Below are 288,358 nucleotides of genomic sequence, written 5' to 3'. Positions count from 1 at the left end.
ATACAGGTAACATATTAACTAACAAGTAAAGTGTGTGTGAGTGTTAATAACACGAAATTGGCTAGAGAACTAAGTGGGATAGTGTAATTACATAGGAAATAATGCATCTGCTTCTCCTTCCGTAGTTGCTTAGAGCTTTCGTCGGCTTAAAAAATATTTAATTTTTTAACAGCATAATATTGTTTAATAACGGTGATAAAATCTCTATGTACATTGAATTTCTAGGTGAGAGTATTAGAGGGGGCAAATGCTCCCTCTTGCTCCCCCGTGCGCACTCCTATGTTTATACGTCTATCAGAACGTCTATCACTTCGCAAAATTTGTTGCAGGCGTTGGCTGCCTGCCTCAAGCCCCTTTTTCTGCTCGCCGAAGCATGTTCGGAAAAACACCCTACGATTCGATTCGACAACTGTCATATGGGTGATCCTCAGAAAGCATCGCAATCGAAAACACTTTCATCCTGTATGTAGGCAAGAACGGTGTAAAGACATGGTTGTCACTACCACTTATTTGTTTTTCTACAAAAATTGTTTGGAAATTCTTTGTCGGAGTGATACGAAGGTTTTGAATGAATCACGTACAGTATTTTTTCTTCACTGGGACATTCGAGCGTTATGTGTGTGACATTTTACACACAACATTTAAGATTCTAGACATGATATTCATAATGACCTGATTTAATGAATTTATGAAGTACTTTCTGGTGTCTCTTAACAAATGAAAAAAAAACAACAACTTGAGTATGGTGCCATAGGCTGAATGCATAAAAAGCGTTAACAAAAGTGAGTTACGTGTGACGCTTCAAAAATGTAGCAAATTTTGTCTTCATTTGTCTGTGAAACATGTACGCCACAGATGCTAGTATTTTTATTGGTGAAATGTGTAAATTATATGCATTCAGAAACATCTAATATAATAACAAATAATAATATCCATATTTTCCATATTAATTCATTTTGTTATTATAATGGAGTAGGACCACTTTTCGTGGAATGCTTCCATTACTAGGGTTAGAGAAGTTATATCAAAAATATACTATTCGTGTAATCATTATTGAGGTAGCAAGAAAAAACCGAGTAAAATGGACCAATCCCATGGTTACGTTTATTTTGCTCCTCACCAGAGACAGCACCACAAAATGTTGATTGGAGTTCACAGCACAGTGGGTCACAATTCACAAAATGGGGACAAAAATCGAAATTCCTGGTTGAAAGCAGAGCCTTTAAACCGTTAGATTCCTGTAGAACAATCATGGGGCTGCCTCAAAAAGCAAATAGTTCCATTCATGTGTCAACACAAATGAGGATTTAAGTGGGACGAAACCCACGCATTGCACAAATTCCATTTCACAGAGAGTGGTAGAGAATTATCAGAACATTATCTGTGTGCTCTTCTGTGGGGCTCTACATATCGTGAAGCCATGTACTTTCTGTGGATGGAGCATGAATTATTGATTTATTGAATTCTAGGCATTGTTATACAAGCAGGTTCATATGCAACCCTTTTCAACTGAGTTGCAATACGTTTCTTACATTTTTGGCCCATTAAAATTAATGTCGGAATATTTTGTTTTTGTTTTCTCTTATTGTGGGATCCGAACCAACCTCTATGTGCCTCCGCCGGGTATTGAAGCCGGAACCCCTTGATTACAAGGGGACGACATTACCACTACGCCATCCGGGAGGCATCGTTGCCTTGTAATCAAGGGGTCCCGGGTTCGATACCCGGTGGAGGCACATAGTGGTCGGTTCGGATCCCACTTTAAACTGTATGTCCAGTCCCGATTAGCCTCACTGTGTATAAAGTGGGCTTAAAACACCAACTTGAACCAAACCAAATCCATCCGGGAGGCCATTAGAGTGGAAAAGAATAAAGGTAAAACATTTGAGTTTCACAAAGACAAAGACGTTTTCTCACTTTTTCTCACGTTTCTTCTTTTCATTCCTGATTTTATTTTTGAATTGTTGTTTTAAGTCCACTTTATGCACAGTATGGCTAATTGGGACTAGACCTACAGTTTAAAGTGCAATCCGAACCACTATGCCATGTGCCTCTACCGGATATCGACCCCTTGGCTCCAAGGCGACGACATTACCACTATTTTTTTTATTTGTCTCATTCTGATATACAAGTTGTGGGATTACATTGTTATTTACATGTGTGTATTACTGTTAATTACAATATTAATTCTATCTAGTTAGAACCTTTACATTTTTGTGACCTAAATTAAGTATAAAGCACTATTAAGAAATTTGCATACCATTTCTTCCTTGTTTGGAGATGAATTTTTTCGTAGTGTTCTTGCAAGAAGATACTGAATTTTCTCTGAAAACTGCTCTCGTCATTGTGAAATATATACAGGGTGGCTCAAAAAGTCACTTAACACCCCCAGTACAAGACCACTGCAGCGCGCAACATGGAAATGGTGATGACCAATCGTTATCAGGCCAAGGGGGAACCACATTAACGCCACCCGCATGGTCGTCGGCCATCTTGATGACCGCCATCTTGAATTCAACTTCAGAATTTTAAATCGGAAGGGGGTGATATGATATATCAAATCAGGCTAGAATTTCACGAGAAATGCAATGGTGAAGGTTTTTGCGACGCATCTTTAACCAGTAAAATGTTGTGACTGAATTATTATACCAATTTGCTCCTTTTCGAGGTGTTAGAAAAATGCCTTAACATTTGTTTAGCACATCGGTAATGCATCGAGATCAAAGTGATGTCTAGGGAGAGAAGTTCGCATGCCATTGCACACGATTTTAATCGGATACATCCACGAAGAGCTGCGCATTAGGAATGGTTGTCGCGAACAATTTACATTGTGACGCTTCCATTGAATTAAAAGTCCTTCACAGTGACAAGGCTAATGTTTATGTTCATAAGGAAGTTCATAAACAGAATATGCGACCCTTGTCATCTGATAACTAACTTTAGACAGAAACTGCTTCACAACGTTCCCATAGTGTTCATAGTCAATTTTCCATCAACGGAACCTTAAATGCTTAGGGCTACTTGGATTTGTTACATAAACAGGTTTTTTCATCCTTGCTTGTGGAAGAAGGTACTTTTTACAGAGTTTTTTTTCAATACTATGGGAACGTTGTGAAGCAGTTTCTGTCCAAAGTTAGTTATCAGATGAAAAGGGTCGCATATTCTGTTTATGAATTTCCTTATGAACATAAATAACCATTCATAATGCGCAACTCTTCGTGGATGTATCCGATTAAAATCGTGTGCAATGGCATGCGAACTTCTCTCCCTATACATCACTTTGATCTCGATACGTTACCGATGCGCTAAACAAATTTTAAGGCATTTTTCTAACACCTCGAAAAGGAGGAAATTGGTACAATAATTCAGTCAGTACCTTGTAGTACAGCTCGTCGCATTTTAAAACTAGTCGTCAAGAAACCATTTAGTTTGAGTTTTAGCAGCGTGTGATTATATAACGTCTTGATACAATTACTAAAAGTGTCTCCGAAGCCATATGCTTCTAAGACTTTGTACATATATTCGTGGCTCACTCTGTCATATGCTTGGGAAAAGTCTAAGAATGGAATTGCCTCCGTTGCTTTCTTATTTTATTTCATAATAATTACGTCTCTTATCGTTTGCAACAAGTGATGTATATTTTGAGACGTATTACAAGCGAACTGTAAATTGCCAATAAGTTTATCCATATATTTATTTAAACGCTGATTTATGCACCTATTTATAAGTTTTATATCACTACTCAATATTGAGATTGGCCTAAAATCTGTGACAAACTTTGGATTTGCCTTTTTGGGGACTAACAGACTAACACTATAACTCCCGTGCTACTGGTCTTCCCTATTGTCCCTGTTGACAACACTTCGTTGGCCCATTTCGTTAATTCGTCTCCTATGAAATCCCAGAAACATTGATAGAATTCTGATGGTAATCCATCTTGTTTTATTCTTCGGAGCTTTGAACACTGCATTATGAACCTCCTTTTTACTAAACGGTTGTGTGAGCTCAGTTCTTCCATTTTCCGTCAGTGATGCAGGGAGGTAGTTCAAAAAATTACATTGCTTTTCTGTTGTTTCAAAGGCTTGAAAAGAAAATCTTTATAGTATTGCAAAAACCTGTCATGTATATTATGAGGGCTGGTGACAACTTCACCGGAATCTAAAGTTAATTTATGAATGACGTGACTCCTGGCGCGTGTATTCTCTTGATGAATGTGACTTAGTGTGGCTTGCTCGTCAGGGTCTATAGGAAGAATCTTGCTCTTTATTATTGCTGCAGATTTTCGTTTCCTATGTATAGAAAGCAATTGCGCTTTTATTTCATTTGCATAGGGACGATCGAAATTACCTTGCAATGCTAAACGATGGAGACCATTCAAGACAGCATACAAAAAATTATATTTGTTTCTTTGATCTCTACTAACCTCTGCACTGAAGAATTTACTGACCTGACGAAATTTAGGTTTAACTCTAGTTTCTCACCACTCGATTAGGGTTTTTTTACACTGGCCGAGAGGCCTTCAGTTTGTTCCACGTTTCCTTGATTAGCTGGAGTACCATTGTGTAATAATATGTTATTCAAAAGCAAGTATCCTCTACCTCAGGGGTTTCCAACTGGCGGCCCGCAGGCCGCATGCGGCCCGCGATGCCTTTTTCTGCGGTCCGCGAAGCCAGTTTGCAAAATACATTAATTTTATGTATTTTTATTAAAATACGTTCTATTTTTACTGAAGGAACGGAAGCTCTGTGAAGAAAGACAATCACACCACGCATTCCACCCCTTCGCCATGCGGAATGTACTCGCCTGCTTCCCACCTCTTCGCTGGAACAGAACTGGAACAGTTTCAGAGACTTCCTTAAACAACTGGCGTTTCTAACAGATATCATAGGTCATCTGAACGAACTGAACTTGAAACTGCAGGGAAGAAACCAGCTGGTGGCAGATTTAATGGGAAACATAAATGGGTTTCGTAATAAACTGAAGATTTTCAACGTTACTCTGGAGAGGAATAATCTGTCGGCGGCTAGCAGGAGATGAAGAAACACTGGATGAGTGGACTTTTTTTAATTCAGTGCAAATATTAAAGAAATAATGGATGAGTTTGACTCCAGATTTAATGATTTTCAAGAACTTAAAAGCAGCATCCAGCTATTTAGCAATCCTCTTAGCATTAACATCGAAGAACAAGAAGCTTCTCTCCAACTTGAATTGTGTGATTTGCAAGGCGATGTGTTCCTTCAAACTAGGCAAGAAAAGGGGCCCGAGTTTTTCGAATACCTTTCAAAGGAACGCTTTCCAAACCTTCGTAGTTTTGGGCAAAGAATGACATCGATGTTCGGCAGCACATACACGTGTGAAAGTGTTTTTTCTTCAATGAAGTTCATCAAGAACAGCTACAGAACCCGACTGGCAGATTCTTCACTGCTTCACCTTCTGAGACTTTCAAATACAGAAATTCAAGTGGACATTCCAACTTTAATAAAAGAAGCAGATCCGCCTCAATTTTCACATTGAACGCTTACTATGAAGGATTCTTATTTGTATGGTGTGTTTTTCATTTCTTTCAATTGGTCCATAAGTATTGGGTTTTTGTGAAATTAATTGTAATTATACAATTTTGATTTGTGATTCCATTGTTTTTATTGCCTCATTTAAAAAAATTAGGTCATGCGAAAGTACTACATTCTAAGTTCAGTACTTACAATTTTTGCAATTTTTAATCCCCCACCCCAAAAAAAAAATCGGCCCACCAATCAACTGCTGGATATAATTTTGGCCCTCGGACCTTTTGAAGTTGGAAACCACTGCTCTACCTTGTCGGGGTTTGATCAGAACTATATTTATTTTGAGAATTGGTACACTATGATCACTAAAGCATACTGGAAAATTTTGAACATTAATTATATAGTCCTGAAATCTCGGCGCGACATAAAACTTATCTATTCTTGATGCACTATTGGAGGTGATATGTGTGTAACCGGGACTTTCTTCGTTGGCGTGTATCTAAGCGTCACGCAGTTGTAACCACTGCGTTAATTCATAGAGCGTACGTGAAAAATTGTATCCTGAGTTATGGTCTTGTGAGCGAATAACGCAGTTAAAATCCCCCAATAGTATAGTGTCTAGTGTATGGGATGTTAACTCTGGCCCTACAACTGTAGAAAAAATCTTCTCTTGCCCGTTTGTTTTGGCTTCCTGACGGAGCATACACATCACAGAAAAAAACAGAGCCTAATTTTCCACTTATTTGTCTGTCATTGGGATGAGGCAGTACATTACTTAAATCTAAATGTCGCCAAATTGCTATGGCAATCCTTTGTGCTAAGGGGTTAAAATTGTTGTATACTTTAAACATTCTCAGTACGGAAAAATCGTCAATTGCAACCTCTTGAAATAGACGATTTGATTAGAAAGTCGTTGAGAGCAATTATTTTTGTCGTACTTTTCATTTGATTCAAATTTGTGGATGCAAGGTAAATGTTTGCATGATTATAACTATCCACAACAGAAAACTAAAGTTACTTCAATTCTTCAACATTACAGATCTCTAACTTCTGCCTACAATTCATTAACTATGCTTTCCACTAAATAAATCTGGGGTAAGTTTGTTACTCTTTGAAGGTTTTTCTTTAGTACAATTTTCTGAATTACTTGTTAAACTAACCTTCTGAAAATCTTGTTTTGGGGTACCACTTTCTACTTTAAATTCATTATGAACTATTGCGGAACTTACGCATTCATTATTTTTCTTCTTCTTTCTACGTAGCACCATGGACTCTTCCGCCACTGACCGTAACCTTGATACAATCTCGAACGTGATTTTCGATGGGAGGTAACTACGGGAAACTCTGTCTCCGTGAACAAAACACTAGGAGGGAGGGGAGGTATGGAGTTGACCTCCTCTGATGTGGTCATAGTTATCCGCTCGATCTCTTCACTTCCTGTTGGTGGGTGCTCTTCACTATCTTCGTGTCTTGGACCTGGCTCGTTTTCGTTAGGTACGGCGCTGTCTGTTTTTTATCCTGTGTTTTCTTCTGTTGCAGTGACGTCTACTGCTGATGGTGCTGAATTTCTTGGTTTTATCAGCACTGGTAACACTGTAGGTTCATATGCCATCGGTACTTTGTCAGCGGGTATATTGAATGGTCCCTGCGGGGCCGGTTTTCAGGGGATCGACGTTTAGGGCACTGGGCTACATTGTGCCCCACTTCGGAACAAGCTAGGCAAGTTCTCACCTGCCCAGGATATGTCACCCAGTAATTGTCTCCATTCAGCGTTACATATGAGGGTATGGGTTTACGTAATATCATTTTGATCAAAACACGACCTGTATGTGTAAGATAGATATGATCAGCAGAATAAGTCTCGTCATGAAGTTTCAATACTTCACCATAAGAACTCATGACTGGACTTATAACTTCTTCACTTAATTCAGTTGGGACTACATGGATTCTTACGATTGCATGTCGCTGGTGGACCCATTCTACTTCAACTTTATGGTCACCGTCAGCGTCACTATAGATTACCTCAGCACCAAAATCATTGAGTAACCGTTCTCCTACCACTTTTGTCACAAATTTCACGTACAAACACTTGGTTCGTCGGTACTTGATAGGTATCGTGAAACCATTGATGAAAATCTAATGACGTGGCCTCTTTTTGACATCAGTGAACACAAATTTCAAGGTGCTTTGTCTTTGTGTGTTCATCGTGATCTATTTCATCGTATCTTCAATGCACTCGAGAAATATATTACAGATTCTCTCTCTCTCTCTCTCTCTCTCTCTCTCTCTCTCTCTCTCTCTCTCTCTCTCTCTCTCACACACACAAACACCCACACACACACAAAACACTAGGAAACCTTGTATGGCCCAGCTAACTCGGGCAGTTCGGTAACAGCCTTCTCAAGCGGAGAGCGGAGCTTACTACGAACTGCTTCCTGCAAGAGTTGCAGGCAGACTACGATCCACTATGCCATCGAGGAGGCCCTGATTTTATTTTTATCTCGTATATTGTGTTAACCGTTATCTCCCCACCCCTCCCGCCTCTCTACGTAGTTTTTCTGATTCTACGATAAAAAAAAAAGTTTCAATAACTACTAATAATGGCAAATTGCAGGTGAAAAAGTTTATAAACGCTAATGATCAATGCAACTATTACTTCAATTGCACGAAAAAGATAAATCTCGATTCTTTGTACAGGTACCTTTCATGGATTACATTTTGTGCTCTAAATATAACATTTTTGGGGCTCAAATTTTGAAAAAAAAAAATGAAAAACAACATTAAAATGAACATTTTCAAACAGTTATAACTCAAAGAGGAAACCATTAACAGAGTTCAAATATTTCCTACTGCAACTTTGGATGTATGTTTCTTCTAGAAAAGAATATTCAAGATTAAAATTACCACCTGAGCGCTAGTGTCGCTTCCAATATGGCCGCTCTATGTAGGATAAATATTTGTTTACATTCAACAGTAGTACGTAAGAACAGCGTGTTGTCATTGCTGGTATGGAAGAACCGTTTAAATTAGGCGATATTTTTAAATATTGAGAATGGGATGTGAATTCCAGGAACTATAAAGAAGGTGAAGCTGTGCTGAGAGCGAAGCATTTAATTATGATAGGCAAATATAACACGGAGAACGCAGACGAAAGTAATGTATACCCACTGGTTCTTGAAAGTAGTGTTGTTTCATCTGCACCTCAGGTTCTAACTGGGGCTCTCGGAAATGATTTTAAAATAAAGCAATAGACCTGTACTTGAAAAGGTGGCTCAGGAGAAAATTCATTTCTCTGGTTACCTTTATGATTACTGATATTAATTCTCAAACATTTTTCATCTTCGCACTTATCAACTTGCACCTGTTCCAAATTTCATGCATAATATATTGTTTATCTGGATGCATTGGGCAAGACGCTTCATGACTTCTTTTTTATATAAAAAAAGCTTTTTCTTAAAGCACAATTAAAACTTTACTTCATGGTAAATAAAGTAAACAGACTCGCGGATTTTTAGCAATTTCCTTGCCGAATTTCAATGTTATCTTCCATGCGAATCTGGATCTTCTGTCAATCAATTCTGTTTTCCCTGATTTATTTACAAATTTAATTTTGTTGATCGCACGTGGTGGAAACGCATGTAAGCTTTTCACTTTTCCTGACCCACAAAACAATTTAGAGCAAAAAACTGAACAGTAAACGACTAAACGTTCGAACATTTCCTATGCTTTGAACGACTTCAACAGAACCTACATAGAGTAGTTCCGAAAAATCCCACCAGATGGCATATCGGATAATTTTAATTGGGAATAGCTCTGATATAAATTAATTCCCTACTAAAAAAAATCTTAACTTTAATTTTTCTTCAAAATTGAATATCAGTTTTGACTCTAAATCTCAGATATTTGCAATGGAGATATCGCAACTGTCTGCAAAGGCCAAAATACCGCAAGTCATGGAACAAAAATGGCCGCCATTATCAAACTAAGTCAAGTTTCAGAAAAATAATGCGTTTTGAACTACCCATGCATAGGAGTTACAACAACAACAACAACAAAATGAATCTTTTGAAACATGGTCGAGCAACCATTTTTTTTTTTGGACCATTTGGAATAGATTGACCCAATAACTAATATACAGTATGAATAATTATGTTACAATGTTCTTCCTGGTTGTAAGAGGTAACGGTTTCTGAACACACAAATATTAACTTCATTTCCACGTCTGAACCTACGGCCAGTATAATCTACTGTAGGGATGCGTGCTGTCCTGTGTTTTGTCCTTATATGTGCTGAGGCCCCCTGTACAGCCTCAGCCTTTAACATGCATAAGCAGATTTTAGTCCTGAGACACTTGATGATTTTTTTTATTTATGGTAAGGGGCTTGGTCTCGTATAATGTGAGGGGGCAAATAGCCTTGGTGCTAACGCATTCAAAAATTGTAATTTCAATAAAACAATAACGTCCTTCCATGGGCACCGGTCACAAGTAAACAAAATTCATGCTTGGTACAACTACGAGGGGAGAGTGAAATGTTTTGAGCCTCGCATGAAAGGAGTAATGCTAGGTAGTTAAGATTTTGGAGGATGTAAGGTTTAAGTTTTAGGACAATCTGTGCGAACTTTTATGAAATTCACATGTTTTCTTCTATTTCTTTGTCAGGTTGAAAATGAATAAAGTGTCAGCGAAGAAAGTGGCCGACGGGGCCGTGATTCGGTACCTCTGTCGGCAAGGCCTCACTTCACAGGCTCCTTTGGTCGAGTGTGGCTTCACCACACTTCCCCATCCACCTTATTCCCCCGACCTGGCCCCGTCAGATTTTCATCTCTTCCCTGCTATGAAGAATTCACTTCGAGGACGTCACTTCCACACGGACGAAGGATGTCATTCAGTGATGTGAGACTCAGGACAAATCATTCTACCAGATGACTGTAAACGAATTGCAGCACAGAATGCACAAGTGCATTGATCTGGGGGGTTGATTATAGAGATTATATGATTATGTAGAGAAATCATAATGAGAAACTGTAGCTCAAAACACCCCTTCACTGTTAAGCTCAAAACTTTTCACTCTCCCCTTTACTACTAGTAGTACTATTACTACTACAAAAATAGTAATAATAATGTTGATGATGATAAGTATTATTATTATTAAATGTTATTACATGCAATAACGGTAATCTATTGTTCAATAGTCACTACTAGTTAGAATAGGTGTAATTAAACAGGACTAAGGACACATGAACACTTAAACATTCCACTGACTGGTCTCGCAGGGTCATGAGTACAATAGACAAGGAATAACGGAATGTTCGTTTTCCTCTGGTGTCTCGTAGAGATGATCGTCTCGTTGATTGAGTAGACAAGGCTCGGTGCTGAAAAGGAACTTCGAAAGCGCACCACTCCTCGCGGTAACTCTATTACGTCTTAATCGATCAGCCCATAACTTGGAGGCAAGAACTGTTCACGCGATAAACTTTCTGATTACAATTGGGGGTGAGAAATGTTATCTCGAACTATTTAAAGGCGATTCAAATTTCCGATCGTTAAGGCCGTTGGCGAGTCCGCGTCCTGCGGTTAACTGCCACTTCTGCACATAGCTGAGTTTACTTAATTTTCGTACGATTTCCGGTAGAATCCCGTGTCAGCGGAGTTTTCAAGATCCGCTTAAGATTACCGGTGTTATGTGGTTGTAGGAAGCTACTTCCAGCGCTTCAGCCGGACCCCTTGGCGACGAGATTAGTCTATCAAGTCATGACGCCAGGGGTCCCGGGTTGGAATCACGCCTTCGGTATGATACGGGTTAATCATAATTTATTACTGCAGAAACTCCACAATCACGAATATGTTCCTACATATTTCATAAGTTATCTAAACTTCTCAGTTAAGAATTAAATCAACTATTCTACTCCATGTAAAAATTCTGCAGGTTAAAATTGCCATTTTTTAATCTTAGTTTTGAAAGCTGTTCAAAGACAGAAATGGGAATTGGAAAAAAAAAAAATAGGGGGGTGCATTTACCACTTTGGTGTTTCCCGAGTTCCTTGCTGCTTTCATTTGAAAATTTTGATTTTCTGAATATTTCAGAAAGGGCTGCATCCCCACCAGCTCCCCTTCGGTACGCCAGTAGCTGAACAGCACAACAAAATACACTAAAAGTCTGCCCATAGGCGTACGCAGACCCTGATTAGGGGGCAGAAACATAGGAGGGGCAAGGTACTATATGCCCCCTCCAAATTCCCCAAGAAGTATATGCATTATACGTAAAAAAACTATTGTTGTTAATCTAACCCCTTCCACCCCCTCCCCTCCTCTATGCAAAAACATTGATGAAAGTTCAGTCGGGAAAGAAAAACCTGATTGCACCTACTGTTTTACAGTATTGATCGATACGAAACAGGGGCATATAGTGTGTCCCCGACCCACCGAAAATCCTCTTAGTGTAATTTTAGGCGTATTATAGTTCAATTACGTAGGAAACATCCCTCCCCCGTACTTGCTTGGACCTTTCGTAGTCTTGAAAATACTTTATTTTCTTTTAAGAGTATAATATCTTTAATAACGGCGATAAGATTCCTCTACACTAAATTTCTTGGTGAAAGTACCGATATAGAAGGCCATGGACGTCCGGAAGAGTAGGGAGAGAGGTCCTTATTCCACAGGGGCGAGCCCCCTTTGCTAGTATACGTGTTACCTTCGTTTCTCAGGGGTGTTACCTCAAGCCATAAGCGTACCTCTCCCGCAAGCGGCTAGCTTTAGGCTGGCATAGCCTGAGTTCGATCCCACAAGCATAGGGGTTTTATACGAACCTTACCAAAAGCTTTTGATAAATAAGGCTCTCAGCAGAAATGGAACACGACCGCCTTAAGAGCTTCAAAGGAGCTATTGTCCCCCCCACAAGTGATCAGTACTTGATTACATGTGGAAATTTTACCAAAACCAAAATTACTTATCTATGCAACTTATTCAGACGTACGAAAGTGAATATACAATGTGATTCTAAAAGAATATACGTATTTCAAACCAGTATGCTGTTGATACTACTGATCACTGAACAGCACGGCGCTCCTTGGTGGAAGGTAACGTTGTCTAGTTTCAATCAATTGCAACAAGATCGCTCGTGCAGCGCTGTTTGTCTTCATGATCCCACATTCATACCTTGAACATGAAAGAGATTCGTCAAAAAGCAATGTGTTTTGTGCATTGTGCAATATTCTGTTCATCTGTATACGACCCTTATTTTTTTTTTTTTTTTTTTTTTATGAAAACACACTTAATGGTGAGAACTACCTTTCCATGTTACAAAACTGGCTGTTTCCGAGGCTGAATGAAGGTTTTGAAAACGTCATTAACCATTTATGTACCACCACTACCATATGACCTGGAAGAGTTGAAAAATCGGATCACTACTGCTGTAGCGTCAGTGACGATGGCGGGCCTATGTGGAGGTACATAGTAGTTCGGATTCCACTTTAAACCGTAGGTCCAGTCCCAATTAACCTTACTGTGCACAAAGTGAACTTAAAACACCAACTGAAACTCAATACTCAGTAACGATGGACGTGCTTGCCCGAGTTTGGAATTAATTTGATTGATTGATTGATTGATTGATTTAGTTTATTTTACTTCGCGTTTTGTGCCTCTTGGCTAATTTGCGAAGATGGGGATGAGTGATGAAATGATGAAATGGATGAAAATGGACATTCACAAACAACCATACCCGACCGGGATTCGAACCCGGGACCCTTGGCGTCGCAGCACGATGTGCTAACCACTCGGCCACAGGGTCGGGCGGAATTAATTTGAGTACCGCCTGTGATGTTGTTCGTGCCGCTGGTGGAGGACATACTGAACATCTTTAGATATTCGTAAGTAAGTGTCAAAACTTTCAGTGTTTTACTATTTATTTTTCAAATATACCTGTTTGAAATACGTATATTCTTATTGAATCACCCTGTATACTTCATTACTTGTAGATTAAGATTGGTATCGTAATTCCAAAGTGGTAACTGCTAGCATGTACAGTGTTTGTAGCGTCTAAAGATAGCGTGTAAACAACAAAAAAGGTTTAGAATAATTGTCTCCCTTAATGACTTCTATAAGCTATGAATATTTGTGACGTGATGAATTGTATATATCGCTCGTACTATACATTTCGAAACGAGAGGGACTTGTCTTTCGAGACAAATACGAGAATTAAACCCTTTTTTATGAATCATGACGAAGGGGAAAACGAGATTAGCGTTTATATCTAGAAAAGAGACCGAGAACAAGACAGATATCGAATAGGAGACGAGAAGAAATTCTGCCAAGCCTGCTCATGTCTCGTCTGGATACCATCTAAGGTTTTTCTCAGGGGCGGGCAGTCATGAAAACATTATTATTATTATTATTATTATTATTATTATTATTATTATTATTATTATTATTATTTTACAAATCATAAAATTCAAATTGAATTGTTTTATACTGGAAATCCAGGTTCATATGATTCGGCCTTAAGACTGTCGCAGGGAATGCTCGCAATGTAGTCGTGCCCTTCGTAAGAAGCCAACCTCTCTTCAGAGCAGTTTTTTTTGTCCTCGTCAAAGTTGTCAGACGTAAACTAGACCTTGAGATGGATCCCTGCATTGCCAATTGGCGGCTTCCTAAGTTATTATTGGCTCCTAACTCGTCGATGGATGAATCTGCCAAAAGGCTTAATTGTACTATCGACCAATTATACATTTTATTTCGATGTCGTTCTGACATCTACAGACTCTCCCAAAATAGTGTTTACACTCTTTGAACGTTAATAACGAGAACACTACTAACGGCAAGTATGAACTTTTTGCGTGTCACATACCTTAAAGTTACAGATGTTCACTGGCAGAAATACTGGCTCCGGGGTATCATCCTACACCCTCGATTTTCCGCACATTTCAAATATTTTCGTGAAAATATTTAGTTCCTCATAACAAACAGTGTTTGTAAATAGCGCGGAAGGTAATTTTTTAGATCTACGTGCTACAAAACTTACGTTTTTCTTAAAATTAAAATTCCTTGCGTAACGTCAAAGAGGTTTTTCAGGGTTACTATGATGGCGGATGATGGATTCATCTCACAGGGGCAAGTCTGAAGATTTCGGATCATGGATTCATGTCACAGGCGCACGTCTGAATATTTTCTTTTTCTTCTTATGATTGACTTGTGCAATGGGAACATTTGCGATTGCGATATGTTGTTTGTGTGATATATTGGCGGGTTGGACATTTCAGACATTGGATTTCATTTATGCGACTTCAGAAATTGGAATTAATCATTTCTTTTTGGCAACTGCAGGCCAAAAAGGGGAGGGTTGTATTTTCTAAATGACTTGTGGGATGGGATAATTTGCGACTTCTTATTTTTATGATGGGACGGGAGTGGAGGGTAGTATTCTGTGGAAAAGGACAACAAGAACATTCAACATAGGAGTTACTCATTTTTGGACTTTGAAATTTAACTTCGACCCGCAATTCAGTGCCTGGCCTTGGTAAAAAGAGGTAAGTTACCGGTAAGAAATCTGTACCTTCTTAGGTTTAATTTTAGCCTTCATTTTTGGTATCTTCAAGTGTCAATGCGGAAAACAGTGAGAAATAGTGTTGGGGGCAGGTGACTCCGGCCAATTTCTAACATGCCTTTAAAAGGGACTCTATAGATAAAGGCGGGGCCGCGGTAGCGGTAGGGGGCGGTAGGTCAATTACTCCAGGGGGCAGAGCCCGGAATCGGTGGGAAATTTGAACTCAACAATTTCAAACGACAATATCTCAACTTCAAACGGCTGTACATTCGTAAATACTTGTTTCCGCGCTCCAAATTTTTGATCTTCATAATTAGCATCACATAATCTTCATAAACAAATTTAAAAAACTTCCGAAATTGAGGGTGTAGAATGGGACACCGGACCCGAAATACTTTGTCTGGAATGCTACAGAACAGATCGACAAATCAACGAACAGCAGATATGGTTTCCACAGGAAGGGAAGCACAGCTAGTGTCAATCGCATGTTTCATGTCATCCAGCGACCATGGCTTTGTGGGGTGCACATCGTTCTTCGGGTTTCCAGAGGTAGAAATCTAACGGTGTTAAATTGGGAGATCTGGGTGGTTATTTGACACTTCTTACATTGCTCACCTCTACCACTTTGGGTACACTAATACCTACCGCCTGGTGGGCTGTGATTGAACTAAAAATAACAGAATGCCTACACACACTCAATGTAGATATTGCAGCTTCAAATACAAAAAGTCCAGTCAAGTTATATTTAATAGTCTCTCTGTTATTAACATTCAAAGAATGTAAAACATTATTTTCGGACACTTTGTATCAGTACTGCGTGGAAACGCACTCAGAAAAACTATTAAAAGGGATCTTGCCACAAATAAGTTGTTGTTAGGTGCAGTAACCGAGGACTCTTCGATCCTTGTGTATGCGTCCATCTTGTCGCCCTTATGAAACTAAAACTTTTGTCCATTTTTCACACACCCTCTTCCTACTATTGTCTGGGGAAACTATAATGTATGGGCCAGCCACGTATTCGGTACAGCTTGGGGATACAAAAGTTCCTTTATGCTACATATTGTTGTAATCCCGTTTTACCTGGGATCTGAGGTCACAGGGAAGTTTCAATTATACATTTAGGTAGAGCTTAATTGTATCTGTTGGCTGAACCTGCTCCGATTAAGAGGGTAGAGATATGGAAAGTTGAATGTAAAGGTTATTTACGCTTGTTCATACCTGGTAGGTGTGTGATGTTATTGTCCAGATGCTTCTTGCAGACCGAATTGTGACAGGTGCCAAGGTTCTATCCTGCGACCCTTGGCTCACCAAACCGAGCAATCCCATGCGACACGTTGCATGCTAGGCAGCCGTAACTCCGTGTTCCGTCGTCGTAGTTCTGTAGTGTTAATGTGTTGTAGAGTAATCAGAGACTAATTATCCATGTGAGCGTCGAGGATAAAAGTAATTCAAAAGAGCGTCGATGATAGGTGTAGTTCAAATGAGAGCGAGCTCAGGGAGTGAGCTCCCTTTTATAATCTTAGGCTTCGAAAGGTTGTTAAACCTTTCGAACGCGCTAGATCTTGTTTAGATCCACGCGTTTGCCTTTCAGTTCCTTGTTTAACGGAAGTTACAAAGTTAGCGCATTCTTGGGATCGCCCGCTGGTCGGACAATTCCAGGAAATAAACAAGCGTGAATATTACCATGACGAGGTTTTCTCGGTTTAATAATCTCCATATCTCTACATTCCCCTTGTTGAGTTAATCGATCCACTCTTGTGATGGTCGACTAGCTCCGGAGGAGGTTATATTTAAAAATTATCATTTATTAAAATTTCAAAATCCGGAGAAAACCAATACATCAATCCATTCACCATAAGATTCACATCACCACCAAAAAAAAATATTGATATCATCAGAAGAGTCATATCATCAAAAAAAAATTCGTAGCACCAAACACCGTTGAGAATTTTTTTTTTAAAAAAAACACGTAGAAAAAAAATTAAAACTGTAGGTCAAAGCCTCTTGTGTACTCACAGAGTACGAGCACCAATAACGAAGTCTTGAGGCATATATAAAATAATCGTATAGGTTTGACACTGAACTAGTTTTGAATTAGACATGACAACACGAGAACAGCTGGGGAAAAAAAACACATGTCAGCACACAGTGAAGGAACGCCGCATAACACACGTGGTGTTGTTGACTGTTTGCGGGGTTCAAAGTACACACTGAATAACACACACGCCTAAGGTTGGGCGGAGCATTGAGGTAACGTCTCCATGGCAACGCCGTAGACTGTACGTCGCTATAGGCGGAGTGACGAAGAAAAACACAAAACAAAGACTCTTATCTCACACAGGGCGTGAAAATGTAAATCCACTAAAATATGGGCAGCACCCATGGTCACAAAGTTTGCGCTGTAACCGACATATTTGTGTACTAAATATGTGTGCCTGACGTTAAGTGATGGAGGCTGAACACTGGAACACACTTTCAGCCGATGAAAAACGACAATGCGTATCACGTGATGGCAGTAAACAAGGGCAACACAACACGCTCTGAGTGGGAGGGGCTTTGCCGATGTAGGTCGCCGTGACGTCACTTGAATGGCAGTCTGGAACTCAAGCTTACGGTGTCGCTTCGGGTCGGTAGACGTCCTGAATAAAACGTTCCACAGCTCGATCGCGGCCTGGAAGATGGGAAAATCCGCCAATCGGTCCAGACAGGATTGGGTCCTTTGGTGCAGGAAGTCCACAAAGATCGTCATCCGTTCTCTGCCATGGGCCTAGATCTCTCGCTCGGAAGCACAGGCAGGAGGTCGTCATGATGAATCCATCCGGTAGCATTCGTGGCGATGAGAATGAAACAAGCGCAAAAAGGAAAAAAATAGGAAAAATGTAAAAGGTAGTGGAGCAGAGTTATAAAACTTTCCCTTCCTTCTTCGGGCATCGAACTGCCATCCATCAGCATTCTCTTAGTGATGAAAATCTCATGTCCTCGTGTGCAGAATATTCATCTACTTTTATCGGTAAAAGGTTTACATAACATAAAATCCAAAAGTCCGTAATAAAATCTTATATTCACATGAAATAAATTTACCAGAACTCAAATGTGTAGCGACAAAAAATCAGGAACTTAATTACTACTGTACAAACAAGAAGTTGGTCACTCGGCTTCCCTTCCATCATTTTTCACAGCCCTTCTACCCCCTCCCCTTGAGATGGATTCTTAGGGTAGAATTTAGGGACGAGTGCTTTCCCTCACACTTCTCAAATTTCTTCTCGGAATGACCTTCAGCTGGTCAACGTTAGCCAGAACTCTCTTCCCCTCACCCTCCTTTTCCAAAACAACATTATTTGGAGTAGTGAAATTCAGAATTATGTAGGTCCATTTGAATTTCGGGAAAAAGCACGCAGTGTGCTTGTTAAAAGCAGACGAAATTCTATGCTCTTGAAGCAGTACTTGATCTCCGACACGAAGATTAACCCTTCTTCTGCCCTTATTGTAAGCCTTTGACGCCTTTTGCCTCGTCTTTTCTTCCTTTTCTCTTGCAAATTCGAAAGCCGCGCCCATTCTTTCCTTTAACTGTATGACGTAATCCATCTGTCTTTCTGCCGTGACGTCTTCCCCGGTCCCATCTTCCCTCTAAAGCTCCATTTTCCGAGTGTCATGCGGCGTGTACAAATCACGTCCAAAGAACAAGAATGACGGCTTCAATCCAGTCATCGAATTCGTTGCAATATTAATGGCAAAACGTATCGCGTCCAAGCTTTCAGCCCATGACGAGTGTTCCTTGCAGAACTTCCCTAGTGCTTGCTTGATTATCTTAATCGCTGCTTCTGATTTGTTTCCCTTCGGTCTATATGGCGTAATATAGACAGGCTTGCAATTCACAGAACGCAACGTTTGTGAATACAGTTTGCTTCGAAATACACTCTGGTTGTCACTGACAACGTATTTCAGGAAACCTGACTGAAAACAGTACTTCAAGAATGCTTGCGAGATCGTCCTCGCCGTTGTAGTTCTAAGCGGTGTCAAACTAATGTGCCTTGAGAACTCATCTTGAATGACCAAACAGTATTTGTTTCTCCCCTTCGTACTTGTAGGCAGTGGTCTAAAAATGTCCAGAAACACTTTGTATCCAGGCGCAGTATTCATAAATCCCATCTTTCTGCTGTTGTCAGAATTATACTGAAGACAAGTGATACAACTTTTGCAATAGTTACTGACATCTTTGACGACTCCATCCCAAGTATAATTCTCTAGGACCTTAAACAATGTCTTTCCATGTCCTAAGTGCGCAGATAATAAATCATCATGCGAAGATTTAAGTATTTCACTCTTCAACTTCTCTGGTACCCACAGCTTCAATCTGGAGCTAAACGGTGGATAAAGTCCAGTGTTTTCGTCAACGAAACGGTAAAGCAGTCCATCATCGTCGAGACAGGAATGTTGCAGATAAAAGTCAAATTTTCTCCTATCTCGAGCATCCTTTATTTCAACTTCTTCCCCATTTAAAAATCCAATTAATTTCGACAAATAAGGATCGCTCTGTTGTTCTCCTTTCCACATACCTTTATCGTTAAGATCTACGGGCGGCGAAGTTTCTTTCTGTCCGTCCGTCAGTTTTCCGTTTACAGTGTTGCCAGCTGCATCTGTAAACATCGCTTCCGTTTTCCTTTTCTGCTTCCGGTCGAATTTCTGACACACTTTGCCTTCGACTTTAGGAATATCATGATGTTCCATTATCGTCCCATCAGGCATCTCTAATCTGAAATATCCTTCGGGCTTGATATCCTCTATCGGATAATTCTCTTCTGCATCCGAAGATCCAATGTAATTCTCCCTTTCAGAGAATCCCGCTTCGATCCTCGACAAGTAGTCAACCGCTGTGTTATTCCTACCGGCAATGTATTTTACTGTAACTGGAAACCTGGTCACCCTGTTTATCATTCTGTTTATGTGGCTCGGAATCTGAGAAGATTTCAAGATATCCACGAGCGCAGAATGGTCAGTGTAAGCGATCACTTCCGGTGCTTGCAGAAAGTAATATTCAAATTTCTCCAGACCCATGGTCAACGCAAATAACTCTTTCGCTGTGACAGAATAAGAACGCTGAGTTTCAGACAGCTTCTTACTCCCAAATGCAACAGTCTGCAATTTTCTGGTTTTATCGTCCTCCTGAGCGACGATATAGCCAAGCGCTATGTCAGAGCAGTCTACAAACAAGTGAAACGGTTTCGAAACGTCAGGAATCAGATCAGGGCTATTTACAATTGCATCCTTCAACTTCTGCAAACTCTCTTCTTGTTCTTTTCCCCAAGAAAATTTCCTATTTCCTTGTAACAAGTCCGTGATCGGTTTGGATATCTTTGCTTGGTCCTTTATGAAATATGACAGAAAATTTAAGAAACCTACTAGTCTCCTAACTTGCTTGATATTTCTGGGACGCTGCAATTGCTTTGCTTGTTTCCTCTTACTTTCTGCACAAGATATCGTATTTTCTGAAATTGTAAACCCAAGAAAATCAATTTTCTTTCTGAAGAGACGCGACTTTCGATAACTAATCGTCAGTCCTTTGTCTTTCATCTTTCCCAGGACAGAATCCAACACACTCAGTTGTTCTTCCTCGGTAGCGTTTGCAATCACTACGTCATCCATCATAATAACATATTGCATCAGTTTGATAATGCTCTCCTAGCGTCTTCTGCATCAGTTCCGCAAGGTGAAAAGGTCCACTACGACACCCATAAAATAACATTTTGTATCTAAACGTCCCCATTTCTGTCAAGAAACCTGCATATTTTCTTGTATTTTCAGAAATCTGCATATTTGCAAATACAAACTGAATATCCAGAACTGTAAAAATAGTTCCTCCAGAAAGCTTACATATTGTCGACCTAATATCAGGTATTTCTCTACGTCTAGCCTCCAATCTCTTATTCAAGCCTTTGCTGTCGATGATCACTTTACATGTGTTATTGTGACAGTCAGATTTACCGACGTCATTATTATTATTATTATTATTGTCCATAGCGGTAAAAAAATGTGTTGATTCAAAGCGTTGAGAGTTTTAATTTGTAAGAATACATATTTGATTTTTGCCAAGCCGACGGGAGGAACGAGACGTTCGCGTGTCTTAAGGGTGAGCACCTGAAGGGTCACGTTATGCGTCTAAAGCTTAGGAAATTCGACCGTAGTGACAAACATTTAAATATCTCGGTTTCCAGCGGTCAGATTCATGTGAAACTTATACCAGCGCAGCAGCATGTGTGCAAGGACGGATGTGTGGAGTTTCGTCGCGATCAAGCAACAATTACGGACGCCAGATCAAATCGGTTGTAATTGATCAGTTTGTGGACACCGGTTGCAATTGAGCTATGGGCGACAGCGAGGCTGAGGCTTAATCCGCAGAAACTCAACTTCGAGCACAGCTCGTCCCAGTTGGGAGACAATAGAGCAAAGTGGAATGACCTCTTCGGAAGCGTCACCTCAACGAACGCCTAGCGTCGTTTTTCAAAATCTAAATAAAACGAAGGACATGGTTTTTCGATACACAGTCTTACCGCGATCCTTGTAGCGAGAGCAGCTCCGTGCTACCTCTCCGTATACAGTTTTGCCGCGATTCTTGTAACGAGAGCGCCTTCGTGCTACCTCTCCGTGTACAGTGGACTTTGTTGTGTTTTGCGAACACCAGTGTGTGTGATAGACAGTAAGTCTACACGAGTGCGCCTACCTCAACCGCTGGGAGAAGTTGAAGCGAGACCGTGTTTTCGTGATTACCTTACGCCGTTTGTAATTTTTGAGAAACGAGGAACACCGGAAACTATGGCGGGCTAGAGGAAGAAGAGAGATGAGGGCGTTACCGTCGATTCGCCCGATGTCAGAAGAGACTACGCCGATGATGCCTATCCGCCGCCACGGAGGAAGAGAGAGTCGACGAGCCACACCGATGATGCCTACCCGCCGCCACGGGAAGAGAGAGAGAGACGTCGAGCGCCGCCCTGTCGACACTCCGATGATGCCTACCAGCCGCCACGTTGACGTCCCGACGCCCAGACCACGGAGATGTTCACCGATCCCGAGGGGAAGAGAAACCGAGGAACCGGACGTATGAACACTTTTCGCATCTTCATCGTCGCGACCAAGGAAACCTTTCGTGTGAATACTATGTGCTTTCAATCACCCATACAGACGCCAGGATGCACCTCGGAAGCCGATAGATGGTAATGTATTCATCTGTGTGATTGTCAGCACGTGACGGCCCGATTGATTTAGAGAACGCCCTTGAAATTCGTCAACATTTTTGAAAACGCCCACACAACTCGAAACTTCATATCAAACTCCCGTCGCGCTTGTCACTTGTAATCTATTCGTCTCAGGTCAATTTTTCTTATTCCTTGTGATATTTTTTTTAATGATCTTAAATTCATTGTTGTTTGTGCTCCTTTGTATTTGTTTAAAGTGCGTACCATTAGAGTAAAGCGCCGCCCACTTAATTGTTTAATCTACTTGAGGTTTGTTCATTTTTATGTGTCAGTGCAGTGTCGCTGCTAGCTATGTCAGGTCGCATACGTGATTATTTGTTAAAAGTATTTGCCTGGTAATATGAATTGCTCGTCGCGGCGAAGTGTTTAAGTCCCGCCTGCTAGAGAGTATATGTTTGCGTCACTCAACGGAGGTTATTTGTTATGTTTGAACCACGTTAGGTCTTGTAAAAGGAAAACGTCCGCCCACGTGAATGTAATTGCCGTTGAGACGCCTTTGTTTATGCTGGTCAAATAATGTATTGTCACCGCGCCGACTAGTTTCTTTTAAAAGGGTGAACTTAAGTAAGGGCTGGCTAGGATTTGAGTAGCACTGGAGCAAAATCACAAATGACCTGATTAGACAAAAATTCAAGGTAAATTTAAATATGAATGCAATAACTAGGGCTTGTCGTCATATAAACCTGTACATGCTATGTATCATTTTTGTGTTGATGACCCCGTAGAGAGAATCTGTGAGAGAATCTGTGTGGAATGCAAGAGTGGGGACCTGTAATAATTCCATTGTTTGTTGGTTATGAATAGAATATACTTTTTATTTTCATGTTGATGTTGGGCTATATCATTTCGTACGCATGTCGCTACCCGTGGTTTTCAGGTATGCAGCTAGCCGCTTCCCGGCTACAGGTAAAGAGGTGGTTATTTCAAAGTACATATGTCTTTGTTTTTATTCGATATGGCTTATCACTATGCACTGTCGGTCACCGGTTCCTACACACGAACTTAACCTGGACCGTAACGCCATTTCGCTTGTCCGAGGGAGATTTTGCCGCCTCTATCTAGGTAGTGGTAGCATTTGTTTTCCCGGGCAAGGGAGGGCGTTTCACATTATCTCTCTTCACATGAAGGATAGGCGGCGAAAGGTAATCTGTATCACCCCTTTCAATGATCCCGTCTTCAAGCATCTGCTCAACAGCCTGATTCATTAATTTCCTCTTTTGCTCAGAAAGTGGATTAGGTTTCGCTCGGAACGGCTTCTCGTTATTCACATCCAAACGAACCTCGTAATCCTTTGCTAATCCCGGTTTATCTTGAAAAACATCAATATGCCTTCTCAGTATGGCAATCAATTTCGGCTTGTTTTCCTCTGAGATATCGGTACCCTCCATGAACATGGCAATCCTTCTCTCTTCGTCAACCCCCTCCCCTTTGATGTCGCTGCTACGTGTCTCCGCTCTGCAAGCAGAAACGTTCTCTCGGACTCCTTCGACTCCATCCGTGGTCGAACCCAGTCCCCTTGAACCAACAGCATCAACGCTGTCACGTGTCGGCGGCGCATCAAAAGGCACGATTTTCGAAAGATCAGGCTCAATTGCCCACCCGTTACGATGAATCATGGGTATAAGTCCCAGCTTAGCCATTAATGTCCTTCCCATTAACATTTCATGATTAGCATTAGATAACACAAATATCTGATCCCGAGCCTTGTGTCCGTGAAACTTAATATTCACGTAAGCGCTCCCCAAAGATTCCACATTTCCTTCCGCAAGTATTCCTTTAGTTTTACCACCCTTCAATTTCACTCCATTTGCCTTCATCTTCTCGAAGACCTCCAAAGACACAAAGTAATTGGACGACGCCGTATCAATACATGCGTGTACTTCCACGTTAGCCACGTTGCATAAAACGATAGGTTCCCTTACGTCTTTTACATTTACATTGTGAGGTGAAAAATTTTCCTTCTGTGTAAAATTTGCAGTTTCCAAGCCATGAACTTGACAAATTCGTGGCGCCTCTACGCGTTTTTTGTTACTTCCTTTCCACGTTCATTAATTTTTTTTCCTTACTGTGATTTAAAGCTCTGCAACCTTTCTGTCCACAAGTGTAGCATAATTTATTTCTCTGGCAATCTTCCTTCCAAAAGCGGTTTTGTTTGTTTTCATCCCTGACCGCAAGCCGCGAGGGTGGAGGGCGTGAAACCACATGTTCAGCCCTCAAGCGCTCGACTTTCGGGCGGTCAAAACCAATGCTCACAGGGTCCAAGAAAATATCACATTTCTTTCTCCCCCTCTCCTCTTCGCATTCCTGGTTAACTGACTTTCTCAGAGCCCAGCTGCGAATTTCATCTTCCGAAACGAAAGATTTGAATCTCTGCCTTTCCAAAAACTCCGCTTGCAATTCCAGCGCGTACTCGCTCATTTCTCTCATAGAAGTGAATGTCTTGTGGTACAAATAATCCCTAAATACCGGATTGCAGTGCGATTTCACAAAGTCAATTCTCTCCTGCGCAGAAGCCGAATTCCTTATCCTACTAAAATGCCTGTCAACTTTGCGAACGTATTCCGCCAATCCCTCGTTAGCAAGTTGAAACCTTTGCGACAAAAATAACTCTGCTTCTCTCTGATAATCCAATCCATGAAAAGCCTGCAAGAATTTATGCCTGAATTGTGAAAAATCACCGAACGGTTCCGTGAACAAAAACCACTCCCTCGCTTCATTTCGCAACGAAAGAGGAATAAACTGCTTCAGAAGATCATCTTCAGAAATTTTCAGCGTTCTCGCGTAATCTTGAATCCTATCCAGATACGAAAAAGCATCTTCCTTCCCTACATTTCCCTCAAATGTCGGAAGAGGCAAACGAATTTCCTCCATTGTCACTTTCGGAACCCACCTCTGTTCCTCAACAACAGAAAGTTCTGACGCGGTGGGGCTGGATCTGCTCGAGTTACCAAGCGACATTCTTGTAACTTCCCCTTTTCTGTTTCGCAAGATCATCGGTTCGATCCTCGTCCGTTTTTCTCCTTAACTTTCAATTCAAAAATCTAGTTCAATATCCTGCGACAGTCCACCAAATAAATAAGTTCAATCGCGGACAGAGCCCCCATTAATTATGTTACTAGCCTGGCCCCCCCACACTTTTTACCTCCGCACTCGAGGTTCGATGCACTTCGTACTCGGCTCTGATTTGTCTAGGGGTATCTTTCTTTGTACGACAATGCACATGGGTTGCTATAAGTCAACATAATTATATAATTAACTACAAGAGACAACGGATAACCTTTGCGAAACCTTATTGCTATAGGGGATATATTACCTTGTCCAGCATGTGTGAAATTAAAAACTGAAATTTTGGATATTTTCTATAGTTTAATTAACGTAAAATTTGAAGTATATACAAGTCGTATCCGAACGTTCATTTATCTAATTATCGGGCCAAAACTCTAATTTTGATGTTGGAAAATCTCTATTGTTTGTACCTGGATGCTTTACATTTCATGAATTACATGTGGAGTACGCTTGTCACAAGGTAGACTCGCGTTACTCCAAGTAAACGTCTTAACAGGCGCGAGGTCGCCTGACGTGTACATTTCTCAACCTCCACGGTGACAAGGCACTAGGCTGCCCGGCGCACCGTAATTACTTTCAAAATAACATCCAGTACAAACTACCTTTTTACCTGTAAACTGGATACCAAGGCACCAGCTTGCCCGGCAATCCAATCTCTTACAGCATCCGTTTCGGGAGACCTGTCCTCCGGTCCTAGCTGACCGAAGCAAAAACAGCCTCTCCCTTCCAAGTCTCAGTTCCAACAGCCGACCTCCCCAACTCTCATCTGGGAGTTTATATACGTTTTGTTGGCGTCAGTTGCCAACGGCCCTTCTTTCAAAATTTTTAAGCCCGCCTTTCTTTTAAACGTTCGAAACACGAAGCAAGAACAGAGAGCTACATGGTATTTATACATGGAATAATACGAACCTAAAAATGCATAATAAATTGATTTACACTAATCACACATATATATGTTTATACACTTGATTACCCAATTAATTAACATATTAATAAATATTTCAATAAGGAAAAAAAACACTGTTGCCCTGACACGGGGGCAGGGTAACAGACTATATCCTTGAAACCAATGGTGCGATTTCAATGTCCTTTTTTTTAATGAAATCTTGAGATGTGGTCTTAAGGGTGATTCAAAAGTCCCTTAACACACCCTATAAAATGTAAAGGAGTTAGCATGGATACAAATGGTCATGATAGAAACACACACATATAGGTGTGTTAGCAGTGACGGCGCTAGGGAAACGTGACTGCGGGGGGCGAGAAATTTTTTTAGGGAAGCAGTCACATTAAAACGTCCGAAAACACTACACACATATAATAATAATAATAATAATTATTATTATTATTATTATTATTATTATTTATTTATTTATTTATTTTACATTCATGTGTGGTATTTTGTGTTTGTCCTTTATTCAGAGTGCACATTTACTGCCTAAATTTACTTCTTGGTTACGAGTTTATCTCCATATGATTCGCTTTAATAAAGGCTTTAATCTTTTTTTTTAATTCGTGAGAACTGCCGCAAGTTGCGTTGTCTCTAGTGGCCTATATCAGTATTGGAAGACATTTATAATTTTATAATTCATCTCTTTCTTGAGACGAAACTACTGATATAAATATTCAAGTTATAAGATAATAATATAAATGACGAGAAAAATGTTTCTAAGAGTTTGATTTTCTTGCAAAATAAATATGAACGTTGGAAGAAAATAATTTTCTTAAGTATTAGATACAACGAAAGTCACTTAGTGAAGTGCAATTCTCCTGTAGGAGAATTCTGCTGTATGTGCTTTGGAGAACACATTGACCACCTTCGGTACATCCAAGACTTGACATTTCTTCTCAATAGCAAGGACAGCCAAATGAGGCAGCTGGCATCCAACATCCTTTTTCGAGCAAAGCCTTTCAAATGTTTCAAGCAAGAAAAGGTTCTTTCACACGCTGCATTGGAAACTGGGATTGTTACAGAGAATACAACTAGAGTGTGAACCTTGTGAAATGTCAATTTATTCTTTCCTAGGATATCGAAGAAATCCATTAAGCAGACTACTTTCGTTCCATCTTCGTAACACGGAAGAGTTTTGTGTAAAATCTGCGTTTCAGCTTTCAGGGAAATTATATCACAGGAATAAAAATCTGAAAAAGGTTACAGTAATTTCAAAATTCATGAAATATTCTGACCCTGGTGCACCTCTCACTCTACCACTCTAAAGTATGTTTGTGCCACACAATTACAAGCATCTATGGAGATCTTGGAAAGAAGTTCTTATGATTGTGATATGTTCAAAGAGCGAACCTGCATCTAATGATTGAAGAACGGCAAATCCTAAAAAGCGCTCTTTTACCTGCCCGCGATACAAATATTCTGTCCTGTTCCTTTCTCGCAATGTCTTTTGTTTCAACTGACATCAGTGAGAATACTTTCGCCTCTTCCACTTCCTGGCTTATTTTGCTGAGAATAAGTGTGGGCATTACGCATATTCATTTGTTTTGAATCGAATTGTGAGTATAATTTGCATTTTAAGGTTCAATTCCAAACATTTCTGAATAATATCGCCTAATTTTGAAATTAACTTCATGAGTTCCAAGAAATTCCCTCTGATAAGATTTGCCGCAGATTCATCATGTCGAAAAGCAAATCCCTGAATAGTAAGATACCGCGATGCATCCACAACAACTGGCTTGTAGTGTTGATTTTCTTGAATCACCTTTGAATCACTAATTAGTGTTGTCACTAACGATCCACTGTTAGAATAATTTGCTCGTACTACAGATGATGATGTTTTGTGGTCCTCAGAATGTTCGTGATATTTTAAAACCGAAGTGTCTGACTGGGGGCGCCCGCCCCCTGCCTCCGTCTGGCGTCGTCACTGGTTCCAAGAAGACGTTCGCCATATTGGTGGCCGCCATATTGAATTCAACTCAATTTATTTAAATGAGAATGGGGTGATGTGATATATCAAATCAGGCTAGAATTTCACGAGATATGCAATGGTGAAGGTTCTTTCGACGTATCTTTAACCAGTGAAAAGTTGTTAATGATTGTTTGTACCCATTTCCCCCTTTTCAACGTATCAGAAAAAAATAATTATAATCCCTGTAAACCGTCATTATCGCATCGAGATCACACTGACGTCTAGGGTGAGAAGTTGACGTGCCATTGCACATGTTTTTAATTGGATACATCCACGAAGAGTTGAGCATTACAAATGGTTTTCTCGAACAATTAAAGTGTGACCCTTCCATTGGAATGAAAAGTCATTCACAGTGACGAAGCTAATGTTTATATTCAGTGGCGGCGTTTGGGTTCCAAAACTACGGGGCAAGGTGCCAAAACTTGTGGGGGCAAGGATAGTTTACTTTTCCTTGGTAGAATAGCGAGGGTGCAAAAGAGACAAAAAGTGAGTGGTGAGGGGAGTTAATAAACAGAATATGCGACACTTTTGTATTTTTTTACTAATAATATTATGTTTAGCATTATTTACTAATAATCTAGATATCTGAGAAGATAGTGTTGAACAAATATTGTAGCGTAAACACTTATCTTCAAATTGCCATATTACATTTGTTGGTTTAGTAGTAGTAGTATTATCCTCATAAATTACGCAAGAAAGAGGTAGAAGTCGGTTCTAAAAGATTTGTGTTGGAACAAACGATTTGAAATATTTTTTCAACACGTTTAATTTCACATTAGTTAATAATGGAAAACAAACACACAAACTGTACTTTTGAATGGCAGAAAATGAATGATAAATGCATTCCGAAGATAATTATTTTTGTACATTACATATATAACTTTCATGTACAGTGTCTCTCAAAAGTTTTAGGACAACGACATTTTAAACTAGGCAACCCAATTTACACAAGGCGTTGGTGGGTTGCGTGTAGAGTTAGGCTCAATTTCAGGGTTGCCACATGCACAATAAATATTTATAAAATACGCGAAAGAAATAAAAACAAGTATTAGTGTATAAAAGTATTAAAAATATCACTATTATATCGCAAGTGACAAAATTCTTTCTGAAAGAAAAATAATAGGTTTTCTAGTATTCATCGCTGATGAGTCTACAGAAAGGAAAAGAGGTGAGAGAAAACCAGAGGTGACAAAGGAGAGGAGAAAGAGAAAGCGAGAGGAGAAGAGGAAAAGTAGAGGAGAGAAGAAAGAGAGGATAGACGAGGAGAGGAGATGTAGTGAGGAGAATGGAAAAAGATTCTAGGAGAGATGAGGAAAATGGAGCAAAGAAGAGAAAAGAGAAGCAAAACGAGATGAAAGAAGAGTGTAGAGTATAGTAAAGGAGAGAAAAAGAGAAGAACGAAAAGAAGAGGAGAAAAGTGCGTGAAGTCGGAAATCTAAGACATTAGAGGAGATACGAGGAGTGGAGATGAGTGGGATGGAGATAATATGCGAGAAAAGTAGGGAAGGCGATATGAGATAAAAGCAGAGCGAAGGAGGGGAGAGAAGAAGGAGAAGGAGAAGGAGAAGAGAAGAACAGAAGGGACTGAAGAGAAGAGGTATTTGCAGAAAATATCGTCCCAGCGTCAAGAATTGATGCATTGGTCAAATTATCGACATGAAACATTCAATAACATTTTGAAATGTATTGGAGAATGTATTAATTCGGTGCGAAATGCCTTTTGGCTTAGTTCATGTAAGATCTTTGATTTTACCTGCGATTATACCACTAAAAACATGAATGTAATTTTAATATTTATAAGAATTATCCAATTTTTGTCCAGTTCTCGGTTCGTTGAAATGGAGATTTTGTAATTTAATATTTCCCGTCACCCCATCGTTAATTCCAAACTGAATCATTCCGTTTCACACGGGGTGAACAATGAACACAATGGGATAGGTCTAAAACTTACGAAAATTTTCTGCCACCGGAAGGGTTTGAACCTACGACCATCAGATTGACAGTCTGAACGTTAAACACTACCCTACAAGCTTTTGCTCCTGAAAGTAAATAGAAGGAGCTGACCAATGTGAAACGTAGATGCAACAATACTTGTTTGTAACAAAGAAAACGAAGGTAGTACGACTCGGCGAAAACATTTAATGGAGAATTACGTATGATGAGAACTTTTCATTCGATATTTGCGGAGGTATCCTTGCATTGAACTCGAGTGGGAAAAGGGGTAAAATTAGTATGTCCTGAATTGCCACAAATATAAATAGTTATTTCATTAATATTTGTCAATGTCTTTGAAGCAGTACACAGTTATCGTTAGAGTATCATAATTCACGATCTTATACATGAAAACATCCCTTTGAACGTGTGTCAATTCATTTATTTGTTTATTTTTTTATAAATTCCATTTGCAGAACAATGTAGCTACTATACACTGCTATTACAAATAATGTTACCATGTTCTTGTTTGTAATAAAAGGAGAATTTTAAAAAGAACACCTCATAAGGAGGCTCGAACCTGGGACTGCAATCAATGCTTTCAAGAACTCTAACCACTACACCACGTCCTTATTTTTGATTGAAACAACAATTTTTAAGTATTCTGTCTGTCCAATATTGTAAATGAAGTTGGGTATACATGTAGTTGAACTTTTACTTTAATTTTAAATTGCTTTCTTGTAGTATAGCAGATATCTTCGAGAAATAATTTTCGAAGTGATGAAGAAAAACGAGAATATTGGTAGTTGTGAAAATGCGAGTTATTTCTTCTAACTTATTATTGTGAATAGACATTATTAATGAAAAATATCTAGAGGCTTGAATATTGCAGGACGATATGCTTTTCCTGTGATACTGCAACAGACGAAATGCTTGTTTACTGACGCAAGTCTCGTGATCAGAACAGTCTTATGAAATGTATTTGCTGTTGCGTGAAGTAACACGAAATAATTACACCGTTTGCGAACTACCTCGTGGGACACTGCGTTAAGGTGCTGGAGTAAATCCTTCTTATTTTTCTTTCTCGAAGAACAACAATTTTTAAGGTAGAGCAACAGTAGTTCCGCTCTTTCTTATTTCTTTTAAATTCTTCCACATTCCTTTCATTGGGTTAAATATAAATAAAAATATTGCTTGCATTTCTGTCATTGACGTAGACCAGGCCCGTACGCAGGATTTCTTTGAGGGAGGGGCCAGACCCAAATGTGTGTATATATATACATCTATATATGAGAGAGAGAGAGAGAGATTACAAAATAGTTCAAATAGTTGAAAAGTCATGATAATTCTATGTTTAGAAAATAATATATTTACAAATTAAATGTTGCGTACTAGGAATCATTATTACAATAAAGAACATGTTTAATTGTGAGTTAAGAAAAAAACAATAACAAAGAGACATTCTCGCATCACGATTGCAGTTCGAAAAAGTCGGGACAGGGATTGAAAGTAACGCACTGTCCTGACTAAATCGGTGAATCGGACGTCTGCTAGCCTTGCATTATAAAACTAAAACCATCCAATATTGCAGCCTGAAGACTTTTGCGCAAGAAATAGATTAATTTATGTAAGAACAAAATTGAAATTTTTACAGATTTCTAAAATCGACGATGTTATTTCCGTAGTTATTGATAGGTTCAGATTTAAATATCTCAGGGTTCGAGGGGGGCATGGATCCCATGCCCCCCCCCCCCTGGGTACTGGCCTGACGTAGACAGTGGGAGAGAAATTTTGGAGAATCTTTGTATTAAATTTATTATTTACATCCACCTTATGCTCAGAAAGGTTTATTGACAATCGTGAACTTTTCGTTTAATATATAATATTTGGTTTTAAACGACGGGAGAACATTGGTCTAATTTCCTTTCTTGCTCTTTTTAAAAGAATATATACTTCTACAATAACAATCACGTTCGGAAACTTTGAAAAAAATGACTTGGTTTTCAAAGGCAGACAACCTTGGTAGCGTAGCTTGCTCGCGTTCAAAGTGACTCACTCACGCTATTCAAGGCCGCCTCTTATCGCAAAACACTGCGTAGATGCACAGTGTCTGAACCCAGCAAGTTACAAGTGACCAGAGTCGACTTTTAAAGAGAATCTGAAGAATGATAGATTTCATCAGAGGCGGCTAGGTGGGCACTAGCTCAACATGCAATAGTTTAAGTGGTAATTTCTGACAAACAAGAAGAAACCTTATTGAATAAGTATTGGGATAGTAATACGCGTACCCGCTCCTTTTTAACAATGTAAGCTCGAAGACAATCTGTATTCCATTTGTTTGTATTGGCAAATTGGTCAACCGGAGGTTATTATAAGGAACTATTTCCTAGATGTTCATGTAACCGTTATAAAATTACAAATAAAATATATTCACAAGCTTAGATATAGTAACAACGAAGAAATAAATTCAGAGTTTATTTTCAAATGCATGTGTATAGAGTAATTCTAGAAGTACAGAGCTATAAAAGAGTATTGAACTTCTTTTTGCAATAGAACGTTTACAATATTGACGCGACAGAATAATTAACAACTGTTGCTCCAAAGGAAGCAAAGGGCGTAGTGTATTGGTTAGAGTTCTTGAAAGCATTGATTGCGGTCCCAGGTTCGAGCCTCCTTATGAGGTGTTCTTTTTAAAATTCTCCTTTTATTACAAACAAGAACATGGTAACATTATTTGTAATAGCAGTGTATAGTAGCTACATTGTTCTGCAAATGGAATTTATAAAAAAATAAACAAATAAATGAATTGACACACGTTCAAAGGGATGTTTTCATGTATAAGATCGTGAATTATGATACTCTAACGATAACTGTGTACTGCTTCAAAGACATTGACAAATATTAATGAAATAACTATTTATATTTGTGGCAATTCAGGACATACTAATTTTACCCCTTTTCCCACTCGAGTTCAATGCAAGGATACCTCCGCAAATATCGAATGAAAAGTTCTCATCATACGTAATTCTCCATTAAATGTTTTCGCCGAGTCGTACTACCTTCGTTTTCTTTGTTACAAACAAGTATTGTTGCATCTACGTTTCACATTGGTCAGCTCCTTCTATTTACTTTCAGGAGCGAAAGCTTGTAGGGTAGTGTTTAACGTTCAGGACTGTCAATCTGATGGTCGTAGGTTCAAACCCTTCCGGTGGCAGAAAATTTTCGTAAGTTTTAGACCTATCCCATTGTGTTCATTGTTCACCCCGTGTGAAACGGAATGATTCAGTTTGGAATTAACGATGGGGTGACGGGAAATATTAAATTACAAAATCTCCATTTCAACGAACCGAGAACTGGACAAAAATTGGATAATTCTTATAAATATTAAAATTACATTCATGTTTTTAGTGGTATAATCGCAGGTAAAATCAAAGATCTTACATGAACTAAGCCAAAAGGCATTTCGCACCGAATTAATACATTCTCCAATACATTTCAAAATGTTATTGAATGTTTCATGTCGATAATTTGACCAATGCATCAATTCTTGACGCTGGGACGATATTTTCTGCAAATACCTCTTCTCTTCAGTCCCTTCTGTTCTTCTCTTCTCCTTCTCCTTCTCCTTCTTCTCTCCCCTCCTTCGCTCTGCTTTTATCTCATATCGCCTTCCCTACTTTTCTCGCATATTATCTCCATCCCACTCATCTCCACTCCTCGTATCTCCTCTAATGTCTTAGATTTCCGACTTCACGCACTTTTCTCCTCTTCTTTTCGTTCTTCTCTTTTTCTCTCCTTTACTATACTCTACACTCTTCTTTCATCTCGTTTTGCTTCTCTTTTCTCTTCTTTGCTCCATTTTCCTCATCTCTCCTAGAATCTTTTTCCATTCTCCTCACTACATCTCCTCTCCTCGTCTATCCTCTCTTTCTTCTCTCCTCTACTTTTCCTCTTCTCCTCTCGCTTTCTCTTTCTCCTCTCCTTTGTCACCTCTAGTTTTCTCTCACCTCTTTTCCTTTCTGTAGACTCATCAGCGATGGATACTAGAAAACCTATTATTTTTCTTTCAGAAAGAATTTTGTCACTTGCGATATAATAGTGATATTTTTAATACTTTTATACACTAATACTTGTTTTTATTTCTTTCGCGTATTTTATAAATATTTATTGTGCATGTGGCAACCCTGAAATTGAGCCTAACTCTACACGCAACCCACCAACGCCTTGTGTAAATTGGGTTGCCTAGTTTAAAATGTCGTTGTCCTAAAACTTTTGAGAGATTTGATTTGATTTGATTTTAAAATTTTGGGTGCGTCAGCACTAAGGCTATTTTGCACCCGTCACAATATACGGGGTCCAGCCCCTTATCTTTACACATAACAACTCTAACGTTGCTTAATTAAAATCATAAAATATTAAAATGTTCTGACTTTTGTTAAAAGCTGAGGCTGCAAAGAACACTCAGCACACATAAGGACAAAAGAACAGGACAATACAAACAAAATTATACTGGCCATGGGGCCAGTCGCCAGAGCCTCGTTAGTCTTCAGTCCAGGGTGTACTAACGTGGAAGTGAGGTTGACATTTGGGTGTACTACGTGGAAGATCACCCCTTACACCCCAACTTTTGAGAGACACTGTACAAGATATGTTTTACACATATGCAACATGGAGCGACATAATGCAAGAAAATACATGTGCGATATGCTAACACTAAATTGTGTACTCATTTAAAGATTATTCAATACATATACGCAACCCATATTATTTAAATACATTACAGAAAACAAATATATTGCGAGCTAGAAAATTGTTAGATTCAATTTTTGCAACTGAAAACTGTATTGATCTAATAGGGCGCAAATAATTTCACGCGGCACCATGGCATTCTCTCTTTTACAATTTTTCCCCCTTTAGATCTCTTGGGGTCCATGGCCGACTCCCACCGCCCCACAGTGGGATAGAATCGAAAAAAGCTGGCCATTGGGGAAAAATCGAAAGTCCCTGTTTAACGTTGCCTTGTGTACCGACCTTTAGTTGGAACCCCAAAACACAAGGAAAACCGGTTTTCAAGTGTTTGATGCCACTCAGCAGTGAGTCAGGTCATTTCAAAGTTCAACGTGCAAGCGGACGCGTCTAACAAAAATACAGCGTGTATATAAAGTGCCGGAGAAATAGTGCGCTATTATCGGCATAATATATGATATTAGTATAAATTGTTTCGGATTCTTTTCTGCAAGGTATGTGTAATACGATAATTAAATCCAAATTTATTCATAATTAACTGTAAATTAGTTATTAATAATTAAAGACACTCATGTTTTTTTCATTTTATTGAGAACATTTTTATAAACATTGAGCAAAAAGTTAACCACTCGACTTCACTCGATCGATGATTCTCACTGGAAAATGTTTGTTGAACCCTTAACTTTCGATATTTCAAAGAATTGGCTGCTACAACCTGCTACCCTAGTATTAAGACTAATTGTTTAAACAATGTGCAGTCATAAACAAAATATAAAGAGAACGTGCGTGGGTGGAAAATCGGTTAGATATTAATGAATGTTGTTGAAAATGGATACTCGGGGGTTTTTGAGGTCGCTGATTACGAATCTGACAATATTTTTCCCAAAAACAAAATGGCGGATCCAATATGGCGGCCAAAAATTCACAAATATTGATAAATATTAATTTTGTTTATAATTATTTATAATCAAATAATAAATTGAAATAATTATATTCAAATTTACTGAAGGGAACGTTTGGACTAATTACATTATTTAAAAATAAATATTAATGCTGATATCGTTTATGACGATTAAATTAAGTGAATAACTTAAATACAATTTTGTTAAGTTAATTGGTGACAAAAATTTATAACTTCTACAAATACTATCATAATAAATACTAATATCATCGATTATTACTTAGCTCCGATCCATATGTTTCAAGTGTTCGGAAAATCCTCCCAAAAAATAAAAGATCACTGTCACTAGAAGCACGTCAAATGATAATTAATGATACCGATACCGACACCGAAAGTGAAGTAGAGTCATCAGATGTTGGAGATGGCAGCAATTACGAAATTGAAAGCGATTAAATGTATTAATAATTTCTTTACTTTAAATCATTTAGTAATAAAAATTAAAAAACATTCCTTTGTCATTTTAAAATTATATATATATGTAAAAAAACCTTTCGCTTAAATAAATTTTCACGGTAGAAACTGTACACTGCAATAAAAATTGTTTTTAAGAAAATATTTTTAAATTTATACACTTTTAAAACCCACGAGTAACGATTTTCGTTAATATTTACCAATATTTATGAATTTTCGACCGCCATATTGGATCCGCCATTTTGTTTTTGGGAAAAATATTGTCAGATTCGTAATCAGCGGTCCCGAAAACTCCCGGGTAACGATTTTCGTTAATATTTATCAATATTTATGAATTTTAGGCCGCCATATTGGATCCGCCATTTTGTTTTTGGAAAAAATATTGTCAGATTCGTAATCAGCGGTCCCGAAAACCCCCGGGTAACGATTTTCATTAATATTTATCAACATTTGTGAATTTTTGGCCGCCATATTGGATCCGCCATTTTGTTTTGGTAAACATATTGTCAGATTCGTAATCAGCGACCCCAAAAACCCCCGAGTAACGATTATTGTCTCGATTTTTCAATTCTGTCTCGAGTTATTTGATGATGACCACCTTTTTCGAATTTTATCCCACTGTGCGCCCCCTAGCTACGGCTCTGAACTTTAGGAGACTGAGAAACGCAGGCATTGCGAGCAAGGAAAATTTTACGATATGTATTTTTATTTCCATAATATTTGAAATTAAGCGGGGCAATCTCTGCATCCCTGCAGGTGGCCTTGGCCGTCAACGTTTGTCCCCCTTCCACCCCTAGAATTGACTTCCGTCGAATGTTGGGTTCAATACCCCTGCCCGCCTGTGGTTGCGTCACTGTAGTGATTTACATTAATTATTACATATATAATTGAGATGCAGGAACGTGATAATTTCAAACTCAAGGGCTGTTTTTTTGAGAGGGCAGCTCTATAATTAGGGTATTATGCCTCGTTTACCCTCTTGAAAAATCACCTTTCTTGTCCCTCCCTGTAAAAAAAATCTGGGGACTTCCATAACTGGAGGGGGCAATTGCACCCCCTTGCCTCCCCGTGAGCACGCCTATGTAGCTGCCATGAATGTAGAAGGAAAATGCAAAAACATGATCCAGGAAGGATTAAAGGAAATTTAACTTTACCCGAAACCAAGTATATGGCATAAAGCTACGAAGTAATTGGCTGGTTACACAAACGACATGATTTCAGATTCAGCCAATCCCGTCCTTTGAATTACAACACAAAGGACCCGAAGATGGCCTAGATACTTTTTTGTCTTCAGGCAGTGGAATTCGATGAGTCGCGATTTGAAATTCTGATTTGCCTAAGTCTTGTAAATTGATAAAAGCAGCAATTTCAAGCCTAGGCTCTGAGGACAAGTTAGTAAGCTTTTAACAGCTTCTCGAAGCCAGTGAGTGTAGTTATCTTTCGCTGTCTTCCTGCTTCATGCTTTATTCATTTAGATTTTCTCCTCGCTTTGCGCTGCACCAAACCGTTTTGTACTCGACGACTTTACGAACTCCGATCTCTGGAGATTACGACTTCGACGTCATCGCAGAGCTGACTGCTTCAAGGGAGCAAATGGAAGTTCGTGTTTTTTTCACCAGTCTTTAACCCTAGAACCAGGGTGCGAAATCCCGGAGGGACGGTGGGGAATTCCGCCCCACCAACGATCTTGTCCTGAAATGTCCCCCTTATCAAATTCTTCCGGGGGGGGTGAGTTTTTGTTTTAACAACGAACATAAACAATTAGTTTGGGATTCGAATATACCAGGTGGTTAATTAAAGTGACGGTGTTCAGAGTGGTACAGCACGGGCTGCAATGAGAGTAGCGGTCTGAAACTTCGTAGATATGCTAACGAAGCAATGCGCTCGCGAATTATGGGGGGAAAATAGTTCCAATTATCGCCACCAGGGTAAAAAATGGCGCTGTAAGCAGTCAAAACGTGGTATAGTTACAGGAAAAAGGCACTATAAATCGCAGAAAACAACACTCTTTGTAATAAAATATCGCTACAATTTCACCATTCGAATTACATGAACATTACCAAAGGAAAAAGCAACAAGCGTCACCAACCAGGGAGCTCACACAATGGTTAGGCAATATCACCGACTTTGACGTCACGTTTTGACTGCTTACAGCGCCATTTTGTATCCTGGTGGCGAGAATTGGAACTTCTTTTTTGGCATAAATCGCGAGCGCATTGCTTCATTAGCATATCTACGAAGTTTCAGACTGCTACTCTCATTACTCTCGTGCTGTACCACTCTGAACACCGTCACTTTAATTATAACCAACTGGTACTTGACTGGAATAATATAGAAAATATTCAAGAAGAACGGACAAGAAAGACACTGAACCCAGAAATCCCCAGAACACAGTATTTCTTCACTATTTCTTCGCCTTTCGTTAGCAACCACGAAGTATATACCTAGGTAAATATATTAATAAAACACGTATTTTATACAGGAAACTATTATCTTCTTAATGTCTCTTAATTTTTTTCCCTCCTCCCTTACGCAAATCATTGTCCATAGCATCAGTAGTACATTAAAATCTTCACTTTTCAATTATAGTTTGAATGAAAAACAGTCGATATAATATACAGTAAAACCTCGTTAATCCGGACCACGATAAGCCGTACTTCGCTTAATCCGGACAGAAAAAAAAGCAGAATGCAAGGTTTCAAATGTGGCTAGAATTCAACAAGAGAACTTCCCAAAGAGAACCACTGATGAAATTCTGTTTCCCGCAGACTATGTACTGTAGCTACTGTATAGTGTATTTAGGCCTATGCCCTTTAAATACACCATAATAAACATGTTTGGTTGCTACAAACGGAGTTTTAATGCACTTTCTACTGTTCTTTTAGGTTATTTCAGTTAATCCGGACTTTTGTTAAACCGGTCAACTTATCCTCCCCATTAGTCCGGATTAACGAGGTTTTACTCTATTGTATATTTTATAAATAATTGACACGCATTTAATGACATTATACACGTATATATATATATATATATATATATATATATATATATATATATATATATATATATATTTATTTATTTATATATATACACAGAGCATTCCCTGACATTCGCTACGAGACTCGGCGACAAGCGGCCCGGCATCAGCGCTTGTCTTTCCCGGTGAACGGGTCAGCGACAGTCGCTAGAGTCGGCTATTAAAATTACAGTTTTCATATTGTGTACTAACCTTGACTACAGAAGGTGTTGAAAATGATGTCCCTCTACACATTCCTGGCATCTCCGAAGGAAATTGGCATTTACACGTGCAAGTTCGTCTACTGTAATTCTCCCGATTTTTCGTACAATACTCTCTTTTAACTCACGGATGGTGTGCGGATTGTCTTTGTATACTTTATTTCCCCATTTTTCTTTCCACTCTTATTCAGAACTGACTCTGTTACTCTAAACGTTTCTTACGAGGTTTAATATAAGTGACTGTCGCGGGCCCGTTCACCGGGAAAGACAAGCGCTGATGCCGGGCCGCTTGCCGCCGAGTCTCGTAGCGAATGTCAGGGAATGCTCTGGGTATATACATATATATATATATATATTATTTTACCTATAGTGGTTATTAACCGTGAGTGAAACTGACTTATCTTCTATTATTAACGTTTTTAAACAAAGTATTTACTATAATTCTACAGGGTGTCCACGAATGAAGGGGCACCTTTTCTCACTAACTTTTGTATTAAGTGAGCTAGTATTTTTCTTTCATTTTTATCTTTCTTTACACGTATGTAAAATCAAACCGACATAGCGGAGGAAGTGGATGTTGTTTAGAATGGCAGCAAGTCGCCTAAGTATTGAGCAGCGTGTCAAATGCATACGTGTATTCTACATTACCAATAACGTGTACTAGCTTAAGTTCAGCGACGAATGCTGCAGGAATGTGGATTTCTAGCACTTAAAAGTGACCCTATCTCAAGAATCAACAAGTTATTTGATGCAACCGGAAGTGTTTCAAACCTTAAAAATCTGTTAAGCCACGAACAGATAGAAGGAATCCAATTACGTCTCCAAGCTTGCATTGGTTTTAAATGGAGCTGAAATTGATAATTATGTGGAAAACAGATAAAACTGTCATTGTGGTGTCTAAGTTACTATCTTCAGAAAATAAAACTTTGCCAATATTATAAATATGTTCTCATTGTTAAATGTAATTGGGGATCGAAACGTGCCCCCTTAATTCGAGGTCAGCCTGTTTATATTGGTATGTTAGTCATCATTTATTCATTTATTCATCTAAAACATATTAATATGACTCACTAATATTTATTAATGACAGACATTGTTATAAAAAGCACATAAAAGTTTATATATAAATGAATGATAAGGAGAACGAACAGCTTTACATTCACATTTTACGTGAGCCTGATCTGAAATTCCTTTCCTGATTTTCTATCCATCTTTCCTGTGTTTTATAAAGCAGAAAACGATGACGGATGACCAGTCTTATGCTTCTTATCTTCACGTAGATCTTCATTTGCCTGATCTTCACACATTTGCTCCGATTTCTGAATTTATTCTGTAATAACTTGATCAACCGTAGTCTCATCATCACTTGATATGTAATCATGGTGTATCGTCACTGTGGGGTCCCGGGTTCCATACCCGATGGAGGCACAGTGGTACGGATCACTGGACTGTAGGTCCAGTCCCGATTAGCCCTTCTGTGCATAAAGTGAACTTAAAACACCAATTTCACCAACCAATCAATGTATCGTCACTGCAGTCTATTAATTTTTCTAGACTGTTCTCTTCACCCCTCCCCGATGGCGCAGCATCGTCGCCTTGTATCAAGGGATCCCGGGTTTGAGACCCGGTGGAGGCACATAGTAGTTAGGATCCCACTATAACCCGTATCTGGCGTAGCGTGGTCTCTGTGACCCGCGACCTGGAACAACGCTCTCGTTCTCTGAAGCAATAACATGTACTTCCCTCTCCTTTCGGTAGCTTCATATCATGGAATATCACGTAACCTGCCGGCGCCACTTCGCTGGCTGCGTTTTAGTTTCAGAGCAATAGACACCTGTGGGTCCCACGGACCACGCGACGCCGTTTGCGTAAGTCTTTCGACAAGGAACCTGGTGCAAGAATCAGAGTTGACCTTCCGTTTTTTAGTGAAAATATTCTTGAAATAAAAAATAAACTTGAGTAAGTTGCAAGCGGAAATGAATTATCAGATCTGGAGTCTGATCATAAAAGTGATAAAGAAGTACTTTTCTTCACTGACTATCGCTACGATTAGCTTTTCCCTTTCGTTTTGACATTGTGCAGAATGTTTTTTGTATCTTACAGTAACCTTAAAATGTATTTACAGAGCCATTTAGAAAAAACAAACAGATTTTTGTAGCTTTAGATAAATTGAGTAATGATATCCGCAAAAATGGAAATAGTGGACAAGAATAATTATAATTCCATAAAGAAGATCCGAAATACATGATAATTTGTAAAGGGTTCGCTATTGTTTCCATAACTTATGGAAATAATGAATTCAAGTTGGTGGTCCACGGGATCACGCCACCCCATTTGCGTTACAATCTGGCACCATGCCATTTACGGGTTAAACTGTAGGTTCTGCAGCACATTCATTCAACACTTCCAGGATTTGGATAATATGTACTTCATCACACAGCTCCATCATTTTCATAGAAAGACGATAGGAGTAATGCATGTCCATTCAGAATGTGAAAAGTGCTAATTTTACTCATTCATACATACTGAACAGGAGTCAGTTTTATTCCCAAATATGCATATCTTTGATACACATGAATAACATTTACTCAGCACATTTGTTACACATACTCTATCATCATCCAATCGGGCAAAATTGGTATGTGACGGAGTGACACGATGCGGAAAACACTCTACATACAGACGTCGCGCAGCTCTACCATTACGTCCAGCTTCGCCGTAAATTAACAACATGTCGGTGTTCTCGGCAAACGTGTATTCAACCATACTGTACTGTCTTCCGCAACGACTGAATAGCAACTGACGTGAAGGTCGAAGCACACCGGATTGTAAACAGAGGACGATGGAAGCAGCACACATGATGGTGACTGAAGACGTTGCCCTCCGTCAATGTGGGTTGCATGCCGTGAAGTGGTAGATGTGAAATTATGTAATCTGGTCACCTGTGTAGTACCAAAACGGTACGTTTCCGGACATGGGTTTCTTTTCAAAACTTGATCTACTAAGTCCCCTCTACAACCTTTAGAAGTGTGTACTAGGAATTCTGAATCACCCTGTATATTGTTTTAGAATATATGTTTTAATAAAATAAAGTTTTCTGAATCTCTGAACCGAAAATTTCATTTTCGGTCTGTGAAACCTACTCTGTCCGCTTACGTTACTTTTTTTCCACCACAAGTCACTCCAAGAGTTCATCAATTTCTTCTTCCGTCAGGTGCTGCGCATTGCGGAGAAAACTTATGGGAGAATTCACACCGAAGAAACACGCGACACGCGACATGCAACATGCGACATGCAACACGCGACACGAGTGTTTCACACCGAAGAGACAAGATGCACGCGGCAAGCGACAGTTGGTTTCTTTGCTCAGTTTGCATGATGGTACCGATATAATTGCATTAATCAGTTTATTATTTACCCGAAATAACGTAACAAGAGACATTGTTACATGTAAACTGCGTTGTAAAATTTGTGCAAGGTATTGAAACTTGGGAGAGGCATGTTGTGCATGAGAAAACTGAGAAATAATATGCACTGACCTCAAACTGTATACGCTAGAGTTTTCAGCCTGAATAAAGCGAATACCTAAACACTAGAGAAATGGTTCTCAACCTTCGTGAAACCATGACACGGTATTCTTTTTAAGTAAATGCCCTTAGCCGAAGAATTTTCCTCGTAAATCTTTACAGTATTGAAGATTTTATGCATGAATTAACATGTACCTATGAAATTAAATATTTATAAATAAATTCTAGCATAATCATAAGAGTAATAATAGTTTGATTACGTGTGTAGCATTATTGACAAATATAAAAATATGGAAGACAAAGTGGTAACGTCGTCTCCTTGTAATTAAGTGATCCCGGGTTCGATAACCGGGGAGGCACCGGGCAGATCCAGTTCTGATTAGTCTATTTGTGCATAAAATGGACTTAAAAAACGAAAACTCACAACTCAAATATGATATTGGGATTATGATAGTTGTCAACCAGTTTCAGCAGAACATTTCACAGCTCAGTATAGTTGATACGAGGGCACGGTATCGGGTCGCGGCCCGGTGGTTGAAAAACAATGCACTAGAGTACTTTACCAAGTTGACTAATATAATTTGGACTGAAGTGCCTCATAAGCAGACTTTTTCAAATAAAAGCAGTCAGGTAAAGGGCCAAAACACGGCCTATTTTCACGATGTTGAAGGCAAATTACAGCTGATAGATAACTGCATCAAAAAACTTGATAAAGCGAAATGAACGATGTGTTTAAATCTTAAAACATTGTTAAAACATTGTACATATCGATACTTTATTATATCAACAAATTAGGGGTTCAAACATAATGCCGGTTGGGCTCTCTTCTAGAGTCTAAATACAGCTCGTTGGAATGAAGCACGTGTTTCGTGTCGCATGTCGCGTGTTGCGTGTTGCGTGTTTCTTCGGTGTGAATTCTCCCTAGCTCGTACACACCGATTAAAGCACACAATGTTTACAAAATACTACTAACAAAACGTACAAAACAAATGGGCTGAGAATAAGGTCGATTTCGCAAAACTCGCACAAAAAAACTTACGCGAGTGGACGGGATGGGTCTCCTAGACCAGGACGAACACGTGTAGCAGAATGGCTGGTGCAATAGCAGTCTTAATGATACTGCTAGTGACACCTACAGAATGTAGACCGAAGCTACGGAGAGCGACAGTACAGTATGTTGAATAGTTTATCGGGAATTCAGATAAATATTACCACCTGGGTCTCACAGACCCAGCCCGTTCGTTGTAGGGTTATGAAAGCAATGGTGCACAGACAGTAGATGACACAAACCCCTCCCTTTGGCGTATTGTTGCCAAATAATTGTACGAGCCATGGCTGGGAGCGTGCACCGCTTCAACGCCATGGAAGATAGAAACAACCAGAAATGTAGGGACGTGAGTAACTTTTACTCATGGGTTAACTGGGGTTAACTCATGGGTTTCAGCCATTGGAAGCAGCTGGTGAAGGTCTTTATTTTGACTTCCTTTCTCCCTCATAGTGTGCCATAACTCTACAGGGTAAGTCAAAATGATGGACCCGATATCAGACATTTATTCTGTGAAATATAATAAACAAATGTTATTGTGAGACATGTGCTAAGAAAGGTAAACTGTCAAAGTTTTTTTTTCAAACAAATCACAAGTGTTGTATGTGAGCACCTCGCGTAACACGGCACACATCAAGCCTATCAAGTCTATCTCCTGCCAAACCTTGTGTAGCACGTTGCGCTCAATATCATCAATGGCTGCTGTGATGCGGGCACACAGGTCATCCAATGTTGTTGGAAGTGGTGGTACGTAAACATGATCCTTGACAAACCCCCTCATGAAGAAAACAATGGGGCAAGTCGGGGGAATGAGGTGGCCAATAAAGGAGAGTTCGATCCACTGGAGATGCACGGCCTATCCAACGTTGTTGCAATGTCCCATTGAGATGGTCCCGAACGCTGCCATGATAATGCGCAGGGGCATCATCCAATTGGAGAATGAAATCTGCGCTATCCTCTGCAAGCTGTGGAAGGAGGCATAGTTGCAGCATATCAAGGAAAACAAGTCCTGTTACAGTACGTTCATAGAAGAAAAAGGGCCCATAAATCTTTTCATTGGAAATGGCACAAAAGGCATTCACTTTGGGAGAATCGCGTTCGTGTTCCACAAATTCATGGGGGTTAGCATTTCCCCAAATCCTTACGTTGTGTCTATTCACTTTCCCTGAAAGGTGAAAAGTTGCTTCATCACTGTAAATTAACCCCTCAGAGAACCCATCCGTTTCCATTAATGTGAGGAAATCAGCACAGAAGGACGCGCGCAAAGCATAATCAGTGTCTTTTAAGGCTTGAACTATTTGCAAGCGGTAGGGTTTGATTTGTAAGTTTCCGCAGAACCCGCCAGACAGTTTTCTGTGGAATTTGAAGTTCTCTCGCTGCCCGGTAGGTGAACTTCTGTGGACTCCGCACGAAACATGTGCGCACTCGTTCCACTGTCTCTTCCCAGTCGACGGACTGCCAGTCGATTTTCATTTACAGATGCAGCCCGAATCTCTGAAATGTTCATACCACTTACGAATGGCCTTCCCCGTAGGTGGTTCTCTCCGATAGTTGGTACGGATATGCCGTTGCACACTAATCACAGACTTGTTCACATGATAATCATGCACACAGGAAGATCTCTGTTCTCCAGTCAACGCCATTTTCCTGTTCACTGCTCGCTGCTGACTCCTAGCGGTAGAAAGTGGAAACACTGCGTGGAAACTAAACTTTGAAAGTTAACCTTTCGAAGCGCATGTCTCACAATAACATATGTTTATTAGATTTCATAGAATAAATTTCTGTAATCGGTTCCATCATTTTGACTTACCCTGTATAAACTGTCGCAATCACAACAGTAAGGAGTGGTGAAAGATTATAGCTTTTCGTGGTTCAGAAAAGTGGCACCAACTTAATAAAGTAGGCATCATCATCACCACCCTTGAACTGAAAGTGTGTTAATGACGAGACCGGATGTTTAGGCACCAAAAACATATAAAATAGGCAGGCAAATAAGCACTTATAATTTTCAAAATAGGCAGTAAAATAGGCATTAAAATACAAATAGGCAATAAAAAGGCAATGAGATTTAACTCAAAATAATGAAGATAGACATACAATAAGAAATAGGTGTTTAAAAAATATAGAAACATACCTGTACATTCTTTATAGTTTCTTAAAATAAACCAGGAGCTCATCATTAGAGACAGCAGTCTTATTGTTGTACTTAATATTGTACTTAATAAATCACTGCAAACAGGAGTCACGTCAGCCCAAAATTTTCCATTGTATAATGGCTACACACAATAGTCTGACAAAAGAAATTGTTGGCTACTTCCAAGTAGTATGCAAATTATTTAAATATACACTTTATCACTGCACACAGGGTTATTTCAATTAAAAAATTTACACTATATATTCCACACAGCAGTTCGAAGTAATAAACTGTTTAAATGCATCTCAAGTTTGTACTGTACGGTTTGGCAGTCTCTGAATAAGAAGCGCTAATTGTGGTTGCCCATCACAACAAGGTATTTCTTCAGGTGATCAACCGACAAGTTATGTCTGCGATCGGACAACACATTTTTTAGAATTGAATATGATCTTTCAACCTCCACAGATGTTGCCGGAGCATACTTAAAGCACGCGAGAACATGTGGATCTAACTCAGTTTGTATATTTTCACCTTTCAGAACTTGTTGAATTGCCCTTAATTTGTCCTTATTAACTGTAATAACTCGCTAACTGTTATTTTTAAATTTCTTGGAAGCATCGGAAACTAATCCTGAGAACAGGAAATTGTATGCACCGAGTTCAGTCATGTCCCAATTTTAAAGAAAATGCCTAAAATAGGCAATATCTGGCATTTATGAAATAATATAGGCAATATCGTATGAAATAGGCAAAATAGGCAAAATTAAATTGCCTTTAAATGAAGCTAATCCCTCCCCCCTGGCCTTCGCAACATTCGTTTTCATCATATCTCTAACAGCAAAGAATAGGCATTTTGCCTAACATCCGGTCTCCAATAATGATACAATTTTCTCTTCAATGATGAAATATCTTACGTTTTCTTGTTCAACGACTGAAATTCAGAACTCAGGGCTAAAAATGGGGATGATACGAGAAATACCGTCCCGAGGTGCCACTCTCAAGGGACAAATCTATTTTCACTACAAATTCACCCCCATTACGAGAAAAATGCATTCACATAAAAGCAAAGAATATAGTTGCAACTCTTGCACTGGACATTTTAATAACTGCTGAAGATTATAATTTTATGTAAGAATATTCATAAATACTGAGCAGAATGGGATCAATTGTTTTAGATGTGGTTTAAAGATTGAGTCAGTCTCCTGCACGGAATCAAATGTGGTCACTTCGACGGTATTGTAGAACTTATTTTCCAGCCTCACTTAATGATAATTAATTAACATGTGGGACTAGGATGACGAGCAACACAATTTCCCAGGCCTCCTGATTTTCACACCTCATTGCAATGATTAGTTGATGGATTTGTATTAACGTCCACTATATGCACAGAGGCTAATCGGGACGAGGGCTACAGCTTCTAGTGGAATCTGAACCACTTAATGGAATGTTACCTCCACCGGTGATCGAATCCGGGTACCCCTTGATATCAAGGCAAAGAATTAGTTTGTATACTCTTTGATTCTTTAACATCGTGTTTCTCCTCTCGAATATTTGCAACAATAAGGATAGATATAACTATCACACATGAAACCAATGAGAGAATCGATAACACTCATGTAATTGTCGGTGCTCGAATGAAGAACTAACAGAAAAGAAACATAACGCTTCTTTAGATATTGAACGTTGTCCTACTTATAAAAATTCATTTCTCACACCTGTTAGACCTATTCCGAAATATAGATATACGATTTATAGAGGTTAATAACTGTGCATATTTAGTTGCAAATGCCAACAATTAAATAACAATTTCGCAGACACTGAATATGTCCACCTACATATTTCGTAGCAAGTTTGGGGACTCATGATTGGCCACAGAGGCGCAACCACGAATTTTTGTCTGGGGGGCCAAGTACCAGGATAAACGTACCAATAAATATTATTATTATTATAATAATTTTAATAAAATAATGTTAATAATAATAATGTTAATAATAATGTTATTATGAGCTATAACATTATTATTGTTATTATTATTATTGATTTGCTTTATTTTACTTAGCTTCTTGTGGCATTTTCGGCTAATTTGCGGAGATGGGGATGAGTGATGATATGATGAAATTGATGAATGGACACTCACAAACATTTATACCCAAGCCGGTATTCGAACACGGCACCAACATTATTATTATCATTATTTATTATTATTATTATTAGTAGTAATATCAAAGACGTTATTTAGCTCGTAAATTACGCCAAAAGGGGTAGAAGTTGGTGCTAGAGCATTTGTGTTCGAACAAACGATTTGAATTATTTTTTCAAGACAATCACACAAACTATTTTTCAAAGACAGAAAATGCTTGATCAATGCATTCCAAATATAATTATTTTTACATTAACATCTATAACTTTCATGCACGATATATGTTTCACATATGTGCAACATGGAGTGATGCGGACACTAAATTGTGTACGTTCTCAAAGTTTCTTTAATCAATCAATGAATTTTACAACTTAGTTTCATTTATATCGTTCGGCTCCCAGGGCAGACTCCCGTCGCCTCCTAGCTACGGTTGTGAACTTGATATGACTAAGAAAAGGAGGCATTGCGAGCGAAGACGTTGTGGGCGGTAGTTGCCTTGTGCAGGTACACTTAGCCGTCAATGTTTGCCCCCTAAAACTTATTTCCGCCCAAGGTTGGGCACCCTGCCCCCTGTGGTTGCGCCACTTATTGGCCAATTACTTAGTATGAAATGATCAGGAGCTATCTTTATCCAGTTAGGTCTACAGCTCCCGCCCCACCCCCCCCCCCCCCGCCATGATTTAAAATACATCGTAATAGAGTTACCTTGTGATCTAACCGAACTAGAAAGTGTACTTCAACATTGTACTTGTCCCAATGTACATTTTGTAATGGAAAATGTACATTTCTACTTTTTTACTCTTTTGGTCAAAATTGCATCTACCGTACTACAAAACTCTAGGGGGCTACAGGGGGGCTGAGACTTGTTTTGGGGGCTTAAGCCCCCTTTGGTGCCGTTCCTGATCCGAACCACTATGTGCCTCCACCGGGTTTCGAACCCCTTCGGACCCCTTGATAGATCAGAACGAGAACTATAAAATGGTATAATATAAATTACACCTTGTTTACCATAAATTATATTATTTGCTACTATGTTGAATAAAGAATGTTAATGTAACTGGTTTAGACGTGAATAAAGCCCCCCCCCCAGAAAGGTCCTTGGATAGGAAGTTTGAACAGATTTTTTCTACATTCAAACCTCTTTCCTGTACAACGTATTGCAGTGCTTTTTTCCCCCAGGCTTCCAAATAACGCACATCCACCACCGTCTACGTTCTTTTTCAAGCCTGTCTGAACTCCGAAGGTGTTCCTCTCCCCAGTTTCACAGCGCAAACAAACGACTTCCACCCTCTTCAGGATCCAGATAAAACCGGAACCCTGCCGGTCCTGCCAGACTTGCCTTTTGTTGCCCCCTTCACCCCTCGAGCTCATTTCCGAACCTCCCTCAGGGTATCCAGATATAAGCCTCTGCGCAGCCACTTCGGGCACAAAACGAAGATCGATTGTGAGTCTGTTCACTGGAACAGCGCAGCGGGAAGTGCCAGTGTTCTGTCTGTACAGTGTTCACTCGCTTCGCGAATAGTTTCACCTGTTCCTCTCGCAATTTTTACTACTTTGGTGTAACAAAAAGCAAGACAAGGTAAGTACTGTTCTGTTTTTTATTAATGTTCTGAATATGTCATTCCTCAACAGCTGCAAATGTATTTTGTTACGTTATTATTTTCGAGAATTTTCAGCAATATATTTTAACTATTGTAAACACTGGAATTTTGAAGTGAGATATTATGCCTATGGCAGTGGCGTGCCCAAGTGGGGTTGGTGGGGGTTATAACCCTCTCCTTGGCCCAGTATTCCTAAAAAAAAAGAACATCAAACGCAGGAAAAGATGGCAAAATGAGGGCTGACTACTAAAAAAATGTATACCTAACCCCCTCCTTTCGAAAATCCTGGGCACGCCACTGCCCTATGCACATTTTAGGTGCAGTCTTTCTTTCAAGATAGGATAATGAACGCACGAGTACCAAGAAACTTAATATAGCTGAAGGAAGTAATTGTTATAGGTTTCCATTACAAGCATAATATTGCAATTACTTATAGACTTAAAAGAGTCTGCAGTGCAAAATGCAGAATTTACTGCGTTTGCGAACTAGTTGGTAGCTAGGGAGGCGTGAAGGGGTGGCACCCCTTACATTGTCTTCCGCTGCCCTTTCAGGACCCCTTTTTCAAAACCTATGTTCAACTGAAAACAGTAACTCTTACAGTCATATATTATATCATGCCGTCATATTGAGCACCGAATGTTAGGTACTGAAGTGAGACGGCTGTTCTTGCCTCTCCCTGGAAAAAATCCTCCGATCGTCCAAGTATGCCATTCGCCTCCCTTGATCAAGCTGTTTCTTTGAAATTTCTAAACATGTCGTTGTTGGGCTAAATGTAAGCAAGTTGCTAGTATTCTTCAGTTTCATTGACATATTATCATATATGCATAGGAGTGCGCACTGGGGATAGCAAGAGGGGGCGGTTGCCACCCCAATACTCTCACTTGAAATTTTGTGTAGAGGAATCTTATTACCGCTATTAAACAATATTATATTCTTAAAGAAAATAACTATTTTCATGGCCTAGTGTGTTGACCTCCGTGGCGGAGTGGTTAGCAGAGCGCGCTAAAACGCAAGAGGTTCCGGGTTCGAGTCCCGGGTAAGGCATGAGTATTTGTGTTCGTCTGTCATGAGAAAAATCGAAAAAATGGTCTAATTGATATGAGTGAAAGTCGTGTGAATGATGGGGTATACTTCCGCATAAGGGTATTCCTTTTATATATAAAGAAAAAAGTGGTAGTGTCGTCGCCTTGTAATCAAGGAGTCCCGGGTTCGATACCTGGTGGAGGCACATACTGGTTCGGATCCCACTCTAAACTGTAGGTCCAGTCCCGATTAGCCTAAAGTGGAATTAAAACACCAAGTCAATCAATGAATCAAGTATTTTCAAGCCGGCGAAAGTTCCATGCAACTAAGGATGGGGAGGAAGGTGCATTATTTCCTGTGAAAGTGGAATCCGACTTAGTTCTTGTTATTAACACTCCCACATACTTTATTCGTTAGTTGCGTTACCTCTATGCGTTTGAAAAATAAATTGTCCATACATTGGAAATCAGTAGCGACGATTGGGTGATAAAAGTGGAGAGTATTAAGAGGTCATAGTGCGGGGGCAACTGCCCTCACTTCCCCCTAATCGCCGTCACTGTTGGAAATACATAAATTATGTGTAGTTGTTTTGAATCTGGTGTACGAAACCATGTTTTTATGTCAAATAGTCTCTGAAGCACAGAGGGGAAATAAAGGAGGGGAGGGAGTGCCACGGAAGTTGCAATTGTTCTAATACAGTGATTTTCGGCGAGTCTGGACACACTCCACATATGCCCTTGTTCCACACCCATCAATACAATAAAGCAATGAGATGAAATGAGATTTTTCCTTTTGCGATTGATCTTTGATCAGGCTTTTGCCCCCCTCACCCCCCTAATCAGAGGGTCTGCGCACGCCTATACATAGATGCGTACTAAAAGTTGATTAGTATTTGATTTAGTGGCTAAAACATGCAGGCATGTTTCATCCTTTCTATATTTTCAACATCACAGCCACTGTTGGTAGCGGGGTGTCAGCGATAGTGCAATCCTCCGAAGGCAAACAACGAGCCTATATCTTTGCTGCTAGCTTCCTAGATACCGAACTCGCTTGTTTCAGTTTACTACGTTTATTGAAACTTATAAACTGGAAAAAAAAACCATTCTGACAGCAGAGAAATATCGCCCAAAGAGAAATCGTGAACGAGCAAAGCAAGAATGTTTGGCATTCTCCTATCGCGTCCTGCAATCTTGATAGATTTCCACACCCTATCTGGAGCAAAACGCTCGTGAAATCTGAACATCTGGAGCCAGGGTGAAAATAGATATGCATGATTGTAAATACTTCAGGCGTGCGCACAGGCCAACAAGACGGAGCAGTTGCCTCCCTAATAATATCATTAAGAAATTTAGTGCACAGAAATCTTATTACCGTTATTAAACAATATTGTGTTCTCAAATAAGAAATAAGTATTTTCAAGCCGAAAAAGATTCAACCAACTATGGGGGATGCGTCATACTAACAGTTGGGCTGAAAAGTTCGTAGGCTAACATAGTAAAAAATATTTTTTTGACAAAATTCGATTTTATTATTCAATATAGTTGCCTTCCAGGGCGATACAACGATTATAGCGGTCATACAATTTTTCGATGCCATTTTTATAGTACGATTTCTCTTTAGCCTCAAAATAGGCCTCAGTTTCGGCGATTACCTCTTCATCAGTGCTAAATTTCTTTCCAGCGAGCATTCTTTTAAGGTCTGCAAACAGGAAAAAGTCACTGGGGGCCAGATCTGGAGAATATGGTGGATGGGGAAGCAATTCGTAGTCTAATTCATATAATTTTGCCATCGTTTTCATTGATTTGTGACACGGTGCATTGTCTTGATGAAACAGCACTTTTTGCACAGCTTTCGCATGTTCAAATATTCATGCACAATATGTCCAACACGTTCCTTTGATATTTTTAAAGTCTCAGCTATCTCGATCAACTTCACTTTACGATCATTTAAAATTATTTTGTGGACTTTTTTGATGTTTTCGTCGGTAACAGCCTCTTTGGGGCGTCCACTGCGTGCATCGTCTTCGAAGCTCATTTCGCCTCGTTTAAATTTAGCAAACCACTTCTCAACGGTTGTTTTTCCTGGTGCAGAGTCCGAATAATGTTTATCAAGCGAAGCCTTGGCTTCAACAGTATTTTTTTTCGCCAAAAAGCAATGCTTTATTATTAACACACGAAATTCTTTTTTATCCATTTTTTCACAATAACAAAAGCTGCTTCACTCACAATGCTATATCTCACGAACTAATTATCCGGCAGCTGTAAAATTTATACACGTATCTTTTGAAGGTTAGTACTAAGTAAAAATCACATGGATTTAATTCTAGTAACGCCATCTATGAGTCAGCCTACGAACTTTTCAGCCCAACTGTTATATTCGTTACTTGTGTTACATCTGTGTGGCTGCAGAATAAATTGGCCACACATTAGAAATGAATAAATTATGTGCAGTTGTTTTAAATCTGCTGTACGAAACCATGCTTATGTGTAAATTAATCTCGGATCTGGACCACAGAGAGAAAAAAAGGGGGAACAGAGGTTTGTGTAACGGGAGATGGAATTCTACTAATAGACAAACTCTATATACGCCCCTGTTTCGTACCATCCGTAAAGATGGAATGAGGTTTTTCTTTCACGGAACCGAACTTTCAGCAAAGCTTTTGCCCCCTTAATCATACGCCTTTGAATGCTTGGATGCATTTGCGACTTCTGAACAGTAGGCGAATTAAGCTTTTTGCTTTGGGTGTGGGGGGAGGTTCGTTTTAGGTATGCAAAGTTATATGTGTTTTGTTACCAGTTGGTAAGCTTTGCTATTGCCTTGCAGCGGAGGCAAAACCCTGACTTTTTGTCTGGGGGAGCAAGTACCAGGATAAACGTACCAATAATAATAATAATAATTTTAATAATAATAATGCTATTATTATTATTATTATTATTATTATTATTATTATTGATTTGCTTTATTTTACTCCGCTTATTGCGCCACTTTTGGCAAATTATGAATGGACACTCACAAACACTCATGCCCAAGCCGGGATTCAAACCCGAGACCAACATTATTATTATTATTATTAGTAGTAGTAGTATCAAAGACCTTTTTTTTCCCTTTTAAATTATATAAAAGGAGGTAGAAGTTGGTGCTGTAGCATTTGTGTTTGAACTCGAACAAACTAATTGAATTATTTCTTCAAGAATGTAAAACAGAATGTTTTAAATGTTTTGCCCACAAAAATTAGGCTTTTCCATCTTTTTTCCCGTCACTTCTATTTAATACATTCTTTGTATCAACCCCATGAGACGCGTAGGCCCCGGGCGGTCGCCCACCCCTTGCTACGCCACTGGTGCTAACCACTACGCCACAGGAACCGGCTATACATATTACAGCTCGACACACGGTTTTAGAAGCGATATCGGGTGGAGCCACGCAGAGGGTGTGCGTGGCGACCAGCCAATGGCAGGAGTGCAACGCTGTACAGTTAGGAAACTGCGGCGCGCTAGTTAAACGCCGTGTTCTGTATTTTTCTTGCGTGCAACAAGTTTTCATAAAACTTGCCACTTTAAGGTTCATCATAAGATGGGGAAAGACATTTTGAACCTGACTGTCCAAATCCCATGAATTTCCGTCGCCTACAGCCGGAGTTATCGTTTCTTGAAGAACCAAGGGAAACAACACGTCTCTACACACACAATGACACCCTTCCTTGTTCCGTCTGTTGTTTTTTCGTTGACACTGTGTTGACCCCGATGAGTTGTTGTGTCTTGGTAAAGCTATGGGTATCAAATTCGGCTGAATATGCACAATGACCTTTCATTGTCTTGTGTGTTCACAAACATTGCGAGTCTGGGTCAGTTTTGAGTTCAGCGTTTTCATAACAAGGGCGGTGTGAGATAATTTTACTCGTACGACATGAAGAACAGTTGTGAGAGGATTCAATACAGCCCTTATTGATTGATTTATTTTACTTCGCTTTTTCTGCTCCCACATTTGGCTAATTTACGAAGATGGGGATGAGTGATGATATGATGAAATTAATGAATGGACACTCACAAATATCCACGCCCAAGTCTGGATTCGAACCCGGGACCCCTGGCGTCGTAGCGCGATGTGCAATACAGCCCTTATGATCGATAGTTGTGCAATAGTGTATGTGTTGCGTGAGTGTTATTTAACAATGTCGTACCGGCGCCATTGTGGAGTGGTTAGCATATCGCTCTACGACGCCAGGAATCCCGGGTTCGAATCCTGGCCTGGACATGGATGTTTATGAACGTCCCTTCATCAATTTCATTATATCATCACTCATTCCCATCTTCGCAATTAGCGAAAAGTGACAGAAAAGCAAAGTAAAATAAAGCAAATCAAATCAAATTAATAATGTCGCTCTCGAAACCTAGTACGTACCAGTAGTACAGGCACCAAGGGTAAAATACTCGTATTACGACGTTCACAAGACAGAAATCTTAGTTTTAAAGCTTATTCTTACTTCAAGGAATTGGCGTTCGCAAGACGTGCGAGCTGAAACAGTGTTTTCTCAGAGTCGAGAACTTACGGCTAATGCGTTTGGTGCATTTGTGCACACCGTGTTGCGTATTATAAAACAGGGTAAAGTATCTACCACAGAAATCGGCAAACCCCTGTTCAAATCTCCTGGGAAACATGCCAGAAAACAGAAACGAGATCGATGATCATGACCTTGCAGTTCCTCTACAATAAATATGTACCTTCAAATTTCTTTCAGGTACGAGTTTCTCATCTCCTATATGCTGCAGTGATATGATAGTGCGTCCATTTCGATCTGCAGCCGAGAGATCGGGAGAAGCGTGGCGGGCGGCGCTGGCGGAGATGCCGACATTTGCGGCCTGTAATGCTCGCTTATTTTCACGGACATATCCAGACATTTATATAAATATTGCAAAACGAGCACTAACCTGGGTTATAATTCATCATCTGTAATTCATCCAAGTTCTGCAATTATATACACAAAAAAATACGCTTTAAAAGTGACGATAAGAGTCACAGATAATAAAACATTTTAATCATAGTTTTGACCAGCAACGTCCTGCTTAAGTTTATATCCTTGAAAGAGTTTTGTGTCGATGGGGTTCGTTTGGAGGTTTCGAATGTGCAACACTGTATCAAGATTACGCTGCCGACGAAACCATTAAAAGTCGATGGTTTTCGTGAGCTTCCTCCATGAACTCGATGAAATTGGGGCAGCGTTAGAAAGTTATCCAAACAAACCTCTACGCCGTGTTTCACAGGAGATGGGAGTGTCAAAATCATCAGCACATACAGCCACTAAGCTACTAAAATTAAAACCATACTCTTATAACACAGGTTAGTGCTCGTTTTGCAATATTTATATAAATGTCTGCATATGTCCATAAAAATAAGCGGGCATTTCAGGCCGCAAATGTCGGCATCTCCGCCAGCGCCGCCCGCCACGCTTCTCCCGATCTCTCGGCTGCAGATCGAAATGGACGCACGTATAATCCTGTGTAGAATTCTTCACTATATATTTCATTGTACTCAAATATCACGTGCATGCATTATACCCATAAAAAGCTGAATATTGGACACAGCGAATTATCTGTGTTTCCTTTCCGCTAGCAGTTGGTTTGGCAACAGCGCGACAGCACTGGCTGCGTATTGGCTGAACTCATGTTCCTCCTAAAAGCGTACGCCGGTTCTTTGGTACTGTCATTCAAAGCAGTAAGATCCCAATATAATCCTTGTCTTCCGATAAGTTTATCGGAAACAAATAACAATTATGCCACAAATGCCAAACAATCAAATTTTCATTGTTTAATTTTTGTAATTGGCAAGTCTTTGGAGTAGATGGCGACCCTCCCCCTAAATACGTTCTTGTTGTGGGACGCCACAGGGTGGTTTACTTGCTGTATCGGTCTTGCGTTACCCTCACCATGATGACGACGGGACGCAAAACGTAAGCGAATGGGCGAAGAGGCTTTCGTTTGCTGTGCTTTCCTCCATCCCGGTCGCCACCAGCGACAAGTCATTACGGATGCTCTCCGCGAGTCGCATACAGATGTCGCCTCCCAGCAAATGTAACATGTCGACGGCCAGTGAACGAACTCACCGCATCGCGTATTCTGCATGCGCTGCGAGTTCTTTGCTCTCGTTGGATGAAATGAGGTTCGGCTGTCTTGCCTCGGGGATAGGTAAGGCGATATATCGTCCAGACGATGTATCGAGATATAGAAAAAATATCGTCCAGGCGACATTAACTAGACGATATATCGTCACGATATTTTGGCGATATATCGTTACGATATTTTAGCGATATATATCGCGACGACGATATATCGTGTTGGCGATATATATTGTGGAGACGACATATCGCCGATATCACGATATGGTAAAAATATCGTATCGTCTGTGGCAATATTTTCTTGACAATATATCGCGATATCAAATTTTCGATTCGTCCTTCCCTATACCCTGTCCCAAACTGCCTCTGTAGCAAGCGAACGAAAGCAAGTCTCTGCGAAAGTAGTGACGCGAGACGGCTCCACTAATGAACACGTGAGACGGGACGGAATTGCGTGGAGGGGGGAAAGCGACTGATGTTAACAGCCTGCGAGCAGCGTGCACTGCTTCGCTCTGCCCACTCGATTTCCCTTCTTCTCTGCCGCTATGCGAGGCTTTGCTCCATAGATATCGATATCTAGGGTAGTGTTTTTTTTTTTTTTTTTTTTTTTTTTTCAACAGTGTCTCTCAATCTTGTCTGAAACTTTCATGGATGAAACTCAGGCGCGGATTCAAGAGGAGGGCGACAGGGGCGATTTCCCCTCTCCCGACTTCCAGGTTTTTGGGCCTAATATTGTTGACTGACAGGTTTTGTCTTTTGTCACGAATTTAACAAGCCCGAGAATATTTTTAGAGTTTGGTTTAAGTCCACTCTGTGCTCATGATACGCTAATCGGAACTGGACCTACAGTTTTAATTTGTATCCGAACCATTTTGGTTCAAAATCGAGGCCCCTTGTTTTCTTTCTTTATTCATTTTACTCTTCATATCTGATGGTTCAGTTTACCGTGGAAAAGAGAGGAATTATGATAACGACATACGAAAATAACCTTCTCATTATTCCAGCCCTATTATCGCAAGACAATTCTCTAACCTCTGAAACATTGAAGTCAGTTTGGCTCCTATTTACAATACGATATATTGTTTGCATAGAACAGTGCAACTGTAGGCTAAAATTGATTTTCCATTAGGTGAGGCACCCGATCCGTCACTAGTGTAACTAGGGGCTTAATTTTGAGGGACAAATCAAACTTGGGGTTTAACTTTAGGGGGCAGACTAAAAAAGATATCTTTCTCATAAATATAACGCTCAGAGCTGTTTTTGATAAATAAATTTGCGAAATTACAAATATTGCTCTTTATAACTTCGCTCCTTAGGTCGAAGAACGTTAACTTATAAATTTTAATAAACCGGTTGTTTGGGGGAGGGAGGTGCACGAGCCCCCTCCCCCTTGTCCCCGCTAAGTTACGCCTGTGTGGATGCCCATTTCGTCAAAGGTCTCCTATCGGTTTATATACAAAGTGGACCAAAAGTCGCAATACCTAGGAAAATAATAATGTATACACCTCATCACCAACGCTATTGCACACATATCTCCAGATGTGCTAATGCGTGTTCATCAAGAGTGGGTGAAACGTATTGCAAACCAATGGAAACGACGTAGTGCATATTATATGAATACATTGTTTCTTATTACAACATATTTATTTTTCCTATGTGGCCGAGGTGGCTCAGTCGGTAAATATTAAGTACGCATGTAATTTTAAAGATTTCTTACAACAAGAATTAATGCAAAACACTATTGTTTATAATAGAAAGAATTATGCAAATTTCCTAAAGGTTGTATATGAATAAAAAGAAGGTATCTTATTTTTAACCATGTTCATATAAAATGTAATTTGTAATAATAGTAATAAAAAAAAGTCGTTAAAAAAAAGTCGGTAACGCGTCTGACTACCATTCTAAAGGTCCCGGGTTCGATCCCCGGCCCGTTCAAATCCGGGAACTTTTCTAACGGTGGAAGCGGCCCCGGCGCCCACCCAGCGTCGAATAACATGGGTACCTGGGGGAAACCCTGGGGGGTAAAGGCGGTCAGGGGCGTGATGCTGATCACATCACCCCCACTCACGACCGGATCAAGAAAGTGTGGGGCGTTACCCCCACACTCCCTATACGCCTTCAGGACGTAGTGCCAAGCACAGGGGAACACTTTACCTTTACCGTTTTACCTGTATTGTGTATATACTCGCATACAGCATGTCGTTCCATAAACATCGTTGACCCAAATAACATTCCTTGACGTCTCGTTTCACGTCATGAACCCTTGACAAAACGAAATTTTATCCCGAATACATGCAACTGGGTGGCAACTCACCGTGAATTCCTTGAATTACGGAAATTATGCCTGAATTTTTCTCCGTAGACGTGAAAAATTGCAACTTTCGTTAATCCACATCTCATTGAATTTATACATATCTATAAATGCCCTGATACAAGTTTTTCACAGTCTAGTTTTTATTTTTATCCAGGAAGGAAAGGAAAGCTGCTTGGAGAATAAAACAGAATTCCCTCAATCCGTTTGCTTTGTTTGTGTTCTTTGTAGAGCAATCTTATCTGGCAGACGTAAGATTGCAAGATGAGATCTTTAAGCTGATTTAGTAAATTTGTGTTTGAAATTCTTAACGATTTGTCGTACATTACAGAATATAGAACCGTAACATTTGTGACTTGTGTTTGTTTAGTCAATAACGAGCAAAATTTAGTCACTTTTGACTAAATACATTACTCAAATTAGCACCGACCCGATTTTCATCAAAGTTGATTGATTTGGTATTTTGAGTCCTCTTTATGCACAGTAAGGCTAATCGGGACTGGCCTACAGTTTAAAGTGGGATCCGAACCACTCTGTGCCTTCACCGGGTATTGAACTCGGGACCCCTTGATTACAAGGTGACGACGCTACCACTGCGCGATCGTGGAGGCCCTCATCCTCAAAATTGACTGACTACATGCATGTAATTTCATTTCAGTGTGTTATATAGTCAAAAGTGAGAAATAAATTTAGTCATTTTTTTTTACTAAAAATTAGTCAAAATTGAATAAATCACTCCTTCTCAAGCCTGATGTGGATTTAGTCATTTTTATTAAAATTTGGTAAAAATTGAGCCTGATGTGGATTTAGTCATTTTTTATTAAAATGTGGTCTAAATTGAGCCTGATGTGGATTTAGTCATTTTTTATTAAAATGTGGTCTAAATTGAGCCTGATGTGGATTTAGTCATTTTTTATTAAAATTTGGTCAAAATTGAGCCTGAGGTGGATTTAGTCATTTTTTATTAAAATTTGGTCAAAATTGAGCCTGAGGTGGATTTAGTCATTTTTTATTAAAATGTGGTCAAAATTGAGCCTGATGTGGATTTAGTCATTTTTTATTAAAATTTGGTCAAAATTGAGCCTGATGTGGATTTAGTCATTTTTTATTAAAATGTGGTCAAAATTGAGCCTGATGTGGATTTAGTCATTTTTTATTAAAATTTGGTCAAAATTGAGCCTGATGTGGATTTAGTCATTTTTTATTAAAATTTGGTCAAAATTGAGCCTGATGTGGATTTAGTCATTTTTTATTAAAATTTGGTCAAAATTGAGCCTGATGTGGATTTAGTCATTTTTTATTAAAATGTGGTCAAAATTGAGCCTGATGTGGATTTAGTCATTTTTTATTAAAATTTGGTCAAAATTGAGCCTGATGTGGATTTAGTCATTTTTTATTAAAATTTGGTCAAAATTGAGCCTGATGAGGATTTAGTCATTTTTTATTAAAATTTGGTCAAAATTGAGCCTGATGTGGATTTAGTCATTTTTTATTAAAATGTGGTCTAAATTGAGCCTGATGAGGATTTAGTCATTTTTTATTAAAATTTGGTCAAAATTGAGCCTGATGTGGATTTAGTTATTTTTTATTAAAATTTGGTCAAAATTGAGCCTGATGTGGATTTAGTCATTTTTTATTAAAATTTGGTCAAAATTGAGCCTGATGTGGATTTAGTCATTTTTTATTAAAATTTGGTCAAAATTGAGCCTGATGTGGATTTAGTCATTTTTTATTAAAATTTGGTCAAAATTGAGCCTGTGTGGATTTAGTCATTTTTTATTAAAATGTGGTCAAAATTGAGCCTGATGTGGATTTAGTCATTTTTTATTAAAATTTGGTCAAAATTGAGCCTGATGTGGATTTAGTCATTTTTTATTAAAATTTGGTCAAAATTGAGCCTGATGTGGATTTAGTCATTTTTTATTAAAATTTGGTCAAAATTGAGCCTGATGTGGATTTAGTCATTTTTTATTAAAATTTGGTCAAAATTGAGCCTGAGGTGGATTTAGTCATTTTTTATTAAAATTTGGTCAAAATTGAGCCTGATGTGGATTTAGTCATTTTTTATTAAAATTTGGTCAAAATTGAGCCTGATGTGGATTTAGTCATTTTTTATTAAAATTTGGTCAAAATTGAGCCTGAGGTGGATTTAGTCATTTTTTATTAAAATTTGGTCAAAATTGAGCCTGAGGTGGATTTAGTCATTTTTTATTAAAATTTGGTCAAAGTTTAATAATTGTTGCTTCTCAAGCTTGAGGTAGATTTAGTCATTTTTTGAGAAATTTAGTTAAAGAGAAACTACTTTCTAATATGTATATTTCAAGTCTCAGTATGTGAAATGGCAAGTGTATACTCCGCACCTTAAATTAAGGATATTAAATATATAAATTAGAATTAGAATTTTTAGATACATTGGAATCACACAGACTCTTTATATTGTTAACATATTTGTGTGTGGATGTGCGTGGATGGCGAGAGGCGGTAATATGTAAGGTTGAAATACAGAAAACATCTGCTTGTAGCCTTGAATTTTTGGAAAATTCACCTTGAAAACCGAGAATTATACTTGAATGTTTTCATGGTCATAGAGCAGCACATGTTCACAATTGCCATAGATGGATCAACATACATTACATTTGAGCAGTAGCGAAGCGTGGACTGATGAAGGAAGCAAGCGATTACAGACAGATATATAATATATATATATATATATATATACACACATATAAAGGTGGCGCTTCTGACTCAGGGGATATAAACATTAAAATCTCCATCCAAGAGAAACTCCTGCATGGACTGGACGATGTGCTCACCACAATAAATTTCAAACTCCTGTAAGTGTCGCACAAAGCCTCCACGAGATAATTCTTTAAAATCAGGTAAATCGGATGTTCCACGATTTTCATTTCTACACTTTTCTCCCTCGAGCTAAACGAAGCTATTATAAATGTATCCTTGGCTTCCCCGATGGCGTAGTGGTAATGTCGCCGAGTAGTCAAGTGGTCCGGGTTCAATACCCGGTTGAGGCACATTCAACGGTAGTTCGATTCCCACATTAAACTGTAGGCCCAGTCCTGATTAACCTATCTGTGCAGAAAGTGAACTTAATAACCCAACTCAAACAGTAAAGCACCCGCACTTTGCAGTATCAACCGCTCTCAAATTCATGTTCGTTTCGATTAATTCAGAACACAAACACAAACACTAGCAACAAACACTCATTTCCTCACAGATTCTTTCCCCAACTACAAAGCATCCAAGCAAGATCACTTTGAAAAGCTCTGAAACAACAGAAAGTGATGCCAACCTATTTCCTTAATTTTATCACTCACGGGAGAGAAGATACATTAGTTTGGATATAGAAATTACGCTGTGGAATCAGAATCATTACAACAGAAAGAGTATGTATACAATGTTTATGTAATAAAGTGCCATAATAATACAAAATGGTTCTTTGTTCTTAATGTGTGCAATGTATACGACTTAGACTGTGATGTTTACAAATATCAGAAGATAGTCCCTTTTTCAGATACTTTGTTTTTCACCCCAATTTCTATTCAAAAGTCATCAATTTATTGAATTAACTTGTAAAATTTGTTAAACGTTTCATTTGAATTACCGTGTAAATAACTTGACAGTTGCCAACACTGTAGCTCTCAACACTGGTGATGTAATTCGAGCTGGACCAGACATTCCTCTTCCCGGAAACACGTTCGCTCGCCCTTGCCACCTTTTGCCTCAACCCCTAATGTAAAATTTTTGACGCGTTTTAAAATTCGCGAAATACAAAATAATTTGTAATTTAAGTGACCTACATGGAATTTAGAGTAATGATAATGGTTTCTTTCAGTTATTTTATGATTGTTAATTATCAGTATCCTTGTGATATTCTTTAGGTCCCGGGTTCGATCCCCGGCCGGTTCAAATCCGGGAACTTTTCTAACGATGGAGCGGCCCCGGCGCCCACCCAGCGTCGAATAACATGGGTACCTGGGGGAAACCCTGGGGGGTAAAGCCGGTCAGGGGCGTAATGCTGATCACATCACCCCCACTCAAGACCGGATCTTACCCCCACACCCCCTATACGACTTCATGGCGTGGTGCTATACACAGGGGAGCACTTTACCTTTTTTTTTTACCTTTGTGATCTTCTTTATGTGTTCATGAAGACACACAGTGGTTATTGGTCTGCTGGCAATGTTTCCTTCTGCCTTCCGGGAAGCACTAAGAAGCTCAGCTGTTCTGTGAGGGTTGAGGCCCGTTTCCCCAACAAGATTTCACGCTTTGCCATATGATCCTTTGGGTGCATCGCTTCGCCGTATCGGCGGCGCAAACAGAGGAGTCTGCTGCTTGCAACGGGCTGCTGAAGGAGTTTGAGGCCGTAAAAATCTTGTGAAATTGATTGCGTTGGAAACTAAATAAGGCTAAAACATTAAGTACATTAAATAATATGTTAATAATGCAACCAGTGCTTCCATTGCTTGTCTTCGTCGCTGCATCAGAGGGAAGGAAATTTTCTCTCCCCCGCTGGGAGCAAATTTGGAATGCCATACAATTGCAACCCCTGGACAACGCTTGTTCTCCCCTCAGCGGCGCCTCGGAGCGGTGTTGCGAACTTAGCCCTCTTGGAGCCAGATCTGGCTCTCTCGTGCACTCGTTTGTCTGAACTGGGGCGCCCGCCCCCTGCCTCACTATGATGCCATCACTGGCTCCGACCCACATAGACTAACTCTTGCCATGAGTATACATTTTGCACGTGACGTGATATTGTTATATTGGCTGCGTCGAACCATCCCCTCTTACCTTCCCAGCTACTTTTTTTTATATAGCGCCGTGGAGATGACATAATGTTGTTATCCGGGAATCCTTTATTTTCGATTTCATACGACCATCGGTGGATTATTGAGATGGGTGGTGCCGCCAGATATAGACGGTGAAAACTGAGAATAGATTGTCATCACTTTAAAGCTAACGGTAATAGCAACATCCCCACCCCTCTGACACCTAAAGAGAGGCAATTTAAATGAGTCTTCAAAAAACTATCTCCTTGAAATTTAGTTATAACTCCATTTAAAGTGAAATATAGCTAGCTCTATTATGCGCATCACGTTTCGAAACATTGCCAGGATGAAGGCGAAAGGAGAAATGCATTACGCTTATGGGAGTAAAAAAAAAGAAGTAAAGTGCTCCCCTGTGCTTAGCACCACGCCATGAAGGCGTATAGGGGGTGTGGGTGTAACGCCCCACGCTTTCTTGATCCGGTCGTGAGTATAATTTTATTTGTTCTCTTGGGATTATCAAACTTCAGATGGCATAGAAATATATATCAACGGAAAGAGGACAAATTGAAGATGTGATTGGCAGGCGGAAAAAGTCGAAACTTGCATTTGATTAGCCGTAACTTGAAATTGAAGGTGGTGTGTTTTTTCTCTATAAAGAATACATGCGATTCTGAAAATTCTTATTCATCATATTTTTCAAGTATCGTGTTTAGCTTAATATTATATATATACGCGTATATATAAAAATGGATCATATGTGTATATATATCGGCATAACTCTCGAACGCCTGGAGCAATTTCAACCAAGATTGGTACACGTATGACTTACAATCTGGAAAGAAGTACTGTGGGGGTAAGACACCCCTTGCACCCCTAGTGGTAGGGGTGGGAAGGGGTGACATGTAGAAATAATCGAAAACGACCGATATTAGTGTGGAATCCATAGTTTCCGGGGTCGCTAAGATGAATAGTGACACTCCCAATGCCGTTCGACGTCAAGTTCATTTTACACTATAGTTAGAATTCATTATTTTCCTGTCTAATAGAAGATTGGGATAAATAAATCCCCGGGCAACGCCGGCTAATCAGCTAGTAGTTAACATAAAAAAACGCTTCCAATTGCGTACGCCGGTTTTTTAAGACGTCTCACGCATTCCCCTTACAATCAAGAGTAAAGAAATACTCGAGAGAAGGGGATTATTTGAAATGATTAATTCTTATCTGCTAAACTTTGATACTATGAAAGTCCCTGTATGCACAAATTGTTAGTTCTAATCTGTTACACACGTGCAGTATAGCAACTGATCTTAAAGGTCATTGCTCTGATAAATTTGCTTTTATCAGCTGTGTATGATAGACACGCTTGTGTGTATATTTTCCTTCCTAACAATCATACTTCAGTTTTATTCTGCTACGATCCGGTTATATGCGTGTTGATATGACAAGAAGAACCCAATGTCCTGTCTTTTTGAAGAGCGATAATCAAATATTCTTGGTTACAAAGTTAATTTAATTTTAATTGAATGTTTGCGAAGATAAGCTGTGACACATATGATATACGGGGTGAGTCAAAAGTCCCATTACCCCTGGTTCATGTTTCTCATGTTCATAATAATATTCATGGTCCAGTGTACGAAGGCTATAGACAACAGTTTGTTCCAGAGTGTATCTGCGTATGCCATCATTTTCATAACAGAGAATTATTCGCCTCCAAGTACAATAAGAAATTCTCCTAAGCATTTTTGGAGTGATTGAAGCAAATGCATTAAGAGTGGCTTCTTTAAGCTCGTCAGTTGTCTCGTAACGTTTGCTAGTCACCTTCTGTTTGATGTAACGTTACAATGCATTATCGCACGATGGCAGACAGATCCGGACTTCTGGGTGGCCACTTCAGAGGTGCTGGCAAATGTTCAGCACCCTTTCCAATCCATTAGTTTCTAATCCCTTAATTGAGATATTCTCATACGGCAATAGCATAATGTGCTGGTGCACCATCCTGCTGGAACCAGTCCTCAATTTTGCCGTTCAGGAATAAACCAGTCATGTAACATGGTGAGATTGTTAATTTCGTTCACAGCACCTTCAAAGATATATGGACCAAACAGGGATGTGGTAGACATTGCAGCCCACATAATCACATACTTGATGGCGAATAATTCTCTGTTATGAAAATGATGGCGTACACACAGACACTCTGGAATAAGTTGCCTCATCTGATCAAATGTATCTCCTGCTATACTATACAGTACTACTATACTATGAATATTATACATCAATATGAAAAAAAATAGGGGTAATGGGACTTTTCACTCACCCTGTAGTATATTTCATATACTATACATACTCTATGTATACCGTGCGTCCAATTCCTTGCAAGGCTGAGAGATAGGGAGAAGTGTGGCGGTCGGTGCTAGCGGAAATGCCGACATTTTCGACCGGTAACGTCCCACTTAAGTTTAACCTCGAAAGCATTTTGCATCGCTCGGAATGGTTTGGAGGTTTCAAATGTGCAACACTGTATCAATATTACGTTGCAGACTGAACCGTTAATAGTCAATGGTTTTCGTGAGCATTGTTTGCAATCTGAAAGGTCCGAGATTGAGTTGTTCTTTCCTTCGCAACAACGAAGGGATGAGCAGGAAACGACTAATAGCCCAGTCAATGAAGGACAAGAAACGTCGAATGTCGGCAATAATTCCGTAAAAGCGGAATTTGGTCAGTTGTTAGAACACTACTAGTAGTGCAAAATCCCAAAAGTCCCCGCGGTACATCTCCCCCAGCGCCTCCTCCCAAACATCAATTTCGCAGACTCAGTTATCTCTGTAACCAATGGTCGTAGGCAAGTAATGTTTTTTTTAGTCCTAACCTCATTAGATGGGCTAAAAAAATATTCTGTTTAATTTTTCGATAATTTGGGTGGTTTTGCCGTAATTTTTTAAAAAATAATCTGTAAAAAGTGAAATTTTTCTAGTACCTATTAAAGTTTTTGCTTTGTAACTTTTCAACAATTTAAGTGGCAAGAAATTGTTTCAAATAAAAGTTGTAGCCTAATTTGTAAGCTTTAAAACGATGTAAGTTTTAACGTATTTTAATTAAAGATGCACCATGAAATGTGTCTCCAAATGGAGGACAGCACCAAAAAAGTATGTCTTTATCACAGTCCTGTGGTTATCCGGAATCATGGACTTTTTGACAAAAGCAAGGAACTTGATTGAATTAATTCCTAAACCAATTAATGTATGTTCAGTCAAGTAGGCAAGTTCTTAGTGTTCTAGCAGCTGACCAACATTTCAGCTTTTACGGAATTATTTCGGACATGAAACCTTTATTGACTGGGCTAGAAATTGCGAAAATAAGCACGATAATTTCACCAGTGAAAGAAGCTTGAACCACGTGACGTTGACCGACGTCCATTCGGACTAGAGTATTGTCGAACTTGCACAACGGCCCAGTGTTAGCTGTTGAGTTGCTAACAGAATTCGTGTTGGGCAGAAACTGCCATAACTCTTTCGGATGTCTCTCGGGGACACCACAAAAAGCCGTTCCTGGCTGTTCATCTGAATTCGTTCGTTCTGTCGCCGTGTTTGTGTAGCCCCATAATTTACTCCTTCTCCCCCTCTTTTTGTTTCCAGCCTGTCACGGTTTGACGCCATTCAACCGCTCTCCCATGCCTTCTGTTTCGGGGCCCCGTTTATTGTTCCCCAAGCGACACTTTTAAAACTACTCCCTCGCGTGTATTCACGCTGATAGATGGCCAGAAATTGCTTCAGATTTTCCGCAGATTTGTTGAAGATTCACAGTCTCTGAATCCTCTTTCCGAATATGGCCGTTTATGTGGTTGTGACGCGATCTGCAACAGAGTATACAAGGTACAGTCATTAAATAACAGGAATTGTATTATAACTTTTTTACAAGGATACACACAGAAATGGTTTTTGCCTTAATTTCCGACATAGTCACCCTGCTTTTCAACACACTTGGCCCACCTGTCCACAAGCTTGCGGATGCCCTTAAAAAAAACAAAAAAAAAACTCTTTGCACCGTCTCGATCACCCCGTTGTCATCTGCAAACTTCTGACCCCGCAAATGTTTTTTCAAAGATCCAAACAAGTGAAAATCCGATGGCGCCTAGTCGGGTCTGTATGATGGATGTTTCAACACCTCAAATTTCAGATCACGTATTGTATCCATAGTATGCACAGCCGTATGGGGGCGGGCGTTGTCGTGGAGCAGCAATACTCCGTTTGAGATATGCCCCGACGTTCTGATCGTATGGCAGGCTTCAACTTGCTTGCCAACAAGTCACTGTATGGAACACTATTCACAGTTTGACCCTTCTCCTGGAAGTGCACCAATATATGGCCATTGACATCCCAAAAGATCTTTAGCAGCACTTTCCCAGCGGATGCCTGCCTCTTGAATTTTTTCTTGACCGGAGACATTGGATGCTTCCACTCCATGAATTGTCTCTTACTCTCTGGTTCATAATGGTGCACCCAGGACTCGTCTCCTGTCACAATTCGATGAAGAAAAACATCTCCTTCACGAGCATAACTGTCCAAGTGCTCCTGCGCACGCTTATGAACACTCCACAGATGCTTTGGTACCCATCGGTTACACACTTTACTATAGCCAAGGTCATAATGAATGATATTGAATTCAGATCCATGACTCATGTTGAATTCCACGGCAATTTCATCAGCAGTGACTTGCCTGTAGGCACGGATTGGCTGGTCGATCTGCTGTTTCAGTGTCTCAGTTCCCACGCAAACTTTTCTCCCACTCCGCTGTTCATCACTCACATTTTGTTTTCCGTTTTTGAACCTTTCTATCCATTCGTACTCTCCCCTTACTTAAACACTTGTCTCCATACTGAACCTTCATTCTGCTTTAGATTTCAGAAGGTTGCACTCCCTCTGACCACAAAAAACGAACAACACTTCGTTGCTCTTCTTTGGTGCAGGTCGACAGCAGAGCGGCCATGTTGTATGTACTACTGCGCAGGCGCAAGCTGCTTGATCGTCCCGACACCTATGTGGCGTATATCTAAGGAACCGTTTTGTGTCCAGTGATACAATTTTTCGTTTGGCATCAATCTCCCTGAAAGTTATAATACAATTCCTGTTATTTAATGACTGTACCTATATTTAGTTTAGTGAAATAAGTTACAGTAGGGATGTTAGCGACACGAAACGAGACTCGCCAGTCTCGGTCTTGTCAATGTATAATGTAAACATGCAAGGCCGCCCGCAGAAGTTTTTATCGGCGGGGAGGGGGGCTTAAATAGTCCAGGGGCATATGTCAATATATCTATAGTCCGTGGGTTTTTGAATGAAGGGAATATATGACTACCGGTGATACGTTACTGGTGTGGTACACAATCATGTACTACCAAGTGTTTTGCCCGCAATTGTGGGATATGGCCTGTGTGACGTCATAAATCCAAAATGGCTGCCGCTTCATGCACTAACAAAGAAAATCCATCATAACTCCTTTAAGAGTGGGTTTTGACAAACCTTTATACTTACAGTTTTTGTTTAGAATTGAAAAAGGAACAAAATTGATTCTTACAGTTTTTTTCGTATCTCGCTCTGTTAAGGAGATATGCGAAACTATTTTGTGTCCTTTTCTGCTAGAATTCTAAGAGTATTTTTCACTTTATTTGACATTCTAGCATATAAAGGGGAAAAATTACTGCCTGTGATATTTTGTTTATGCCTACTATTGTCGCGTATGGCCTGTGTGACGTCATACATCCAAGATGGCTACCTCTACAGAGTACAGACATTAACAAAGAAAAAGGACCATATCCCTTAAACTCCTGGGAGTCATATTGACCATTTGTAAGTTTATTGGGTTTTTGCACGAAGGGAAGACATGCGTATGAAGGATGCCTTCATTTGGAGGCATGTAATCATATATTACTACAGGTGTTTTGCTGGAAAATGTGTCAGAGACCATACATGACGTCCGAAATCCAAGATGGCCACCATGGAGATTCTGCACATAAAATACTGTCCATATCCTGATTTAGAGTTCGATTATCAGATTTTTCCAGAGGCACGGGATTGCATATGCCCCTGGACTATAAAGGGAGGGGGGGGAGGTTGGTGCAGGCTTTCTTCATAGACTTGCCCAGACCTTGTGATTAGGAGGGATGGGAGTTAAAAGCCTTGATCAAAGTTCAGTCGGACAAAGAAAAACCTCTTTCCGTCTCCCTTTTTTAATGTGTTGGGTACGCAACAGGGGCGTATATAGAGTGTGTCCGGGTCCACCGAAAATCACTGTATTAGAAGAATTTCAACTTTAATTTACACATAAACATGTTTTTGTACAGCAGATTAAAAAGACCTACACATAATTTATTCACTTCCAGCACTGGCGGTCATTAGAGGGCATGGGGGAAGTTGCTCCCCCACTTCTTACCCCCACACAATGCGTTGTCTATCAAGAAGAAGTAAAGTCCCCCCAGTTTTGGCACCCAATTGCCGCTTGTGATTTTCAGTGCATGGGCAATTTATTCTGCAAACGTATAACATAACTAAGGAATAAAGTGTGTGAGGGCGCTAGTGTTGATACGAAGGAATTGTTGGAGAAGGACGTTGGATAGTCCGATTACACAGGAAATAATGTAACCCCTCCACCCCTGTATTTGCTTGGAACTTGAAAATAATTAATAATTAAGGAAGGCAAGTGCCCCCCCCCAACTCCCCTCTGCGGGCGGCATTGCAGACATGTACAGCGCTACCGCACAAACTTTCGCAGGTTCTAGAGTTTCCCTTTGACGCCTCGTTTCGACGCCACACCCTCCAAATACGGAAATTTCTCTAACATATAGGGTTTTTTCAGGCTGATGGTACAAACTTTCAGGGATGATGGAGAAGGGCACATGTACAAAGGGCGTTCAATAAGTTTTGCACAGATGGTTATAATATTTCTATTAGTTGCAATATGATGATGAAATTTTAGGTGAACATACTCTATGTGATCAGAAGTATCCGGACACCCACCTGAAAATAAAGTACAAGTGTGGGCAACCCTCCATCGGGAACACTGGCAGTCAATACAGTGTTGGCCCACCCTTAGCCTTGATGACAGGGTTCACTCTCACAGGCATACTTTCAATCAGGTGCCGGAAGGTTTCCTGAGGAATGGCAGCCCATTCCTCGCAGAGCGCCAAAATGAGAAGAGGTATTGATGTGGATCGGTGTGTTCTAGCACGAAGTCGGCATTCCAAAACATCACAGAGATGTTCTATGGGATTCAAATCAGGACTCTGCGCAGGTCAGTCTATTAGTGGGACGTTGATATCGTCAAACCACTCCCCCACAAGCCCTGCAGTATGGACGGGTGCTCGGTTGTGTTGAAAGACACAATGGTCATCCCCGAACTGGTCTTTGACGGTAGGCAGCATGAAAGCTGTTAAAATGTCAACGTAAGCTTGTGCCGTGATATTGCCATGTAAAGCAACAAGGGGGCCAAGCCCCCTCCAGGAGAAACATGACCACACTGTAACTCCGCCACCTCCGAATTTCACTGTCGGCACTATACAGGCTGGTAGATGTCGTTCACCAGGCATTCCCCACACCCACACCCTACCATCGGATCGCCACATTGTGTACTGTGATTCATCACTCCACACAACGGTTTTCCACTGTTCTATGGCCCAGTTTCGACGCTCCTTGCACCACACGATGCGGTGTTTGGCATTTGTCTGTGTGATGTTTGACTTATGGGCAGCTGCTCGGCCATGGAAACCAAGTTGCCGCACCTTGCACCCAACAGTAATGGTGCTTGGAGTAGATCCAGATGCAGTTCGGAATTCCTGTATGATGGTGGCGATGGATGATTGACGATAATGCTGTACGACCCTCTTCAACACTCGATGGTCTCTGGAGGTCAACATGGGAGGTTGACCTGCACGCTTTTGGGTTGTACACATCCCTTCACTATAACATCGGAAACAGTGGACAGAGGGATGTTTAGGAGGGTGGAGATCTCACACACAGACTTCCTACACAAGTGGCACCCAACCAACTGACCACGTTGAAAGTCTGTGAGTTCCTCAGACCATCCCATACTGTTTGCAGACTACTGAGTTCGCTGACTATGTGTTCCACGCCGTAGATGGCAGTACTGTGTCGCCCTCTATGATAAACACACGTTTCGCGGTGTGTCCGGATACTTTTGATCACATAGAGTACTTTGATCCTTTGGCTGGAAGACCATGTCACTCAATGTAGCCTCCATCTGCTGTGACGCATCTCGTCCAACGTTTTTTCTATGCCTTGAATGTACTTTGATAAAATTCAGGTGGCTGACTTTACACCATTGTTTCACACAAGAAATGAGGTCCTTGTCACTGTCGAATGTTTTTCCCCGCAGGTGGGCCTTCAGACGACCAAATAGGATGAAATCAGAAGGAGCCAAGTCCAGACTATAGGGAGGCTGAGGGACGATTTCCCAAACCATTTTCATGATTTTTTTGCTGTGTCGTCATGGCTGTGTGAGCCTTGGCATTGTCGTGATGGAGTTTGATGACCTTACCTTGCAGCTCTCTTGGTCTGGATATCACGTCGTAACTTGTCCAGTGACAAACAATAACGCTCGTTGTTAATTGTGGAGCCACGTTCCAAGAAGTTTATGAAAATGACACCGCACTGATCTTAGAAACATCCCTCCTGTTTGCCTTCATTTCCCTTGTCAATAACCGTGGCACCCGCCTTGCACAATTTTTTCTGTATCCTACAGATTGCACCATTGTTACCACACTACCCAACGACACACCAGTCATTTCAGCAAGCTGTCTTGTGGTTACACATCTGTCCTTTTGGATGATCACTACACTTGATGGTCTACCGCATCTTGCTTTGTCCAAAAGAGTGAAATCACCATCTTTAAACCTCTGCAACCATCGTTGGATACTGGCTCGGTCCAATGTGTTATCCCCTTAAACTGGAAGCAGCTTCCTATGAATTGATGTGGCTGATTCATCACCTGTTTTGAACAGGAATTCCATTACCGACCGTTGTCGGGTCCTGATGTCTACTTCAGTGTCCATTGTGGTTTACCTGTGAACAATAGGAGGGAAAAAAATATTACCATTTTAAAGCCAAAGAATCAAAGTATGTTCACCTAAAATTTCATCATCATATTGCAACTAATAACAATATTATAACCATCTGTGTAAAACTTATTGAACGCCCTTTGTATAAGTTTGATGAGGAAACCTTGTCCGGAAACGACTTAGTCGAAAGTTATAAGCGAAAATCGGTGGCGTCCCCCGGCTTCCCTGCAGGCATGACATCGTCGTACAAAGTTCTGGCGTACCCGTTTACCCCGGGGTCGTTCGAACAATGTCACAGAAAGCGAGCCTGCAGAGGATCTCCTCGCAAGAATTCTCGCTGCCTGGGTACACCAAAACTTTGTGCGACGATGTCATGCAGGCAGCGAAGCCGGGGGACACCACTTTCAACAACTGTTGTGAATATAGCAAGCAGCTTGTGTAACTTATGCAGGTAATAAAAGTATTACATCTTCATTCACCGATTTTCGCTTATAACTTTCGACTAAGTCGTTTCCGGACCAGGGTTCCTTATCCCCTTCTCCATCGTCCCTGAAAGTTTGTATCATCAGCCCGGAAACACCCTGTATAACGCAGCGCAGGTTCGCCTTGCCCGATGGCGTAGTGGTAACGCAGTCGCCTCGTAATCCCAGGTTCGAAATTAAATAAAATTATCCCGGTTTCGTCTATCGTGTTTCCGTAATTGTGAATGGTATCTGGATATCATGTAATTAACGTCCACCTGCTTCCTCAGATACCCCTTTCACGTATTCTTTCTACGGGGAACCCATTTTCCTATGGGGAATCCCTTCCGCATAGATTGTTTGGATTGATTTGTTGTTTTAAGTCCACTTTATGCACATCTTCTGGGTATAGTGGCCAACAGACCCTTAGCTGCCAGTTCTATGCAACACGCACAGCAATTGTGTTCAACGCCCTCCATGGAACACCGTGGGAGTCAGTGTTACCAACTATCTAGAGAACTTATCAGACTTGAAATAAGTCGTGTCAGAGTAAATTGTGTGTATATACTCGTACATCAAACATAGTATTTTTTCGAATAAAATACATATGTGTGTGTGTGTGCATTTAATATGTACGTAATTTAAGACATATACATGCGTGTTCATGTGCTCATGCGAACATTATCAGGCGACGCGCCTGCCCGGGACACCTTGATTACAAGGCGACAACGCTATTAGTTCATTTTGAACTTAATGAAAAAGAAGTTTGTAATGTTAAAATTGCGAACAAAGATACATCTATTCATTTTAATGCAGGGTTTTTGTTCGGAGCTACTAGAAAAGCTTGCGGCTGTCAAATTATTTGTGTGTATGTGATCGGGGGTACAGTCACGGACACTGCCGGCTTGTAATGCATACATTGACTTTCAATGGAATCGTTACAGGCCGGCAATGTCCGTGACTGTACAAGGGGTACAACTTCATCTAGGGATTTAGGGGGTACTGTTACCCCTTTAACCCCCCCCCCCCCGTTCCCGCACCACTAGCTATAAGTTGATTACTCCGGTAGAAATTCAGACGAAACAAGGTTGACTGATTTCCGAAATGGAGAAGCCGTCGCATCACATGATTGAGAGGTCATGGATGGCCTCAAACAGTTATATCTGCACGCGTTGCATCAGAACCAATCCAACTGTCGCCATATATTATTGTTGAGTGACGTGTCCAATACCCACAACAATGTGTAATTGCTTAATATGCGTGGGTGGATGTTGTGAATTCCACCGGGAACCTCCGTAAATGTTTGTTATCGATCTCATCAATAGCTGGCTCCCGGATGCCGCCAAATGAAGCGCGACCAGATAATTACACAACTCATTTGCTTTTGTCGCTGCGCACAGAAACTGCATCATGCTGGACTTGGATAAAGCCTTTGTTTGCTTGATGCCGGGACCACGGGTGCAATTTTGACACTTTTCGCGAGGAGTGTCGCGAAAATAAAATCAGACTTTATGTGCGGAATTTAACATCCTTTTCATGCTGCTAATGGAATCGTCGAAGGGCTCAGAGAAAACTTCCAATTCCAATATTTTATAGTTGTTTCGTTCTTCATGTTATGAACGTCGTCGCCTTGTAATGAAGAGGTCTCGGGTTCGATACCCGGTGGATGCACATAGTGGTTCGGATCCCACTTTAAACTGTAGGTCTAGTCCCGATTAGCCTTACTGTGCATAAAGTGGACTTAAAACACCAAATCAATCAATTCTCTGTTCATAACATGAAGAACAAAACAACTATAAAATATTGGAATTGGAAGTTTTCTCTGAGCCCTTCGACGATTCCATTAGCAGCATGAAAAGGATGTTAAATTCCGCACATAAAGTCTGATTTTATTTTCGCGACACTCCTCGCGAAAAGTGTCAAAATTGCACCCGTGGTCCCGGCATCAAGCAAACAAAGGCTTTATCCAAGTCCAGCATGATGCAGTTTCTGTGCGCAGCGACAAAAGCAAATGAGTTGTGTAATTATCTGGTCGCGCTTCATTTGGCGGCGTCCGGGAGCCGGCGATTGATGAGAGGGACTAAGACGAGTGTTCTTTCTTGAAGGGTATTAGGTAAGTTAGCCTCTCTAAAATGTGAGAGTTAGTAAATAATAATAATAATAGTAAAGAAAAAGAAATGAACTTTAGAACGTTCTTCTGACCATTCAATTGTTTCAGCAAGGAGCACACTGGGAATTATTCTGTAATAATTATTCCTTTAGGGGGAGCCGTGGAAAGCGTCTATAGGTTCCAGCCAGACATTCTTGACGCCGTTGGTAGACAGAAAAAGACATTCCGAGGAACACGTCAGTCATGATTCCTCGTAGATAGCTGAAGGAGCCTTGCTGAGTAGATATGCAACAGTTCAATCAACTTTTTCCCATTGTGCGGGAAACGTGAGCAGGATATTTCGCGAATGCCAATAACTCATGCTTGAAGAAACAGGATGGCGGGGGTCCTTCACCCTTTTGGTGTGGCGTCCTCCCATGTCGTTTACCTGGGTGTGGATCTTCATTTCGTCGCAAGGAAGGGAAGGGGGTATTTGGAGTAAAGCGACGGTGTTTAAAGTGCACCTTTCAATGTTCATTTCTTCATTTATGTGAGTTGATGGATCGGATGATGTCATATCGAGCACTCGCCACTATTTTCATGTGGGGCGTCAACGCAAAGTGTCATCCAGAAATAGAAAAGAATTACACCTTTTTCGTTACTGGGGATAATAAAAGTGGCATACCTCCTTGCAGTGGCGTATGCTGAGTCCTAAGACCTGGGCTAGCTCACTATGACACCTCGTCCTAGGCTATGGAGGAAGGGAGAAGAATAGGCTCATTCTTGACGTCTTCAAGGTAGTCACGTTGCCATCCCAACGGTAGTTAGGTTGCAAATTTATAAAAATTCAGGTTGCCAACTCTTTAGAATTCAGGTTGCCAACTCTTAAGAATTTAGGTTGCCAACTCATAAGAATTCAGGTTGCCAACTTCTAAGAATTCAGGTTGCCAACTCCTAAGAATTCAGGTTGCCAACTCCTTAAGAATTCAGGGGGTGGCAAGTACCAGGATAATCGTACCAATAATAATAATAATAATAATAATAATAATGGCATTATTAATTATTATTATCATTACTAGTGGTAGTAGTAGTAGTAGTAGTAGTAGTAGTAGTAGTAGTAGTAGTAGTAGTAGTATCAAAGACGTTATTATCCTCATAATTACGCAAAGAGGGGGTAGAAGTCGGTTCTAAAAGATTTGTGTTGGAAGAAACGATTTGAAATTTTTCCAACACCGTCAATTTCACATTAGCTAATAATGGAAAACAAGCACACAAACTGTATTCTTGAATGGCAGAAAATGAACTATAAATTCCTTCCGAAGATAATTATTTTTGTACATATAACATGTATGACTTTCATGTACAACATATACCGGCCCCAGTGGCGGAGTGGTTAGCACATCGCGCTACGACGCCAGACGTCCCGGGTTCGAATCCTGGCAATGACATGGGTGTTTGTGAGTGTCCATTCATCAATTTCATCATGTCATCACTCATTTCCATCTTCGCAAATTAGCCAAAAGTGGCACATAAAATGAAGTAAAATAAAGCAATTCAATCAATCAATCAATCAATTTAAAAATATGTTTTATACATATGCAACATGGAGCCACATAAAATAAGAAAATAAATATGCAACATTCTAACATTAATTGTGTACGTATCCAACGTTTATTCAATACATATATACAACACATATTATTTAATTACATTACATTACAGAAGACAATCCTATTGAGAGCGAAGCGAGCAAGAAAATTTTTAGAGCTAATTTTTGCAATTGAAAACAATATTGATGTAATATGGCATTCTCTCTTTTTCAACTTTTTTTCATTTAGATCGCTCGGCATCCATGGCCGACTACCACCGCCTCCTAGCTATGGCTCTGAACCTGACGAAATAGAAAAAAGTAGGCTTCCGAGCGAAGCGAGCAAGAAAATTTTGCGATACGTATTTTAATTTGCATAAAATTTGAATTCGAAGGGGGCAATTGCTCCACTGTGTACCCTCTGCACGTGTCCTTGGCCGTCAATTCCCCCCTCCTATTTGCCCCTAATAGGGCGCAACTAATATCACGGGGCTCCAAGGCATTCTCTCTTTCACAACTTTTTGTCATTTAGATCACTCGGCACCCATGGCCGACTCTCGCCGCCACCTAGCTACGGCTCTGAACTTGACGAAACTGAGAAAAGCCGACTTTGCGAGCAAGAAAATTTTATGAAATGTACTTTTATTTGTATAAAATTTGAAATCGAAGGGGGGAAACTCTCCTACGTGCCCCCTGCAGGTGCCCTTGGACGTCAATGTTTGCCCCCCCCCTTGCTCCCCTAGAATTGACTTCCGTCGAAGGCTAGTGTGGGGGCAATGCCCCTGCCCCCTGTGTTTGCTCCACTGAACTGTAGGTCCAATCTCGATTAGCCTTACTGCGCATAAAGTGGACTTGAAACACCAAATCAACCAACCAACCAACAATCCTTTGTCTATGTTGAACTGATTGAAATCTAGAATTCGTCAGATTTGAGGATCTCATAGGATCTTTAATGCAAATTTTAAAGAATGAACACATCCCTTGATAACTGCGTAGGCTCTCAGTGCAACCAGACAGCTTGGCGTTTATTTGTTAGCAATTTGATAAACCGCTCGTTATCAGTCACTGCCACCTCGATATTTACAGTGATGTGTTGTTCAACAAACACAAGCAGATAGAACCTGCATCTTATCAGGCGTCTTTTCCTTGTCCATCACTTCCTGATGTTCCGAAAATTTGTCCACCAATCAAACTTTCCCCTTTTATTTCCAAGAGTAATATCAAAGGATTAACTCATAATGGTTTTTACAGCAAATCACATCCTACACCTAAATATAATATTTTAAGGGAAGTCATAATTGAAAACATCAATTAATATTTTTATAAATTCATCACCTTTTTTCAATTTTACTGATAATAATGATTTTTTCTTGTTTTATATTGTGGAACGTTATACTATTGTATTTATAAAGTATAAAGTATTATTTATAAAGTATTCACTATCAATCCTATTGGACAAAATGTTTTGTATCAATCGTACATTAATTTTATCTTTCCTTCTTGAGCTCAAGTTTGTCAAATTAAGTATCTCCAACCACTCCATATGATTTTGTGATATGTAGCTTTCCTTCATTTTATTATTATTTTTTTTATTAACCTAATAAAAAATTTCTGAATTTATTCAGTTTTCTCGGTGTGACTATTTTCTACTACTACGTTCCATAATTCACTTCCATATTCCACTAATGGGCGAACCAAAACTATAAATAGAAATCTAACTTTCAATTTTATTAAGGGAAGTCCAATTAAAAAATATAAGACCTAAAACATTTTTAGCTTTTTTACAAACTTCAATTATATGTTCATCAAATAGCAATTTACAGTCTATAATTATGCCAAGATCCTTGTGACTAGAACAAATAGAAATCTTATTAGATTTAATAACATATTGATATTAATTAGTTTCTCTCGAACATCTCAATAGTTTACATTTGGCTAAATTAATTTGCATACCATTTATGTCACACCATTGTACTGCTCTATTAAGACCATCATTTAATTTTAAGACGTCCGATCCATTTTTTATTTCCCTGAATATTCTTTGATCATCGGCATATAAAAGACAGGATGATTCTCATTAATAAAAATTGCAAACTGTAATAATAATAATAATAATAATATAAAAAATACAATATTTAATTATATTTAAGTTAAATATTAATTAAAATATGTAATTTAATAATGTTGCATTTTTATAATTAATTTCATGGGTACGTGAAAAGATGTATAGGAATATAGATATAACATAATATATTTATTTCCAGCTTGCGTGCACTTAAGATCGCCAAAATTTGTATAAAAACAATGAAATTAAATTGATAATGAATTGAATATTTATCGAATAAAAAAAGAGGATGTTAGATGCACTTGACGAAAGTAAATATATAGTAGTGTGCATAAATCTTTCTTTGGCACTGCCCTTCAAAGCAGTACGATGCAAATAAAATAATAATATTAATAATATAATGATAACCATTGCCTTCGAAGGAAATTAATAACCATAGTTTATAGTACAATCGAGTATAGTATTGTGCTGAAAAGTACATTTTCATTATTTTATTTTAGTACCTAATACGTTTTTCTGGGGGCGGGGGTGGTCCGGACCTCCTGGACCCCCTCTAAATACAGGGTGTACACAAATGAATATTGGAGTTTTAAACTTGTATATTTTCTATGCTATACACATTACAAATATTCACCATATATGAAAGGAAAGAGTAACTCGCCAAGTTTTCATAACCTACCTTACAAGTGTTCAATGTGGGCACCATTCGTGATACGGCACACATCCAGCCGTTACTCCATTTCTTGCCACACTAAACTTAGCAAGTCTGGTGTAATCTACTCTACCGCTGAAACAATCTTGCGTCTCAACTCAGGTAGGCTGGCAGGTAGTGGTGGTACATAAACACGATCTTTTGCATAGCCCCACAGAAAAAAAGTCAAAGGGGGTGAGGTCAGGGGACCTTGGAGGCCACTGGAGAAGATGCAAGTCGTCTGCACCATGACGACCGCTCCAACGATGGGGGAAAACTTCATTTAAACATTCCCGCACTACGTTAAGAAAGTGAGAGGGAGCGCCGTCTTGTTGCTAAATGATGTGTTGTTTATCCTCCAGTTGTGGAAAGAGACAATTTTGCAGCATGTCTAGATATGAAATTCCAGTAACTGTTTCTCCCATAAAAAAGAACGGCATATAAACTTGTTGTTTAGATAATGCACAAGAGACATTAACTTTGAGTGAATCCCGTACAGAGTTTCCCGTGGATTCTGCGATCCCCAGACTATCGCTGAAAATCACACGACTAAGAAAATCGTAATCTTCTTGATTAAGAATTTGTGTGCAGAAGTAAAATAATAAAAAGCGAGCTAAATAATCTGTAGGCTTTAAGGCCTGTAACAGCTGTAGACGGTACGGTCTCATTTGGAGTATTTTCCTTAACACTTTCCACACTGTCACTGTTGGCATTGCTAGTTCTTGACTCGCCTGCCGCACAGATTTGCTAGGACTGCGAGTGAAAGCCGTTCTGACGCTTTCCAACTTCTCGTCTGATACACGCGGCCGTCCGGAACTTTTACCTTTACAAAAGCATCCTGTCGTCTTAAACTGGTTATACCACCTACGAATGTTGTTGTCACTTACAAATCTTCGCCAATACGCCTGTTGAACTGTATCAACTGAATTAAACCTCGCGAGTTCCAACACACAAAAAGACTTACGCTCGGGAGTCGCCATCTTAACGAATGGCTCCGCCAAGCGGCAGGGAAAACAAATTTCGCGCATGCGTATAATCTAAACTTGGTGAGTTACTCTTTCATTTCATATATGGTTCATATGTGTAATGTGTATAGCATAGAAAATATACAAGTTTAAAACTCCGATATTTATTTGTGTACACCCGGTACGTACTTGATTGTAATCTATTGAAATCTGAAACGAGACGCAGAATCTCGGTCGCGCCGCATGCAGAGACGCAACTGCGAATTTTTGTCGGGGCTGGGGGGAGGGCAAGTACCATATTAAACGTACCATTATTATTATTATTATTATTACCAACAATTACAAATATTTTTTTCAACACGTTCAATTTCACATTAGCTAATAATGAAAAACAAGCCCACAAACTGTGTTTTTGAAAGACAAAAATGACGAATATAATTATTTTTGTACATATGACATTCATAACTTTCACGTACAACATACAGTATAGCTATGTTACTCTTGTGCAACATGGAGCGACGTAAAATAAGACAATACATATGAAACGTGTTAACACTAAATTGTATACGTATTCAAAGTTTCTTTATAGCATATTATTTAATACATTAAATAATCAATTCATCCACATCATAGCAAATCAATAGCAAATAATATAAATTGTCTCTCACACGTGTGTGCTTCTTTTCCTCAAAACAACTGTTCATGCATTTCAAACAAAACTGTTTAGCAGCAACAGTGTGAAGTAGCTACATATTTGGTCTTACTTCTCTCTCTCTGGTAATTTAAAATGCATTACAGAAAATATTGCGCGCGAAGCGATCAAGAAAATTTTTAGACCCAAATTTTTGCAAACTGAAAATAATATTGATTTAATAGGGCGCAAATAATTTCAAGGGGCCCCATGGCATTCTCTTTTACATTTTTTTTCATTAAATAGTTCGGCTCCCAGGAGCGAGATTGTAAGAAAAGAGCCGATATTACGAGCGAAGCGAGCAACAAAATTTTACGAAATTATTTGTTTTTGCACATAATTTGAAATCCAGAGGGTCAATTGAAATAAATCCTCACCTGGTGCCAAACTGTCACTCTTCACCTTAAGATGTTTAAGAATCATTATATCTAGGAATAAAGCAGAAATTAAGAAGAACCTATGAATATGTTAGCTTCTCTCTGTATCTTACTTTGTGGAATTAGGGATGGACGATATCGGAAATTTGATATCGCGATATAACGTCACGAAAATATCGGTACAGACAATACGATATTTTTTCCGTCTCGTTATATCGGCGATATATCGTCTCCACGATATATATCGCCAAATATCGTGACGATATATAGCTGACACAATATATATCGCTAAATATCGTGACGATATATCGTCTAGTTGATATTTTCATTATATTCATTAATAGTTATATCATATTTTTCTTTATACATGTATTCTTCATATATTTCTTATTTTGTATATTTCTTGTTAAACCGCGAAAACCAAATAGGAATTTATGGTAGTACATAGACCTTGGTTTTAATCTTCAGGAACCAAGGTAGCTTAATCTTTCCCTTTTCAATGTTCCCTTTCGCAACTCCACTATAGGAAAACCATAATCCAAGAGGGTACAACCGCTGCCAGCGAAAAATAGGCAAAAGGGAACGAAAGCCCGCATCACACGGAACTGGATTCCCAGTAGGAATGCCCTAGTTGGCGCTGGACTGGCTACCACCAATTTGCTAGTTTTCGCCTCACACGATACTTATCAGCGTACTTGTCGATAGACTTTTATTCCCATACGAGGGAAGTTGTAATGGCGGCCGCGTGAGATGTAAACAATGTATCCCTTCACATTTTTAAAAGCCGATAACTATTCAACCGAGAGGAATTACGTTTCGTATAAAACGTTATTAGGTACGAAACAATGGCGCTGCTTAAATGCATACTTTACAACGTTTACTGTACACGTATGGAAGAATATTTTAGTTGTTTCAAATGTAAACACCGTGCACTGGTGTAACTCAACGCACCTTTCATGCTGTATACGTTATACATTGCTGGAGTAACACTCGTAAACCACAGGCAAAAACGCTCCTTTGCACACTCACATTATCTTCACATGGCGAAACTTTGCTCTGATTGGCTGTTCCACAGAATCCAGTCGAGGAAAGCAAGTAGCAATTAGAACATGTCCTATTTCTCCAAACCAGTCAAGCAGTCAGCCAGGCGGCCATGATTGCTACCTAGAAAGTTAGTTCAGCGCCAACTAGGGCATTCCTACTAGAAATCTAGTTCCGTGTGATAGGGGCTTAAGCTGGGAGAGAGGATTACATTGTGAGCGAGGAGAGAGGTAGCTGGAGGACCTCGTCCCCTGTGCCCCCTTTATATATATCGTCTGGTTGATATCTCCTGCACGATCAATGTCGCGATATATCGTCAGGACGGGGAATATCGCTCACCTCCATTAAGACCTTGAGGCTACCAGTTTAGATCGAACCCTGATATGTAGCAGTGGAGTTTGAGGCAGTGAATGTCTTGAAAATTGTCCAAATTGGCAGGTCTCTTTTATAGAGAAACGCTCACGCACGCCCACGCACATTGTTATAAATCAATGCGATTCTTTTAGCGTCCTCTCCCAAGAGAGCCATGCTCTCAATTTACGCTCCTCCATCCACGAGAAGGAAAGGAACGTTCAAGGGAGTTCTATTTCACGTGAGATGACAAGTCTCAGCTGTTCTCACGACTATCTTTCCCTCATTCCCCCCTCTCCCCCCTTTGGCTGTCGGGTCAATATATCTTCGTTTGGCTTACCATGAGATATGTTCTCGCCTCTCCCCCCTGTTCCACGGTTGGCACCCGATTTCTCTTCACCCCGCGCTTCCATTCCTGGAGGACGGTGAAAAATTCCCTACCGTAGACTCGCTCTTACAACTAGCTCTGGGGGATGCAGTGGCGTGCCCAGGATTTTCGAAAGGGAGGTGTTACGTATACTTTTTCTAGTAGTGAACTAGGGGTTCCGGGTTCGAATCCTGGTCTGCGCATGGATGTTTGTGAGTGTCCATTCATCAATTTCATCATATCATCACTCATTCCCATCTTCGCACAAAAAGTGAAGTAAAATAAAGCAAGTCAATCAATGTAGTCGTGAACATAGTGCTTCGGATTCCACTTTAAACTGTAGGTCCAGTCCCGATTAGCCTTAGTGTACATAAAGTGGACTTAAAACACCAAATCAATCAATCGATGAAAAATCTAGTAGTGATAGTGAACCCTCATTTTGACAACTTTTCCATCTTTTGGCATTCTTTTTTTTAGGAATACTGGGCCAAAGGAGGTTTACGCCCCCCCCGGGCACGCCACTGGGGGGGATGTGCCGTTGCCTCCCCGTTCTTAAAGTACCAAAATACCAGTTTACTGGAATGCACGCTGTATTTCATTTATGTCGAATGAGGTACGTGTTGTAAGTCATGGACACTTCCGCGTTGTAATGATTTCATTGACTTTCAATAGGATTACTCCAATCCAGAAGTGTCCGTGACTGTACACAGCTGCCTTGTGTGCAAAAATCTTCCTTCAGTTGTTAAGTATTTCCCCTGTCAGTGGTGTGCCCAACGGAGGGGGGGGGTGTTACAACCCCCTCCTTTGGCCCAGTATTTATAAAAAATGTACGTCAAAGGCAGGAATGTCTTCCCTTTCGAAACTCCTGAGCACACCAATGTCGTGGTAGCTCAGTCATTAGGGGGTTTATCATGCGAGGGACCCGTGTTCGATTCCCGGCGGGGGAGAACCGGCATTTTCCGGCCTGTTCAAGCGGCTCCGGCCCCGACCCAACGTCGTATAAAGTGGGTTCCTGAATGAAACTCTGGGGGCTAAAGGCGGCCAGGGGCGTGGTGCTGACCACATCACCTCCACCTTCGGCCGTGATCAAAAAAAGTGTGGGACCCTAACTCCACGCCCCCCGCCCCCCTTATACGCCTTCATAGCGTGGTGCAAAGCACAGGGGAGCAATTTGCTTTTCCTCCTCTTAAGGTGCCCGATTTGACAGGTGCCAGTGAATTTCGGAGAAAGTTTGTTCCTTCTTCCTTTCAACTTCCGTTATCCCCCCCCTCCCTTTCGCGACGAAGATGATGAATTATGAACTAATGAAGTGTATGGTGGGACAAACTAGTGGCGTGCGAATAACGTTAAACAAACAAAAGTTTATGACCTTCAAATGCCTTCAAATGACGTTAATTACAATATACCGGCTGTCTCAGAAATAATTGAGGAGTTACAAATATTTATTGCAAGTAAAGTATTGAACTTACATTGATGGAACCAGTCCAGAACGAACGACGAACGCAAACAGTTTGTTTATGTACACCTACAAATGTTCAATGTGTGCACCACGGGTGACACGGCACACATCGACACAATAGTCTAGTTCTCGTCATACTTGCATCAACATGGGCCTCTCGATAGTGTCTATCGCTGCGATGATTCGCTCCCTTAGGGCTGCGATATCACGCGGCATCGGTTGGACGAATGCCCTGTCTTTGATGAAACCCCACAAAAAGAAGTCATACGGTGATCTTGGGGACCAAAACATTGCACAAAACACTCCGAGTGATGTGGGTGATTTGAGTGTCGCCTAGCGGCAGGGAAGTGAACTCTCAGCTTAACAAAACATACACGCAGAAATTGTTTGCGTTCCTCGGTCGTTCTGGACTGGTTTCATTAACGGAAGTTCAATAGTTTACTTGCAATAAATATTTGTAACCCCTCAATTAGTTAGGAAACACCTGATACACTACTTCACAGCAAATGAACGAAATTAGGGTTGTGCGGGATCCCGAAAAGTCAGACCGGGATCGGGAAAAAAAATTCCCGTCCCGATCCCGACTTCGGGATCCCGAGCAGTCGGGAAATACCGAACTAGCGTTAATTCTCGATGTTTTCTGCATTGCAAGTGTCTGGAACTTATCGGAAATTGTTTGCTTTATTCCAAAGGTGCAAAAACAATCACTTAAGTTGAAAATGACGTGTAGAATTCGAGATTTTGAGAGCTTCTGGAAATTTCGAACATTTCCCGTCCCGAAAATTTCCCGACTTTGTCGGGAAATGGTGAACTTATCCCGTCCCGAATGTCGGGATTAAAAAAAAATCCTTTCCCGAAGAAAAAAATTCTGTCCCGCACACCTCTAAACGAAATAGACGATTCGTTGTTGCACCGTGCAACCAACTATACCCCGCGACAGGTTAAGTTTGCAGCAGGTTTTATGTATTAAACCGCGCTAGAACGGCGCTCAGCATCTCCCATGCGAGTTTTGCCTCAACCGCCGAGCCGTTCATATCACAGACATTGAGAAAATCGGCAGTATTGCAGCGGAACTATATCCTGCGCGCACGTTTGAGTCTACATGGGCGAAATGTTGCTGCAAACTTAACTTGTCGCGGGGCTTAGTCGCATGAGTGCAGAGAGACAAAATGTGGAGCGAACTGGACGGGGCTATGAAGATCATCCAGGTGTCAAATGGAGCTCCCATCTTTTTAAGCATTCAGTTCAAAGGTTCGGAATTCCGAAAAGAATGGAGGGGGAAAAAAAGGGCAGTCTTCTGTCAGGTGATCAGACACGGGACCAGTAAATCAACTCTGGAAGAGACCTTGAACCCCCCAGATTCCAGGCGGTGAAAAACGTCAGATCCTCCAAGGCTGGAGTCGGAGCGGTCGGTTGCCCGTTGCTCTCGGTGGAATTCCTGTAGTGTTTCACCTTTGTATGGCTCATCCCAGGGGAGGGGGCCATTACCTCGAACTATGAAATATTGAAATGCGAACGTTTAAAAAGCTACGAAAATGACATCGACAGTTTTTCAAATTTGTAAACATTTCTATTTTCTCCGGTTGGTTGTGGAGAGACCCTTCAGAAGTCTTCAGTCTGCAATATTTCGTGATTTATAACTAGAGACCGGATGTTTAGGCACTAAAAACATATAAAATAGGCAAGGCAAATAAGCACTTATAATTGTCAAAATAGGCAGTAAAATAGGCATTAAAATACAAATAGGCAATAAAAAAAGCAATTAAATTTAACTCAAAATAATGAAGATAGACGTACAAAAAAATAGGTGTTTAAATAATATAGAAACATATCTGTACATTATTTATACTTGCTTAAAATAAACCAGGAGCTCACCATTAGAGAGAGACAGCAGTCCAATATTGTACTTAATAAATCACTGCAAACAGGAGTCACGTCAGCCCAAAATTTTCCATTGTATAATGGCTACACACAATAGCCTGACAAAAGAAATTGTTGGCTAATTCCAACCAGTACGCAAATTATTTAAATATACACTTTATCACTGCACACAGGGTTATTTCAGTTAAAAAATTTACACTAAATATTCCACACAGCAGTTCGAACTAAGAATCTGTTTAAATGCATTTCAAGTTTGTACTGTACGGTTTGGCAGTCTCTGAATAAGAAACACTAATTGCGGTTGCACGTCACAACAAGGTATTATTTCAGGTGATCAACCGACAAGTTATGTCTGCGACAGGACAACACATTTTTTAGAATTGAAAAAGATCTTTCAACCTCCACAGATGTTACCGGAGCATACTTAAAGCACGCGAGAACATGTGAATCTAACTCAGTTTGTATATTTTCACCTTTCAGAACTTGTTGAATTGCCCTTAATTTGTCCAAGTCCTTATTAGCTGCAATAACTCGCTAACTGTTATTTTTAAATTTCTTGGAAGCATCGGAAACTAATTCTGGGAACAGGAAATTGTATGCACAGAGTTCAGTCATGTCCCAATTTTAAAGAAAATGCCTAAAATAGGCAATATCTGACATTTATGAAATAATATAGGCAATATCGTATGAAATAGGCAAAATAGGCAAAATTAAATTGCCTTTAAATGAAGCTAATCCCTCCCCCCTGGCCTTCGCAACATTCGTTTTCATCATATCTCTAACAGGAAAGAATAGGCATTTTGCCTAACATCCGGTCTCTATTTATAACCATTGATGTAAGGCTACCAGGAATCCCGAATTAGTCGGGAAAATCCATTTCTTTTAATCCCTATGTCGACTTTTTCCCAAGCAGTAGTAATGCGAAAATGTCTCGCTTTTTTTCTCACATGATTTATTCTTTAATATAATAATAATTGCTAATACATATAATTTATTTTATAAACATAGAATTACCATGGCTGTTCAATGGCGCTGATATAACAAAATTAAAGGAAATTTGTAAACATTGTTAATTTGCGGAACACAGTACTATTCGAATACTTCTGAGAATTGAATGTAAACAATAATCCCTTGTAATCGTCTGTGCTGCTGATTGTTTGGTCGGGAGGGGTATCGGCGAATTGAATTTTTCCCTTACTTAGGACCATGATATTGCAACTCAACAGTTGTACGTCTGGTTCTACATGTAATATTATCATAGCATTGGTAGTCACATCTAGAAGTCATGGCGGAGTGGTTAGCACAGGCGAGGGGTCACGAGTTTGAATCCTGGCCTGGCCATGAGTGTTCTTTGCGAGTGTGTTCCTTCATCATATCATCACTCATCTCATCGTCCCGATTCGACGAACTTGCCAGAAAAGCGAGTAAAATAATGAATTCAATGAACCCCACAGCATTTCGTATTTTCTCTTTGTTCCGCATTTTCGGATCTGGCCCCTCCCTCAAAAAATCCTGGGTACGGTCCTGGCTCATCCATCATAATGTGGAGCGAAACTTTAGCTGCAGAAAGTGAAATTGCTTTCTCGGAAACCATATAAATCATCTTCGACCTGAGAGAGTTGCTGGCATTTGCTCTGTTAAAATGTTATTGACGTCAGTGCCTCGTTCATGTTACGTTAGAGAATCGGTCAATTAATACACGAATTAAATGTCTGCATGTGGGCGGGTGTGATGGGGGAGGGGGTTCATCCACTGCTGGGTGGAAATACAAAATGCATGCGCTACATTTTGCTATAATATTTACTCTTCTAAGGGGGATACAAAATCACTATCTAACTCTCTAGCTTTCTTAAACCTGAAGGTTTATGGCTGCAGCAACAGAAGCCTTCCATCTGTCCCTATCCTGGGCAAAATCAATCCAATCTTTTCCATCCTTACCGATTTCCTTTAGGTCCATCTCAACGTTATACCTCCATCTTCGTCTTGGCCTTCGTACTGTCTCATACCATCAGCCCTCCCATGCAAGAATCCTGTAAACTCTTCTTTCCTCCCCCATTCGTGTCACAAGTCTTTTTTATTTAACCATTCTAATTTAATAATAATATCTGGACATGAATTCAAATTATGTAACATTCTCCATTCACCTGTCTCAAAATACATAAAATAGAAAAAAATACACCTGATACAAAATTACATTAATTACTATATTAATAATTTTAGAAGTATCACTATAGTTTAAACACTTCGGAATGAACAATCCATTTCCTCAGACAAATATCTATCCAGTGTATTCACTGTGTTTTTTTTTTTACATTTCCAGAATTTGGTATTGAAATCTGGAACACATGCACTTTCTATTTTGTATTCTACAACAATTTTAACAGCTTATCTTTCATAGTAGCAGTATTTGAATTAATGCTTGTTGAATCTCCAGGCTATACCAAGTTTTATGGGAGTCTTGTTAAAGGTAGTACATGAATTTTTAATAACTTCAATTTCGGTTCAGGAGAGAAAATCAGCAAGCGTAAATGGGTTCTGAACCGTAAAGAATCTTTTTATCTGCAAAGTACTCGTATTTCAATTCGGTCCAGGAACCTTTTTTCAGGATGAATTTTAATACGGTTTAAGTTCCGTATTAAACTGAGACAATACGAAATTTGTACCGAATTTAAATTGTGTGAGAGAAAGGTTCCGGTCCTGGACATTTAACAACCCTGTCTTATAGTATTCAAGTAGATATAGTAGATTTTGTGATATAATTGAAAGTATTTCTGATTGTCACAGAAGTAACGTCAGCATAGCCTAAGGAGTTCGAAAAATAAAGTAGTATTAATATAAGCCCTTTTTAGTAAACAGAAACCAAACTTAAAGTATTTTCTTGATAATAAATTGGATAAATTATGTCAGCTTGTCTGATGTGCTGTTCGATGTTTCTCCGATGAAGGATTGAGAGCGCTAAGTGATCCTTGCTTCAATAATAAAATTACACATGTTGTTGTTATGCCGAAAATAAAATTCTTCGTTACCATGATTTATGCGGCGAATGACATGGTCGGCTTTCTTTCGAATTATCCTGGTCTTATTCACCCGCTTTTGAGGAGGTCTGATTACTTGCATCTCGCAGCTTGCTTTTTGACAGTCTGAATTTTATTTTCGCCTTTCTCAATCTAAGCATTTTCTCTCCATTCGATTAGGCATTTCCTCCCTCAAAAACGTTTCCAATTGAAAGTTATCTGAAGGAAAACAGAACGTCAATCGATCCTCCAGGTTGGAGTTTTATAACTTTTTTTTAACCCCCTGAGAATGCCCGCCTCCACCCCCATACTCCACGCCTCTACCCCTGGTGTCTTTATATAGCCTAAAAACCAGGGCGCCAAAGCATTTCTTTTAACATTTTTGCTATCAAGAATGTCATAGCAGATAGTAGCCTGCTTTACAAGGAAGCATTTCATGTAACTTTTCAGTTAGCTTGATTGATTGATGGATTGATTTAGTGTTTTAAGTCCACTTTATGCACAGTAAGGCTAATCGGAACTGGACCTACAGTTTAAAGTGGGATCCGAACCACTATGTGCCTCCACCGGGTATCAAACCCGGGACCCCTTGATTACAAGATGACAACGCTACCACTGCGCCATCGGGGAGGCCCTTTTTGGTTGTTTTTTGCGATTACAGTGTATAGCATAAAGCATGAAAGGCACGTCGAGTTACACCATCTATGCTGAGTGCACGGTGTATACAATTGAAACAACTAAAATATTCTTCCATACGTGTACAGTAAACGTTGTAAAGTATGTATTTAAACAGCGCCATTGTTTTGTACCTAATATTGTTTTACACGAAACATTATTCCAATCGGTTGAATAGTTATCGGCTTTTAAAAATGTGAAGTGATACATTGTTTACATTTCACTCGGCCGCCATTGCATGTGCACTCGTGACTGAGAGTTCGCTTCTGATTGGTTATGCTACGAAAAATGCTACAGAAATAGGACGGGTTTTATCCTTGAGAAATGCCATGATATATGCAAAAGCCATACGATTCTGGTAGCCAGAATATGTCGTGTTTACATAATCTATCCATTTGCATATTTGGAGTTTCTTAGGTTGGCATGTTGGAATTTTTCCGAGTATATTGCATCTATGTTAATATTTTACCATACGATTGTTGTATAATTACTGGTAAATCTCATGGTTTGGTTTCTATTATACAGGGTGTCCGGCTTGGGACTGACAGTTATTAAAAGTGTGTTATTTTAATATGATAAGGAGTAGTTAGAAACAAAAGCATACACTTTGAATTCAAACTCACCAAGTTTTATTGAAAGCAGTTACAGCTCAGTATAGCTCCACATGAGCTCCGTTTCACACGAGCTCCGTTTGTTGCACGGAGAATGTCCAGCTTGTGTTCAATCTTCCTCCACGTGTTCTGTAGCATATGAGGGGTTACAGAAGCAAGAACATTCCGAATACGGTCCTGCAGTTCTTCAAGATCACCTATCTTTTGGCCAGAATTCACCATGTCTTTGATGTACCCCCAAATAAAGAAGTCTAGAGGGGCAACATCAAACTTCTGCAGAATGTCAATGGCATATGAATGTATTTTCGGCTTGTCATGTGGCTTAATTTTGTGCAACTAGCAACTAGCAACTAGGAAAAGTATGATATCACGTAAAAAAATCTGAGTCCATCATTATTAACAACTATAAAAATGAAAGCACAGTCGCGTAGATTTATTATGGATTATACTTTACCAGATTCACAAGAAGAAAGAACTTAAATTGTGAAAATTGCAAGTGACGTAAACCGGTGCTGTGCAAATTTTAAGGCTTTTTTTAAGTTTCCATATCTTTTATGTTGTTGACGATCGTTTTATTAAAATTCTTAGTTTCACAGCACTGATTTATTGATCTATCATGTTCCGACATAATTTCTGAGGTTAAGATGAAATTAAACTTGTAATTTAATGTAATAGCAGCACGTTCGGCATCAAATTCCCCATGTATTTAAATGTGAGAACAATTGCCCATCAACAAGAGTCACAACAAGAGTGCTGCCACCTACAATAGTTTGCTTTGACCTCGCCCATGATAATAAGAAAAGTTGCTGCTGCAAACATTGTACTGAAACCTGGTGTATTAATTTCGAAACCTGAGCACCATCTCTCAAAACGGATTCTTGCAGTACCACATCACAGAAAATGTGGAGCTGAATTCAGGAAAGCTTGAGAACTAAACAGAACCGCATTCTCTCACTGAAATTGCTTTCCTAAGTGCAGAACTTAATTTTTCGACAAACGCTGGTTCTATCATTGTAATTTCCACAAAATGTTAAGACTAGGAAACGGTATTAGACGAAGTAAAGCTGCTTTGGTGGCTGTAGATGGTCGTTGGTGCCGCCGCCAACGGCAGGGCAAGGTAAACCACGGAACTGTTTGGAATGACGTTTTGGTTCTCAGCAATGAAACGCGAATTTGTGGTTCTTGCGTTGGTAACATGTTTTCGAACTTTAGAAAACAAAATGTCCAAGACACGTTTCTACAAAGATTGATTGATTTGGTGTTTTAAGTCCACTTTATGCAAAAAAAATGGAATAGAGAAAACATCCGCTTGTACCTTATTTCATGTCTGGCCAAAATTCATGAATAATTTCCAGAGCCAATAATTCACGCATAATTTCCGGTGCCATTAATTCACGCATAATTTCCGGTGTCAATAATTCACGTGTAATTCCCAGAATTCAAGGAATTCCAAGTGAGTAGCCACTCTGAAATATTGTGCAGAAAATTATACGTATGTAATTCATTTTTCATATCAACAAGTAACTTTTTCTAACAGCACAAGGACAGAATTATAATAATGTGTAGATAATTTTGAAAATGATATAAAGATATGAAAATTTGGTTATTACGGTTCTTGTGAAATTTTGTTTTTAACGATTGTATCTAATCAGTATTTTTCAGGAATTTTGTACCAAAGTAAGTCTTTTTGCAACCTTTTTCAGGATTTTTCGAGCCTAATTTAATCTTTTTAGAACCTAATTTAAGGTTTTTCGAACCTATTTTAGGATTTTTAGAACCTTTTTTCGGATTTTTAGAGCCAATTTTAGGAACCTAAAAATTCGAGGTCTAGTAATTACATACAAATCCGGGCTGTAGTTATGACACTTTTTCAAGATTCAAGTTCATCAAGTTCAATTCAAGACTGTTCCTTCTTAATAAAATTGTCTGTGACATAATTTCCATTCGAAGTAACAAACTTTAACATATCCTAAGATTATAAAACCTTAAACACGAAATGTCAGTACAAATATAACAATGCGATACCGAGAACTAGAGTGCGCGTCAAATCTCGAACAGGCCTTCAACGGCTGAATAGCACCAGCGAATCACAGACGTACTGCGTTGCCTAGTTCTGTGACAAGGCGTTTCGCTCAACCACGCTGTCTCTTTTCCGTGCGAGATTTCGACATGGCACCGCTGCAGTGCGCTGCTATTGGCTATTGCTATATGCAGGAGATTTGACGCTCACTCTAGACCTCTTTACACACGGGACGAGATTAAACTCTCGGAATTCTCGTCCCATGTGTATCGTTGAAGTCCTGATTCGAACGCCAGTTCTGTATCTTGACACATCTTGACACAGATCGAGAAGAAGCCGTATCTGGTTTCGAGCCAGCACCTGTTTTCCTGAGAAGCGCTGTTGTCACTTTCTGCTGCAGTGACGTGACACTCCTGACTCCACATTGTATAAAAAATAGCACAACACAATAACACAACCTAGCAAAGATAACCTAAACCTCATGTTATGAAATTTCTAAAGAAACTGAGTTGGCAACATTTCATTTACTCCACGTGGACTTGACAAATAGTGTCAGTTCCTAAAAACGGACGCTATTGGTGGGAAATATTTTAGGGGAGGATATACTAGGCTCCACGTGGACTTGACATATGGTTGTCAGAGGGAAACTAATCTTTCGCAACTTTCTATGAAGTAAAGTGTCGTTCGAATCAGGACTTGAACTATACGGAACACAATCTACACGTTTTTGTAGCGTGCTCTCTCCCGACTCCCATCCTGTTCCTAGGGGAAGCTAAGCACCGGGAAAGGAAAGATCAGATCCTTGGTTTGTCCAACGAATTAATGGAGGTAATTTTCAGGAGTGCCTGCTCCTGAGGGTGCTAGATGGGGTGGGCGGAGACAGAAGGCGTGATGCATGAGGGTCGGTGAGCGACAGGAGGAGGGAAGGAGCTCCCTGGAAATTGATTGCCACAAATACGACAGCCACGTGGAGGCTTAAGTTCTGCAGGGCCCAATTTCTTCATAGGGGCCTAAGACAAATTTCCATCCAGGGGGGTGGGGAGGGGGGTGTAAGTTCGTTTTCACGGCGTGTAAGGCCCGCTATAGACGAAAGCATTTTCCCTAGCATTTTTCTTAAGGTGAGGAGGGAAAATTTCGCACCAGGCATGCATTTATTTAAATATCGTCGGAATTGGCACTGCTACTAAAGAAAATCCACTCATAATTTGAGAGTATGAATTTCTTCCCATGTTGCAAGTGGAAGCTGTTTTTAAAGTTGATTGTTAAGCTAGCTACCATGTTTGAAAAATGTGATGAATACGTACTTACAGAATCCCATGTATTCCTTATGGAGAGACAACTTCAAATTGAAGTTACGGCTAAACAAATGGGAGTTTCGACTATTTCTAGCGCAAATATCATCTTCAATGGATCCTTTACCCGATCATATATTTTTTTCCGCCATCGGAAGTTTGATATCTCCAAGAAAACGAGTAAAATAATTCTCCTATAAGCGTAATGTATTTCTTCTTTCCTCCTACAGCCATTCTGGCAGTGTTGCCAAACCTGACGTGCATAAAAGAGCTACATTTCACCAAGAGCTAAAGATGACTTTCAAGGATCTAGATTAACGAAGGCTGCATAAAGTGTCTCCTAGGGTAATTTAGCTGAGGGGGGGGGGGGGCGCTGCTATTATCATTATCTTTAAAGTGATGGAAATGTATTCTTAGTTTTCACCGCCTAGATTTGGCGGCATTACCCATCAATAATTTTATGATGTTCATATGAAATCGAAAATAAATGATTCCCGGATAATAATATTGACATCTTCACCTTAAGCCACAGCTCTATATATAAAAATACCTGGGGGGGAAAGAGGGGGTGGGTGACGCAGCCTATATATGAATATCACGTCACGTGCAAAATGTACACTCATGGCAAAGGTTGGTCCTTATGGGCCGGAGCCAGTGGTGACATCATGGTGGGGTAGAGGGCGGGTGCCACAGTTCACAGTAACGAGTGCACGAAAGAGCCAGATCTGGCTATAAAAGAGCGAAGTTGGCAACAGTGATCGACAGCTGTCCCAGCGAGAAAGACCTGGGGAAAATTGTCCCTCCCCGCCTTAACATTTACGCCATGACCAAAAGGCTACTGTGTAAAGTGAGAAATCTTATGGGATTTCAGATGCCATGGCATATTTCATGGCATTTCTCAAGGATAGAACCCGTCCTATTTCCGTAGCATTTTTCGTAGCATAACTATCTGCTATGAGATTTTTGGAAGCATTTACATAGCATTTATGCTAGCAAAAATGTTAAAGGAAATGCTTTCGTCTAAAGCGAGCCTCAGGGTAAATATAGAGCCAAATGACATTGAATTGGGCATTTGTGATTTTGGTGTGGGGGGGGGGGGGCTGAGAAAATTTGAGAGGTGTGTGTTTATAAATCACTGCTTTTCGTTTCTCTACATCAAAATAACGTGGAATGCTAGACTCTATTTCAACACGACTTTTGTTCAAAACGAACAAACTTCACCGGTATCCTTCCTACCACAGCTACAAACAGTGACCGTGGAATATTTCATGATTGTAGTGCAAAAATTATACAGGGCGATTCAGTAAATGCTTTCAAAAATGGAACAGGAAATATGGCGATGCAGCACTGAGCAGTTGGAGATAGAGAACCTATGCTCCGAGATGCCAGCGTAAAGCGAAATTGACGTGTATGGACAGGTACTGTCACTCCTGGCGTACTCTGAGTAGCGACATTTAATGATATTGGTTTACGCATATGAGTTACATGTTTGTACGAGGGGCGTCCGGAAAGTAGTACCAGTTTTTGAATTTTTTTAAAAAAAACTAACAAATATTTTTTGACACAACTTTGTAATTGTTAAAAACAAACTTTAAACTGCTTTTCTACATAGTCGTCATCTCTTTCGCTGCGGTCGTCGCTTTTATGCACAGCACGCCAGGTGCCTTGCTCCGCGGAAGTCGCATTATTGCGAGTTCATACTTCCACTCGCTGCGGGTGTCGCATTTCTGAAGTACGTCGCTTTTAGTAGCCTTCTGACATCTGTTGATAGTATTTTGAACTATTTGAACTTGTAGTTTTGTTTTTATCCAAATGATGTCGCTAATTACGCCTCCGTTTAGAATTCTTTGACATACGAGCGTTGAGTGCTCTGACATGTCAGTTTCAAATGCATGTTCAAAAGTAAACAACATGGCTTCGTCAAGTCGTCAACACTTGTCTGATAATGATGTTACTCTGCCAACTCAGAATCAGAAGGTGAATTAAGTTGTGACGATAATTGCGACAGTTTTTACGAGACTTCAAGTGGTGACAGTGATTGTACCACCGCCGCCCGTAACATCATGGAGCAGAGTGCAAAACAGCATTGATCTAGGTGCGGGAATTTCAAAATTTTTCAAAATATCATACCACCAGGGACTACAGAATGGTTTTCCAGTGCAAGGAATGACTTTTGTAAGTTTTCTCTCATATATAATGCAATGTAATTGTAAAAACTACTTTTTTATATAAAAAAATATATTTTCAAATTTAATTACGCAGCCAAGGGATATTGTGTGCCAGAGAATTCCGCAGCGAAAGAGTTAAGCATTTGTCATAACGTGGGACGAGTTTTTGTAACGTAGCTTCATATTCCTCTGCCGCCAGTCCATTGAGAAAGGTAGTCACCCCTTCTTTCAGTTCCTCATCACTGTCAAATGTCTTTCCTTCCAAAAAAGTATTTTAGTTTTGTGAAGAGATGAAGGAGCCAGGTACGGGATGTAGGGTTGATGGTTAAAACTTTCCCACTTGAATTGTTGGAGAAGTTGCTGTGTTTTCCCAGCAGTATGAGATGAGGCCTGGCATTGGCGTGGAGGAGGAAAACGCCGATAAACAACAGACCTCGCCGTCGATTTTGAATTGCCCGCCGTAATTTTTTCAATGTGTCACAATATGAATCAGCATTGATAGTGGGGCAGAAAATTAATGAGCACTACACCTCGTCGATCCCAGAAAACGGTTACCATGAGTTTCCGGTTTGACTGCCATCTTGAACTTTTTGCTTTGCTTGGTGAATGAACATGATGCCACTGCTTTGATTGTTGTTTACTCTCAGGTGTTGCATACGAAACCCATGTTTCGTCTCCAGTGATGATGTGTCAAGAAAGTCTCTCCTTCATCGGAATAACGCTCCACAAAATTCATAGCCTCACCCACACGCTTCTTCTTGTGCCCATCAGTAAGGAAACGAGGTACCCATCTTTTCAAAATTTGATGTTTTTTGACAATTTCATGAAGAATTGCTCGTGAAACATCAGGGAACTGTTCACTGATTTCATCCAGTGTGACGCGCCGATTGTTCTTGATGAATTCGTCAACTGCACTCAGCAGTTCGTCCGGAATGACAGACGGGCGCCCGGAACGCCCCTCCCCGAGTTAAAGTTTCGACTCCAGCGCCGAACAGGCGACTCATCAATAACATTGTCTCCATAAACCTCCTTTAATTGACGGTGAATATCACATGGTCGCACATTCCTGACGTTGAGAAATCTGATCACAGCCCTAACTTCACAGGTGGCGGCGTTTTCAATTTTTTGAACATTTTAAACACTCACAGAAATAATAACTACAATGAAAGTGGTACGAAACTTCGCCCACACCGAGCAGACAGTCAACTGAAGTCGTTTGACCTTAAGCGGCGGCTACTCGCTTCACTAGCGCTCCAAACGGCGCGAATGGGTCCGACTTTCCGGATGTCCCTCGTACATTTGTCAGCATTGAAAACCTGTGTTAACATCGCACAATTAGGTACCTCACAAGAGTTTTTCAAAATGACGGCCGCCAACCACAATGCAAGAATACAGTGACGAATATCCCCGGTGTGTTGCGAATTGCATTAAAGCGATGACAATCACCCTGTATATTCTGTGGTGAGAATCAGTGAGGGATTCGTAAGAATTACTAAACTTTTTCCCCGTGACTTTGTTTCGGCACGTGACTGACAAATATCCCAGCGCTGTAAACACGAATGTAATTTCCATATTTATATATTTATTTATTCATTTATTTATTTATTTACCAGAGAATTCCAAATACAGCTTTGGCCATTTTACATTGGAATGTAATAACAAAAAATAACAGTTGAAGTAACAATAAAGAATAATAACATAAACTAATATACTACATACATATGAGATAAAGTGGATTACATGTTGTTACACAGTAGCTTTCTAAAACGTGACTGGTTTTAAAAAATATCAACTTGGTTTGGTAGAGTGTTGTATTGGCCGGGTAGTCTGTGGAAGAGAGAACGCTGTATTAGGCTTAATCTGGGTTTCTGATACGTGAAAAGCTGAGTGCTCCTTGTGGTGCGGAACGGTACTCGAAAGTGAATTTCTTGAAGAAGGCAGTCCCTTCTAATGTTCCCATTGGTTATTTTATGGAGGAAAATATGGTCTGCAAGTATGTGTCTATCTTGAGGGGTATGGATATTTAGCATTTTCAGAAGGATGGACTTTTGTAAATGTTTTGTGGATGGAATTCGGTGGCGAACAATGGCCAGGAAGAAATTTAGAACAGAATTTAGTCTATCTAATTTTGAGGGGCATGCCATAGTCCAGATCGGAGAACAGTATTCAAGTTTAGGTGAAACGAAAGATTTGTAAAAAGTGCCGAGAGCAGACAGGTTGTTTATTTCAGTAAAACGATAGAGGAGACCCAGCATACACATGGAACCCTTCGTGACTGCAGAGATGTGGTGAGAAAAGGAGAGTTTCCCATAAAATATGACGCCTAAGTCCTTCTGTGCGGCACACCGTTTTCTATGAAATATTGCTTATTAAATGTGTTTTTCTTTAAGGAGAAGGACATGGTGGTACATTTCTGAGGATTAAGTTTCAGGTTCCGTATTTCACACCACTTATTCACTTGCATTGTACAGGGTGATCCCACATAGAACTGGCACGCCTCGGTCGATATACAGGGTGGCCCAAAACTCCATTACCATAGGCGTATCGCATCATGGTGTGGTGTGGTCTGTGGAAAGACTGCATCGTGGGCCACTAATTTTTTCAAAACACTTTCACCAGAGAAAAATACCTGGCTATGTTGGGAGACTCATTACTTCCCGACTTAATTGTGTCGCGTCCGCAGTGGTTCATGCAAGACGGGGCGCCGCCCTATTATGGTACGCAGATACGGTACGCGGATCCGTGGAATGGGCTCCCTAATCCACGGATTTGAATCCAATGGATGGGGCTACCTAAAAACAAAGATATGCAGTGTAAAAATCGGGGACAAACAGCATCCGTGTGAGTGAATTGCTTCTGAGTGTCACGCTATTTCGCCTGACTTGGTGACACATCTGCGAGCGATGGGTGACCGCCTACAGTTGTGTTTGACAATGGTTACCAACACATTGAACAAATATTGTAATCCAATCATTGGCGCGGGACTTTTGGACCACCTTGTGATTCTGAAAAAAAAATAATCTGTGCTTGCTGTACAGCATTTAAGTACAGTAAAATATTACCGGTTAACCTCAGTTTGAAGGGGTTTCTTATCTTATTGGGATGGATCTCTGAAATCTATTACATTGTCAATTTGAACCCTGCCATCTAGCGTTCGTTACCTTGAAGGAATACTGTATTAACTTCCGGAAAGACAGCCAATCAGAAGCCACATATCCCTGGAGGTTCTGCAGCACTGTAGGGTTTGTAAATACGCTTACCGGTTGCCTCTCTTCAATGCAGCAACCAAGTACAGTAAATCCTCGTTAATCAGAACCCCGATAAGACGGACTTCACTTAAAAGTAAAAAAAAAGGCAAAAGGAAAAAAAGAAAAGAAGAAACCCAGAATGCAAGGTTTTAAATGTTGCTAAAAGTCAACAATCGCATTCGTCGTACGTTCTGCATTGTATGTACAGTATTTATTTTAATTTTACTGTACTGTACCTATGCCCTTTAAATACACCATAATAAATGTGTTTTGTTGCTATAAACGGAGTTTTAATGCACTTTCTACTGTTCTTGTAGGTTATTTAACTTAATCCGGACTTTCGTTAAACCGGTCAACTTATCACCCCCATTAGTCCGGATTAACGAGGTTTTACTGTATCAACATTTCCTCTTCCAGCGTAAACGGCGCGGTCTTGGGGTTACCAGACATTCTCTTTTACCCGGACATGTCCTTTTACCCGGAAATGTCCTCTTTTTTGGAATACAGACAACTGCTTCAAATTCAAGATTCTTAACAAAATTTTATATTTGTGAATAAATGTTAATATCGTTTCCGTGTTCAATTTCAAAGTAAGGAAATACAACACTCTCAGTTGCAAGCGCAAAGACAAAACTTTTCTTCCAACAAAGAACAATTGTTGGGACTTTTGCGTCTCTTCTGTTGTCACCACCGCGCCGCGTGAGGTTTTGATTTCAAAGCATTTCAGACATCTTTCGGCAAGTTTCCAAGAATAGGTAAGAATATGCGATTTGATTTGAGTTTCATGACATCAGAATTCAGATACAAACAGCAGTTTTTAACTTCTCCACACTTAGTTGTTACATGGTGGTGGAGACGTGAAGTTCTGTACAATATTACAAAATTATACAATAGATGTTCACCTGAAACACTGCATTAATATTTTCGTTATCGGTAATGGAAGACTTTAGTTGTATAGGCTATATCGTGTAAAAGCCCACACGGGTTTTGGTGATCGAATCTAGGCTATGTGAGAGCCTGGTGCGAGAGGTACCTTTTAGGACCCTGTGAAATGAGAACACTTAAACATTCGATTTTAACCTTTCGATTGACTGGTCTGGCAGGGTCATGAGAACAATAGAAAAGGAATAATTAATGGAATGTTCGTTTACCTCGGGTGTCTTGTAGAGATGTTCGTCTTTCTGATCTAGTAGACAAGGCACGGTCCTGAAATGAAACTTCTTTTCGGGAGCGCAACTCCTGTGGTAACCCATAGGCGCCGACTCCATGGGGTTTGTAGGGGCTCGAGCCCCCCCCCCCCCATGTTAACGATGGGGGGGTAAAGCCCCCCAAATAATTTTGCTTAAGAAGATCTAATGTATTATTTTGCTTCTCTTGTAAAATTTACTCTGAATTGTGCCTCATGAACTTAACTTTTAATACACATTTGAAATGTTCTAGACCATCAACTTTGAGGAGCTGAGACCGCTAAACCATCAACTTTGGAGGGGAGGGGCTATGGTCAGAGACAGCAAAACACATGACTTATTACTATATACTAAGTATATAATTATGAGTATTGTTAAAATTTTTACTAAAAAGAGTGTCAAAAGACGATGTACATGAACTAGGGTAGTGGATGGGACGTTCGGGCTACAAATGGCTCTCACATGACATTCAGAACGAGATCATTCATATATTAGGGAGATCTGTTTTGGGCTCCGTGGCAGTTATTGTAAGTCTGAAATATTTTGCAATTATGGTTGACGAAACTTGTGACATATCCATCCGTGGACAATTAATATTCTGCATTCGAACTGTGAATAAAGATTTTGATATTTTTGAGGAATTCATGGGCTTTTATGAGATTCCGAACACTGAGGCCAAAACTTAAGAAAGGGAGAGAGTGAGTCATTCATTAATTTATTTCAGTGATGAGAGCCCTCCCAATAATTTTGACAAGTCGGCTCCTTACGTAACAAATGATAATCAGACGATAATTCGGAGGCAAGAAATGTTCACGCAATAGCTTTCTGAGTACAACTGGGGGCGAGAAATATTCTCTCGAACTATTTATGGGATATTCGAATTTCCGATCGTTAGAGCCGTTGGCGAGTCCGCGTCTGCCGTTAACGGTGCTTTTTGCATAAAGCTGAGTTTACTTATTTTTCGTACGATTTCGTAGATTCGCGTGTCAGCGGAGTTTTCAAGATCCGCTGAAGATCGCTGGTGTAATATGCTTTTAAGAAGCTACCCCCAGCGCTTCCGCCAGACCCCTTGGCGAAGAGATTAGTTTATCGAGTTATGACACAAGGGGTCTCGCTGTGCCAATGAGAGAGTTGTCGAGTAAAATCTGTAAAATCTGTTGTGAAATCTAAAAATGTCCTGTTTTAAACTTTGTAATCTGGTAACCCTAATTTGACTGACAGTGAACAAAGCACGTGAAGGTAAAGTTCCCCGTTAGCACCTTACCATGAAGGCACATTTAAGCTTGACGCCCACTGAGACGCAGAGAAACGCGGCTATACAGAACTTCTGTTGTCTGCTTCTATTGAAATCAAATGGTGTAACGCCCACTACAGGGAAACGCGCGGAACCGAAGCGGGAATTTCCGTGCCAGAAGTCTTCAGGTTATCTTAAAGGTTATCGCCCACTGAAGCGCCGGATATGGGTCTGTTGCCACCTGTTGTCGCGTGTTTCCTGCGTCTCAGTGGGCGTCAAGTTACAGGGCCCCACACATTCTCGATCTCGGCCATTTTTGGTGAAGTGATGAGCACCACGCTCCGGCCGCATTTCCCCACAGGTACCCATTGATTTGATCCTGGGTGAGCCCCGGAGCCGGTTCAAGCGGGGACAAGGTCGGAATTTTTCACCCATCCCGGGAATCGAAACCAAGTCTCCCGCTTGGCAGACTGTCTAGGGCAGACGCCCTATCCACTATACCACCGTGAAGATGAAAATGTTTTTTCCTTCTTCAAGTTCACCTGAATTTCTAGACCATTTGTTTTTGTCTTGCACTTTCTAGTGTACCTTAGGCCCTTATGTGTAATTTTGGAAAATTTTGAAAAAAATAATTCGGATGATTTCAAATCGAAAGGTGATTCTGGAAGTATTTTGAATGCTGATCGTGGAAATTACATCCGTTTTTTCCTATCACGTCAGAATTTTTCACAATTTCACAATCAAAATTCTCATATTCGCAATTCCATTTCACCTATTACAGAACGCAATAAATTTATGCTAGGGAAATTTCAGTTATTTACAAATCAATAGGTGATTCTGGAAGTATTTTGAATGCTGAAGACAGATATGACATACATTTCTTCCCATCACGTCAGGATTTTTCTCCACGTCATTAAGTTCAATCAACCCACCATATTGTAACATTGAGTTTTGGATATTTTGTGAAGGTAATTTTTATGATGGATTTCGAAGATGGAACTGACGTAATCAAAGTTTATAATTTTTATGCCAATGTGTCTTGTGAAGATAGAAGGTGGATTAAATGCTTACTATTCTATGTGCATTTATAGTTCAAAATTGGAGGAGTTCTATTGGAAAAAAACAATATTTTACCAACATCTAAACAGAGCCATCTATTGAGGCAATGATGGAACTATACATTTTATTGTGAAATTAAGGCAGTTAATATATTACTGTTTTCTGAAAAAAAACTAGACGTGATGGGCAAAAATGGATTTCATTTTTGGAATCAGCATGCTGAAATTATTCAGAGACAACAGTCATCTGCGAGTCATCTAAACCCATGGAGGCCTGTGCAATCTATGTCTTCCATCATTTCATTGCCACGTTTGTAGGGGACACCTTTTGTGAACGCCCACAAATGAAGATGGTCCTAACGCCCCTGCAGAGTTCTTGCGTGGCTCTACTTTCGATGAAACCTCCACGGCAATATTGCATTGTCTCTCAAGCAGAGGGGAAACATCAACCCTTTCCATCTCGTCTCCATGGTAACGGAGAAGGAAACACTGCCGTTTCTCTCGAAACAATTGCGGCTGGGGCTTTGATGCAAGACTTGATGGCCCATTCTTCCAGCTTTGAATCAAACCTGCTCTCTGTCAATTCAGGCTAAGACACAGCATTGTTGCTTGAATTACGAATACACGCGACGGCAAGAACAGTGTTGCCAAGTTACTTGAGAAATCCATGAAAAAAGTCACGCTGTGATCTACTGATAAAACCGGCCTGCATGAGTTTGGATGTCTCTCAGATGACTGTTTCAGAATAATTCCAGCATGCTGATTCCAAAAATGAAATCCATTTTTATCCAGCACATCTAGTTTTTTTCAGAAAACAGCAACTGCCTTAATTTCGCAATAAAATGTGTAGTTCCATCATTTCCCCAATAGTTGTCTCCGTTTAGATGGTGGTAAAATAGTGGTTTTCTTCAATGCAAATTCTCCAATTTTGAACTGCAAATGAATGTAAAATAGTAAGCATTTAATCCACCCTTTATCTTCACAAGATACAATGTCATCAAAATTGAATGGACTTTGATTACGTCGGTTTTATTTTCCAAATACCTCATGAAAATTTTGCTCACAAAATATCTTATACTGTATGTTATAATATGGTGGCTTGATTGTACTTTGTGACGTAGAAAAATCCTGACGTGATGGGGAGTATTTTATGTCATTTTCGTGATCAGCATTCAAAATACTTCCAGAATCACCTATTGATTTGAAATCATCCGTTTTTTTTTTAAAAAAAAATTGGAGGGTGGTGTAATCGATTGACCCGTTTCCTCATATGTGCGAATACACTTTCCAACTCTCTCGTCGATTCTTCCTTTTCAGACCTTCTAGATTAAGTTCCATCCGCATGTACTTCATGTTGGTGTCTTCTGCTTGGCTCTTCAGGCTGGCCAGAACATCATGATTTTTTGGAAGCGGTTTTCCAAGCCACCTGCATTTATTTTGTTGTTCCAATCTTCCACAGCATTATTAGTTTAGTGGTGTCTTTGGTTAGGTTAGGTTAGGTTAGGTCAGGTCCTGATCGTCGCAAATGTCCTAACATTAATTTGTAAAATGACCTTCACAGTCAAAATCATCGTGCCGGCCCCCGTGGCGGAGTGGTTAGCATATCGCGCTACGACGCCAGGGATCCCGGTTTCGAATCCTGGCCTGGGCATGGATGTTTGTGAGTGTCCATTCATCAATTTCGTCATTCACTCATCCCCATTTTCGCAAATTAGCAAAAACTGGCACAAAAGGCGAACTAAAATAAATGAAATCAATCGATCAGTCAAAATCATCGCAATTGTCCGTGATTTTGGCTTCATGGCAATTGTCCGCCATCGCAATTGTCCTACATTCGAGATCACGACACGAGTTACGTTGCAAATATTTTAGCGCTGTCTGATCCAAAAATTAAAATAAACAGAGGTCTTTTCATTTCGTTTGCAAAAATACGCCGCATATAACGGAGGACAACGTCGAATGAAGCATGAGCAAACTCATCATGAAATTCACAAAAGATGATATTATTATAATACATGTTGAAGCGTGGGAGACGTAGCTACATCTACGAAACAAAGAAGAACAGATTTAAAAAAGCCACTCATAATTTTTTAATCAAAAGTTTGAAATTCCAGAAATTTAAAATTATTTTGTTCATTGAACATGGTTGGTAATAAGATGAGAAATGAAAGCCTTCCTAGTATTTATTGTCAATGAACTAAGGGATATTTGGCTCTAACATTAAGAGCTTTATGTTAACATGTTTGCAGTAGTTTTTTTTTCCATTGGTGAGAATAAGAACTAATAATCGTTAATGTTGATGAGAGCTATGGACGTCTATGAATATAAGTATCGATGCAGAGAAATTTGTGATGACATAACTAGGAAACTAATTTTACGGTACAGCACCTTTCCCAAAATACTACATATAGCTTGTTTTCACACCGATCGTTTGAGATATGTATTTTAGGACATGAAATCTCCATTTCGTGAGATTAGCTCATTTATCTCCTTTTACCCCCTTTTTGATGCTTCAGCACCTTTTCCCTTCCTTTTCTTTCATGTTTTGTTAAAAAAAATAGACAGAAAAATAAATGATTTTCACTCTTCTTGAGCAGCTACATAAAATCCCATAGTCTCATTTTGTAGAGCAGAACGAGAGCTATAAAATGGTATAATATATTCATTGCAGCCCCAACAGTTCCCAAGATAATGTAACAAAACCCGCGAGGGAAAACACAAACTTCAACAAAACCTATTCGGCAGAACCACCGTTCTCTATGCGGTCCGCGCGCACTATATACAGAAGGCGCAGAAAAAGATAGCATTGAATAAAGGCATTTTATATGCACCCTTTTTCTCTTTCCCGACCATAATTTTGCACCTCAAAATCCTTTCCCTAGTGATAACTTCACTTACATGATAGGATATGTGGTCACTGCGCAGCACACACACAATACACACAAATTTATTGCGTTTATTTCTTTCTTTTCTTTCTTTTTGTGCGAGCCATAGGCTGTACGCACTACATAGTTTAGATTTTTTCTACAATATTTTCTTACATTTAGTTTTCTTATAAGCTGTCTCTTACTTTGTCCCCTATATACTCATTCTTCCCCTCCCTCGGCAGTTCTTCTTCCAGTCTTTCTTCATTCTTCCTCGCCCCACTTCTTTTCCTGCACTCTCACCAAAAACGCATACATTTTGCTTTACACACACTTACAGTATAAAAGATGGCTCGGCTGGAGCATGATCACTCATTTCGCTGCCTTCTCTAATAGCTTCCCCCGCCGTTCTCTTACTTCTCCCAGGTATTTCCCCACTTGCTGCCCCGCTTCCTTTATCTTTATTCTGTCGTCCAGCACTTCTATCACCTCCCTCCCTGTTAAGTTTTTCATCCATTTGTCCCTTAGGTCACGTGTAGAAGGGCAGTTCAGTAGGATGTGCTCGTCCGTCTCCTCCCCATCGCACAAAGAACATATCGTTTCCCCTGCTTGAGTTTACTCGCAAGCAAGTGAATGCGTCTTCTGGTTGACATGTTTCCAATCGCCGTAAAACCTATTTTTCTAATTCCTTCTTTGGAGAAATATCATTGCTTCATTCTCGAAGAATCCTATGGCAAGTGGATCTTCTACAGTGCTTTCGTTTTGGCTCTAGGCCGAGATAGCGCGCGTGACATGGCGCAGATGTTTTCGTCTCGTAAGGTCATGTAGACAATTATATTTATATAGCATAACGAGTACTAACCTGTGTTGTAACTAGGGTTGCCAGACGTCCCGTATATATGGATTGTCCCCTTTTTAAAGAAATGTCAATGTGTCCCAGCAAATGTTATCGGGACGTCCATTTGTCCCGTATTTACACAGAGAAAAATGTTTGTTTGGATTAACCAAAAAAATGGTAGTGGTGAAAAAAACGTTTGTTTAAATAGGCATCAACCAAACAATTGTTCACCATTACCAAAAGATTTGGTCAAGTTCTATTTGTTTGTCGTAAACAATTTTTTGGTTACCAAAATCAAATATTATTTTGGTAAATCTAACAAAATGTAGCCCATTTGTTTAGGAAAACCAAATAATTTAGTCAAAATTACCAAACGATTTGTTAAATAAATTATTCATAACTACTTATGTTATAATACGGTTAATTTTAGCTAGGGTGGATAGTTTATAGAAAGTAACTGATCTCAAAATACACATTCAGACTAGAAAGTTCACGTGAACTAACCTAATTTGGAGCGTGTTTGTTTTTCTGCGGCACACTTACCTTCTACTTATATAGTCCAGAATCAAAAGGTTGCTCATGGGAGATTCACTTTTATTCACTGCAGTACATTTTCGTCTTTAATTTGTAGCTTTCATGTTCACATATCTTTCGAAGAATGTTAAAGCACAATTTTTCACTATGATTACAATCAAACGTACCATTATTTGTTGTACAAGAACTTATGTTTCTTGTACACATATTGACAGAACCATCTAGCGGCCGATGTAGGAAACTCAGTATAAAGTAAGTATATTCTGAGCTTTTTTTCAGAATATTAGGTTACACATCAACATAAAGACTCGCTTCGAGTAATTACCTATCTACATGAGTTTCAATTTTCGACAAGGGACTTTCATACTACACTCGACGAAACTATACAATCGTTATTTCAAATTCGAAAGCAGGCTCACGCATATATAGTAAATTTAACCAAACGTTTTGTTTCTCTTTACTTACATATGTATAATTTTGTTTACGAGTACCATATTTTGTCTGACCAAATTTTTTTGTATTCTTAAACAAAATTATTTAGTAATTACAAGCAACATTTGGTTATCGGAAACAAAAAGCATAACCAAACAGCTCAACCAAACTTTTTTGGTAATTCCAAACAAACCAGTTTTTTCTGTGTAGCTAAAGAAAAAACGAATTAAAATTTCAAAATCATTTTATACAACAAGAAATTAACAACAATTTATAACTAACCTAATTGGATACCAATTGCCACTTACCACTCAAACCTCATATTAACATTGGCGTACAACCGCTCGTTGTCGATTGTCGATATGTCGAATAAGAAACTACTCACGACTGGCAAAGGCAGTTCTGGTTCTAATACAGCTTTTCTTGGTCAATGGAATCAGACTGGAGTGGATAATATTCATGGCTTAGGTGATGTAAAAAGTTTACTTTCATTTCGTCATGCCAAAAAGAAAGTATTCGTATAGAAGTGATTATTCATTTTGTAATGTTTAAAAATGTTATTAAAATAAATTTAACTATATCCATGTCTATATGTCCCGCCCTTTTTATTTTAGAAATCTGACAACCCTAGTTATAACAGTTGTTTAAAGTTGTTCACGCGCTATTTCCGCCCAGAGCCAAAACGAATGCGTTGTATTTCAACAACGAAACCCTTCATAATTTGCTACACGAGCATGGCCGGCCAATCCAAGAATGCAAAGGTTTGTGACGTAAGTGCAACCCACCTAGTATTTAGAAATTCTTAGACACGCCGTTGAATGCTGAGTCAGGTGTGAACAGACGTGACCAAAAATAGCACATTTATGGTGATAATGAATTCATACATTCTCGTACTTAAGCAGGACAATACAAGATTGTACCTGTTTGAAACAACCCGAAAGTCACAGTAAGATCAGATTTCTTTCCCGACCGAGGTGCAAGCATTCTCTTCTCCTGACGAACCTGAAATAGGTCACTGTTATCTTGTCCAGCCGAGCGGAGTTTTTGAGTTTGGCATTGTCCACGTCTTCTTTCTCCAGACCCCTCTGAGCCACTGCCAAGAGCACGGCTTGCGAGTCGTCCAGGCAGTCCCCCAACATGGGCGTGGATTAAATATAGACTATTGTGAAAACAAACACTGGAAGAATTACAGCATTCTTCACGTCACTTGTGGCAGAGAACAGGAGACGCCATAGTTCAGCGAACAATAACCTGACATCCACTGTCAGCAGGATGCAAAATATTTTCAGTTTTCCTGACAGCTTGTTTTAGAAATATTCCGGGTTTATTCGAGTTTTATTTTCATGTTATATATATTGTTTTTTGTTTTTTTTTTAATCTAAAATGTGTAGGGTACGATGTCAGTCTCCATCTTACTAGTACGCATGTGCTATGGAAATTCTGCGTGAATATTTCACTGTTGACGTGAAAAATTGCAACTTTTATTAAAACATATTTATTAATGGCCCGAAGCAAGATTTTCACAGTTTAGCTTGTAGTTGCATCGAGGAAGGAAAAGAAAACTGCCTTGAAAATAAAACAGAATTCCCTCAATCCGTTTACTTTGTTAGTGTCCTTTGCAGAACAATCTATTAGACAAAGGAAAGGTTTTTGCAATATATCTTAAAGTTGATTAGGTAAATTTGAGTTTGAAGTTTGTACACAATTAACAATTTTCGTAGATTAGTATATCCCGTAACATTTGCTACTTGAAAATTCCCCTTCTTAAATTAAGCATTTCATATATATATATATACACCGTTTAATTGAATTGAATTAGAATTTTTGGATACATTGGAATCATACAAACACTTTCTGTTCTTAATATGTTTGTATGTTCGTGGGTGGTGAGAGGTGGTTGAAATAGAGAAAACATCTGCTTATATCCCGCCTTGTAAACCGGGAATTATACTTGAATTTTATCACCCTATATGGACATGTGGTTTGTTGTGATGTAATAGTTGTATGAAACTCCAGAAAAAAATTGGAGGTTAGAGTGGCAAAGGGGACACAACAGTTTAAAAATTCTAAAGTTAATAAAGAATTTTGAATATGGTAACAACGATATCGTTATATATATTGATACTCACGATCGTTTTTGTAATTGACTTGCGCCTTCATGTCAGGAAAACTCCTTTCTAGGATGTTTCTAATGTAATTGCTATTGTTAATGTTTTATATTGTGTATTGTTGAAATAGCTACGTTCTGTGGCAATCAATAATTTAAAGGAAATGCAAATACCACAACGAATATACACAAATATTTGTTTACTTTTACCATAATATTGAAAGTAGTTTCAAATCCAATTTTTCGCGCTACGACACCAGAGTCCCGGGTTCGAATCCAGGCCTAGGCATGGATGTTTGTGAGTGTCTATGCATCAATTTCATCATATCATCACTCATCTCCATCTTCGCAAATTAGCCAAAAGTAGCACTAAAGCGAAGTAAAATAAAGCGAATCAATCAATCAGAATGTAATTATGTATAAATTGCACTTTACACTTATCATAATAAGAATGAATTTTGAATATTTTGGCCTAGGAAATAAATATTTAAATGCTTCGTGTGCGTAAGTGGCGTGCCCATAGGAGCTTAACTTAATAAGCTCACGAATATTTCCTGCACGATGAGAGAACCAAGTTTTAATTCTGTTTTTGACTGTTGCACAGGAGAATAGGGAGAGACATGTGAACCCTTGAACAGGGTTGGTTCATCACTTTTTTTTTTTATAGCTACTTCAGGGTTAGCCTAAAATAAATATACACTTTCAAAGTTTTACAGAAAGATGAGTTTTTATAATAGAGCTGAAATACTTAGCCTACATGGTTTGACGAGTATGTCCTGAAGTTTACATTGGTAAGTTACAAGTGTTCTACGAGAGGAGAGTAAAAAGTTTTGAGCCTCATAGGGAAGGGGTGTTTTGAGCTACAGTTTCTCATTATGATTTCTCTACATAATCATATAATCTCTATAATCACCCCCCCCCCCCGATCAATGCACTTATGCATTCTGTGCTGCAATTTGCTTACAGTCGTCTGGTAGAATGATTTGTCCTGAGTCTCACACCACTGAATGACCGCCTTCGTCCGTGTGGAAGTGACGTCCTCGAAGTGAATTCTTCATAGCAGGGAAAAGATGAAGATCTGACGGGGCAGGTCGGGGGAATAAGGTGGATGGGGAAGTGCGGTGAAGCCACACTCGACCAAAGCAGCCTGTGCAGTGAGGCCTTGCCGACAGAGGTACCGATTCACGGCCTCGTCGGCCACTCCCTTCTCTGACACTTCATTCATTTGCAGCCTGCCAAGAAAATAGAAGAAAACATGTGAATTTCATAAAAGTTGGCACAGAGTGTCCTAAAACTCAATCCTTACATCCTCCAAAATTTTAACTTCCTAGCATCACTCCTTCCATGTGAGGCTCAAAACTTTTCACTCTCCCCTCGTATGTGTGACCCTTGTGTAACACGACAGATATCAATGTGATAGTCCAGTCCTCAAATTTCTGGCGTACCTGTAGATGGACTGCCTTGTGAGTGGTTGTCTGTGGGTGTTTTTTTTTTGCCATATCGTGTTCTTCGATAGTAACAGAATTTGTTTTTGCAAATTCAATCACGCAGAAAACCTTCTCCACCTGCCTAGCGGCCATACTGCTCGACTTACGTCAAGGGTGCTCACGTCATACTGACGTCACGAAAACAAACTATAAGTGGAGATCGTAAACTTGAAGACTTTCTCTATACAACAGTACTAAATGCTTTCTGATGTAACAAACAAATTTCAATTTATAAATTATTTAAGCTGTCTATTTCTTTTAGTCTAACTCTGTATATTGTCAAACGCATCTCTCAGTGCAACGGTTCGGGATCCGATGGCCGGCATAATATTGGGTCCGCCCATTCTCTCTCTCTCTCTCTCTCTCTCTTTCTCTCTCTCCCCCTCCCCCCGGAACTGCGAACGAAGAGTGCACGTTGACAGTACAAAACAAAACAGTTGACAGTTTTCATTACGTACTGGGCAAAAATCAGGCGTGTGACAACACCGCTTTTGCACTTGAAAGCTCCCACATCTGGAGACAAAAAGTCTGGCGCAACCACAGGGGCAGGGGGCATTGCATCCAAAACCTTGGACGGAAATCAATTCTGGGGGGGGGGGTTCTAAACATTGAAGTAAAAAACCAAGACTATCAGAATCTTAAGAGTAGCAGGCAAAAGGATACTCAAGTTGGAATTAGTTTTCATATATTCCTTGCATTTTTCTTCCAGACCGCCAAGGCCACCTGCAGAGGAGCACATAGGGGCGATTGCACCCTCTCGATTTAAAATTTTATGCAATAAAAATATATTGCATAACATTTTCTTGCTTACTTCGCTCGCAATATCTGCTTGTCTTACAGTCTCATCAAGTTCAGAGTCGTAGCAAGGGGGCGGAGGGATTCGGCTCCTTCCGCCGAACGATTTAAATTAAAAAAGGTGTAAGAGAAAATGTCATGCCACCCCGTGAAATCATTTACGCCCTATTAAATCAATATTGTTCTGAGTTTGCAAAAATTTGGACTTTTGCTGCTAAACAGTTTTGTCTTAAATGCATGAACAATTGTTTTGAGGAAAAGGAGCGCCATCATTTCAGAGACAATTTATATCATTTTTTGCTGTTGGTTTGTTATGAGACGGATGAATTGATTATACAATGTATATAAATAATATATGTCATATACATATGTATTAAAGAAACTTTGAATACGTACACAATTTAATGTTAACATGTTGCATATGTATTTTCTCTGTTGCACACATGTAAAACATAGTACATGAAAGTTATACGTCATAATGTACAAAAATAATTATATTCGTCATGCATTTTCTGTCTTTGAAAAATTCAGTGTGAGCTTGTTTTGCATTATTAGGTTATGTGAAACTGAACATGAAAAATCTTTCAAATGGTTTGTCCCAATACAAATGTTTTTCAGTACTGACTTTTCGCGTGATTTATGAGGATAATAACGTCTTTGATACTACTACTAGTAGTACTACTACTAATAATAATCATAACAATAATAATAATAATAATAATAACAACAACAATGCCAGTATAAAAATAATAATTGTTATTATTATTATTATTATTATATGGATGTGAATTATGGAACGTAGCCGCGGTGGCTCAGTCGGTAACGCGTCTGACTACCATGCTAAAGGTCCCGGGTTCGATCCCCGGCCGGTTCAAATCCGGGAACTTTTCTAACGATGGAAGCGGCCCCGGCGCCCACCCAGCGTCGAATAACATGGGTACCTGGGGGAAACCCTGGGGGGTAAAGGCGGTTAGGGGCGTGATGCTGATCACATCACCCCACTCACGACCGGATCAAGAAAGTGTAGGGCGTTACCCCCACACCCCCTATACGCCTTCATGGCGTGGTGCTATGCACAGGGGAACACTTCACCTTTTTTAGCAGCAAATAGTCACACCGAGAAAATTGAATCAATTCAGAAATTATTTATTAGGTTACTTTGTATGAAAATGAAGAAAAGTTATATGTTACTGAAATATATGGAGTGGTTGGAGAAGATACTTCATTTAACAACCTTGAGCTCAAGAAGGAAATATAAAATTAATTTATTGATACAAAACATTTTGTCAAATAGGATTGATAGTGAATATTTTATACGTAAATACAATAGTATATAACGTTCCATAATACAAAATAAGAAAAAAATCATTATTATCAGTAAATTTGAAGAATGATAGTGAATTTATAAAAATATTAATCGATGGTTTTAACTATGACTTCCCTTAAAAGATTATCTTTAGGTATAAGATGAGGTTTACTGTAAAAACTTAATCCTTTGATATTACTCTTTGTGACATAGTGCTGTATAAGGTTTTATTTTTAACTGTTCTCAGTAATTTAAATAAATAAACTATTATTAATAATATTATTATTATTATTAGTGGCACGTTTATCCTTCCCCCCAGACAAGAATTCGTGGCTGGTCCTCTGGGCTCGGTTTTCTCGTGGCGTAAGTTTTTGATGATAAAATACAGCACTGATAAAAAATCTGTTCCCTCCCCCTTTTATGGTACGGTCCAGCTTACAAAAATTCCCGGAGATGCCCTTGGTTGTACGGTCTTGAACTATTTCTGAATATGCATATTTTATGGTCTATGAATCACCCTCATACATGGAATTGTTATGAATTTGATGGAGTGAGCTCCTCCAGTCGGCGTTCTATGCCACGGAACATTAATGGCGAGGCCAAGAGGTGGGGGAGATAGACACAGGGCCGGTCTCTTCGAAAGGGAAGTTAATGGGGTTGCTGCATTCGAAACCGCACCCGGGCTGGGCTCCTAAATGGATCATTAAACGTCCGAAGAAGCAGGCTTCGGGTGCAGAAGACTCGCAGCAGTCACGTATGCAGCGCATATCCTTTTGCTGATTGGCCTGTCAATCGTGGGCCACGTGACGTTCTTTTCTTCCTTCCAATCATTACAACGCTCAGTTATCCAGAATGCCAAAAAATCGGCAAAAATCAGGAGCCTGCCCCTTGATTTACTATTGTTTACTTAAAAATTATATATTCATTGCTTCGGCTTTCGAAATGGTCACCGCACGCCACTGCTCTTAACCAGGATCGTATCAAGGTTTGTGGAGACCCCTGGGCAAAATGTTTTGTGCCCCCCCATTTTTTTTATTATTTCTTACTAGGAGGTTTATTAGCTCAATATGTTAACCACCAATTTTCAGCAGTTGAAATGGTAGACCTGATTTTCGAATCAGTAGTCATTCACAATCGAACATATCGCAGATAGGTTTGCAGGGAGAATAGCGCAGTAAAATAAAGTTAAAGTTGTAGCGCTATAGCAGCAGTAAAATTCTGCGTCTAAATGTCTACAGTATATTATGAAGAGTGAACACCGTAACTACAATATATAGTAAATACTAAGGGGGTTCAGATGGAACAGAGAACTGAGCAGTAGACTGTACTTACGTACATAATTTATTATAAATGATATTATTTACTATAAGAGTAAATATGTCACTACATATGCACGGTCCATCTACTTGACAATTACCGACAGGTTCATTGTGAAAATTGCAGTAACTACACTTTCTTCAAGAAAATTCCCAAAGGCTTAACACTTATAATAGACACACCTTTCTTGCCTTTTTCGCCGAAAATTCATCTACTATATCATCGAAGTCCAATTCACGAAGAAGTTCATGTTCAATGCTTAATAAACAAAGATTGGATAAGCGATCCTGTCCCATGGCAGCACGAAGCCTGTTTTTCACTAATTTCATTTCTGAGAAAGCGCTAGTATATTTTATCTCCACAATTTTTATCCCTACATAAACTCACAGTTCTAATACGATGTTATTAACTAAAGAAAGTTATGTACTTCGTAGGATTATTTATTATCTTAATCGTATCTGAGAATTGATTGTTTGAATAAGTGTGCCTTATTTCCACACCACAGCCAAATCAATCCTTGGTATAAAGTATACTGAGCTTCAGATATCTACAAACCAAGAACGTATATAAGCTCTTTGCTACAAACAGATGAACTGAGAGCTGTGCTACAATTGGATGCAGAAGAGTGTAGACATACGACAATATTGAAGTTTTTTTGATTCTTAAAATGCAACTTCTTATGTAATTTTTCACAAGCATAGCCAGTTGGTTAAAATATTTTTTGGTGGAGACCCTTCATAGCTTCCTTTTGGTGGGGGCCCCGGGGCAATAGCCCCAGTTGCCCATAGGTTAATCCGGCCCTGCTCATAACGAATAGTCAACTAATCAGAACTAGAATAAGCTTTCAAACAAGTAATGAGTTTCCAGTTAGTTACTCTTGGAATGCAACTATATGGATTTGTTCACTTGTTACCGTTTCAGACTAACTTGCCCAACATTATAAATGCATAGCAAGACCTTAGATGCGCGTCCACAAGACATTCAAATGAACCAAATGAGAGCACGTCCCCCCTCCCTCAAGTGCACTGGCGAAAGGTCAAAATGAAGGTCGCAAGGAAAGAAAATGTGAATGAGGCACATCCACCCACACCTTGCACGATACTGGCACATATCCACATGTATCACCGCTGGAAGGAGTCCATTGACCACGTGGAGGTGTGCCAGCCTTCTGTGAGGCTCACTAAATGTCGTAGCCTTCTTACCTCATCACACTTCACACCTCTTTACGCTCTGAACTGACGTTGACAAAAGTATTTTTAGTTCAAATGGTCAGAGTGTTAAACACTATCGGCACGATAAAATCTCGCAGCTTCCGTAACATTGATTTGCAAAATATTTCTTAGTTTTGAACAAGAGGGTCAGAGACGATGAACGCCTGAGGAATCTGCCAGATCCACTTGTAGAGTCACCAGCAATAAAGGTGGAACACCTACTATCGGATTAAAAATTATAGATACTCGAGTTTGGACTGCAATTAAAAATTAACCAGTAGACCTACAAAAAAAAAAAAAACAGAGTTACATCAAAATTTAGCCTATTCAATTCTGCGTTAATCTATGCTAACCAATATTTTTTTCGACTATGCATTCTATTTTTTAACGTCGTGAGAACAAAAAAAGGCCGTTTTTTTTGGAGTTTTGCAAACGAAAGCTCTTTTTGGAATTCTATAAATCAAAAACGGGATCGTGATGAAATTTTAGTATGGTGGAAGCAGAAAGGTTTTAAACACAGATCTTAATTTCCAAAAATTTGTCAAAAAAAAACAAAAAAACTCAGTTTCCACAAAGTTGTGCCGTGTTGCCACGTTCACGCTCATCTTTACTCCGCTGAATAAAAATCTGTATAAAATCTGTTTCGCAATGTGAATTAAGAACGATAATGGATATTAAAAACAGATGCAAAGGTCTTCAAAACAAGACCAAATTTATAGTTGTAGGACTACCCAATACTAAGAAAAAGTTGTTTCGCAAAATTGATGATAACTGTTTGTGACAAATTTTTAAAATCTGAAAATTAAGATTTGTGTTTAAAACCTTTCTGCTTGCACCATACTAAAATTTCATCACACTCCCGTTTTTGATTTATAGAATTTCAAAAAGAGCTTTCGTTTGCAAAACTAAAAAAAAACGGCCTTTTTATTTGTTCTCACGATTTTAAAAAATATATGGCATACTCGAAAAACAAATTGGTTAGCATAGATTAACTCAGAATTGAATACTCGTGGTAGAAATCTCTTTACTAGATTTAAACCAGGTCAAAACCAATCCCGATGTCATATAGGTACATGAATGGAGGCCTCCCCACAGGGGCCAACATTACCTGCACACACGTGATTCAGCAGTGTGGGCAGAACAAAATTTTAAATTTTCCTGTGTGGAAAAAAATAACAATATTTCGTTGTAATCAGCCTACTACCTTAAATTTATAGCTTTTTAGAATCCTGCAGGACTTTTAAAACACTGTATACTGTATGTATCTCAATCACTATGAAACCTAGAGTAATGGTGCCAATGTTACGTTTATGTAAAAATATGTACTCTAAACGTAAACTATGTAATGAACACCAAAATATGTGAAAATATATTTCATGATCATTCTAATTCGCCGACTTTGGCAATAAACAACGCCCTGTTAATAGCATTGAAAATGAAAAACTATGAATCATATTTTAATACGTTATAATATTGAAATTTAACAAAATGTTGTTACTACGATACGTTTTGCAAGTGAACGATAATAATTTCTATCACGTAGCTACTCACCGGGATTTTTTTGAATTCCGGAAATTTTTACTCCTGGAATTCTGCGTGTTTTTCTTCTTAGCCGTAAACAATTGTAACTTTTTTTTTCATTAATCCAAATCCCATTGCATTTATACATATTTATTAATGCCCTGAGGCAATTTTTTTAGAATTCTCTCAATCTGTTAACTTTGTTATTGTCGTTTGCAGACCAATCTATCTGGCAGACGGAAGATTATTGCAAGATAAGATATCTCGAAGTTGATTAGGTAAATTTGATTTTCATATTATTATAAAATTAACAATGTTTCGTAGATTAGTGTACTCCATGCGGAACATTTATGACTTGTGTTTGTAGATGTCTTTCGAATCTGAGCATGTGAAATGGCAAATGTAAACTCCCCACCTTAAATTAAATACTTATATATATATATATATATATATATATATATATATACAGTGTGTATATATATATATACAGTATATATATATATATATATATATATATATATAGAGAGAGAGAGAGAGAGAGAGAGAGAGAGAGAGAGAGAGCAGTGGAGTATACTGAGTCCAAGATCTGGGCTATCTCATTATGTCACGTGGTCCTAGGCTATGATTAGAAATAAATTTACCAACTCCTAAGAAATCAGGTAGCCAACTCCAGAATCAGCATCATCATCTTACTGATATGAATAATAATATTTACAATTTCTGATCGATTTTTGTCCTGTATTTTATTCTCTACGCTTCAGGCTTCGCAGATAGCCTAGCTAGCCTAGAATATACGCTCCTGATATATAACAGTTGGGCTGAAAAGTTCGTAGGCTAACATATTAAAAAATATTTTTTTGACAAAATTCGATTTTATTATTCAATATAGTTGCCTTTGAGGGCTATACAACGATTATAGCGGTCATACAATTTTTCGATGCCATTTTTATAGTACGATTTCTCTTTAGCCTCAAAATAGGCCTCAGTTTCGGCTATTACCTCTTCATCAGTGCTAAATTTCTTTCCAGCGAGCATTCTTTTAAGGTCTGCAAACAGGAAATGTCACTGGGGGCCAGATCTGGAGAATATGGTGGTTGGGGAAGCAATTCGTAGTCTAATTCATATAATTTTGCCATCGTTTTCATTGATTTGTGACACGGTGCATTGTCTTGATGAAACAACACTTTGTTCTTCTTCAAATGGGGCCGTTTTTTCGTGATTTCATCGTTTAAACGCTCCAACAACGCTATGTAATAATCTCAGCTATCTCGATCAACTTCACTTTACGATCATTTAAAATTATTTTGTGGACTTTTTTGATGTTTTCGTCGGTAACAGCCTCTTTGGGGCGTCCACTGCGTGCATCGTCTTCGATGCTCATTTCGCCTCGTTTAAATTTAGCAAACCACTTCTCAACGGTTGATTTTCCTGGTGCAGAGTCCGAATAATGTTTATCAAGCCAAGCCTTGGCTTCAACAGTATTTTTTTCGCCAAAAAGCAATGCTTTATTAACACACGAAATTCTTTTTTATCCATTTTTTCACAATAACAAAAGCTGCTTCACTCACAATGCTATATCTCACGAACTAATTATCCGGCAGCTGTGAAATTTATACACGTATCTTTTGAAGGTTAGTACTAAGTAAAAATCACATGGATTCAATTCTAGTAACGCCATCTATGAGTCAGCCTACGAACTTTTCAGCCCAACTGTTATATACAGGGTGTCTCATTTAACATTGCGACCTGAAATATTTCGTGAACGACAACAAATATTGATAAAATGCTTTCGCAGATATATAGGTATGAGAGGGGCTCATGAAATTAGTGGGCACAATACGTTCAACTACGTAAGGAATTACGATTTTCAACACAAACTTAGTTCTTTGTAATGGAAACGCCATTTTATTTTCAGCACATTTCAAAGTACGTAAAAAAATATTAAGAATGGCTTTTGTTACATTGAAATACGTTAAGTAGTTCTCAAGTAGTTGTAACCAAAGTTGACGCTTGAAACAAACATTCTCACAAGTTGATTCGTTTATCGTAACATACATACCCCCTTTTTGACGCCATTCGTGTATCGTAACAAACATGTTACTCTTCTGGATACTATGCATTGTGCTTAGGAAAGTTGTTACGTTCCAACAACTGCGGGTTACAATAAAATGTGTAGTTTGTACATAAGTAAGCTTTGACAAATCATACATCTTTCTGAGTTAACAAATAACTGTTAATTAAAAAGTATAAATTTTAAACATTTCGCCATCAGTTACATACATAAATGTTAGTGCATTAACATCTTTCTAATTTCTAATTGGCGTTCATTTATTTACGTCATAATTTCTAGTACATACATTGGAACAATCAACTCTCTTGTATGGTCAACTTTGAAACTTTGCAGCTTATACATTTTTTCCTTCAAATTAATTTATCAAATAAAGCAAGGGCGTAACAAAGTGCAAAAATTAACAAGATGTTTGTGATAGTGTACGTACGTCAGAACTGTTGCTGAGAAAATAGGGTTTTCAGATTGAAAAGCCTGGGATATCACTTATTTGTTGCGAGTGTAGAAAAAATGCAGCACATGCGTGCAGGCTGTATGCGCGACGGCATTTGCGACGGTTCTCCCGACAGGCATAGTGAAGGATGCGCCTTCACGCTCAACTTCAGGTTACAATTACTTGAGAACTACTTGACGTATTACAATGTAACAAAGGCCATTCTTAATGATTTTTCCGTATTTTCAAAGGCGCTGAAGATAAAATGGGGTTTCCATTAAAGAAAACCTAAGTTTGTGATGAAAATGGTACTTCCTTACGTAGTTGAACGTATTGTGTCAACAAATGTCATGAGTCCCTCTCATACCTATATATCTGCGAAAGCCCGTTTAATTGAATATGATTAGAAGTTTTGGATACGTTGAAAGCACACAGACCCTTTACATGGTGTTGAGAGGAAGTAATACATAAGGCTGAAATAGAGAAAACATTTGCTTGTAGCCTTGAATGTTTTAAAACTTCACCTTGGTAATAAGTGGGAATTATACTTGAATTCTATCATGGTCCTAGAATAGCTGCCCTGGTAGACTTTCCCAAAAGACACTTCTAAAAACTATTCTCTTCGTATAGTGCCTGCGTGAGCGAAACTTGCTACACTTGTTTGGCTGGTTATTGTTAATTCGTTAAGGGAAAAAAATACTCGTACTGCATCTGCTGCTTCAGTGAATACCAAAACCGAAAATCATGCGAAAACTTCTCCAAACCTGAATTCCATCATGTTAGTCTGCCAATTGGTTGCGTTTATGCCCCCCGTGTCTGTTTTTGCAGAGGGAAATCTCCCTTTCAATAAATAGCCAAGCCACAAGAATGACGCGTCCATTTATCTCTTCGCGAGGCCATCTTGCTCAGGGTTGCCAAATGCCAGCGTACAAAGGCGCTAGATTCCAGCTTCAAAATCATCAGAAAATCACTAATCAAGTGAAAAATCACCAGAAATAGCACTACATCACAAAAAAGCGAATTATAGCATAAAATATTATATTTTTCTTTATTAAGCTTCATCACCAGACAAAGAAAACGTAATTTTATAAGAATTATGAACCCGGCCTGGGTATGGATGTTTGTGAGTGTCCATTCATCATATAAGTGGTAGAGCAGCCACAAGCTGAACTTCTCCCATGAATAAAGAATTTCTAATTCTAATTCTAATCACTCATCCCATCTTCGGAAATTAGGCAAAAAGTGGCACAAAAACCAAAGTGAAATAAAGCAAATAAGTAAGAATTTTGGGCCGTGGGTAGTTCGTACATCAATTCCGAAACGTGTGCATTGTTCCGATAGTATTCACAACTTCCCGTGATAAAGTGGAATTGTGATGAAAGCCGTAGCTACAGGAGGGAAGAAGGGGTGCATCGGACCAGGGCGCGAGGGGAACTAAAGACAATTGGAAGCAATCTGGCGGCCTAATTCTATAAAAGTAATATTAAGTATATTGTCATTATGGAATAGTAATAATATCCCTTCCAGTGCATTAATTGCATTAATGTAGATTTTTAATTCCCCACCAACGCTATTGTAACTCATTACAAAACTGAATATAACGATGAAATTCTTCGCACCAGAATTTACACCCGAAAAACTGAAAGAAACACCAGAATTGCCTTGGTGCAAATAATGAAAAGTTGGCTCTAGGGATGGACGATATCGGAAATTTGATATCGCTATACATCGTCAAGAAAATATCGTCACAAACGATACGTTATTTTTTTCCGTATCGTGATATCTGCGATATATCGTTTCCACGATATATATCGCCAAATATCGTGACGATATATCGCCGACACGATATATCGCCAAAGTGTCTTGACGATATATCGCTAAAATATCATAACGATATATCGCTAAAATATCATAGCGATATATCGCCAACACGATATATATTGCAGGGCCTCCCCGATGGCGCAGTGGTAGCGTCGTCGCTTTGTAATCAAGGCGTTCCGGGTTCGATACCCGGTGGAGGCACATAGTGGTTCGGATCCCACTTTAAACTGTAGGTCCAGTCCCGATTAGCCCCACTGTGCATAAAGTGGACTTAAAACAACAACTCAAACAATATATATGACCAACTATTGTGACGATATATAGCTGACACGATATATATCGCCGACGCGTGACGATATATATCGCTAAAATTTCGTGACGATATATATCGCTGAAATATCGTGGCCAAAATACTGTGACGATATATATCACTAAAATATCGCCTGGACGACATTTTTTCAATTTCGCGATCACCCATTACTAGTTAGCACTAGTCCGACGTCTCAAAACATCAGATCTGGTATAAAATGCACCAAATTGTCAACCCTGCCCTTGCATTTCGGCCGTTCGACCTGCTCCTTGCCTGCCAATGGAGCCCGGAGTCAGGCAGACGCTGTCAAACATGATGAAAGCCAAGCGAACCTCATTTACAAAGGACAAAAAACATTTGAAAAATGGATCAAGTTGGCAAGCGGCCAGAAATTGCTTTTTTTCTGCCCTTCGGCCGGCCCTGTGATGGGTTACATACGCATTTTTGTCCCTTTCCCCCCTCCTCTGATTGGCCATGAAAGGAAAAATTCAATATTACCCCTTTCTCCGGCACTTTCTCTTTCATCGACGGGGTTATTGCATGCACAACGGCTCGCGGATCATATAATTTGCCGCCCTGTTTCCTGTCAAAACCTACAAATGCCGAAAGCGATATTACTCAGGCGTGGAGATACTAAAATACCACTTTTAATATTGGTTTTGCGCTTTTGCCCTCGCACCTACTGTAACATTCAATTGACACACACACGTTTCGTGCAAACATCGCTTCCTCTACACCTAAAGGTCGCCGCAACCGAATTGCGCACACTTTAGAGCCAGAATTGCGCACAGATTTTGATCGAACGTTGCCACTTTGATAGCTTTAAAGTCTGTGCGCAAAACTGTTTTTTTCTTTAGACAAGAAGAGAGAGAGAAATTAGAAATAAAATAGTAAATCTCTTAAGGATTAAATAAAAATATAATTTGACCAGGAAATGTAGCAAGTCAAGATATAATTTTCATACCAAGTTACATAACAGTAAGTCACTATTGATGTTTTCAAGATACAATTTTCATACCAATTTACTCAAACTCAAAAGTTAGGTTAGGTTAGGGTAATGACTGCACAACAAACACTTCTGTCAATCGAAGCTCGTGACGGAGATACACCGACCATTACATTCTAGTCCACCAATCAGGTTCATCCTCTATTCCTATCTAATGCTACACTTCCAGCAAAAAACACGTGTACGTCCACACACACACACAAACAAACACAATAGAAGTGAGAACGGCTTGAGAACATTTTACATCTGACAACATCGCCTCATTTTCTTGTGCGCAATCCTGTACATTGTGACAGCTTGTCAACGGCTTATCAGATACCACTAATAAATCCGGAAAAGTGTGCGCAATCGGGCTGTAGCCCCTAAGGGTCTTTACAACTGCTTCCGAACCTCATTTAAACTGTGGGTCCAGTCCCGATTAGCCTCTCTGTGGACGAAGTGTGGACTTTAATGAAATAAACTTTGAGAAGCAATTTAGCAGATCCAAGTTTGGAAGAAGGTCGTCTTTACTTTCCCAACCAAAACCTTTTTGCATGGAACTAAAGTGTTATTAAATTTCTGTAGGACATTTTGATGGAAATTGCCATGGATTTGAAGAAAGGAATGAGTTAGGTCTGACTTAGACGGAAGCATTTCCTTCAACATTTTTGCTAGCATAAATGCTATCTATGTACTAAATGCTTTCAAAAATCTTACAGCAGATAGTACTTTACACGGAACATTTCGGTTAGCTTTTGTGATTACAATGTACAGGGTGTTCATAAAGTCTCGGTACCGTTACAAAAAAACATAGCTCGGAAACTACATGCAATCGAGCAATGCTGTTGATTGCAAAATGAACTTCCAACTCTCCACGTTTATATGCCATACACCTCAATGTGCGCCCCTCAGAATGTTGCTCTCAGAACATCTCCGTTATTCTTCTTCGAAGTCTGGCAACACCTGGCTCATCGAATTGACTTCTTGGAGTCAATGACTTCTGAAATGCAGTTTGGATTTTGTCGACAGCTTCTTCAGATACACTTGGTCGTCCACTCTGAGGCAAGTCCTTAACACTACCATTCTCTCTGAAGTTCTGCCGTATCGACGGTGAAATTCTTGCTGAACATTACTGGTGATTTTAAACAAACAAACCGTAATTTTGTAATCAACAGCATTGTTCTATTGCATGTAGTTTCTGAGCTATGTTTTTTTATGGTACACGGACTTTATGAACACCCTGTATAATATACTGTATACATCACGAAAGGCATGTCGAGTTACACCATCTATGGTGAGTGTACAGTGTTTACAATTGAAACAACTAAAATATTTTTTTCATGCGTGCACTGTAAACGTTATAAAGTATGCATTTAAGCAACTCAATTGCTTTGTATCGGGTGAGCAAAGGTAACTGTGCACCTACACTACGTTTCATTACGCAGAAAAAAACTTCCCTTTCTTGATGTTTGTTGGTACATAAGGACATAAATATTTGGTTAGTAAGACTCTCATTGTTGTCAGTCACTCATTGTTGTTTCTTCGGAGCATGATCTTGCAAAGCGCGGAACTGCATTAGCAATGGTTTAGTTACTCTAAGCTCATGTGTTTTTGGTGGAACAAGTCTTTCGAGATGGACGGGATTATACGGAAGAAGTGCGAAATAAGTTTACATTTTCACCCCTACAAAATAACAGTACAGCAAAAAAGGGACCACGACAAGCGTGTTGAGTATTGCCAGTGGTTCAGAGACTTTATTGCTGTCAATGGAAAGGATATTCTCGACGTCACATTTTCAGTGCGTTCTTGCACTGCCGTACGGCACACTCGCTTGCTGTGACAATTTACGAATTGACTTCTTTGGGCTTTGCTCTATTCTAATCAAAATATCCTGTAATTTGTCCTCTGTTAGAACTCGTGGACTGCCTGATTTCAGTCCATTCTTCACTGATCCCATTCTGCAAAATTCATCGATCAACCGCCGCAATGCATTACGATGTAGTGGATCTGTATCAGGAAACCTTTCCATAAACTTATTTCGCACTTCTTCCGTATAATCCCGTCCATCTCGAAAGACTTGTTCCACCAAAAACACATGAGCTTAGAGTAACTAAACCATTGCTAATGCAGTTCCGCGCTTTGCAAGATCATGCTCCGAAGAAACAACAATGAGTGACTGACAACAATGAGTGTCTTACTAACCAAATGTCTATGTCCTTACGTACCAACAAACATAAAGAAAGGGAAGTTTTTCTCTGCGTAATGAAGCGTAGTGTAGGTGCACAGTTACCTTTTGCTCACCCGTACCTAAAACTTTTTTACAGGAAACGTTTTTTCTCTCGGTTCAATAGTTATCGGCTTTTAAAGAGCTCGCTTTGTTATGCTACGGAAATAGGACGGGTTCTATTCTTGAGAAATGGCATGAAATGTGCCATGGCATCTGAAATGCCATAAGATTTTTCACTGTACACGGTACCATTTTGGTCATGGCAAAAATGTTAAAGAAAATGCTTTCGGGTATAGCGGGTCTTAGGCTGAGAGGAATAAAAAATGGGTGAAATATCGTACAAGTTTTTGCGTACTGGAGCCTGTTCTCAGGATTATACAATACGTTTGTCTTTTCGTACTGGCATAACATGAATGCAAATTTTAGAGAAACTAATGCCTGAACCTAAGGTAAGGCACTTGTATTCACTGAGAGAAAGTATTAAAACTTCTTTTTTGGTCATTTTGCATTCGTAACTCGTTTGCCAAGTAGACTGGTTTAAGCACCTGGGCAGTTGAACTCCAGACGCTTTTTAATTATCCCTCAGGGTTATGAAACGCTCGCTAATGAGTTCTGCTTTTATTGTTGACCTTTTGGGTTGCTCTTTATATTTTTCTAGGGAACAGTATATCGCCTTGGGAAAATTTTCCGACCGTCTTCCAGAGAAGGTTGTTTACTATTTTACTTTAATTTTTATTTCTTCTTGTCGTCAATTATGTATACAAGCGGCTTCTACATCCCCGTCATATTTGTTTAATATTATCGCTTCTTTTTCTTGGTGTTCTTGTTATTGTACTGTACGCCGCTTCCATATATCATAAATTTTACAGTTATTGAGGTGAAGGATGTAAGTGAGGAGGTGGAAGGGTAACTAAGCTTACCAATACCTTTTCCCCCTTCCCCAGGTGTGGCCCCCGGGGGATGAGCACCCCTTAATTTTATTCCGCACCCCTTTTTCAAAACTTATTTTCAACCTAATGAAATGTTATATTACGTTATGCTATTAAAACAATGTCGTCACTTTGAGCGTAGAATGTTGGGTATTGAAGTCAGTGGCGGCGATTGGCTTCTAAACCTGTGGGGACGAGGTACCAAAACTGGGGTGGTCAAGGACAGTTTAATTCCCTTTGTATAGGAGGTTTAGCATAGTACGGGGGCAAAAGTGGTAAAAAAAAATGGGAGCAACTGCCCCCCCCCTCCTGATCGCCGCCACTGATTGAAGTGATACCGGTATTATTGTATTCAACATGCAACCCATTGGTCCTGAACGATAAATCACATTTACTTTCCTGTAGTGGCGGCGATTTACATAAACATCAGCAGCTGTTGTCTATCTTTCATCAACATTGTTGCTAATAATTGTTTCTACTTTTCTTTATTCCGGTGGCGTTTTCGATAATTGCCTACAGCTCAGTGTGAGTTGTTTCATGTTTTTTTTATTATTTTTTTTAGCATTGAGCATTGTTAATAAAAAATATTTTCAACACATTTGTTCTTCCTCTATTCTCAAAATCGTACTTCAACAAAAAAATTTAGTTGCATTTAGTTGCATTCATTTAATTCACCGGGTTGTGACCCGGGAAATTATTTTAAGGGGGAGAGGGACAATTTCCCCTAGGTCCTTCTCTCTGAGGCAGCTGGTGAGTACTGTTTCCAACTTACCTCTTTTGGGTTTGGCTGTGAACTGCGGCACCAGCCCCCCTGCACCACTATGATGCAATCAGTAGCCCCGGTCCACATAGACCAACTTTTGTCATTAGTAGCCTATACATTTTGCACGTGACCATAGGCGTAGCTACGGGGTGTGCCGGGTGTGCCTAGGCACACCCTAATGGACTGCTTTATCAAAGAGAATTAAAGACAGATATTTCAATAAGAGAGAAAAGAAGCGGCAGTTTGTAAGAAGTTGAAATTGTCATTACTTGGTACAAACGTGTGCATTATCGCTGATGTCTATAGATTTTCGATTTTTGATGTCATTGGAGAAAGAATATATTTACTGCATTCTACTCTGTATTGCAGCCAGCGCCTTTCTTCTATACCTGTCACAAGCTGCACGTGTGAGAGAGCTTTCTCCAAGCTTACCCAAGTTAAAACTAAATTAAGAGCAACTCAGAAGCAGGATAGATTAAAAGCCCTCCTCTTGCTATTTGTGGAACAGGAAAGAGCTTAGTCTATTGATGTAAATGAAGTTATTGACGAGTTTAAGAACATTGTACCTTTTGACAGACGTCTCTTGTTATAGATGACGTGTATTTTGATGTATATGTTTGTAACATTTATGAACATATTGTGTGTGTGTAATTTCTACATATATTCAGAAAATTTCAAAACTGTCATTTAGTGATTTTATATTCCTTTACAAACATCAGTGCAGTTAAAGAGTCAAGTGATTGTGTTGCAAAATATGCTAATAAAAAGGTACAAGACCTCATTTTTTTCTTTGTGCACGCCCAAATATAAAGTTCTAGCTACGCCTATGCACGTGACGTGATATTATTATGTTCGCTGCGTCGTCCCACCCCCTCTTCCCTCCCCAGCTACTTCTATAAAGCGCCTTGGCTGAGGTGAAGGTGACAATATTGTTATTCGGTAACCCCTTATTTTCGATTCATACAACCATCGGTAGATTATTGAGATGGGTGATGCTGTCAGATCTAGAAGGTGAAAACTAAGAATAGATTGTCATCACTTTAAAGTTACCGGTAATAACTCCACCTTCTTGACAACTAAAATTACCATGGGAGGCACTTTATCCAGCCTTCGAAAATCTAGCTCCTTGAAAGTCAATGTAGCTCAATTGAAGGTGAAATTTTGCTCTTTTATGCGCATCAGGTTTGGCAACACTGCCAGGATGGCCGTAGGAGGCAAGGAGAAATGCATTACACTTATGGTAGAATTATTTTATTCGTTTTCTTGGGTATATGAAACTTCCGATGGCGGAAAAAAAGAAAGCATATGATCGGATAGAGGATCCATTGAAGATGATATTTGCGCTAGAAAGAGTCGAAACTCCCATTCGATTAGCTGTAACTTGGATTTGAAGTTGTCTCTCCATAAGGAATACATGGGATTCTGTAAATACTTATTGATCAAATTTTTCAAACACGGTATCTAGCTTACTAGCCAACTTTAAAAACCGCTTTCACTTGCAGCATTAGGAGAAATTCATTCTCTCAAATTATGCTTGGATTTTCTTTAGGAGCAGTGCCAATTCAGACGATATTAAAATAAATGCAGGGAATCAGTCTGATAATTACATGAAACTGACTACATGTTGTATGTAGCACGTGGCTTTTATTTGCAAATAGTAGAACTTCAGGTTGACTAGCGATTTTCTTTTACCCAACGCACACAAATTGAACACTCAGCAGTGGTCTCTGATATCTGTGCATCGTGAAAAAGTACAAGCAGGGAGTTGTTTATCAACAAAATATTAGATGTTTATGGAAAGGATATAAGGTGATTTGAGTTTCTATTTAAATAGAAACTGGTAGGGGAGCGAGGTGCCAACACTGGGGGGGGGGGCAAGGAGAGTTTACTTTCCTTTGGAAGATAAGGTTTAGCATGGTGCGGGGCCAAAAGTTGCAAAAAGTGGGGGGCAACTGCCCCCTATGACCCCGTAATCGCCGCCACTGCTTGGCACCAATGCCAAAATATTTTCAATTCAATTTAAATGTATGATTTATATAATAACAGCAACAATAATTAAGGCAGAAAATAAGTTACTGAGTTTGAGTTTTATTCGTTCGGTTTGGATTCGTGTCTGCAACAATCTGAATCTGCTAGTCCTCTTAGAAATCTCAGAAACACAAAGACACAGTTTCCAAAATTTCTGTTCACCTGAAACAGGTCCAAGTTACGTGACGCATATTTACGTTCGTCCCCCCACCCCTTCCCTTCTGTTTCCAGTTTCTGTATATTTTTCCTGCCAGGGCTTGCGTAAGATGAAAGCGAGGTTCAAAGCAATAAAACGCCCTCCTTCTCGGAGCCCAAACTATAAAGTTAAAAACTTCAGCTTTCCGTTACTGGGAATTCGCCAAGAAATTGTCCAGGCTTGGAAAACTAACGGAACGGATGCAGCACGTACAGGTTGATTCAAAAGTAGCCAGGTTTTGACTCAAACAACCACGTCAACTTCTGTTACTTGTTGTGATTGGTTCTTCTGCTAAATACCTCACAGTAAAGGTTTACGCCCACTGGGACGCCGGAAACACGCCACCGCGAACCTCCGAGTGGAATATTCCATGTTCCTTTCCTAGGGTAGTCAGTCCATGTACCGCGTCGCCACGCACCGAACCGCGGAACGATTTCCATGCTCGGTTACAGCGGGGCCGAGCATGACGCTTGCCGGAGCTAAACGAGGAGACGCGGAATTACACGAGAAAGCATTTGGAGGCTCGGCCAACGGAAGATTTCCACCCTAGAAACCTGCACACGTCTGGCACTCGGATATGCTCGACATTTTCATCCGACGTCCGCGGGCGACCAGTGCTTTTCCCTCTGCATATGCAACCATCTTCGAAGAATTTCTTATGACACTCGTAAATTTACTTATGACGAGACAGCTGTTTGTTGAATCTACAGCGGAATTCACGTTGACTTGCACAACGGATTCACAGTTCGCAAATTGTAGCACACAAAACGTCATTGTTAGTGCACGAACGAAACCAATTGTCCTCCAACAAACTTTGAACCTTAATCGATCCAATAATGTACTGATCATGTTGCTGTCGTGTATTGTATTGTTTGAAATAACATTTTGAAATCTGCTCCTTTTTTTGATTAACCCTGTATAATATGCCTTTGGCAACACTGAAACTTCAGTGCTTTTATGTCATTAGGTGAAGACCGCGCTGGTGGCGATAGGAACTTGTTCTGATTGCATGGCATTGACTTCTCACTTTAGCTTAATTCCAACCGCCTTCTGCTGTTCGTCGTTGAGGTAGCGACTGAGGGAATCTGCAATGGCGTTTGCTCGTAACCCTGAGTGGATTGCGTTATTAGAGGTCGCTGCGTTCGCGAGCGAGACAGACTTGGTCCCCCAGGCCAGTAACTTCGAAGTGAACAAGGGAATGGGGGGAAGAACCGTAACGCAAAATCTTCTTCAGGGGAACGTAATGGCTCTCTGGTAATATCGGAGCTTTCGAAACCCCTGCAATTCTGTAATTAACATCTTCAAACTGCAGTGTATGATTTCAGTGCCGTTCTGTTCGCCGAATTTTGTAGGAGGTGTTCTGACCATAATGCCCGCTTTAGACGATAGCATTTCCCTAGACTTTTTTGCTAGCGTTATGCTATGTAAATGCTTAAAATCTTAGAGCAGACAGTAGTTTATACGGAAACATTTCTTGTAAAATTTTAGTTAGCTTTTGCGATTACAATGTATATTATATACAGCACGAAAGGCATGTCGAGTTACCTACACCTTTTATGGCGAGTGCACGGTATTTACAATTGAAACAACTGAAATATTATTTCATACGTGTACTGTTTACGTTTTATAAAGTATGTATTTAAGCAGCGCCATTGATTTGTACCTAATATCGTGTTATGTGAAACGTTATTCCTCTCGGTTCAATAGTTATCGGCTTTTAAAAAATTGAAGTGATACATTGTTTACATCTCACGCGGCCGCCATTACAACTGTACTCGTGACTTAAGGGTCACTTTTGATTGGTTGTGCTTGGTTGGATCTGATTTGTCGGTTTTTCACATTACACGATAACATTTTGGTCATGTCATAGATCCGGCCCAATTGAATCGAAACGAGCACTTGATATCAAAATCATTATTCATGCTATCCTTTATTTCATGTCCGAACATGTTGCTTTTTAAACTGAAGAGCAAGTGAGCACTTGACCTGTTTGGTTGGCGCGAGTCAGATTCGAAACACACGATTATCTCTTGCTGTGTTAATCTGCACCTAAACTGGGCCGTTGGCGCATTATGCTGTTAGTCTCTTCAGAGAGCTGACATTTGCTTGGTTCGAGGCAGGCACGGAACACTTCCTCTACTTGTTCAAATATCAAGGCAAACGGGGCAGAGGCTGTAGGAGTCCACCTTTGATTTCACTCTCATCAGCTGCTGGTTTGATACGGGTGTATTTACGCGGTGGAGGCACATAGTGGTTCGGATCCCACTTTAAACTGTAGGTACAGTCCCAATTAGCCTTACTGTGCATAAAATGGACTTAAAAACACCTAACGAAATCGATGCGTGTGCATTTGTGCTGTTCATCCATATGCTTCAAGCGTTTTTAATCCCTGATGGCGAATACGACTTTAGTAATACGAGTGAGACACAATTGAAAATACAAGTAAGTGGAAAAGTTAAAATAAACGAATAATATTTAAAATACTTTACGCTTTTCAAGTTAATTATGTATAATACAGCAAAACCTCGTTAATTCGGACCCCGATAAGCCGAACTTCGCTTAATCCGGACAAGCAAAAGGCCAAAAAAAAGCAGAAAGCAAGGTTTTAAATGTGGCTACAAGTCAACAAGAGAACTTCCCAAAGAAAAGGCAGTCAACCACTGATGAAATTCTGTTTCCCACAGACTTCGTTCTGTACTGTACTGTATAGTGTACTTAGGCCTATGCCCTTTAAATACACCATAATAAACGTGTTTTGTTGCTATAAACTGAGTTTTAATGCACTTTCTACTGTTCTTTTAGGTTATTTTAGGTACTTTCGTTAAACCGGTCAACGTATCCCCCATTAGTCCGGATTAACGAGGTTTTACTGTACTTGAATTTTTATCGAAAAGGGAAATTTAGGTTCTTCACTCAGAAGACAGGATAAGTTACAACATCGCATTTAATTTTAAAAATTGAGGTCCAGGGGCCCATTCACAGGGAAAGTGATATAAACAATTTGTTCGTCTTGATGTCCTCTAGACGATATGAAAATTTGGCTTTCTTCGTAACGGAAAAGCGAATCCTCCCTCTCTCTCGTCGTTAGGGGCGACTGCAAGAGCGTCCTAGGGTGGACAAGTCATGGTGTTCGCCTTGAAACGTCAAAAGTTGGTCACCCTGTATCATTGGCGTGCGCAGACTCTCTGCTTAAGGCGAGGAGCGACAATTACGCACTAGTTGTGCATTTATTTCAATATCGTCGGATTGGGCACTGCTATTTAAAAAAGGGTTTAGTATGCAAAGAGAGTATAAATTTCTCTCCATGTTGCAAGTGGAAACTGTTTTTCAAGTTTATTTGTAAGCTAGACACGATGTTTGAAAAATATGATTAATAAGTATTTACACAATCCCATGTATTCCTTATGGGAAATCAACTTCAACATCAAATTACGGCTAATCAAATGGGAGTTTCCACTTTTCCTACTACTATGACAAAGTTCAACGTGTCCTTTTTCCGTCCATGTACTTTTCTACGTCATTGGATGTTTGATATTCCCGAGAGAACGAATAAAAGAATGGTCCCATAAACCTAATGCATTTTTGTTGCCTCATACGGCCATCCTCGCTGTGTTGCCAAACGTTATGTGCATAATAGAGCTAAATTTCACCATTAATATAGCTAAAGATGACTTTCAAGGAGCTAGATTAACGAAGGCTGCATAAAGTGCCTCCTGGGGTAATTTTAGGTGTCAGATGGGAGGGGGTCGCTGCTATTACCGTTAGCTTTAAAGTGATGGCAATTTATTCTTAGTTTTCACCGCCTAGATTTGGCGGCATCGCCCATCTCAATAATCCAATGATGTTCATATGAAATCGAAAATAAAGGATTCCCGGATAATAATATTGTCATCTTCACCTTAGCCACAGCGCTATATATAAAATACCTGGGGAGGAAAGAGGGGTGGGTGACGCAGCCTATATATGAATATCACGTCACGTGCAAAATGTACACTCATGGCAAAGGTTGGTCCTTATGGGCCGGAGCCAGTGGTGGCATCATGGTGGGGCAGAGGGCAAGTGCCACAGTTCAGAGTCAAACGAGTGCACGAAGGAGCCAGATCTGGCTCCAAAAGAGCGTAGTTGGCAACATTGATCAGCAGCTCCCCAGCGAGAAAGACCTAGGGGAAAATGTACCTCCTCGCCTTAAGAGGGGAAGTTTAGTCGGAGAAAGAAAAACCTCATTCCATCTCACTGTTTTATTGTATTGATGGTTACTATAATGTGTGTCCGGAGCCACCGAAAATCACTCTATTAGAAGAATTCCTTCTTCCGTGGCACAAAATTTCTCTGTGCCCCTCCCCCTTTATTTTCTTTTACCGTGGTTAAGAATAATTTACATATAAACACGATTTCGTGATGTGAGACCAATATATTCTGCGACCACATAGGTGTAACACAACGAGGCTAAAGAATAAAATGCGTGAGACCCTATAACAAATAATTTGGTGGAGAAGGAAGTGGTATAGTCCAATTACTTTCATTTGCTTTATTTTACTCCGCTTTTTGTGCCACTTTTTGCTAATTTGCGATGATTGGGATGAGGGACGACATGATGAAATTGATGGACACTCACAAACATCCATCCCCAGGCCGGGATTCGAACCCGTGACCCCTGGCGTTGCAGCGCGATGTGCTAACCATTCCGCCACGTGGGGTGGTCAGATTGTCCGCTTACGTAGGAAATAAACCTGCAGTAGTTGCTGGGGACTTTCGTTGGCTTAAAAATACTGTATTTTCTAAAGAGAATAATATTGTTTAATAACGGTAATAAGACTTCTCTACACTAAATTTCTATACTCTGTCTCGGGTATCTCTGGAGGAAGAGAACGGAAACAAGTCTCTGCGCAAGTAGTGACGCGAGACGGCTCCACCAATGAACACGTGAGAGGGAACGGGATTGCGTGGAGGGGGAAGCGACTGCAGTTACCAGCCGTCCCAGCAGCGTGTACTGCTTCGCTCTGCCCACTCAATCCTTCCCTTCTCTACCGCTATGCGCGGCCTTGCTTCAGAGATAAATGTTATTTTGAACTGGAATTACGCAAGTATAGGTATCGTCATCGTTATGGGCTCAAACTGGTATCTGTCCAGCCCTAATACATATATACAGGGTTAGCCTAAAATTAATACACAGTGTTGGAGTTGCGTTGATTCTTGTAAGAAAACACAATCACAAATGCACACGCTGATTCTTTTGATACATCTATTTTCTACCTGTAATGCACTAACTACCATGAAGTATCACTGAAAGGCAATTCTAATCACTTTAGACGACGTATGTTCTTAGTAATGTCCAGCTGTGGTTATCGCGATTCGCGCCATGTTGCTTCTCTCTCACTAACCGTTTTCTTTGCTTGGCGCCCACGCAAACAGCTGATACATGTACTACATACGCCATCTCTTGAGAACAAAAGTAATTTAACCCACATCATCAAAACCAAATAATGAAAACAAGAACACATTCCTATACATATTCCCCCCTCTTGATTGGATAAATTCCAATCAACAGATTTGCTAATTCAATTGTCATTAGGTAAGGGAATCAATTTGTTCACTGGTCTTTTAGTAAAACCAGTTGTTGATGTAATTTTGGCCACACGCACTACACCGTCTTTACCAGGAAACGTCTCTTCCACTACTGCTATTTTCCATGTAAGTGGAGGTGCGTTGTCTTCTTTGACCAGAACCACCATGCCTGGTTGAAGATTTTCTGTTGAAGCCGTCCATTTACGACGCTGTTGTAGTTCGTGGAGATAATCCTTCGACCATCTCTTCAAAAAATGTTGTTGTAATTGCTGAATGTGTTGCCATCTAGAAAGACTGTTTTGGGGCAAGTTAGTTAAATCAGGCTCAGGTATGGACATGAGAGGTGACCCTATAAGAAAGTGACCAGGTGTTAAGTGAAAGGTGTCACTGGGATTATCAGATATTGAGGTCAGGGGTCGGGAATTGAGGCATGCTTCAATTTGCGTTAACAATGTTGCAAGCTCTTCGTATGTCAAAGTAGCATTTCCCACTATCCTCTTAAAATGATATTTCATAGACTTTACAGCGGCTTCGCACAATCCTGCAAAGTGGGGCGCGTTAGCTGGAATGAAGTGCCAGTTGATTCCATCTTTTATTGCAAAATCTTCAAGTCCACCTTTTAGCTGTTCTGCTTTGAAGAGTTGACTGAGTTCTCTCAGTTCTCTATTAGCTCCAACAAAATTAGTCCCGTTGTCACTGTATATGTTTTGACATTTTCCTCTTCTAGAAACAAATCTGCGTAGAGCAGCGATAAATGCGTCTGACGTTAAGGAAATAACTGCTTCAATATGCACCGCTTTAGTAGCCATGCACACAAATATAGCTACATATCCCTTGGTAGTGATTCTGCTTCTTCTGTTTGTTCTTATGATGCAAGGACCAGCATAATCTACTGCTGTATTTAAAAATGGACGTGATGGTGTGACTCTTGGGCTTGGTAATTGTCCCATGAGTTGATGTGACGCCTTGGCTTGCAACTTAAAACATATTAAGCATTTATGCAAGACAGATCTTACTGTTTGTCTGATATGTGGAATCCAGTATTCCTGTCTTAAAGAGCTTATCAGCAATTGAGGCCCTGCATGTAATAAACGACGATGTTCTGATTCAATTATGAGTTGTGTCAGATGATGTTTGGTAGGCAAAATTAATTGATATTTGCTATCATATGGCAATTCTGAATTTTCGAGTCTTCCACCAACTCGTAACAGCTGTCTGTCATCAATAAATGGATGAAGATCCTTGATAGGACTATTTTTTGATATTTGTTGTCCTTCTTCTAAGTCATGAATTTCTTGTGGAAATGAAATGCGTTGCACAATTAAGATACATTTCATCAGTACTGCACGTAATTCAACATAAGAAAAGTTTCCTGTTCTCTTCGAAACAGGGTTCTTAACATTGTAAATGAATCTGTAGCATGTTGCTACTACACGAAGCAATCTCTGTAATGTGGAAAATCTCAGCATGAAATCTGCTTCTGTTCCATGTATCTTGCTAAACATTGATGTAACTATCTTCCTTTGTTCTGTTATGCATTCTTCAAGTTCGCTATTTTCCATAACATGTAATGGCCAAGTATCTTCTTTTAACCACGTAGGTCCATTCCACCAAATTTCCGAATCCTTGAGGGCTCTTGGTTCTACTCCCCTTGTTATCAAATCTGCTGGATTACACTTAGATGTGACATGATGCCATTGGTTAATAACAGAAAGTTCCTGGATCTGTGCAACACGGTTACCTACGAAGGTTTTCCATCGAGTGGGGGACGCTGCTAGCCACCCAAGTACGATTTTTGAATCTGTCCAAAAATATGTACTGTCAATTGGAATTCTCAAAATTGGTGTTGTTTTCTTAACTAGTTTAGCTAATAGAAGAGCACCGCACAATTCTAGTCGTGGCAAAGTAACTTTTTTATTGGCGCTACTCGTGACTTTGCGCACAGTAATTTAACATTGATTCTTCCTAACTCATCTCTTGATCTAATATAAATGCAACAACCATAAGCTCCTTCTGCTGCGTCGCAGAATCCATGTATCTGAATGTCATTTGTCTTTTCTGTTGTCAGTACAAATCTCTCTATTTGGATGTGAACTATATCTGGTAGTTGTTGATACAAATTCGTCCATTGGTTTCTTAAATCTGAATCTAATTGTTCATCCCACTCCAATTTACAACTCCAAAGTTTCTGCAAAAACATCTTGTATAAAATGACAGTTGGACTGATAAGTCCCAGTGGATCAAATATGGAGCTAACAATTGACACAACTTGTCGTTTGGTTATGTTCGTTAATGGTGAACAAAAGTCTCCATCTTTCGCTACTTTGCACGAAATTAAAAATTTGTCTGTTGATGGTTGCCAGATGAGGCCTAATGTGTTTATTTCTGCTTCATTATTGAACTGAAATGGTAAATGAACTTCTCGGTGTTCTTCTGGTACTGCTTGCACCAATTCCTCACAATTGGAGCACCATTTGCGTAAAATAAATCCACCTCGTTTCAAGAGTTCATTCAGTTCAGACTGTAATTTGAGCATAGTTTCAATGTTATCACCTCCTGATGCTACATTGTCACAATAAAAATCCCTTAATAATATGCTGGATGCATTGGGAAAGTTTTCGTTTTCCTGTCTTGCAAGCATTTGTAATGCTGCAACAGCTTGGTACGGCGATGAGGTTAAGCCATAAGTTACAGTTAATAATTCATAAGTTTGTATTTCTTCGTTTGGTGATTTTCTCCACAATATTCTTTGATATTTAGTGTCATAAGGATGGACTCTAATGTTGCGAAACATCTGGGCTATATCTGCTGTAAAAACTATCTTGTGCGTTCTGAACCTCAGTACAATAGAGTATAGATCTTCTTGGACTGTAGGCCCTGTCATTAGAACATCGTTAAGGGATAGTCCACTGTCTGTTTTCGATGATCCATCAAATACAACTCTCACAGGTGTTTCTAATAATAGCATGATGCGGTAGTTAATATGACTCCTTGTTCTCTTCATCAGTAGTTTTAATTTGCTTCATGTGGCCTAATGATTCGTAATTGTCCATGAATTCACAATAGTTCTGCCTGAGTGTTGGCTGTGTTGTTAATCTTCTTTCCAACTGATGAAATCTTTTGTCTGCTTGTTGAAACGAATTCCCTAATTCAGTATGATATGGTTTGAATGGTAGCCTAACCATAAATCTACCATCCTTCTGCCTGATGGTTGTTTCTTGAAAATGTCTTTCACAATCCATTTCTTCTTTGCTCTTGGTCTTTGTGAATACTTCCTCTAACTCAAAAAACCTCTGTAATTGTAATTGAAGGCTAACTTCAGTACGTACAAAACATGAAGTAACTGTTGTAGGTGCTTCACATTGTTGAGGCATAGCTCCTGCTAAAATATATCCTAACTCTGTATCTTGAAGTACAGGATAATTTCCTATTCTTGTTCTTCTATCTGAACGTAGTAGCAAGAAAAATAGTTCAGATCCAATCAACAAATCTATGCTGCCTGGCTGATGAAATGAAGGATCAGCAAACTGAATATCCTTTGGAAGATTCCAAGTACTGCAATCGATTACCTGTGTAGGCAAGTCGCCTGTGATTTTTGGTAACACAAGGCACTTCACTGTTGTTGTATAATTAGACGTTCTAGACTGGATTACAACATCTACACAATGTTTAGTTTCAAGACACGAATTGTTTATTCCCTGAACTGGAACAACATAGTTTTCTTTCGTCAGTCGTAGTTTTTGCACTAATGATGTGGTTACAAAATTAGACTGACTCCCACTGTCTAAGAAATTGTCCATTGTTGCCCTTTACCTTCACTAAGGCAGTTGACAATAAAACTTGTGAAGTGTGTCTTTCTTTGACTGTACAATATGAAGATTGAGGTGCTTCATCTCTTGCCACATTGTTGCTTTCTTGAGGAGACACCCTGGAATTCAATAGTTGTCTATTGCTTGTATTGTTACTGACACTCGCCGATCTTGGTCTTTCAGGTGTATCCCTGTGCAAGAGAGTATTATGTTTCAAATTACAAATTTTGCAATTTCCAGATTTACAAAATTTCACTGAATGTTTTGAAGATAAACAATTAAAACAAAGACCTTTCTTCTTCACAAATTCTTGTTTCTGTTTATAACTTGCCTGTAAGAAAGTCTCACATTGGTACAAAGTATGATTTGCGGAACAGTACATGCACTGAATGTTAGTGGATGTTGCTAAATACGTGTTGCTTTGTTTCATGAATTTACCTTGTTTATCATGTGATTGAAACTGCTTAGCATTGGTGTCACTATGTGTCGGTTTCATGTTTTCTAAAGCTTGACACCTGCGCTCTACAAATGCAAATAATTCTGACAAGGTAGGAAAGTAATCATGCTCTTGTGATAATTCAAATTCCTTACGAGTATTGTGATCCAAATGAGATACAAAATGTTGTGATAAAATGACTTCATCCAAAGGCACCTCAAGTTTAAGAGCCTTTAAAGCATTCAGATTTGAGGTTGCTGTATTTACAAACTGTCTCAATTCATTTGCATCTTCTTTACGCACCGACTTTATGTTTAATAGTTCACTAACGTAATGTGATGCAATAAGCCTGCTATTATCATATCTTTCAGTGAGCAAGTTCCATGCTACTGTATAATTTGCCTCACTGACTTGCAAGTTGGAAATGAGCTTACTGGCTTGTCCCTTTAAAAAGGACCGCAAATAATGAAATTTTTGTATTGCTGGTAATGTATTGTTATCATGGACCAACACTTTAAAATTGTCCTTGAATGGAAGCCAGTTTTCATAATTTCCATCAAAAGAGGGTATGGAAATCTTTGGAAGTCTAAGTTGAGACTGAACTGACGTAACAGAACTAGTACTAACACTGGGCTGATTCATTTGATCATGCCGCATCACTATTGTCTCCATTTGAGACCTAATGCTGTAGTACTTTTCTTCAAATTCTATTCTGTGAACTTCCTCTTCGGTTGCTTCCGATTGAAGTTCCAAACTGGTTTGAACGTCATTGAATTTGTCCCACATCTCTGTCAAGTGACTTAATCTCAATTTAATTTCCTGAACACTCTGTATATTAATGTCAAATGCATCGACGAATGCTTTCATACGAGTCAATTGCCCTTTGTAGCTTCCTCGCACAACTTTTAAACGTTTGATCTCTGCCTCTGTCATGGTGAAAGGATAACTGATAAGGTTTCACAATAATGCAATTAATGAACGTAATGTAATGTAAAGAAAGGAAAAGGAAATGGTACTAAAATGAGCCTGATTACCTGCAAACTTCAGCGCTGCCGATGTTGGACACACAATCGTCTCGCCGGTTGGAAACACTGCTGCACTGCTCGCACGAAGAATCAGCTGATTTCCTTCCCCGCCTTCTGAATATGCTTGCTACGCAATAAATTTAGTATCGAGATTCCGGAATGTCCCTTCTGCCACCCGCACGAAACGTTCAGTTATTGAGACACGAATCCACACAACTGGACCACGCTATGTCAATGCAAAACTAGAACACACCGTTCACCACAAAGTTTACAGTTCACAAAGTCAGGTAGAGGTAAGACATCCAAGGCTTGGAGGACCATAAAAATGTTGGAGTTGCGTTGATTCTTGTAAGAAAACACAATCACAAATGCACACGCTGATTCTTTTGAGACATCTATTTTCTACCTGTAATGCACTAACTACCATGAAGTATCACTGAAAGGCAATTCTAATCACTTTAGACGACGTATGTTCTTAGTAATGTCCAGCTGTGGTTATCGCGATTCGCGCCATGTTGCTTCTCTCTCACTAACCGTTTTCTTTGCTTAGCGCCAGGGACGGCGCCAGAAATTTTCTACCGGGTGGGCAGAAGCTCCTTATTGATAGATTAGGGTGGGCAGTATAAATGTAAGACCATGTATGTGTACGTATGTATCCCCCTCTCTCTTACACTCCCGATTTTCCTCTTACTTCTTTTTCCTTTCCTTGTTTTCCTCTTTATTCTTTTCTAATCTATTCTCGCATCTTGTTCCATTTCCTTTCGTTTTGTCTCTGATGGACACAAGGAAGTGTTTACACATGCGCAGCCATACCCCAGCCATACATTCTAATGTATGCATGTTAATACAGTGAAATAAATTTGAATTAGATTTAAGCTTGTGTTGCAAATACAAGGCACATACTTGATTTTATGTATTCGGCGACAATGATAGAAAGTGCGATGGTAGACAATCGTGCAGTTTCTCGTAATTTAAATGCATGTTCCTGAGCATAGTATTTTCATCGTATGAGTTTTTAACTGAAAGAGTTTTCTTACTCCTTAGGGGTCACTTTTCTTAGCTTACAAGGTTTGTACAACTGAGAAATCTATCTGAATGTTTGTAGCAGCGGCGATTGGGTGCCAAGATTTGAGGGGCAGGGACAATATACTTTTTCTTGGTAGAAAAGGCTTAGCATAAAAAGGCCATAGTGCAGGGGCAAAAAGTGGCAAAATTTGGCGAGGGAACCGCATCCCCCACTTCCCGGTTCTCCTAATCGCCGCCACTGAATGTTTGGATTAAAATGAACGTCTTATTAGGAATGATTTAAAACACACACGGAAATCAAATTCTTTGTTCATTGTCCATGAAGTATTTCTAGGCTAATGAAAGGCTATTTTGACAGAATATCACTCACAAACAAGTAAGATCGAAAAATCTGTTCAGAATTGAAGAGATTATTAGCTAAGTTGTTATTCATTTTCTGAACTCTCATGTTACTAATGCGGGAGAAGCAATACACGTATGGTTGGTTACATGAACATATTTTTTGAGGTAACAAAATTATTTAGAACACAAGGAATTCATCGAAGTTGATCACCGTGCCAGTAATAATTCATATATTTTTCATAATGACTTGGGTTGCATGGCGTGACCATTTCGAACACACTAGAATGTAAACCTCTATCCTGTGCAGCACACCCTGCAAACTTGATTTTTCAGGCAACGAGTCCCTGGTGCTTGGAACCACTGTCAAAGTAATAATTTATGAGGGTTTGTATTTTGGGTGTCAGCTTGTGTTTGTTTTCGCCCCTTTGTAACTTTAATCTAATCACCATTGAACCTTATCGTCGTCATTATCAAAATTAGCAGAATGACCCATGGTGCGGATTACAACATTCACGTGCTTTTAGGACCTTCATACTTGTATGTGAGGTTGTAAACGCTGACAGATGTTGAGACAAGACATTGACATGTGGAAGAAAACCCACCCCCCTCCCCCTTTCTCTAATATGCAAATTAGCTATTTTTAGCCAAAATGCAAATTGTACATATTGCTTCATATTTCAGTTTGTATGAGAACTAGAACTTGAAACAAGTTTCGCTTTGTTGCAAAAGGTCTACTCTTTGAAAGCAATGCAAATGTTTGCGCCCTTTTTCCAAAATAACGGGAGAAGAGGGTGCGAACGCCAGATTTTTTTTTCATTGAAATTTTGGGACTTGGCCCCTCCCAACCCCGTTTTTCTCACTTGGGCTTTCTGAATTGTACACGGTCGCGTGCTCTGATGTTTTTGCTTTCAAACAAAGTTATCCGAAGTAGATTGCTCAAATAGTATCCGAGATATAACGTTTTTCTCAAATAAGTGTAAAAATTTAAAAATCGCGTGCAAAGGCCGCGGCGAGAGAGGGGTTACTTTCGAAAACCTGCTCGGCTGTTTAAAGGTTAAATATAACAAATCAACCACAACTTACTCTTCCAAAAATGGAGTTGCATTAGTTCATATCTCTTAGAAAGTTGAGACGGTAGTTTCAATTGCACAGCGTTTCATTAGTGGATCAAGTCAAGGCAGCTAATTCCGTGAACAATGACGTTGTTTTCCCAAAGTCTCAAATATTTGCCTCAGGCAATCACCCTCCTAAAATGGACGCACCTTCTGTGGTGATAAAATGCCACGTTTGGTGCGAGTTCTTTCTGTATATTTTTCCCCAAAGGCATAACGCTGTCGCATTATAATGAAGACGTCCTGTGTTCGACTCCCCCCTCCTCTGGTGGAAGCACAATGCACACTGGTTCCACGTTAAACTGTAGGTTTAGTCCCGATTAGCCTATCTGAGCATAAAAGTGGATTTAAAAACAAACTAATAAAATCGTCTTCTGGATACTTCGTGACATAACTTTTTTTCTTTACTTCAGCTGCATCTACAGATTCTGTTGCCATTTTCGGCTGATTCATGTGGCAAAATTTATGTATGGAACGAGGATTTCTAAATAGGATAAGCCACTCATTAGCAATTGAATAATTCTGTAGCATTTTCCATACATAACTGGTTTATTAAAATTTATTCACTGCAGTATTGTAGTGATTATTGTGATTCCTTCTTATTAGTAAAATGAATATAAAGTTGATATTTCGCATACCATATTGATATTTGAAGATGACAGGTATATAAAAATTGTAATGAAATAAAAAAAGGGACACTTCTGGAATTTTAATGAAGAGCTAATTAAAACTATATTATACTCTCTATGTTTATGGCTTCAGCAACAGAATCCTTCCCATCTGTCCCTATTCAATCCAATCTTTTCGATCCTTGCCGATTTCTTTCAGATCCATCTCAACGTTATCCCTCCATCCTCGTCTTGGTCTTCCTACTGGTCTCTTACCATCAGGTTTCCCAACAAGAATCCTGTAAACTATTCTTTCCTCTGCCATTCGTGTCACATAGCCTGCCCATCTAAGTCTTCTTGATTAAATTATTCTAATAATAATAATTAAAAAGTCGAAATAATGTATTGTGTTGCCGGAGGAAGTAACGTTAAGATGATGTTTTTATTTGTTTATTTGGAGATTATTTTAACCATACCCAGGCCGGGATTTATATACGTATGTGGAGGCCCGAAGCTGCAGTCCTCAAGTTCGACCTAAATTCTGATATAATCTTGATCATACCCTGCATAATTTTGAGCCACCTAAGCCTACTAACTGTTTTTAATCATGGAAGTATTCATTTGATCACAGTTTTTGTTTCAATAGCTCTAGTAATTACTTTCACTTTCTAATGACAAAATTGGCTTTTTATGGGTTGATAATATGTGAATATTTCTAGCATAGATAATATTCACAAGTAAAATATATGTGTTATGATCACCAGAATACACTTATTTATCGAATTATTCATATATCTCCAAGTATATGTACTTATTGAATTTGATTGGGTGGGCAATCGGGTGGGCACAGGAATTTTTGGGTGGGCGCTTGCCCACCCGTGCCCACCCCTGGCGCCGTCCCTGCTTGGCGCCCACGCAAACAGCTGATACATGTACTACATACGCCATCTCTTGAGAACAAAAGTAATTTAACCCACATCATCAAAACCAAATAATGAAAACAAGAACACATTCCTATACACACAGTTTAAACGCTTTATAAATGAAATTTGTTTGTTACATCAGAAAGCATTTACTACTGTTTTATAGAGAAAGTCTTCAAGTTTATGACCTCCGCTTTTCGTTTGTCTTCGTGACGTCAGCATCACGTGAGCACCCTTGACGTTAGTATGGCCGCTAGCCAGGTGGAGAAGGGTTTCTGCGAGCTTGAATTTACGAAAACAAATTCTGTTACTGTCGTACAGCATCGTTTTAGAACACGGTATGGTCCTCTCCTTCCTATAAGTGTGGACGATCTAAAATAACGCATCACAACAGCTGCTACGACTGTTGACATGGACATGCTGAGACGTGTTTGGGGAGATCTTGACTATCGCATTGATATCTGTCGTGTTACAAAAGGGTCACACATAGAACACTTGTAACTTACCAATGCAATCAACTTACTCTTCAAACCATGTAAGTACAGCCCCATTATCAAAACTCTTCTTTCTGTAAAACTTTGAAAGTGTCTATTTATACGAGTATTAGGCTAACCCTGTATATTCCGAAGATAAGTTGTTCGTCTTGATGTCCCCTACACGCTGTGAACATTTGGCTTGTTTGTAACGGAAAGGTGAATCTCCTCCCTCTCTTGTTTTTATGTCCTTAGGGGCAACCGCAAGGGCGTCCTAGGGTAGGATGGTGATGTCATGGCGTTCCCCTTTAAACGATGTTTTTTTGTGTTTTTTTCAGTTCCTGTCAGGTAAGACTGTGCTTCGAGTTCGCAGCGTTAAATGTTGGTCACCCTGTAGCGTCTAAAAATGTACGATGGTAAATACAGAAAAAAAGTGTTATTTTCTTTTGGCTCACGGCGCTACCGTGTTTCAACGTGCCCCTTTTTGCAGTCGCCCGCATTGCTACTGCGGAAACCTTTTCCAGAGACGAAAGGCCGCCGTCGCTTCAGATCAATTCCTGCACGTGCAACGGGGCCGGGGGGAAGGAGGGCGGCGTGGGCTGAGGTCGGGGTGGAGAGAGACGCCGGCCTCTGAAAAAAATCGACGACGTTGCTTTCCGCTTTCCAGCAGCTCGCTTAAAAGATGCGTTCCCCTAAAACTGCCGGAGAGATTTAGAATCTCTGCTAGAGTCTGGGCTTAAGAGATAGTTTCTGAACTGTGGCCCGCGAAGCCTCCTACTAAAAAAAAGGGTTAAAGATACAAGTTTTGTTTCGTGCTTCTCAAGAAATATTTAAAAGCATTGTCACTGTAAGAAGTGTAATGTTTTCATATAATGCCAAAACCTACATCGCATAGCAAGGTTTTCCCTTCTTCCGCCCACAAATGAACAGAGCTGATGAAATACACGCACTAACTAACTAACTCACCAGAATTCTTAAACCTGAAGATTTATGGCTGCAGCAACATAGGGGTTCCCATCCCCCCCAAGGCTTACGATGCACTCTCCCCAAAGAGGGAGAACATTCATTCCCCCCTCCCTACTTTATGCCGAATAATTTACTCATTTTTTTTGGTCAGACAAAATTTGCGGAACAATATAATACAGACATATTTAAACAATGTATGCTTTCTTTAGGTATTCTTTACAATATAGACATTTACATCCTATTGTATATTACTTTGACATCAATTGAAATAACATTTTATATAAGCGATAATAACTTCTGACGTTGCAAAGTTGTTGCAGCAAATTTATTGATAATTTCGTCTTTTTGAACCACTTTTAAAACATCGGACTCACAGGATGGAATTAAGGTGGACATTAACCACTCATCAGCCATACACGAACGTAGTCTGTTTTTAAAGATTCTTATGACACTCATTGTGCGTTCTGCAGAGCAACTTGTCACTGGTATGGAGATCAGAATTATATAATATACCTGCAAATTTGGAAAGCTCGAAAGCTGGACAACAACAACTGTTCAAGCAGTTTGTCTGCTTGACTAACCTTATATTAATGGACGACCCCTCCTCCTCTCCAAACCGATTCTTAAGGCATAAGAGGTGGTGTTTCATTTCAACCCCATCGCCGCGATCATCGACAGGTGATCAACTGTACATAATAATAATAACTAAAAGTCCATAGCAAGTCAATCAAACGAATCAACCTCCCCCCCTTCTAATTTTTGTGTGGAGATATACAGAATTGGTAGCTAAACTCCCCCCCCCCAAAAAAAAAATTCCCATGGCGGAGGCGCGTCATAAATCCCCGTTGTGGGCACCCCTGCTTCCATCTGTCCCTATCCTGGACAAGATGAATCCATTCTTGTCGATCCTTACCGATTTCCTTTAGGTCCCTCCATCTTCGTCTTGGCCATCCTACAGGTCTACTCATCTTCCCTCTCTCATTCGTGCTACATGGCATCCCCACCTAAGTCTTTACACACGCACATTCATACATATATGTATATACAGGGTGTCATTTTAATGGCGCCCACGGACCACAGATTCGTATAGAGGACATCAAAACAAACAACTTTTCTCAGTAACATTTTTCGACGCTTCAGCCGTTCAAAAAATACAGTTTTGCCGCCTAGATGTTGGCAACCCAACACAACATTTTATCGTATCTGTGACGTCATTTCCTGCGGCGAAACAGCGCACGGCAGGGTTGCAAGGAACACTCAAATTGTGCTAAAAAGGACAAACTACGAACCACATTATTAGCTGTAAATCAAAGCGAGAAACGCGTCCAGTAGACCGAACATCATAGCCTACCAGCCAGAAAATCAGCAGTCATCTCAGGGGAAGGGGGAAGTGAACCAACGACATGAGAAATGATAAAAAAACGTATTCAGACTGAAGTGTCAATATCGGATTTTGTCTCAGCCTCCATGTCAAATATCGACAACAATAAATTTTATTGGACTTGCAGCTTACATGGGGCTGTTTACGCCCAGCTACATGTCAAATATTTGCATATCTCGTTGCAAGGTTGATATCTACAGGTTTGTGTCCAGATGCCTTGTGGTACTTTTGTGCATATAACGGAAGTATCTGAGGTTCACGTTGTTACATTACGGCTAAAACAAGTAAAACCACAGTAACAATCTAATGATGAATCAGGAGTGAATATACTGTCCTGTTCACAGTTGCAAACTATTACATGTGTATTCGGTGCATAGATAAACACAGTCGTCGGAGAGCTTGTATTACTACTACTTATATTCCTTTATTTTCAACCATTTTTGTCACTTACCTCATAATGCCCTGAATATATGTACATTCAATTATGTGTTACTTGCCTTTGGAATTTTGAGTTCTTTCATTTCTATTTTATCATCTGTTCTGTGTCACAGACAACTAGTATCAGAAGGACGAAGTGGATAGACTAAGTTGTAGATGCCAACTTGGTAACTAGATTTGCAAATATTTGAAATGTAAGCTGAGACAAAATTCGATATGACCACTTCCACTTGAATTCTATTTTCTTTCTACCATTTTTCGTATCGTTTGTTTACGTCCTGTTAGGTTACATAACGTGTTTTCTCGTTTTGTTTTACGTTACACAATGTGGCTGATTGTAGCTGTCATTTTTCACAGAATATGAGTGTTCCTGGCAACCCTGGAACGCATCGCTTCACGACAGGATATGACATCACAAATGCAATCAAATGTTGTGTGTGGTTGCCAGCATTCAGGCGGCAAAACAGGCTTTTTTGAACGGCTATAGCGCCGAAATGATGCACCAACGAGAAAAATGTTACTGAGAAAAGCTGTTTGTTTTGATGTCCTCTATACGTTTCCGTGGTCCGTGGGCGCCATTAAAATGACACCCTGTATAATTCTACACACACGCACGCCAGGTTTCCCGGGTTCGAATCCTGGCCTGGTCGTGGGTGTTCTTTGGGAATGCCTCTTCATCAATTTCATCAATAATTTTTCAACACGTTCAATTTCACATTAGCTAATAATGGAAAAGAAGCACACAAACTCTATTCTTGAATGGCAGAAAATGAATGATAAAGTCATTCCGAAGATAATTTCTTTTGTACATAAAACATATATAACTTTCATGTACAAGATATGTTTTACACATATGCAACATGGAGCGACATAAAATAAGAAAATACATATGCAACATGTCAACAATAAATTGCTTACGTATTGAAAGTTTATTCAATACATATATACAACACATATTATTTAAATACGTTACATTACAGAAAATAATTATATTGCGAGCGAAGTGAGCAAGAAAATTATAAGATCCAGTTTTGGAACTGGAAACAGTATGTATTTAATAGGGCGCAAATAATTCCACGGGGTGCCATGGCATTCTCTCTTTTACAACTTTTTTCATTTAGATCGCTCGGCGTCCATGGCCGACTCCCGCCGGCCCCTAGCTACGACTCTGAACTTGACAAGACCGAGAAAAGCAGGGATTGCGAGCGAAACGAGCAAGAATATTTTACGAAGTGTATTTATATTTGCTTAACATTTGAAATCGATGGGGGCAATTGTTCCTCTGTGCGCCCCCTGCAGGTCCCCTTGGCAGTCATCGTTTGCCCCCCGTTGCCCCCCTAGAATTGAGTTCCGTCAAAGGTTGGGGTAGGGAATGCCCCCCCCCCCCGTGGTTGCGCCACTGCAAATGAGATACAGACTGACGGACAGCCAGAAAGTGTGACTTACAGTAGCTACATGAATGGGGTGTTATCATTTTTCACGTATCTGAAGTTCTTCCTTTAAGGATGATCATGACTATACCCTGTCCGGGATATCTCTGGAGCAAGGCCGCAGAGAAGGAGGGGAAAAGCGATGAAGTACACGCCGCTGCGAAGGCTGGTAACTGCAGTCACTTTCCACCTCCACGCAAACCCGTTCCCTCTCACGCGTTCATTTGCGGAACCGTCTCGCGTCACTACTTCTAAAAGCAGTGGATGTGACTAGAACTAAAAAATATTTTAATTCAAAATTCTGTGAAATAAATAAATAGATATTCGCCAGTGACAGCAGGACGTTAGATGCTTGATGCATTCCGTTGATTACAATGAACAACAATGCACATTTTCAAATTCTCCGATTATCTCTGAACAGTGACTTGTATTGTGAAAACTACCATTCCACATCACACGTAGTCAGGTCAGACGTGCATATTTGAAGTGCGGTATGTCATGCACACTTACACCATCAGATTCACCTACACGTTCACTCTCCATAACGTAAGCAACTTTATGCAGTTTTTGGTACCTCATGTTCTTTTTCCGTACAGACGGTATTTGTCCATCTCTCCAACACTTTCTTTCCCTCGCTGTCTCCTTTCTCCGTAATATTTTTCTTCTCTCTTTATTTTGCTCCGGTTCATGGAATATGTGAAGAGACAGGCGCACCTGTATATAATTATTTTCTTCCTTCCTGTACGTAATTGCACTAAGACATGGAAACCCCTTAAAAACTTATTGGTGGGCCTGTATTGCAGAAACACTCAAATAAAAAGCATTATTGTATCTGTTTACGTTCTTGGGAGAGACAATGGACCCCGTCTGCAAAGGGGTGCATGTGCAGAGTGTTATGTACAGGGTGAGTCAAAAATCAGTTACATAGGGATTTATAGTATATCTTCAGTGTATGCATCCTTGAAGATCAATGCATTTGTGCCGCGACGTTTCCAGTTCTTCAGAACTTTTTGCAGAACATCCGGCACAATCATGTCTGGACATTGCAGAATGCGTTCCTTCAGATGCTGGATGTTCTGAACCTTAACTGTTTAGATGCTGGATGTTCTGCATCTTTAAATGGTCCCAAAGGACAAAATCGATTGGTGTCGGATCTGGAGACCGCGGTGGCCACTCAACGGGACCACGGCGACCAATCCATGCACCAGGAAACTAGACATTCAACCATTCACGGACAATTGGCGAGATAAGGAAAACTTCCTATGTTACCTGACTTTTGACTCACCCTGTATTTCCTTGCGAAGTAAGTTCATGCTCCCCCGTTTCCAAATGTTATCGAGGGAACTTGAGCACCCACAATTTCTGCTTCGAAACCGCAGAAGCCGTTCCCTTTCAACGAGGGATTAGTTGAAATCAATCGTGGGAGGATTATTTTCAACGACGCTTCAGTTGTAACGACCATTGATCCTCTGCGAAAACCCCTAATGCAGCTGTTCACCCTCCTTCATCCCGTCTTGTAACCCCTGTTCCCCACGCTCCGCTGCCCCAGGGGAAAGGGGGGCATTCAAGACGTCTGCCAATTAGGGCTGGGCAGAATTCCGAAGAAGAAATGACATCCAGTTACCGAATTCGAAAACTTATTTCCCGTTTTTCCAAGCTTTCTGAAATTCTGTCCGATTTAGGGACATAATGTACTGGAAGTAACGGATATCGTGATTTTGAAGAAAGTTTCGATTGGAGACGATAATTCTTCAAACTATGATATCTGATGGATATCGAGTTTGTTATGTGTTTGATTCAAATTCTTGTATCCTGCCTGCCATTGATGTTCATGGAAAACATACCAGCTATATTCACAAATTTTGATATGATTAGGAAGCAGATTTTGTCTTTGAAAAAAAAACATATGCGAACCATATGACTGCAATGTAATCTATGAAGTCTTATTCCAGATAAAAAAAATGCATAATTAGCACATAAAACACATATTTCTAGAGAAAGAACATAAAATGTACATATTTTAGACATTCCCACAATATTCGTAGTTTTCCGAATTCTTTGTATAAAGGCATTTTTTTAAAGTTAATGCAGAAAATAGACGAAATAGGCTACTTTGCGATACTACAAGATTTATTGAAATATGGATTTGGGTTTCCTATCTGCAAATCTAAGCCTTTTGTGTGGCGTGATAGAAAAAATGGAAATCTCCACACAACTGCTTTGCGAAGCAGTGAAGGATGTTAGAGAGCACGTCAAATCTCCCGCATGTGGCCTTGAAAGGCTCAACAGCACCAGCGAATCACAGACGTGCGGCGTTGTAATGCTCTCCTTGACAAGGCGTTTCGCTCAACCACGCTGTCTCTTTTCCGTGTGATTTCGACATGGCACCGCTGCAGTGCGCTGCTATTGGCTATCGCCATATGCAGAAGATTTGACGCGCACTCTAGTGGAGTGGGAGAGAGAGAGAGAGAGAGAGAGAGAGAGACATATACATTGAGTGGGAGTGTAGATATATTTTATAATTTTCATTACTGGTTTTAAGTCTAAATGCATTTGTCTTAGAACATGCATGCTTCAGATATAATGTCTCACTGAATTTGACCAACCCCACCTCTTTATGCGTATAGTGTATGTGTGTAGACACACAGGCTGGATTGTGTAGGGCACTTTTTACATTTTTTTTTTTTTTTTTTAAAATAGTTATTGACTTTTATACATGAAAAATAGTGGCAATATCTATTGAAGATTTCTTTACAACTTCCTGTTTGTATTTTGCTTTTTACAGTCCTATTATAAATATGTAATGATATGAAAAGTGTTCCATGGTACAACATGTACCATGGAACATACATTCCTGTACCTTGGAACACAGAAATGTAGGTTGGAATATGGCTGTAAAATAACTTAAATAAAGCTCACATTTATTTGTCATTATAAGGCAGTATTACAAATACGAGGGCCGTTTGAAATGTTATAATAATGGCTGGCAGATGGCCTCAGTGTTGTGTCTGGAGGCAGGAAAAGCAGCGTAGGCGTTAGTCTAGTGCAAGATTGAAAAGAGCAGTGATAAAGTACTTTGTGTGAAAGGGAATGAAGGCGACAGAAATTAATGGCGTTATGAACGTGTTCCATGGTACATGATATTGTGTGTTCCAAGGTACAAGAGGACGCTCATTTCAACAAATATGGCTGCATAAGTTACAGGTTACAATAAATTACTGAAGTTAGCAAACGTATTTACTCACCAGATGACAAGGAACACGCTGTACATGATGACTGTCGCAAACACGATTTCGTTTCTTGGTTAGCACACGAATTACAACCAATAAATTTTTACTTTTGACCCTGAACATTTTGTTTCGTCCAGAGAATTCACGGTTGGTAACGAAACAAACTAGAACTGCTGTCAGCGCAACCTATCGACATTTTCTGGAATATAGTTGAGTTTGAACCCGCTTCGTGGCAGCAATAATCAGAACCAGTAAATGTTCCAAGGTACACTATGTTCAAGGTACAACAGTCTCCCCTACCCCTAAATGAAAAACCTTTCTGCGCCACTACGCCGAGTAATATTCACCATTTCTCTTTTATATTATATTATTGAATCGTTCCCAATCTGAGCAAGGTATTGCGTTCTCATTTGCGTCTTTCCAACAGTGCATGAAATCAGAATATTATATTCAATTTCCATCGTTAATTGTGGTCGTTTCACGGTTGAAAAGTCTACTTCCGAGGTTACACTGGCTGTTAATAGCTCCACCCTTGCGATCTGCTATCGACTGGGAGTTTTACGTATTGTATCGCAGATTTATGGCGGAATCTAATGCATATTTACACCCTCAGTAAAACGTTCTCCCAGGGAGAGAAACACCCGTTTCAATTCGAGCTGGTCGTTCGCAGCATTGCTCATTTCAGTGTTGGCAGCACTAAATTATTAACAAAATTTATATAAAACAAAATGGAACTTTCAGCTCAGGTATTCTTAGGCGTGGGAGATCACTCATAGATCTTTATTTTGGATTAAGTCACTTATTCATAAGACATTAATTTCTTGGGTTCCATTCAATGTGGACTGATTGAAATAAGTTTGAATTAAATCACTTTAAATAAATAATTTATAGAATAATGTACATAAGGATTTTGTAGATATGAGAATCACCTTTGGTGAAAGTACATTAATCTCGTAATCATTTAATAGTGTTTCTTAGGCTCTAAGAAAGGAAACAAAATATATGTACTGATGGGGTGAAGCTCATACGAAATGAAATGTAATATGTAAACTCTAAACGCATTTAAATTTCTCGTTATTAAACATTCAGTACTTTTTTACAGATAGAAATAGCAAACATTTTGTTTAGAATAATATACACAATACAAATCATATTAAACCGTCAATAGTTCCATTATCATTAAACTGTAAATAAACATGGCGGCTGATATTTTGCAAACTATTATTAAAAAATATCCAAAATTCAGCTGCAATGATTTTAAACACAATTAAAGAGTACATGTAGTGTTTTATTTTCACTGGAAGAAAAGTTCCTGAAATTAACATAGTTCCATTAACACACTCAACAAACATTTCCATAGTAGACTCGTTATACAATGTTAGAAACAGAAAAATGTATATTTACATATATTTTTTTTATTTGCTTTAATCAAACTGTTCAAATATTTCACAGGGCTATTTACTACAAAAAGCCTTTCTATATTAAAAAAATATATCTTTATGTATGGTGCCAAAAACCATACAAACCCTTTTAAGCGTGTTTGTTAAAAAAATTAAAAATGATTTAAATTTAAAACACCCGATTTAAATTTAACAAATCATCAATAATGATGATTTTTTTCTGCCCTAGTTCAATTCCCCCTGGATGCACATTGCACACTGGTCTAGATCCTTCTTTAAACTGTGGTTTCAGTTCTCATTAGTCGAAAGCATAAGATAGGGCTGTCGAAATTGAGTCTTAGATATGTTTTACTTGTGTTTTGAAGAAACTTGTGGGTAGGTTAGGTGGTCTTCAAGTTTGAACTTGGCAATATACATTTAGTCAAGTTTTCAATGTTACTAGTTCGATAGGTTTTTCTGTATTAGTTAGGGTTTTCTTATAATGTAAATGTACTGTTTCCAAATTACATTTAAATGTAATCATAAGATTAGAATCATGGTTCTTAGAACCCCAAAGCAATAGTTTAGTTTATTGACTAGTAAAGAATACATGTTTGCATACCACATAAAAACCTAACCCCCGAAATAAAATCACAAATGCGCCACTGAGTGGACAGCCCCTCCCCCCACACACTTTAAAGCAAAAAGCTTAATTGACACTGACTATAGCTTACGAGATAATTGCTGTATCGTGTAAATTTACTTTAGGTGATAAGAAGATACTTTTTCCATTGAAATTCAATAATAATAATTTAATAATTCGCCCCGAATTCAGAGAAGATGACACACAGATAATGAAAAGGACAAAATTTGACATATATGGACAATCGAGATAATCCTGACCAGAATTACCTCGCAACTTTACACACTTGAGGAATCCACGATCATATCTTGACCAGGATAGAAAGCAATTTAGAGTACATATGTAGCACCTGCCGTTGAACTAAATTCGGGAAGGAAAAGTATAAAATATTATTTGGAGACTATTTCAAACTCTTCTTCAGTATAGTTGCGTTTACTTACTGAAAATATAATTTTCAAAGTGCTCTTTCATTTTATTTGCATATGTTGTTTAAGAATATCATGAAGAGTGATCGGAACCTTAAGAAAATCAAAAAATAAAACAATATTCGAAGTTATATGAACTGCAGAATCATAGAATCAGAAGTAACGTGTTCAAACCCATTCAGGATAATTCCTAATTCCTTCCTGTGTTTTAATGCAGAACTGCATAATATTCACTTATGTCCGGATATTATTAGAATAATTAAACCAAGAAGACTTAGATGGACAGCCCCAAGAGGCACGAATGGGAGAAGAAAGAAGAGTTTACAGGATTCTTGTTGGGAAGCCTGATGGTAGGAGACCTGTAGGAAGGCCAAGACGAAGATGGAGGGTTAACGTTGAGTTCGACATAAAGGAAATCGGTAGGGATGGGAGAGATTGGGTTGATCTTGGCCAGGTTAGGGACAGATGGAAGGCCTGTGTTGCTGCAACCATAAACATGAAGGTTTAAGAATGCTAGTTAGTTTCCTGTGGCTTAGAATCGATAAAATCAATAAAAAATGTAAGACAGACCAGAAAAGAAGTATAGTAAATATGGCCTGACTACAGTTAACAACAACAACAATAATTTCGCAATTGTCTCTTAGGAGTTGGTACAGAAATGCGGTGCTTTTAGTAAATATCAGTCCTAATAATCCATTTGCTGCCATAGAAAAATTCGTCTGCCTAAGCTTTTCTTCCCTTCTTACCTGGCGTAACAAAGCGAGAGAATGGCTTCATTTTTGCGCCGTAAAGCAGTCCTTCCAGTTATATATGCAGTTCACTGGTTGATATCGTGACTCATTTTCTTCGCTTTAGCTTCCAAATTTTGATGCATGCCTGGCAACCCTGCTTCCGCTGCACAATGGTGAAGCACGTACAATGGCTAGCAAACCATGCTTTCACGGTTTCGGCGTGACTCCCCACATGTTATCGAACAATCCGTCACTGCATAAAGGACCCTTTCGGACGTACGCAAATTACATTTGGCAGTCGCACACACACATGCTACCCGAGGGGATTGTTCGGCCGGTTAAAAGCGATGTCTCGTCTTTGTTATTTACGAACGCAAGCGAGAGTTCTTTTTCACACCTTGTTACAAATCTACGTGTCCACTTTTGAAGACTTTATTTGCCTCTGCGATGGGGTGAGTTTTTGCCTCACATTCGAACTCGGAGTGCCGGAACTTTCATGTACAGTCAACGGCAAAGATAATGGAGGCAAATTGTACACCACTATTTTCATTACTTTTTTTATTCTACATCCTGTGTTGTTTTAAGGAATGAAACTATGTTGGTTCGAAGCAAGCATTATTCTCTGCTAATTGACCTCTTTATTTCAATTCATTGTAATCACATTGTGTAATACAGACCTAATTAAAATGGTGGTGGACAATTCGTGTACTGTTTCGTTCGCCGTTGTGTTACACATGCAACATGGACCGACGTAAAATAAGAAAATACATATGTGGCTATACAATACAACATATACGTATTATTTAAATACATTACAAAATAAATTCATCCTCCACACAATAAAGCAACAGCGAAAATTGTATGAATTGTATCTGAAATGTGCACGCTCCTTTTCCTCATGCATTTAAGACAAAACGAATTAAGAGAAGTCTTACTTCTCTCTCTGGTAAATTACAATTAATTATAGAATAATTAATAAAGAGCAAGACACAAACGCGCACAGAAAAAGAGAGAGAGGTGGTATAAATAAAAGAAATGATATGGAAAAATTAAAGATAAAGGAAGCAAGACAGAGAGAGAGAAGAAAAATTAAACCTGAATACTAGAAGATGTGAAATAGAGATGAGAGAAATAGATAAATCGAGAGAGAGAGATATATTTATGTATTTATAAATGCGACACTCCAGGCAAATGTCCGCTCATTTTATCTTCCAGCTTACAGCATCAACTATCGCGAATTGTGCAAATGCATGAAAAGAAAATAATAATTAAAATGTATTATCTCACTCCACCGTAGAAATTTTAGTTTACCCTCTTATTATATATTTGAATACTTTCTCTTGACAGTTTCCTGTAAATTTTCAAATTACCAAATCAAATTGATTTTCTAACTACTAACTAACTAACTCTCTAGCCTTCTTAAACCCGAAGGTTCATGGCTGCAGCAACACAGGCCTTCCATGTTTCCCTATTTTGAGCAAGTTCTATATACTCTTTTCCATCCCTACCGATTTCCCTTAGGTCCATCTCAACGTTGTCCCTCCATCTTCGTCTTGGCCTTCCTACAGGTCTCTTACCATCAGGTTTCCCAACAAGAATCCTGTAAACTCCTCGTTCCTCTCCCATTCGTGCCACATGGCCTGCCCACCTAAGTCTTCTTGATTTAATTATTCTAATAATATCTGGACATGAATACAAATTATGTAGTTCTAAATTATGTAACCTTCTCCACTCACCTGTCTCCTCATCTCTTTTAGGTCCAAATATTTTCCTAAGGATCTTATTTTCAAATACTCTCAATTTATGTTCCTCTTTCAATGTAAGGGACCAAGTTTCACATGCATATAATACTACAGGCAAAATTACTGTTTTGTATATTTTAACTTTCAGTTTCTTAGATATTAAACGAGAAGACAAAAGTTTATGAAGAGAGAAGTAACATGCATTTCCTGAATTAAGCCTACTTTTTATTTCCTCTTTAATATAATTTTCATTTGTTAATATTACTCCTAAGTATTTGAATTTCGAAACTGGTTCAAACGAGTTGTTATCAATAATTAGATTTTGATTATTACCTAACACTTGGTTTCGGCCTGTAAGCATATATTTAGTTTTCTCTTTGTTAACTTCCAAACCTATCTCTTTAGCAGTTTTGAAAAATATTTTAGCATTATTCTTAATTGTATTCACATCATCCCCCAGTAAGTCTACATCATCTGCATATGCTAACAACTGAGTCACACCATTTAATTTTAGTCCTTCTTTAGTTTCTTTTACCTTCCTAACAGCATATTCTAAGGCAAAATTAAAGAGCAATGGAGATAATGCATCTCCTTGTTTTAACCCATCATGAATTGTAAATTTGTCAGACATATTAATACCCACACGAATTTTACTTTCTGTTTCACTGGTGCATACTTTTATCATACTAACAAGCTTCTTAGGTATTCCAAACTCAACTAATATATTATATAGTTTATCTCTTTTGACTGAATCATATGCTTTTTTGAAATCAATGAATAGCTGATGGACATTTTGATTATATTCCCACTTTTTTTCAAGTGTCTGTCTGATGTGAAAAATTTGATCTGTAGTTGATCTGTTACGTTTAAATCCACATTGATAATCACCTATAATTTCATTAGCATATGGGGTTAGTCTTGTTAAAAGAATGTTAGATAATATTTTATATGTTGTTGAGAGTAGAGAAATTCCACGGTAATTATTGCAGTTCATTTTATCACCTTTTTTAAACACAGGAACAATTATGGATTCTTTCCACTGTTGAGGGATTTCTTCTTTATTCCATATTAAACAGATTAATTTATGAATTTGATACATTAATGAATTTCCACCATATTTAATTAACTCAGCTGGTATTAAATCAATGCCAGGTGCTTTGTTATTCTTTAGCCTTTTAATAGCATCTTTAACTTCAGTCAAGTTGGGTTCTGGAACTAAAGGTTCTGCTGTGTGTACTTCATTCACTTCTGATTTATCTCCTACATGGACATTTAAAAGGTCATTAAAGTAGTTCTTCCATCTATTTAGAATATCACTTGGGTCAGCTAGAAAATCACCGTCTTTATCTTTTATCAAGTTTACTTTAGGTTGCCACCCCTTTCTAAATTCATTTACACCTTTATATAAATCTCTGATATTTTTATTTTTGCTGTTTGTTTCAATTTCGTTAATTTTGGTTTTCAAGTAATCTCTTTTTTTACTTCTAAACGTGCGGTTAACTTCTCGCTTTATTCTATTATAATTGTTTAGATTTGTATCATCAGAGTTATTTAACCACCTAAGTCTAGCCTGATTTCTTATTTCTATTAGATTATGACATTCATTATCAAACCATGGCTTACTTTTTCTCGGTTTATGGTATCCTATACTTTCTTTAGCTGCTGATTCTATTGCATTACGTATGTGCTCCCAATTCTTATTTACGTCTGTTTCATTTATATTTTCATCATCATTTAAATCCTGCAAAACATCAAATCTATTTGACAGTTTAATTTGGTAATCTTTCTTAATTCTTTCATCAGTAAACTTTCCTGTATCAAATTTTAGAACTTTTAGATTTTGTTGCTTATGATTTATCACTGAGAGTCTTTCTCTTAATTTAGCAATTACTAAATAATGGTCACTAGCACAGTCAGCACCTCTATGTGTACGAACGTCAATTATACTAGTATGCCTTCTCTTATCAATGAGAATATGATCTATCTGATTGTGAGTTTTACCATCTGGAGAAGACCAGGTATATTTATGAATATCTTTATGTTTAAAAGTGGTACTTTTCACAATTAAATTCTTTGAGGTTGCAAAAGTAATCAATCTTATACCATTATCATTACTTAATTCATGAAGACTTTCTTTACCAATCGTGGGTTTAAATGTCTCTTCTTTGCCAATTTGTGCATTACAGTCACCTAACAGAATTTTCATATCATACTGAGAAAATTTATCAAAGACCTGTTCTAACTCTGCATAAAAATCATCTTTAGTATTATCATCTTTATCTTCCGTTGGTGCATGTATGTTTATTAAAATAATTTTACACCACCTACCCTGTAAAACTGCATATGATATCCTATCATTAATAAATTCTACTGTTTTAAGAGCCGATATAATTCTATTATTTATGAAAAAGCCTGTTCCAAAATTATGATTTTCAGTACCACCATAGAAAAAAGTATAATTTTTAGTTTTACAATTCCCTTCTCCTGGCCACCTAACTTCCTGGACAGCTACTACATCTAATTTATACTTAACTATCTCATTAACTGTACACTGAAATGCCCCAGGCCGGTAAAGGCTCAGAACATTCCAGGTGCCTAATTTAATATCCTTCTTCCTAACGTAGATCTTATCCTTAGTCCAGAGACCTCCCAAAGTAGTCCCCACCCGGAGATCCGAACGGGGGACTATTTTACCTCCGGAATATTTTACCTTGGGAACATCCATGGCCTTATATTGTTGTTTCTTGACATGTGTTTTTACAGTGCAGAGTTGTCAGCTCTACGCCTAACCCCCAATATGAATGGAGGAACTACTACACAAGACGAACACAAACACATTAGACAGCACAACTACTACACAAGACACACACAAACTCATCACAACTACAACAAAATATAAACACAAACACACCACAACTACTACACAAGACAAACACAAACAAATTAGACAGCACAACTACTATGCAAGACACATACATACACACCACCGATACTACACAAGACAAACAGAAACACATTATACAGCATAACTACTACACAAAATAAACACAAACACACTAGGCACTACAACTACTACACAAGACAAACCCAAAAACACTACACAGCACAACTACTGCACAAGACACACAAACACATAACAACCACTACACAAGATAAAACACAAATGCACAACTACTACTACACAAGATTATATATACATACATACACACACATACATACATATACATACATATGTGTATATATACATATATACACACACACACACACACACACACACACACACACACACACCCACACACACCCACCCACCTTGACACACACCTTGAAAAAATTGATTTTCATTTTTGCGTATTTAAAAAAAAAACATGATAATTTAACTTTCTTTCCATTTTTTAAAGTGAACAAATATAATTCAAAGCAGAATAATTATTAATTTGTGCACATTGAAAATTTTGAAACCACTACTTTATAGGAATGCAAACAATACACAAATTACTCGTAGGCTAAGTGCGACTTGAAGGTGAAACAATTTCTTTACGACCATCTTTGCAGAGATGAATTATTTTAATTCGCTTTGTTACTTCTGGTTAGATTCTCTCCATGGTTGAATTAATGTTATGTATTTATGTTGTGAAAAGTTCCAATTGATTACAAAGTTAAATCACTTAGGACAGTGTGAACACTGACTCTAATCGTGTAAACACTTTCATTAGCTGTTGTCATAACATTAAATTACAGTTATAAACTTTTAATATCATAGTATATCATATTTTTAAAATGATACCGAACAAAGTGGACATCCTGGTAATTATCTTGTCGATTTGTACATCCGAACGTCGAACACAAATATGCCATGTTGAACCCACTGAAGACTGGTTAAATTGTTCGATACAACACATGACAACTATTAATGTAGTGAAAAAGCACTTATTAGACATCCATTTACAGCACTGAATGCATGCATTTGACTAACTCATATTTCTTTTTGTTCTATAGCAAAGCAAAAAGACTTGCATGCTTTTTTCCCATCTTCCCTGGAAGAACTAATCGCGAAAGTTGCTTCACTTGTCGTGGCCGATCAGCGTTGCTGCGAGCGTTCGAGTTATATTTAGTTGAATGGCGTCCCTCCTTTTATTATGACCCTGACTCAGAGTTACTAATATTTCTAAATGGCATGTTGAGTTAAATTATAGTTCTGCAGTAACTTTTCGTAATTGTTTCTGAAGTAAATAAATTCCATAAATTACCAAAATTATTTATTTATTAAAGACAGGACACAACAGGCAAATGCCCATTTACAGTGTCTTGTATTATCACATTGTTTGTTACACAAACTATGGAATCAATAGAATTGATAAGGTACAATAATATGATAACATGTGTTAAAGTAAGAAAGTAGCAACCTGTCAAGTGAGGTTAAACTTTACACAGGATATGACAAGAATAGTAACAGAGAAACAAAATATCCAAAGAAAAACACATGAGTAGGGCCCGGGACTTTATGTTATAACATTTTTTTCAATTGGCTTCGGATCTAGGCTATTATTGGGGTGAGATCTTTACATATCTGATGAAAATCAGCCGAAATAGACAAACTTGACGAAGCATATTTTGACATATTTCACCAATTTCTTCAATTTTGTTGTAGTAAGTCATATTTCTGTATAATTTCGTAATTCTCTCGCACATGATGGGATATTTCATAATTTTTTCTTCGTAGCTTTAGCACAACGGATAGTTCATATTGTCGATGGCAGGATATAAAAATTACGGAGGAAGAAAGTGCAGTCTTTTCTTAGTACAGAACAAAAATACCCCCACTTTTTTTATCCCGCCGAGAATTGATAGCCATGCAAACATTATTGAGGAAAAATGTTCTCTCTCATTGTTGCACGGGAAGTAAAGAAGTTTCGTTCTAATTTCTTTGCCTTTTTCGCTTTTCACAGAAATCAGTAAAAAGTAAAAATAACATTCGGTACATTACAGCCCCTACTCTACTCTGTCGGGTATGGAAGAAATTCGAGGTTACTGTTGTGCATATTTTTGGCTTTACTGGGAATATTTCTGCATTTTTCTGACATATTTGTAATTTTTCATGACATATTTTCTAATTTATATGACATAATTTCATACATATTTTACAGTTTTATAGGACATAAAGTCCCGGGCCCTACACATGAGTCACGTATTACATACAAATGACAAGGTATAGAAATAATGATACTAGTAACTAGCAAAAAAAAACAAACTGTTCCTTAGCATTAATTCTTTAACCTGAACAAACTGCTAAATAACGTCAAATCTTGTTTTGAATATAAGTTTGTGACAATTACTTTTGTCACCAGTCTTTTTGTAGTTTATGTGAGTGTATTTTAGAATTTCGTAAATACTCTTTAACAACTTTCTGTAGCCAGTTGTGCTTTTTGGCTTTTCATGGATTTTCGGTTCTAGACGGCGAGGGTAGGAAAACAATACCGACTTGTGGAATTTTTGACACTAAGGGTGACTTTTACTTGTTCAGCGAAAGGAAGAACGTCCGAGTTGCCGACCGAGGGGGAGTTCTTTCGCAACACGTGTGAGGACTGCTCTGTTTTTTTTCTTCACCCCTAAACCCCCCAAGTGGACAACGAGCCTGGAAGAAAGACCACCGTCCAGCATTTTTTCTAAGCTAACGAACTGCGAGGCGGTTGATTTTTTGAAGTTTCAAGATTTCCTTAAATACCCCTGGACTCCAGAGGATCGACACAGTTTAGCGCCATAACCAGACCGAACACCATCTCCGCGTCACTTTGCGCGAGATACGGAACTTTGCTTTGTTTTAAGTTTTCGACCGCGTCGTGTTAATTGTCGTGAGTGTGTGATCACAGTGACAGTGCCAGGAATTGAGGCCGTGTTAATTACGTGTTTCACGTGCTCCAGTTGTGTTTTTCCCTTTTTTGCAAGGAGGGACATTGAATAAAAATGGGCGGCTGAAAACTAAGAGGGACGGGACCTTCGGGTTTCCGATTACTGCTGCCATGAAGCCAAGAGAAGAAGCCACGACCCTTGCTTAAGGCCAAGGGGGACATTTAGAGACTCGCCGAGGTTTACACTCGCTGGAAACACTGCACAAGAGGCCGAGCGAGCGCTCGGCCAAGTCCACAGCTGCCTCCCTCGTCCACTTAGCGGCAATATAATTTATGACTGTTGATGGGAGCGAGGAACACCCAAACCCTCGGTCAACTTTCTTGCAATATGAGAGTTGCTGTGGCGTCTGGAAAGAAGCCACGAGATGGGAGAGAACTTCTCCCCCTGAGATATCTGGAACAAGTTCATGAAATTTAAATTTTGAATTTGTATTGACATTTCTAGACTTTCGTTTTCGGGATCTAGAAAGTGCAGAAATCATTTACGGAAGTCGGAAACTGACATTGACAATACACGCGACGGTATTTTCAATTACTTTTTTTTTTCTGCAGTATCTTTCGGCGCGTAAAATCATGCATCAGGGATACCATGAAGGAGAGCAGAGAAAGTGATCTCTATATGTTTTTATTTTCTCGATTATTTTATAATGATAGTGGACTCAAATATGAACTTGTCAACAATGCCAAAGTATTATGAATTCAATTACAATTTTATGATCTGTAAAATAATTAGGGCTGAGCCGATACCACTTTGAACCGATACCGATGCTGATACTCTCACCGATACCGATACTTGAAAATTGCAATAATTAAAATTTATTCAAAATATTGATCAATATTGGTGTGTAAATATTCTTCTCCAATTATATGTATCGATTTACCAAGAAATTTGCTTTATAATATTCAAGAATTGCATCAGAATATTAAAATATATATTATGTCATAAAGAAATATAGTCTATCTTGCAAAATTGGTGCAAAAATTGGTGAAAAGAAAGTTTGAATTTTGCATAATTTTCAGGATAATTAGACTCTACGAAAGGGTTGCGCGGCATTTTTGCGGAGCTCGTGAAGGACCAAAATGCCGGGAAAGTGTCGGCTGATATCGGTGGAAGAATTCCAACCGATACTTCCTGATACCGATATCACTGGTATCGGCCGATACCGATACATCGGCATCGCTATCAGCTCAGCCCTAATAATAATAATAATAATAATAATAATAATATAGGTAAATTATATTTTCCTAATGACTAAAGATGAAGACATGCCTCACCTTCCTGCAGACAAAAATCCTTCGGGCGCCCTAGGTCGTCAGAGGAAGGAAATGAATTAACTTTACTCCCATTTTTATGTGATAAATTAAATAATAATGTATTTATGTTTTTGGGTATTTTTCAAACACCATAGCCTACATTACAGTTTACCAAAGTCTCCAACGGGGGTCATTATCGAACAGTAGGTCTCTGTCTCGTCTCGATTTTACGAAGTTTGTCTTGTTCTCGGCCCTGTCATTACAATTTTGAATATTGAGATGTAACAAACTTGTACCAATCCCTTCGAGTTCTGAGGTCTAGCGCGACTTTGGTTTAGGTTAATTTCTCGAAGGCCACACATTCTGATTGACCAGCTATCCAACGAGACGAGAGTGTCGAACAGTAGGTCTCGGTGTTTTCAGTCTTTAGAGAAGCACGTCTCAACGTTGGTCTCGTCTTTTGGAAGTCAAGGCAAAGTTCCCCGTGCATGTAGGACCGTGCAGAGGAGGCACATTTCGTGGATGTGGGGTATAGGGCCCCACATATTCTCGATCTCGACCGCTTTGGAGGTGATGTTATCAGTACCACTCTCCGACCGCCTTCACCTCCCACGGTTTCCTCCAGGTAACCACTGATTTGAGGCTGGGTGAAAACCGGAGCCGTTTTAAGTGGGGTCAAGGCCGGAAAAATTCCAACCTTAATCGAATCCGGGTATCTCGCGTGGCAGTCAGATACCATACCGACTAGTCGCAAAAACCTGCCCTTCAGTCAACCGGGAAACTATCGTTTTCTACCGAATTATAAGTTTCCTGGCTTTCTCCCACATTGCTGATTTGAAAATCGCAATCTAAAAATGTGACCCATAAAGAGCATCCGAAATGTAAAAAAAAAAACGCCAAATGAGAAAAGATTACACACACACACACACACACACACACACACAGAGAGAGAGAGAGAGAGAGAGAGAGAGAGAGAGAGAGAGAGAGAGAGAGATAGAGAAATGTGTGTGCGAGCGTACAACCATTATATACATACATACAGGGTGGGCCAAAAGTCGCAATACATAGCAAAAAAATGCTTTTAAGTTTCCATATTTATTTATTCTTTAACGTGTTCATTTCTAATGGTTGTTCATCAAGAATGGGAGAAACGTATTGCAAACCAGTGATAATGACGTAGAGCATATTATATAAACACGTTGTTTCTTAACACAACATATTTATTTTTCCTATGTATTGCGACTTTTGGGCCACCCTCTGTGTGTTTGTATATATATATTATACCAGTGGCGGCTATTATATTAGGGAGGCGTTGAGGGCAGTTGCCCCCTACTTTTTGTCCCCGCACTATGGCCTCTTATTTATCAAGAAAAAGTAAATTGTCCTTCCCTCCTAGTTTTGGCACCCAATCGCCTCTTCTGTATATAACCATATAACAGAACATTTTGAACGGCACATATATTCTTGTTCTAGAAATCGAGGTTTGTGCATATTGCATGATCTAGGGCTCACGTACATTATACCATGAAGGTCTCCGCAATAATATTTCCTTCGGAAAATAGATCAAAATATTATATTATTTACTATTATTATTATTAACTACTATTTGTCACAACACAATTTACTGCAAAATTAAACCATGCGTCAGGTTAAAAAAATTAAGATGTAAGTAATTACGTTCAATTTCACAGATAATCACGCAAACACACACACACACAAATATTCATACATAATTTGTCTGTGTAACATATTCAACACGTAATTACTAGAAAGTATAATAATATCATGGCTGAGGTTGAACATTAGGAAAATGAAAAAAAACATAAGTTATGCTAAAAATCTATTGAAATGGACAGATATACAATACGTCATTGTTATGAAAAATTTACAATAACTTTGAAAGTGAGTTATTATTCTCTTTCGAAGCAAAAAAAACCTGTTCTAATCAACATGTACAACTGTTTTAAGTGACCGAAACATATACAGATACTTTTTTCTCTTACGAACATTGAAACTTTTGGCAACACAATATGGCAATTTTACGCAGAATACATAAACTAATACTACTAACAAAACTTCTCTGTAGCAATTTACTTGAAACCCACACATGTTTATTCAAGATATTTCAAAGACCTTCACCTTCATTGACAATTTTCATGGAAATTGAAATTTGCACATCCTTTACATAAAATCAGGCGATTACTATATCGACTGTGAAACTTTGTCAGAATGTTCTGCGAAAATATGCAAGAAGATATGCTTACTACGTATATTTAGGACTAACCATTAGATTTTTGATTTGAATTCACCAGGTTATGAGTCAGAAATATGAAGAAACATTCTATCATATACCATAACTACATATTCTATTATGAAGAGCGTGAAACGTCACGTGGAGTGAGGATACAAAAGTAAATATTGTGAACATACGATACTTTGGGTCAAATAGGCTAAAGGCTAAATATCCTGCTTATATTGAAGCGAAAATACAACAAGCGGCATAGTAGGCCAACTGCTTCCTATTTTGATCAATCGGCTTGTTTTACAGCGAATTAAAAAGAGATAACCAAGAAAGCAGAGGACACGCTTTGCCTCAATAGCAGCACAATGGATATTCAACTTGACGTCATCACGCAGTGCACTTTGGGAAGAAACACTAGGTAAAAGTTCTGATTTGTATGTGCCAAAAGCTCACCGATAGAGTAGCTGTAACCCATAGAGATGTGTCCATTTGTTTGTTCATAAATAGATTTACACTGTCCATTGTAAAACACATGAAGTTGAAGGAGAAATTTGGAAAACAAAACTGTGGGTACCAACATGAGTACATTTTATTTCTTTAAAAGCACTATGTAAAATACCAGAAAAGTTGTGAAAAAAAAAATGTGCACATATATCTTTGTGGGTCACGGTATCAACCGGAGTGTGAAATCGTTTCCTGGTACCAAGTTTTTTTTTTTTATTTGCTTTATTTTACTTCGCTTTTTGTATTTTGGCTAATTTGCGAAGATCGAGATGAGTGATGACATGATGAAATTGATGAATGGACACTCATAAAGATCAATGCCCAGGCGTGGATTCGAAACCGGGACCCCTAGCGTCTAGTGTTGCCCACGAGACGAGACTTTGGCCTGTCTCGTCTCGTGGAAATGCTGTCTCGTTTCGAAAATATTCGTTTGTCTCATGACACATGGTCAATCTCGTCTCGTCTCGAATTTTTAAAAGCCTGTCCCGTCTCGTCCCGTGGGCAACACTACTAGCGTCGTAGGGCGATATACATTTTGTGGTTAATTTATTTCATTAAAACTGGCAACGTGTTTACTCTGGACTATGCAGGACTCATTCCTCCGAAAGGAACATGTTTCTCGTCATTTCACCAGACAGCTCGCCCCTCCCTCACTTCCGTTCTCCGCCGCGACCTGGGAAGTTGTAGTTAGATGGTTGTGAAGAATCGGAGAAAATGCGGATTATAATTTTTATTATTGTCTTGGAATTTTGGAAATATGAAACTTCCAATGGCGCAGAGAAGCATACTATAATAAATCAACTATCCTTTCACAATGCGAGTTGATTGATTTTATTTCACTTCGCTGTTTTGCCACTTTTGGCTAAGCGCGAAGATGTGAATGGGTGATGATATAATGAAGATACACTCATAAAGAACACCCTGACCTGAATTCGAACCCGGGACCCCTGGCGTCGTTGCACGACATGCTAACCACTCCGCCACGGAGGCCGGCATATGAACTGTTCAGTTTGAAGATTTCCGTCATGTGAAGTAAAGTTGAAGTTGTTGCATTTTTTTCTCCATAAGGAATGAATGGGATTCTATAAACATTTATTCATCATGATTTTCGAATATAGTGTATTGCTAATGGACTAGAAATCGCTTGCACTTGCAACATGGGGAGAAATTCACACTATATCACGTGGTATGGTTATATTTTAGTAGCAGTACCCATTCCGACGATGTAGAAATAAATGTACACCTGGTACGAAACTGCCAAGTCTTCTAATATATGCAATTAATATGAACATCAAACCCAAATATGCACAAAGTGTTTCAAATCGAGTCAAATGAATTAATTCGTTGAAAGCATTTGAATTTTCCTCAAGGGAAAAAAAATATGCAAAAATTCGCCAGCGAATCATCATCACTCATCTTCATCGTCGCCATTAGTAAAAAGTGGCAAAAAAAAACAACGGTAAATAGCAAAACTTTAAAAGCCAAGGGGGACTCCAACCAAGTATAAAAAATTGAAGGGAAGGACTTCACTTCTCTATACATTGCTAACAAAAGTAACAAGAGTGAAGTACTGGCCTGGGTTTGTAAATAAAGATACAGAAGGTTCGAAACATGTAGGGGAATTCGTACCTGTAAGTCCCATGACGTTACTAACATCTTATACTAACACGACACCCTGTCTTTTTACTCTTGGAAACAAATGATTTCCAATTACTGACTAAATGTTGACATTCCTACAGTAGCAACCAATGCCCTGGGTGTTAGCTCCCAAACAAACTTTCACACCCCGCTTGCTTCTTGCCTTTGTCCTTGAAAATGTATCAGAAAGAGGTAACTTTTGTTACAGTGACAACAGTTAGAAAATAAAGTATCAGTGAATATATATATATATGTGTGTGTGTTTATATATATATATATATATATATATATATATATATATATATATAAATAAATATAATAACCCATGGCTTGATAGCCCTCGAAGGGCCTTGGCCCTATCTCCCGTATATATATTAATACTTACTTACAGATTAGGGGTTAATTAAGTAATAACATAAGAAAATCGGGTTTAATTTTGTAAACGCTTGGGAAATTGAAAACTGATTATTAAAGGTTATCTTTTGTTAGAGTGACAGAAGTTAGGAAACAGCTATCATGTATCAGTGTAAACATTAGATTCTGGAGAATGCCTGGATAATTTGCCCATTCTTCGCAGATTAGGAGTTTATGAACAAATGATGCAAGGAAACCGGATATTTTAAAAAAAAAGATTGATACACACACACACATACATACATACATAGAGAATGAACTTCGATGGAAAACATACCACTTTCAAGTTTTCCAAAATGCACTTTAGATCCACTTTATGCTCAGGTAGGCAAATCGGGACTAGACCTACAGCTTGAAATAGGATCGAAACCATTGAGTCACGTGCCTCCAACAGGAATCGAACCTGGAGCCAGGTCACTGGCACTGTCACGCTTAGCCAGTCGATTGTTCCTCAAGGACTCATCGGTTATGACGCACAAGCGGCTACAATCAGTATTCCTTGAAAAGCATAATGTTTGAAAAATACACGAAAAAATCTGACAAAGTTTGTCTATTTGTGGATCACTGTATGAATCTGTTTGAAATAGTTCCCTGGTACGAAGAAAAAGTAAACATAGTATTCGATGGAATTCTGATCATTTCCAAAGTATTTCCATGATGGAAAGTAAATTCGGCAAAATACAGAGCGTTCCCTGACATTTGGTACGAGACTCGGCGGAAAGCGGCTCGGCATCGGCGCTTGTCTTTCCCGGTGAATGGGTCCGCGACAGTCGCTTATATTAAACCTCGTAAAAATGTTTAGAGTAACAGGGTCAGTTCTGAATAAAAGAGGAAAGAAAAATGGGAAAATAAAGTATACAAAGACAATCCGCACACCATCCGTGAGTTAAAAGAGAGTATTGTACGAAAAATCGGGAGAATTACAGTAGACGAACTTGCACGTGTAAATGTCAATTTCCTTCGGAGATGCCAGGAATATGTTGCAGCAGAGGGACATCATTTTCAACACCTTCTGTAGTCAAGGTTAGTACACAATATAAAAACTGTAATTTTAATAGCCGATTCTAGCGACTGTCGCTTACCCGTTCACCGGGAAAGACAAGCGCTGATGCCGGGCAGCTTGGCGCCGAGTCTCGTAGCGAATGTCAGGGAATGCTTTGTAGTAGTATGCTTGAAAGTAGGAAATGTAAAGGTTTTTTTTATTATTTTTTTTATTTTAACATACGTTCAGTGTGAAATTCACATTCAGTAAAAGCAAAATAAACATTCAATACACAAAAACCTGTCTATTTATCGTCCGAAATCACAGAGCATCCCAAAATTATCCGAACAATTTGTTCAGGGAGATTTAAAAAAGCCCTGTGAACAAAACAACACCGTTTTATTTCCCACCCCAGCACTAATAAATCATCGCTCTTGAAACAGAGATGTCCCAAAGTTTAATATATATTGTGCGGAAACGAAAAATTGCAATGAGGAGAAGTACAAGTTACAGTAAAACAATAGGTAAACAATGGTAAACCAAATAAATATAGATATAATGTAAATATGTACTGTATTTGTTCGGTTACATATATATTGAGACAAATCCATGAAGAATTACATAATTATTATAGTAACTCCATGCCTCTCCCGTATTCTGCCCGTAATTTTCCAGGCTTGTTCAAGTACGTTACTGCATATTACAAGAAACTGTATAATATGTTTCCTGCCTTTCTACCTGAAATCTATCCCCTGCTGTCTGCTTTTGTTTTTCTACCGTCCCTACTTTTCATAGCTTCCAGGGCCTTCTTGCCTAGCATGCCTTGGTCGCGAATCCCACCCTGCAAGCTTGTTTACTCTGGTGGACCCGTCAGAAATATTTTTCCTCTAAAACGAACATGTGTTTCTCGTTCGGTGACCAGTAGACAGACCTCTTCTCGCCCCTCCCCCTCTGCCCTCCGCGACGAGCCTCGGGTGGCTGTAGCAGACAGGCAGAAATTTAACATTACGCATATGGGAGAATTACTTTACTGGTTCTCTTGGGAATATCAAACTTCCGATGGCGGAAAAAAACATATGATGGAGTAGAGGATCCATTGAAGATTATATTTTCAGAAGGAAAATACAAAACTCCCATTGGTTTAGCCGTAACTTGAATTTAAAGTTGCTCCTCCATAAGGAATACATGGGATTCTGTAAATACTAATTCATCATATTTTCCAAAGACCGTATAAGGCGTAATAATCAACTTAAGAAACAGCTTCCACTTGCCAAATGGGGAGAAATTCATACTCTTCATTTCTGGCGGAGATCTTTGTAGTAGCATTGCTCATTCCGACGATATTGGAATAAATGCATGCCGGGTGCGTTATTGTCCCTCCTCGCCTTAACTATACGACGCCTTAAGTCAAGAGAACCGCACCACGACGCTTGCATAACGGCGTCTGAGATGAAAGCCACGCCGCAGCGACAACTCGCATTGCCAACCCAGATGAGAGACGACAGTACCACAACGGAGACGGATGTTACGCCGAGAAAAGGAGAAGAGATAGAGAAAAGAGAGAGATGAAACGACGTCCGCCCTTAGACGACCCGACGCCCTGCGTATCCCCGAACGGCCATTGAAGCCACGATCGGATGCAACGCCCCGAGCAGACAGATGGAAGCGAGGTGCTTTTTCCGCCCATCTTCGTCGCCGCGATGGAAAAAGTGAAGAAAAATTAATGTTACGTCTAAGTCGAAGAGACAGTTTTCGCCCGCCAGGAGGACAGACTGGCATAGCCACGAGTATCGTCGGGACGCCGCAACGAGGACCGTTGACATCAGCGAGAACCACGCCGCCATTGAGTCGGTATAGTATCCTCCAGTTATCTCTTTATGTGTGAGAGTGAACATTTGTCCACCTACGTCGCCACTGGTTCGTCATAACACAAAGCGAGATGAAATCGAACAATGTTGCCTGCAATTACTAATTATTTTGGCCAATCAAATCAAAAGTACTATAAATCTTCAAAAATTAAGAACCTATTTCGCTCACCCTTCGAAATTCTATAAACGTAAAGACCTACGATTTGTTATTGTTTTTCCTATTCTCGCGCCGAGTATTTATATGATTAATTATAGGTGTGTTTTAACTTTTTACCGTGCTCTTTGATATATATAGGTAGTAGAAAACTAGGTACTAAATAGTATAGCCGACTTAATCATTTTTAATATATCCTAGTTTATATTACAGTCGTTCGTATTATCAGCACTCGTGTACTTGTAATCAAGTTAATTTCCTCTTGTCACTCATTTAGTGTATGCTTATTCTTTTTGCATAGTAGTGCCTCAACAAGTGTAATGTCAATTATTATTTACTTTTGGTAACTATGACGCCTAGCTAATCGCGTCTCATACGTGACAGAGTGCTGGCCGCGCGTATTTACATTGAAAGCAAGCCTAAGGGGCTAATAGAAATCTCAAATATTCGAAGGTACACGGGAAATAAACCAAAGAGGCGGTTAGATATTTTATCATGTAATGGTATATTGTGTTCACCCCTGCAGCGTGTGTGTGTGAGTGCATGATGGAATGAGAGCGAGGGGATATGTACAAGTAATGTGTTATATTATCATTGTTGTGTTTATTTTTGCCGAATACACGTATATATTCGTTATCCTACAGGTGTTCTTGATTCATTTGTATATATGTATAGATGTATATCCTCGTATGGTCGATATTTTTGGTTTTAGTCCTGAGTTTGAAGCTGTATAGCTTGTCTCCGTTGACCAGAAAGGTTATAGTTTTCTATTATTACAATTATTGTTATTATAGCTATAAATGAATAACAGCACCACTTTATGCACGACGTGGCTTACCGCCGGAGGTGTAAATAACCGACCCGGTGACATGAACCTGGAATTAAACCGTTAGCTGGTGGTAGGAATCGTGTTTCCTTAACCGGAGACGCGAACCAAGGACCGACGACCGTCCAATCGGGCGGCCGCGGAACCCTGAACCTACGGACCAGCGGTAGAGTAGTTTGGCACCTCGAACTGGGGACTTCGGTCTCCTGGACGAATGGTCAAACCCTTTACAAGTTTCAATTTCCCTTTTGAACTTTCGTAAGCATTGGAAAATGTCCACCTTGTATGATTTTTCAATTTCATTGTACAACCTAGACGTTTTCCGAGTTGGTGCCGGATTGGCTGACTTTGTTAGATCTCTCGGTACTTGAAACAGCTCAGCTCTCTGCCCGGTCTTACCTTGCTATATTAAAAGGGATTTCTGAGAGCAGTTGAGAGGAGTCTAATATGTTGTTTAGAAGTTTATGTAAAAATAGTAACTGATTATAACCCTATTAAGTCTTGTTTCCATGATATGAAAAACTCAATATGCTGACCAAGGCAGTAATTTATTTTATTATAAAACATAAACTAAACGTAACAACTTTCTAATAGTCTGGAGGGGAATAATGTTTGTGTATATATATCGTCCTGTTTTTGTACCTTGTTACATTTGTACTTGGTGCAGAGTCTGAAGAAGACCTTGCTAGAAGGTTGAAACGTTACGTTTAGTTTATGTTTTATAATAAAATAAATTACTACCGTGGTCAGTATATTGAGTTTTTTAGTAACTGATGTATATTTCTTGTATCGTATAGGGATTGTACGTGGAAGTCGTTTTCTAAGGGTGTCATAAGGAGTACATTTGCGGTACTTTTTTCAGTTTTAGGAATGGAAGGAACATCTTTTGAACATTCTCAATTCTGTTGGTTTCATTTAGGTTTTGTGGACACAACGCTATGTTTGTTCTAAAAGAATCATTGTTGAACCCCCACTTGTTCATTCATGTCCAGCATGATACATAGACCGCCTCATACTAACCGAGAGTCCCTCTCTTTGCAGCTCACAATGCAGTGGGGTGTAGCGCTTCTAGTTCTGTGCGTGGTGGCGGCCCTGGCCTCAGCAGAAGGCGAGATCTGGGAGGAGGACGACCACGAGGTGCTCATTAGGAGCGAGCGGGGCACCAGGAACAGAGGTAAGGCGTTCTTCTTCATTTATTTCTCGTGTTTAATTAGTGTTGTACGATATCTCCTCTAGACCAGTGATTCCCAACCGCGGGCCGCGAGATCGGCTTAGGGGTGCTGCGAGATATTTTAGGAGTAAACGAAAAAATATATATTAGAAAGAAGTACAATCAAACATTTGTGCTGTAAGCATCATTTGCAAGTCTGTTCTGATGTTTATTACTTATATTATACTAGCTGATTGCCCAGCGTTGCCCGGGTATTTATTTATCACAATCTTCTATTAAAGTTGCCGTGGGAGAAACATGGCGATCTTAAATCCACTCCGCAAGTCTCTCTCTCTCTCTGAAATGTCATCGTCAATGTCACCAATTAGCTTAGCGACTCCGAAAACTATGCATTCGACACTAATGTAGGTCTTTTTTGACATTTTATTTTTCACCCCCTCTCACCGCCATGCCGATAGGTGATGAACTTGGAATTGAACGGCATTCGTAGTGTCACTATTCATCTTAGCGACCCCGAAAACTATAAATTCCACACTAATATCGGTCGTTTTCGATTATTTTTACATGTCACCCCTTCCCACCCCCACCCCTATGGGTGCCAAGGGTTTGAACAGCATTCGTAGTGTCACTATTCATCTTAGCGACCCCGAAAACTATAGATTCCACACTAATATAGGTGATTTTCGATTATTTTTACATATCACCCCTTCCCACCCTTACCCCTAGGGGTGTCAGGGGTGTCTTACCCTTACAGTATTTCTTTCCAGATCATAAGTCATATGTGTACCAAGTTTGGTTGAAATAGCTCCAGGCGTTCGAGAGTTATGCCGGAACAAACGCACACAGACACACACATCAATTTTTATATATATAGTATAGATATATGTCAATAAAGTAATAATATTAGTACTGGAGTAGAAATTTATTTGACAATAAATTTAACTTGCTGCTGGTTACATATTCCACTTCTATTTAAGATATAATTTGAAAAAAAAAAAAATAATTTTTTAATCTAAAAGGGTGTCCCAAGTTTTTAACCTTATTCCTAAGGATGCCGCGAACGTAAAAAGGTTGGAAATCCCTTGTCTAGACGATATATGGAGATAATGAAAAAATATCGTCCAGACGATATCAACTAGACCAGCGGTTCTTAAATTTTTATCTCATTAAACCCTTTAGTCGTAACTAAACGTCTAAAACCATAGATTTTATCCGAATAGTAGGATGTGGAGAATTTTTGTGGCTGCTTGATTGGTGGGGAGCTTTGATATGTTGGAGGCGTATCTGCAATAGAGCAAAGTGAAAAAATTGTAAATAAACATTAAAATCCTTCGTTTATTATTTTATTGGGTGTTCCTACGTTTACAATCTTTATGATTAGTTACAAAAATAAAAATGTGAAACATATGTATGCTAAGAAGTATGCAAAAAACACTATAATTTTCACATATTTTTTTACAGAGTTATTGATAAAAGTAAAGATTAAAAATAAATTTTAAACAATCTGTCAAGCACAATTTCTTTAGTTTTTACTGTAAATAATAAGATTTTCTAGTGAGATAGATGTGCCTGCGTAGCAGCCTGACACAGGTTCTTGATGTCTGGTTGTGTACTTAAAACGTTCAAGTGGAGATTGTAACGTCGCTGAGTGGTCGCCAATTATTATTAGATCCTGCGTAGTCGCAATATTCCTTTCAAATTAACATTTCCGTTCCGAATATTTATCACAGTTGAAAGAGTTCAGCGGAATGTCCCTGCGAAGCATACGCCTGTTCTTTAAAGGTTAATAACTATTGTCACTTCGACACGTCCTTTCCCATTGCGCTGATATTTATTGTTAATATTTATTGTTATTAATTATCTTTTCTTTTGTGCAAATGTTTTTTGTTCATTAATCTTAATTTCTGTAATTTATCTATCTCTGATAATGTCAGGATAGTGACTAACCTGCATATACTTATCTTGTAAGGGTTGTTACCATGGCAATTACGAGTATCTTTTGTCTGACTTGGAAGTTCGGGCTTGTTTTTTTAATAGAGTGATCAAGTTGAATTATAAGAAGTTTAATTTCTTTGAGTGACATGGATTATATGTTAGGCATATAAGTATTTAGTTTGCAAAGAAGTAAAATCGACTTCCTTTTTCTTAGTGCAAACTTAACTTTGATTTTTATTTGACGAACTAACAGAGAGATATTACCCCATATCATGAGAGGCATCACGCGAATGCTTTCGAGTTTTTCATGTGAACTTATTATTTGCTCTTTTAGTTAAATCATGTTCTTTTGACTGAAGAACGTGTCAACTTACCTTGTTATATCCATTGTTTAGTAATACAGAGTCCTGCGCGACTCATTATTGATTGTATTGTCTTGAAGCACACAGTTTTCGTTTATGTTAACACGTGCACCTAGTGATTTTTCCACTAGTGATTTCTCAGTATAAAAACATGATAATTCCCAGTGCGGAGGTTGCAACATGGGAACGAAAAATGAGTTGGCAACGAGTACTCTTAGTTAGGATTTTCGCCGCTCATTTTTTTTTAAAAAAAATCATGATTTTTATCCACCCTGATAGTAACATGTCCGGGACATCGTCTGTTGATGTTTCCTTGCAATCAACCGTCCCTTCGAGTTTTATTTGTTTTCCTCTTCTTGTGTTGCTTTCTCCTGAACAGTCAGCACCACGTGACTTCAATTAATAAATGGAATCTTTTCATTCCGAAGGTTGAAAACTGGGCAAGACAAACAAACCCAACGGTCGCTCTCTGCCCCAGCTGATGAAAATTTGAAGCAGACGTCACTTGGCCTTTCTTTCTCCCCTCATCGATAATTTAAATTCCATTAGCGTTTTATCCAGAGTCAACGTGGCACTGGAAAACTTCTCCTCTTCTGATTTTGGGCTAAAATTGCTTCCCCCACCCCCTCTTTCAACGGGTCGAATGAAAGTATAAGAAATTAGCTCGCTAGCAGGGTTGATTCTAGAAATTTATTTCATTAGAGAAGAGCATCGGGGCAAGAACGTTTCGGAAATCAAATGACATAGCGCGTCCATTTTGGCTCGGGGCCGAGATAGCACGTGACTGCAGATCGGCGAGGCATGGCGCAGATGCCGGCATTTTCGTCCGTAACATCGCGCTTATGCACATATACAGGATGTATCATAAGTATTAGCGCAAACTGACAATGTCGTCTCCCTTGCGGTGTGAGCAGAGGCATTGTCATGATGCAGCATGATTCCACGCAGGCCTGTCTTTGGACGGTTCCTCCTCAACGCATCGAACACTTTGGGCAGACATTTTGACGTGTACCATCTGGCAGTGACTGTTTTTTGTTCTTCAAGTGGAACTGTCACAATGTCTTCACTACCGGAGAAAATAGAACAGATCATATTTTTGCCAACACTTCTTGATCTCCTCACTTTTGTTGGAGGATCCTCCCCAGGGAAGACCCAGACTTATGACTGCCGCTTCGTTTCAGGATCATTTTGGTATATCCACCTTCCGTCACCTGTTATGATGTTAAAAATGCTTTTTGATCTTCCGTCACTCAATTTGTACAACATTTCTTGGCACCAATCCACTCGTGTCCTTTCTGCTCATTTGTGAGGTTGTGGGGGATCCAGCGACTGCAAATCTTCCTGACGTAAAGTTTTTCATCCAGGATCTGTCTAACTGCTGCCGATCCAATATTTAGGCTTGTCCGAATCTGCACATATGTACATCATTGATCTTCTCTCAACATTTGTTCAACTTTTGGCACATTTTCATCTGTTCTGGCTGTTGCAGGTTGCCCTGAACGATCTTCATCTTCAGGGGAGTCCCTTCCTCTCGTACATTCTGCAAACCATTCATAGATGGTGGCTTGTGAAGAGCAAAGATCCCCAAATGCACGGTGCAATCTTTCAAGACACTTACTCTTGCCTAAACCAACTTTGAAGCGAAGATGCTCTAATTTCAGATCCATCCTTGCTCGAAACGAAACCTCAACTGCTGCTGTGTAAACTATCATGCTGACTCAGCCCATTGTTAGAGCAAGTTGAAACTTGCAGAGTTTGCTATTGAAATGCCAATCAAAATATAGCCTACGAAACACCAGCAGCGTGTTGCGATGGCTTATTGTTGTCGATTCTCAAAACTTTCAGAGTAACCCTCGTAGATGCTGAAATTGAATTCCATGCAATGCGTTCTGTATGTTGCCTAACTCTGCGGCAAAAGCAGACCTTGCTATTTGAAGTGTTGCTATTGAAGTTCGGTCATTGCCGTAAAGTTAGGCAACACACACAACGTATTGCACGGAAGGCAGTTTTTCAGGATCTAAAGTGGATGTCAACGTAGGAACCAAACACTTCGATCTTTCTCGGAATTTCCACGTAGTGGCCATTCCATCCCTTGCAGATCATCAACAGGCAGGAGTTGCGTCCAAACAGTGTGTCCAGCTCGAGTATTTTGTTACGAGATTGAAGAATGACAGGTTGTGCGGCGGTAAACCGCATTCACACAGTAAGCAGTCCCGAATCAGAGCGTAACACACGCTTGAATGAGTATAATGGTGGCGGCAGGTTGTCATGTTTCTTGGCAAGTACAGTAAAACCTCGTTAATCCGAACTAATGGGGGATAAGTTGTCCGGTTTAACGAAAGTCCGGATTAACTGAAATAGCCTAAAAGAACAGTAGAAAGTGTATTAAAACTTCGTTTATAGCAACAAAACACGTTTATTATGGTGTATTTAAAGAGCATAGACCTAAATACAGTGGCGTGCCCAAGGGGGCGTTGGTGGGGGTTATAACCCCCCCCCCTTTGTCCCAGTATAACTAACCCAGTATAACTAAGAATAGAAAATCAAAGGTAGAAAAAGTTGGCGAAATGAGAGCTGACTACCAGAAAAAGTGTACATAACCCCTCCCTTTCAAAATTCCTGGGCACGCTACTGCCTAAATACACTATACAGTACAGTATAAAGTCTGCGGGAAACAGAATTTCATCAGTGGTTGACTGCCTTTTCTTTGGGAAGTTCTCTTGTTGACTTCTAGCCACATTTAAAACCTTGCATTCTGCTTTTTTTCCTTCCTTCATTTTGCCTGTTAAGCGAAGTCCAGCTTATCGGGGTCCGGATTAACGATGCTTTACTGTAGTATTATTCGCACCAAATAACTACTCTACTATTGAGACAGCATAAAAACACGTAACATGTTAATAGTAATTATCTTTAAAAACTGTACGATAAGATTTCTTGAGTCGCATGTTATTTTTCTCAATTTCGTGAAGACCAGTTCTGAGAATTTTCCTTAACAAACGTTTCGAAAAATCGAAAATTTAAGCATACGTAAATACATAGTCTTTGTCATTTGAAGGTAAATTTATATTTTTTGGCCATTTTTATATGAATCTGCCCCGCGCAATAAGTTTATTTTATTGAGTCAAGCACAATACCCAACCCTTGCAATAAGTAATTGGAAAGACACACATGTGGGCTTGTACATATTTAAGCATCTAAACCAGTGGCGAAGCTAAGGCGTAAATACTGGGTAGGCTGAAAAACCTGCTTATATTTTTTTATACAGCAGGTCCATGCGTCGATTCTTGTTGGTCGCAAAAGTATCAATTACTCTTTCCTTGAAGCCTTGATCAATAGAAACCGTTTTTTTTTTCAATGGCTATTGTTCTGAGAGAACTTAATCTTTCTTTTTTCATTGAATTACGGAAATAATTTTTTACTCTCTTGAGGGTGCTCGTACTTCTTTCGGAGGAAGCTGTTGTAACAGAGAATGTCAAGACCAACTTGATAAGTTGTGTTACTTCTTTGTAGATTGTTTGGAGATCATTGCTAACTTAGGTATTTAGAAGGTCTGCAGGAGGTAAATGCTTTTCTTCATCAGCATAGATATTCTATAAGTCATTTTCTAATCGTTCTTTGTTGAAAAATGGATATGTGGACAGAAGGTTATTTAATTTCATCACAGGAAAATGTAGTTTACATTCCCTAAAGCTATTTTGGTCTAGCAATTCAACAAATTTTATCTTTTCAAAATCTCCAAAACGTATTTCCATTTGTACAGTCAGTGTGTCCAAGATTTCGTAGGTTCAGCATCTGAGAGCCACGAAGTCTTGTTCACTTACATTTATTTCACTGCAAATCCTCTTAGACTTTTCAACACATAATTTCACAGTATTATATTTTTATAACATAAATACACTATGTGACACACACACAAACACACGCGCGCATGCACTTGAATTAAATTAACATTCAACAATGCAGCGCGTGAACGACGGACTTTGCACAAGAAGACTAGAAGCACAAAAGTTTGTTTCTGAGGCTAGCCGCTTTCACCCAGCGAATCGGCACACCCCTCCCCTTACCCTCCGTTCCCACCTACACAGAGCTCACGCTGTAGCTGCCTTTAAACGCGAGGCTTTTCGTCAAAAGCCTCACAGTTCGGCCCGAACGCGCTCTCGTCTTTCTGGCCTGACTGACGAGATATGTGGAAGGATTGGCGGAACCAAACGTTCGGATTACATAGTTTAATTCGTTTTAACGAACTTTGATTGTTACAGGGTACAAGAACATTTTAATTTCAACATTTTTTGGGTAGGCTGAGCCTCAAAAGCCTCATAGGAGCTTCGCCACTGATCTAAACAATAATTATATTATTATGGTGGAGTCGTTTTCATTTAATAAACTTTATTGATTTATTCCATCAGGATTATTGAAAATATACGTAGTACCATGATGAACTTATCAACTTAACAAGGGCACGTCGATTACTTTGCTTAATGAGGCATTTTTCTTGTGTTACAGAGCACGTTTAGTTTTTGGAGTATTACAATGTCTTACAAAATCCGTTCGAAGAACTTTGATGTTTTATCAGAGGGACCACCCCCAAATAAATATCTCTGTATGTTTCACAGGTTTCTTCGTATTTAAGATGGTAATTTTCCCCTGCTACTGTACAATATGTCTGTTGCCACTCAGGCTGAAGAGTCTGATGTTGCTAACAAAGTTTCGATTCATAGGTGGCAACACTTACAGGCAGGAATGACCCGCGCTTTCCAGATTTCACCGGTGGACGGGCTGGTGCACCGCTGGTGCACGCGTCGGCGTTTCGAATTTGACCGGGGCGCACCAAAACTTTCACCAGGTTAAACCATGACGTCATCAATTTACACCAGCCTCAAGAGCTGGTGCGGCTGGTGAATCAAAATGGCGTCATCTGCACTGAAGCTTGTTCTGATTCGTGATATGCGTCCTGTAGGCAATACTATGAAATGTTACGCCGATTTTGTTGCACGGGAGGCGAATAAACTGGATGCAGGCGCAAGCTGTCGACATTTTAAATACTACTGCTCCTTCACTTGCACGCAAAGTGATGAAGTATGCAGTATCATCAAAACATGCGTCCATCTTCTGCTGCAACACGCAGTCAAGCATCCATTTGCAAAATTCGATATCTTTACAAAAGAATACCACTTATATTTGTACTGCACATACAAAATAAGATGTCGTTAATTGAAAATATATAATATTCATAAAATATCTTCTGTGATTTAGTCACTGGTGGTAAATTTTTCGTGATAAACGTGGATATGCGTGCGCATTCCGAATCTAACTTTCATTTGTTTCAGTATGAAGCTTTACGAATTTCACCGAATTTGACGTCAGTTTCGGTGCACCAGTTTGATGCACGCTGGTGAAATCTGGAAAACGCGGGACGCTTGCAGCACCACCGAAGAACTTGAAGCACTCGGATCCTACGTTGACATCCACTTTATGGTTCCATTTTCATTGTCGGCAACTGTACAACATCCCATGATTGTTCTTTTCTACTGCTGGTGTGCAGAGACAGGAGACGAGAGATCGTAGAAGACCGTGACTACGCGAAAAGATCAAACCCCGGAAGTGGACGCAGACGATCAAAGCAAGAGATTGGAAAATCTTTACTATTATAAACAGCATTTGATGCTTCTTAAAACATTGCCTCGACGTGCTTTAAAAAAAAATACTCGAAGAATAACAAATCGTACACAGTTTATTCTACGTTGCAAATGCCGAAAAGCTTCAAAAGATCAATCGGACGTTATGCTTCCACGCAAATTCCAAAGACCTGCGAGCTACCCAAGAAAAGCAAGGCGAGATATCTTATCTGAGGAATTCAAAGAGAACCTAAAGCGTTTATATATTTGAACATCAAACGCTTTTGCAGAGTCGGTGCTTTCTGCCTTTCTTCTTATTATTAAAAACAATATATAAAAAACAATACTTCGTCCTATTCTTGAATATGCTGATGAATTATGGTGTCTGATAGCCAAGAATTACCTTCAAAAAGTTGAATCTGTTCAAAAAAGAATTCTCAGGTTATTATGCACGAAGTTAAATAATAATAATAATAATAATAATAATAATAACCCACAGCGCGACAGCCCTTGAGAGCCTTGGCTTACCTACCGACTGCTGGTCTCCCTCCCACACTGTTCCTCCGTCACCTGTTATAGCGTGGAGATCTTAGACCAGTATTGGGGTGACGGGTGGTCAGCCCGACGAACCCCCAGCCGTTGTAGGTCTTCTCGACCGGGTTACCGCTCACTCATTCGGAGCTCCCCAATTTCCTCACGATGGTGGGTTGCCACCGGCCCTATACGTAGGCCGAATAAATTCCGACCAGAGCCGGATTCGAACCTACGCCGTACCGCAGCGAACGATCTCAAGACGAGTGAAAAAAAATAATAATTACGAACAGCATTATTCTTAATGGCTAACACAGTTGAATATGTCTACCTTGGAGGAAAGAAGAAAAATGAAGAAGAACAATTCTGCACAGAAGATTTTATCTCTCCAAATATATAGTGAATACTTTTTGAATAATACAAAGCTCGGTCAAAAAGTAACGCACAATCTACTGTAGCTCGGGAATGGTAAGGACTAGGGAAATGAAATGTTGTAGGTAGAAGCATTGGTCCTTTGGAAATGTCACTCAATGTATGATCCATGTGCTTCACTGCGCTACAGCCATCTTTGTTTCCATGACGTGAATGCACGTTCGTAAAACTCTTGAGGTTAGTCTTTACACTACTTTTTCACACACGCAATGAGCTCGTTGTCATCTAAAATCTGTTTCCCACGCAGATGAGCCTTCAGTCGTCCAAACAGATATAAATCCGATTCCGCTAGGTCAGGACTGTATGCGGGTTGTGGCACCACTGTCCATCCCAGATGGCCAATCGTCTGAACTGTCATGATTGCATCATGCGGTCGTGCGTTTTCGTGATGCAACTTGATGTCCGTTGCGCGTAACTCTGGCCTCTTTGTTCGTAAGCTATGCTGCAGTTTAGCTGGTAGAGGACCCATGCTTCTTACTATTCCCGAGCTACAGAGGATTGTGCGTTACTTTTTGAACGAGCTTTGTATATCTTATAAAATTCCCAAAGGAATATCTCAATTCTAACATATCTCAAAACTGGCAAAGCTAAACTTATATAAACCTACAATATGAACTTATGATGACGTGTAAGATTGTAGCATCCATTGTATTATTTTATAATAGTATACTCAATTTTGTAATTTTATACAACTTACCTTAACATTGTGGTTTAGCTTGTTGTCAAATCGTGCTCATCGCTTAAATAAATAGCCGGACCCCGTGGTGTAGTGGTTAGCACATCGCGCTACGACGCCAGGGTCCCGGTTTATTATTATTATTATTATTATTTGTTTGAACCTTACTATGAACTGCAAGGTGCAACCAATATCTACGTAAAAACAATATGAACACAGGTAAACGCTGATCCGATAAGCCCAAACCTAATAAGTAATGAGCCGTCAGTTAGTGTAAGACAAGCTACGATCCTTCCAGCCTCGGCACTCGACCAGTTCGCATGTTATTGCAAGAACTTACAATTGCTGCCGCAACTCACCAAATGGCGCTGATGCCCGACTGGTCTGCTTCTACCAAGAGGCTTCTAAAGCAGGTGAACGTTACGATTGAGAAGCTTGTGATTTAAGTATTGAGGTCGTTTCAAACATTTCAGTTGTTGAGGAAACTATATACGAGGTTTATTTTGTAAGTAAGGTCCGTTTTGCAATAAAAACGAAGTAACTAAACGTCTTTCAAAGAAACTTCTCTATTTTTCTACTTAATTTCCTTTCCGGTTTTAGCATTAATCATAACTAACTACGAGTTTTTTGATACCCTCCTCATAGAACTCTGCCGCCTGTGATGCTATCCAGAGGAAAGTATCCAAAAACACATAAAATATAAAAAATATTTATTTCAAATTGATTGTTCCAAACAAATGTTTTACCATCGACTTCTACCCCCTTTTTGAGTAATTTATGAAGATAATAACGTCTTTGATTCTTCTACTACTACTAGTGGTAACTAGTAAAAATAATAATAATAATAATAGTCATTATTGCTATTATTGTTGTTGGTAGTATTATTATAATTATTATTGGTACTTTTATCCTGGTATTTGCCCCTCCGCTAGACAAATATTCGTGGTTGCACCTCTGGGTCGACACATAATATACATGTTGAAGGAGACAAGAATTGAAATTCGAAAGCAAGAAATCTACTTGTCTTGCGGTCTCACCGATGCGTGGTAACGTCGTTGTTTTGTAACCAAGTTGGGTCCAGCTTCGATACCCGCTGGAGGCATGAAGTGGGTCGCAATCCACTTTAAGGCGAAGAAGGACAATTATGCACCAGTTGTGCATTTACTTCAATATCGATTGGACACTGCTATTTAAAAAAGGATTTAGCATGCAAGAGAGCAAGAATTTCTCTCCATGTTGCAAGTGGAAACTGTTTTTCAAGTTGATTAGTAAGCTAGACACGATGTTTGAAAAATATGATTAATAAATATTTACAGAATCCCATGTATTCCTTATGGGAAATCAACTTCAACTTACGACTAATAAAATGGGAGTTTCGACTTTTCCTACTGCTAAAACGTGCCCCTTTTCCATCCATCTACTTTTCTACGTCATTCGATGTTTGATATTCCCGAGAGAACGAATAAAATAATTGTCCCATAAGCCTAATGAATTTAACATCCTGGCAGTGTTGCCAAACCTGATGTGCATAAAACAGCTATATTTCCACCATTAAAGATGACTTTCAAGAAGCTAGATTAACGAAGGCTGCATAAAGTGCCTCCTAGGGCAATTTTAGGTGTCAAAGGGGTGGGGACGCTGCTATTACTGTTAGCGTTAAAGTGATGGCAATGTATTCTTAATTTTCACCGCCTAGATTTGGCGGCATCATTTCTCGGATAACAGTGTTGTCACTTTCACAGGGGGTGGGTGACGCAGCCAAAATAACAATATCACGCCATGTACAAAATGTACACTCATGGTAAAAGTTGGTCTTTGTGGGCCGGAGCCAGTGGTGGCATCATAGTGGGGCAGGGGACGGGTGCCACAGTTCACAGCCAAACGAGTGCACGAGAGAGCCAGATCTGGCTCCAAAAGAGCGAAGTTGGCAACAGTGATCGGCAGCTGCCGCAGCGAGAAAGACCTAGGGGGAAATTGTCCCTCTACTCCTTAAAGTGTAGGCCCAGTTCCGATTAGCCTATAGCGCTATAGGTGGAGACTTAGACAAATATAGGAAAATTGCACAGGTCAAAGGTTCGCAAGCTTTTTCGTTTCACGGCGGCCTTGGTGCTTCTAGATTTTTCCGCAGTTCCAAAGTCAGAATGTAGCCCTATTAACACTTACAACCAGTGGCGGCGATTGGGTTCCAGAACTAGGGGGGAGGGCAAGGTGCCAAAACTAGAGGATTGGATTGGATTGATTTGGTGTTTTAAGTCCAATTTATGCACAGTAAGGCTAATCGGGACTGGACCTACAATTTAAAGTGCGATCCGAACCACTATGTGCCTCCACCGGGTATCGAACCCGGGACCCCTTCATTACAAGACGAGGACGCGACAACTGTGTCATCGAGGAAGCCATCCAAAACTAGAGGGAAGGACTTTACCTTGATAAAGGTTTAGCATAGTGCGGGTCAAAAGTGGTCACTACTTGAAACGCTCAGTTAGTGTGGTGAGGTTGCTTGCCTTAAGTTAAAAAATAAACATGTATTTTAAATTCAGAAAGATTTTACATGTAAAATGTACTAAATAAGCAGGTATTTGGAAAAATCATACCATTGATTGATTTAATTTAAGGAAAAATATTGGCACATTTCGCGGCGCCCCTGTAAGTCAGCTACGGCGCCAAATTTGAAATGCTAAGTTCTCTTAATTCGGAAGTTTTATATCTCTTTTATGGATCGAATAGAAAGTTATATTCTCCCCAATTATTAGAGGGGAAATGTTTTATTACGTTCCATGCAGAGACCGGAGTCAAATGTGTTCGAGAGAGCAGATAATCAGAACGTATTATCTCTTAATTGGATTCCATGTTCTTGCATAGAGAGAACGTTTCTCTGCCATGTCCCGTACATGAGTGGACATTATCGATTCGTTAGGTTTCATATGCTGACGATACTTTTACGATATCACATCTGCTATTTCATTTAAAGTAGCAGGCACTAAAATTGCCTTTTCTGCGTGTGACGCCCGCAACGACTGATGAACCTGTGTTGCTTGTTATATGTAAAACCCGACGCACGGACAAAACGGGGCATGTGGGTAATGGGAGAATCGATTATGATTATCCTTGCTTCTGGCACAGAAACTTTGCAGGCATCAACTGGGTTTCCGCGAGGTTCTTCCCTCCGCGGCAGCTGCGGACACTGTTGCCAACTTAGCCCTGTTGGAGCCAGATCGGACTTTTTCGAACAATTTGTTTGGCTCTGAAATGGGGCGCCCGCCCCCTTGCCCCACTATGATACCATCACTGGCTCCTACCCACATACGCTACCTTTTGCCGTGAATATACATTTTGCACGAGACTTGATATTATTATATTGGCTACGTCGCCCCACCCCCTCTTACATCACCAGCTACTTTTATATAGCGCAGTGGACGTGAAGATGACATAATATTGTTATCCGGTAATCCTTTATTTCCGATTTCATACGACCATCAGTGAATTATTGAGATGGTTGATGCCGCCTGATCTAGACGGTAAAAACTAAGAATAAATTGTCGTCACTTTAAAATTAACTGTAATAGCATTCCCCTCCCCCCCTCCAGCACTTTGACACCTAGGAGGCACTTTATCCAGCCACCGCAAATCTAGCTCCTTTAAGTTGGAATTTAGCTGTTTTATGCGCATCAGGTTTGGTAACACTCCCAGGATGGCCGTAGGAAGCATTACGCTTATAGGAGCATTATTGTATATGTTCTGTCGGGAATATCACACTCCCGATAGCACAGAACAACATATCAATGGAAAGAGAACAGATTGAAGATCTGATTGGCAAACGGAAAGATCGAAACTTCCATTTCATTAGTCGTTACATCAAGTTGTTGTCGTTTTTTCCTCCTTAAGGAATACATGGAATTCTGAAAATTCTTATTCATCATGTTTTTCAAACACCGTGACTAGCTTAATAATCAACATGAAAAAACGCTCCCACTTGCAACTCTCTTATTTTAGTAGCAGTAGCCCATTCCGATGATATTGAAATAATTCTACAACTGGTGCGAAACTCAGAGGCGCAACCACCATTTTTTTGTCTGGGAGGCAAGTACCAGAATAAACGTACCAATAATAATAACAACAAAACATTAATAATGGCATTATTATTATTATTATTTTCTACTACTACTAGTGTAGTAGTAGTATCAAAGACGTTAATATCCTTACGCAAAAGGGAGGTAGAAGTCGGTGCTAAAGCATTTGTTTGGAAGAAACGATTTGAAATAATAAACATGTATAACTTTCATGTACAACATGTGTTTCACATATATGCAACATTGAGCGACATAAAATAAGAAAATAAATATGCAACATGCGAACATTAATTGTGTACGTATTCTAAGTTTATTCAATACATATATACAACACATATTATTTAAATACATTACAGAAAAGAATGAAATTGCGAGCGAAGCGAGCAAGAAAATTTTTAGATTCAATTTTTGCAATTGAAAGCAAAATTGATTTAATAGGGTGCCAATATTATCATTGGACGCCATGGCATTCTCTCTTTCACACGCCGACTCCCACCGCCCCCTAGCTACTACGGTTGTGAACTTGAAGAAAATGAGAAAAGCAGGCATTGCGACCGAAGCCAGCAAGAATATTTTACGAAAGGAGTAGTTGCTCTTCTGTGCTCCCCCTACAGGTGCAATGTTTGCCCCCTAGAATTGACTTCCGTAGAAGGTTGTGGGGGGGGGGGAGGGTTGCGCCACTGGCGAAACTGTAACTCTTCCCCTTGAAGGGTCGTGTTACTTTTGCGTGGCAAAAGTGAAACCCATCCGGGAAGCCCTTCCTGATTGCGTGGATGGAGGGTCGCGGGGCGGAAGACTCCAGAAGCAAAGATTCCTCCTACACCAATGTGGCGTAGCGTTCCGTATTGATCCAATCCCATCGGTCGACGATTTGTTCATCTATGATGTAAACACAGATCGGACGGGAACAAGCTGGAGGGACGCTTAATATCCTGAATAGAAAGAAGCCTTCTGTGAGCCTCTATTTTAGCTTCGGGGTGTTGGGTGTTCATTAGCACAGCCACGGACACTTTTGGGTGTTCTTAAAGGCCCAGGAATTTTAAATAAATTCAATTCCGGTCCAGGAACGAAAATCAGAAAGCGTAAATTAGAACCTTTTTATCAATTCAATTTCAATTCAGTCCAGGAACCTTTTTTCCGGATGAATTTCAACACGGTCCAGGAACCTTCTTTTTTCGGGTGCTTGTATTTCTATTGGAATTACAACAGTATGACCTGAATTGAAAAAGAATAAACTTTCAAAATGTTGGAGTCTTTCGTTGGGCGCGCTGTATATACAGCGTGTCCCACTTATACGTATAATAAAAGAAAAAAATCACAACTTTTTTATTTACCAATATTTTTTGTCCAAACTTTGTACAAACATGTAACAACTCAGATTTTTTTTTTACAAATCAAGAAAACTAGCGCACTTCCACATGTGAACCGTTAGTATCACGGCAAATGTCAAACCGGTTGTCAGCCTCAAGCCACGCGTTTTAAAGCATGTGCGGGGTAATGTTGCTTACTGCAACCACAATTCTTTCACGCAAGTCTTGCAAATCTCTAACCAGTGTACAGTAAACTTTGTCCTTAACACACCCCCACAACAAAATATCACACACAGTGAGGTCTGGTGACCGTGGGGGCCATTCAATAAAATTCGAACTTCTTCCTATCCATTTTTCATTGAAATGCTCGTCCAGGAAGTCTCTAACGAGATTTGAGAAATAACCGGTTTCGCGTAACTGTTTTTCCCATTTCTTTATTGAAATGTACGATGAAACTATAGTGTAAATCACCAACCCTGAGACCTTCTGTAAACAAACGGTCTCACCGATTCGATGTATCACTCCGCGTCAGCTGATTCATGACCGAAATCATCTGCGGTTACACTCATAGTTCGCGCACCTATTCATTTTATATAAGAGCCTCTGAATGTGAGAACCCGCTCTCAAAACATCAGACGAATATGCAGCCGCATACATTGTTACTCTCCCGGTCATTCTCTCTTTCATAACCCTTAACCCTTAAAACTGCAGACACTGACACACCACTGCACTGGGATACCAACTTAACCACTTCTTTTACTGGTTCTCAGGATACCACTGACAGAACGTTACATAAATATTGAGTACAATCTGTTTCTCACCCCTTTTCAAAGGCTGTCCTTGCTGGTGTTCTGAAAACAAGCTCGGAGAACACGGAGACCTTCCCGCACGCATAGAACACGGCATGTTATTTTTCTAAGGATAAGTCAGGCAAAATTACTAAGTTGCACTACTTTCTTGCTGTTCACATGATTATTTTTAGAAAATAACCAATGTTATAAAACATCATTATGTACACAAATCTCTAAGGTCATTGAAAGTTACAATGCATATTACTACAAAATGTTCACACTTATCTTGCCTTGCCATGTCACCAAGTTATTTTACGAAGTGCACTACATTTATCAGAACAAAAATCGTTATTAGGATGCTTGTCAAAGTTTCCAACCGCAATAAATTTACGAAATTTCTTTGTCTTGTTTTGATCATCATCATCAATATATTTATTGGACTTACAGCAATGCATATGGCTGTTTATGCCCATTATATATTTTATTTACATAAGATACAATTTACATAAAATCTACAAACAAATTTCAAATACACTCCTATCTATATCATCCTTAGAAATATACATTACCATGTTATATCATTTTGTCTAAAAAAATGCAAGTAAAATATTGTTCGCTCCTTCCCTTATTTCATTATTTTATTACCGGGGTGTAAGTAAGAAAAGGTACTAGCGAGAGGTTCAGTAACAAGGCTCAGACCATTCTATGTTCGGAGAGACGCCTCCGTCCTCCAGGTACATACCTGCGCTTTCTTCCTCGATGTACACGCACCAAAACCAAATCCAATACTGTTCCCGAAATTCCCTTCCGATCTTCTCAGATCGGTTCGGTTGCTTCGCTATACAAATTCCAATACATGTCGATTCATATCCGTCTGTCAGGCTGGTACCTTTCCACGGACGAGGCAAGTAATGGAATTTGTAAGGTCTGCATTCCAAACCGACGAGAACATCCTGTCTCCGTAATGTTTCGTTTCAAGTACACCTTCTAATTTTTACCTACAAGTCAACATACCTCCCTGTCAAGAAGCGTCATCTCCGATGGTCGCTTGTCTGAGTGTATCATTTATTGGTTCATACATGTTAGCAATTCCTTTAAAACGATATAGAAGGACATCAAGAAACTATCAAGCCTGGTAAGCAGAAAAATTTTACCAGTACCCATCCATAATACTTATTAGTATGCATAAATAATGCATAAACAACTAAATACCATTAAGAACCAAAGAGCAGTAAGTTGATTAACTAAACATATGAATATGAAATTAGGATAGCTGATTATAATACATAACCACAACCATTACCAGCACAATATCTTTTTTACGATGTTTTTGTCCCTTAAATTGATTATTTTAATATTACGTTATCACTGGTGTTCTTTGCATCGCCAATGAAAACGTAAATCATGATGCACTATACACTATCCTGGAACCAAAGTTTATAATTATTTACAAATCTGAATGAAAAAATATTCACTTTTGATAAGGCATAGTTTACACTGTATGCCATAATGACACTGTAATCACTTAGAGAATGTTCACTGTTTAAACACATTGTGTTCAAACCTTAAGGGTTCAATACGACATTATTTCGTATCATTGTGTTTATTTTCACTTAATCACTTTGTTTTATCATTTTGAAAGTACCAGTTTCTTCTAAAAGAATTCACGCAATGATTACAGATCAGTATCATTTCGATTTCCCGTGTTCTGGAATGTTCACGTTTGTCCATGCATAGAAATGCATAGCACAATTGGGACGAACCTAGTTTCTGTACTTCATGTAGTCTATTGGGACTTCACTAGGGATTGAAGTGGTGAACTTGGCGTTTCCAGTTCTTCGAACTTCTTCATTTTCACATCTTGTTGCAACTTGTAATGATTGATGACATCCTGGGCAGCTGGGATGCTCTGGTGAATTGGTATTTGGAACATGTAATGCTACTAATCGGTCCTGCTGGAAAGGATTTCCAAGTTCGTGAAATACTTGCCTGTTATACTAAGGTGTTGTAAGCTGGGAATCAGATCACAGTGGGAGAATCACATGTTGTCCTAGGTGAGAAACGTCTTACACTTCTTCTCCAACTTCCGCAACTGGGACAGAAGGTTCGTCTTGGATGCATTGTCCTGTCTTAGCAGTATCAATTTGAATGTAATAGACACTCATTCAATGAATGCTGTTCCTTCTTTGTCCTGTCTAAACAAAGTGTAGCCTCCGGGAACATTCTTCTTGACTTGGCTTTCATCTTTCTATTCTCCAATACGGCAAGTCCATCGTCCATCAAAATCTTACGGGGAGGGGGGGGGATTGCTCCGAAATTGGATTTAAATCTGGAGTTTTATTCTGTAGAAGGTGGAAGACAATTTGGCGGCGTTGGTCCTCGAGTTTTCCTCTGTCGATCTTCGACGATGCTCTGGTGTTGTAGGTACCTGTTAGAGGTGGTCTGAGCCATTGAAAGGAAGGAGAAAGAGAAAATAAGGATAGGAATGTAGTAATTGGACATACACCAATCGACATGTACTCAGCCAATTGTAGGGCGGCTTTAGAAGTTCACTGTCTGCCTGCTGGACAGGGTGTCTAATCCATTGGCTAAGTGCAAGTCGGTGGTGATGTGCCTTAACAGATACTGTCAAAGTGATGTGATGGGATATCGATACAAGATTGTTTAGCCAGCGCTTTGGAAGAAGAAGGGGATGGTGCCGTTGATGGTCTGATATGTCTATTTTGTGCTATTCTTACAGGAATTATTTGTTCTTCATTTGTGACATTTATACCGCGAGCTTGAGGGGTAGGTTTTTGTCGACTGGTTGTTTGTTGTGCAAGGGGACAACAAAAACAGGATTTAATTTTACGAACAAAACATGCCGTAATTAATAAAAATAAGATAGTCCCTACAATTATTAAAGATATCGCTGTCGCTGTATGTGACGCAGTTTCGAAGGGCAGTGCATTATTATTATTATGATTATTATTGCAATGAAACACAAGAATTATCAATCTTTATGAAAATTAATTCATTTACTGTTCTCACTCATATGTATTATGAGGAATTCGTTATATATATGGAATCACCAGAATTCCAGAAATTGTGTACTAAGGGTTATCAGATACGCTCAAGTGCGCACTATACTTAAGTGGCTATCTATGAAGATAAAACCTGTCCCTAGCATCATTAAACTTCACATAAGTGAAATATTATTATTGCGAGCGTAAATTCATACATACTGTATATAAATATAACTTGTGCACTATTTCATTTAAATTATAACAGGAGTGTATACTCTGCAATATACGTATGTATATTGTTGTAGAGAATTTACACTAAATATCCTAATGCTCGTTATTCTCGTAATGTTCTAATTTCTATATTATATAAGTTTCTTGCATAATCGTGTTTCACTGTAATCTTCGAATGCATATGATGTGAGTTTTGTAGAAACTGCTTACATGCGAAACTGCTGTCACTTCTGCTAGTTGCTTGTTGTTCATTTGATGTCACTTTCAGGATGACGTCACGCTACTTCGTTCCTTGGCCGCTGTAATAGGAGATGTACCTGTTTTGTTGATATCGCTCTCTTCCAAGTCGAGGAGGCGAGTGTTGCAATCTTCATGAAAAGAAACCAGTTTATTCAACTAAGGATAGTTTGGCGTGGTTATCACGAAATTCTATTTTTGAAGAGGACAGTTCCTGTATATTTTGATAAGATTTAACAAAATAAATGCATTTAGGTTTTAATTAAACATGGATGCTTCGATTGGACTGCTTGTTTTGTAGCGTCGCTTTTCTTCCCCTTTGACTAATCGCGACGATGACGACGAAATGATGGAATGACAACGTTCTTTCCCATTTGACTTTCTGTGGAATTATGTCCCTTTGACTTCTGTCTCTTCGGTTTCTGACTGTTCTGCAGACATTTCGTCGATGTTATCATTTTCTTCTTGTATTTTCTCCTTTTCTTCGAAGAAGGGTTTGACTCTTGTTATGGAAAATGTGTCGATTTTATCCTTTCCTCGGCCGTCCTTGTAGCTTATTCGTACGCTGTTGGCATTTTCCATTTCAAGAACTGTACCATGTATTTTGAAGTAATTTGCGAAGTGCTTAGGTACATTTAGTTTCGGAACTGTGTCTAAAATTAGCACTTTTTGTCCAGGTTGAAATTCAACATGCCGTGTGTGTTGGTCTGAGTACTTTTTCTGGGTTTTAAATTTCTTCTGGAGATTTTCCTGTGCTTGTTCACGCATCGCTTGCAATATGTCTAGGCGTTCCTTGTTAGAGTGCTGCAACGAATTTGGATCTATTCCTAGCAATGAATCCATCGCATTCTTTGGTTCGTAACCGTACATAAGGTAATGTGGAGAATATCTTGTTCCTGTGTGTACTTCTGAATTTATCGCAAACGTTATGGCCGAGAGATACAGATACCACTGTGCACATTTTTTCATTACATACGGTCTCAGCCTCTGCTTTAATTTCTGAATATGTCTTTCGGCGAGTCCAACTGTTTCGTGGAAATCTGTGTTTGCGAATCTGAGTCTGACGTTCAATATTTGACTCAATTGTTCCATGATTTTTGAAGTGTGCGCTGGTGCACGATCAAGCGTGATGTTGTCTGGCACACCAAATCGCAAAATGATCTGTTCCATTAATGCATTGGCGATCGTTTCGGCGTCAACTGAAGGTATAGATGTCGTTACCATGTACCTGGTCGCTTGATCTACGCAGATGAGAACGTAGCGATGTCCGTGGTTGGCTGTGGCCTGCAGTGGACCGCACGTGTCGATGACCCACTTCCTGGCTGGGGTGGCGATCGGTTCGAACGTCTGAAGGGTGAGCTTCTTTGGTCCGAAATCTCTCTTCGACATCTGGCATTCGAGGCAACATTTTGATTTCATGTACACCCATCGTTTTAATCCTGGGAAGTAAAATCTTTTCCTGAAATTTTCATACGTGGAAGATGGTGAAGCATGAGCTGCATTGTATTCACTGCAATGAATCTTCTCGAAAATTTCATCTTTTAATTTGTGTGGGATGCACAAGAGAAGTTCCACTGTCTTGTTGTATCGATGCCGCCTGTACAGTTTGTTGTCTTTGATGACGCAATACTGTGCTGCTCGTACTACTCCTGGATCTTGCATCGGATCGTTGTTGATGACTTTAATGATAGGGCCGAATAATGGATCGTCTTCTTGATGTTGTCGAATGCTGAAGTTTTTGTCCTCTAGGTGGAAAATTAGTTCAGGGTTGTCTTCACTGTCGGCAGGAGCTTCCTCTGCTGGATAGCGGCTTAAAGTGTCTACAAGGGCATTTTCTGATGACTTGACATGTTTCACATCGAAGGAAAACTGCTGTAGTTCCAGAGCTCTTCGTGCCAATGGACCTGTCAAATTTGATGCTTGTCGTAAATAGGATATGGAGTGATTATCAGTTATTAAAGTAAAATGGCTGTTTAGCCAATAATATCTAAACGCTTTTACTCCATAGACTACTGCGAGAAATTCTAGTTCAAATATTGATTTCTTCTTCTCTGTGTCGGTTAATCTGCGGCTCGCGAAGGCAACTGGGTGGCGTGAGCTTCCGTCTTCCGAATCTTGCCAAATACTGGCTGCGAGGCCAACTGTAGACGCATCGGTGATGAGGTAGGTCTTCTTGTTTTGAGAATACGGTTTGAGAACGGGAGAACTGAGAATTTTATCCTTTAGTTCATCGAACTCTTTCTGGTGCTGCTCTGTCCACGTGAACGGAACGTTCTTTTTCAAACGTTTATATATGTTATCCGCTAAAAATGAGAATCCGGACACATATTTTCTAATGTAAGAACAAAGTGTTAAGAAGCTCTTCACGTGTTTCTTATTGCTAGGTGTTGGAAAATTCTTGATTGAATTAATGATTTTGTCGGAAATTTTCATCCCTTTTGCAGAAAGAAGATGACCCAAAACGATGGTTTCTGAAAATGCGAACTTACACTTCTTTATTCCAACCGTCATGTTTGCTTTCCTAATCCTATCAAATATTTGTTGAATTAGGGAGAAATTCTCTTCAAAAGTGGAAGTTGCTATGCACAAATCATCTAAATAGGTGGCTACTTGATTGTCGGGAAGACCACTAAATACTATGTCCATTAGTCTATTCATAAAACTACTAGATGTCTTCATGCCCATAGGTAAACATTTATAACGGAATGAACCACAACCTGGAATTGCGAAGCTGGTAACTGGACGTGATTCTTCTGATATTGGAATTTGAAAATAAGCTTGAGCCATGTCCAGTGTAGTGTAAAAAAATTTACCCGCAAGACGTGCTAAAATGTCATTGCAATCTGGAGTGGGGATATGAAACATTGTATATTACTTTATTAATTTCTGAAAAGTCTGAAACTAGTCTGTAGGTTCCATTTGGTTTCTTAACTAAGAATATGCGATGACGAAATGGTGAGTTTTCACAAGGTTCAATGATCTGTTGTTCTTGAAGTCTTGTTATTTCATTTTTCATTTTTTCCCTTAAATTTATGGGTATGGGAATTTGCCTAGCAAATGGAGGAACACATTCAGCAACATCTATGTGTGCTTCCATTGCGTTTGTTTTAGAAAAGCACTCAGAATTCCAATACATGATATCTGCATAATTGTAAATTAAATTTTGAATTTTGAGTTTTTGGTCTTCTGTTAGTTCGGGATTTATATCAATTTGTTTAACGTCATAAAATTTCCTATGTTTAGTGAGTCGTTTTAAGGTTTTCTGGTCTAAATTTTCGTCACCTTGCTCGAATGAATGATGTACTTTATGACCACTATTTGCATTCTCATTGACGTTAGTGTCATATATTTCAGAAATTATTTGGTTACTTCCTGCTGAACCAATTGGAGTGTTTTTCTGTATTACTAACGGATGATTTTTTGTGTTTGTTAGCAAAATGTGGGGTTCTTCTTCATTAACTAATGCATAAGGTGCTAGAATATCTAATGAGTCCAACAATTCTTTATTCGGTTCAAATGTGTTATATTTAGTCCCAATCTGGATGTTTTCTAGCCGTAGTTTTACATAAGTTGAGGATTTCGGTTGTAATGTTATTTTATGTTTTGTTACAAATGTTGAACTTTGATTTAAATCTAACATTTGAAATATTTGATCAGGAATGGTGTGTACTTTGCTTTCGTCACTGGAAAATTGCCATTTTGGTGAATACCCTAATCTCTGCAATGAGATCGTATTATCTCCTAACGATATGTTTGCTTTATGTAGATTTAAAAAATCTGTGCCCAAAATTGCATACTGGAATTTTGTATTAGCTATTCTGAACGGGTGACAGTAAAATTTCCCACCGATTCGGAATCGTATGAAGGCAATTTGTCTGACAGTTATGGAATTTCCACTTATTCCTGCTATGGTTGAATTTATGTTTATTCTTTTTGCGTTTGTTGGAACCAAGTTGTCATTTATTATACTACAATTTGCACCTATGTCTACAAGTACTTTACAAGGTTTCCTATTTACTGTTGCTTCTACAAAACTAAGATTATTCTGTTTAATTATGGGAACTGTATGCAAACTTTTCCCCTGACGACCGTTCCCACGTTCATAGGGTTTCAATAGTTTAAAGAGGCATTAGGTGATTGTTGTTCCGATGAACCTGTCTGATTGTAATATACTTGTTGATTATATTGCTGGGCTGTATGTTGTTCACGTTGAGGGCAATTTGTAAGGTCTGCATTCCAAACCGACGAGAACATCCGTAATGTTTCGTTTCAAGTACACCTTCTAATTTTTACCTACAAGTCAACAATATATTCAATTCACATGCAAGAAAGAAGCCAAATTCATGGGAAATGATTACTGGTGCAAAGAGTTAACCATAAAGGTGAAGCAATAAGTAAAAAAAGAAAGAGCATTGGGTTTAAAGTGAGACGTCATTTGCGGCAGCGTATCCCATACTACAAATTGGCCATTGTTTTACCTTATGTAATGATTCCTGTAACAACGCTGGATTTTCGTGTGGATTATTTTACTTCTATGAGTTTGCAATGCTTTCTGTATGCACGTGGTTTTGTTTACAGAAGGTCTCAGGGTTTGTGATTTGAACTTTACTTCTTTAGCACCCAAACCATAACGTGCACGAAATCGTCTCTGCACAAGTGTCAGAGACTTCAGTTCAGACAACGTTAAAACACAAAACACCTTTTCTTGTGGCGACCACATGACGAATGGCTACTGAGGAACTGATAATATCAGTTTTCAAGACATTCTGGCTACTGCGCATGCGCAACTACCACTGAATGTGTTGCTAAAAGAATTATGAGTCATTCTTTAAAATAAAACAACAATCACATCATTCTGACAGTTTGTTTAGAAGTTATGATTTTTTTCTTTTATTATATGTATAAGCGGGACACGCTGTGTATCTTTATTGCGTCTTTACATAGTTTCACAGACAGAAGAATCAAGACATTGCGCTACCATTAGGACTTATACCTAATTCCTTTCTTTTTATGGACACAGTAAAGGAAAGGATTGTGGGAAACAAGATTATATCGAATCAGACAAAACAGTTTAATCCCACAAAAAGTTATAACAATCGTCAAATTTATGAAGTTAAAACACTTTCAAAACAAGGAAGTGTGCTTCTTTCTTATTTTACAATGAGTCCAATAAGTTGGCCATGTATGGTTCCAAAAACAATATCAGCAATTTTAAACGTTTTTTTTAAATAAAAGAAACGATTTAAATTGAAAAAAATAAAAAATGATTTTGTATATATTATCGAGTGTCACCTATGTGGAACAACATTTAGCTTCATATGTAATTGGTGTAAAGAAATATCAATATATATTTTTTCTTGTCAAATTTCAGCGTGCCGGTACGTGAAGGGGCAGTGGTCGGAATGTGACGCAAAGACCAATATGCGTACAAGAACCTTGACCTTGAAAAAGGGGGACCAAACTTCTTGCGAGCCAACCAAAACGATCCAGAAGAAGTGCAAGAAAGGTAGGACCCAAGGTTTGTCGTCTCTTCATCTGTTCTTGCATGACAATTAGTATTTATTATTACTAGGGCACGAAAGTTGATGACCCAAAAAATCTAAAATAAAATAAAAATGACCTAAAAATAATTTTTGCTCTGAAAGCTTGATTTTGTTTCATCAATTACAACAATTAAGCAAAACCCCTTTGCTTGGTGCAAGAGCACCCGCAGGGAAGGGCGCCAGTGGGGGAAAATTTCTAGAAAGAGTTAATATAATTCGAACGGCGAAATTTTAGCGATACTTTACATTTTTTTGTGACTTACAGGCCTTAAGTTACAGCAACAATTATTATTATTATTATTATTGAAGTAGGGTTACATTTAAACATTAACTATAATATCTAACTATAAAAATCAGCTTTTTGTCCTAAGTGAATTAATATGTTAAGTATACAGTTATGCAAATATGTATGGATATGCAGAATATGAAAATTATAAATATATGTAATTTTTTCAAAGAAATATAATAAGTAGTAGTAATAGTAATAATAATAATAATCCGTTGCTCGACAGCCCTTGGAGAGCTTTGGCCTATCTCCCGACTGCCAGTCTCCTCCCACAACCTACCTGGAGGTGAGGAGAACTTGAACCGGTAATGGGGTGACGTGGGGTCAGCACGTCGAACCCTCAGCCGTTATAGGAGATTTCCGAAACCGGGTTACGCTACTCGTTCGTAACTACCCAATTTCCTCACGATGGTGGGTTGCCACCGGTTCTATACACAGGCCGAGAACCCAGAGACTGAACCCAGGCGGTCTCGAACCCATGCCATCCTGCAGTCAGAGTCCAAAGCACAGCGCCTTAAACCACACGGCCATGGAGGAGGACAGTAATAATAGCAAAAATAATAGCAGTAATACTAGTACTACCAATGTTACTACTACTAATAATAATAATAAAAAAAAGTATGTTTGACTCTGCCCCCTCGAGCAATATCCTGCGGGTTTATTTTTATTTCAAAATTTTTCTGTGCAAATCATTCACCTCCTTTCAGAGTGGACCTTTTACGACACTGTAGTCGGCCAGCATCAGAAAATACAGTTGTGTTTCGCGTACATCAGATTATAATGTTTTTATATTATGTCTAAAACCCAAGGTTAAGGCGATTGTATTAGCCAGCAAGGGAACCTCAATGTAGGCTTCACTTCACACAAAGTATTTTAAGTGCTGGATAAAAAAATGTACCACATTTAATTATTTAATACACTGCCAATCTTTCAGTTAAAAATAATATTGCGTATTTTCATACGCCGTATGAGGAACTTGCTAACGACATCTGAAAGTATCCAGCATCTCCACCACGTAACGTTCTCCTAGGAACGGGGATCTAACTGGGGACTTTCAGATGTCCCAATGGGTTGATGTACCTCATTCACCATTCATCCCTATTTCCGGAGCTACTCGCTATACGTGGTAAGCTTGATGGCAAGGTGCGAGAGATATTAACTACAAACATTCAAGAGATGGCAAAACACAGCCATTTGGATTTTACGCTTTCAAGTTTGGATCACACGTGGTTAGAAAGGTAGTTTACCTCTGCTGATAGCTCTGACCTTCAGAGTGAACACTAAAGCGTAAGACTGTACAGCTCTCCCCAAAACTCTCCTGCTCCTTCCAAGCTACAGTCTCCCGAAGAAATGACCCCTCACTGTCCGTTGCACTCAATACTTATCATCCCTCCTTTCTCCGTAATGCCAAGCCATTACCCTCTAATGCCTTTTGGGCCAGCAGCTTATTTACCTGTTTGCAGTACCACTCATTCAGGAAGGTTGGTTAACGTCTGACATGGCATTCCTTAGATACTTATGGTGATCGGGTTTATGAACTTCATGCCTCATAAAGTTTCTCAGTTTTATGGGGGATGTTACGATACATAAATTATGCTAGCAAATGCATTTAAAATTCACGAGACAACAGGGGAGAAGAAAAAAGCTTGAAAAATGAAGAAAAATTCAATAAAGGCGGCAAAATGTACTGAAAAATAACCTAAAAGCCAAAATTGACCGAAAATGCATAGAAAAAAGGTTATTTCTGGTTCTAACTTATGGAAAACGGACTGATATCAGATTTAGCATTGTTTTCAAGGCTCAGAAAAAAATATGATTTTTCATCAACTTCCGATCCCTGGTTGTTAGCACTGTTATAATTATTATTTCCCTATTTTTATTAGTACTAGCAGCAGTAGTAGTGGTAGTAGAAGTAGAAAGTAGAGCGTGGAAGTTCAGGTAATTATGTTGGTTATGGCAGGGAAGAAAATTATATTATGAAGAATGTGTTCCGAACAAGAAAAAAATTACCAAACTTTTTCACATTTACAATTTATTCTCAGTTTTCTTTTCATTCACTAGGATTGGAATTATAATAATGTTTTGATTGAGGTTTATTAGCAAGGTTATTTGTCTTACTTTAGTCAAAACAACGTCAGTAAAATATTTCCATGAAAAAAATGGATAGCCTTGTATGCAATGCGGCGTCAATTCAGAGTAAGTTTCAATTTTAAGCAGACAACGTTGTATCTTTGTTTTCTCTAGTTCTATCTGTTACTATGGGACGGTTATGCGCTCGATGCACATTAATATGAGGGCCTCCCCGATGGCGCAGTGGTAGCGTCCTCGCCTTGTAATCAAGGGGACCCGGGTTCGATACCCGGTGGAGGCACAAGTGGTTCGGATTCCACTTTAAACTGTAGGTCCAGTCCCGATTAGCCTTACTGTGCATAAAGTGGACTTAAAACACCAACTCAAACCAAACCAAACCACATTAATATGAAAACTGGCAACTGGCAAATCGGCATTTCATTAAATTAAGTTAGATCCGTTTTGCAATAAAAAGGAAGTAAGTAAATGTTTTTCTAAAAAAAACATTTATTTTCTGAATTTACATACACTCCTTGCCAGTTTAAAGATTTATCGTAACGAACAACGACTTTTTGGATACCCTCCTCATAAATATCTGCCGCCTGTGATGATAGCCAGTTACTCGCGGTCGTTTTCACTTCCTCATCAGTGTCTAAACGCTTGCCGCCCAGGAAGGTCTTCAGATGGCGGAAGAGGTTGTAGTCGCTTGGCGCAAGGTCTGTTTGGGAATACCGTTCGAAATTGCGCTGAGCGTGGCATGACTGCGCGCGCAGGGTCCCGTCATTCTTTGAGCAGAATCATGGCAACTGTGTTTTGGGACAGGCAGGGTGTCTTGTTAGTGGACTTTTTGCCGCAAAGAACAACAATTAACTCATCATAGGCGGCAGAGTTCTATGAGGAAGGTATACAAAAACTTGTAGTTCGTTACGATAAATGTTTAAACTGGCAAGGAAATTATGTAGAAAAATAGATAAGTGTATGTAAATTCAGAAAATAAATGTTTTTTGAAAAACATTTACTTACTTCGTTTTTATTGCAAAACGGACCTTACTTAAAAAATAACTCTCGTATTTCAATAGGTTACCTTGCACTGCTGCCAGTATACCAAATTTTGTTTGTTTCGTTCTCTTTTTTTTATTTATTTATTTTATGCACTGATAGACAACGTAACTGGACCTAGAGTTTGAAGGGTTTCATCTGTTGGAGAAAATTTGATTTTTTTGTTGGCATTCCTTTCCCAATGGCCTGTTCAGACTCTACACCAAGTTTCACCGCAATCCGTTGCTTAGAACGGCTCTGAGTAGGGGAAGAGCAAAAGTCATGGCAACCATTTTTTCCACGATAATGCGGGTCAGGCAAGAAATTTTAAAATATACCGTGGAGACCTCGTCACATGCAATGTATTGTGACGCCACTAGATGGCAGTGGCTGCCAAGACATTAAACTGAGGGAAGTGGGAAGTCAGTGCGTGTTTAACAGTCGTGCAGGATGAATGTAACCAGGCGTGAACAGCGTTCTTATGTGAAAGTGGTAGTTCTCCGTGGAAGGAATGCGAAAGAATGTCACACTGAGGTTGTGGAAGCTTTAGGAAATAATGCTCTACCATACCGAACATTTGCGAGGTGGGCAGCAGCATTCGGACGTGGAAGAGAAGCAACTGCAGACATGATACGTTCAGGACAACCTGTGACTGTGCATATTTTGTCATTTTCTCTATACTGATACACATCTCTATGTTGTTCAAAATTCATACATTAAACGCTAGCATATATCGTTACCTTCCAATTTTATATTTTACAATTTCTTGCCTGAACCGCATTATCGTGGAAGAAAGAAGTAGTTGCCAAGACTTTTACTGTAACCCTCGTATAATCCTAACCACTTGAATACACTTCGAAATGACTGCGGTTTTTTGTGATTTTAAAAAAAAAAAACCTCTGAAGATTCTCGACAACGGACATACTCTTTCCAAACAATTGTAACGGGTGTGCTTTGGCGTTCTTATGGCAATAGTGAAGAGTTAAAATGTATTATTTCCAGTGGCGGCAATTTTTATCACTTTTTCCCCCGGACAATGCTAAACCGTATGCGCCAAGGGAATGTAAACTGTCCTTGCCCCCGCCCCCAGGTTTGTAACCCAATCGCCGCAACTGATTATTTCTGAATGTAAATAAATACAGTAAAACCTCGTTAATCCGGACTAAGTTGACCGGTTTAACGAAAGTCCGGATGAACTGAAATAACCTAATATAACAGTAGAAAGTGCATTAAAAATCCGTTTATAGCAACAAAACACGTTTATTGTGGTGTATTTAAAGGGGATAGGCCTAAATACACTATACAGTACAGTATAAAGTCTGCGCGAAACAGAATTTCATCAGTGGTTGACTGCCTTTTCTTTGGGAAGTTCTCTTGTTGACTTCTAGCCACATTTGAAACCTTGCATTCTGCTATTTTTCCTTTTGCCTGTCCGGATTAATGAAGTTTTACTGTGTATATATAATAACTAAGTCTTACTTGCGAAAAGAATAATTACAAACGGTGACATAATGTCACTGAAATCCATAGGCAATTTCATGTAATAGTAGTAAATGGACGCGTTGCAGCAAAGTTGATGTAAACAAAACTACGTGAATCCTGAGAAGTTATTGCTTTCGTTAATTCTGGTGATATTTTGCCCATTAGTATCTTAGTAATAGCTGTACATGATATAATTTGAGCCTCCCCCCCTACTTCAATACAGCGGCTCCGCTGAGTGCTATAGTTTTATCACATGAATTAGAGTTGTACGTGCAACATTCCTGCACAGCTGTTATTGGAACGACCAATAGGATTTCTCGCAAGTCATATTCATTTTTTTATATTGACTTCGTTCTTACAGCGGGAGAATACGAGGTCTGACAATTAAGTTCGCGAACTTATCATTGAAAATATGCTAATTACATCCCTTATTGCTGAATAGCGCTGTGGTTACCAGGGTTGTTAAAGGTCCAGGAATTTTAAATAAATGCAATTCCGGTCCAGGAGAGAAAATCAGCAAGCGTAAAAGGGTTCTGGACCATAAAGAACCTTTTTATCTGTAAATTATTTCAATTCGGTCCAGCAACCTTTTTTTTTCGATCACTTTAAAGTGCTTTCTTTTTTGCATTTTTTGCCAATTTTCAGGTTTTCGGTCATTTCCCCCGATTTTTAAGAAGAAGCTGGAAGTACCCTGGCCAGACTGGCCTTATTTTGGTTTCCCTATTTTTTATACAATTTGTTAAATTTCTAAACAAAAATTGTCTTACGTGGATCGTGATAATTTATTTTTCTTTACAATGCCACAGAGTCACACCACACTACATCACCAGGCAAAGATGCGAAAAATTAATGCATTTTACACCAATTCATTCAGTGTGTACGACTTTTTCATTAAATTGTTTTAAAATTATTCGGTTGTTTCCATTGGAAATCCTCGTTGTATATTTTAATTGAAACTAACAAATTTAATGGTCATTTTTTGCATTTTTACGTTATTTTCCCCATTTTTTAGGACATTCTATAGGTCATATACCTATATTTTTAGGTCATCAGTAGAGCCCGGAAGTTTGGCAAAATGCCGCTTTTTATCTACTGCATATATTCATATTTTTTTTCCGGATATACGTTTCTTATGTTGTTTCGAATGTTTTGGAAGCCTTTTCATTTTGCCTATTTTGCCTATTTGGGACCCCACTGCCTATTTTCAATTATAATGCCTTTTTTTGCCTTTTTCAATGAAATTTGACATTTTTTAAAAAAAATGTGTATATAAATTATTTTTCTCCCAAGAAACGTTGTTGGCATTTATTTTTCTTCCGTTTATTATGTGAATAATTTTCGCCTTATTTAAGTAATATTGAACTCACGCATGTTTCAACATTGCTGAAGGAGAAAAGTGTGAGAAAAAAGTATTTCATGCTGAGTCAGGATATTGCCTTTCGGTTAACATTTCTTGTGCATGATTGACTGCTGAAGTGGACAGGTTGATTTCGAACACAAAGAAAATATTTCTGAAATCTCCCTCTCGAACCCGAAAATTTCAGGAAGTTGCGATTGAGCTTAGTTTACCTCAGCAACCAGTCTTGACGAGATAGGGAACCTGGATATCAGCAGCTATATATTATGCCAACAACCTTCAAAAAATCAGTGAGGTGATCGATGCTCTTCCAGAAAATGAAGCGGCTTCAATTCGTGAAGTGAAAAAGCTCCTGTGCTATTCAAGTTTACTTTTGCACATTATGGTGCATTGCCAGAGACAATTACAATTACAGCATCCATGAAAATCTTCGAGGAATCTATGCAGCAGATGATGGAAGTGCCAGGAGAAAAGGGGTCAGCTGTTGCGGAAAAGTGCTAACGGGTAGTGAGTGCAAATGAGGACTTGAAACAATTGAAAACAATTTGTGATATTCTAAAAGGTGAAAATGCTGTTACCAAAATGAGTCCAGCTACATTAGCTTGTTATATGTATGCTCCAATAACTTCTGTCGAAGTAGAAAGATCATTTTCTATTATGAAAAACATTCTCCCTGACAGACGACTATCAATGAATGTTTAGAACTTAAAAAGCACCTTGTAGTTATGTGCAATCAAGACGGAGAAAATTGAAATGCTGTTCCCAATTTAGATTTTAACATTTTGCCAGAAATTATAGATAAAAGTAAGCGACTTCTAAATGTGCCTTTTTTCGGTTTATTTTGTCTTTTTTTCATTTTTAGTGCCTATTTACCACATTATAAATGCCTTTTTGCCTGCCTATTTTAACGAAAATAAATGCCTGAACTTCCGGGCTCTAGTCATCAGCTTCCACTCCCAAGTTATAAAAGTTGTTCATGCTCTATCTCGGCGCAGAGCCTAAACGAAAGCACTGTAGTTAGACAGAAACCAAGAAGGAGCGATCAACAATTTGATCTCGACCTCAGGAGAACGCTTTACGAATAAGAAGCAGCATCGTCTTGTTATCAAGTGACTCGCCTTCGGGCTTCCCAGGCATCGAGAGACCCTTGTGCTTTTTTTTGTGTCAAGGTTGAAGTGATAATTTAGTTTTCGTAGGGCGAGAGCAATCACGGGGCCTCCGACAGGGTAATAACCGAGAAATTGGTCTCTTCCCTATTCCACGGCTTAATTCCGCGCCTCGGGTTGTGATTGGCATCGCGCTGCTCCATTTCAAGTCAGATTTATTGCCCTTACAACGCCCAGTCGGCTGACACCTTCGTCTCCGTTTGAAACCGAAATCGAATGTGTATCCATGCGGCAGAGCCAGAAATTTCTATCCGGGGCTCTCGCTCTTTTATTTCTTGGAGGTATTTTGATGGGCGTTTCCCCCTCGCCCCTCCGCGGCTCTGCAAACCGAGGGTCGTGATGCGATTGTGGACACAGAAGGAGAGCGAGACCGCAATTTGATGCCTTCTTGGGATCGTGTTACGGAGGAATCGTGGGGAAGGAAGAGAAAGACAACAAGGAACGTAAAATATCCTATCGTCATGCTGCTTCCGTGGACGATTCTGTTAAGGCCGAATCACACGGAACTGGAATTAAATTATAGATAGCCTACTCCACTTTGGATTCCAATTAATCATTAACCAGTAGACGTACGTAAGAACGACTTACAATCAAATTTTAGCTTATCAATTTTTTTTCGTCTAGGCCTTCTATATTTTATCGTCGAGAGAACGCAAAAAGTGACGCTCTTTTTTAGTTTTGCAAACGATGCCTCCCTTTGAAATTCTATAAATTTTAAACGTCCGATGATGAAATTTTAGTAACGTGCAGGCAAAAAGGTTCTAAACACAATGGAAGACTAAAATTGGTAAACGCTCTAAGTGCCACGTTAAACTGTGAAATGTGCCATGCTTTATAATGTGGCTGGTAGCCCTCTAAGTAGTTCAAGGGGCTTGTAAAGAAGTCACTAGTGTGCACGTTCTTACGGGCTGATGTGCGGAACGATGCGATTTCCCAACACTTTCGCTTTTGGCACTTACAACGTTTACCACTTTTAGTCCTCAATTCTTCATTTTTTAGAGTTTTAAAATTGGTAAAAAAAAGTGGCTATTAATTTTGCGAAACAACTTTTTCTTAGTATTAGGTAGCCCTAAAAATACAATATTGATCTTTTCAAGCTCTTTGAATCTGTTTTAAAATCCATTTTCATTGTCAATTCACATTGCGAAAACAATTTATACATATTTTTATTCAACGGAGTAAAGATATGTGTTGAACATGGCAACACCGCACACAGCTTTGTCCGTTGGCCCGTGAAAATTGCGGTGTTGCCACGTTCCACGTACAGCTTTACTCCACTGAATAGAAATCTGTATAAAATCGGTTTCCCAGTGTGAATTGACAACGGTAATGGATTTTATAAACAGATTCAAAGAGCTTCAAAACAGAACAAATATTGTGTTTGTAGGACTACCCAATACTAAGGAAAAATTGATTCACAAAATTGATAAGAACAGTTTTTTGACACATTTAAAAAATCCGAAAATTAAGAAATGAGTTTAAAACCTTTCTACCTGCACCTTATTAAAATTGCATCATGGTTGGACAAGTCATTTATTCTTTATAGAATTTCAAGGAGAACGATCGTTTACAAGACTTTTTTTTATTACGACAATAAAAAATAGAAGGCATAATCGAAAATAAAATTGGTTAGCATAGATTAACGCAGAATTGAATAAGCGAAATTTTGATGTAACTCGTTTTTATGTAGGTCTACTGGCTAATTTTTAATTGGAGTCCAAACTCAGGTATCTATAATTTTTAATCCTATAGTAGTTGGCGCTGAACTGCTACCTGTGTGTGGGGGTGGGGGGATCATGGCCGCCGGGATGGCTGCTTGACTGTTCCGTGGAACTGCCAAGCAGAGCGAAGATGGTCTGTGAGTTTGCCAAAGGAAAGTGTTTTTTATCTGTGGTTTCCGAATGTTGGTTGTTTTTTTTTTCGCTTCTCGATAAAAGAAAAAGTAACAGAGATTATGTGCATTCGTGTTCAGTTCATTAATATTTAGGTATAGTGGATCCACAAGCAAAGAAACCTGCGCAGACCCACGACTCCTGTGCACCGTACCCGCGCGAGGAGGGGAGGGGGAGAGTGGACCATGCGTCCTTATGGCCCGAGCTGAACGGAAGAAGGGAAAGCTGCGCGGGAACTTTTCGGCCAAGGTTTTTTCCTTGTGGTCGCTCTATATTTATGCAAAGCGATTAGATTTGTACGTACGTGAAAATATGATTAGCCAATAATGAAAATTCATATTAGAAGTGTATTAAATGTTTGACATATTATTTAGCTGAACAAAATATTTTTTTAAGAATGAATCCTGCGAATCTCATGTATGAATGTTCGTACCCGGGTTGATTAGAAAGCTTGTTCATTACGCATTGATTACTATGTTTTCTTTCGAGCCAATTCCTAGTCCATACTTTTATTTTTTTATAACAGCAGTAATTCTCGTACAACGTGCTTCAAATTGTTCGTCCATTTTTAGATTGTCTGCTGTGCGCAATGTCTTATGGGTACATAAGTATACCGACAAGTACAGTAACAAGTATCGCGTGAGGCGAAAACTAGCAGATGGGTAGCTAGTTCAGCGCCAAGTAGTGCATTCCTACTGGAAATCCAGTTCCGTGTGCAGACATTAACGTTTCTTCACTTTTCCCCGTCTATGCCACCAACGTTTACACTCCGAATTAAAGTTTCAAAAGCAGATTATTCAAAATTGTTGTCACATTTCGTGCAACTCTGGTTAGCTTGCTTCGAAATTAAACTACATAACCGAGCAAGAGAACAATGCAGAAATGATGTTCATGGCTTTTGTCATTGATTTATGCAATATCGCATGGAGATGCACCATCTGGCGACGCGCTCTGAAATTAAAGTGAGAAGTGGAATTGCAATATCGACATTCGTGCCACTTCGCTGTTCGACACAATTATTTTATAGATGCTTCATTTTCACGTTGTGGTATCAGTGCTGTTGCACTGGCAATATACGAGGGTTATTTTTTAAGTAAGGTCCGTTTTGCAATAAAAACAAAGTTAGTAAATGTTTTCATAGAACTCTGCCGCCTGTGATGATAGCCAGTTACTCACGGTCGTTTTCACTTCTTCATCACTGTCGAAACGCTTGCCGCCCAGGAAGGTCTTCAGATGGCGGAAGAGGTGGTTGTCGCTAGGCGCAAGGTCTGGACTGTATGGCGGATGGTCAACACATCATCGCCGGTCAAAGTGAAAGCAAATCAGACACTTTCAAAGCGCAAGATCATGGCAACTGTGTTTTGGGACAGGCAGAGTGTTTTGTTACTGGACTTCTTTGCCTTAAGGAACAACAATTAATTCAGCTTCCTACTGTGAGACCCTAAGAAAATTTCATCAAGTAATCCAGAACAAACGGCATGGAATCCTGTCAGCAGGTGTCGTACTGATTCATAACAATGCAAGGCCACATGCTGCGCTGTTTTTTTGAAACACATATACTTACTTCGTTTTTATTGCAAAACGCACCTTACTTAAAGAATAACCCTCGTATTTTTTTTAATGATCAAATATTCCGTTTCTCATTTTAATATTACAAATTGGAAAATTGGCTGAAGGCATTAATATAATATTTATGAATGTATTAACTGTAAAATACGTTATACTATAATAAACATGAGATAATATAATATATAATATACCATTATATAATAACATTCGTTAAATAATAATAATATAAAACAACGAAGTAATGGCCAACTCGGGGCCATAACAATCGCCAAAATATCGTGACGATATATCGTCTAGTTGATATCGCGTGGTCGATATTTTTTCAATATCGCGATATATCGCCCAACACTACTAGAGCTATATAAAGATGAAATCTGGTCATGGACTGATGGATCTATCAAAGGGAAGAGTGATTGATTGATTTGATGTTTTAAGTCCACTTTATGCACAGATAGGCTAATCGAGACTTGAGCTACAGTGTAAAGTGGGATCCGAACCTCTATGTGCCTGTCAAAGGAAAGATATATTTACTCGATCGACTTGTCTGTGTGCCGTGAGACAAAGATCAGTCTCAAGTGATCTTGCAATGTCTCAAAACATTAGTAAATGGAGTGAGTCGAAATATTATAAGTAAAGCATCCTGCATATAATATTATACTTTAACGTAACGTAATGTAAGGCAAAGCTCCCGTGCCATGATGGCACATTCACGCGGTAGGGCCCCACACGTTTTCGATCTCTGAGATTTTGGAGGTGGTGTGATCAGCACCACGCTTTGCTCACCTTTACCCCCAGGTACCTATTGATTTAGGGCTGGGCGAGGTCCAGAGCCGCTTTATGCGGGGACAAGGCCGGAAAATTTCAAATTACATCACCCACCCCGAGAATCGTACCCGGATCTTCCGCGTGGCAGCCAGACACTCTCCCGACAGACCACCACGATCGATTGATTGATATGCTTTATTTTACTTCTCTTCTTGTGCCACTTTTGGCTAATTTCCGAAGTAGGGGATGAGTGATGATATCATGAAATTGATGAATGGACACTCACAAACATCCATTCCCAGGCCAGGATTCGAACCCGGGACTCCTGACGTCGTAGCGCTAAACACTCCGCCACTGTCGCCGGTTAGACCACCACGACTCATTCTAATGTAAGTTATTTTGATTGCCCAATCTCTCAGCTGTTAAGACATTTGACTCCCATGCGAGGGATTCGGGTTCGATTCTCGCCCACCTGTTCTAGCGGCTCCGGCGCCCAACCAGCGTCGTATAAAGTGGGTACCTGGAGGAAACTCTGGGGGGAGGGGCTATAGGCGGCCAGGGGCGTGGTGCTGATCACATTACGTCCACCTTCGGCCGTGATCAAGAAAGTGTGGGACCCCAACTCCACACCCCTTGTACGCCTTCATGGCATGTTGCAAATCACAGGGTTACACATCTGTCCATCAAAATAAAACCTTTCACAACATCTAAAGGTTCTTGCGATCCAAGGAAATGTTATATTTTTTTTATTATCTTTGCTCATCATGGCATATAGACGCGAAAAATTCCGTTTTTATTTTCCATATTTGCATATATTAGGTTTTTGGCTCATATTTTAGTTTTTTCTACATATTATTCCCATATTTCACAATATTTCTCAACATATACTCCATATTCGCGCAATAATGACATGTCCCCGTGTGTTGGGTGAATTGTGAATAAGTGGCAAATTTGAAATACGCTTTCATTACTTTTTGTGATATTCAACGCAGAGGGACAACAGAAGGAAATTCATGTTCGAACACTTACAATAAAATTTTGTTATTTATTGTTTTGGAAACAGGAAATGAAAACACATTGTGTGTTGTTTTACACTTAATGTTAATTTAAGGTTACCGTATTTTATGTAGCTCGTGAACTGTCTTATGCTATTAAATAGGTAAATGTTTACAATTTCAAATGTATATTTAACTCCATATTTTGGTGAAAATACGAAACTAAATATGTATTTACATATGTAGCACATTTTTACTACATATATATCCGTTTCCTGGTCATAATTCAATGCACCATTGGTAGCTCGCCACGTATTTGCAAATCTGGAAGTAGCTGAATATCTAGTCTCTGCTCTAGATTATCACCCCATTTTCTACTTCAGCCGTTTACGAACCGAAATCACTAATCAGGAACGAAGTGGGCTCCTTCCAAGAAGCGTGAAATTTTCAATTTTCCGCCAGTGGGTGGGTGTAAGACCAGTCCCTTCGGCTAGAGGAAAGAGACTCACTTCCTGCACACGTGGCTCTACCGACTGGCACGTTTCTAAAACGATTATAGATTGTTTCCCTTGCGCATGCGCTGGACTCTACGGCAAGATATGCCCAAGGGAGTGCCTGCCGACAGGGCAGATTTTTCTAGTTCAAACTCCCCCAAATATCTATGAAATAGAAGTACTTAAAGGGCCGATTGTATAAAGCATCGATTAGCCAGTAAAATTGATCTGCAGTCACGCTTAACTCGGATTTTGTGTTGTATAAAATTTGAACTGAGATTAAGTCCCTGCTATCTGAAGTCAATTTTAACCTGCGATTTTTCTCCGATCAGCAGGCTTTGACCGTAGTACTAACGAATATTTGCTTTAAAAATGTGTTGCAATCAGTCGGTAACGCGTCTCACTACCATGCTCAAGGTCCCGGCCGGTTCAAATCCGGGAACTTTTCTAACGTTTGAAGCGGCCCCGGCGCCCACCCGGCGTCGAATAACATGGGTACCTGGGGGAAACCTTGGGGGTAAAGGCGGTCAGGTGCGTGATGCTGATCACATCACCCCCACTCACGACCTGATCAAGAAAGTGTGGGGCGTTACCCCCACACCCCCTATACGCCTTCATGGCGTGGTGCTAAGCACAGGGGAGCACTTTACCTTTTTTATGTGTTGCAAGTGAACGTGTGCGGCAAGATTCAAAGACGGGAGAATCAATTCATAAATCCTGTTTCCTAATAATAATAATAATAATAATAATAATAATAAAGAAGCACCAAGCAATCACGACAATGATAAATATTTCTTTCTTTCTATCTTATTTGCTGTTCGAAATATCGAATATGTATTATTTTTCGAAATTTACCTTCAATGACTGCAAGAGCATGTTGTTGAATTTCACGATCAGAGTAATTATAAAATTGAGAGCAATAATGAGTTGATACAAACATAAAATATGACCCGCTTACGTTTTCTTTTGTTGAATCATTGTGAAACTTACGTTGGGATGAAGAGGGAGTATAAAAATATTACAATTTCGCTTTACTGCATCCAGCCAAGTGTCATTTGCAATTCAATTTTGTCCGCAGAATGGAACAGATCATGTAACTTTGGCTGTAGTGTATATACGTATCTACTGCTTTATGAACCGAGCACGTTGCATTTAGTTGGTAAAGCTTTCTCTCCTGATATATAAACAACACTTATCTTTTTTAATTTCGAATAATTATTTGTTTTATCATAAAAGAAATACTATTTTGGGCTTAATTTACATCCGAGAAGACAAACGCCATTGTTGTTTCAATATTTCCTTCCATTCTGGAAAACGCACTCATTTTACATTTCAAAACATAGGCTATTCAATTAAGTGGAAGGAAAATTCCGTATGTTACTTACAGGAACTAATGGTCCACCTGTAACACGTTATCGTGTAATCACAAAATGAATATAATAAACATCTCCTCACATGAACAATAGCTCCAAATCCGAGTAGAAGGAAGTTGTTATATCTGTTTTTAGCATTAAAGAGAAATGCGGATTTTTTTTTTTTTTATCTATTTATGCGGGCATATTTCCTCCCATTTGCAACCGTGAACCGATAGTTCCTTTGGTTATTAATGACAAATCATCCACTTCCAACTTGCACAATCAATAAATGGCCGTTTAGTATCTAATTTACGTGATTTTACTAAATTTGCAACATGTACGAATATTTACTTGTTTCTGCACCTCAGATTTATTTTTTATTCAAATATTAAATATATGCATTTTACGAAAACGACTTTAAAACATTTGCTGTTCAGTGTTGGACAATTGGCAACATCACAGGCACACTACGATATGTCTGGATTTGCCACGTTGCCAAATGTATTTATTTGACCTAAGATCAGGATTTGATCGCAGTTCGACAAATCGACAGTTATCTTTATACAACATGATAGAAGCTTGAACTTAGTTCATTCCCGAATCGTAGATCAAATCTGATCTCCAGTTAGTGATGTTTTTACAACCGGCCCAAAGTGAAATATTTAAAAGTAGCTTTATTTAACCACTTCTTCTACATTTATAATATTCCATATGCGAAACACTCATTTTATTACCCGCAGATGGAGTAGAATTGTTACGGAAACAGCTGACTTCAAGAAAATTCATAATCTTGAAACCTACTGAAATAAGAATATTGTTCGTAAAGTAATTGAAAGGTACGAGGATCACTACGAAAGTTTTGAGATACATAATAATTAAGAAAGATAAAAAAAAAAAAAATTACTTCATTTTCTCAATATCAACTTGGAACCTGCGTTAAGAATGCTAGAAGATATGCTATACGCAGATGATATTCTTACCATAATTTCATCTAACTCACGCAATGAAATATAATCAAAATCGAGAAACGTCCTCCATAGGTTGTCAAACTGGTGTGACCAAGCTAAGCTAAAATATCCTCCGAAAAAACTAACAAGGGAGGTTATCTAAGTGTCCCCCTCCGATTTCCATGAAACTTGGCAGGTGTACAGAGGAACCCAAAGGAAGAAATACGTGTTTTTTTTTGTTTCAGATAAAAAAAACTGTTTTAGGGGGCAAAACCCCCCTCAAATCTCAAGATGAGGTCAAATTGAAGTGAGGATCTGACCCCTATATCCCCCTCCGATTTCCATGAAACTTGGCAGGTGAAACAAAAAAACACGTATTTCTTCCTTTGATCCCCTCTATACACCTGCCAGTTTCATGGAAATCGGAGTGGGACACAGGGGTCACATCCCCGCGTCAATTTGTCCTCATCTTGACATTTGAGGGGGGTGGGCTGCCCCCTAAAACAGTTTTTTTAGCCGAAACAAAAAAACACGTATTTCTTCCTTGGGCCCATCTATACACCTATACGACACTTAGATAACCTCCCTTGTAAGTACATTTTCCTCAAGGGATGTCTAAGCACCACTCGGAACGCGATCCTAAAATCAAGGGGAGTTAGCATAAAAAGAGCCAAGGAAGCCAAGTACTTTGGCATCACATTTCAAGAAAGAATGTTTTACACCAGGCACTTATAACTCGCCACTTGCCATGCTGCAGCTTCAATCAACAGAGTAGCGACCCTGAGCTCATCCTCATACAGATTACAAATCACTCACATTAAGACCTACAGTCACAAACACTTCTGGGTTGTAGTAGTTCCATTAAAAGTCAACGGAGATGTTACATACAATCCAGAAGTGTCCGTGACTGTACAACAGGGTATCGCGATACAACTTCAACAACGCTTGGATGCTGGTAGATATCTTAAAGACAAGTAACTTTTCCTCATAAGCTTTACCTCGAAAGCGCTTAGTTTCTGCGCGACAAGCTCTTAAAATCTAACCTATATTTATGCAACCCAACACAGCAAACGACCGCTGGGACATAACTTCCAGGGGCGCGCGGCAGGGTTGCCACTACCGTCACTTGCCACCCTTACCTGATCAAAATACGAATGAATAATGATACTTGCAATCAGTGGCGGCTCAAAGGGTAGAGCCGCCGTGCCATGGCCCTACCCTCAGAAGAAACGCATACCTCGCCAAGTATTGTTAAATGAATACATTGATAGTTTAGAGACAAAGAGATTCGAATCTTGCAATCCGTCAAGCTGACGTGACGACCGCCCCAACCTCCTCACTGCATCGCCAGCTGTTTCGTTTGTACCCTCGTGAGGCAACAGTCCGTGCCACCGAGGAGCTGGCCTAACCCATGGACCTAACCAAGTTGACACACGTGCAGAGGGTTGAAGAAGTCTCAGCGAGGAACATTTGCACCATGAGCCGAGAACAAAGTGGCAGGGGGCGGGGTTAGCCCATAAGAAACCGTGCCCGTCTTCGCCTGGCACAGCGAGGGAATTTTCGCAGTGTTGACACAGTTGCCACCTTCAGAGAATAGTCGCTAAATACGACTGATTTGCAAGACCCGTTAGGGAAGTAATTTCTGCCTACTTTTGAAGAAACGAACCTAGTATTTTTCCAAAGTTAAATGAACATTTTTGATAATAGATAGATGAACCAAGAGGGCCATCCAGACTTTTAAAAAAATATAAAAGTAAAAAATTCTATGATGTTTCCTTTTCATTTCCACAATTTCTTTTCATAACAAAGATATTTTCGACATCCAGTTAGGATACGTGTGCATGGAGGAGGAGAAGGTGATAGGATTTGTTTTTCCTTTCCTCTTGTAATTGTTATATTTTTAGGGAAGTGTCCTGTAGTGTATAAAGATAGATTAGTGAGTGAAGATGAATCGGATTAGTACGTTATTACTTAAAGACACGTTGTTTTCCACGTTACCAAACGAGGATAAACATCTTGGCCACTGGCGCAACCTCAAGGAGGGGGCGGGGGCATTGCGGATGGTTTTTTTTTTTGGATTTCTTGATCACGTTGGCACTACCCATGATAGTTGCCGCCGGCCGCCACTGCTTGCAATGTTGTAAGAAGTATTTACAGTGCTTACAAACTGACCAAGACAAAGAATTTCCAATAAATGCGGACTTGAAATTCAAGAGTGTTCATTCTAAAAAGTCTCCATCGTGTTTCAACTGTCAGAGAGATATGACAAAATAGTTCAAATACTTCTGTGTTCCGCAAATTAAGAAAGTTTTCAAATTTCTTTTAATTTTCTTATACCAGGGCCATTGAAAAGTTCTGATAATTCTATGTTTAGAAAATAATATATTTATAAATTAAAGTTCCATACTAGCAATCACTATTCCAATATAGAACATGTTGAGTTAACAAAAAACATTAATAAAGCGACATTTTCGCATTACGACTCTGTTTGAAGAAAGTCGGGACAGAGATTAAAAGTACTTGACTGTCCTAACTAAATCGGCGAATCGGACGTCTGGTAGCCTTCCATCGTTGATTATAAAATTAAAACTCTCCAATATTGCAGACTGCAGACTTCTGTCAGCCTTCCTCTCTATACAACAAACACATTCATTTATGCAAAAACAAAATTTAAATTTTTACAAATTTGAAAATTCGTTGTTGTTATTTTCGTGGGTTTTTATAGGTTCGAGGGGGGAATGGCCCCCATGGCGCCTCCCCTGGGTACGGACCTGGATCGTGTGAAGCTTTGTATACGCGGGCACGCAAAAATATTTACTTTTTTGCAATAAATCTGGATTAATACATGTAAATTACAGTTTTTTTTAATGTACAAGGTGAGTCAAGAGTCCCTGACTACTCCTTATAACATGAAAGGGGGAGTAGATTGCAGCAATTGGTCATGGTAGTAATATGTTAGGCCTAGGGGGGAACCTTTTCGTGCATGTCATGATAACGTCCGCCATCTGGGATACAACTTCATTTCTTTAAATGGGATGGGGGGTATGGTTTTGGGCTAGAATTTCACCAGGAATTCAGTGGTGAAGTCAGATGGCGGACGTTGTCATGACATGCACCAAAAAGTTTCCCCCTAGGCCTAACATATTACTACCATGACCAATTGCTGCAATCTGCACTTCCTTTCATTTTATAAGGGGTGGTCAGGGACTTTTGACTCACCCTGTACTTCTTAGCGTACATATGTTTCACATTTTTATTCTTGTAACTAATCATAAAGATCGTAAACGTAGGAACACCCAATAAAATAATAAACATAAAATTCTAATGTTTATGTGTTTACCATCTTTCCACATACAGCAAGAATGCCATTTTGCTCTATTGCAGGTTCACGCCTCCAACATATCAAAAATGAATCAATAAGACAGCCAAAAAAATTCCCCAAAACCTATGGTGGAGGTACATTACACGTTTAATTACGACTAAAGGGTACAATGAGAAAAAAGATTGAGAACTGCTGCCTTAGACCCTTCAAACAGCGAAACCGAATCTCGTGAACAGGGGCAGTATTTCGTCCTTACCCCACACATCACGGCAAGGATTTTCCGCCCTCTGTCAGTTTCCAAAGAGGCTTTTAAAAGGTCTCTAAATAAACAGATCGGCTCGCGTTGAGAGAACGGGCCTCTGATGTTTTCATAGATCTGTCTTCCGAACACATTTCCAACATTCGGCTTTTCTGTTTTCTCGCTTGCTCGGTGTCAAATTTAGACCGGAATGATTCACAGCCATCTGTCTTGATGCGCCGTAAACCCTGTGCTGATGTAAATTGTTTGAAATACAACCACAAGTACAGTGTGTGCCGCCAGTCTAAGGCCCGCTTTAAATGAAAGCATTTTCTTTAGCATTTTTCTTAACATTTACGCCATGACCAAAATGCTACCGTGTAAAGTGAAAAATCTTATGGCTTTTCAGATGCCATGTCATCTTTCATGACATTTCTCAACAATAGAACCCGTCCTATTTCCGTAGCATTTTTCGTAGCATAACCAATCAGAAGCGACCTCTAAGTCACGAGTGCAGTTGTAATGGCGGCCGAGTGAGATGTAAACAATGTATCACTTCAAATTTTTAAAAGCCGATAATTATTCAACCGAGATGAATAACGTTTCGTATAAAACGTTGTTAGGTACAAATCAATGGCGCTGCTTAAATACATACTTTACAACGTTTTCTGTACACGTATGGAAGAATATTTTAGTTGTTTCAATTGTAAATACCGTGCATTCATCATAGATGGTGTAACTCGACGTGCCTTTCATGCTGTATATGTTATACATTATTGTAATCGCAAAAGCTAGCCGAAAAGTTACACGAAATGCTTTCGTGTAAAGCCCGCTTAAAGCAGAGGGTGAAAGTGCTCCTGAATAATTTTTAAAATTAAATTAAATGCTGTTACTTTATCCTATCCTAAAATTGTCATTTCCATACAAATTCAAGTATTATACATAATTAAGTTAGAAGGTATTTTACATATTGTTAGTTTATTTTAGCTTTTTGATATGTGCAACTTTACACAGATATTATTACCTTACTATTTATGATAGAAAGTCAGACAAAGCATCAATATAAAGAACTCCGGTTTCGAAAGCACTAACAATTCGCAGTTCTAACTGGCAAATCTTCCTGAAGGGTGAAACATATGCATTACTACGGAAATGTCTTTGCACCATTGTGATTGAATCAGTTCTCGAGAGCTCCAACACACAATATGCCTTCTACTGATCATTAGCCATTTTGCGACACTGGCGATCCTGGTGGAGCATCGGCTAAGCAGAATGAGCCCGCTAAGTGGAAATAAAACTTCCAGAGTTTTTCTTTATATTGATGCCTTGTCTGATTTCTATCATAAATAGTAACGTCATGATAACTGTGGAAAGTTGCACCATTCATTTTGAATTACCCTGTACTTTAGTTTTGTATCGTGTCCCACTCGTGACACCCAAAAACAATTAACTCCCCCCTCAACTCCACTAGAATATTCAAAGGCCAATTACATTCTCTCTTTGTCTTAAATAATTTATTTTTCATCATTTGATGATAATTCACAGAAATTTAAATAAATTTCTTACTAAGTGAAGAGGCAGTGTTTTATCTGCCTGTCCCACCCATGATAAAAAATTGTTCACTTATAGCTACAAATCTGGGAAAGTGTTTTAAGTGTAGTTAAGTTTCGTATTTCATTGCACAGAAACTGTAAGAAAAATGTTGCTTAACTATTAGTAGTTTAATTACTTTAATATAAAAAATGTAGTCCGCATCTCCCACCGGTTACAATGGAATGCCCCAGAGTTTCCCAAGATATCTGGAAAAATGTTCATGTAATTTGAATGGTGAAGTTGTATTGATTGATATTTTTTTACAAATAATATTGTTTTATCTGATTTATACGTTGTAGGTTAGTTACAGCAATTAGCAACATGGAGTAATGTTGAAATTAAATGGAGGCAGAGAACATTATTTTCTGCATTATTTGCGAGGCATGTCGTTCGTGACTCACGTCCAATATCCTTGAATTTTCTAAATCGAAGTCAATAATGTTTTCATTACGTGTGCTCTAAATTGAAAAGTGGCAACTCTGTCAGGAAGAGGTGATAACACTGTGCATGTGCTATCAGGCAGTGAGCATTGTCTGTTGGGACAATGTCGATGTGTGGAGTACCAAAAGTGGTCGGTGCAGCGAGTGCTGTGGTGTATGTAGGAGGTTGAAATTAACACCATTTTGTTCACTGCCCTAAAACATGTTTACAAAGGTAAAACGGCGATTGTGGATGAAAACCCAGCTGGCCAGTGGCAAAAATGCACGAGAATGTCATCAGGACTTGCACGAAACCTGTAGCAACAATACCTAGTGAATGGGTAAGTTCATTTCTTGAGGTTTGGATGTGTCGGTTAGAACAACCTCAACATGAGGAAAATTGCATCATGCTGGGTTCCCCATATTGTCACCATTGTACAATATTCCTTTTTCAAATGGTTGTAGTATTATGTATTTCTGTTCACTATTGGTGAAAATAGCCTATGTCCTTACAAAATTGACCAATAATTTCTGAAACATGTTCGAGATATATAGTATTATGTGCACGATTCCAGACTTCGCTTGAAATAAATATAACGGGTCTACCAGTGAAGTTTTACATCAATTTTGATATTTCATTAAAAAAACTGAATACTTTGTACCCTTATATTAATGTAAAAAATGGATGTGATATTCTCCCTTTGTAGAATATTTCTGTCAAAAACAGCAGGATTATAGGATTAGTTCGGGCCTCCCTGATAGCGTAGTGGCAACGTCTCCTTGTAATGAATGGGTCCCGGGTTCGGTACCGGGTCGAGGCACGTATAGTGGTTTGGATCCCACTTTAAACTGTAGGTTCAGTCCTGATTAGCGTTACTGTGCACAAACTGAATCAACCAATCAATTTAGGATCAGTGCGATGTAGTGTGCTTGTGTAGTTTTTCTTTGTTACGTACAACTAACATGTTTCTGGAAATGTTAAAGGAAGAATCGGTAAACAAGGTTCTGAAGCACAAATTGACTACTAAGACTTTATGTGACATGTTTGATTTATTTTCATTTATGCTCCCTATCTAACAGCAGGTGATAGCGTTTTTACCTCTGCCTATTCTAAATGTTCCAAGCACGAGGTGTAAATATATGAACTTATGTGTCAGTGAGTTTAAAGTTATATCTACCCAACGACTATCAATTACATAGACACATTTAAGACACTATTTTATGAAGATTTAATACTACTCTCGAACATAGTAGGTAAAATTGTGTATTTCCTATTATTTTTTGTTGTAAGAAATCGTAATTTGGCCCAAGTTTAGAATATAAGGTGATGATCCCTTCATTATACACAATGTCTATTTTACGTGGATTGATTTCAATACATGTATATATACAGTTAGAAGTATAGAGCGTTCCAAAATTCCCCGCACTCATACCTTTGTAAAAAGCTACCAAAGGTGTTTTGTTTTCAAAGTTTGAAAGCTTATTTAATACGAAATTCCAATCTTACAAAATCTTTCCTTAACCTCCTATATGTAAAACTTTCGAAAATTATTTTGCATATGGAACTCTATCCGTAAATTATTACACAGCAAATAAATAAATACACACACACACATATGAACGCTGAGAATTCTTTACAAATTTAGTGTAACTCCAAACGTAAGGCAAAATATTATCTATATTACTTTTTTCGTTGACAATTTGAAAAATAAATGTATATTATGCAGAACGGTAAAGATTGTATTTTACATTTTAAGGTTATTCACATGTTTTCTAATGTTATATTATATTTAAAATGTTCTTGGAGATGAGGCAACATTCTGAATGAATAAGAAAGAATGATTAAGTTTTAATACTAAATATTGCGCTTTTATGGGGCGTTGTTTTAATTGTAAATTAAATATATCGGACCAGTCCTGTGACGTCACAGAAGCTGGTGGGAGGCCCGTAGTATCTCGAAGGCCCCGATCAGGTTGGGTAAGATGTAAAATTGAACATGTTATGTTGTGTGCAAGTAAATGCTTATTTTATTGAATGGCAGTAGTTTCAGAAAACAAGAGAAAGTAGATTGCAATTACAATTTTGGACAATGAAACGAAGAAAAATGTAGCTGATTGGAATCAAACATGGAAGTATCATGTGCAAGAGCAGTCCTCCTAATAAAATGCTTTATGTGTGTCTGCAAGATCACAATGTAGAGGAGACATGCTGGTAGAAAAATTACCATCTTGGTGAAATGATGGACAGTTCAGAAAAAATATTGAATTATGGGGAAAAACAAAACTGTAATGTACATCTTGCAAGAGAAAGCATACTAATGATAGTTGTAGAATGGTGATGGACAATTAACCAAACGTTCTAACATTTTTGGACGATTTTTAACTAACACATACCGTGTCTTTTATCCAGCATGCCGCTATGAGAAAGGCACGTGGTCAACCTGTGATGCAACGGGCCAGATGGTGAGAGCAGACAAGTTGAAGCCTAACAGTGATTCGTCTTGCGAACAGAGTCGGCAGATTACAAAGAAGTGTAAAACCAAGGGAATTAAGAGCAAAGGTAATATATTTTGCACCACCGATATCCTGTCTTTCTTCAAATCACAGTAGCAATGCACATATTATTTGCACCATTATGTTTTTAGTGTTTTTTACTGTTTCGTTCAATATATTGTGCACTGTATGTTGGTTTTTTTGCACTCTTCACTGTAAAGGAAGAAAAACAGTAGTTTTGAGTATGGTAGTGTTGAGAATGGTTGACTTATCACTGTTTCTGATGCGAATTCACAGTTATCTTGAAAGAAAATTGCACCCCGCAAATGAATAAAATATCGATGTTGCTGCTTTGTGTATGAAGAGGCAACATGTAGCAAGGAACAGTACTCTTGTATGTTTTATCATCTTATACAATGTTTATTTGATTTCTGTGTATGGACACAACATGGAGAAGAAGGCAAGAAAAACTGAAAAATAGTGTCAACATCTAGACCTGAAAATTACAGGTTGCCAAGTGGATTACACTTGTTTATAATGATAATTTCACCACTGGAGCATGTACCAGTTCTTGGAAATATTGTAAATGACCACTTGCAGGATCAGGAGTACGAGAAACAAAACTTCGTTCTGTGAAATCTTTAATTTTGGACGTCGTAAATAATTGAGTGTCTCGTGCAACACTGAAGGTATTCTTAGAAAGGGAAGTTGTCCACTTGTGAAGAAGGACTCTTGTTGGTACAGAAGATTCTTCACAAACAAGAACATCATTCTTTATGAATCTTGCAGCTGACAATCTGCGACTTCTGGCTAACAGAAAAGACAATGGCTTTTTTGTTTGACAGATATCAATAGGCTGTGAAGAATATCCTTTCGAATTTCCATTACTAAGATCACATGGTTCTACACAATGTTTAATCTTCTATACAATCTAAATTACCAGAGAACGGATTTATGTGTAAATACATATTCATGTACGAAGCTGAAATCAGTTATTTTTTGTATTAGCTATCTTTGCGCATCATGGCATGTAGACTCGAAAAATTCATTTTTTATTTTCCATATTTGTACATATATTAGGTTTTGGCTCATATTTTACATGTTTCAGTTATTTTTACATATAATTTCCATATTTCAGAACATTTTTCAACATAGGTTCCATATTCAAGAAATAACTAACTAAGCGTGGTGCATAGCACACTTTTTTTCTTTTTTTTCCCCCGTGTGACTGAAAGAGTTGGGCAAATTTATTGCGAATTACTCACATAGTTCGAAGCGACGTTAAACAAATGAGAGTTTACGACCTTTTTTGTACTACGGGTCTTCCTCTCCGCACAACAGTTTTGCTACCTTGTGTTCTGACGTCAGACGAGGAATGCCTACGAGTTAGGTCCATTACCATAAATCTAATGAAAAATAATTATTTAGGCTAAGAGAACTAACCATAGCTAGCCTAACCTAACAACGTAGGCACTTAGCCTAAAATTAAAAAGCTGTCTCCCCTGACGTCAGAACACAAGGTTGCTCAAGTGTTGTGCGATAAGTGAAACCATGCCATACTCTCCAATGGCATTATTTACAAGTTTTCTGTAATCCGAACGAAAATGTTTTTCTTTCTTTCTTTTTTCAATTTTTCAATTTTACCCCTCCCAACTGTTTGCTTTGCTAAATTCCTGTTTATTTACAATTGTTGTCAACAATGGAGAATGAGGACTCAAGCATCGGCTCCTGGTTTTTACAAACGTTATTAAAGGCGCAGTGCGTGCCCAACAGCGGCACCAGAAGCGACGATTTCGTGGCACACGCATTCGCTTCTGGTTTCTCTTCAAGACAGTCACGGTAATAGTCACAATAGTATTTTATGAAGCTCGTGTAGTCTTATATTATTAAAAGGGTAATTTTTACATGTTTTACACATTTTTACTACATATAAATCCGTTCCCTATACATGACACACAGAGTATTTTTCATTGCTGCAGGTACGCAACAGTACACCATACTGACACCTTTTTATTGGTGAGAATAAAACAAATTATTAGGGGTGTTGATAACCAAAAATAATGTAAAAAAAATGACCAATAGAATGACCTTCAACTTATGTTAAAATGATCTAAAAGTGGTAGAAAAAAAAATTGAATTGTGTTCTGAAAATTGAGCTTAATTTTTTTAGTGAAATTCCGTACAAGAGAATAGTTGAATAATCCGATAAAACCCGTTGTTTGATGGGTTAAACTACTGAAGCAAAGGGATAAAAGCAATGAAGTGCTAATATATAGTGAGACCACGGGGGAAAAGACTCACCGGTGTGGAGGAGGTCAGAGGAGAGGAGCCTCCGAGTCAGTGTTGCCAGGCCTGTTGTAACGGTAAGTCGGGTAAGACCCCGAGCACTACCGTTAGGGGTTTGTAACTCTGACGTCTGGGCTTAGAGCTGAAAGAGAATGCATTATTATTTGGTTAGAGTCTTAGAACTAAGTAGGAGAGCCTGTAGGGTGTAGACACAATCAAGCGCATAAGTATGGTTAACAGTAACAATGTTTATTATAAAGAATAGAAGTTTGATATATGAAGATATCTCAGCCTAAGAGTTAAGGTAAGGGAGCTGCTTAGAAGGAAAGGATGATTAGTGATAGCAGTAGATTCTTGTCCATCTTCTAAGTGCCTGAAGACGCCTGGACTCGGATGGGTGGATGGCGATCTTGGATGGGATGCTGGACAGCGCCTCCGGCCGTAACTCTGATCTGCCACACTTTTTACCCATTTTCAGGGGTTTTTATACTTAGGGGGTGGCCTTCGACAGGACTATTTTTGTCGCCTCGTGTCAAACGCAGGAAGTGCCATATATGGGGGATACCTCTTATGGTCATGGCTAAGAAGTAAACAATCCACACTTCCTTAATTGGTTTGACCTTATTCCAAATAAGGGATTCAGAGGGCACAGAGACAGTGAAGACATCTCATCGAGTGCTCTCCGTAGAACATCGCACTCAAAAGCCAAAGTAGAAATAAAGACAGGAATATGCGAAACCTGTCCGTTACACTGTTGGTTTCTCGGGAGATTTCCTTAATAAACTGTTGCTATGGAACCATCAAGGTCCTGCTCAAAAATGCGTTTCCTGCTCCTCTTACTTGAGCATGGCATGTGGAACTCCGCTCAGCCATGAAAAGTGCTGTTTGAACTGTGAAATTATGCCAAATGCTATTCAATTGTGTTAGGACATGATACTAATAATAATAATTAATATTATTATTTCTATTATTACATTACTATTTTTAAATGGTTGTCTTTTATCGCAACCCAAAATCTATTTCTATTCTGGTTATTTTACATCGCTTTTGTGCCTCCACGGGTAACTACGACGTTCGCCATCCGCCCTCTTCCCGGAAAATGAATGTTAACCTAAAAGTATATATCATTTCAGATATAAGTTGATTTCAGTCACAGTAATTTACATCAAATATTATAATGGCGATGCAGGAACGTGATAATTTCAAACTAAAGTGGTGTTTTCCGTGCGGGCACTATTAAGGGGTAATATGCCTCGTTTACCCCTGGAAAAAAATATATTGCTTCCCCCTTGTCCCCCCCCCCCAGAACGTCATTCATCCGCTACTATTAGATTCTCAAAGAATAGGACCGTTTTGACCGGGACAGTCCCGTTTCAGAGGCGTGTCCCGATCGTCCCGTTGATGTTATAGAAAAAAAACCTATTTGTCCCGTTTTATAAAAGTCTAGAAGTTAGCTTGAAAATCAAGTCTAAATTTGAAACATTTCATTCTAAAAAGAAAAAACAATAATAATAAATAAGAAAAATAGTTGATGCAATTTTTAAACTGGTGTACTGATAAAGCAGCTGAACTGCGTTTCTAACACTTCATAACAATCAAAATGTTTCATTGTTGCCGTGAACGTTCTAGCAGACAGTACTTTACTGTTAGAGTGGGCGAGTTATATCTTTGCGGGTGAACCTTGACCACGACTGGCTGCGCAGTAGCAAAGGGAGGAGTTCCGTTATTTGTAGAGCAGTGAAAAAGCATGGTCAAGAAGCATACGTGTAGTTTCAATACGGAGAAGCGGAAAAAATTCAAAGTCCTGCGTCTTGGCGCAGACTCAAAAGACAGATCTCGTGCTGTATGTCAGATATGTGGGGTAAGTTTTTCGGGGAGTTTTATGAACGGTTGGTAAAAAATGATGCTGTTCTCAAGAATAATGATTGTTCTGATAAATATTTCAGCGTAGGACTAACATCGAAGGTTAATCGGAAGAGAACAGAAACACAATGTAAGCCATATCGGGATTATAATAATTATTACCTTGTGATTTCATTTACCCGGTGATCCGTTTAAGGTGTCAGAAAAGTAAACCTTTATGTAGAGTATCTACGTATCAGTGAGCAGCTTGTTGTAATACAAGCAGAAAGGATGTAAGTTTCGAATGAGTGGAGGTTTACAGACTTCAGCTGCGTGGCGGAAGTTGCATGCATGTAATACTCGAAAATTTCGCATACTTTAAAAGGCGTGCACACGGGGACAAAGGAGGCACTTGCCCCTCCTAATACTCGCAATTATAAATTTAGTGTAAAGGAATCTTACCACTATTATTAAACAATATTATACTCTCAAAATAAAATTATTTGCAATCTTGTTCGGCTATCCCACTTCGTTCTCTAGCAAATTTCTTGTTATTAACACTCTCACATACTTTATTCGTTAGCCTAGTTGTTTTTCTCTATGTGGCTGCAGAATAAATTTCTCACACACTGGAAATCAATAAATTCTGTGTAGTTGTTTTGAATCTGCTGTACGAAATCATGTTTGTATTCAAATTTGTCTGTGAACCACAGAGAAGACAAATAAAGGGGGAAGGCAAAAAAAAAAAAAAAGTGCCCTGGATGTTGGAATAGGCTGTAATACAGTGATTTTCTGTGGGTCCGGACACGTTCCTGTTTCGTGCCTATCAATACGGTAAAACAGTGAGATGGAATGAGGTTTTTCTTTCCCAGCTGAACCTTCATCAAGGCTTTTGACCTCCCCTAATCAGAGGGTCTGTGTACGCCTATGATGTTACGGCTGAAATCTTCTCTTGTACCGTTAGTGTACTTTATACTTGTCGCCCGACTGCTAGTTTGCTCAAGTTGTTCTCTGAAAGTATGAATCGAATATTGGATATTCTCCATAGACTTTGAATTCGAGGTATCTAAGAAACTTTTGAGTCAATATTTTCGAGTGGATTCCAGATTACCGACGCAGTTTTGACCGTACGAGGGAATAGTAAAGTACGAGCCACAGTCAAATGAAAACCTTTATTTGTTTTCTTGTTTTCTATGTAGGAGATTTGTGCATGTAAAGTTGCACACGTTTGGTGCATTTTAACATAGACCCATTACTGATCCACATATTTTCAAGCATATTTTCAACCACAGGGGGGCAGGGGGCGAAAATGAGTTCTAGGGGGGGCAAACATTGACTGCCAAGTGTACCTGCAGGGGGCAATTACCGTCCACAACTTCAAATTTTATGCAAATATAAACACTATTTGCAAAATTTTCTTGCTCGCTTCGCTCGCATCTTCTTATCAAGTTCAGAACCGTAGTTAGGGGACGGCGGGAGTCGGCCCTGGGCGCCGAACGATCTAAATGAAAATAAGTTATAAAATTGATTCATTGATGTGTGGTTTTAAATTCACTTTGCGCACAGAAAGGCTAATCGGAACTGGACCTACAGTTTAAAGTAGGATCCGAATCACTGTACCATGTGCCTCCACTGGGTATCGAACCTGGGACCCATTGATCACAAAGCGACGATGTTACCATCGTGGAGGCACGAAAGTTGTAAAAGAGAGAATGCATTGGCGTCCCGTGAAATTATTTGCGCCCTATTAAATTAATATTGATTTCAGCCTGGAAAAAAATTGGATCCAAAAATTTTCTTGCTTGCTTCCCTCTCAATGCATCATTGTACTCTGTAATTCATTGTAAATTCCCAGACAGAGAAATAAGACTTGTCTTAATTGATTTTGTCTTAAATGCATGAACAATTGTTTTGAGGGAAGGGAGCGTGCACACTTGAGAGACAATTTATGTATTTTTTCCTGTTGGTTTATTGTGAGATGTGAGATGGATGAATTGGTTGTGTAATGTATTTAAATAATATACAGAAAGAAACTTTGAATACGCTCCATGTAGCATATATGTGAAACATATATCGTGCATGAAAGATATACATCTTAATGTAAAAAAGAATTATATTTGTAATGCATTTAGGAAGCATTTTCTGTCTTTCAAAAATAGTTTGTGTGCTTGCTTTCCATTATTAAGGCGTTAACGAAATTGAACGTGTTGAAAAAATAATTGAAATAGTTTGTTCGAACACAAATGCTTTAGCACCAATTTATACCTCCTTTTTGCATAATTTACGAGGGTAATACCGTCTTTGATACTACTACTACTACTACTAATAATAATTGTAATGTTGATTCCGGGTTCGAATCCCGGCTTGGGCATGGATGTTTGTGAGTGTCCACTCATCAATTTCATCATATCATCACTCATCCCCATCTTCGCAAATTAGTCAAAAGTGGCACAAAAGCGAAGTAAAATAAAGCAAATTAATAATAATAATAATAATAATAAAAATGTTATAATAATAACATTATTATTATTGGTACGTTTATCCTGCTACTTGCCCTCCCCCAGACAAAAATTCATGGTTGCGCCTCTGTCTTCAAGTCTGAGTTAGTGCTAATCTCAAGAAGAAGAATATTTGGAATCTGTGTGCAGTCACTTGCGAGCCACCGCGAAGTCTTTCCGCCCATATGCGTGCAGACCAGTGTCGAACTCCCTCCTCTATTTGTAAACTTGCTGGCGTGCTAAGCATCACAGAGATATTACCACTGCTCCATACTAGGCAAGGCACTGCTCTTCGCTGGGCATGTGTATGGTTTTATAACCGATATTGGGCGGGGTCGCGCAGAGACTGTCCGTGGTGAACAGCCAATGGCAGGAGTGCAACGTTGTATAGTCAGGAAACTGTGGCGCGCAAGTTAAACGCCGTGTTCGGTAATTTTCTTGATGCAAGAAATTGTCATAAAACTCGCCACTTCAACCTTCATCATAAGATGGGGCAAGACATTTTGAACCTGACTGTCCAAGTCTCATAAATTTCCGTCGCCTATAGCCGGAGTTATCGTTTCTCAAATTAACACGAAAACAATAGGTGTTGAATTCGTCTCAATATACACAATGATCCTTCATTGTCGTGAACGTTCTCCAACATTGCGACTCTAAATCAATTTGAGTTCTTATATGCTACAATGATATGATATTATCTATATTATTTCATTGTTTTCATATTGTGAAAACATTACAGAAAAAAATAGTTGAATATTGGACAGAGCGAATTCTCTGTGTTTCCCTTCCGTTAGCAGTTAGTTTGGCGACAGCGCAACAGCACTGGCTGCGTATTGGCTGAGCTCCTTGGAATTGCGAGAGGTATAAACACAGTTTGAGAACATTTCATGTATTATGTAGTGAGGTTACGTCTGCACACGTAGCAAGATTTTGTGTTCCTTAGAAACAAATCATCTCCGCTGAAACGCTTGTTCTGCTCTCGCGTCTTTCCACTTAGGAGCCCTAGAATAATTCACACTGCCGAGGATAGCATTACCTCATTGGCTTCTCAAGTAACTCCCATGATGTTGTGCGGCGCCACCTGCTCTCCTTAATGTTGATACAGGAGACGCATTCCGCAGCTTCCTTCGCGAATGTGGGAACAGGGGACGGGCGATTAATTCCCCCTTAAAAGAACGCCGCACCCAGTGTTCTAAAGTGGCGGGAATTTTCCCACGAGAGGGAAATATTGGGATGTCGTGGGAAATTATGAAGAGGGTATATATTAAGGCTGTGTCCGAAAAGTACAAAGAGCAGACTTGAAGTACAGTCTTGACGGAAGTGACGTCACCTACTGCAGGCTCGATCATGTGATTTCTACACTCGTTGTTCATTTGTTTGAAATCAAGGAGGTAGAAAGCCAGGAACACAGGTTTAGGCCAGCCAGTTGTTGGTTGAAGTTCTTCTAATGTGTGGAAATGTATGTATAAGAACATGTAAAAATGCTATGTGATTTCTATGGTGAAATGCAAGTGTTTAAAATGTGAGGAAAACAACGAGTACTCAGTATAATCTACTGATTTGGCGCTGCAGTCGAAGTGCAATTCGAAAGAATTTCACTTTCGGTCCACGCCTTAAAGACCGCACTGGAAGAGTAGTCTCGGAGGATGCTCGCTTCAAGTACGGTCTTGTACCTTTCGGACACGTCTGTTCAGACGTAAAGCCACGGCCATGAAATTAGGCGGGTGGCAGATGTTCGCGCTGTTGCCATGTCGGAGCACAACCCCGTGTGTTAGGAGGTTTAACAGAATGAAATATCTCGTTGTAGAGTTGGTATTTGTAATACACGTGATACAAACTGACGGTATTTGCTCGAAAGGTCGGGGATGCCCCATAAGTTGCCCGGAGAGAGGATGCCCCATGGATCTAAGAGTAGTAGGTTGGTTCATCTGGCGGACGACTTTCGTTCCTTCCAGCGCATTACGTCATCTGGTGTGCAAATGTCGCAGCCAGCGGGTAGAAAACACATAGTAGGGGTTCATTTTCATTGAATGAAGTCTTCCGGGGAAGGTTTAAAACCTTATTTACTGCTTAAAAGGACCGCTATTTCTTTGTGCACAAAATCAGTAAGAGTAGGACTGAATAGAGCGTAGGGGAAGAGCATACGGAAGAAAACCTGTAGCTAATTTCTGCAGTCGCTTTTTCCTCTGTACCTCAAGTTAACACATGCATTGATCTTTGTAACTGTTAATATTTTCGTATTTTTACCATGGCTGTTGCTTCTTTCTTTTATATTTCGCAAAGGCAAAATGCTTTACCCGGTATTCGAACTTTCGTAACTTGCTAGACACTACTTGCGTTTACTAAATGATATATTGTCTGATGATACGTAAATTTAAAATGAAACCTACATATTTAAATTCATAAAATGTAACGTGTTAAAACACATTCTAAGACCCTTCAGTGTCATGGTTACTAATTTCAGTTAGTTTAATATACCCATATCAGTGGTTGTGAAAAATAGTAAAAAATAAGTTAAATATAGTAGCCTACATAGAGAGGTAGTCACGGTAGTCATCCAAGATACAGTTCGTCGGTTGGAAAAATAATCAATGAAACAACAAAAATCTAGATTGAATATTTTATTTAATGGAAGAATGAAGAATATAAATATAAAATTTTATATAGTGCAGTTTTTTCTTTTTTGTAAATGATATTTCCAAAACGCCAAATGTTTAGTTACATTATTTCTAATGTAAGTTTTTACTGAATTATTTTTTTAGTTCAACACAAATTTTATAAAATACACAAACAACATTACAGTACCACACGTACAAGCACAAGGGCTGACGTAATCCTTCTTAACATAGAATCAAACCCATAAGAACAGTAGCGCAGGAACGGTTGTACCCCCCTAAATCGAAGATTCTAGTTGTACTGTACCACTTGTACCACCCCCCTCAGATACAAGATGCTACTGTTAAAAGAACCTAGTATTTTCTAATTGCTCAATGCAAAAAGTGTAAATTGTAAACATTATTTTTCTTAGCCTACCACAGGAATTCAATCCGTTGTAAACTTATTCTACATGTACTACATTGTGCTTGCTACTAGTTAGTTCATTGATCTGTGTTTGGAAATCTTTTTAAATTCATGAAAATTATTTAAAATGTGTGTGGATCGATGGAATGAGCTAAAGTTTACTTTCAGAAAATCACGCTGCAGACCAGTGGCGTAGCGTGATTCTATGAAAAGTGTAAGGCTTCCTTAGATAAACCTGATCTGAATATTGGATAAAGAATACCCAAAGATATTTTAACTAAATAGAATCTATTTGAATGTAAGTCATGCATGGGCATACTAAATTTGAAACATAAAATGCACACACTCTATGTTAACAATAATAGCATATGTATGTATTACTTAATGAAAATTCTCATTTATACTGTAACTCGATCCGACGATCCTTTAGTCTGAACACCTCAATCACGTCGTCGTAGAATCTGGAGTTTCTGGTCAATGTCTTTGGCAGCTCCTTTTCAATGGATATCAGTCCCAAGTCAGATTTCCTTGCCTGAATCTGTGTGCTGCTTTGAAATGTGTGAATCCTCTTCAGTGCAGAAAACGACTATTCCACCGACGAGCTTGAGGCAGGAACAGTGAGGAAGAATTCTGTTAGTTCGTACACTTGTTCAACAGCTTCATTCAAATGGGTAGTACGCAAGTACTCATGAAGTTCAAACACACTCTTTACTCGATATTCTGCTTCAGAATAAATTACCTGTAGCTCAACTTTCAACTGGTAGCAATTGACAAATTTCGCATACAGCTTAGTTAAGGACACAAACTCTTCTTCTGGAAAGGCCATCTCATATTTTTATTCTTATTATTCTCTTTCTTTCACTAAAAAGCCATTTGTGGGAAATGCGTAAGATACAATTTGCAAATGCAAATGTATTCGAAAATATTACTCATTATCATGGTTACGATATTTGCGCACATTTTGAAAAGCATATCAATCAAATTAGTCAAAGGAAAAGGTAAAAAAAAAATCTGTAAATCATAACGCTAAGTATTACGCGCATGCTTTTAACATTACGGGCAACTGGGATGCACGCGCCTAACTTTGCGGGCTTTGCCGGACCTAGAATTGCCAGACATTCCTCTTTTATCTTTAACTTCGCTGCTTCTAATGAAGGTAATATCCAACATTAAACCATCTCTTTGTGAACTTAATAGTTAGTTTACACATTTAAAATGACACCCGTTTTGTTAGCTACACCTCCCGTCAAGCATTGTTGAAACAACAGGGCAGTCGATTTTCTTGGTTCTCTTCCGACCGTGCAAACAGACGGAGCGGGGACAGAAATCTCGTCAGTTAGCACCCACTCGTAATGCGCCTTACAGTGCGTGAGAATCGGGGCGCCCTGTCATTGGTCGATAAGATACTACGTAAGCAAACACACTCGCCATGGGCGAGTCCAAATCATTTCTTCCATTCACTCGCACGTAAGTCCTCTCAAGAGGCCTTACAGAGAAACAACTCGAATCAAAACAAGTCCTCAATTGTTTCGTTAAAAGTTCTACTTGCAGTATGATATTGCTATGTGTGTTCAAGCGATAAATACGGGAATGAAATACGTTTTCTTCAATAATTTCAGATTGTAAGGTGGACTTACAAGCCTTACGTGGACACTACGCCGCTGCTTCGTATAAGGGGGTACATGTTTTGTAAACAAGTGATCGCGTCGATTCGAAAATATAAATCTGCATCAGAAGAGTATATGACTGACCTCCTTTCATTTTGAATTTTTCAAATGGAATTTTCCGAAACGAAATACTTCATTCCTGCCTCGTCTTGTTTTCGAGACGCGACACGACAGACCAATTTCGGGGGCACAATATACCTCACCGATTATTTTTATAACTTTGTCAGAGGGTGTTCGGAAAACTGTACTTAAACCTACATATATTAAGAGATTTTTTTAAAAATAGAGATGGTGCTGAGACAAGGTAAGTATCAAATTTGGAGACGAGACTGAAATAAATCTCTGCAAAATCAAAACGCGACGATACTTGATGTCTGCGACGATCTCGTTCGAAACTTTGGTATCACATTTCAAGAATTTACTTAAACTAAATTTAAATTAGTGTCTCTTATTCAGACATACAAAGCGTATATCTTGTTCATATTCCAAATACGTCGGACCTTCCCGATGGCGCAGTTGTAGCGTCGTCACCTTGTAATCAAGGGGTCCCGTGTTCGATACCCGGTGGAGGTGCATAATGGTTTGGATCCCAATTTAAACTGTAGGTCCAGTCCCGATTAGCCTTTCTGTTCATAAAGTGGACTTAAAACAACATATCAATCAATCAATCCAAATAAGTCGTTTATTTTGTTCATTGTAATTGAAAGTTAATCCATTAGTGATAATTGCGAACCTGTGCTGCCCGGTTTCATCAATTCAGGATAAAATGGTTCGCAGCGACGAACAAAATGTAAAGCAGAAAAACGTTATTAAGAAAAGTTTTTGCTTTAATGACATATATACGTTGTGAAAGTTTGAGTGGTGATACATTTATCTCATCTCGATATCATTCCTATATAGTTGAAATGGATCAGCGATATTTCCTAGACATTAAAACAGGGTGCGAGTTGTGATTTTATCAGAAGGGGAGGATTTAACTATGAAATAGATATGCTTAGAATTGGTAATAAATTGCTTAAAATCTAATTTTGATATTGAATGCAACACAAACACAACACCATTTCAAGTGAAATTCTAAAGTCAAACTGAAAGAAAATTACATTATTCAGTTGAATGCACGAAATTAATGAAACTCTGCAGTTGGCTTGTCAAGGACACTGTAATGCTTATGACTTGATTAATTTTGTTGCATATGTTTCTGCATTACAACAATGCACTGCGAGTCTACAAGTATTGAAAGTAAAAGCAGGTTTAAAACTTCTAAATGATTTCTCTAATCGGTTAAGGTAAAGTTCATGGCACTGACACCGCTTTCACAGTCAGCTGTAGATATTGGTACAATTTGGATTTGATTCACAAGGTCTTCGAGTGAGGTGGGAATGAGTATTGAATTTTCTTTGTAGATGCGAAAATATTGCTTTCACTTACATTAAAGTTCACTTTTTGATATAAACGAGGAATTAACATGTCACCATAAAACACACGTATGTATCTGTATGTATACGACTATATCCGAAAATAAACAGCTTTTCAAACCGGCTCTTCATGTTGTCCACCAACCATTGAAAGAATAAATATTTCGAGTGTATGGTTTTCTTCTAACATTGCTTGCTCTGAGATATGAAGGATTTCGGTTTAGCATATGCAATGATAGTACTTTCAGCGTTTGAAGAGTATCATAAGATACAGCTAATTACATTACAAATAATTACTAGTCAAATGTTTTACAAATACTTCAAAGTTAGATCTCTTGCGAGTTGATCGGGAATCATCTTGATTCAGCATTTTTTTAAAAAAGGCAACACAACGCTATAGCTTTCAACAAACGTTCAAAAAGTGCTATTATACCTGCCGCAAAATTAGTTTGGTATTGAGAGCTGAAGGAACACGCGTCACGGTGTTGCCATATCGTGCGGTACGGTACGCAGTGCAGCCGTCTGACGCTGTGTTGAGGAAAACGTGTTACGAAAAGGAACAAAAATGATGAAATGTGTTATTGTTTTTCGAGGAAAACTGAATAATAATGATGAATGTGTTATTGTTTTCTCTCTTCATTTCCATCTCCCTTACAACGAACGAATTAACGAAACGAGCATTGTTTACAGGTTACCTTTTCAATTCATTCTGAAAATATTGAATATATACACTTTCAATAATAATTTCTTTCCGAAGTCACCATTAAAGTCTGCCCATCTTTCAATTATACCGCAACTGAATTGCACAAAGTCCAGTTGGTGAGGCGTCTGACTTTTACACGGAAGACCCGCGGTGGTTTGGGGAACTCTTTGAAATATCCTTAGCAGGCCTCCCCGATGGCGTAGTGGTAACGTCGTCGCCTTGTAATCATGGGGTCCCTGGTTCGATACCCGGTGGAGGCACATGGCACAGTGGTTCGGATCCCACTTTAAACTGTAGGTCCAGTCCCGATTAGCCTTCCCGTGCATAAAGTGGACTTAAAACAACAAATCAATCAATCAAATATCCCGGAGTCGACTCAGCCCAAATGAGTACCTGGGGCAAACCTGGAGTTCAGGCGGTTGGTGAACCACATCACCGCATCACCTCCATAATATGGCTAGGTCGAGGTCGAGAATGTGTGGATCCCTACCTCCACATCCCCATATGCCTCCATACTTTACTTTATTTTGCGTCCATTTTTTTTATGAGAATCCCAGAGATTTTATGACTGTCCTTAAATATGTTTTCCCACCTTGAAAAAGTCCAGAATCTTTCAACGAAACGCGCAGTTTCCCTACAGTGGGATGAACTTTCCTCCTATAATAAGAGTAAATATGGCGACGAATAGCGTCTTGCTGAAAGGTACCTAAATTTGTCACGCGTTTACCGATATTCCTCTTCTTTTCTGGGGTTTCCAGTTTTGAAGCCTCGCATTGATTTATTTCTACCACATTATATTTTCCTTTCCCTATGCTAACAATATTGTTCTTAGACACGCCGATAGCAGCAGCAGTCCTGTCCAGAACTTTATTTACAGAAATGATTGGACCCCCATTGTTTCTCTCTTGCTCAAAATATTTTCGCACAGAACAAACCATCCCCCGCGTTCGGCCTTTGAGAGGAATTTCTCGAGTATTGCCTCCTGTGCTTGACATTCTTCACACAAGCACACGACATACTCAAGCAGAATACAGAAAATTATGTACAAAAAAAATAACACACTAAGACAACATGCTATATACAACAAAGAATACTCTAAATTCAATAAACACCAAACAAACAACATGTCCTCTCCCAACAACATGAAAACTGATCGCAGGAAGAATCGCCCGATAAGCGGCAACACCGATATAAACGTTTTCTGTTGCTAGGTAACCAGGGCTTGAGTGAAGCACTGGGACAATTTTGATTGGCTCGCATGCCAGCAACCCACCCTCCCGCAGTAACGTAGACCCGCTTTCTCCACGTGCTTCCCAAGCGTCAATACCAAACTAATTTTGCGGCAGGTATAACACACGTCAAAGTTTTCGTATTTGATAGAGAAGTACTTGTAAAACACCTTCTAAAAGTCTGACTAAGGGCACTGCATACGGTACATATCTGCCATAAATTAGTTTAATGATATTTTTATATATAGCTATGGGGCTCTAAAATGAACTCAACTGAAGTGGAATTCTATAAGTACGATATATTTAAAAATATGATTTTCATATTCAGTGGGTGGGAAATGATTATTCCTGATATGGAATGAATCAAGTTAGAGGAGGGAGAATGCTCGTAACCTCATTTAAATAGCAATGCATTTAAAGGAATACATGTAGCTTTGCTTGCAATTTTCATATTACAAACTAATGATTTTCCATCCCATTAAATTCAAAATGAGTTATCTGGTCTTGAAACCTGTTTTTTGAAATAGTCATAAGTTATGTAAACAGATAAATAAATAAAAACTATTTAGGCAAATTTTGCATTAAAAACTCTATATTCGCGTCTAAAATGGAATTTCCCATGCTCTACATTTTACCTAGGTAGCATGTATGTGTGAAGTACACACGCTTCTACAAAGCGAAATCCACTGTTTTCGTACATTTTCATCTCTCGGAAATCTAAAATACCTAACAGCTCCTCCTTTAGTCTTACGGTTGTAGTTATTACATCGGAACACAGCACAAGCCATTTTGAAGAAAACTCTCAGTAAAGAAAGAAACGTCTATTTGTTAGCGAGAGACAAAGATTCACTGCCAGATGTAGCGGGCGACATCTCGAGTTGCTCACCAGTTGACGTCACAGCGGCCTCGGGGAACCCCTGGCGATGCGCATGAGCCTACCATATCTCTTAGTATCATGGGTTGGCCAGTCGCTCGAACTAGGCAACGCAGCCCGGATGACGTTCCTATATACAGTGCGCCGGAACCCAAAGTAAGTATATAATATAGTTGAGAAAGGCCGTGTCCCAAAGGTGCAAGACCGTATGAAACGAGCATCCTCCGAGTATGGTCTTGGAGTGTGGTCTTCAAGTCGTGAACTGGAAGTGAAAGTCTTTCGAATTGCACTTCGACTGGAGCGCCAAATAGGATCAGTAGATAATACTGAGAAGTGAGTACTCGTTGTTTTCCCCACGTTTTAAACACTTGTTTTTCACCATAGAAATCACATAGGATTTTCAAATGTTCGTACACATACATTTCTACACATTATAAGAACATTAACCAACAACTTGCTGACCCATGACGTATATTTAACCAGTGTTGCTGGCTTTCTACCTCCGTGATTTTAAACAAATGAACAACGAGGAAGTCACGTGACGTAGTCAGCTTCCGTCTGTACTGCAAGCTGTGCACTTGCGTACTTCTGTTCTTGGCGCTTTCGAACTGTACTAGGTGACGTCACTTCCGCTAAGACCATACTTCAAGTCCGTACTTTGTAAATTTCGGACAGAGCCAAAGTAGCCCGAAGGTGAAAAAAAGTGGGTCGTGTGCGGTCCCAACCCTGACGTCACTCACGGGACAGGGGTGACGCTGTCACTGACCATTCTGCTTGTTATAGGATCTGCATTTGCGCTTTGTTTTTTACCTTACGTGGCACACGCGCAATTCTGCCAGCCACCTATTTTCATAGTCGTGCGTTTAGTAAAAAGTTCCTTGAGCTAAAGAGCGTAACAAAGACGCCGATCTACGCGCGACCTCGCCAACGAAGGTTCCATGTTCGAATCCTGGTCTAGGGACTTTGAGCAACGTAAAATAATGCAAAAAATGCGATGTTCGTGCAACATTTTTTCGGTCTCTGTGTGCTGGTCAGTAATTTCTACCAATGTGTCGTTACATTTAAATGATTCTACCCGGTAGAGGCTCATAGTGGTTCGGTATTTACATTAAACCGTAAGTCCAGTCCCGATTAGCTATTCTGTGCATAAAGTGGACTTAAAACAAAAACTCACTCACTCACTCATATTTAAATTATCCTTGGAAGCATTAGAGAAATATCATACAGAATTCATTTATTTTTGGATTACTGGAGAATGCGTCCCTTGTTCTTCTCACTTCTAACATCCATGCATGTGACATTGCTAGATGCATGCATATCTCGTTTTTGACGAAAACACGAAATGTGAAATAACTAGAGCTGAGCCGATACCATGACCGATACCCACCGATGCCGATACCGATTCTTGTATAATTCCAGTATAAAATAACAAAGGTTAGTTACCGAGTCATACTAACTGGTCACATCACTAGGCAAGTATTTAGAAATATATATAGATCCACCAACCCAACTGACACGTTCGCGCGGGAGCAGTGGCGCTAGTGTCGCTAGTTAAAGTTACGGGGAAGCCTGTAGTTCACATATTTTCCGAGGTTTCAGAAAGCTTGGTGGATCTATAAGTTGGGGAGCCAGTCCGAGTCAAGTGTCTCAGAAATATAATAATAAAAGTGTTTCTATTTAATACGTTAATATAATTATTTGTAATAATACTTACATTAATTAATTAGTACTTAATTCTCCGATGCGTATGGAGTATTGTTGTATGTAACCACAGACTAAGAAACGGAAGGAAGACAACGTTAATACTTACTTTGTTCTTTCTATCTTGAGTAAAAAATATTGTTATTACATAAATAGTAAAAAGACGCTCTAAAATCAGAGATAAAACAGCAAATATTCATCATCTAGCTTACGTGTAGTTAAGACCGCTAAAATTTGTGTAAAAACAAATGTCATGGCAAGGAAATTAATGTCAAAGAAGCAAAAAAGAAAGAATATTTAGTGAATAACAAAAAGAATGATGGTACACATGTCCATTTGATGAAAAGTAAAGTTCCTGATAAATATTTTGTACATTATTGTAAGTAGTGGTGTACGTACATAAATCTTTACAGGGGTCTCTCCGATAGTGTCGCCTTGTAATCAATAGATTACAATAATAATTGTTATATACATATATATAATTGAAATAACACTTTACGTAAATGATAATAACTTCTGTCATTGCAAAGTTTTTGCAGCAAACTTATTATTAATTTCGTCATTTTTCGCAAACTTTTAAAATATCGGACTCAAGATGAATAATGTTTCCGAAGTAAGTCCCCCCTTTCCAAACCGATTCTAAAGGCATAAGAGGTGGTGTCTCATTTCAAACCAATCGCCGCAATCACCCACAGGTAGGTAGAAAAACTGTACATAATGACCAAAACTAAAAATCAATAACAAGTCAATCAAACGAAACGATCCCTTCATTTTTGTGTGAAGATATGTAGAATTGGTAGCTAAACTATATAATTTTGTCCCCCCCCCCCAAAAAAAAATTCGCCTGATGTGGGCGCGTCATGAATGCCTCCTGTGAACACCCCTGGATGCAAGTGAAATAGAGCTATTTCTTCATGAATTTTCAGGTGAGGAGGACAATTTTGCCTTGATTATTTTATTTGCTTTCCTGTAAGTTTAGTTGAATTATTAAAATACTGTAATGAATAATCTCTTACATAATTTCAAGTTCGTTTGCATTCTTGAAAAAACCTTGTCACCAATATAAAATAATAGAAGAATTGAGAAACTTAGAATTGTTTTTTTTTTTAGTAAAGTGATCCACAGACAGGCTACCTTCGGCACAACTACCTTAGGTACACGGAGATAAGGGATAAGGGAGGAAGGTTGTTATTTATTCATATGCATTCATCTAAGTGGGCGGTTACCCCCTCCCCCTCCCCGCCACTCATTAAATCGCCCAACACAAACATTCGTAAACAAGAATTGAATGTTTTTCAGTGCTCACAGAACGCATTGTAATTAATGCCCTGACTGGGGTGAGCGCAGCTCCAGTTTTCCTAATAATAGTACTCGTATATTTGTTTATATTGAAGACTAAAAGTGGTAAACGTTGTAAGTGCCAAAAGCGAAAGTGTTGGGGAGTTGTATCATTCCGCACATCAGCTAGTAAGAACGTTCACACTAGTGACCTCGTTACACGCCATTTGAACTACTTAGAGGGCTACCAGCCACATTTCACGTTTACCACATTATAAAGCATGGCACATTTCACAGTTTACCGTGGAAAACGGTGTTTGAATTATTGTGGCACTTACAGCGTTTACCAATTTTAGTCTTCAATTAATAATGACATCTAATAATGTTTAAGACCTCTCATTCAATGTATCCCACTTTAAACTAATCTAATCTGGATTAGCCTTGCTTACAACGTACTTAAAACAAATTTGTGTTGTTCCATGATGATTTAAATTCAATTCAACAGCGGGAATGCTTATTCGTAGCGATATTTTTCCTTATTGACTGATTCTGTGAAAGATTAAGTTAGGTTAGATTTGTAAAATTTGAACAAGTATCCCTTTGTTATCAAAGTTTAGACTTTAGTGCCCTTTTGGACGTTTTAGGCGCAAACAAGTTCATCTCCTATTGACGTCGCGCGAGCGTGTGGGAATTGGCGGGAAATTTTGTCGGAAACGGCGGGAAAATGGACAAACGCTGGACCAGAACACTGTCGCGATCGATGCAGGGAGCGTGAAAGCCGCTTGGCGCTTACCTTGGCTCAGCGGCTTTGCAGCCACCCGATTGGCTTTTCGGGGCGGGATTCCTCATTTGCGAGAGGCCACTTATCCACTCCCCCTTAAGAGGTTGAGGCGAGGACAACGATTGAGATCTCCATTATGGCCTCATCCTTCACTTCCGATATTTCCGCCTTGAGAATTAGATGAAGGCCCGCTTCAGACGAAAGCATTTTCCTTAGCGTTGAGGTGAGGAGTTACATCTTCTTATGTTATGTTCACTTATTTTTCAATTTCGCTTCGTCTTTTAATTCACGATCCATATTTCAGGGCCCACTGCCATAGAGAAATGACGGAAATACGTGTTCTAATAGGGTTCGAGAGTCGACTGTATTCCGCTCGTTAAGCGTTTTTCGCTCGAGCGGAAGATCTATCAATTCTGCATGCCATCTAGCGTTGCCCATGCGAACTATTTGTCGCTCGAGCGAAAAACGCTCATTGCATCACTCTAGTGTACAATTTCTGTTTCAAGAATTCAACCAGAGAAATAAAAGTGGAGTTTCATTAACTGTTTGTGTATGCAACCCGGGAAACTGCAAAGCTACACGGGATTGCATAACAGCACGGCGTTCGAAATAATCTCGCTCGAGTGTTTTTAACACCTGCTGAACATCTGTAAGAGGAACAATCTTGATGTTTGTTCAAACAAACAGTTTGGTTAATTGTAGTAAATCAGTGGGTGAAAGACGAGTGTCGGGTAGATTGAATGACAAACGCACGGCATTGTTACGGCAATTCGTAAGGCAACCGGTTTTATGTTACGTATATGAGCACGTAATGTTTGTCGTCAGTCTCGCATGATCATGCCAGTCGGATCAGACAATGCATTACGTGTGGATGGCAAGTTTGACGTCTTGCATGAACTGAACGAAGTTTGACGACCGCTCGAAAGACGGATGGGCTGGAGCTGTGTTTTCAGAAAAAACGGAAGACGAAGTCGTTGTATGTACATGCACGTCCGTCTGATTGGTCAAACTTCGCTTAATTTTGCGCCGGGTCTCGTTGATTGGATGAGTAATGTCTTGTGTTACAATTTCTGAGATTACTAGCGTTAAATTGCAGTAGGTGTGATTAATAGGGAAAGGATTTTAAGGTGTAAAATTACGGTCCGGAAAGAGAAAAAAAGGTTCTGAAAATGTTTTCAAAATGTTCAAAATGTTCAATGCTCTCTTTTTATGCGTCTTCTGTATATAATGCGCGCGGACCGCATAGAGAACTGTGGTTCTGCCGAATAGGTTTTGTTGAAGTGTGTGTTTTCTCTCGCGGGTTTTGCTACATTATCTTGGTAACTACGTGGGCTGAAATGATTATATTATACCATTTTATAGCTCTCGTTCTGCTCTACAAAATCAGACTATAGGATTTTATGTAGCTGCTCAAGAAGAGTGAAAATCATTTATTTTTCTGTCCAATTTTTTAACAAAACATGAAAGAAAAGGAAGGAAATAGGTGCTGAAGCATCAAAGAGTGGGTAAAAAGATATAAGAGTTGGGTTTGAGTTGTTGTTTTAAGTCCACTTTATGCACAGTAAGGCTAATCGGGACTGGGTCTACGGTTGACAGTGGGATCCGAACCACTGTGCCATGTGACTCCACCGGGTTTCGAACCCGGGATCCCTTGATTACAAGGCAACGACGCTACCACCGCCATCGGGGAGGTCCTACATATCTAAGAGGATCGGTATGAAACTGCTACATTTTTGGAAAGTGCCACACCTTAAAATTCGTTCCCTGTTGCCTATTTCCATGTTCCTGCCGTAATTCATGGAGCAAATTGATATGTGAGAATTTACCCCTCTTAAGTAACCACTCTCGAGACCATAGTGAGCGATGCGCTTTTTTTTCTTCTTTTTTTCCATTCTCACTGTACACACTGACATTATTTTTGTCGATAATGCTTCATCCATGGCGCTTTTGGAAAGACAGAGATGGCAAGAATAGTGTAGTCGTGTGTTTTGCGTTAACCTGTCTGTCTAACTTATCTTATCAGTTATTAATAGAGCTCGAATTTGTATGTAATTACATATTCTATTCCTTTCTAGATACATGCCTTGAATAGGAAACTTGTAACAGATTGTTGAAATGTCCGAAAATAATTACCCCTCCTGAGAGTGGATTATGTCTCGCGGGAAACAGAAGTGTCAGTTACTTTTCGCGCTAAGAACAGTAGTGAGAGAGCGTGATAAGTTTTCGGAAGGCCGCTCAGTTTTCTTCGTGTTAAGTCGGAAAATGTAGTCTTGTCGACTGAACGGTAGATCGCGATCACGTTAAGAAGAAATCTAAACTCTGAATCGGTTACTGTTCGTTGTTACTTTTCGATATCCACGAAAACAGTAGGGTCTTAGTTGGTCGGCCCGGAAGCTGCAGTGAGGAAGATGGAAACGTGTGCCCAGAAGCATGGGTCTGAGCTGATGACGTCATCATCTCGAAGGGATTTTGTCAACTGTTCAAGAGTTTTCTTCTAATTGGATCTGAGTTATCAGAAAGGAAAGTGAAGTGAAAAACTTAGTGCTAAAGTGAAACGCGATTACTTTGATAATAAAGAGAGCTCTCGTATTCAGCGATTAAAGTGGTTGTCACAAAACGGTGAAGGAAAAGCGCTATATTCAGAACAATGGTAGACATCTCAAAACAGACTAGCCTTTGGTTATGTAAGTAAATGTAGTAATATTCAGTAATTATTTTTAACTCAATCATTACAAGAGTGTGTAGCTACAGATTTATTTTTTCAATACAATCCAAAGTGCTGCTTTAATCCTCGTATTAGGTTGACTTTTATAAACCGAGGACAAGCGGGAACTCAGCGGCCTTTCACTTTATTATAATTGTTTACTAAAGGTTATTCTTTAATAAATGTAATTTTTATTGGATACGCAACTTGAGAATATTAATAAAACCTGAAAAGGAACCCGCTGAACGAGAGCTAGAAACGACGCAAAATCCAGCTTTATCGTTACAAACTGATATGATTTTGAATAAGTTTTATGTTACATATTTTTACATATTTGCTAATTTACTTTACATAAAACAACATATTTCGGTATTTTCCCTATTTGAACCTTTTTCTTTTATTTTCTATCTCTGAAACATCGAGAAAATTTGTAGCACATGCGATATCATATTTTCTAATTAATGAGATGCCTAGTGCTTACCGTCACCTAAAATTGCCTGGCAAGGTGAAAGACAGGCCGAAGAAAAAAAATACTTCGCCAATTGATTTATCGAAAGATGCTAGAGGCCCCCATCCTTTCTGGTTACATGGCAACGGTGGACAAGAAAGATACTTTCCTGTACGTAGCGAGTTACACAATATGTTCCCTTGTACAAAAGTACAAAAGTTGCTATGTGTTTTCATTCGATTGATGAAACTTAACGATTGTTTCGAAAGTTACGAAGAGCTTTCTTACATATTTACATTTTCTATAATAATTTACTATGTCAAAAGTAATTAATATGTACACTTTGCTGTGATTTTTTGAGTTTATAAATTTGATACAAATTTTAATTTGAACAAACTTATGTCCATTAACTTATGTTGAATATGTTCAAATAAAACAAATATCTAGCGATTTCTTGAAATTGCTTGGATAGTCGATTATTATTAATATTACATATTTAGCTACATATCCTTTTGACAATACATATTTAGGTACATATTTTATCGATTATTGTTACATATTTATGTAAGACATTGCGTGTGGACCAGGCTTTAGAACATATGGTGATGACCATGGACAGGTACAGCAACTGAGAATAACGCATTATCGAACTTTGAATGGTAAGTGGTTGGAAAAATAGGATTCATGGAGAATTGGAAATAGTGACGTATAACAGATATTGCACACAGAACCCAAAACGTGTCAGTTGACACATATATGTTGACTCCAGTGCCGGATCTACAAATCTTGAACCCCCTCCGCAAAATATTACCTCTACCTAACTAATTTTATAAAATTTGTTGTGTATAATTCTTGATCTCATTTTGACAAAAAGTCACATAAGGACCAAGAGTGTGATTCAAAAGTTCCTTAACATCCCCTGTAAAAATTAAAGGAGTTAGGCTGGGTACAATTGGTCATAATAGAAACAGGTTAGGCTTAGGGGGAACCACATTGATGTGTTTCAAGCAGACGTCCGCCATATTGGTTGCCACCATATTGATTTCTACTATTTTTTTTTTTAATGGGAAGGGTTTGGTGTGATATACATATGACACTATTTTCTCACCCTGGAATATGAGACATTTGTTACAATCATAACTTTTTTCCGATTAAAAATAGGTTCAAAAATCCTTCACCACTGCATTCCTGGGGAAATTCCAGCCTGATTTGATTCTAGTCTGCCTGTCACGCGGGAAACCCGGGGTGGCCGATCTAAAGGGTCGAAATTTTTCCTGCTTTGTCCCCGTAAAAAGCGGCTCTAGGGCCCACCCAGCCTCAAATCAAATGGTACCGGGGGCGGTAAAGGGGGCCGCAGCGTGGTGCTGATCAATTCACCTCCAAGATGGCCGACATAAGTGGGGATAACATACCTTAAATGTGCCTTCATGACACGGTGCTAAGGAACTTTACCTTTACCTGTATATATTGTATTCGTATCTGTACACCTGAGTAACTACGTTTATATATAACTTGCGCATATAAGAACCCTGTACTATGACAATGGCTGAGGGTCCCCTAAAGCCTTATTTGTCCCAGCCCCCCGCAGTGCGGGGTTTGCGGCTTGTAGATCCGGCACTGGGTGACTCCAATAACATATAAACGTGAATAAACTGCAAATGATGCACTTTTTAGTGTGTCAAAATACACACAGAAATGCATAAGGGACATTCTTAACAGCTAGTGTTCTGTGTGATGCACTAAAATGCATTAATTGGGAAGATCTTTCAAAGATAACAAAACTACATATTTAGCTGTGTCAGTTGATGCACAGGTTCGAGTCTCCTGGGGGAAGGGTAACAACTTTTCCCCTGAGATTTCGGCCTGTGTATGGGACCACACACCATCGTGAGGAAATTGAGCTACGATTGAGTATCGTAACCCGGTCATGGAAAACTACAACAACGACCGGGTAGGGGGGGGGGGGTGGTCGTCGTGTCACCCCATTACTAGTTGAAGATCTTAACACCTCCGCAGGTCTGTTGTACCACGGGTTATTATGTGTACACATGTATTCGTGCCAAGTAAGACTTTTTTATCTGAATGTTTTTTTGAAGTTAGCAAAAATTATATTTTATGTGCCATCTGTGGATTCTACGAGGACTGTACAAATGTTTATTACTCTGGTGAAAGGGTTACATGATCTTTCTCAAAGTACCCCTACCCCAACTTGAATGCACTTAAGACAACGTTTCTGCCAATCCACAAACACATGATGTAAACCATTACTTGTGAGATCCTTGAGAATCGCCTCGCATTTCTTTAGCACTGCTTGAGAGTCCGCAACAGAAAAAGGTCATAGGGTGGATAGGTTGGGACTATAATGAGTATGTGCTATTCAGGTGATGAATTTCGCCAACTATGCCATGACGTGATTTGCCACATGATGTGGTGCATTGTCATGGTGAAGTCGCCACCCATTCCAATGAAGTTGTGGTTTTTTCTTTACAATGTTCCCACTCAATGCCGCCAACAGCGACGTGTAGTATTCTGCTGTAACGGTAGTGTGCACCCACAACTCATCACCGGTGAAAGCTCATTCCAGCTTTTCATACTGCGTGCTTTAAACAACAACAGAATGTGATTCTCGCGCGTCACCTCCATTGTCTGTTATGCGAAATGCACTCAGTGCCTAGAGAAAAGAGCGTTGCTGCCATCTCTGGGTATTATGGATGAAACCCCCACGCTTGTCCAACATGCACATTACAAACACGTAACGATATAGGACGCTGTCCAATGTAATCAATCTCACTCTTTGTTGATCAGCCCTCGTATATTGAGCTGTGAAACTTCCCGAAGTTTTGTCGCTTCCGCCAAGCAACCTCTGCCCTTCCTTCGACACCAGAATTAATTAAAAGGCCCGCCCCCGGAATTGATCCCAGAACTTCGGAAACAAGCGGTGTTGATGAGGAGCTAACGAAGCCTTTGTGAGGTCGATGTTCCATGGTTCAGATAGGTGTCGATTGAACGCTTCACTTGTCAATAATATAGCAGCTTATCTCTATATTCTACAGACGAATTTTCTGCTTATGGACAATTCCATTGTGACGGGTGTGACACTCGGACAAATTTACATTAATGTTTTAATTATTTTCTTAGCACCTTCAAATATGTAACTCTATCAGTTCATGTAATTTCATTTTTCTTCATCAAAGTTATTTAATTTCAAAATATTTCTCCCCATCTCAATTTTCAAATACAGAAAATGCATTTATTGTAATTGTGACAGGTGTGACACTCGTAAGACTTGACTTTAGGATCTTTCTCAGTCTTTCAGAAAACTCTGTGAAATATATGGGTTTACTAAAACAATTCTATTTTATTTTCACAAAGCAAACTTTACTCGACATTTTAGATGCTTTTAGTTTCTAAAAATATTACTACATACTTTTTTATAAACATTTTTTTTGCCTGTGACCGGTGTGACACTATACACATTATTTGCTTTGTAGGATTATGAAGCAATGCAATGGCTATGAAAATTATCATAAATAGATTCTTCAAACTAAAGTTTGTTTCAGAATGAAGTATGATACTTCAGAGCTTAAGATATAGATACAATCAATGAGACAATTAGAACGAAATTGAAGTTAATTTAGTTTTCTTAAGGTAGTGAAACTAAATTTAGTGGAGACACCACACATTAATTCCCACTTCCACTACAAAAAGTAATAGGTTTGAAACAATATGTTATTTAAAAACAACGTATGAAACTAATGTTTGTGTTAATAATTCCAAATTCTGCACAAATTCCCTTTAATTTCATATACAGCGTGTTCCGTTCAAACCTCCCACATTTCAATTGATCATTGCTAAAAGGTTATGAAACATAATGGAATGCGAGTGGTTCTAGACGAAAAAGAAACTCAAATAATTTTATTGCATGAACTCGAAGTTCACCGTTCTCTCACTACGCAGCGCCACAATCGCATAAAGCACAATGGCGTCTCCGCAGCAGTGCGCACAATCTGTATTCTGGTATGCAGAGACCAAATCAATTATTACAGTGCAAAGAAATTACCGGAGAGAATATGGGAAAACCATTAAGGCGTGGTGTGCGAAGTTTGAACTTTGAACTGGCTGGACGCTTGGCGAAGTGATTTACGCGGGGTTCTGAAATCCCGCTCGAATTTCTTCCACCATCTCCTCCGAAACACGTTGACGAGAACCTCCGGATTGTTTATTAATACTTCCAGTCGCCAGAAACTTCGCGCACCATGCCTTAATGGTTTTCCCATCAGGTGCTTCACCTCCATATTCCTTCCGGTAATTTATTTGCACTGTAATGATTGATTTGGTCTCTGCATACCAGAATACAGATTGTGGCGCTGCATAGTGAGGGAACGGTGAACTTCGAGGTCATGCAATAAAATTCTTTGAGTTTCTCTTTCGTCCAGTACCACTCGCATTCCATTATGTTTCATAACCTTTTAGCAATGATCAATTGAAATGTGGGAGATTTGTATAATAACTAAGTTATACTTTGAATAAAAATAATATTAACCATGTTTGTCCATTTTCACATGCTTTTTCTTATGCTGTTACAGGAATATTTCGAAAAACGAGAATCAAGAACGCTCCATATTTTCCTTCCTTGTTTCGTTGAGTAGCCTGCCTGTTCAATTTAGATATTTTTAATAGTTTACAAGGACGTGTAGAATTAATTCATTGCACGGACCAGAGTGAAAACGTTTCCAGAATACCGACGAAACCGCATGCTGTGGAACACGAAATATGGCTTACGTCTAGACAATTCGCTAAATAATACTAACCCCGCCGTACGGAATGATTTGTCACGTACCCGTGTCCGGCTCCTTTGGACACCACAGGTATCGTTACATTCTTGTATCGGAAGGCTAAGGTAACACCTAGTCCGTTGCCAGAGATACAGGCCAGAATCTTCCGTTCTAATCCTCGAGCGGCTTGTTTTCTATTATTGGTTAAATTTTGCCGATGTTGTCGCTGCTTTTCCTGATCACAATTCTTTCTGGCTATTCATAATTCACAAGTAAGATATTACGATTATTCTTTAATTTTTATCAATCCTTTTAACTTATAATTTTCTTTAATATTTGCAGCGTAACATATTTATTAAAATATAATTTCCATGCGTTGATACTGATCTTCGTAACATGTAGAGATTGGAAAGAGCCCGTAGTATAGGAGCGTCCTGAACATATAAACATAATAAAGCGGCGTTCCTAATGACTTAAAAGTAACACTCATAGAGGGGTACCTGTCAAAGTCAACGCTTTGCTTTGCTACTTCCCTCTTTACGAATTTCTTGAATGTTTACCGCACGGTTCTTGTCTTTTTAGGGGAAGATTTACAGTTTCGCACCAGAGCATGAATTTCTCCCTATGTTTACTAGTGGAAGCGTTTCTTTTAATGTTGATTATTAAGCTAGACACGATATTTGAAAAATATGATGAATTAGAATTGCCAGAATCCCATGTATTCCTTATGGGGAATATTTTATGACTCAAAAAAGTAGCTTCAAAGGGAATTTTTGTTCCAAGTCCAATTTAATGCTCGTATTGGGTCAGTCGGGGATCGGAACTACAATGTAAAGTAGTGTCAGAACCGTTGTGCAATATGCCTTCTTTAAGAATCGAAACTGGAAGCAAGGACGTATATGGAAGGTCTTACCAAGCACTGAAATTAAAAAATCAAAATATAATTGTTTAGCATGTGTTACATAATCGATGGTTATTTATTTCCGCTGAACATACAGGGTGATTCTTTATGTAGTTTACAACTTCAATAAATTATAATTATGTATTGGAACCACATACAGACTTGGTTTATATGTCATTATGCAGCAAAACACTTCAAGTTTTGACTCACGTAGTGTGTAGTTGCGGAGTTGATCACATGCGGCACCACCGGTCTATCCCAGACAAGTGGATTGGTCGTGGTGGACCAATTGCCTGACCGCCACGGTCTCCAGATTACACTCCAGTCGACTTTTTTTGTGGGGTTTGTGAAAGATAGGATGTACACCCCTCCCCTACCTCATAATATTCATGAACTTCAAGATCGCATCACAACAACCATCGCTAATGTTATCCCTGAAATGCTGGTTAATGTTTGGCAGGAAATTGACTTTCGTTGGGATGCGTCCAGGATGACCAACGGTGCACACATTGAACCATAACAGACTTCTAATAAAAAACTTGAAGTGTTTTTCTGCATAATGACATATAAACCAAGTCTGTATGTGGTTCCAATAAATAATAATAAATTATTCAAGTTGTAAACTACATAAAGAATCACCCTGTATTGGAAGGCAAGGAATTAGGCTCACACGGCTTTGAGGGACAGATCCAAAGATTTATGCACACTGCTACTTGTGATAATATGCATAAAATATTAATCACCAACTTTACTTTTCGTCAGTTCTAATAGGCAATTTAAAGTGATCACCGTACAATTATTTTTTCATATTACAATTTTTACAATTAGATATAACTCCTTTTTACGTATTCAATAAATATTCAATTCTTTGTCTATTTCACATTAATTTCTAGCCACCTGGTAGAATGTTCCAGAACAACTTTCTAATAGTCTGGAGGGGAGTAATGTTTGTGTATATATATCGTCCTGTTTTGTACCTTGTTACATTTGTACTTTGTGCAGAGTCTGAAGAAGACCTTGCTAGAAGGTTGAAACGTTACGTTTAGTTTATGTTTTATAATAAAATAAATTTCTGCCTTGGTCAGCATATTGAGTTTTTCATTAATTTCCTTGCCAGGGCAGTTGTTTTTATATAAATTTTGGCGATCTCAACTGCATATAAGGTAGATAATAAATACAGTTCTTATATCTCTATTATTTTACCATCCTTTTACCTATTATTGTAATAATAATGCAATATTAATTCATTTACATATTTAATTAATGGATAATTTAATTTAATATAATTATTCTAATTATATTGTAACGAACCTGAATGTTTAAGGTTTTATATTTGAAAAATGTTAAGATTTTTAAATGTTACTTATTTTTAATAATGTGCAAGTTGTCACAGACAACTATAGTTACTGGTTCAGTTGTTGTTGGAACTTGTACCTGTGTTTTGAAATACGTCATAATCTGTTCGTGTTGACGTCACATTTCCATCGCGACAGAGGAAGTGAACCCGCCTGAATGTTTTAACCTGACGACTGAGCTGAAAAACAGGCGAAGGCGGGGAATCAACAGGGACGTGGTAACGGTTATTGGAAGGCCAGAATAGTGTTAATGGTTGACATTAATTTCGTTTCTTTCCAGCGATACCCGAAAATAATAATTCAGTACTAAAACTTTCGTGTATTTACGTTTGTCTTGTCCAACGTTAATTCTATATGCAAGTGTGTTTAGTGATTGTGATTTGATATGCTATAGAATTGTTCTATACGTCTCTTCAGGCAAAGCAAAGAAATGTAAGTAAATCTGTACATGGCTTGTAAGTCCACCTACGATAGGAAATATAAGTGATTATGAAATGTAAGATATAAAGGTGCGTTTAACTTTGAAAACCATGTTGTGTTTCTTTTCTACCCAGCAAACCCTGATGATTTGCAAAGATTCTCATGTTCCCGACACAAGGAGCAGCGGAGTAACTTTGTAACGCCTAGTGTCCAACGGGAGGACGTTGCAATAATAATAATTATTATTGAGAAACTTGGTCGGACCCCCCTTCCCCCATAAATGTATTTTTAGAAACGTGCCTGCCCGGCCATTGATATGAAGGCAACAGCGTTAGTAGATTCCGATAATCTGTGCGTCAGTGACATTTGAGTAGAGGAGCATCTTCCAAACCAAATGCGGCCGTACAAACTATGCATTTCCCCAGTTCCAAGAGCCCTCGAAGTAACTCCGAACCGTAACGTGACAAAGGCCCGTCATATTTCGTTGTTTATTTGTTGTCTCGCCACCGACGCTCGCCCGTAATGCTTCCATTCCACCACTTCCATAACGAAAAAACGGTCATTACGGAGATCTTGCATTACGGCGGGGAGCTGCGGAGAAAAGTCATTCATTGTGCATGCAATTGCCCATTCCGAAATAATGGACCCACGCGAAGAAAGCCTCCACTCCCCTGCTCTCTTACGTTGGTCTAAAAGGGGATTATTTGCGGCCCCTTTCTGGGTGAAGCAGCGCTTCTGTCGGACTGCTAATGGCTTACGCTCGTCCGAAAATGAAACGCACTTCATTGTCCCCGTACCAACCTCAGTGTTGCTAGCTGAAGATAAAATCTGTGGGACTCCCGAAAAACGGAAAAGCAGATGCTACATGGTGTCAGCATTGTCTTTAATTTACATTGATATCGGCGCTTGCGACTTTTGGATCGTATTATATAAATTATAAATAGCCTACATGTGAATAATGTATACACAATAAGTCTTGAGTAGAATCCTCCGTCACAAAATTTCAAAAATTGAGCCTGTTTTGGACAAAACACAAAAGTGTAAAGCCGGCTTTACATCTGCACACGTGACCTAGAGGTCTCTTCTGATTGGTTATGCTTCGAAAAATGGTTAGGAAATATAGTCGGTTCTATCCTCGAGAAATGCCATGAAATATGCCATGACATCTGAAATGCCATAAGATTTTTCACAAACATTTGGGCCGTAGGAAAATTTCTGGGGTGCGTACGAAAATTACGGTGCGTACCATCCGCAGGTCGGATTTCTACCTTGCGTGCAAAATTTAATAACCTCGACGTGTTTTCCACGGACGAACAAGGAAGGTAATTTTCATGGGCCATATTACCCCGATAATAGTGCTGCCCACTCGAAAAACACCACTTGAATTTGAAATTATCGCATTAATGTAAATTACTAGGACTGAAATCAAGTTATACGTGTGAAATATAGGATACTTTTAGGTTGGCATACGATTTCTATGGGGAGGTGTGGCCATCCTTGCACACGTCTATGTCCCTACATTATTATACTTCCACCTAGAAATTTAGTGTAGAGGAATCTTATCGCCGTTATTAAACAATATTATACTCTAATTGCCCCTCCCCAACCTTAGACGGAAATCAATTCTAGGGGGTCAAACATTGAGGTAAAAGAAAGCAAGACTAGTAGAATCTTAGAGTAACAGGACAAAAATATACTCATAATGGAATTTGTTTTCACGCCTTTCTTGCATTATTTCTTCCAGAATCCATAGTAACAATTGCCCCCCTCGATATAAAATTTTGTACAAGTAAAAACAAATTTCGTAAAATTTTCTTTCTCGCTTCGCTCGCAGTGTCTGCTTTCCTTACAGTCTTGTCGGGATCAGAGCCGTAGCTAGGGGCGGCGGGGAGTTGGCCCTGGGCGCCGAAATGAAAAATTGGAAAAGAATGCCATGGCGGCTCATGAAATTTTTTTGTGCTATATTAAATCAATATTGTTTTCTGTTTGCAAAATTTGGATCTAAAAATTTTCTTGCTTCGCTCGCAATTTTCGTGTTTTCTGTAATGCATTGCAAATAACGAGAGGGAGAGAGAGAGAGAGAGAGAGAGAGAGAGAAGTTATAAGTACTAAGTACTTGAGACTCTTGCTGCTAAACAGTTTCGTCTTAAATGCATAAACACAATTGTTTGGAGGGAAAGGAGCCCAGCACATTTCAGAGACAATTTATTTATTCGTTATGGTGCCTCTATGTTGCTGCATTACACTCATCAATGCAAAGAAACTAAAAGAGAAAGATAAAATGAGATTTTTCTTTTCTGACTAAATTTTCAGCAAAGCTTCCCCCCCCCCCCGCCCCCTAATCAGATGGTCTGCGCAGGCCTATAGGCGTAAATGCTAAGGAAAATGCTTTCGTCTAAAGCGGGACTTACAGTTTATTGTACTCCTTGAGGCTTGCCTAAAACCATGTAACAGGAATAACATATATTTTATCTGAACAAGCCAAGCTGCAAGACAACGCTGAATCAGTTGCAACACAACACAGATTTCACTGTCCAGCAGGACTTCCACTCTAAACCTAGGGTTACCAGATCACTACAAGGGAAGAGTAGAATTTCTTGTCCCAAAATGTAGAGCTTTACGTCAAAATGGACGACACAAATCATTCTCAGTAAATAATAAACATCACTAGAACATGTTAGTAAATGATCTAAAAATTGACACATTTTGAGTTTTAAAAAATAATGATTTTTTAAAAGGATTTCTTAGAAACAAAATTCCTAAACTTGTAATCAATAATACACGTGTTTTCATATTTCTCGGAGGAGACAATTTTTCTTAAAATTTCAGATTTAGTTAAAATATATTTATGGAACTCGGAACTCTTTGAAATTATAGCCTACTGACGCAGTACCAAACCTTTCACAGACTCTGTGAGAAATTTCTTTCTTTCATCACTGCATTGTGCTGACATTAATGAAAATACTATCTCAACATTTGCATTATTTCCTGCAATGGCAAATAAATATTCATAAATTAACATAACGTGAAATAATATGAAACATAATATCCTGAACATAACTTGAAATGGTTCTAGAAGTTTCATTTGGTGCAGGGCGGATAAAAATCATGATTATGTTTTTATAGAAAGGGTTTTTTGTAGTAAATGACCCTGTAAAATATTTGAATACAGTAAAACCTCGTTAATCCGGAGTAATGGAGGGGATAAGTTGACCGGTTTAACAAAAGTCCGGAATAACTGAAATAACCTAAAACAACAGCAGAAAGTGCATTAAAACTCCGTTTATAGCAACAAAACGTGTTTATTATGGTGTATTTAAAGGGCATAGGCCTAAATACACTATACAGTACAGTACAAAGTCTGCGAGAAACAGAATTTCATCAGTGGTTGACTACATTTTCTTTGGGAAGTTCTCTTGTTGACTTCTAGCCACATTTAAAACCTTGCATTCGGCTTTTTTTTTCTTTTCTTTTGCCTGTCCAGATTAAGCCAAGTCCTGCTTATCGGGGTCCGGATTAACAAGGTTTAACAGTAATTTGATTAAAGCAAGTAAAAAATTATATGTAAATATACGTTTTTCTCTTTCTGATACTGTACAGATGAACCTTCTATGGAAGTGTTTTTTGAGTGCCAGTGAAAATAAAACATTCTGAATGTACTCTATAATATAACTTAAAATATTTGTACAGTCTTTGTAGCTGAATTTTGGCAGTTTCTTAAGCATAGTTTGCAAAATATCAGCTGCCATATTTATTTACAGTTTAATAATAACGACATTTTTTACTGTTCAACATGATTAGTATTTTGTATATTTTCCTACACAAAATGTTTGCTATTTTTGCCCATAAAATTTATTGAATTTTAAATCAAGAGAAATTTAAGGTCTTTACAGTTTACATATTACATTTCCTTTTGTATGAGCATCACCCAATCAGTACATATATTTTGTTTTCTTTCTTAGAGCGTAATAAACACTATTAAATGATTACATGATTAAAGCCCTTTCACCAGAAGTGATTCTGATATCTACAAAATCCTTCTATATATTTTTTTTTATTTGAAGTGATTTAAATCAGTGTTTTTTTTTTTCAAGAAAATCAACCTGATTTAAATCCTTCCACATTGTTTGGGTGGTTATTAGTTCAATATCTTCGTTCTGTATCAGTCCTTGTATTTGCAGTATCTGAATCAAAATTAATTTCACTATTGGGCGTGGAGTCCACAGAATTTTAATACATAATGTTTTGATTACTCTTTTATTCGACCAAAGCACATATTTCCTTAATTTAAATTATGTGACACTCAAAATGTAGGTCATTCGTAATTGTTTTCAAATTCCTCCCGGACGCCGGACATTAGGCTAAAATGTAGGACATGTCCTGGAAAAGAGGATGTCTGGTATAGCCCTAGATCTGCCATTACATGAATCTACTAGTGCCATTTTACAGTCATGATTTAAAACATGTTGAAGCGAATATTTCACCCGCACGGAATTTTTGTTTCGTGGCTGGCAACACTGAGTGAGCGTGAGATGCGAAAAGCAGTTTGCAAAGAGCAGGCGCTCCCGGAGCTTCGTAAGAGGGTGGTTGTTTTCACGACCCAATCCCCTGGACTTTGCTGTAGATGAGAATCGATGGGGGTGTTTGAGTCCATGTGATGAAATCGTAAGCATACTGAGCATGTTTAGAGGGGAACACACTTAGCAAGAGAAAAGAAGCACATGACATCAAGAAAGCAGCTTAAAGTACGTTACAGAGATAGTTGGAAGGTCAAGTACTTGGTTACAAAGCGGATTAGGCATAGCCGTCCGAAAGGGAGGCAGTTGCCCCCCCTAATACTCTCACTTAGAAATTTAGTGTAGATAAAACTTATTACGGTTATTAAACAATATTATTTTCCTTAAAAAATAATGTATTTTCAATGTGACGAAAGTTCCCAGCAACTACGGCGGGTTTATTTCCTATATAATTGGACTCGCACTTCGTTCTCCAGCAAATTACTTGTTATTAAGACCGTGTTACACCTATGTGGTAGCAGAATAAATTGGTCTCACACTGGAAGTGAATAAATTATGTGTATACTCTATCCCGGCTATCTCTGGAGGAAGCGAACGAGAAAAAGTCTCTGCCCAAGTAGTGACGCGAGACGGCTCCACCAATGAACATGTGAGGGAACGGGATTGCATTGAGTGGAAAGCGGCTGCAGTTACCAGCCTTCGCTCTGCCACTCGATTCCCCCTTCCCTTCTCTGCTTCAGAGGTAGCCAGGACAGAGTATAGTTGTTTTGAATCTGCTGTACGAAATCAAGTTTATACATGTAAATTAGTCTGAACCACAGAGAAGGAAAATAAAGGGGAGGGGAACAGAGAACTTTTGTGCCACGGAAGTTGTAATTTATCGGTGGGTCCGGACACACACTATATACGCCCCTGTTTAGTATCCATCAACACAATAGAACAATGAGATGGAATGAGGATTTTTCTTTCTCCGACTGGACTTTCATCAAGCCTTTTTTGCCCCTCTTAAGCAGAGGGACTGCGCACGCCTATGGGATTAGGGTAGAGCGGGGCAAATCGGCTAGCGGGGCTATTTGAATAAAGTAAGGTTTTGCACACATCACCCCCACTCACGACCGGATCAAGAAAGTGTGGGGCGTTACCCCCACACCCCCTATACGCCTTCATGGCGTGGTGCTATGCACAGGGGAACACTTTTTTACACGCTGTCCGGCTTCATAAGGGAGGGCGGGGTCTTGTTAACGTTTGTGGGCTGTACTGCTATTGATAAAACACTGCTGTCATCGCCCAACAGGGATGAGAAACAGCTGTGAAAGTTAAAAGTCTGTCTGAGGAAAGCTAAATCGCCACTCAACAAGAATATGCCAAATACTTAAAACAACAATACATCGGCGTCGCTGTAGTCACGTGAGGCTGCTGACCTCCCATCATCCCTAGCGGCAGCGTTACTCTCGTCCAGCCGCCAGTTGCAAGTGCGAGCGCTATAAGTACACAATATTTGTCCGTGTGAAGTTAATTTGTTGCGATTAGCCACAAGTTGCAGAAAAGCGACGGTAAATAACATAAATGCAAATATATTAGTTACATTTGGTACAGTTTTCTCATGATTTATCTTGTTGAATGTGCTATTTATCCTTCCTTGTCATTTAAATGAACATAGAATTTGAAGATGTGTGTTAATTAAATATAATATGGAAAATTAGCACATGAGAGGAACTCCAAAATAATTAAAAAATGAAACAGTGATAAGTCAATACACTAGGTTTGCACCAGTGAAGTAGAGGTCTCTAGAGCAAAAACCGAATAGGTTTTCCGGATGAAGCAAATTAAATCACTAGAATGGGAAGGGGCTGCAAGTTAACCCTAGCTTTCCCAAGGGGGAAGGCGGCTGTCAGACCTCACCACCTGAATTTTTTCGTTTCAACTGATTTTTTTTAATAAAAAATTGATAATAAATTACATTGTGTTCTCAATATTTCTGTATTACTTTTGTTCATAAAAACATAAACGTAAATAGGAGGCAAAATGCACTTGGAGGACCTATCAGGCGCCATCTTTAAATGCGTGTTATTCGAGACACTGATGTCAGTGATAGTGTACAATTGGTTGGTAATGATGGTAATTTTTGAAATTATTATAATTAATAAATGATGGACACATATAACAACACATAAAGCTGTGATTCAATAACGAAATGATTTCTTGAATTTTAGTGATAAAAGCAATGTGGACCCCATTAGGTAAGTAAGTTTCTCGTACGGCATGGGTAAGCTAGGGTTAAGAGTTTGCGCTCTGATTGTAAGATATCGCTGCTAGCTGTTAGAATGGACGATATTAGTGTGACGTCACTCTTCAAGACTGAGTCTAAACAAATCCGCACGTGTTTTTCCCCTATTCATATCCATTGAGTTTACCATTGCAAAGGATAACTTTAAGAATCGTGACAGCAGATATAAAACAAAATTGTGGTATGTATCATAAGTCAATGTAAAGATGAGAATTCGGAGAATACGTTGATATACTACACATATCTTACAGAGGAGAATGAAAAGAATAAATGAATTAGGAAATCGAGTAATCCGAAACGGCAGCCAATAGGCGGCGTCGCTGTAGTCACGTGAGGCTGCTGACCTCCCATCATCCCTAGCGGCAGCGTTACTCTCGTTGGCTACGAGTCGACGGCTGTGTTCGGAAATGATTCGGAAGCAGAATGGCCGGAATTTTAAAAGTAAAATGCATCTTTTTGATTTTCCAGTTATTCTTTAACTTATTCTCTGAAATCTCATCTTTACATTGACGTACGATCCTCATCACTAGAGCCCGGAAGTTTGGCAAAATGCCTCTTTTTATCTACTGGATATATTGATAAAATTTTTCCGGATATACGTTTTTTATGTTGTTTCGAATGTTTTAGAAGCCTTTTCATTTTGTCTATTTGGGACCCCACTGCCTATTTTTAATTATAATGCCTTTTTTGGCATTTTTCAATGAAATTGACCATTTTTTTAAAAAAAAAAAGTGTGTATATAAATTATTTTTCTCCCAAAAAACGTTGTTGACATTTATTTTTCTTCCGTTTATTATGTGAATAATTTTCGCCTTATTTAAGTAATATTGAACTCACGCATGTTTCCACATTGCTGAAGGAGAAAAGTGTGAGAGAAAAGTATTTCATGCTGAGTCAGGATATTGGCTTTCGGTTAACATTTCCTTCTGCATGATTGACTGCTGAAAACCTGTTGCAGAACGTCTGCACAATTACGTCATCACGTCCAGCGTCCGTGTCAGGACGTTATTGACAAGAAACAGCACTAATGCCCAAGGGCCTTTGCATGCATTCCAAAATCAAGTTCTCTATCTTTAGTTTAGTTCTGCACTTTGGAGGGAAACGATCGTGTATTTGTCATCATGCCGAAATTTAGTGTGCCATTAAGTGGTAAGTTACATGGTTACGTGCGTGAATTTGGTGAAAATTGAAATGCTCTTCCCAATGTAGATTTGAACATTTTGCCAGAAATTATAGATAAAAGTAAGCGACTTCCAAATGTGCCTTTTTTTTTTATTTTGCCTTTATTTTTCATTTTAGTGCCTATTTTCCACATTATAAATGCCTTTTTGCCTGCCTATTTTAACGAAAATAAATGCCTGAACTTCCGGGTTCTACTCATCACAATTTTGTTTCATAACTGCTGTCACAATAATTAAAGGCATAGTCCACGCGTTTACTTCGTTAACGTCCAAGAACTGAAGAAAGCTGCCGGCACGAACGTGGGTGGGGTTAAACAGCGGGCGAGTTGTTTTCGTCCAACCACACTCAACCTTCAGCCAATGGGCGCAGCTGTCATTCTGCTCGTCTACTCCACGTGGAGTCTCAGTCACATGACTGCGGATACGCTGTTGCCGTACTTTGCAATTTGAATGTAGGGACCGTGGGAAGATGCTAGAGCGCGGGAGGGACAAGGTGGCGTAGAGTAGATGTGTGGCAACACTGTGCGTTGAATGTGATGGTTGCAGCTGGTGGGCCCGCTCCGTGGACTCCAAAGTCAGCCGGTCGTTAACGAAGCTAGCGCGTCGACTATACCCCTTCAGATTAAAAACTCGTTGGTTTTGAATAGGAGAAAACCACGTGCCCGTTTTGTTTGGACTCAATTGTGCTCCGTCGCCTGCTGTGACGTCAGAACTAATATGGTCCATTAGGGAAAACTTCTCGTTCATTTTACTGCAACAAAAGACGCCGATTTTTCCTCACCTTCGCTCTTTCCCCTCTATCTCACTGGTATAGAATAGAATAGATTGGTCTTTATTTAAGCAGACGTGTTTCTTACAACCGACCCTTGTCAAAGATACAATAAAGATAATATAAAGATTATACAATTTTAAAATAATACATTGAATTGATTAGTATGTATACTGTGGAGTAAAGGTGACTAATAAGTCATGACTCATGAGTAGTGCATTTCGTGTGTGTGTGTATGGGGGTGGTAGGTATGCATTATATGATGTGTAAGTACAGTGGGATCCATGAGAATTACCGTGCAAATTGTCCATGACTATTTTCATTCATTTTTCTCTTAATCGTATGCGGTTTTAAGCGATGCATTTTTATGTATCAGAAGTTGTCAACAGCTTGTTTCGAGTTTTCTTTTAATTCTTGAATCTCTTATTGGGTCAAATAAAGTACACGAACATGGTGATGGACAATTTGCACGGTAATGCTCGTGGATCCCGCTGTACCAGTGCAATTATTATGATATGAAGGTTAATGTAGTTGTTGGGACAATAGAAGTTGTTTAGTTTTTACTTAAATTTATGATTGCAAATCATGTTAGTCAGTTTGTTCCATTCCCTAATTCCTGTAACAATGAAGGGCTTGTTCTATGTGGCGGTTTTATGTTCGGGGATTTTTAGAGTGTGTTCTTGCGGATATCATGTTCGACCGATGATCTACGAGAACATATCTTATCGGATAAGTATTTTGGGGATCGTTCTTAAGAGTGCACATATTACTTTTCTTGTCTGTGTAGAAAAGTGTTGATTTTGAGAGGAATATGTTTCTCCCAGTTGTGTTTCCCTTGTGTACGTACGAAAAGATAACTGACGTCAGCTGGAGCGACTGCGACGATCCCGAGGACGTTGCCCGGAGGAGTCGCAGGCTTTTGAAGGGCGACCCCAGGAAGTGCCCGGAAGAGAGGATTTCATACAAACCCTGCAAAGACGTACAAAAACTCAGGAACGCTAGGTTTGTGCATGGGGCTGTTCCTGTGTGCCTGGTTGCGGTTGTGATGTTAACGTGACTGAAGAAACTGCTACTTACGACGAGCAGCATCTATACAAAACCACTGCAATGCTTGGCAATTTCTTGTGCTGAAGTTTAATGCATTTTTACTCATTCATAGTTGCTTATAAGATCACATCAGTCTAGTAAGACCAGGAAACTCTTACTAAAATATTGCTGACTGATATGCATGTTAACCAGGACTCGGAATTACAGGTTCTAGAAAGTGTGCTTTTAAGTTCGTAAAATACGCTATGAAAGTCATAAAATATGTTCTAAACATCCTAAAATATGTACTAAAGATCTTAAATTAGGCTCGAAAACTCCTGAAGTTGGTTCCAAAAACTAAAAATTTTTCAAAATTCCTGAAAAATAATGATTAAGTAAGTACATTCGTTAATAACAAAATTCCAAAACAACTGTAACAAATGATAATAACAACCAAATATTTATTTTCTAACCAAATTTTCATTTCTGTACATCATTTTCAATAATCCACTTGAAGAATGAATGACGTATGTATAATATACTGCACATACATACCAATCTCTTTCATGTTAAACACAGTCGAACACCGCGTTTTGTCTCTGAGGATCAACTTATATGCTGAAAACGATCTTTCCACAATGCAAATTTGAATGCTGAAACGTTACTTCGCAAGGCGTGAATGCCACGAAGCACCGAACTAACTCGAAAGTGAGAAAGACCACACGAATCAGAAGTTTGCACTTTGGACTGTGCAGGTAACATTTTGGTTTGTTTAGAGCTTTGAAGAAATCATTATGGACTTGGAGGTCCGCAGAATTTTTTCATCACCAAAGAGAGCAAATGCCTATGTGTGATATGAAAATCCCGTAAAACCTTAAAAAATGTATAAAAACAAAAAAAAATGGTTTGATTTAGGAGCATAAACATAAAATAGGTTCTAAGAAGCAAAATAGCTTATTTTAGGCGCTTTTTTAATGAAACCCTGACGCAACTTGTTATTTCTTATTTACCTGCAAAGAAAAAAATAGGTTAAAAAACTAAAATACGAGTTCTAACTCATCATTATTTTAAAGTTACACTTAGTTGAAATAGTACAGGGAATGGGGCTTTCAGTTTTTCTGCGCATGCGCAGGAACTACAGGACATCTTACTGCGCATTTTTCTCAGCAGCGATTAACGTATGAAAAGAATTGCAAACACATCGGTTATCTGGAGAAGGTTCTTTTTCCATGCCTTCCACAGAAACAAGCTTTCCATTACTTTTGTAAATAAATCATCGCTTTTGTTCTTTTAATGAGTTTCCTGGTCTTTATTATGTTTGCAGGCTTAGAAGTGCCTGGGACTAAGTGTTAGCGCATCAGAAGCCAGTGTAGTTGCTTTTCTTTTTTTCTCATCTACAGAGTTGTAACAAAATAGTTATTTCGTTAACAACCGTTTACTAAACAATGTGTTTTCCTTGTGTGTTTGTACCTAACACGAATAACTATGCATGCCTCGAAAGAACTATTGGCATCACTAAACGTGAAGTAATTAGCCGCTCTACAATATACACTTCCCGCCAACAAGTTTCGTGCAGACATACGACGGACAGTGACATTGCAAGAGTCCTTCGAAATGCCGAGAAGCTCTTTAAGCCCCGGAGGGCAAATTAATTTATCTGGAATACCTGCATACATGTTCCCTGTACGTCGGTTGCCCCTCTCCCCCGACATACACACACTGTGAATGTGACAATCAGATGCTCAAATGAGCTCTGGGTGGCAAAGGATTAAATCGGTGTTGCTTGCAGCGTGGAAGCAGTCACGTGATGACTACGTATGTCTTTCAGAAGACGACAGCAGATCACTGATCGGTTGGAACTGTCCAGAGCTGATGAAGCCATTACCAGTGCGTACTTACAGATCGGTTAGTTCATCGAGCTCTCCAGCCTAAGGCCCTCTTTGGACGAAAGCATTTTTCTTAACATTTCTGCCATGAGCAAAATGCTATCGTGTAAAGTGAGAAATCTTATGGCATATTTCATGGCATTTCTCAAGGATAGAACCCGTCCTATTTCCGTATCATTATTCGTAGCATAACCAGTCAGAAGCGATCTACTTCTAGGTCACAAGTGCACATGTAATGGCGGTCGCGTGAAATGTAAACAATGTATTATCACTTGACATTTTTGAAAGACTATTCAACCGAGAGGAGCAACGTTTCCTATAAAACGGTTTTAGGTACAAAGCAAAACTTTATGACGTATACAGTACACGTATTGAAAAACACTTTCGTTGTTTCAATTGTAAACTACTGCACTCCGCATAGATGGTGCAACTCAACGTGCCTTTCGTGCTGTATATACAGTAAAACCTCGTTAATCCGGACTTCGCTTAATCCGGACAGGCAAAAGAAGAAGAAGAAAAAAAGCAGAATACAAGGTTTTAAATGTGGCTAGAAGTCAACAAGAGAACTTCGTAAAGAAAAGGCAGTCAACCACTGATGACATTTTGTTTCCCGCAGATTTTGTACTGTACTGTATAGTGTATTTAGGCCTATCCCCTTTAAATACACCATCATATACATGTTTTGTTGCTATAAACGGACTTTTAATGCACTTTCTACTGTTCTTTTAGGTTATTTCAGTTAATCCGGACTTTCTTAAACCGGTCAGACTTCCATGTAAAGCTGCTATAAGATTTTTGGAAGCATTTACATATCATTTATGCTAGCAAAAATGTTAAAGGAAATAATTCCGTGTAAAGTAGGCCTAAACAATTAGGAGCTAGAGAATTTGTACATTATGTATTGAACTGACATTTAACTTCTGCCCTTTCGATTTCGTGAAGGCTTCCATCTGTGTAACACGGCCGTTACATGATGAAGGCTGTTCGTTTAGGCCTCTGTGACTTTCAGACGCTTCTTGGAGCACGTTCGCAAGCCTCGCAGCAATCTTGTTTGAGTTTTCTGCACGCTGTAGTTTTTATGCTTTTTGCACGTGTGAGAAGCAGAGAGGCGTATGCGTAGGTCGTGCACCTCCCCTCCGCCCAAACCTCGCGTCTATTGAAAAATTTGTTGCTCTTGGTTTCCCCAGGCAAATACGCCCTTTTCCCCTATCTCTGAAGGAAGCGAACTTTTAGTTGTTTTACAATTCTCTGCGCAAGTAGTGACGCGACAGGGGAAAAGCGACTGCAGTTACCAGCCTTCCCAGCAGCGTATACTGCTTCACTCTGTCAACTCGATCCCTCCCCTTCTCTGCCGCTATGCGCGGCATTGCTTCAGAGATAACCTGGATAGGGTATAAGAAACGACAAATATGTAGTGGACATTGGACAAGCATTATTATGGTATTATTTACATACAAGTGAACCCACTGATCGACATGAAACACTGCACTCGTGGGGAAGCACTTAGAGTTCAAGTCCACTTTGTGCACAGAAAGGCTAATCGAGACAGGGTTGTTGAAGGTCCAAGAATTTTAAATAAATTCAATTCCGGTCCAGGTGAGAAATTCAGCAAGCGTAAAGAATCATTTTATCTGTACAGTATTTCAATTCGGTCCAGGAACCTTTTCCCGGGTCAATTTAAATACGATCGAGGAATCTTTCTTCTGAATGAATTTAAATACGGTCCAGGAACCTTTTTTCAATGTAACAATAGGCAACTTGGACCGACTTTAAATTTTGCGAGAAAAAAGGTTCCGGTCCTGTAGCAGGTGGCAACCTCAACAAGGTTTAGCACGGCGAAGCCTAATGGTTGCCGCAGCGTCCAATCGAATGGGTCTCCGATTCCCTGCCTCTTCCAGAAATGCGAGCGAAGGGTGCATTTTGACAGCACAAAGTCTTGTGTACGACTGGACAAAAATCATTCGTGTAGCAACGCAGCTTTTCCTCCCTTGAAACTCCCACAACTGGAGGCGAAATGTCTGGGTTTCCTCAAGTTCATTCTTTGGCCGGCCGGACTTTAATCGGTACTGAATTTATTTGAAATTGAAATGTGTCGGCACTGAAAATCGTAACTGGGACGTCTTGATTACACGTTGATAATGTCAATACGAAAATAATAATAATGTTAATGCAGACCAGCAGAAACAGTGGCGGGTCCCTTGCAGAACTGAACAAGGCAGCCCTTCATAAGTCGAGTGTCATAACTTTATCCTGTAGTTTCCAGTATGCTCGATCTTTACACATACGTAAATTGAACGACAATTCAACACCATTGATATGCAAGAACAAATAAAATAAATGGAGGTACTTCAGAAATACTTACAGGAGTAGGAATAATAATAATAATATGGTTACATTATACCTAGCTTGTGACGAATCCCACCGTGTAATTTTCACATACTAGATGGTACCACATGGTGTCTACTCACCGGGAATTCCTTTAATTCCGGAAACTATGCGTGAATTTTTCTCCGTAGACGTGAAGAATTGCAACTTTTATTAATCCAAATCCCATCATATTTATACATATTTATAAATGCCCTGAGGCACGTTTTTCACAATCTAGCTTTTATTTTAATCGAGGAAGGAAAAGAAAGCTGCTTGGAGAATAAAACAGAATTATCTCAATCTGCTTCCTTTGTTAGTGTCAGCACTCTATCTGGCAGACGGAAGATTGCAACATTTGGTAAATTTGTGTTTCAAATTCTTATACAATTAATAATTTTTCGTGGGTTAGTATATCCTGTAACATTTGTGACTTGTGTTTGTAGATGTATTTTGAGTCAGTATGTGAAATGGCAACTGTAAAATCCGCATCTTAAATTAAATATTTGGAATATGTAACGTTTAATTTAATTTGAATTTTTTTGATGTATTGGAATCACACAGACCATTTATATTGTTAAAATATTTGTGTGTGTGTATGTGTTGGTCGTGAGGGGCTGTAATGCGTAAGTTTGAAATAGAAAAAACATCCGCTTCTACCCTTGAATTTTTTGAAAGTTCGCCTTGAAAACCTGGAAATATACTTGAATTTTATCATGGTCCTAGAGTGAACACCATGTACCAGCTTCAAATCTCAGATCAAATATGACTTTCTGTTGGAGGGTAGACATGCTCTTCTGGGTATGCTGGGTTCCCGATATTGTTACAATTGTGTAACCATTAGATATGGCTGGCTAGGTATTGTTGCTACAGGCTTCATGTAAGTATTGAAGACATTCTCGTGCATTTTTGCCACGGTACACGTGGATTTTGATCCACAATCGCTGTTCTACCTTTGTATACATGTTTTAGGGCAGTACATAAAATGGTGTTCATTTCAACCTCGCACACACACAACAGAACTCGCCGCACAGACCACTTTTGGTACTCCACACATCGACATGGTCCCAACTGACAATGCTCACTGCCTGATAGCACATGCACAGTGTTATCACCTCTTCCTGACAGTGTTGCCACTTTTAAATTTATAACCCATGTAATGTGTCAACTTCAGGTTTTTGGCGCTCAACTGGGTTTTGTCGCAGTTTAGTGTTCTGGCAAACTTATGTCCCTAGTTTCTTTCAAAAATGTCACTTACGTAATGCAGTTAGGTTTCGAAATATTTCACATAACGTGCAAAATACATCTTAGCCAACAAAATGGAATCGAAATCGACAATCTTAAAAATTGCTTTAACAACAACAAGGTTGATTGCTTTAAATCAGGTTGGTTTAAATCACGATTTAAAACAGGTAATTTAAGGAAAAATCACTGATTTATATCACTTTCAAGAAATAATTTATAGAATAATGTCCATAAGGATTTTGTAGATATCAGAATCACTTTTGGTGAAAGTATATTAATCTCGTAATCATTTAATGGTGTTTATTAGGCTCTAAGAAAGGAAACAAAATACATGTACTGATGGTGTGAAGCTCATACGAAAGGAAATGTAACATGTAAACTGTAAACACACTTAAATTTCTTTTCAATATTTCTTATAGGCAAAAATAGCAAACGTTTTGTGTAGAATAATGTACAAAATACTAATCATGTGAAATCATTGTCATTAAACTGCAAATAAACATGGCAGCTGATATTTTGCAAACTATTATTAAAAGATGCCAAAATTCAGTACACAGACTATAAAAAAATATTCTATCTTTATATAGTACGTAAGGACGTTTTATTTTCACTGGAAGAAAAGTTCCTGAAATTATTATACTTTCAGTTAACACATTCAACAAACGTTTGCATAATAGGTTCAGAAACAGAAAATGTATATTTATGTATGATTTTTTATTTGCGTTTTAATCAAAGTGTTCATATATTTTTACAGGGCTGTTTACCAGAAAGTCTTTTTACAATAAAACATGTATGGTGCCAAAAACCATACAACCAATTATAAGAGTTTTTTTAAATTAAAAATCGATTAAAATCAATAAACATCATAAATTATTTTTTTAAATAAAAATTATAATTTATATCCACCCTGTACAAGAATCTTGAACTCGAAGACTTCAAACTTATGCATAATGGAAAAAAAATATTTCGTACCTTATCACTTGTTTTACGTATGTTACTTGTCAATATGTTACGTTATAAACTTACGTGTTTTATGTAAATTAAATTGTATTTTCGTTTACTTACAGGAGGAAGACGCAATAGGCAGTAGTGCGGCGAAGAGGTGAAGATGCTCTCGTGTGAAGAGTTTTTTTCTTTTTTTTTTAGTTTTCCTATGATATGTGTAAACAGTGCTATGTAACTTTGTAATGCGCTGTAATCCCAACATGCGGTGTTGTAAGCTTAACCTCTCGTGTAACATTTGGTAAATAGTAGAACAAGAGAAGATACAGATCCGCTTTTACGAACTGTTGTGTGCTTCGTGTAATTGTAAACCCAACGACTGCATGTACGAAAAAACAAGAATCCTTTTTATTATTGTCCATTATTACTGTATAATTGAAACAAGTGTCTCTCAATCTCTCTTATGGTTAAATGTTACTCAGTAATAGAGAATGTAGACATTAGATTGACATTCCTTCGTCGGATCTTCGTATTTTAATAAAAATAGATTAATGAGAAAATGTACGTCATAGTTGTCTGCCATATGTATTGCATCGGTTTCAATTATGTACTTCCCAGGTTTGCTCATAACTTTTTTTCGCTTTTCATTTGTCCATTCTATCTCTGAGTAGTTTTCGGTCATTTTTAAGTGCTTGGAAAGTCAATGTGCTTAAGTAAGTTGCAGTATTATATTCAAAAGTGTTGTCTGTTAAATTAATTGGGGTTTTCAGTTATTAAATATGACAATTATAAATGTGGTATGCGTATGGTTTAATCACTCTTGAAATTTCTGTGGTGAACTGTAGATACTTTTTCATCTTGTTTGTATGTATATCAATATCTTTCTTTTAATTTAGTTTACATTTTAAAAATATGTCCGGGCGATAAGAAATGTTGTTTGCAAACACTTGTTTTCAAACGAAATTCAGACTCAGTTTGTTCCAAAATGTTCTGCATTCCCAAGGATTCGATTAAGAGAATAAGCAACCATCTGAATCGTATTTTATAGCTTAAATCAGTATATTATTGTCTCGTAATTTTTCCATATTGCCTTATTTATTCATGAAGAAATTTCCAATCAAGCCAAAAGGGATGCGTTTCATTTGAAAAGCATATAACATCTAATTAATATTTCCAAACACACAAATAAAATGTGTAACCAATGTTTCCTGGTCTGGGCATGACCTAACAAACTTTGAACCAGCGCAGAAGAGGGTTTCAAAATATGAACTTTCCGAAGGTTACTACAGGGAATCTATTGAAGAGTATATTACCCAACCGATTTGTGGAATACAACGTAGTGTACAGAAGAAATTGCAACTTGGAAGACCAGATACAGGATGTACACTATTTGATGTTATTGTAGTCAAAATTTTGGAACGATTTTTCTTGCCTTGGAGTGTGAACGTGTCATTGTAAGGGTTGAATTTCATACCGTGTTCATTTAGTAGACAACATGGAGTACAAAGGATGATAATGCTATTGATTTTACAGTAAGATAATGCAAATAAAAGACAAATGGAAACACTTTTATATTCATTTCTGTATATTATTTACATTTTAGCTAGACCTATCCTACATGTAAATATGGAAGGAGCGTTCAGATATATGAGAATTTAGTTTTCTTGCCTCAGGTATCAATATACGAAGGGGTTTTGATAAATCTCCGGCCTGACAGGAAAAATGTTGGAATAGATTAAAATCCTTTAAGTATGTTGTGAGTCAATGTTCCAGAACATGTTGTGCAAAATTGCAGACAGATGTTGCTAGTAATATTTTTGTGTTACTGGTTTGAAGTGACCATAAACGCAGAGTGTGCAGTTTTCCACTATGGAGAAAAGAGCTGTTATCAAGTACCTCTTCTCGAAGGACATGGGAGCCTAGAAAATACACCATGAAATTGATACAATCACTGCCCTTTATACAGCACGGTTAAATCGTGGGTGTGGATTTCAGGAGGGGGAGAACAAGCACAGAAGATAGGGAAAGGCCAGGAAGACCCAGAACAGTAGTGATTGAGGAAATTGTTGATAGTCTCATCGACCTGATCCTTTCATACAGGAGGATTGGTCTGCAATGATAGCAGACACCCTAGACATCAGTTTAGAGCGGGTGCATTACATGGTGCATGAAGAATTGGAGATGTATGATCCTGAGACAAAATATCATTCCATGCAGTGGTACCATAGTGGAACGTCGACAGAAATCTGCAGGAAAAGTAATGTGTGGTATTTTGGGATTGTGAGGGGATAATGCTCAGCGAATATCTGGAAAATGCCTTGAATGCTGAAAGTTATGCGGTCCTGCTGGATAAATTGCATTCAGCTTTGAAGGAATAGAGGCGGGGAAATCTGTCAAAAGGCATCCTCTTCCTCCAAGACAATGTTCCTTGCCACAAGGCAGGCATCACAATGCAGAAACTTCGTGCTTTAACATTGACCATCCCCCTTATTCCCCCGATATGGCCCCCTCAGACTATTATATTTTCTCCAAAATGAAAATGCACTTCAAAGGTACTGAATGTACCTTGACGTCATTTCATCAGTAGAGACAAGCTTTGCAGACCAAGATATAACCTTCTATTACAATGGGTTAGAATTGCTGCAGGAACATTTTGCCAAGGTTGTAAACCTAAAAGGGAACTATAACTTTAATTTAATTTATAAAGAGAGGTTCTTATTATTACATAATATGTACTATATTAAATTAAACTATAATTAGAAACTATTTCACGAAAATTTTCCCCCATTTTTAATTATTCTCACATTCATTTACCACTAACACCATTATTTCTTTTCGAGGCTGGAAACTTATCAAAACCCCTTCGATATTGATTGATTGATTGATTGATTTGCTTTATTTTACTTCGCTTCTTGTGCCACTTCTGGCTAATTTGCGAAGTTGGGGATGGGTGATGATATGATGAAATTGATGAATGGACACTCACAAATATCCATGCCCAGGCTGGGATTCGAACCCGGGATCCCTGGCGTTCGAACTACCACACCGAGGTATGTAATAATAACGGAGCCAATATATGCCCTTAGCCCTTTATTCCAAATTAGTCATTGGGCTGACTCTATTAGCTAACCTAGAATGGTTGCAATATTGTACATAGCATCAATGCATGGCTATCGACGTACCTATGGTCGCATAGGCCTAGCTTATGCCCCGAACTACCATACCAAGATGTATGTACAACAACGAACACTTCTTTTGAGTATAAATTCTGACGACGATCTGCAGCGAATGTCCCTTTCTCATGCGGAATCCTCGTTGCAACTGACTTAGACAAGTTGATAGAGAGTTGAATATCATCTAACCACTTCTGAATTGCATTAATGTCCGTTTGTAGTTTATAATGTTCATTTACATCATTAATCTCTGCACACAGCTTAAAGTCATCAGCATAAAAAAGACATTTCAAATACTTTACAACATCTTCTACTGTATATCATTTAGAAATAAAATAAAATAAACAAAAAGGGACCCAGGGGAGACCCTTGAGGTACACCTTTGTTGATAAAACCATATTTCGAAAGAGCATTTTGAAACCTGATTTTAAATAATCTGTGCCTAAGATAATTACTAAACCAATTACAATAAATCGGTGTACAACCATAGTTAGCAACCAATGCTTTATGGTTCACAGAATCAAAAGCCTTAGACACATCTAGATTCAATAAACAATAACCTGAGCTACTTGTTCGAACAAGTTTTTGCTTTCCTGTGTCTATGACTGAAATGAAAACCATTAGAAAAGTAGATTTCATCGTTTTATTACGTTAGTATTTAAAAAAATAAGTTCTGAATGCTTGTGATTAAAAATAACTTTCTTATACTCGTATCTATGTAGAGATAAATATTCGTAATTTTTTTTTATATATGAGCGGTTTTTCAGCTTCACACACACGGAGGCTCTATTTATTACCTCAGCATGCCAAGCAGAATGCAAGCCTCACTTGATACAAAGCTGTGTTACGTAGACTATCCAAATTGCATACAGAATGGCAATATTAGATTTTTGTGTTTCAATAAGCAATTTATACATAAAATAGGGATGGCCTTTTTTTTTCGAAAAATTGAAAATCTAAAAATCATTTTTTCGAAAATGAAAAGTGGAAGAACGAATTTTTTTTCGAAAAACAAAAAAGCAAAAAACGAAAAACTTTTTTTTTCGAAAAACGAATTTTTTCGGAAAACGATTTTTTTTTCGAGAACGAAAAACTATTTTTTTTCGGAAAACAATTTCTTTTCGAAAGACAAGACAGCGAAAAACGATTTTATTTTCGGAATACGAAAAACTATTTTTTTTTTCGGAATACGAAAAACTATATTTTTTTCGAAAACCGAGAAACGAAAAATCAAAAAACATTTTTTCCGTAAAGGCCATCCCTAGTTGAAATCTCTATCTTCAAGATAACAATTACCGCCCCCCGTGGCGGAGTGGTTATGAAATCGCGCTACGACGGCAAGGGCATCGGGTTCGAATCCAAAAGAAGTTACAAAATAGTTAATTTTTATATCTAAAGAAATAGCAGATTCATACTAGAATGTTCGAATTTCGTGCATAGCACAGATTAATGCATGCACAGATGCTGCAGTGCTGCTTTACAAAAGTAAGCACGACTAGATTCGACTGGGGCGACACAGTATCGATTAAGAAAAGTATAAAGGCAAAATTATTGGAAAGAACGCATTGACTGTTCTCCTTCTCGTGAAGAGAGTGCTTTAGGTAGATGAGGTTCCAGATAGTGCACCACTGAGCCAATTCTAGAAGCACCCTATTCTTACTAGTTCGGGTGCCAAATGCCTAAAAATGGCATAACCTTGTTTTGAGGTATGAATAAAATGTTTTGTCTGTTTTTGAAAGCTTACGTTATATACATTTCAGATCCTATTGATGTCACTCTGTCTACTTGAGCAATTTGAGTAATTCAAGATGGCGTCCAATATGGCGGACTTTCCAGTTAATGACCTTATCTTAGTATCCAATGGTCGTAAACAGAAAATGTTTTTTAGTCTTGATCCTCATTAGGATTGATCCAAAAGGATTCTATATAGTTTTTCGCAAATATCAGTGCTTTTACCGTAATTTAAAAAATATTCTTTAAAATATGTAATTTTTCTAGATGTAAATTGCATTTCTCTTAAAATGTTATTTAAAATAATTTATAAATCTAAATAAAATAGGTGTTCAGTTCATCTAAAAACTTCTAACAAACACTTCGTAATGTTACAAAATATAAAATACTATTGTTTGATTCGAGAATTATTAAGACTTTCAACTAGCGGTTATTCTCTTAAAATGTTCTGTAGTTTTTCTGCAAAACTTATATTTCTTATTTTTCAAAAATAGATTTATTGAATTATTATGAAAGTTTACACTATTTGGAAGATTTTTGAGAAAACCAGACGTTGATAGCGGACACCGTTCCCGACATATATATATAAAAAAATATCCAATATGGCGGCCGTCAGGGTGCAGATATCGATTGGCTACTTGACTGAAAATATATTTAATTATACATATATCGATTAATCCTACTAAGTTTCTTGCTTTTATCAAAAAGGCAATGATTCGGGGCTTAACCGCCGGTCTGCAACAAAGACGCACCTTTTTCGTACTATCCTCCATTTTGGGACACATTTTATAGCGCATTTTAAATTGAAATGCATTAAAACTTATCTTGTTTAAAGCTTATGAATAGGGCTATCACTTTTATCCAAAAAAATTTCCTGTCATTTAATTTATTCAAAATTTACAAAGCAAAACTTAAAAAAAGTGCTAGAAGAATTACATAATTTTAAGATTATTTTTTTTAAATTACGGTACAAGCACTGATATTAGCGATAAACTAAACACAATATTTTCCGTAGTCCATCTAATGAGGATCAAGACTATTTTTTTTTTCTGTTTACGATAGGGCTAAGCCGATAAAGATACCGATACTTCTATAATTCCAGTACAATAACAAAGGCTAGTAACTGAGTCACAAAACTCATCACATGACATTAGTATTAATGATATCAAATACTCCTAAATTATTCTCATATAAACATAATATCACATACAATGTCACAGGATATTTGAACTTCTTTCTACCCCCAAAGGATGGAAAAAAAGAAAAATACGTTTTTGAAATTTTGCAAGCATTGTTAAAGTGTTGCAGACACATCGAAAAGATAGGTGTATTATTATAATTGTCCCTGCCCTAGTGTGTAAAATAAAATGTATGTAGTGCGTATAGAGTACAGATTGCACAAAGAATGCAAAATAAATGCGAATGTAAACAACATTCTTATCGTTTGGATTAACCTGGGCAGGGAGGAAAACGACGTAAAAATATACAAATACAGATATATATTTAATGCTCATTTGGCAGCTCTGTATATGTCCTGCTGTCCATTATTCTCTATCATTTGCAATAAAAACAAGTCACTTCAGTGTCGGTATAGGCCAGCAGTTACACAGAAGGGTAAGAACACAAGAAGAAAATCCACAACCCTTCCTCCCACAGCGGCAGTCATCCCTTTCCCAGGAACTCAGAAATGAGCGTAGAATTATAATAATGCTGGTTTTGAAAACGTCACGTTCTTAACCAACGAGTTTGCGAGCAACAATTGGCAATGAATGGTTTCTATTAGTTCCACATAGCGTTGACCACCAGGCAGTTACATGCCTTCCATGTCACTTTTGGGCGCAGCGCTTTTTTCACTTGAGCCTGCCTTTGATCTTGTCATCTGCTTCCCAGGAGGGTGCATCATTTTCGGAAATGTTCATGGAATTCTTGTGTGGGACCCCAACCTGTCACAAGGAAGGGTGAATGAACTTTTGAAAAGGAAAAATCTTGACAAATGAGTTGTTTCTCTTGGCCGCTCTAGCCACTCAAAATCTTTGATATCATCGCCCGCACCCGTTATCTTCGCAAATTAGCCAAAAGTGGCACAAAAAGTGAAGTAAAATAATGCAAATAAATCAATCAACCTTTGGTATCGGCGAAAAAATTGAACCGATACTTTCCGATACCGATACTCCTGGTATCGGCTCTGCCCTAGTTTACGACCATTAGTTACTGAGATATAGGTCATTAACTTCAAAGTCCGCCATATTGGACGCAATCTTGAATTTCTCAAATTGCTCCAGGTTAAACATTTTAGTCATACCTCAAATCAAACTTTACGATTTGGCACCCGGACTATACGTTCAGAGAACACATTCAAAGCCAAAGAATAGTTTCTTACGTCACCATGACATTACACTAGCATATATTGCTCTCTAGTTCAAACAGGCTTCTCCTTCACATCTTCTTCGTCCTCAACATCAATACTCTGTTCAAGGGGGGTCAATTTTATGTCAGCTAATGAGGTCGTCAAAAGAACTACTTCATCGGCAAAGAGAGAGCTACAGCATAGTTTTGGGAGATATTATAATGTTACGAAATAAGTGGGTGGCAGTGATAGTAATTAAATAGGTTTTTCAATAAAAAAGTTATTGCACCAGTCCCGTTTCTTCAAATAACCAACCCTGGCCGTTCTGTGCCACTGTCAATATGCAGAGTGGCGCATATTGTAATTATCAATTTCAAATGACAACGGAAAGACGGTGAGTGCTTGTAGTAACTCTATATGGTTATGAAATAAAATAGACATCAGGTACCTTGAAAATGACGCCCTCTAAATGTCCTCCTTCTGCTAGGATGCACTGTTCGAGGCGATGCGGGAAGGCTTGCATGACGCTTGTCTCAACATGTCCTGTGGAATAGTGAGTATTTCACGACGACTGATGGTTCACACATTACCCGTGGCTCTCCACTGTCTAACCCACCTCAGAATGCTGTGTGTCTCTGGAACAAGTGCATGGCGATCTTCATTGTTCCGCAGCAGTGCCCGGTGCCTGTTTGGAATGAAGAATTCCACCGCAGCAATCCGCGTCTGCACCGGCCAATGCTCCATGGTATACTGATTGCCTGGCTCCCAACTCTCCGCGGTATGCCACACATACGCACGTACATTTTGCCAGGGTTGATAACTCAAATTGGTAGATACAATATACGCCACCCCAGGGGCGCCGACTTGTCAAAATTATTGGGGGGGCTCTGATCACTGAAATAAATGAATGACTCACTCCCTCCCTTTTTTAAAAATAAAAATTACGTCTTCGTATAGCAATTTTTAAGCAGCTATTATATTCCTCATGCAAATGAAATGTAACATGAAAAACGTTTAGAAAATGTTTCAAAGTCGCTGTATGTCTTTTGTGTCTGCTCATTTTTTTCTTTTTAGATAAAAATTAATATTTTTATTGAAAAGTATGTATTTACATTAAGAGGTCAACCTAACAGTTTTATGCCGGCCTCGGTAGCCGAATGTGTTGGATGGTCGACTCAACTCGCTTTGATCCAGAGGTCTCGGGTTCGAGTCCCGGCGAGGACATGGGTGTGTTTTAATGTCCGTAACAGACATGTGATGGTTTGCAAATAACCTTAGTGTTGACGTACCCATAAAATAACGAATATTTACAATATTTAACAGTTTTATTTAATTATTTACATAAATGCTAACACAAATAGCAGGAAAATAAGTTTTACTTTTGTTGTTCTTGCTACAATATTTAACTTTTTAAATTTAGTTTTGCAATAATAAAAAACAAATAGTATGTACACTAAGATATAAAGTGACATACACAACAAAAACATATGAACATGATTTAAAAATAAAACAAAAGTTGCTCTACGCACTGGGTTATTTTTCTATGAACTCATTAACGAGCGGTCTCAGGTCCAAATTATCAAGCACAGTTTTATGTATGTGGAGTACCGATAAGCTGCTTAGTCTCTTCTGCTCCATTGTAGATCTCAAATATGTCTTCAGCACTGAATGACCTTTCGGCTTTGGCTGTCGTCACTGGCACAGTGCGGAGGACCATCATGAATTTGGCAACTTCAGGCAGAAACTCCTGGAGGGTGCTGTCTTCCAAAAGAAACTTCCTTATGTCACGCATGGTAGTTAGAACCACTTTCTTCTGTTTGGCGATATCACCAAGCATGGACATGTGTAAGGAGAGCCTATCGGCATCCAAATCTTGGCGAAATAATTCTCGCGTTTGCTGAAAGTTTGTTGTGCAACTGTTCACAGCTGAGATGCATTCTTTCTCTATGGCTGTTACTGTTGTAGATTCATGTCCTTGTTTAACACATGATTTTGCTGTGTCACAGACGTCAGTATATATTGATTTATAATGCTATTTTGGAGTGTAGAACTTGTGAGTTTGGAGTGTAGAACGTGTGAGTTTTGGCAGCATCAGGATTTTCAAGTCTCTTAGGGACGTGACGTTGCGGGGGCAATTCTGGCTCATCAACGAGGCTGGGTTTGACCTCTGTGCATTTTGACCTCTGCCAGAACTGCTCAAAACCCATTCGCTTTTCTTGAAAGATGTCAGTCAAGTATTTTAGTTTTCATCCCACTTCTGTAGCATCAATATGTGGAAACTGAACCTTACAGATTACCTCTTCTATTGGATCCATCACATGGCAGTAGAGGGAGAGAAAGAAAAATGTCTTGAATTGATGCATTGTCTCCAGGTATCCAGCACATTTTGATGCTGCGTCAGTATGCTAATGAAATTATAGGTGATTATCAATGTGGATTTAAACGTAACAGATCAACTACAGATCAAATTTTTCACATCAGACAGACACTTGAAAAAAAAGTGGGAATATAATCAAAATGTCCATCAGGTATTCATTGATTTCAAAAAAGCATATGATTCGGTCAAAAGAGATAAATTATATAATATATTAGTAGAGTTTGGAATACCTAAGAAGCTTGTTAGTATGATAAAAATATGCACCAGTGAAACAGAAAGTAAAATTCGTGTGGGTAATAATATGTCTGACAAATTTATAATTCACGATGGGTTAAAACAAGGAGATGCATTATCTCCATTGCTCTTTAATTTTGCCTTAGAATATGCTGTAAGGAAGGTAAAAGAAACTAAACAAGGACTAAAATTAAATGGTGTGACTCAGTTGTTAGCATATGCAGATGATGTAGACTTACTGGGGGATGATATAAATACGATTAAGAATAATGCTAAAATATTTTTCAAAACTGCTAAAGAGATAGGTTTGGAAGTTAACAAAGAGAAAACTAAATATATGCTTACAGGCCGAAACCAAGTGTTAGGTAATAATCAAAATCTAATTATTGATAACAACTCGTTTGAACCAGTTTCCAAATTCAAATACTGAGGAGTAATATTAACAAATGAAAATTATATTAAAGAGGAAATAAAAAGTAGGCTTAATTCAGGAAATGCATGTTACTTCTCTCTTCATAAACTTTTGTCTTCTCGTTTAATATCTAAGAAACTAAAAGTTAAAATATACAAAACAGTAATTTTGCCTGTAGTATTATATGGATGTGAAACTTGGTCCCTTACATTGAAAGAGGAACATAAATTGAGAGTATTTGAAAATAAGATCCTTAGGAAAATCTTTGGACCTAAAAGGGATGAGGAGACAGGTGAGTGGAGAAAGTTACATAATTTAGAACTACATAATTTGTATGCATGTCCAGATATTATTAGAATAATTAAATCAAGAAGACTTAGGTGGGCAGGCCATGTGGCACGAATGGGAGAGGAAAGAGGAGTTTACAGGATTCTTGTTGGGAAACCAGATGGTAAGAGACCTGTAGGAAGGCCAAGACGAAGATGGAGGGACAACGTTGAGATGGACCTAAAGGAAATCGGTAGGGATGGAAAAGAGTATATAGATCTTGCTCAAGATAGGGACAGATGGAAGGCCTGTGTTGCTGCAGCCATGAACCTTCGGGTTTAAGAAGGCTAGAGAGTTAGTTAGTCAGTAGAATCTTTCAGAAAATTTCTCAAAAAAATCGAGAAGGTTTTCATAGTTCCTTAAGATCTGTTGCATACTGGAGGCTCTCAACGTCCACCGACGAGGGCAAAGTGGTCGCAGTCCAGTATGGCCAGCCTTCTCATTCACATCAAAAATATTCCTAATTTTTTTGCATTCTTTTAGGGGATTTCCAAACAGTCTTGAAGAAGTCGTTGGCTAAATTTATTATGTCTCTGATTAATATATGATAATTATATTCTTAGTATATAGTAATAAGTCATGTTTTTGCTGTCTCCGGTCATAGCCCCCCTCAAAGTTGATGGTTTGGCGGTCTCAGCCCCCCAAAGTTGATGGTCTAGAACATTTCAAATGTGTATTTAAAGTGAAGATCATGTGGCACAATTCAGAGTAAACTTTACAAGAGAAGCAAAATAATACATTAGATCCTATTAAGCAAAATTATTGGGGGGGCTCTGCCCCCACATCGTTAACATTGGGGGGGGCTCGAGCCCCCCAAGCCCCATGGAGTCGGCGCCTATGAGCCACCCTGCAGTGATTAATTGCAAGTTGAAACGTGTCCCAACTTTTGAAGTCACTTACCCTGATTTATTTTAGCAAAAACGAATCCAAGTCTCAAATTTTCTTTAACCGTTGTAAAGACAGAAGGTTGCCCTCAGAAACCCAAATTACAACGCCACAAAGTTAACAACATACGGATGTTCTCAAGATTCGATTCTGGACTCAGAACTGTGAAATATTAACTTTGAACCAGCCCTTGAAAACTATAAAACATCCCAGAAATAAATCGCACCTTTATGTACGCAGATGATATAATCTTGGTGCACGAAACATCACAGAGGAATCTTAAAGAAAAAGCGACTACTGGCTGACTGGTGCAACAACTCTACATTACAGATTGCAATAAACCAGACATATTTCATAATTCTAAGGTAACCTTAACCCACCTTGTCACATAAAATTAAGGGGAAATCATCTAAAATAAGTCAAAACTGTTGGACCTATAACCCTCCAGGAATGCACGTATCACATTATTTCAGTTTGGAAATCAGAAACTATAATCCACAAACTGGATACAATTGACATAAACTATAAACTGCCCATGAATGTAATAAAATATTACATTCAAATCATCTGCAATGTGCTAAGAACGGCAAATAGCACTAGGAAACTCAGATCATTCCAAAGGAACGTCATCCTAAAAATGGCTGGACCAGAGGCGCAACCACGAATTTTTGTCTGGGAAGTTCCAGGATAAGCGTGCCAATAAAAATAATACTATATGATGCAGCAGAAATATTGAGACGATGTAAATTTGCAAAATCTACATTATACTTCAGAATAACAATGAAAACACTTATATGACTGGAAAGTACATACAAGAGCATTTCATGTGATGCCTACTTCTTGAAAATAATGTCATTCAGGTAGCACCATTCTCCCTCAAAGAAACCTCTTCACTTCGACGTACAGCGTTCATAGCCTTGTGTAGTCTTTCCAGCTGAATTTGCTGAATTGAAGCGCGAATAGACTTCTTTAAGTCATCCAACGTGTCAGGTCGGGTCATGTAGACCTGCTTCAACAACCCCCACACAAAGAAATCACAGACAGATAAGTCCGTCGAACGTGAAAGACATGTGACATTTCCCTGATGTGACAGGATCCTTCCTGGAAACATCCCACGAAGAACCGTCATCAATATCCACGCTGTGTGTGCTGTGGCATCATCTTGCCGGAACCATACACGGCGCCTATGAAGATCGAGCCTACGTAGTTCTGGTTGCAGAAAGTCTGGCAGTATGGTCACATATCGGTGAGACGTTACAGTTACTGTATGTCCATTATCGTCTTAAAAATCGTACGGTCCAAGAATTCCAACTAACGTCACACCATACTGTAACATTCGGTATGTGGAGACAGGCACGTATCTAGAAATATGTTTCGGGGGGGGGGCGAACCAAGTGTCTCAGGAATAATAATAATAATAATAATAATAATAATAATAATGTTTAAATTAAAATAATTATATTAAATCAAATTAATATTATATTAATATTATTACACGATTAGGTAAAAAAATACTATAAGAATAGAGATATAACAGCGCATATTCATTACGTAGCTTACCTGTAGTTAAGATAGGAATAACGTACATAAAAACAAGTGCCCTGGCAATGAAATTATTGTCAAATGGATGAATAATTGAATATTTATCGAATAACAAAAATGTTGTTACATGTAGTTGGAGAAAAGTAAGTTTCTGATTAAAATTTTATGCATATCCATGAGTAGTAGTGTACATAAATCTTCTTTGTAATGTCATTCAAAGCCGTATGATCCCAATATAATTCTTATCTTCTAAAAAGTTCTGAGGAAATTAATCACCATCGATTATGCAACAAAAGCTAATATTTTCATTACTTAATTTTAGTACTTGGTAAGTCTTTCAGGTAGTTCGGACACCTGGACTCCCCCTAAATACGTCCTTCCTGTCCTTCAAAGCCGTATGATCCCAATATAAATCATTGTCTTCCGATAAGTTCAGAGGAAATTATAATTACAACAAATGCTAACGGGTAGGTATTTTCATTATTTAATTTTCATACTTAATAAGTCTTTCGGGTGGGGAGGGGGTCCGGACCCCCTAAATACGTCCTTTCCGTTCTTGAAAGCCGTATGATCCCAATCTAATTCTTGTCTTCCAATAGGTTCAGAGGATATTATACAACAAATGCTAAACGAATATATTTGCATTATTTAATTTTCGTACCTAATAAGTCTTTCGGGTGGGGGGGGGGGGTACGGACTCCCGATATACGTCCTTCGTGTCCTTCATAGCCGTATGATCCCAATATAATCCTCGTCTTACAATAAGTTCAGAGGAAATTATATAACAACGGCTAAACGAATAAATCTTTCATTATTTAATTTTAGTACTTTATAAATATTTCGGTTGTGGTCCGGACCCCCTGGACCCCCCCTAAAGACGTCCTTGTGTGGAGACGTGATTCGTGCAGCAATTGTGAGTTTTTGGCTACGAGTATCTGCAATTGTGTCTATTGGCAGATCCGTTCAGGTTAGAATATGCCACATTGGACATGATTATGTTCTCTATTAAGTCAGGTTGATCCCGAATCAAGTTCAACAATTGTCCACAGAATAGTGTCCTATCAGTGGAATCTCGGGGAGGTAGTTCGTGTGCCATTTGAATTTTGTGTGGGTGAAATTGTAAGTCCAAGTGTAAAATCTGTCGCACAGACATGCCTAGCGACACTGCATGCCGACGAACTGAGCGCTTGGAACTACGCAGCAACGCTTCCCTGACCCTCTCACAGCTTCCGGAGTTCTTACCGTTGGTGGACGTCCTGGGCTCTAGAGATGGAAAATTCCGTTCATTTTTGGGATTCGTTCGTTGTGAACTAGTTCAGCACTGGGATCCGTTCAAAAGATTCGTTCGCGAACGAATTAGTTGACCCGGTCAAAAACAGCCAGGGAGTTGCGAAGGGATGCTTGTTCATTGTACACCCTTTTTTTCAAAATCCATATTAAGCCGGAAACACTATTAACTCTTGCAGTAACACATTACGTTATTACATTGTTGTTTTAAGTTCAATTTATGCACAGATAAGCTAATCGGCGCTAGACCTACAGTTTAAAGTTGGATCCAAACCACTGTGCAATGAGCCTCCACCGTGTATCGAACCCAAGACCCCTTGAATTGAATTGTTGTTTTAAGTTCACTCTATGCACAGAAAGTGTAATCGGGACTAGACCTATAGTTTAAACCACTATGGGCCTCCACCGAGTATCGAACCCGGGACTCCTTGAATACAAGGCGACGCCGTTACCACTACGACATCAGGAGGCCCTCACATTACGTTATGGCTTGTTAAACCATGTCGTCATATTCAGCCTAGAATGTTGTTAGGTTTTGAAGTGAGAAAGCTATTATATTGCATACAACAGACAATCCCTTGGTTGTAATCTGAAATCGAAGCTTCAATTACTTTACTGAATGGCGGCAGTCGCTACACCGATCAACGACTGTTGTGTTTCGTCATTATTGTTGTAAGATGTTTCCTCTTTTCTTTATTCAGCTATCCCTTTTGTGGTTTTCGATAATTGCCTACAGTTTAGTGTGAGTGGTTTTTACATATATATTACATTTTTTTAGCATTCATTTCATTACACATGATTGTAATTAGTGTTTAAAACAAACACTAATCGTCACTAACACTAAAACAAAGTTCATTGTCGCGATTAACCAAAAGTGGCGGAGTAGAAATCTGAATTATATTTTCATAGAATCCTACTAAAAGTTAATTCGTATTTTATGAATGACGCATGTTTCATATTTCCTTTATTGTGAACATCGCACCCCTTCATTCCGCACGCCTCATCACCCTTAGACGATTAATCCTGGTGCAGCCGGTAACGACCGACCAGCTGGAGGATCTGCTTTATTCTCTCCAATCGGCTCGCGAACGAATTAACTGATTCGGTCAGAAACGACAAGGTGGAGGGTTCTGTTTCCTCGAATCCGTTCGCGAACGAATTCACTGATTCGATTCAGAAAAGACCGACAAGCTGGATGTTCTGTTTCCTCGATTCCGTTCGCGAACGAATTCACTGATCCGGATCAGCTTGGCTGGGCCCGGTCAGAAACGAGCGGCCGACTAGAACATATGTTTGCTTTTCTGGAATGCAGGAGGCCTGCCTACAAGAACCAATCAGATCAGAGAAGAATCTTTCGGAAAAGTCAATAGCCTTTGATGTGGATGTTCAAGAGGGTTGTCTTGTGCTTGTCACCCACCACCCGCAGCAGCTAAAACCATCATCACGGGAATGTAACGGGACTTGACTTTGCAAAATGAAAAGGGAGGAAGGGGGACTTGCTTTGTTTGCAGAACCAGCCACCGTCTTTCGGTGCAATGCAATCTGTGTGTATGGGAATTGTTCTGTTCTAGACATGTCGCGGCATGTGGAAGCCATAACCGTTGCATGTAAATTACCTTTACAGCCATGAGTTAGTTCCCTCGAATAAGGTTTTAACTGATTTTAGGAATTTATAATGCTTCCTTTTTTCAGAGAAAAAAACCCTAATAATTTAAACAATAGAGAAAGAGTTACGTTAGTAGGCAAGTGTTTGGTTGTTTACTTCTTACTCCATATTAACGAGAAAGAATTATAATCAAAAACATTCCCCCATGAAAATTAAGCAACTTCATTCCAGTGTCGAGCCTTAGTACTTGAAACCATACACCGTTTAGTACAAACACACATAAGTAGTGGCATCGTCGATTGCATATTATTTAGGTTTCCAAATGCAATTTTAACATTTTGTTTGTTTAATTTGGTCTTCTTCAACGTTCATTGAAAACATTATAATATTTTTTTAAAAAATTAGGTCTATTTTATAACTCTTCAGACGTGTCGTGGCGATGAGGATAAGTGCTCTATTCTAATTATTATAGATAACAGACATGTTTAAAAAGCAACATTTTGACAATGTGTCAATAACTGGGAATTCTTCATGGAAAGAATTTGCACAAAATATTATAATTTTAAATTTTACAATATTTTCCGGATATGAAAAATATAGTTTAATTTGATCATCTAGTAGAACTTACGATAAATATCCCTGCAAGTGACCGTTATCATGAGCTTGTAATACAATAAACTTTTAAATAATGGCAACTTCTGTAACTGTAACATGAAAATGCACTTTTCTCCTCCCATGACATGAGAACAATGCCTCAGAAATGTTTACCAGCTGTCACATATTTCAGGATGTGTGAAATGGGAGTGAATATAAACCACTAGAAATAAACTTATTTTCTCTGCAAATTTTTGTTTTACTCCTTCCTGTTTATTTTATAGTTATTTTTCATAACATTCTTATTTGTCCTTCTTGGAATTCATCTGTTGCATGGGGCGTAAGCGGTGACTCTTCCTTGCAGTAATTCAATTTCCAACCTCACTTCTACGTAGTACAACCTGGACTGTATTTTGCAGGCTAACGAGGCTCTGGCGTCGGGACCTACGGCCAGTATAATCTTCGTAGTGTGTGTGTTGTCCTGTGTTTCGCCCTTGTTTGTGCTGAGTGCCCTTCTACAGCCTAATAGTTTAATTATACGGTATTACAGTTGTATTATTACTTGTTAGTTATGTTGGACCCCGTATCATGTGACGGGTGAAAAATAGGCTAAATAATGACTCCGTTGTAACTCCTGACGCTTGTAACTTCCTCCCCTCTGTATATGGGTGTGTCTTTCCTTTGTGGATAAGCATATGAAAAAAAAATATGCAGTCGCCAGCAAAGATAAGTATACATTGATTCTCTTTAACGCCCTGTTGTTTTTCATAAGATGGTACTTTAGTGATAAGGAAAATGTCGTCCTGCGTAGGTAAAGAAGAGATAACTATCATCGAGACTTGTTAAGACGAGGTCAAGAACTTAACCGGGGAATGTAAAATCGATATCGAAACTAAAATATTCGAGAGTCTTAATTTTAAATTATTTTCCTTTTTTTGTGTGTCGTTTCTGCCATTTTTGGCTAATTGCTACGACGAAGGTGAATCATGATTACTGTAAATGATGAAGAGACTCTCATAAGGCATGCAATAACGATGCCCAAGTAAGTTTTCGAACCCAGACCTTCAGTGGTATGTCGACGTTTTCGGCGAAATCAAAGTTGCTTTACTGTGCAACAAAGAATACCTGCTCTTTAGTGTACAAACTTATGTCTTCAGTTTGTTTTCATGGAGGTTTTCTTGTTTTAAATTTTTGTATTTCGAGATCTTTTCTTATCAAAGAAATAAGTTTGTTGCGAGTCCGGATGTTCAGTTTAAAGCGATATCCGAACCAATGTGTGGCCTCCCCGTTGGCGCAGTGGTAGCGTCGTCGCCTTGCTAACAAAGGCCCCCGGGTTCGATACCCGGTGGATACACATAATGGTTCGGATCCCACTTTAAACTGTAGGTCCAGTCGCGATTAGCCCTACTGTGCATAAAGTGGACTTAAAACACCAACTCAATCAATCGGGACATCCCTAGATCGAAATACCTTTCGCATTTTCCTTTCTTTCTGATGAACGACATAATTCTAACTATGCGCGTGTCGAGACTTTTTTTCCCCAGAGGGGGATACGTAAATCAAAACTCATTTCCAGGGGGACAAGGAATATGTACTCGTACTTGTGGCGATGCTTTATTTTAGATTATTTAGGATGGGAATAAATAACATTTATATTTATTTTACTTTCCAAGGTAAAAAGCACAGTGAACCAAATGAACAGAACTATCTTCTTCCAAGGGGGGGGGGGGGGACAAGTGCCCGTCTTGCCCCTTGCAGGTTCTAGCCACTTCCGCTTTTTTTCTCTGACGAGGAAATTTCCTTTGAAGACCACATTAGTGGAAACCTGTCCTACTTCCCTGGGTGCCATAAAGCAGAGGAGGGAGGGGGTTGTTTCGGGTTTCACGTGACTTGCTGTGATATTCACGCTGGCATTTTGTTTTGTATCGCAGGCGCGGAGTGTGAACAAAGGGACCAACTGTTTCCCCCGAGCGCTCGAGGCGTCTTTCAGTCTTTCCTATGCGAGCACGGAGCGGTTTCTGTATTCGTTCGCGACTGAGCCGCTTCGAAGCCGATCAGTGAACCGGATCATGGCCGAGTGCACCAACGCCGATTATTTCGAAGTTCAGATGAGCGGGATCAATTTTGATCCACTCTAAATGAACTTGGTTTAAAGATTTGCATTGCACCAACGAAAAACGACGTTCAAGAGATTCCGTTCAAATGATCCGAGATTAATTTGTAAGGCTATACCTGATTGGTTGGCTAAAACAAATGACAATCAAGAACCCCACCGAATAGTGTGATGTGTTAAAGTATCAACGTGTAGGAGAAGAAAGTAATTCGGGCTGCAAACTTATCTGAATTTGAGAAAAGTACTTATCAACCTTATCGACGAGTACAAGGATGTAGTAGGGTGTAAAGAAATAATAATCTTAAAAAAGAACTGACGGCATAAGACAAAAGAATAAGGAGAAAGCATGGAACCTTCTTCTACGGGACTTCAATGCCTTACGAAATGCATTCGCGAGAGAACAGCGTACGCTGAAACTCGCCCGCTCAATAAAGATATTTTATTATTATTATTTGTATTTTTGTATTTTATTTACATTTTCCTTGTGCGAGCTGTACGCTGTACGCACTACATTAATTTTACATTACACACACTTTCTCTTCCCTCAAAGTCGTGTATTAATATTGTACCTTCTTTACGTTAGTATACAAATAACTCTTAGCAGTTGATCAGATACAAAAGAAAAAAATTAAACATAATTAGTATATTTTAACAATCGAAATATTGCACATGCAAATAAAGTTGTGTGTCCGGTTCATTCGGCCTCCTGTCTGGAGACTTACTTGAATTTGAATTACTTTGTTGA

At 39.0% G+C, this 288,358-nt stretch overlaps 1 protein-coding gene across 3 annotated transcripts; it reads left to right on the top strand.

Moving 5' to 3' along the window:
• Nucleotides 1–49,843: 49,843 nt before the first annotated feature.
• Nucleotides 49,844–270,549, top strand: LOC145981260 (uncharacterized). Of its 3 annotated transcripts, none has more exons than XM_083114414.1 (6): nucleotides 49,844–49,988; nucleotides 174,523–174,655; nucleotides 199,219–199,353; nucleotides 222,788–222,937; nucleotides 262,347–262,524; nucleotides 269,111–270,549. In XM_083114414.1, exons 2-6 carry the CDS (start codon nucleotides 174,529–174,531, stop codon nucleotides 269,124–269,126), a joined length of 606 nt encoding a protein of 201 aa, XP_082970540.1. In that variant the 5' UTR covers nucleotides 49,844–49,988; nucleotides 174,523–174,528; the 3' UTR covers nucleotides 269,127–270,549. The 3 variants fall into 3 exon arrangements, with proteins under 3 accessions (XP_082970540.1, XP_082970539.1, XP_082970541.1); XM_083114413.1 differs by having other exon boundaries at nucleotides 199,219–199,365; XM_083114415.1 differs by lacking the exon at nucleotides 262,347–262,524 and having other exon boundaries at nucleotides 199,219–199,365.
• Nucleotides 270,550–288,358: the final 17,809 nt, after the last annotated feature.

The sequence above is a fragment of the Lepisma saccharinum genome, chromosome 29 (genome assembly GCF_977018435.1).
Source record: "Lepisma saccharinum chromosome 29, izLepSacc3.1, whole genome shotgun sequence".
Taxonomy (NCBI): domain Eukaryota; kingdom Metazoa; phylum Arthropoda; class Insecta; order Zygentoma; family Lepismatidae; genus Lepisma; species Lepisma saccharinum.
This window is presented reverse-complemented; position numbering and strand designations above follow the sequence as displayed.

Coding starts and splice junctions, on each gene's coding strand:
- LOC145981260 (XM_083114413.1), top strand. CDS start 174,529: ATGCAGTGGGGTGTAGCGCTTCTAGTTCTGTGCGTGGTGGCGGCCCTG. Junction 199,366..222,787: donor CAAGAAAGGTAGGACCCAAG/GTTTGTCGTCTC, acceptor TCTTTTATCCAG/CATGCCGCTATGAGAAAGGC. Junction 222,938..262,346: donor CAAGGGAATTAAGAGCAAAG/GTAATATATTTT, acceptor TGTTTCTCCCAG/TTGTGTTTCCCTTGTGTACG.